The 288,358-nt window shown below is 42.6% G+C and overlaps 10 protein-coding genes and 2 non-coding genes across 13 annotated transcripts; 4 read left to right on the top strand and 8 right to left on the bottom strand.

Moving 5' to 3' along the window:
* Positions 1-13,127: 13,127 nt before the first annotated feature.
* rasd1 (RAS, dexamethasone-induced 1) lies at positions 13,128-14,806 on the bottom strand. Its single transcript, XM_070990568.1, has 2 exons — positions 14,435-14,806; positions 13,128-14,204 (listed from the first exon to the last, which is right to left on the bottom strand). Exons 1-2 carry the CDS (start codon positions 14,703-14,705, stop codon positions 13,675-13,677), a joined length of 801 nt encoding a protein of 266 aa, XP_070846669.1. The 5' UTR covers positions 14,706-14,806; the 3' UTR covers positions 13,128-13,674.
* A 5,533-nt stretch (positions 14,807-20,339) lies between these two features.
* On the bottom strand, positions 20,340-74,694 carry pemt (phosphatidylethanolamine N-methyltransferase). The gene is made up of 7 exons (XM_070990540.1): positions 74,241-74,694; positions 72,551-72,658; positions 50,948-51,063; positions 39,951-40,096; positions 34,970-35,081; positions 24,721-24,795; positions 20,340-21,471 (listed from the first exon to the last, which is right to left on the bottom strand). The coding sequence occupies exons 1-7, from the start codon at positions 74,322-74,324 to the stop codon at positions 21,417-21,419; spliced, it is 696 nt and encodes a 231-aa protein (XP_070846641.1). The 5' UTR covers positions 74,325-74,694; the 3' UTR covers positions 20,340-21,416.
* Positions 74,695-109,907: 35,213 nt separating this feature from the next.
* On the bottom strand, positions 109,908-189,591 carry LOC139350240 (ras-related protein Rab-26). Its single transcript, XM_070991495.1, has 9 exons — positions 189,090-189,591; positions 187,039-187,149; positions 152,865-152,906; positions 152,107-152,173; positions 138,470-138,522; positions 116,942-117,007; positions 115,244-115,300; positions 114,344-114,420; positions 109,908-111,847 (listed from the first exon to the last, which is right to left on the bottom strand). The coding sequence occupies exons 1-9, from the start codon at positions 189,270-189,272 to the stop codon at positions 111,745-111,747; spliced, it is 759 nt and encodes a 252-aa protein (XP_070847596.1). The 5' UTR covers positions 189,273-189,591; the 3' UTR covers positions 109,908-111,744.
* LOC139350239 (uncharacterized) lies at positions 117,244-125,632 on the top strand. The gene is made up of 3 exons (XM_070991494.1): positions 117,244-117,292; positions 122,758-123,815; positions 125,484-125,632. Exons 2-3 carry the CDS (start codon positions 122,795-122,797, stop codon positions 125,540-125,542), a joined length of 1,080 nt encoding a protein of 359 aa, XP_070847595.1. The 5' UTR covers positions 117,244-117,292; positions 122,758-122,794; the 3' UTR covers positions 125,543-125,632.
* A 4,866-nt stretch (positions 189,592-194,457) lies between the features above and the next one.
* lmf1 (lipase maturation factor 1) lies at positions 194,458-214,235 on the bottom strand. The gene is made up of 11 exons (XM_070990664.1): positions 214,025-214,235; positions 213,355-213,664; positions 212,966-212,976; positions 210,800-210,948; positions 203,718-203,783; positions 199,327-199,494; positions 197,529-197,709; positions 196,326-196,479; positions 195,923-196,106; positions 195,304-195,416; positions 194,458-194,957 (listed from the first exon to the last, which is right to left on the bottom strand). The coding sequence occupies exons 1-11, from the start codon at positions 214,233-214,235 to the stop codon at positions 194,771-194,773; spliced, it is 1,734 nt and encodes a 577-aa protein (XP_070846765.1). The 3' UTR covers positions 194,458-194,770.
* A 961-nt stretch (positions 214,236-215,196) lies between these two features.
* On the top strand, positions 215,197-217,657 carry LOC139349558 (transcription factor Sox-8-like). The gene is made up of 3 exons (XM_070990467.1): positions 215,197-215,606; positions 216,504-216,754; positions 216,876-217,657. Exons 1-3 carry the CDS (start codon positions 215,212-215,214, stop codon positions 217,655-217,657), a joined length of 1,428 nt encoding a protein of 475 aa, XP_070846568.1. The 5' UTR covers positions 215,197-215,211.
* A 4,340-nt stretch (positions 217,658-221,997) lies between these two features.
* On the bottom strand, positions 221,998-247,411 carry LOC139349642 (arf-GAP with dual PH domain-containing protein 1). Its single transcript, XM_070990582.1, has 11 exons — positions 247,042-247,411; positions 238,368-238,495; positions 234,643-234,734; positions 231,652-231,734; positions 228,596-228,708; positions 228,338-228,484; positions 226,561-226,644; positions 226,266-226,328; positions 225,744-225,815; positions 225,418-225,646; positions 221,998-223,010 (listed from the first exon to the last, which is right to left on the bottom strand). Exons 1-11 carry the CDS (start codon positions 247,130-247,132, stop codon positions 222,982-222,984), a joined length of 1,131 nt encoding a protein of 376 aa, XP_070846683.1. The 5' UTR covers positions 247,133-247,411; the 3' UTR covers positions 221,998-222,981.
* Positions 223,954-224,026, bottom strand: trnar-ccu (transfer RNA arginine (anticodon CCU)). Its single transcript has one exon. It is a non-coding gene; the product is annotated as a tRNA-Arg (tRNA).
* On the bottom strand, positions 225,120-225,192 carry trnar-ccu (transfer RNA arginine (anticodon CCU)). Its single transcript has one exon. It is a non-coding gene; the product is annotated as a tRNA-Arg (tRNA).
* Positions 247,412-248,267: 856 nt separating the features above from the next.
* Positions 248,268-249,470, top strand: cox19 (cytochrome c oxidase assembly factor COX19). The gene is made up of 3 exons (XM_070990581.1): positions 248,268-248,439; positions 248,832-248,943; positions 249,073-249,470. Exons 1-3 carry the CDS (start codon positions 248,358-248,360, stop codon positions 249,164-249,166), a joined length of 288 nt encoding a protein of 95 aa, XP_070846682.1. The 5' UTR covers positions 248,268-248,357; the 3' UTR covers positions 249,167-249,470.
* Positions 249,471-256,210: 6,740 nt separating this feature from the next.
* LOC139349723 (RNA-binding protein with serine-rich domain 1-B-like) lies at positions 256,211-261,486 on the bottom strand. Of its 2 annotated transcripts, none has more exons than XM_070990692.1 (7): positions 261,422-261,486; positions 259,637-259,783; positions 259,218-259,391; positions 259,010-259,112; positions 258,291-258,444; positions 257,962-258,103; positions 256,211-257,743 (listed from the first exon to the last, which is right to left on the bottom strand). In XM_070990692.1, the coding sequence occupies exons 1-7, from the start codon at positions 261,436-261,438 to the stop codon at positions 257,644-257,646; spliced, it is 837 nt and encodes a 278-aa protein (XP_070846793.1). In that variant the 5' UTR covers positions 261,439-261,486; the 3' UTR covers positions 256,211-257,643. The 2 variants fall into 2 exon arrangements, with proteins under 2 accessions (XP_070846793.1, XP_070846794.1); XM_070990693.1 differs by lacking the exon at positions 261,422-261,486 and adding an exon at positions 260,652-260,691.
* LOC139349721 (solute carrier family 2, facilitated glucose transporter member 11) lies at positions 261,135-264,457 on the top strand. The gene has a single exon (XM_070990691.1). It carries the CDS (start codon positions 261,251-261,253, stop codon positions 262,853-262,855), a length of 1,605 nt encoding a protein of 534 aa, XP_070846792.1. The 5' UTR covers positions 261,135-261,250; the 3' UTR covers positions 262,856-264,457.
* The last annotated feature ends 23,901 nt before the right edge of the window (positions 264,458-288,358 follow it).

Here is a 288,358-nt window from a genome sequence, read left to right as displayed (position 1 = left end):
GTGCCACACACACATACTTGCAAGGTGACACCACTTAAAGAGTTCTGCATTACAAATAATGAAAATTACTTTTCAGGTGTGCAAAAATGATTTTTAATTGCTTTTTTTTCATGAGGTCTGATGTCAAGCTGCTTCTCCTCATCTTGCCTGTGTTGTCCAAGAGGACATGATGCTAGTAGTTAGCATGTGCCAACACACAAAACTCCACATATTTGCAAGACGTTTTGTAATGTTGGGAGCAAAAATAAATGCAATGAACGGTCAGAAATAAGCTGCCATGTTTTTGCAGTCTGAAGGTCAGAATCAAGGACCGATGACCAGCAGGGGTTTAAGTGGGCCACAATGGTCCAGAGGCACCAGTGATTACTTAGGACATGAATATGATTGATTTCATGCATTATAATGAAAGAAAGCTCATTTTTTGTGTGCTGCAGCCTGGTGTTCCTTGCAGCTGATCTTATCCAGACATTCAAATTAGTAATGTCACGCCACGGCACCTATTCTACTAGCAAAGACTAGTTTCGGAACCTAAAACGCTGTTTAACCCAGTTTACACGCCGACAAATAGCCGGCGTTTTCAGAAATCTCCACTTTGGCCGGAGATTTAAAAATGATCGTTTTCCGTGAAAAAACCTCTGTTTGCATGTAAACCAGAGGCCAAACCGCATGAAAACATATGCATGTAAACGGGGTCTGAGAGGTTGAAGGAAGACAAAGGTGTGACAAATGGAGGGAGGAATGAGGAAGAGAAACACAACACCCTGATGAAGCTGTGTAGGTGTCAGCTTGGCCTACAGTAAACTGCTACAGCTGCCCTATAATAACTTTACTTTCCCTGTCGCTGAATGTCTATATTTAACAGATAACAGCCTGTTGATTTGAGTCACATGAGGGGTACACACCACGCAAATACCTTGAACCAAGAATATGTGAATCTATCTGTACAACACCAAAGTCAAAGAGAGCTCTATTAGAAGTATAAATTATGCATTCACAATTTTTACATAAATGTACTGTTATATGTATTGTTATATTATGCTTAATATATCAGGAGTAAAAAAAACAGTATGGTCCACTTCATGACTGCAGAGGAGGCGAATTTTGATATAACTCACTTGTTTAAATTACATCATGTCTTAATTAAGACATGATGTAATTTAAACAAGTGAGTTATGCATTTTTATTATATGCATAACTTTATAAAGTTATAACTTTATAAAGTTACTTTATAAAGTTATAACTTTATAAAGTAACTTTATAAAGTTATGCATAATCATGGCCATGGAAGCAACCAGGCAGCCTCAGCTGCACCCACCCTCCACCTTTTTGCCCATTTTTGGATCAGCCGAGAGTTTGGTGGAGTCAGGCACTGAGAAGACGGCTCTTCAGGAACCTATGGGTGGTGTCATGGAGACTACGTCCATGTGTTATAGTCTGTGAGAAGTACAAAGTGGTCCAATTGAAATACTAGAGTAAAAGTACCTCTAAATCATAACTGAAGTACAATATTTGAGTTAGTTTTCTTGACACCCAGCATGACTTTCAAACTCATAAGGCCGAACATATAATAAAGAGTGAGAAAGTCTGCATAGAGAGGTGGCCAGGGTGGGTCAAACACAGGACTGTGACACAGGAGACCAGGGTTTGATTCTGGTGTGAAATCAAATCATTGTCTTTGATTGTTTAAAGGAAGTAGTTTCTTTAAACATAAAAGCAGAACCGGCTGCTAAACCTAACTAAGTAGTTTTGGTGTCCAAACGTGACCAACGTGTGACTGTGTTGAGTGGACAGTATGCACATTATTAAGATATTGTACCTTTAACAGAGGTGAACTTTTGAACTTCAGTCCCTGCGTCAGTGAAGGCGATGGCTTATTTTCATGGTTAGCAGAATCACGTGCTTTGACACAACTGACGATTGTGAGTCTGAGGCACACACATGGAAAATGAAAGTCACACTAGATGACCTTCAAAACTTGGATACATTTTCTGGAGAAAATGCCTTTTCATTCAAACTGCCTGCAGGCATCATCTGTCAGTCAGTTTGTGAACAAACTCTTTATCTCTGGAATTGGTGGAAATAATGACCTACGTCTGTTCATGGTGGCTGACATCACAAGCGCTAGTGATGCAGGTCTTCTGCTTACTTCGTCTGCTGATATACAAGAAGCACATTGATTCCTTGTACATTGTACAAAATCCACAACAGAAAGGCAACGTGACGGGTGTGAGAGACATACCAGAGGTCAGCAGCAGCGAGGAACGGCACGTGTACTTCACTTCTCTACCTGGAGCAGAAAAAAGCAGTCATTTCTAAACGTCTTCTAAAAAAATCATTTTGCAGTGGGAGCAGCACGACTTAAAATGCTCCAATCCATGACGGCGTAATCATTCTGTTAAACAAGGCCTGCATTTATTTATTATCCAGTCACACGAGCTGTGTTCATTTAATCATTTTCAACATTTTGTGGGAAAAAAAAAAAAGCTTCAATGTCAACCTGAAGATTGACAAAAAGAGGCAGTATTAGCAGAGCTGGGATGAACCGCAGTCGCACGGGGACATTCGGCTCATGCACCACAACAAGCCAATTAAGTCCTTCCAACCTTTGAGTCATCGCCCACCAGCGGTGCATCAAATCCATCAGCAGACGGATCCTCGTGGTCGGTTCACATGGCTGTATGACGCCAGTTATATTGTTTCTGTTTGAGTGATGATGTTTGCCAGTGCATCAGCCTCCACCCCTCTGCGGACACACACACACACACACACACACACACACACACACACACACACACACACACACACACACACACACACACATACATGTTGTGTTTATATCACTTGTGAGGACATTACATAGACTTACATTCATTTCCTGGAGCCTTACCCTAACCCTAACCATAACCACTATTTACCTATTCCTAACCCTATGCCTAACCTAACCTTGCCTAACCCGTAACCCTATCCTCAGTCTGCACCCTAAAATTTAATGATTTACATTAAGGGGACCTGCATTTTGTCCCCATAAGGGAGGTCAGTCCCCACAATGTGACTGTGTAAACAGATTTTTGTCCCCACAACGTGATAGATACCTGGTCACACCTACACACACACACACACACACACACACACACACACACACACACACACACACACACACACACACACACACACTTTTGGGGACATTAACATGGACTTACATTCATTTCCTGGAAACTTACGCTAACCATAACCAGTACTTGCCTATAACCCTAACCTTAACCCAAGTCTTCACCCTAATATTGAATATACATTACAAGGACTTAAATTTTGTCCCCATCAGGAAGATGAATCCCCACAATGTGACTATGTAAATGCAACATGAGTGATACATGTCCACACACACACACACACACACACACACACACACACACACACACACACACACACACACACACACACACACACACATATATATATCTCAGAAGGGCCTTTGATGAAAGCGCCCTGTCATCAGTAATTGCATCTTTACTCCTGTGTCTTGTCTGCTCAGATCTGAAGCCTATGGAGGAGCAGATTATTGTCACAAGCAAGACACACGGTATCCTTAACTCATGCTGAATGCCATTTTGCTTCTCAGCCCGCTCAAATCAGCAAGTGCCATCTATGCATCAGCAGCGGCGAAATGTTAAATTTAGACGACAGACGTTGTCTCAAGCATGGCCTGAGAAAGACAAAATGGCAGTGGTCATCTGTAACACGGACACAGAGGATGGACAGACAGCACGACTGCAGAGGGACCGAAATTAGATTTGTGATGAATTTCCATATGTGTGTTTGGGGGTGTATGTGTGTTTTTGTACCACTGTGTGTCTTCCTGTCTTAAGGTTCGTCTCTGTGTGAGCGAAAGAGACAGAAAACAAAGGAAAAGCAGTATCATTAAGGCTCAGTATGGAGGCGGCCTCTGCTTTTTTTCTCTACATGTGCACATTTTGGGGTGTATGCTGTATATAATTACTTTCCACTAACACTTTCCTGTCTCAGAGATGCGCGTTTTACAGTTTATCTAGTTTGAAATTTCCTGAATCATCTCATTATTAACTTGTTTCAACAGGTTAGCTTAAAAAAAAAAACAAAAAAACCATTATTAAAAAATGCCATATTTATCCTGCTATTTCAAGACGGTTATCCTGAGATAGAAGATACTCCACGTGAACATGAATTGTGCAGTTTATATGGATGAAAATATTAGTGCATGCTTAGTTAATGCACTGATGTTAACCTTTAACCATAGACCATTTCCTGACTTCCTGTGGCTCAGACACATCCTAACCAAGTCAGCTTGATCATGTGCTGCTGTGTACAGAGGAGGATGTGGGTGGCTGCTGCTGGAAGGCGACCAACCAATCAGTCACCAGGTTTGGTACACGCAAATCAACATGCACACACAAACACAGCCAAAACACAGGCTCACGTGCATCAGAGTGTAGGTTAAACCAGGTTAGGATGTAACTGGATATACGCATACATAACATGATTGCATTCAGTTCCTCGGTAAACACATGACACAACAGGGTGGCATTATATCCTGCAGGACACGCTTCCTGTTTGCAATTTAACCAGTGAGTTAATATTAACTCACTGCTTTTGGAAGTGCAAGGTTTAATACAGGTCTGGAGAGCCTCTCTGACATGTTGAGCATCAGGAGTTTGATGCAAAGTCGCAAAACTGCCTGTCAATAAAAAGATGAAGAGCACTGAGAGACCTGGATGTTCAGAATCCCACGCTTATGAGATACTTGTCTGCTGACTATTGCCTTTTAACCATGCTTTTTGTGCAATAATGTTCCATCTAAAACTGGATATTTGCTGTAATTACTTGCCAGGTTTAACTCCTGATCCTGAAAATGAGTTTAAACATTATTTTCAGTATCAACTAATCCACCATTTAGTGTCCCATAAGTGCTCTGCATGATGCCAGAACCAGACAGCAGGCCAGTGGGACAGTGGCAGACCGTCACACCTGAATCAATGCCTCTTCAGAAAGCTTTCATCCAGTCACAGGTTGGGCTCAGTCAGCGCCAGGACCACCAGACATCTGAACCCAAGGTCATCACCCTCCTCAACAACTCATCCTTACCCCTCCCTGATCCTCCAACTGTCCACCGTGCATTGTCGCCAAGGTCCCACCACACACACACACACACACACACACACACACACACACACACACACACACACACACACACACACACACACACACACACACACACAAAGTGGCCATACAACCCCCTACCATTGACTGTGCAATATGGAGTGTGTGATATATGCATATGTAGCATAACACAGTATATTCACTGTAGGATTCTGAACCTGCTTAAAAATGGCAAACCATCACACGCCCATCACACTTTTTAACTGGTCCAGGCTGACACATTAACATTTCTTGTTTTGAATTTGGGTGCTAAGAACTTAAAAATGACTTTCATTGATCAAAATTGTTAAAGCTTAATTTTTTGTTGACTAATCGCTCGACGACAATGATTGCACCTCTAAAATAATTCAAGTGTGATTGAACCTTTTTTCTTTTTGACTCAAACATGCGCTGTAAGTGTAATTGAGTGGTCACTTACCACAGAAACACTTACAGTCCAAGTGTTTTGCTGCCATTGTGTCTGACAGTTTCAACTGCAGCGTGAAAGGCTTTAAGGAGAGAGCATGTATTAGAAACACCTCTCAGTATAATAAAACATGAGTGAACAGCACCAGAAAATGCTGCTGCAACACTGTGCCAGAGAAGAGCAGCGATATTGGATGATTCTACAAAGCCCCCAGGACTGTGATGGGACGCAAACTTTGGTTTCCAGGCATAAACGTCAAATGTGCTGCACACTCATCCACCACATCCTTACTTTTTGCCCTGTTACATAACAAGGACACCGTTTCCTGCACTGGTTCCTCATGTTGGCATAATTTTGTAATATGGACATAATTCCTTGGATCCTGCTTTATGACCATAAAGTTGCATCTGTAGGCTGGGCCTAATAAACTGGCCTCTGAGTGTACGGTACCCTATTATGTCACTATCTAATGGAGGCCTGTCCTATCAGTTTGATCTCAGCGTGTCTGAGTCTGCTGTGCTCTGCTGAAACATAAATACATTACAGATTAAGACTGATGCTGCCAGAGACCGGCCACTCATCATCCTTCTATCGGTAAATCATTTTGTGTAAGACGCAACAGTTTGGTCCAACAACAATCCATCCACTCAGCCCTGCGTTGTATAATAAGTGTCCACAGTCCTCTCAGCCTCTCCTTCCACGGCTACAAATATCCGACGGACAAGATGATTCAGACGCTCATTTCTGACAAAAACGTCCCTGCCGACTCAGCCTGTGGGGCAGTATATATTCATAGCTGTTACATAAGGTGGCTCATAACGCAGAGGGCTCAAAGGTTAGTCAACATTCTCAATTTGTTTTTATTTAATTATGGCTCCGAAACAAATAGACATTGTATGGTTTTCCAGCTGATTAGTCTGTTATGAGAAGATTTAATTTTAGGAGGCTGCCAAAGAACACAAGGGAGCAAAGTTCCCATCTCAGAGGAAAATACTGAATAGTGATATCACTATTGATACAGTGGCAGTCTTTAAGTAATAGGAGTAGTAATTAATAGTAGTTATTGCCCCTGCAAAAGCTCATTATGAAATAAAGCAAACAATGTGATTTTAACTGTTTTTTTGTTTTTTTTGATTGATTTTAATCCAGTGCTGAGAAACATTTACATGGATCTTCAACAGCAGCATTTTTTAAGTGCTTGCTAAAGTTTTTTTAGTTGCACGTGCACCAATGGATAAAAGGAAAGGTTTCAGGCATGATAGACATTAGATTTTGAATAAGATGCCATGCTCCACTGACATTCAACAACTGTTCACAGACTGATTTCCTGCTCACTGTGGCAGGATAGAGACCAGACTCCAATTCTGCATTTATAGTCTTTATGTTAAAGACTGCAGAAACAATGCAATGCAAACAGTCTGAACATACAGCGAAAAGACTGAATCCTCCCACAAAACATTACATTTCCATCCACCTGTGTCGAGCAATTTGTGCAAGTTCAAGTTCTTCAAACTGTTCTGTCAGTTGTGTTTCATTCTCATGCACTTCAACAGAAAAGGAAGTATTTACACCTTTCATATTATGTGGAGTTCGTCAGAGGGCATTCTGGGAAAAGCAGTGGCAAGAATCCCAAAGCTGCTGTTTACAATATTTCTATATTTAACACAGGTCAGAGGACTGTGTGTAATGTGAAAGGTGTGGCTTGTAGTAATGAACCCACAGGGAATTATTATTAAGAGTTATCTCTGTGTCACATGGTGCCACCACTGACCCGCATCTTTAGGAGACTTGCTGCAGGCGGTTGGTCAACTGAGTCCAATGGGAAAAGCGAGCATGAGCACAGATTATGACCAATTCTTTCGTCAAAGTAAATATTGGACCCATTTTTCAAAGGCTACATCCCTTCCAAACATCCGGACACTGAAAGGGCATTTTGGGACAGAAAATTAACCTTGTTAAGACCACTTCATACCATCGATGCAGCTTGTAATGGATAATTTGGTTAAAGAGCATCTTTGATATCACTGACCCTGCAGTTCACAGCTTACAGAGCATTAAGTGTCTTTTGGCTCACTGTTTTGGTTGCTCTGCACGTCACAAAACTTAACTTCAGTTTCACAGCTCTCATCAGCCTTGTTACCAGCTGCAGCAGGCAGCTTTTCAGTGAAAAAGCTCTGATAAGTCAACTATACGTGACCTGTCCAGACCCGAACAGCAGACAGATACAGTTAGCAACTAGCTGCTGAGCATTTAAAACCGGAGGAGGCAGTCCAAACAGGCAAACAAAACCAACAGGGAGCAGAATACAAAGATCCAAAAACAGGCAAGGCTCAGGGAGAGAAAAAAAAAACACTGGGAAAGGAAAACATTGGAAAGGGCACTCGAGACAAAAGATACAACCACAAAGCTGCACAAAGTGCAGGAAAACACAGACTTTAATGCACCAGGGAGGGAAGAGTAACGAGGAACAGGTGAAACAAATCACAGTACACAGGAAGTAAAGCAAAAGAATGTACAGGAAGAGAACTCTTTCAACATAAAACGAGAAATAAAACTAACACCCAAAACCATGACACATATACTCTTTGGTAGCCAGAGTTATTACTTCAGAGGATGCTAATATTGCTCCGTGTCAAAGGCAACAGTACGTTAGCTACATGTTAGTGTTGCTTTTACAGCTTGTTCTGCCACCCTAAATAAACAGTTATTGCAGGTTTGAGTTAATAATTCATTTGAGTAAAGTGAGTGATTTAATGGTAAGATAAAGCTATCACTTTGCAGACATGTCCCATTTCTACATTTGGAAAAAAAAAAAGAAAAAAAAAGAAAAGCTAGTTAGCTTGTCTCTGTGTCATGCGGTGATAACCAGAAGAGAAGAGAAGAGAAGAGAACGACCTGAGGCTTGACGTGGGTGTCCAAGGGGAAGCAGCTGTCAGCGTGATGGACCACACAGAGCAATAACAACTGGTCCTGCAGAATGCTGCTTTAACTAGCATCACTTCAAAAACAGGCTTTATCAAAATATGGAACAAATAATGAAATACCAATGAAAACAGATGCCACCGGCTAGATACAAAATGACTTGTCGACCTGGAACAGGAGGTCCACTGGATTGGATGCTGGAAAGTGAGCACACAGAAAGTAAAGTAATCAGAAAAGAGCTCCTGCGGTGCACAGAGCATGGCAGACTGCTGATAGCGCTCAGATATTACTCTCCACAGAGACACGACATGTCTCTGTGGAGTGGGACAAGTAGGACAAGAGCGTCTCAGCTCTCTGGTTAACTTCCTGATGCTCCCAACTTGTGAGAAGGTTAAGATCGGAGACGATGCATAAGCAGGATGCCATTAGTCACCCATCATTAGTCTCCAGTATAGAAAGTGTCCAGTCTCTCGCCCTGTGTGTCTGTAATGATGTTTGCCAGGCTGATTGTCTTCATTTGAGAAAATGATTGCAATATTTCACAACAGCTTTTTATTGAAGTTAAAAACACAGTGAAAATCCCCTTTCATTTCCTTTTTATCACTTTTTCTTTTGCAAACACAAGGGTGTGTGTGTGTGTGTGTGTGTGTGTGTGTGTGTGTGTGTGTGTGTGTGTGTGTGTGTGTGTGTGTGTGTGTGTGTAAAAGATGCCAGTGTGATCTTGTTTTAAACAGACAGAGCAACGAAAGCAAACACTTCAAGGATGAATCCATGACTGGCTTTTCATTCCCAGGCTTCCTTTCCATCTTTTGAATAACCTCGATACACAATCTCAGTAAAACGCTGCTTGTTGGGCTTTAAAAAAAAAATAAAATAAATAAAAATCTATTCATCTATTTACTTTGTCTGAAATTGCATCTCCAAAAGAAGTGATTCCTTTCCATTTCCTTGTCCTCCACTTTCCAATTCGCTTCTGTCTTTAAGGACCCAAAAAAGCAACACTCCTCTCCTCAGCCCTTATTTCATGTTGTTGTTCATTTTTTTCATCATCCATGAAGTTTGAGTTGCGTAATTGTTTTTGCCAGCAGTCACACTTAAGTATTTTTTGCATGACAGAAATTTGAGCTGGGCTGCACGGTGGCGCAGCAGGTAGTGCGCGTGCCTCACAGCAAGAAGGTTGCCGGTTCGATCCCCGGGTCAGGTGGGGCCTTTCTGTGTAAAGTTTGCATGTTCTTCCCGTGCATGCGTGGGTTCTCTCCGGGTACTCCGGCTTCCTCCCGCAGACCAAAAACATGCTCATTAGGTTAATTGATGACTCGAAATTGTCCGTAGGTGTGAGTGTGAGTGTGAATGTTTGTTTGTCCTTTCATGTGGCCCTGCAATCGGCTGGCGACCGGTTCAGAGTGTACCCCGCCTCTCGCCCATTGTAGCTGGGATCGGCTCCAGCCCCCCGCAACCCCGAAAGGGATAGGCGGTATAGATAATGGATGGATGGATGGAAATTTGAGCTCAAGCATCAGGATCAGAAAGGCTCTCTTCTTTCAAACCCCACACCCCAGATTCTTTCATTTTTAAACCCACGCTGACTCAAGTGACACCACATGAAGCAGTTTATCAGAAATCACTGACCCCCCTCTGAAGCCACAAAAGCTTTTTCAACATATTGCGTATACTCCCCAGCACCTATGAACAGACATGTCAGAGGTGGATTTCCCCTTCACAAAGCAAGTGCAAGATGGTCCCCTTTGTGCATTGCATTGTGGGACAATGCAATGCACACTCAAACATCAAGAACAAATTTTCAAACTATCTTTTCCAGAGGGAGCACACTTCATCTCATATGTGTGATGATTTTGGACACAATCAAATGCACTAGCCCTTTTGACCACTAGGGGCACTAGAGCCCTTTGGTGTAAGCATGGCTGTCTGTTTCATGTAAAAAATACACTTATTAGAAAATCAGCTTCAGTCATTGGACCTGTTGATGTAACATGACAAGCTTTACTCAAACTGCAGAATGTAATTTAAGCAGGTAATTTCTGGTCAAATAGAGGACGTATGGTTAAGTCTGGCTGTCTGGTGATGAAAACAGTCTATGGAAGTAAAACTGTGCTCATGTCACAACATTTTATGGTGGATTTCTGTATAAAATAATGACACTGGAGCAGAGAACTTTACATTTCCCATATTGTATGCATGCAGGTGAGAGTTTATGAGGGCTTCCTTTGTGTGCGCCAGAGATATTTGGATTTAAATATTTTCCGATTAGGAGACATTGTGAGGAAGAGTTCCTGCACTGTTACTCAACCTCTCTTTGTTCCACTGCTGTGCTATTTGGTACACTCTGTGCTTATTTACACTGAGACACTGGCCTTCCTCTGCCCCTCTGACGCTGGTCCAAACGTTGGTGCTTTCGCTGTATGCTGGGTTGACAATGACTGTGCAAATGTCATCATCTCATTAAATATATTTCTATATTGTATTTGAGCATCCAGCTTCAGGCTCAGGGTGCTGCTGTTCCTCCTCAGATCAACAGACATGTTTCAGAATGAGAAAGTCATTGGTTGGCTTTCAGCTAACTAGGACAATGATGCATATTAGTGAACGATATGATGTCTTTTCATTATTAGAAATGCAACAGGGAGTCCAGCACATGGTGTTACTGATTAGGAGGAGGGCAGTGTTACAGTACACTGCTGTGTGTCCCTGACTGCTCACACACTTTCTCTCTCACACACACGCAGGATTAATGCAAGCTGTTATTTCTCTGTCAGTGTAAATGTGTGTTACTCACATTGTGGGGACTCGTCTTTCTTGTGAGGACAAAAAACAAGTCACCATAACGTAAATCATTACATTTTAGGGTGAAGACTTGGGTTAAGGTTAAGGTTTGGCTAAGGCTTAGGGTCAGGCAATGCGTGGTTATGGTTCTGGTTAGGGTGAGTCTCCAGGAAACAAATGGAAGTCTGTGTAATGTCCCTAAACAGAGACAGAGAGAGAGTATAGAGTATTATTGCTGATAGTGAGGAGCCTGCACGTCACAGAGAAAGAGACTGGACGCTGTGTTTCTGGTTGATCTCCGGGGGGGGAAAGGTGGAAGCAGGTGCAAATAACGTAGAATTAAACCAACGGTGAGAACAAACTGTGTGCTTTGTTTGGAGCCACAGGGTGTAATAACTCTCCAGTATACTGTGTGGGTGTTTTTTTTCCTTTTTTTTTTTTCTTCACAGTCTGTCATTAAAATGCATGAGTGGACTACTCAAGGATGATGACAATGATTTTAGTGTTACAGTAAGGCTGTACGATCTGCCTGTCCTCAGTGTTTGTGATGGACTCAGGATTTGGGTAATTATTTTGATTAAAAATGTTCTTTTACATGCATGTGTGCAACAACAGTGAAACAAGGGACGGGTGTCTCATCAACCAAAGCCTTCACTCAGGCACAAAAGAGCAAAAACCTCAAAGCACAGCTTCTCAGACGGAAGGCCATCTTTTGTCGAAGGAGTGCTCCTTGCTCCTCTTCATCATTTGATACATTCAGATTTCACAGAAGCAAACCTTTTCAAACACATCCTGTTTTTAAGAGGAAGTGTTATTAACGTTTGTCTGGCAACTCTTGGTCTGTTTGTCTTTTTCCAAAAGACTGTGATTGATCATTTGGAGTGGAGGAGATACATTATGGGCTGCACGGTGGCGCAGCAGGTAGTGCGCATGCCTCACCGCAAGAAGGTCGCAGGTTCGATTCCCGGGTCGGGCCTTTCTGTGTGAAGTTTGCATGTTCTTCCCGTGCATGCGTGGGTTCTCTCCGGGCACTCCGGCTTCCTCCCACAGACCAAAAACATGCTCATTAGGTTGATTGGTGACTCTAAATTGCCCCTAGGTGTGAATGGTGTGTGTATGTGCCCTGCGATTGGCTGGCGGTCCAGGGTGTACCCCGCCTCTCGCTCATTGACAGCCGAGATAGGCTCCGGCCCCCCCACGACCCCGAAAGGGATAAGCGGCATAGAAAATACATTATTTGTTCACTTTTGGCAAACTTGGGCATCATCCTAGAATTAACAAAACAAACAAACAAACAAACAGTCTTTTCTATTGGATTGGGGGACACAGTGGTGCAGACAGATGATTTTATATACCAATATAATGCTTTTATTTCTGTTTAAACTTAGTTTTCTTTCCTGTTCAAACCATGCTGTGCTACAGTTTCTTTATTTGATTAACATTATTCCTGTTTGGATCCAGGTACCACACAGATCTACACTGAACTAAGGATGTTTGTGAAAGCTTATAAAGCGTCTGTGATCGTGTTCTAAGCAGCAGCATCACTGCATGATTGAGATAAATGCATCAGTTCAACAGCAATGACACATGCCTTTGTATTTTTGGAGAATACTCTAAAATAATGTCTATTATTTGGCCCATTGATGATGGCTCTACAGAAGTGTACAGGCTGCAGTATTTCTGTGTGTGTTCGCTCTGTGGGGCTTTTGGATACAAACAAAGTGGATGTTTGTTGGTTGTGTGTAAAAAGTTCAACAGCAGCCAAAGAACTTGAAATAGAAGAAATGAGAAACAATGCAAAATAAGCTTCTGTTTCAGTTTTTTTAATTACATTTCAAGATTTTGTTTGACTTCTTTGCAAAAATTGACATTGACAATAAATATACATTCACAATTTTAAAAAAAAGTTCAGATTACAACAAAACATTCAAGTTTACTTAGCTATTAGAAAATCTATGATAAGATGTAAACAACATTATTCCCCCAGCATTGCACCTCCTGAGACAAGGGTCTCTTTTCTCTCCCCTCTGACATCTGGAAAAGGCATGACGTCAACAAAATACATTTTACGCATCGATGCGCGAGTCTCACAAGGTATGAAGCCACGTCACACACTGGGGCTCTGATTGACAGGACAAGCTAACATTCTCACATGTCTCGTAGGCAAAGTTTTTTGGTGGTTTTAGCGGACTCGCGAGTCCAGTCAGTGTCCTTAGATATGGCACTTGGCCAAAGCGCGCGGCGGTCCGGGCGTCTCCACACCTCCCGTGTCAGTTTGAGCGCAGCCGGCCGCGTAGGTCGCTTCTCAAGCTGACGCACAAGGCTCCATCTCCTTCCAAAGATTTGTGTTGAGTTTGCGCCTCGCAGTCTGCTTAACTGATCACACATCTTTCTTTGTCTTTGCCCTGGCCGCCTCCTATTGCCTTCTCCTTAATGTACATGAGGTCGCTGTGCACGCTGGGTCTCCGGGCGCACGGGGTGACCACACCATACGCTTCCCCAATGTCCTTCATCTTCTTGTTTTTCAGAGACTTTCTGTGCAGCATGTCGCAGTACTGCACAGAGACTTTCCGGTGAAGGTCGGGGCTCATTTCGTGAGGTAGCTTGGCCAAGGTAAACAGAGTCTGAAACATCTTATCCACGTTCTCGTTGCGCTTGGCGGAGATCTCGAAGTACGCGCACTTCTCGTCTCCGGCCACCAGCTGCTCGATCTCCTCCTGCTGCACCTCCCGGTAAAACTCTCTGTCGCCCTTGTTCCCGCAGATGACCAGAGGGACGTCGATGTTCTCCTTAATCTTGTTTTTCAGGCACGACTTGGTCTCGAATATCTGCCGCTTGAGCCGCTGCACCTCGTGGAAGGAGTCTCGGTTGTCCAGGCTGAAGACGAGGATGAACACGTCTCCTGGGGGGAGAGAGAAGATGCTTTGGTTAACTCGGCGTGCTTAAGATGAAGGCAAAGTGTCAGAGATGCAGCCTGTGTTTTCTAAACCTGTCATGCCCCGGTGCACCCTGCAGCCATGCGCTTAAGGCGCACGGTGACAACATATTTGGAGCATAAAACATCACGTTGCACTGTTTTCTGATTCACTATAACTATTCTTAAGGCAAAAAGACACCTATGTGCATAAGTACCTGTCAGTATGGATAGTCTCCTCATGGCGGGGAATGGGTGGTTCCCTGATGTATCCAGTATGTCAAGCTGGTAAACGTCTCCCTTGATGCTGTACACTTTCCTGTGGAAGTCCTCGATGGTCGGCGTGTACTGCTCGTCAAACCTCCCGTTCAGAAAGCGGGACACGATGGCCGTTTTCCCAACTTTGGTGGATCCCAAAATCACCATCCTGTAGCAGTTCTTTGCTGGGATGTCAAAATCGCTCTCTGAGGGGGACATTTTCTTAATCATGGCTATACCCGGGTCCGTGGACTGTGTGTGCGTAAAAGGCGACTGGGCTGCCTTTGGTCAGTGGAGAGGCTGTGATTCTGCTCTGCTATGCGTTTCTGTCTGAATGTGGGATTGGAGCCGTGTATTTAAGCACACGGCGGACCCCTCCTCCTCTCGACGTCACAGCTCAGTGAGCAGGAACTCTGTGCTCCATTGAGCGCAGGGAGAAGCGGACCAAACTCTCAGTGGTGCGTCAGTCTGTCATTTCAAAGGAAGACGAGAAGGAGCGCTAGGAAACAGTGACATAGAGAAAGTACTACACGGTTTAGCGCGAAGGCGATGGGATTTGGCAACTGGCACTGTGCGTAACAGCAAAATCAAGACTTCCACTGAACAAGTTGATAATTAACATATCTTCCGGTATTTAACCCGGTTTGGCGCACTGTGTTGAAAATGAGGGTGGACATTGGACATTTTCTCAAAATATTAAACCCTTGCAAAATTCTTGCACACCGAGCAAATATGTTACTGGTTACTGATCCTGAATAATCATGTGGACTCTGAACTGTGGTTATTGTTATTTTTTGTTCATAGCACCAGGTTTCAGTTCACTGCAAAAGAAAACAAAATGATAATACTGAATGCATCTTTCTACACAACAGTAGTGGATAAATAACTGCAGCCTAACCTTGAATTGCGAACATGTATTCATTAATGGATGCATTCATATCCTCAGTCGGTGCTGGAGCTGCTTACTCATGCAGAGAGTGGCCTGTGGCGGCTCTCAATACATGCTGCAGTTACTATCGTGACCATAGGGGGGCGCTCAGGGTACAGTTTGAAAAGAAAACAGTTTGACTTAGTGGAGAACTTTGTGTGTGTGTGTGTGTGTGTGTGTGTGTGTGTGTGTGTGTGTGTGTGTGTGTGTGTGTGTGTGTGTGTGTGTGAGCATAGAAGCTGTCTCGATCGATGATTAGTGGACTGCCTTTAAGAGATTTTGATCACAGCTGGCAACTGTGAAAAGACTTGAAACTGTCAATTACCACAGTCATTTATATGCAGTGACCAACAAAAAGTAGAACTGAAAGTAGAATAGCACGAGTACACCTAAATCAGACTCGTTGATTCAAAAATGAATCTTTGCTGTTTTAATGGGGCTCACGGGCAGGTGTGAAGACTCACTCATTAACTCGGTGGCATACAATACAGAAAGTGTGAGATGTCTGATCCAGTTTAGTAAAAGCTGAAATGGAACCTATAATGAGATGGCAGGTTGCTGGTGTCGCCACTGTACTGTCTGCAGTGATGGACAGAGCCTGGCTTGAGCATCCTGATGAGATTTAAATTTGCATTTCCACCTGTTTTTATGCACATTTTAAAACCTGATCAAGTGATTGAAAATGCATTTTTAAGATTGGCTGATGTGGTAAAGTTGGTGAATTGATTAAAAAAAAACACAATAAAGTGCAATATGAGCAGGCTTAGCAAGTAAATCATGATGTACACGAAGCATATGACTTATATGTCGACTGAAAGATGACATAATGGCAGCGGACAAAAACATCAGATTGATGAGGAGTGATGAGGAGACTATCCCTTTCGGGGTTGCGGGGGGCTGGAGCTTATCCCAGCTGTCATTGGGCCAAAGGCGGGGTACACCCTGAGCTGGTCACCAGTCGATTGCAGGGCAACATATATAGACAAACAGCCATTCACAGGACAATTTAGAGTCACCAGTTAACCTAATGAGCATGTTTTTGGTCTGTGGGAGGAAGCCGGAGTGCCCGGAGAGAACCCATGCATGCACAGGAAGAACATGCAAACCACACAGAAAGGCCCTGCCTGACCTGGGGATCAAACTGGCGACCTTCTTGCCTGAGATACATGCGCACTACCTACTGCTCCACCATGCGGCCCATTTGTCCAATATTTCTGCTCAATTTTTAATCGAAACCAGTCAGGTGACATCTGACAGCCATCAGCTGGAAAAGCCGAGCACTGAGTCACCCTGCAACCTGGATGAGGGATGCACACATCCAGTATCAGTACCAACGCTAACCATATTAAGCAGAGGACATTGGTTGTGCCATGGCACTGCCAGAAATTCCAGCCTTTAGTATCCTGGATAATGACTAACTGAGACATGTGAAGAGGGTGTTTCATGTTCTAAAGGCTAAGTGATTTCATAATGTGCAAGTTAGACTTCAAAATAAAGACAAGGAAAAGGCATTCATCTGTCATAGTCAGAGGACAGACACATGGTTCTTATGATCTCTTACAGTATGACCAGAGGACCTTTAACCCCAGTACAAATTTATAATGAGCTCCAAACAACCAAACACTGTACTAAGAGCAGCTATTTGTGAGTCCATCTGTGAGCACACTGATCACTAAACAGACCAAGTTGCAACTAGCTTCCCGCCCATGTAAAGAAAAGTCCCTTGTTAAATGTGCCTGGCCCCTGAGCCTTTAAACTCTGGGATAATCCATGTCTGTGTTGTGTTGGGTTAACCAGCCACAGTGTGTGCGTCACAGAGTCAGTGGACGACTGTTGTTAATTTATATACATATTTTTCTGGAGGCGTCCTGCTCAGATGAAAAACATTTTGCCGGGTGTTGAAGAAAGGAGCCACACTGACCTCCTGTGTCCCATGCCCTGGCCACCTGTGTGAATATGTTGTTCTCATGAGTCATGACCCACTGTCTGTCGAGTATATGAGTGTCTTGGGGCAGTTGCAGAGGAATAATGTGTTCCTGTGTGTGTGGGAATAGGTGCTTTCACCAGTGTGTTACCTAATGTAACCCTCCAATAGAAAGACAGAGAGAAGGCATGCACAGTTCATAAAAAACTTGACATAGCGAAGGTGTTCAGCACAGATCGGAAACAAATAGAGGTAAATAAGAGGCGTCAGTGATGGGGGAGAGAAAAAGAAAATTCACTGATGTTTAGACTGGAAAACTATCCAAACAGTTCCCCTCAGCCACCAGTCAGCTCTCCCTCCTTCGCTCCACCTAGGCAGCATCAGAAAACATATCATAGCAGGGCTGAAAGTGTATTTTCTTTCCCTGTGTGAGCAGCAGTAATGAGGAAGAGGTGTCATGTGAACACACTGGTCATGTTTGTCTGGTAATGACACTGTGAGGAAGGAGCGGTGCACTGTGGTACAGCAGTGCAACAGGAAACGCAGAGGAGAGTGGAAAAACAAACGGTGCCGACCGTGAGCAAATAGGGCCTCTGCCAGGCAGCTCATAAAGGACAGAGTGGGAGATACAGATCAGGCGAGGAGATGCAGTTTGTGAAGTCAGCCCTGAAAACTGGCATGAAATATTGAAAACAAACAAACAAAAAAAATGCCCTACACCTGCTTTTCTTCGACCTCCTACAGACTGGACTTTAATCAGAGAGAGCAAAGATGCTTCAAATCACCTGCAGTCTTTAATCACATGCATTAAAGGTCCACCTCTACGGGGTCATACGTAGACACCTCTGGACACTCCAGGTCACATCTACTTTAATGGAAATACACTGTACTGTGAAGCACTTCAAACCCTCAAATAACTCCTGTATGTCATTCTGCCACGTGTCAGTTAAAAACATCTCAAAGCAAAAGTTTAACATTTTGGAAAGAACCTTGTTCACTCTCTGGCGAAGGGTTAGATGAAAAGATCAATACCACTTTCATAGCTAAGATATGAAGCTGGAGCTTAGCTTAGCTTAGCTTAGTATAAAGACTGGAAAAAGCTGGACTTCCTGGAAGTGACACTACTTGCCTGGCAACTGGTCCCAGCTGAGAAACAGTCGGGCACATAATCCCGTACCTGGTCCCACAGTCCTGGGCCCACACTGATCTTTCCAGTCTTTATGCTAAGCTAAGATAACCAGCTGATGTTAGCAGCTTCATTATGCTGTGTGCAGACATCCAACTCTCTGCTCTAAGGCATATTTCACAAAATATCAAACAGTCAAGTTGGTGCTTGTCTAGCAAATAAGCTACTTTTGGCTTATGTGCTATCAGGAAAGCAAAGAGAAATGATGTCATCATATGTTCATAGTGCTTTTGTGTTTTGTCAGCAATCTAATTGGTCCTCCAGCCTTGTGGAGAGATCAGATTGTGAGGTTACTTGGGGTGTGTCCTGCAAGTTCTTAAGGATATAATTCTAATTAATCAGCGGCCTAACAGAATAATGTTGCCACAGTGCAAATGAGAAAACACATGTTGCTGTCATGCTGGAAAAAAAGGCACTGTTGTGCAAAATCTATTAAAAATACATGACAAACTGCTCAGCTTCAGGGCACCAGTGTGCATATGTGAAACAGGAGGACAGCGTCAAACGTTTCTGCTTTTGGCTGTTTGCTTGCGTAGGTAGCGCTGCAAATACACTTTCTCTGGACTAAACATGCAAATACCCAAATGTTACCACATTTATAATTAGGCCACAAAAGGGAATGAACACGCTGGTTAGAGAGACAAATGTAAGTTGCCCACTGATGAGTGTTTGTTTCCGTCCTATACTGACGCAGCTGATTACCTTCCCAGGTACGCTGCTGAAAACAAAAAGCAACTAAATTATTCAAAGAGGAGAAGCGCAGCCTGATTTCAGCCAACACTTTGTATAATGTGTGATGTCTGAAACGGCTGCTTCTGTATGCTGGAGTTGGTGTTTTGTAAGCCAGTAATTATTCAGAAACAGCATTTTGTTCTTCCTCAGGCAGTTACAAGGACAAATGAAAATAAATGAAATCAGCAACCCTGACAGCACTTGTGTTGGAAAGAATAATGATGATTTTCATGAGACGGCAGAGGAAGAGGACTGAAACCAAGGCACCTGTTCCACGGTGACTTTGACCTACTTCTGAGAAAATTTATTCAAGCATTTCCTGACACAAAATTCAAACAGAAACATTTATTACACAGCAAAAACTCTTGAGAAGAGAGACTTAATACTGGAAGCAGGGAGAAACAGGTCTGGCTCTGTGCAGCACCTCTATGGCTAACTAATGAGCATAATTTACCTTGTTTACTCAGTCCAGTCCAGTGACTGGAATCTCACCGCCACTGTGAGGCAGACAGGAAACAAGCAGAGCTGCTGGACAGAAGTGGCGGACATAAAGAAAGAGTTTCATTACATAACTTGCTGAAAAACTACAAATGGTGGCTTTCTGGCATGGGTAATAAAATCATATTGAGGAGTGCGACCATTAAGTGTACACAGTGTGTCTCTCAGTTTGTGATATGGTAACGCGACGATGTCCAGAACAAGGTGATGACACACAGGTGGCAGAATGAAGAACGAGTCAACTGGCAAACAAGCTTTGAACTGAAAGCTCACCGATAACTTACTCTCCTTACCTGGCACGACATGACGCACGCTGAAATCCTGGATGCGAGGCCAAAATGAATGTTAAGGTAGCAGACCCTCGTACATGTACATATAGTACATGTAGCGGTTATTGCGTATTTAGCAGATTCTTAATTACAAACCAAATGTATCATTTATCACAGTAGCTGCATTAGCACTCCTCCAATCAGGAAGATGAGTAGCACTTTGCTTCCCCCACATCTGCCCACAAGACGTACATATGCAAAAGTGCTGCCTTAAGTGCATCCATTAGCTGTCTTGATTTCTTCAGAAACAAAGAGAGACCAGCGCTCTGAACCCTGAGTCACCCTTTTATTACATAAAAAATATGCCATTAACATAGAGAACATCGCCAGGCAGTGTGTGCTGTTCAGTTTGGAATGGTTTGCATAGATATCGCACAAAGCCATCATGGGCTTATTATTTAAAATGCTCACATTTGTGTATTGCATGACATCCATTGTTATACTATGAATTCCCTCACGCCAGTTGATCCATGATGATGTCACTTTACAGACTAACAATTAAAATCAAATCGAGCACAGTATTTCCATTACATGTAGCCATGTCTGGGTTTTTTATACAAAACTGTAGCATTTGGAATTAATAGAGAAATTAAACATTTGATGTGAAGAATAAAAAAAAAGTGTCTGTAGGTAAAGATGCTGTTTGTGTCGACCTAGTAATGCATCTGGAAGGAGCACAAACAACAAAGGAATAATACTGAATGTTCACTGGGTCGCCAACACGCCCACTGACGTGGCTCAACGGTGCATCAGAATGGAACAAAGCCATTGTTAATGAAATTATGTACAAAGTCCAACTCTCTCTGGGACGTTTGCTCTTTAGAGGACTTGTCTGTATTTGTCTCTACCCAAAAATTCTGTCCAGCGACAGCACCTGACATGCATTTGAAAAGCAGGTGATCAGCTTAGCTTAGCATAAAGCATGGCTCCAAGTATGGAGCTCAAGCCAGGAGGAGGTGACCCTGGCTGAGCATATGCTGCCCAGTAGTTGCCACAGCTTTGTGGTGGCTACATGGCTAAGCTATGCTAAGCTTCACAGACACAAGAGTGGTATTAATCTTCTCATCTAATTCTCAATAAGAATGCAGATAATCATGTTTCTCAGAATATTGATCTATTCCTTGAATTTGGCTTAATTAGCCCAATTAAATATGTCTTCACCATGTGGGCCAAAGTAATATAGCTCCCTGTAGCTTCTTCATTCATACGAAGGGTTTGCAGTGTGACTGTAGCCGTTCAATCCACACTGGAGGTGGATTTATGGTCCAGGCTTCTGGTAAGTCCTCGTGACAGGATGGGAATCCTCAGCCAAACCAGGAGCAGGAGGCGTCTGGGAGGGAGGTGATTATTCACGCTTGCACCGCTGACTTCTCTCCTGATAGATCTGTTCGGTGAATGGTCTGTAAATACAGCAGAACAAACATATAATGGGACAATAAAACAGAGGCTGGAAGGCCGTACCACTCCGTGCCAGGACCACGCGTGCGCTGAACCGTGAGCGAGCTGGAGCGTAGTGTGTTAATGACAGGAAGATGCCTTGTATCCCCGCATGTTCCTCCGCTCTACTGACCCCCACATCAGATATAAGAAATGTACCACAGCTCTGTTCCCTGTGTGTCATTGAGGGAATTGGGAAAATAACAACCCTTAAAGGTGAGAGGGGAGCTTAACCGAGAGCCGGCCAAGGATGGCTGGTACCAAACCTCTGAATCATGACACATTTTAAAGCATGCAGGAGACTGAAGGATGCAGGACAGCCTTTGTTCTGTGTGTGTAGCACTGCAAGTGTGTGCGATGTTCTTAATCTGTGTGATAATGCTTTTCTCTTGTGAAATGTAGGATACTTGCAGCCAAGGCCTTTTTCCGGCACGGGTGAACGAAGCTAAGCAGGGGCCACCAACTACCCAGAGACATCCACATCCAAGAGCAAAGTCAGACACTGATGTTTGCTCGGTCTGTGTCACCGCAGTACAGATATGACTCCCCTGCCTTCTGACATTATCCAGATAAAGTTTCTTTTGCACCATATATCACATCCACATAGTATTAAAGTTAGGCTCAGACTCATAACAAGAGCAAACAGAATTAAATGATTTGACTGCGAATGGATCAGTTCCCACGAGGGCAACTGGTGGGAGTAGGCTGCCTTGTCTGAAAATCAGGGTTGTAACGAGCCACTAAGTCCAAAAAAAGTTAACTTGTGGCTCAGTGACATGTCTACTTGTGGCTATGACCTACATGGCAGCTGTGCAGGGCACAGCAGAACAGCTAGTGGACGAGCTCTCAAACAAAGGAGCATTAAACCACATCAGATGTTTTTCTGGATGAGAAACACTAGAAATATATTGACACACAGGCCAGAGATCTGTAGCAATAGAAGTCAACAAGACTGAGTAGGACCCATCTTTGGTCCTGGGTTGAGCCTTGGTTTAACAAACTTAGAGTACCCATTAGGACCAGTAGTTTGGGGGGGACATAGATGTGCAGAGCTTAACGAGACAATTCTATAGAGGAATTCCACAAGGTAGGTTTTGGGGTCCCCTGCTGTTAGCTGCATGTCAATGCAACAGCTGGTTAGAGCGAATGGATCAGTTCCCACGAGGGCACTGGAGGACATCAACGCACCAAACGGTTTCCTGCCTTAAAGTGTCTGAGGGATGTCATAATAGACGGGCAGGAATTAAAAGCCGGCCTTCACCACAAGCGACTATGAGCTAAAAAAGCTGTGAGGCACTGTTTCCACTCCTGCATCTATACCACCGGTGCCTTTACACATTCAAATCACCGTGTGTGGTTATATCCAAGTGGACCCCTTGCTATCCTGGCAGTTAACTAAATGAGATCATTGAGAATCTATGCCAGAAGCAATGGATAAATATAGCCTATGAATCTTTTCCCAGTCACAGTGTGTGGTAAAACCTGGCACCTGTCTTTCCCTCGGTTCACAGTTTCGGGCTAAATGACACAATTGTGGATCAGCGCTGCCGGAAATTGCTGTAGCGATGCATACACCTGCGCACTCATTCACAGCGGGCGCCTCAATGTGTGACATGTTCTGAAAAGCATACTTTCAACGCAGCTGAGGCCAACCTCTCTTTTCATGGCTCCACATTTCACCTGCGACTGATTGCTGAAAGACTTGGCCAGACAAAGGCTCGTGACTTATATTGCAGCAGAAAGATGAGAAGGGTGAGTTGAATGAAACCTTCAGGCACTCCACGAGGTCAAACAGACAAAGAGGGCTCGGCAGACGTAACTGGCTGATCTCTATTTGAATTCAATGGCACTTTTGCCTCTGACTGTGTGTTGTGGTGTGCATGCACTAAGCTTTATGTATGTGGTTAATGTAGGTCAGTCAATCTGCCATTTTCCATCATTCGTCTTGCTGATACTATCCAGGTGCTATGTCTTACTATGGGGTCCTCAGGACAGCAAGTTGAGACAAAGCATGACGTGTTCAGGTGTGTGGATCTGCGTGCTATTGTTATGCATATTTTATTTACAAGCAGTTATGCTGTAACTTGACTGATGACCCTGTTATGAATCCACTTCCCCACACACGTAATGCAAAGGGCAGCTGCACAGTTAACACATGTACATGCAAACACCTGTAGATGAGAGGGCATCACGCAGGCAGGCGCGCACGCACACACACACGCACACAGTCGCCTTAATGAGCAAGTGCACATGGCAGCTACTTCCATGGTGAGCCCTCATCATTTGTGACTGGCTTATGCAGTCCCAGCATGTTTGTGCATTTCTGTGTGCATGTGGGTGTGTGTATTTCTGCACTGGTGTTTGTGTGGACAGATGTCCAGAAGTAGGTCACTCATAACCGTTTTCTATCTCGTCATTGCGATGGATGCGGAGGAGGAGGACGACGCGAGGGAGATGGCCGACCAGCAGGGCTTTTAAAATGTGGAGAGAGAGGGAGGAAAGGGATGTGTCCGCCTCTTTTAATGCTTCATTTCTGTCCATCTCAGCTCTTTGCACAACTAATGAATGTTGTGCTTGATGAATAGAGATAACATCTGAGAAGAAAACACAAGAGAGGAGGAGGAGAGGTGGGAGTAGGCAGCCTTGTCTGAAAATCAGGGTTGTAACGAGCCACTAAGTCCAAAAAAAGTTAACTTGTGGCTCAGTGACATGTCTACTTGTGGCTATGACCTACATGGCAGCTGTGCAGGGCACAGCAGAACAGCTAGTGGACGAGCTCTCAAACAAAGGAGCATTAAACCACATCAGATGTTTTTCTGGATGAGAAACACTAGAAATATATTGACACACAGGCCAGAGATCTGTAGCAATAGAAGTCAACAAGACTGAGTAGGACCCATCTTTGGTCCTGGGTTGAGCCTTGGTTTAACAAACTTAGAGTACCCATTAGGACCAGTAGTTTGGGGGGGACATAGATGTGCAGAGCTTAACGAGACAATTCTATAGAGGAATTCCACAAGGTAGGTTTTGGGGTCCCCTGCTGTTAGCTGCATGTCAATGCAACAGCTGGTTAGAGACAAATTTGCATTCACACTAAGCATCCAGGACCACGTCTGACTGTGACCTGAATCATCTGTGTCCTCAGGACACAAGTGACGAATCAAATGCATTTTATTTACACATATGAACATATGAGAAAATGAAAGACTTACCCCTCAAACCTTATTGCCACCTTGTAAGCCACGGCTACGATGGCAGTCAGGACCAGACCAGCAGGACTGGCACCACTATGAAGACAGAGCAGACGGATGGGTTAGGTCATATACTGCGTGTGGAGCTCTCAATGAAGCCCTCACTTCAGGCCATCCATCTCAAACATGACAGCAGAACCTGAAAATGACTTTGGATCCATCCCTAGGATGTCAAAATACACAAAAACAATAAATGCAAGTAAAATGTGAATTGGATGTGTCTCCGACAGCCGGACTGAAGCAAATCACAAGCTGTCTGAATGCTAGAGAAGAACAAAGAGGAGTGAAACTGCAACTGCTTGATGGCAGTCAGTGATAAAGAAAGTTGGAGTAAATATAAAACGGTGAAGTGAAAGATATTTTAAGAAAATAGATCACTTGAAAAAGCCCCTTTCAAAAGACCAGATATTTTTTCCTATAATTCCTCCATGTGAGGGGAAAAAGGAAAAAGAAAACACAGCACACTGACCTACATATACCTGATCAGAAAAAAGTAGGCATGTGCCAATGTAGGCACACTTTCATACAGGAGCACACCCACACTCACATGATGGAGTTAATGCAAAGGGCAAAATTGAGTAAAAAAAAAAAAAATGCGAGCGACTAAAAGCCCTCTCATGTGGAGCGGCAGTGTGTCACAAAAACCATCATCTGAAGTCGCAGGCGGCACATGTTCAGAATACACACCGTGTGATCTGGACCGACACTTGTGTAAGCTTAAACATTCCACAGAAATGGTTTAATTTCTTGCCCTACCACCTGCCAAAGCTTCCTGTTGCCAACCCTGTCATTAAGGCAAAAAAAGAAGCATAATCACATCAATCAGCACGGCACACGGCGGGGCCCGCTACAACTGACTTGCTGATGAGGCTTACACAACTGCCCACCCATGACCTACTTAAGCAGGCAGTAATGCAGGCAGCAGGACGCAGAGAGAAAAGTCAAGTTAAACTCAACTTTTTAAAGGCAGAGAAAAACAGATGAAGGCCAAATTACCACGAATGATACTGAACTGAGTTGTTCTAACTCTGAACACTGGAACAGCTGATGTTCAGAGGCAAAGTCGATGCTCTGAGCAATGCCTTGAAAAAAGCTTTCTAGCTCATGAGCAGCGTGGCTCTATGGGCTGCAATGTTGGTCATTAGGTCTGTCACCCATAGACTCTAACTTTGATGATGATAGCCTGCCTGTAAAGCTAAGGTTCACTTACGAGGTTGATAGCTCACTAGACAGTGCTCTTACTGTCTAGTAAATGGGTTTTTGACAAAACACCTGGGACATTCCCATCAGTCTCTGCTTGTTTAGCGCTCGTTAGCCAATGTTAGCATGCTAACCTTAAATTGAGTGAAAGTGGGAGCCATTACAGATGTCATTGTGAGCATGCTGATATTTGATCTCAAATCACAAAGCACTGCACGTGCACAGAGCACGGCAGATTCTTAGGCTATGCATTGCATGTGGATTTATTCATTTATTTTATTGTTTCTCATTTTCCAATTATGTTTCATCTGAGAATTTTCAAGGTGAGAAATAGACTGTGGAGATTGTAAACATCGGTAGTTTTATAAACTGAATGGAAAATGTGCTCAAAGCCTTCCAGAGTTGAGAAACAAGTGTCTTGTTTACTGATGGCAGCTGCTAACATCGCCCGGCCCATCTTTAATCGCAATGATTATTTTACCTCAATTCTCTATCCTCTATCCTTCCTTAGACACAAATGGCACCAGTTGTTTTCCACTCCTGCTTTAATGTACCTTAAAAATAACAGTGGAAAATATTACGCTCACTTGAAGATGTGATATTTATACACAATTCTTATTCAACAGTAGCTTGGAGCTGTAATGTCGTGACTGCTATGGTCATGTGATGCAGAGACGATGATGTTTGAGTACACTTCAGTGTGAACAGTCTGCTGGTAACGTCATACTTGACTGAAGGCTGTAGCGGAGGCTGGCAGGACTGTCATTAGCTTAGCAGGTATTTGGTCATAAAACAAAGTGTTAGGCACACTCAAATCTTGACCTTCTTTAGGGAGTGTTGAGAGATCACCAAAGTTTTTACAAGTCATCCTGTCAGGAGCATGACTGTGTGTATGAGACCAGTCCAGATATCACTGCAGTGATCATATATAGATATATATACACACACTGTACTGTGTTTTTACCTGTCATCTCAACTTAAACCACTGGCTTTATGTTTGGAGTTGGAATGCTGTGCCAATACTTTGCTTTTCTCCCTGAAGAACCATAAACCAGGTCGAGACATGTGAGGTGATGCAAGGTTTAGAACTACCTGCGGTTTACCAAAATGACTTTTTTTCAATTCATTTAACTGCCTCTGACCTTTCTGAAGATCACAGAAGCCACAGAAAATGGGACTGCAGCATGGGCCCACACCGGGAGCTTTCAGTGCACAGATTGAAAATAGGAGGTCAGCGGATGTTGCTGGAATAAAAAAGCACGGCTTTCTTACATGAGCTGAAGAAAGCAAATCCTGACACCACACCTGGCATTTCCTACTTGTTTTTGCGGCCTCTGACATATTTTCAGGGATTTTTTTGCTCGGGCAGTTTTTGCATTTCATCCCATACGACACTTAAACAGAGCATTTGAGCTTCACATCGCAAAACGAGGGCAGGAAGATGGGAGCAACCGTGCTCTCGTGACTTCAGGTTTCTCTGTCAGTTCTGTAACAACTGCAATTACATTCGATTCACGGCTTTCATCAACTCCGCATTTGACGCACAATCCTGCTTCAGTCAGACACAACTATGAGTCAGTACAGCTCGTGTGGTAATCTCTATTTACTCCTGACCTGTATTACAAACTGGTCAGACAATTGGCTTTTTACGCCAAACTGGAAAATCATTAAAGATTAGCAGCGCAGCCCCTAGCTAAACTGGTCTCCTCTGGGTTCAATTTCCTTGACTTTGTCAACTATGGAAAAAACAGTAGAGCATTTTTGACAAAGAATCATGAGACAAATCTTCCACAGTGACCTGATGAGTCACACGATGTGATGATCGAGCTCACAATCAGGTGTCAGTTTGGTGCGAGCTAATGAGCATCGGAATAAATGAATTCTGATATCAGGACAGCGACATTATTTTCCAGTCTGTGCATCAGTCGAGCTCGCACATGTCTGCAAGTCTGCATGCTGTCATCTAAATCTGTATGGAGATCTGCGTCTGTGCACATGAATATGCACCATGACTTTGTTTGTCTCCATATGTGTGACGGGCTGCAGGCGTTCATATGCTGGCACGGCTCAAAATTAAGTATTTGGACACAGATGGGGACAAAAAAAATAAATGAAAAAATGTATTAAAGTGTGTAAACTTTGAAAACAAAAGAGAAAAAAGCACCTTGTACTGGGAACCTGAGGAGTTAGAGAAAAGGCTTTCACACATCCTCATGGAAAATGGCACACGGAATGAACAGGATGTGATGGCAGCGCTGTCAAAAACAGAGCCATGGGAGCCCAGACATTATTATATGGTCTGCAGGAATATGTAGGTCATATGACACGTATGGTCATAAACACACACACACACAGTTGTATTGAACGGAAATAAGATATGATGGGAAAAGATTATACAGAGAATGCAGATCCACAGAGGTGAGGGAAACAGCAGCCCGAAGGAAACCTGCCAAGCAGACATCATGTGCTTTCCGCATTTTTTCTTTTAAGATATTTTTACGGTGGCCTTGAGGGTCGAAACAGAACATTACGCAGAAAGGGTGTGACAACACTCCTTCACTTAAGTCAATTCAGAGTTTATTCAATGGGTGTGTTGAGGTTGGTTGGTGCTAGAAGCGCCAGCAAGAGGGATGCTCTTGTTTGGCTGTCGGGCGTGTGTGTTAGCTTGCCTTGTTACCCAGCTCTGACAAGATGGCCACTCTGATGTCACTTGTTGAAGAGTAGCCACCCTGTCTCCTCAGGCCTTTGGCTGAAGCATGCTTTTGGGGTTCCACGGGACATTTTAATGTCATGATATGTGGAAAACATATTGAGAACTATATCATATGACTGTCTTTTGTTAAAATATTCCTTGTGATTTTTGTGCAAAGGCTGAGAGAAGCTGATGATCTAAACAGGAAATGACATCAAGCCACCTACCACCTGCTAAGCTAATGTTATTAAAATGTGGTGTGGTTTCTGAATGCTGTTCTGTTTTGACCCTCAAGATCAATGTGTACTTTATACTTCTACTCAAGGGAAATGATGCACTTTCGTGTGTGTGTGTGTGTGTGTGTGTGTGTGTGTGTAGCTCAGGGTGCTGTGTTTAAGTAGCAAAAGACAGATTAACATATTCAGTGCTTTTTAATTGGGCATCAATCTCACGTACTGCCAAAAAATAGACTTGAAGAGTAAATAAATGCTTCAGGTTGCGGTTACACCTGTGAGACAAAGCTGAGGTCATCATAAGCTAATGTTGCCATAGAGACGAGGTTATGCTAAGGCTAAAGTAGAAAGCAAAGTATAATTACAAAGCATAGTATAATTGTGGTATTAAAGGCTAATTGTACTTCTGTTGGTGAAAAGAACCGCAAAAGTAGTGGAATCAGTAACATCAGTCCACATAGAGATTAGTTTGATTCGTCACTTTGAGTAAAGGCAGGGGTGTAGTGGTGTGTATACGCAGATATTTGGCATATATCTGCCTTAAAATAACCAGAGATGCATATCAGTGTCTGTTTCACAGGCTGTAGCAAACCCTGTCATCTTTCATGTCCTCTGTGACTGCATACAGGAGACGTTTGTTCACTGACATCCACTCACACAACAACAGTCCCCTCTGTGTTTCCCCACAAGCTTTCTGGAGGGCATGAAAATGAAAATTACAGTGAAAGGACGAGGAGCTAGGGAATCATGTGCATGCACGTCTACAAATATGAAGCAAACACACCAAAACGCATCATTAGACTACATCAAAAACAAAAAAACAAAAACAAAACAAAAAAATGCCCATGACCAGACATCCACCCCAACCTACAGGAAGAGCCATCTCTAGAAGGAGACCTTGAGAGGGATGTGACGTTGATGGATGACCTTTCACCAGTGGCTGTGACACCACGGGGGTTACTAAGCCCACTGTTCACTCAACAGGTGCTCATATTTCCAGATCTCTTAACAAGCAAGCTGGTCTGTCCTCTCTGTTGTGATTGTTTGCCTTGAAAATAAATACAAACATCATGAAGTAAAGGGTGAAGGCCATGGATTGCGAAGCAATGGAAGCCAGAATGAGACACCGCTACACTGCTGGGTAAAAGATCGAAATACTTGGCATTACAAGACTTTCATTACAAAAATAAATAAAAATAATAAGTTAAATCCAGATGGCTGCAAACTCATAGCTGTGACCATCCGCTTACTCACTCCCCAGCCCAATTAGAGGACAATATAAAGATCATGTGTCATGTTTAGCAAGAAGTTTCAACTGCGGCTACACGTTTGCATAATTTACTCAAAGTAGTAATTGGAGTAACCTTTGAACAAACGAGGCCCATGGAGAGCACATCGATTTTTTTCACTGCCGTCTAACATATAGCTCGGAGATGACGGCTGCCTCCAATTTATTACAAAAACACTATAGGTTTAAATATGTGCAAAGAGGGAGAATTCAGGACTCCTACAGCGTGATGCATTCAGCGAGTCTTAATGCTCCATTTGACAAAACAGCACTCGCAAGGGCTGCAATTATCCTACCTGTGACTGAGGATAAATGTAGAGAGGGGACTTTGATTTGATTCCTGGAAAAATGAATAAAAAAAAAGGATAGAAAAACACAATTTCCAATTATGAATGAGTCTACCCAAAGGAAAACCAAAAAAACAACACAAAACAGGAGGAAAAAACAAAGGAAATTATTTCCAAATATTAAATACTGCTCCTCCTAAGGCATCGCCTCGGATGTGTGATTGACAAGTCGTTAATAAGTCAGTCAGGTGGGACAGAACAGCGAAACGCTAGTCTCCATGTCGTGCCAACCAGTCTTATTCTAGGTGAGGAGGAAATTGGTAATTACATGCGACATCGATCAGTTGTCTATTTTTAGCCACATCCCTGAGCCACATAATCATTTTATCTCCCCTTTCTGACTGCACATCTTATTAGTTTTAATAATAATGAATGGTTGTGAGGTACTGTAAAATATTACATTTTAAAGCTTACTGCTTGCACTGGCAGTGGAGGAAAACATGAAAAATTGTTTTGCACCAGGAAAGCATGAAGTTGCTTAAAAACAACCTTTTCAGCGACGTGTCCTCAAACAGGCAGCTTTGATATGGGCCTGTGGCTATTTACTATTGACGCTATCAGATTAGAATGCAGTCTTCAGGGCCATCGGAATAAAAGCCTGGTTCAAGATAACTACATATTATCTGTAGATCATCTGATGATTTACTGTTCAAAACATCTTCAAAGAAGCATGTAATAATAAAGTTTCCAAGAATTTTGGTCAGGGTTAGGGTTACAGACTGACTTGTCCAGTCATTGCATAACTTGGTGGAAAGCAGTTCATGAGGGACTGATGCTGGGGGGTGGGACGGCCCTTTACTCTGGACGTGAAACTGTTGCCAACATCAGCATGGCTGTGAGCTTGGCAGGAGGAGTTTAGTCTTATTGAGTAACGACTAGCAGCACACAGGCGAGCTAAGTTTAATGACAATGGCAAATCCAGATATACACATACAAACACACTGTAGGAAACACTTAGAATAGTTTTGTATTTTTCATTGGTTTTTCAGTTTGACTGGGTTTGCTCATTTCAGTTTAGTTATTGTTTAAAAATGTTCTGTTTTAGTTTATTTGTTATTAGTTCCAGTATTATTTGTTCTCAGTATAGTATCAGGGCTATTTGTCAGGTGCAATTACCTTGGCAGTAACATTTACAACCCTCATTTTCAGTGACGTTACTGTGGGAGCACATCTGATGTGGTATTCCAGCAGCTGGGACCACAACACCATCAGCTGTCGACAACTAGCTTTCAACAACTGGGGATTTTCCTCTCGAAGTGTCCAGAGGGCTTACAGCACATCACCTTAAGGGCCTGAAAGACTCAAGTCTGACAGGCACGGCACTGACACGTGAAGTTCGGTCGGGCTTTGTAGACAGAAAGTCATGTCAAGTGTTACATAATCACATCATCTAACAAAACATACATTTGTGCTTTCGTGTTACAAAACACAAACATCACATTTCTAACATGGGAGCTATGCTGTGATGAAACATAGCCATGAATATATGACTAAACTCTCTCTGCTATCCTCTGGACATATTCACACTACAGAGTCCGCCGAAGGCTCGATGTCAACAGGGCAGAGGAGAGTGGAGAGCGGAGCGAGACAGACTCTCCTGAAGCAGAGAGTGACCTTTTGAGAATCAGAGCGTCATTGTTCAGTCTCGCCCAGAGATACCGCTCCTTCCCACACGCACAACACATGATAATGGTCCCTGATGTAACTTCACCGCACTGTTAATCTGCGGTCATGTTTGGGGCGATAAACAAATCAACTGTGTCATTGTGGAGTGAGCTGGAGGGGGTTTTATCTTTAAGTGTGAAAAGAGCATGCAGGGGGAAAACAGTTTAAATAGCTCATTTATACATTTGCTACACTGCTGCTTGAAGTTAGATCAGTATTACCTGCACAACAATGCTGAAAGTCTTCTTTCATTTTCTGCTTGGGTATGATGTTAAGAGATAGTCGCTGTGCTTGCATATATGCTGGTACACATGTTATTAGATCTTATGGATTGTAAGTTTAAAACTTTGTGTGCTTAAAGCCACTTTTAAGCATATGAAGAAGACTTAAGACCATGTCGACATAGGCTGCTAATGTCCATCAGTTTCTACACAAGATGCATTCAGGAACTGCTTGACAAAGTACAAAGCCCAATACACAATCACCAATATGATGCACAGAGAACGGAAGAAAATTGACCCAGAGTGTAAAAATCTGCTTTGGGTTGTGGTTACACATAAAAAGAGTGAGTGAAGCTTATCTCATGATACAGTCTGTGCAGACATATGTGTCAACTAAAATAGAAGCAAACCTGCAGCTCAGACACCTCCTGTGTGGACGAGCTTAGGCACAGTGGTGCATTGAGCTAAATGCTAAAATCAGCATGCTAACACACAATAACCATGGCAACATGTAGACATTTGGCAGGTACTATGCAAACCACTGCCATCACCTTATTTTAGTGTGTGTGCATGCTAACATCTGCTAATTAGTAACACAAGCTGAGGCTGATGGACAGTTTTCCAGGTATTTGGTCATAAACCAAAGTACTGTTCATGCTCACTGGAACATTACACTCTGTACTAAATCTAATGGAGATGCATTCAATAGTTGTTAAAGTAATTCACCCTAAACTAAGCTGCCAAGAACAATGTGATATGCACTCTACAAAATACATTACAGACAGAAGAAAAAGGAGAGTATTTTAGGATACTGCTCCAGTTTGGTTTACAGTCCTTTTCTGGAGCAATGCTCCATGAAAATGATGATATGTAACCATGAAAAAGAATGGCGTCATCTAGAAATTTTAGGTGCCATCTTATTTATTTAATAGCACGAGTCCAGCATGTGATCATGCATCAGTCTGCTAATGTGTGTCAGCTAATCTGTTGTTCAGGTCACACAGAGGGGCCGGTGAGTGGCCTAATGTGTGGGAGAGACAGTCTAGCACAGTGATGGGCTTGTGGGAGTGGAAACAGTGTGTGTGTGTGTGTGTGTGTGTGTGTGTGTGTGTGTGTGTGTGTGTGTGTGTGGAGAAGTTGATCCTGCTAACGCGTTCTTCCATTCTGGCTGAACAGGGTGCATTTTTGTGTGTCTTTCAGCATGTTTCAGAGGTCCTTCAGGATCACTGAAGTACTCTCAGTCACCATCACAGTTAACCACAAAATGTTATGTTAGAAATTAAAGGCACCCTATGGAATTCTGAACTACTGGCGGCGCTCTAGGACCTGTATAGTTTCTCGTGTTCAACCATGCATAGACATGACATGCACAACATGAGCATGAGTTCAGACAAGTGGAAAGAAAACATCCAAAATTTTTGTTCAGATTTCTGTTCTGGAAATATATGAAAACAGTGAATATCTAATTAGATGATGGGACTTTGCATATTCAAACATGACATTTCAGAAAACTTGTAATTTTAATGCAAGTAATCGACTGCAGATTACTTCATGGTTTTTCATCGGTTGGTTCAAATTTTTACTGTATTTATCGGTAGAGTCTAAAAGAATGTAACACATAGATAGTTTGTGTCAGCTGACTTGTAAAGGGTTAAACCACAGGCCTATTTTTAAAGCTTTACTTTGTGTTACTGACAACAACAGACAGCGAACAAAGGGATGAAGACAGCAGAGCGGGATGAGGCAGAGGCTGCTTCTGTATCTCATTTCAACATAAGAGGGAGGGAGAAAGATAGAGGTAAGACAAAGGTGAGAGAGACAAACAGACAGAGGAGGTGGCAGTGAAATGAGGCAATCGTTGGGTCGATCGCACAAAGCCGGCACTGCAGAAGACACTGAAAATGAAAGTAGATTAAATTCAAAGCAGAGGCAAACTTATTCACAACAAAGGGACTACAGAAGCCGTGAGGTTAGCAATGGAGTCCACGTAACAACTCAGTGTGAGCCAGAATGGGGGCTAAGAGCATTTATTGGCCTCTGGCTAGACAACCCTGGAACGCTTGCCTAGCAACGACGCACGCCAGGCTCTGAGAGACGTGGTCACAGTTGTCATAGAGACGAGGCGCACGTAAAAGTTTTTTACCTCCCCACCTTTTCCAAGAGGGAAATGATTCGCAACAACATTTTCCATTTGCAGGTAGCAGCTTATTATGCATGCCCTCACTTTATTTAGAACTACTTGATGCACATCAGCACTTTGCCATGCTTGGCGGCACGTCATCTTACTTTGACGTTATTTTAGTTACGTGTGAACTCCTCAAATAATGCTTAAACCTGGTGAAGGTAACTTTGTTGCTATGATTTAGTAGAGCCGACCTCAGCTACAGACCTCTGCAGACACATTAAATTCAAATTACATTCTCCTGTTGACTGCAGACACACACACACACACACACACACACACACACACACACACACACACACACACACACACACACACACACACACACACACACACACACACACACACACACACACACACACACACACACACCCACACTTACACGAGTGCCAGTCCGAGGTAGTTGGCAGTGCTGCCCCAGTACATCGGGTTCTCTATGATGTTGAAGGGAAAGACTGTCACCTTCTCATCCATCAGGATGCCAAAGTAATCACCTGGGAAACCAACAGACAGACAGACAGACAGACAGACACACACACACACACACACACACACACACACACACACACACACACACACACACACACACAAACACAGAGCAGGGGGTTAATGCTAAAACAGGTTGTGGTGAGAGAATTATGGCTCCATTTGGTGCAAACACTGCATTTCATAGCAAAATCTGTACATTTTTAAACCCATTTTTCCTGTTCAGTGATGCAGGAGGCTGGAGCCCATCCCAGCATGCAGTCAGCCATTAGCAGCGGGGTGTAATGCTTCCAGGCTCCCGTTCATCAACCAGTTCAGGTGGATGGGGATTCAGTGCCAAATCTGGACTGTTTTACACTGTTGCCATGGTTTCTGTTATGACATCAACCTTGATGTCTTATTTCAAACTCAGATTTCGGTCTGTCTGTCATGGTGCAATCATTTTTCGCGTGTTCCTGACAAACAGCAGGCAGTGAAGTCACACTGATGATGCACTGCCAGGGGACTTGTTAATGCTGCACTGTCTGCCTGGCCCACCGTCACCTGGCTGTTACTGATGTCAACAGTACGACCGCATGGATATGATCTCAAGTGTTTCTCGGAGATCCTCCATCAAATCATGTGGTGCGCTTCTGCAAGCTAGGTTAACTGGCACCCAATCAGAGAGAGAGGAAGACCGATAGCTTAGCTGGCTAACGATAGCTCTTTATCCCACTAGACGTGACTTTTTCTTCATTTTATCGCTGTCAAGCTTCTACACAGTCCGCAGTTCGTCCCACATTATTTAAAAGATGGGGGTCTAGCTAGCATTAGCGTTCTCTTTTCCAATGGTCCAGTTGTGGTGATAGCAAATAACCAGACTCACAGCAATGAGTAGTCCTGTGACTTCAGTAATCTGTCATTTGATGACAGAGTAACGCACAGGGTCAAAGAATAACACAGAGAGAGCATTTATCACACATAGCATGAAGCAACGGCTAACAGCGCCAGCTCCCCAGCCGGTTCACTTACTGTGTGGTTGCTGGAATTAAAGTCATATCACAAATTAATTTTAGTAGCTGCCCGCACAGTTGCACCAATCAAATTACAGCCCCGACACTGTCAGTTGGCAGCAAAAATCCACGCTGAAGCGTCATCACTTGAGAGCAGTAAATTGGATTTAGAGTTATTCGTTTTGGGGAATCTAAAGTTTGACAGCCGTGTTGTCTCAGCAAAAGTTCATTTGAATTTCATTTCAGTTTTTCAGTAGAAGTAATATTGACATGTTTCTTTGGTACTGGGGGAGAATTGGGGGCAGAATTGGGGGGCTACTATAGAGCACCACTCACCTTAACCTGCGCACTTATTCTACCTATTCTTTGCTATGTAATAAGTTCCTTAGGCACTGTGCGCACACAAATGCACGATAACATTCAAATACCTCCTTTATGCCTTCCTCGTCTACCCTCCCACACACAGACACACACAGGCTTCCAGCAGGTAAAAGCGACCTGTTGTATTACACATGTGGTGCTGCTGGCCCTGTTTTCTGTCAAAGAGACGCTGTTAATGCCAAGTTATATAACAGTTTTCATTATGTATGACCATTTAAACACCACAAGTAGGGCAGGGAAAAAAGGAGATTATATAAACAAATATGTTTGATTCTGAATAGAAAATCAGCTGCAAGTGGTCTTCAGAACAATATGCTGACCTCATTTTTGACATCTGAAGTGACGACAGGTAACCCAATCAGCCGAGCATAACATTTTCTGTGTGTTCCATCATCACTGATTCAGTGCGGTTATGGCAATGGGCAACCTGGATTTGCTGAGCAGTAGAGATAGCACTGTGGTAGATTAGAGGTGAGAGAAGTGAGTTTGTAATCAGAGTTTGTCTCCTGGGCCAGCGAGGAAAAACGTTTACACTCTGTGTGTAATGTGATTGCGTTCGGATCTTTGTGTCTGCCCCATGTGCCATGGGTTTGAATCATCAGGTCACAATGACTCAAGGAGCTTAATATAGAGCAAATAAGACACATCAAATCACAACACACACCCACAGGCGATATCCTCTAGTATGTGTGTGTATGTTTGTAGTAGGAGAAACTGGAAAGGACAAATAGTGCAGGTAGATCAGCATGAAGTCCCCACAAATACAGGCACAGAAACACATCCTTGTCCAGTGTAATTTAACATTTGTTAGAAGCAACATAAATAAATAAATGTGTAAAATAATGGTGGGGCAGAAGGAGGGGGACCTGTGGTGGGCCCTTATGCAGCCTAGAGACTGTAAAGAGATGCAAGACAGATCCAAGGGGAAACTGATGGAGATGGAAGCGCGGGAGCAGGGAGAAAGACAGATTACAATGAACCGTGCCATTTCAGCACCATGGACAGCGCCATGGAATTATCATTACACAGAGACCTGCTCATATTTAAGCAGCACAACTGCCGAGAGGCTATTTCATGACCATGATTGGCACATTCAGTGATGTCGGGCGCCCATAAAGCCACACGGTCTACACAATCAAGCCACATTCAAGCCAACAGGTGTGCGAGCAGCGCACGGCCTGCTGTCGCTGCAATAACCAGGAAGACGCAGCAGTCCACAACGCAAGCGGCAACAAACGTTGGAATCTTTGAAAAAGGACAAGGCAAGCATCTGTCATCGCATATGCTCAGAGGTCATGTTCTATGAAATGATGCATGTACAAACACATGCACAGAGAGACTGATGATGTCATATCACCTCTTTATTTGCAATTGATTTCAGCAAGGCTCACTGAAATACAAAAGACAGGCGGTGAGCTTTTAAAACTCCTGGCAGCCAAATGGGCTCAGAGCGGCGGGGGTCCTATTAAGGGGATACGGAGGTGGTGCAGTCAATGACGATACAAACAAGCCAAAGTGCCTGGCTGGTGCTGTTTGCTGCATAAGACGAGAACCTCCTGGCAGCCTTTATCATGGGTCAAAACCAGATAAAGGCTGTCCAATCTGACAAACAAATCTGTCCAGGAGCAGACAAGAATCTAAAGTCCATAAAGACAGGGAAGGTCTCGGAAGACAAGACAAAGATTCATAGACGCCAGCAAACAAAACACAAGAGAAAGGCTGGAGTGCTAGACAGAAGGTACGAAGTCAAACGCAGCGAATGAGGGGAACACACACCCACACTAATAAATACACTGGAGAGGGGAGGATAACAAGAGACGGGTGAAACCAACCAGGGCGCGGCAGATAAACAGGTGGGAAACACACAAAGGCAGGAAGTGAAGCTATCTGCAACGAGAGGAGAGCATGAATGACTGAATGACATGAGTCGGCGGGATGTGACACCGGCATCCTGATACAGTTTATAGAGCTATTTGATGGAGAATGGCAGTGTGTACACTGCAGTCTCAGTTCAGAATACTCTGGGCAGCAACAACAACTCCTCAGCCCCTCTCACAACAGTCGTCAGCACCACTGTCATCTGTTTACTGGCCCCTGTCTGAGTTCACGTGTGCCTGGGAAACTTGTGTGTTGGCAGATATTGGCTGGGCGTGGTCTCTGATGCTTCTCATCACTCACAAAGTCCAAAGTACCCCCCCCCCCCCCCCCACACACACACACGTTCCTGCTAACTGATGTCACCACCTGGAGCTCCTGCTGCCTCTCCTCTGTCATCACAGTTTTGGATTATTGGAGACAGATTGATGGACTGAGGGCATTTTGGTACAATGATGGACAAAGATCATGCACAATTGAGACTCAAACTCCACATCTTGGAGATGACTCACTGAAACGACTGACCTAGAAACTGGAATCCAGAGCTTGCCAAATAGTCATAACAGTGACAGCGAACTCGTGCTCATTTGAATCGATGCCTGGGTGTTTTCAATGGCACGGCAAAGGAAAACAGACATGCTGTCTCAGAGGCAGATGCAAAGACATTTGTGACTGTTTGTGTGCATTGAAATGAGCCTGGCTGTATATACTGGTTCATATCTTTCCTCATGCAAGTACCGTTATATGCCCTTGTTAACATAAAGTGTGTGTGTATGTCTATTTGCCTGTTTGCCTTAAGTCACATGTGAAACCTATTTTGGTGAGCATCTTTTTTTTTTTTTTTTTTTTTTTTACCAATATGTTGAGTTTCAGCTTTTACATACAAATAAACTTGCAACACATACCCAGAAAAATAATAATAATAATGATAATAAGAAAAATAATAATAAAATAGGTAACAAAAAAATAGAAAAGTAAAAAAGAGAATAAACTGGGCAAGATAATGAATGGATAAATTAAAGGTTACAGAGATTAATAAATAAATAAGTAGAATATAGTAAAATATGAATAAGTAAATAATATTTATGAGGGTGTGTAATCCTTGGTGAGCATCTTACTGTACCTGTCAGAATCAGAATCAGCTTTATTGGCCAAGTATGTGTGCACATACAAGGTATTTGACTTTGTTTAAACATTGCACGTAAGGCAATAAACAATGTATACAATAACTAGCTAAATGTAAGCCACCATAGTGAGTGGTAATTAAATAAATATTTGTTTAACAGTACATAGTACACAGTATATAGTATATACTGTAAGTGGTATGAAAAAACATATACAGAGGTATGAGACATCACCTCTTGACAAATGAGGCTGCCCACTTTAAACCAGTGAAAATTAAATTAAATAACCAAAACTGTTCTAACAATGGCCCAAAATACTGGTTTATGTAAGATCCAATCCCTCTTACTAGAAAGCTAATTAAGAAAAAAAGTTTTCAAGGTCTCATTCCAAAAACATTTCACTAATTTAGTATTAGGGGATTTCCAGAAGCAGCAGAGGCCCAGATATACTTCAAGGCCCAAGTATGAGTGAAGCTTCAATGACACTGGAATGTTTGATACCTACCTAGAAAGGTTCCAGTGAATCCCAGAGCCAGGAAGCTACTGACCACCAGCAGAGTGCCCAGCACCATGAGAGCTATGCCTGTGTAGAAGACATCTGTCCTGTCCATCACCTCCCACCTGGCCTGGGCCTTCATTGCAACCGTCATACTGCAGAAAAACAAATTACAACCACCTTTATTTAAGCAGTATTGGTACAAACTGCATAGACCTCAGCGTGCAGAACACCTTTTACTGTGGATTCGAGTTATAGGGAATGAATGAACAGGAAATATAAGAAGACAAAAACAAACAGATTTCCAATTATGGTTGCGTTAACGTACTTTCATCAGAATAACTCAATGCTGATGTTAAGAATCACTGACATAGATCAAAAGGAAAAAGGGTGGATCAGATCAATGAAGCCACCATGCCATTTGTACAACGGGCCATCAGAGTGCAGAGACGCAGCATCTCTCAGTTTCATCGGGAGTGCAATCACCATGGCATCAACTGACGGAGATACCATCATGACATCATTGCATGAAAAAACACGCAGGATGACCAGTGGAGTAATCACTGAAGACTTACTGTCAACAAACCTTAATAAGCATTCCACGCTGATGTTATCTTTAATAGTGCTAGAGAGTGGAATCACATTTTCATTTTGTTCACGAAGGTCACCAAGAGCATTTCGCTCATTTGTTGACTCACTCATTCGGTATGCCTTTGTTTTGTTTAGTACTTTAGAGCCAATGTAGGCTGCATTATGCAGGAAGTAAATGTAAGCGCATCAAACTAACCTTGTAGCTCACAAAAGCCTCAATAATTGCCGACATTATGCTGCTGAAAACCAGCTGTCTCTTCTCTTGCCAACTCTCCCACAGTCCCTCTAATTCATTGATTCTGTGTGTGTGTGTGTGTGTGTGTGTGTGTGTGTTTGTGTGTGTGCGTGTGTGTGTGTGTGTGTGTGTGTAACCATGTATTCCTCACGTTGTGGGGACTGGCCTTCCTTCCAAATGTAAATCGTTAAATTTTAGGGTGAAGACTTGGATTAAGGTTAGGGTTAGGGTTAGCAAGTAATGGTTTTGGTTAGGGCAGTCTCTAGGCAATTATGGAAACTGTGAATGTGTGTGTGTGAGTGTGTGTGTCAAGAGAAAGATACTGGGAGAGTGCTTTTAACTTTCCCCAACATTACAACGGCAGTCTGCCCTGGTGGATGATTTGAGGGCCTTGCCTCAGTAAAAGCATTTTCATTTTGTATCCACTGTGGTAGCCTACGATGTTTGGATGAAGTGTTTCTGAAATGGCGTGCGTCTGCTTTTAAAAGGATTCATTTTGGTTTTAATGCACTACTTGAAATGTGATGGCCAATGGTGCCATGTAGTTTGAATGAAGTAGAAACACTGCAAAAGCTAGTGCTACCCTAACACATGGGAATGAGGGCAAACTGATGATGGCACTCCTAACTGCTATGAACACTGGAAGGTAAGCAATGGCAAAATATGACGAAAATCCATAACACTTTCGTAAAGTTAACGTGACTATGATCAGCTTTTAAAATACCCATAATGCATCATTATAATGCTTCAGCTGCCAAGTCGCTACATTTATACTATATGTTGCAAATTATGAAATACTTTAAAATAGAATCAAAGCTAACAATCATTTTCACGATTGATTATTTTTTATATACATTTATCTACATACATTTGACCTCAATAAGGTCAAATGTATGCTAGAAAAGAGTAAATAATGTGTCCATGAGCCCAAACTGATGTCCTGAAATGCTTGTTTTGTCCAACTTACAGTCCAATACCCAAAAATATTCCATTTAAATTGGTATGAAAACAGAGAAAAGCAGCAAATCCTCACATTTGAGAATCCAAAACCAGAGATTATTATTATTTAACTGTTGATCGACTAAATCGTTCACTAAGGCTTCGCACACAAAACTACAATCCATGAAAATGATGCTGGCCACATCAGAGACAGAGAAATGTGATGAAAGGGAGGGTCTGTTGGCCATTGATGCTTGGACACCAATGTAACAACTGTCATCAAAGTTCCTAGTCTTCTGTTTCACTGGTTGTATTGCACAGAAAGGAAACATGTGAGATAGACTTGCACCTGTTGCAAGATGTGTCCACAATGAGAGCCTGAACTAAGTAAAGGGACGGCTTACGGTTTGTGTTCTCGTGTCAGGTTGGCTTTGATGCACTACCTATATGGTTTACTTCGCTGCACCAGGCAAAAGGCAGGCTTGTCTTTCCACTAAAATAGATTTCAAAAGATTTTACCCAACAGCACTGTGGCTCACAGTGCTTTCGTAACACCACAACCTCCACTGGCGAATCTCCAGCTCTACTCAGACTTCCTCTCTTTTGACCAAATTTGGATTTTCTGGCTATAGTCAATGAAAAGATGGCAGTGAGACGTAATCTCACATCCGGGCTTCTAAATTCCCTCTCAAATGCTTCCTTCCTTCTGATTGGCAAACACTGCACAGTAAATTTTTCATGGAGGTGCACAGCGGATACATATCACAGCTTACAATGCAAAATATTTGTGTTTGACTAAGGAATGAGGACAAATAGAAAACATTCACTGTGCTGAGATAAATTTTAAGCATTCGATGAAGAACCTCAGGCCTAAACAGTTAGGTAATACTAATTACAATATGCAAGAATGCAAGCTCATTCATGTAAAATTCATCTGTTTAATCCCACAGTCCCACAATCGGAAAAGTGCAGCTTCAACACTAATAATACTGGTTATATCCTGTTTGTTAACCCCCTTTGTGTTCGTGACCTGCCGTGCTCACAGCCACTGAATGTCAGTAGGCCACAGAGTTGCAGGAGTTTCCAACACTGCAAATTAGACTGGAACACACGCAGGTCCTCGGGCGGATGTAGTTGTGTGTGCTCGAGTGTTAGCACACCTGTGGGTTGCAGTCTGAATGTCATGTTCCGTACAAACAAGGCTCCCAAATCAAAAGTAGGTTTGGGGTTAATCAGAGAAAACTGGGTTACAGGGTCTGTGCTGTGAGTCTTATGGCATTCTCCCATTGTCAAAAGGAAGCAGAAAGTGCAATGTGATGTGGTGTGTTGCTCTGCCATATCAGACACAAAGGGCGACTGCTGGGCTGTCTGTTAAGGTGCAAGGCATGCCGCTGGGATTTGGATTGGAAAAGAAATGGGAAAGGGGGCCTGGGGAACGGATATGTGGGTCGGGGGTTAGTGGGTATGAGGGACTGACCGCTGGATGTACTGTTACAACTGATGACAAGTCACTGCTGATGTAGCACACTCCTAGCTTCTAGAAATAAGAGAAAACCTTCTTCCAGTCACTATGAAACCATTCATTATGGCCATACCGTTTTATGACATAGTGTAACATATATTTTTGTGTTTTATTTGTGACGGTTCTGTGCATGTTAATACAACAAGGATGATAATATCAGAAAGCAAGGAATTCAAGACCCACTCTTACATCTGCCTTCTTTGTACCTTTCCAAATATGACATGGAAAGTCTGATCAGTGAGAAGAAACAGCAGGATGAAGAGGAGGAGGAAGTGTATGAGGGAATCGGAGACAAGATTCAGCGTGGGAGTGAGAACTTTCACAATGTGTTGCTCTAGAAAAGCAAAAGCACGAGGACAAGGAGCAAATAACCATGCTTCAGCCTTCAACTCCGGACTTGTTTCTACAAGTCAGTTCAGTTCAGTTCAGTTCAATGGTGAAATAATAACAGGGAAAAAATACAGCAAGAGAAGAATTGTGATTTTAGTGTTATGAGTGAATGTCTCGGTCACCCACTGTCCCTCAGGTTGATATCGACTGGAAAGCAAGATATTCCTTCTCTCTGTCTTCTCAGAGTAGTTTTCATTTTGAGAGGCCATTTAGCTCTGTGACATCTGTGATTACATAGTTGAATACATTAAAGTAAATGCTATTGATTCATTGAATGTTTTACATTGTCAGATGGAGAACAGGAATATATCTGTCAACTTTGGGATTTAAAAACATCCTGCCACTCTTACCATTGTTCACACACATTTAGACAAGGGCACACACAGTGGTCCCTAAGATCACCACTCAGCAACAACTTGCTTTAAAATATCAGAGCAACAAGGATTGGGTTAACTACATTAAATGACTACAGTTAGAAGTCAGGATCAGATACCTGGTTGAAAGTGAACTGCTGTGAACATCCCTGTGTTAAATAAATGAAAACACAAAAGGGCATACAAGTTTAAATGTGTATTACTTGATGGATATGTACACATCACTTGCACACTATCCTTCAGCTGAGAGGCTACTGGAAAGAGAGACAATTGGTATGAGTGGGTGATTATGAAAAATGGATGGGATAGAATAAACACAGTCATTGGTGGAGCATGTTTCTGTGCCTCTCGGTCTTTCCCTTCGTGTGATACACTAAAATCTGTATGGTGTGCATAAAGGTATGCCTCCTCCTATTTGGTGAGATACTTGCACAAATGTGTACCTTTCTGGGCAGGTACTCCATCCCCCTCACATTCATCTGTTTTGCTTTGGTTCTTCTTCATGTTTTATTGGCAGGTGCTGTTTGAGTGAATGACTCGTTTTACATAGATGGATGTGGGAGATTTAGAGATTTACAGTCTGTGCACGAAGTGCATCTCTGTCTCAGCCTCACCTGTCAAACAGTGACCACAGATTCTGCTTTGTTTTGGTTGCCATGGTTTTTCGTGTGTCTTCCTTTTTCGATTTCTAATTTGTGGTCATTGAGTCTGCACTAGGATCCGTCTCTGCTTTCTATCTCTGACAGTATAGAGAGATTCTGGCAGTTCATAATTTGTTCGACTCTCATTTTGGAAAGCAGTGTTGTGAGACTGGTCAGAGTGTGTCTAAGAGGTGGCAGTCAGTTTCAACACCAAATGACTTAAGGGGACTCGTTTCTTGGGTTTGGAAGGCGACAGAATGACAGGGGTCTAGGGGACTTGAATTAAGGTGATTAAAAAAGTGCTCTCTTCTGAATGTTAATTATCAGTGGGTGGAATGTAATTCTGGTCTACATGTATTTGTTGGTGTTTCCTGTGTACATGTAAAATGTATCTGCAGATTCTTTAAGTAAAGATTACTGTTGGATGTTTACCCTAATGGGTACAACTAGTCAGTATTAGTTGTATTTTTCTATTATGTCCAGCTGTTGCTGTAGTTCAGTGGGGGACGCCAGAACAAGGTCACACAGCAAGTTGATTTATATACACATTAAATAAAGTTGGACAGCACACCCATTTCCCAAATACACTGATTTAACCATTTTGCCCTGAAACCACAAGGTAGAAAATTTTCCCCACTCTCCTGAATGGGGAAAATGAGCCCTTTCCACCAGATGTCAGGAAAACATCACGGCTGTAATACATTATTGAATAAACTCAACACTGCACCCTGTATCTCCTGGATGCTGCATTTGAGCTTTTCATTTTCTGAAATGCAACAAATGTTGGACCACAAGGGGGTTTTGGTTTTCTTTGTTTCTTCTAATGTTTGGAGTGTTCTTTTGTGTTACATTGATCTGGATTTATGGGATTTATTGCTGTGTCTTTGTACAGATTTTCAAAATGTGCTCTCCAGATGTCACCATTTTGGATGGATATAGCTTGTGGTTGCTTTATGTTGAAGAGTTGATTTTGATGGTGACGGTGTTTCTTCAGGTTTCATGTGGGCATAATTTTGTTTTTTGTTCCCAACTGTACATTTATATTTGTTTAAAATGTCCTTTTCTAATGCATAAGGCTGATGTATTTGGTTAACAATGATTTTCTTTTGCTATTTTCCCCAAGTTTCCAGGAGGTCTTGCATTCTTGATCAAACTAGTTGTAAACATTTTACTTTTAACAGGCTTTTGTTTTTAATAGCTGCCTTATGAAATAGCATTTTGATATGAGTGGTTGTTTACAACATCTCTGGTATAGACATACAGAGTTTGGTCATACTGATCTGTCATTCATCAGATCAGATAAGTTGAAGGCCATGATGAATTTGTGTGGCCCAGTTGTGAGTTGGATTTAATTTATACAGCTTACTGGGTTTTCTTGTATCACTCATTTGACCTTAGAGTTTAAAGAACACATTTATTTGGTTGTGGTCTGAAAGGGGGGATTGGAGTCTGACAGTGAATGCGCTGGTTGTGGATTGGATTGCATAGTCTACCACACTAGAACGTGGAGCTGAGCAGTATGCTAATCTCTCTAAAGAACGCCCTCTGAACCCACAGTATGACTATGTACAGGCCTAAAACCAGACAGAGGTGCATTACTTCCCTGTGACTTTGAAGTATTTCAAAGTCAAGATTGTTCCAGTGGGTGATTGTTAGTGTGGTATGGGAGACTGACCATTCAGAGCTCTCATTAGAAGCATGTTTACCTCTACCTGGAAAATAGGGGATTTCTGAATGTGCGAGTTTCAAAAATGTCTTCTTCAAAATAATGAGACTGTTTGATTTACCTTTAACCAAATGTGTGATTTATGTCTTATGGCAACCATGAATTGGCTTTTCACCGACAAGTGGTGTATTTTAAAAGAAACAATTTTCCAAAGACTCTAACAACTTCCACTGCAGATGAGAAGGAACAGGTATGGCAGGTAAAGAACTGTTTACGGGATGCTGTATTTAATAACTACCCCACACACTACCCCACTGTAGACTAAAAAATGGAAGGGAAAAGATTCCTCCTTAATGTTTGTGAGCCTGTTTGCAAAAATTGACCACATAGCTTTAAGCTTCCTGAGCATGAACACAGAGGGAGTGAAACTTTAACATTTTTACACGTTGAGTAAAGTCCAGTCCTCCCATCTCATTAGGCTTCCTGTGAATAGCAAGAGTATCAATTACACACAAGCATCACTGCATCTGTACTTAACAGAAATAAATACACACCCGAAAACCTCTGCATGTTTGGCCTATACGTCTGTGGTGGAGCTGTGAAAATGAATGGCTGTCAGACAGTGAAATCTTACGCCGGTGAATTAGGAAGTCAATTAGAACAAAAAACAAGCAGCAGAACAATGACGCTGGAAGGTAATTAGTCTGCTGTTCAATTGGTCAATCTGTCTGTTAGTTGGGATTTGAATCTGTGCTGTGTCCAGTAGAGCCAAAATTACAGTTTCCACTGTGACTTCACTGCAGTGCTACTGTGGTCCTGCTCGATGGCAAAGCCAATGGCAGCCAAACTGTCATAGCCTCCTCCCTCAGCAAACACTGTGGCTTTTTCTCAATTGATCAGCAGTACCTATTGCTGTTTTTATCTTTAAGCACACTTGTTGTTTGTAAGAGACTGGGCTTATTTTTGAGTGAATTTACTGGTAAGGTGACATGGATACACACCTGTGCTGCTGTTTGTTTGGCTTTTTGTGAAAGATTGGTATGATGGAAGATGCTTAGAGTACCATGAGTCCCATGTCGTGCTTTTTACCGAGACATGGATTCTCAGACATTGGCTTGTCAGGGTGTTACGATCCTACAGACCTGTCTGTTCCTAGTGTTTTTTCCTTTTGTCTGTCTGTTCTCCCTTTCTGTCTAGCTGGGTGTGTCCCTACACCTGGCCAGCTCTGCCTCCACAGGTGCACACCTGATGTGCATGACACTGATTAAGGCACAGGTTAAAAGAGGAGAGCTCTCTCCTACCTGTTGCTGGATTGTCCTGAATTCATGGTGTGAACATGTCTCCTATGAGTGTGAGTACTGAATTCACCGTCTCCTGTCCTCGTGAGTTTGCTAATGTCTTTCCATGAACTGCGACTCAAGGTGTGTTTATGTGTTTCAGTTGCCTGCCTGCTGCATTACCGTGTGCCTTGCCTCAGACCCGTCTCAACAGAGCTCCCTTAGTTTTTCCCTCCACTCCTTTCGAGTGCGCTTTTGTTTGCCATATTTACTACTGTAATAAATATTTTTCACACGGTCCTGAAGAAAATCTGTAATCCTGATGATGATAAAATGTGTGTTTGGTAATATCCTCATCTGCTCTGTTTATGAGCCTCTTAATGGCAATGACTTGAGGGCTGCAGCACAGGTACAGGACTGTATTCATGATCGATGACAGTGCACCCCAAACGCAGTATATTAAAAATGGTACTGGGAATAATCAGACTTTACTGTTACTGAAATATAAAACATGCATGGACAGTCATAGCTAAACAACTCCTGTTTAATCTGACCATATTGCCCAACTTTGCCAGTCTTTAGTTGCTCCTTTCCCAACTTGTTTGAAACATCAAATTCAGAATAAGCAGATACAAAAATCAATGAAGCTGATGAGGTCAAACATTAAATACATTGTTGTACTATTTTCAATTGATATCAAAAAGGTTCAGCTAATTATCACATTCTTTTCATTTTATTTATGTCTTCCACACCCTGCCAACCTTTTGGAATCAAGGTTGCAGAATGCTGTTGGCTTTTTGGAAACTTGACACAAAAAGCTGTGAAGTGAAGGTTGAGGTTACGTCTGTAGTTTTACTTCATCATCATTACTGCATCATGTCATGTCAACTTGTTGACATTTTCAATGCCTTAGAGGTTTTTCTTTCCAAACAATGAATAACCCATAAAATGAATTTTGAAAGCTATAGACGTCAGCATGTAGAGAATCAAGGGTAATTTTTGTGGAAAATTAGTCATTTTGTGCTGTCAAGACATTATGAATTGCTATCTTTCAAATGATAAACCATGCAGATTTTACTTTATTTCGTGATGACCACTGCAATGTTTTTCCCAGAGGAATGACGGCTGCACTTTGTGTCACATAAAGCAGCAGTAGCCCATTGTGTGATTTTCTAATCAAGTCCCCAATGGGCAGCAGAGGGGACAATGTGACCATCCAGTTACTTTTCTAATCAGTAAGTTAAAAGACATATCCAGACAAGCTGTCATCAACGGTTCATCATTATTACCCAGAATACGTAACAGCACAGTGTCAATCTACCACTGCGTTTAAGTGATTTTCCATCTGCCTGTATGACGCTGCTGTGTCCTTTTGAAAATAATTGTGGTTATTACATGCAATATGTACGTAATGACACAGGCAGCACATGAAAACAGTGTTCTTTCAGGATGCTGTCTTTCTGCTATTAGTCTCCAATCACATCATATGGAATTTAGAAATACTGAATGAATACAGGAATGACTCACTCTGGAAAATGCTGTGCAGAAACACGCAAATGATCTCTACAATTTCAAAAGGCAGCAACAAGAGTCTATTGGTTCGAAATGATCAGTGGCTCATTTTACAAACTTTTACTTTTATTACACCACTGGATGCATTTTCTGAAAGTTCTTCATCACTCTTATAAAGTAACGAAACCACTTGCAGTATGTATACTTATATATGAAGAGACATTTGGCTTATTACTGAGGGAAGCCTGCCGACACAACATGAAGACTGTAGATGTAAATTTACAGTGCTGATATTTGGTGTATAGGCTTTGACCTCATCATTCCAGCTGTTTTCACAGTTGTACCTAATATACCACACTGACTGTGTTTACCAGTACTGTTTTGTTTTTGTTTTTTTTAAATATGATAATGGACACATTTCAGCAGGAACAGATGCATGACAATTATGTTTGTGGTCTACTAATTACAGTGGCAACCAGCTGTGCTCAAACTTGTCGAGATACTGTGAACAGTGCTGATGGAGGTGTTGATGGAGGCAACAGACTGACTCACGAAAGCGGAGGGAAAACTAACTGTCAATCAGCAGTTTGAAACCAGCAGCAGGATGTAAATTGCGTCACCTGCTGAAATGATGGAGCCCACAAGAAGGTACCAGAAGGTCAATGTTCCCGTGTACAGCGCAAAAGTGCGAACTACTACTACTACTACTACTACTAGTACTACTACTACTACTACTACTACTGTACAGATGATTTGGAATGACTTTTATATGACTCCAGGTGAAACAATTGAACATTCTAGCCATTATTCACTTCATTCACATTTTCCGTTCCTCGCACAGCTGAGTAAGTGAATCGTAATATACCACCACTATTTTTAGTCTCTCACATTGCACTATGTGTTGATAAACACAAGTGAAAACTCGCATGACAATTTATCACTTTGAAGCAGCTTGTTCCAAAAGCACTGTTGCCTGGCAACAGACATCACAGACATCCTTTGAGAAAGGAAAAAAAATCTTCTCACACTGGCATACTGTATATGTGTGGTGTTGTCGAGGGTGCTTTGTCACCATTCTGATCCATAGTGGGAGGTGTGGGGGCATGTACATCCACTGTGTGATAGCAAGCGTGGGGCGACACTGGCGCAAACATAACCGTAGGCACAGATTAGGATGGGAGGAAGAAAGAAAAGAGGACACAGAGGTGGAAGAAAGAAGAAGAGGAAGAAGGATAAGAGGAAGGGCAAGAGAAAAAGTTTTGCATGACAGAAACTGAACGGAATGACCAAAGGTTGGTCGAAGTTGCTCGGCTGGAATTTGCATTTAGCATAAATAAGAAAGCAGAAACAGGGTAATTGAGAGAAAAGTCATAAAAACAGGCTCTCATTCTGCATTTTCATTGTGAGCCGGTGGGTTGGAGTGGGCAGAAAATCTGCTGAATTGCTTTCCAGCACCAAACAGATCTTTCAGATCTAATAAAACTAGTTTTCTCACTTCCTGGTCACCACAGAGGACACATTGCTTTGTTCGCAGGGTCCTATGAAATAATTCAAACAACGAAGCGAGACGTACGTTTCAAATGCAGTTTGAACGGTTAAAATGTGGTGGGCCACTGTGGTGTGGGTGATTTCAACATACTGACCCGAGGAAATATACGTTGGACATCTGACCTGGGGACAAAACACTGCTGAGAACTTAAAACCTTTTGAAAGGCCTCCTTAATGTGTCATATGAAGAAGATTTCGGAAGCACAGAACCATGGGAACAACTGGAATCCCTTCTAATTCTCAGTTGGTGTGTACATTGCTGCTGAGCTACAGTTGAGCAGAATAAAGAGAAAAGAAAAGTGCGTGTTCACCTGTGGCTGCGGTACACATTGAGCAGAATGATGGCGAAGCCCAGGCAATAACAGGCCAGGTAGGGGCTACCACAGAGCCTGGAAAGTCTCCTTGTACGATGCTCCCATCTTGCCACCTGACAAATGACAAAGACATAATCCTATCAAGCAGTCATCGAGACGGTTGGAGGTTAGCCTCCTTAATTACCAATAGGAACTGTCCAGAAAACAACCACTGGAGGCACATGGCACAGCATATGTCAGTAAATAGACGGCTTGATACACACTGCTAATTGGCTGTCAACCTACAATGACAAATGGTGGCAAAGTTTGCATGCTGAGTTAGCTACTTCAAAGGTAAACTTATCTATTTTGGCCACTTAAGGGAAGTGCAACAAGCTGTAAACACAGCATGAAAAAATTCAATTCAATTCAATATTCCTTTATTCGTCCCTTGAGGGGAAATTCCAAATTTCACAGCAGCATCAATAAGTGAATAGAGTATTCAAAAAGACAACAAGTGCATGCAATTAACACAGTATATACAAAGGGGTGTAATAGAAAGAGAAAGAGAAACAACATCATCCTAAGAAAATGTACCAAAAATAATGCACAGGTTATTGCCCAGGTGCACAGATTGTCTCACATGTTCAGTTCAGTTATTGCACAGATTGTAATACAAATTATTGTATCCTCTACTTGGAGCAGTTTCTGTTGTAAAGTCTGACGGCTGCAGGAAGGAATGACCTGCGATACCGCTCCTTCACACACTGTGGATGTAGCATGCTATCACTGATGGAGCTCCTCAGTGCAGTGAGTGTGTGTTGGAGGGGGTGGGAGTCATTGTGAGTTTGTCCAGCCTCTTCCTGTCAGCTGCTGTGATGCTGCTCCCCCAGCAGACTACACCATAGAACAAGGCAGAGGCCACAACAGAGTCATAGAAGGTCTTCAGGAGTGCCCCCGCACCCCAAAAGACCTCAGCCTCCTGAGCAGATAGAGTCTGCTCGGTCTTTTTTTTTTTTTTTATAAAGTGCATTATCATCTTATAAAGTCCCTGTGGCAAAGATTTGCTTATTTGAACATCAAGCAGATACTGAGCAGCATTGATGTGTTCAACATTTTCAAGAATTGCTGTTTCATAAGTGTTATCATTGATGATCAAAAGAATCAGTAAAATACTGACAAAGATATAAAATGAGATGCTTCTCACGACGTGAAATATGTTCATGTCTGATCCCACACCAGACAGCTCAGAATCCATTCAGGAGTTCTCAGTTCTAGTGAATGCAAAAACCGACTGGCTGGAGAGGTCATTGAGTGAATGGCTGTCTGAAGGGGCAGGCTGTGCTCAGAAAGCCTGTCTGAAAATAAAAATGCATCATCGGACCTCATCACAAAACAAGCTCAGTGTAAAGATATTTTCAATCATGACCCTTGCTTTATATGAACACAAGGGTCCTGTTGAGAGCATTCGCTGCAAGAGCTTGATTGCAAGGATTTTGAGCTAATGAATGTTTAATGTGAGGATGCTGATAGATCTGGCCTTCTCAAGGCTTGATTTCCCTTATTTGCTTTTCAAATCTGATTTTAAAATGCCACATCAAGTGATTGGATTTGTGTATTTGCACAACGTAATCACTTAAAAGTCATTGAGTGGAATCATGAAATTTGTGCAGAGCTTTTTTGTATTACATTTTTGTTTTGTAGGAGCCTGAAGCAAAGCAGCTGTAATCTGTTTATTTCACAAATAATACTGGAAGTGGGCTGGGTCTGAACCAGAAGCTGTTAGAAATCATCTAGACAGTTTCATTTTTTGTGTAAAATTGTTTTTTTTTTTTTTTTACTGCCATTTATACTCCTGGTACATGTTTAATTGCTCACAATACACACACACACACACACACACACACACACACACACACACACAAATATATATCCAGTTGCATGCACTTTGAGATGGCCCCTATCTTCACCTCTAACGTTAAAAAAAACAGATCTGATACTGGATGTTCAGATAAAAATAACACATGTAGTAAATCCTTCACTGCACAGAAAATATGGTGAGAATTGCTGAAAAATGATGAACCTCACATATTGTTCATACTGCTCGTATGTGTTGACATCTCTGAGACACCTGGTACATTAACAGGCAGCTGTATTCTCCTGCTGGAGCGACTAATTGATGTTTATTTACAGTTTTCAGTGATGCTGCATCGTGCATATTCTGAGGGGACTGACAGCAAAAGAAACTGCACTTCATTTAAAATAGGAACTATTCAACTCAGTTATACAACAGGAAAAGCATTTGACCTGTCTGTCCATACGGTCTGTGGCATTACCGACTCAAAGTGCTGTTGATAGATGGACTGACTGTGGGCTGAGGAAGTGCGTAGACGAGTAAAAAATGCAGAAGAGAAAAAGGACACAAATGTTGCTGTGGCAACACCTTTTCTCTGGCCAGGGGAGGAAATATAGGAAAAAAACACAGAAGGAAAATGAGAGGTGAGAGGAAACAAACTTTATATGGTGAGAAAAGAAACTCAGGGCTTGAGCAACTGTGGAACTACACTGACTCAAAGGGCACTCTCACTTGTTTTTGAGCTCTAAGGGAAAGGCTGAGCATGAACATTCGATTTTCTTTCATCATACACTGACAGCAGGCTGTAGCTGTGATAGAGGGTTAAACCTCATTCTCAATATCTTTATTTTCCCTCTACATGTTCCTAACCTCAATTCTTGCAGTCAATATTGTAACAATAAAGTTGAATCCGATCTAATCTGTTGGTGATTTTTATACTGAATCCAATGTTGCAGTCTATAGAGATAGCAAGTCAACAGTAGTTACAGTTATTTGGTTGGCTAACACTGAATTTACCAGTTTGTTGGTGATTTTTCTCCTGAATCTAATGTTGTAGCCTGGTTTATCGAGACATCAAGCTAAATTAGCAACTATTATTTGGTTGACTAAAACTCATTTTATCGTTCTGTTTGCGCTCTTTATCCTGAATTGAGTCTTGTACTTTATCAAGATATCGAGCTAACATTAGCTACTGTTATTTGGTCAGCTAATGTGACCTTTCCATCGGTATTTTTTAATGCTTGTTCGAGTCTTGTAGTCTGTCAAGATATCAAGCTTAGATTAGCTTGATATCTTGTTATTCATTTGGCTAACCCTGAATTTACCTTTCTGTTGGCGCATTTTGCGCTGAATTGAGTTTTGTAGTCTATCAAGATATCAAGCTAACATTAGCTACTATTTGGTCGACTAACAGTGACTTTACCTTTCAATGGGCATTTTTGTTTTGTGCTGATTCGAGTCTTGTAGTCAGTCAAAATACCAAGCTAACATTAGCTACTGTATTATTTGGTTGGCTAAAAATAAATGTAACTTTCTGTTGCCGCATTTTCCACTGAATTTAATTTTGTAGTATATCAAGCTAAAATAGCTAAGGTTAATTGGTCGACTAACATCAATGTATCTTCACATAAGCACATTCTCTCCTTCAACTAGTCTTTTGCATTCTTCCATGAGCTAGTTAGCAGGCTACACCACATAACAGCATCAGTTTGCTTACAGAAATGTGGTCACGCTGATGTGGAGGTGAAGCTGGTGTGTTGGACAGTTGTGTTGTTGGAAAAAGCTTGGTGGAGTTTTGTTAAGATTAGAATTTCAGCTTCTGTTGCATCTCTAGGAGGTTTAAGGCCATAGTTAGAGGAGTTAGTGTTGCATTAGATGCCTAAAAATTTTGCCTTATAAAATTCTGTTCATTACATATAAATATTAAAGGAAGGCTGTGGAGGGTTAGACAATGTGTGAGGATAAGACAATTTAATCAAATTCAAGATCGATTCTCAAGTTCTTCATAGAATTAGTTACAAAAACTAGGAGAAACAGAAAACAGTATGGCATAAATAATCAGTAATATCTGACCACTTCATACAGGTGGTTATTGACATCAAACTACTACTGAGCTGCTACTGCACAAGATTTTTACAGTGTAGAGGTTTATAATTTCATCTTATTCTGTTTATTTTAGAAACATCTTTATACATTAACATTTAGCCTACTGTAAGTACATAGGTTAGTACTATAATAATAAAATAATTAAGATAACAAAAAAAAAAATCACAAAAAAAAAAGAAAATGTTGGCCTGAGTACGCATCTCCTCCAGACATATTTCCAGGAATATCACATTTTAAAACACAAGACATAGCAGAAAAGTAATACAAGAATACAGTAATATCAAAATGAAGATGAGGAACATTATGTCACCATCCAAGTACCCTCCACAAAACTACTTCTTAGACTCCAACGGAAGATAAAAGTCTAGGAAAGTAAAACAGAGAAAAGGATTAGAAAGAGATTGTGTGCTCACTGCTTACAAAAGGGAGGACATTGTTTGCAATATAAAATGAATTACTGTATGCCAAGGGACAGTGACTGGTGGCAATAACACTTTACTTGGTTACTATTACAATTACAATTAGTCATTTGGCAGATGCTTTTATCCATAATGATCAAACCACCAACCTCCTCCGCCCAGTCCTGATCGGTGTTCGACCGCTCTACCTCCTGAGCTACAGCCACCCTGGCAACACGACTCCAACACGACTCCAAGTTCCATGTGAACAGCATGAAGCAAATCTCAATGAGGGTGACTGGGAAACTTGGGTAGTGACTGCAGCATAACCAGCCAATCAAAACACTATGTGCCAAGTATGCAATGAAAGTGTCATCAAAATCTGAATATGATGCAGTCGCTGCTTGGGTAAGAAGCAGAGGAGATGCATAGAAACACACTAAAGAGATATAGGAACATTGGATTTAGTCTGCGCATGCAGCTGTACCTCATTAAAGAAGGCCATTTTTTAATTAACTTCAAATTTGTGACACTGCACAGGCTGCTGTAAACTGAAAAAAATAAAAAAATAAAAAAAAGCCTTCCTGTTTTCAGGAAAACTCATCTCTTTCTTTCATCTCCTCATCTCCTAAAAGAGGTTTATTTCAAGAAAAAACATGGTTAATTTGAAACCCACAAACACATTGCCCTGTGGAAAACATGTCAAGCACCTTCCACTATCCCAAGCAAAAAGCCATTTAAACCAGTATGCTCTGGTCCAAAGCAGCGATGGATCTGCAGGTTCTTCCACCATCATCCAACATGATTTACAACCCTCCACTGGGTGATGGAGTACACTAAAAATACTCACTACTGGTACTGTTATCAAATCATCTATCAAGCCATGGAAATGACACAAGGCAGGGATCTGAAGAGTACAGAGAGTGGCGCCAGCTTGGCAGAACTAGCAGCTCTCCAAGACAAATTCAATCAAGGCTTAGGTAACAGGCTCCTCCTGCGTCCCCATTAAATCTGAGATGCAGGTGCTTGAATGGGCTGAAACTCAGTACATCAGGAAGAAATCTGAGGGGGAGGGATTTCTTACGTCTGATGATCTTTCATCAGAGACCATCTAAACAGCAAAATTGGTCATATATAGCGAACAACATCCTCCCACTTATCCCGACCTAATGACATACGCCACATGACCAGGAGATGACCTAAAGTATAACTCGTGTAACACTACAGTGTGAAAACATGGCATACCTTAACTTGTAGTATTTTTTTAACCTCTCTAGGGAGAAAGTCTCCAGCTTGGACCGTGATTTTATCAGCAATTGTATCAATGTACAGCTGTGTTTAACCTGCACACAGGCACAAATGCACACACACGCACAGTCAAGTGTATTAATGCGAGGAAGTGTGCTGTCCTGGAGAAACGAGAACAAGAACATAGACAGATCACATGCACACCTGCGACACCCTGATTAAATCCTCCTCAATTCAGAAAATAATGATTGAATATTTAAACATCTGGGGATTTATGGACATTTTGTAAACTACAGTGCAGAAAGTACTGGGAGCACATGCTCTTCAACAAAACTAAATTTAGACTAACAGGGGTCAGAATCTGGGGACAGGAGCAGTGAATTTTTAGCCAGGCTAGCAGTGCAGCTCCAGGGATGGCCATGATATTGGTCAGTCGAATGGTCCACCTCTTGGGTCGAGACTGAAACACAACAAAAATTGGACAGATTGCTGTAAAACTTTTTGAGGACAAAAATGGTCCTGAATGGATAAAACCATACTGACTGTAGTGATCCCCTGAGTTGGTAGTCTTCTAAGTCTTTAGAGTCACCAGCAATTACCACGAGGCTGCCATTTTTATTTATTTCTTTTTACAGACTTCAATGACATTTTGTACCAACGTTATTGATCACACAGGATGCATCCTATAATGACTTTGGTGATCCACTAAATTCTGTAGCACAAATATGAGGTTAACATTTGCGGTTTGAGGGAAACTACGATTCAATGCTACGAAATTTCAAACTCTGCTCTAGATGAAATGACTTGCCAAAACTTTTGTGCAATAGTATGGTTTGGGACAAAATATCTGTAAAACTAATTAACATTCTCATCAGCCTGATGTATTTTTCGTAATGAAACAATGTTAGCATGCTAACACAGTGATGACCATTGTAAACATTATAACTGCTAAATATCAGCATGTTAACATTTTGTGGACATGCTAGCATGCTGACAGCTGCTTGCCAGATAGCTATTAAAATAGGTATGGATGATGTGATATTGGTCCATGAAAAGGTACTCTATCTCTCTAGCTATCTGAACAGTGGTGGTGAATATATTTATTGTGAATATTCATGGTCCTGAGTGAATTAATCCTGAGTTCTGTGACCTCTTGACATTTGTTGTCAAACTGTTGTCCATTTTGCCATCACAAGAAATAAGAATTTTACAATCAAAACAAATCAACTGATGCTTCTCAGAAGATGAACCCTTTCCATTTTGAACACATCATTAGTTTTCCATTCAACTTTGAACAGTAGAGTTCTCATTATCTGTTCATTATCTACAGTCAGATTTCCAAGAAATGTGCTGGTCATGTTTATGATCCTAAAGGTGCACACGTTTGGTCCTTAACCTCAAGACTTTTTATCTATTGCCACTCTCAGGTTCATTTATCAGCCACATTACTGTTAGGAATTTCATTTGCAGAAGAATTTCAGTGTCAGTTGCATCGCTCAGTGCCACATTAACAAGAGCTAACTCTCAGGAGTTCTTCACTGTATGCCTTTATGACCTTTGAATAAACAGATGAAACAATGAAAGTGATGGTTGATTTCATTTTTCTGAAGTGAGAAAGTACAGTAACTATGTCATTTTGCTCTAATCATTCTTTTTTCAATTCCGCCCTTAAGACATCTATTTCATTATTTACTCGTTACTTACAGGCAGGAGGTCAAATCAATTACATCACCCTGATTATATCATCAAGGATGATTCAGTTGAAATGCTTACAGGGCATGAAATCACAAATTAACAGCTGCAGACATCAAGATTAGGGACCTCCTAAGGTTGACTGGTTCCCAGCACTACTAAGCTGAAAATATAGGAACCACAGGAGCTGACTATCTCAAACAGTGGGCCTTTTGTGATGGAGTTATGTAAGTATAATCATTGCCCTTCATGTACAAAAACATTTCAGTCAAGCTGTGATTTAGCTGATCATCGGCCTTCATGAACAGTTTAGGATATATCGACCATTCACCAATCTGTGGCACAGTGGTTGGAAGGACAGGTTTCTGTGGATTTTGTGAAGCATGGAAGCCTTGAACCTGAAAGAATGACTATTCCAAAATATAATATATAAAATATGATTTTCCAGAAATATATGTTCCAGTGAGCATAATGTTATGTGACATTACTGATTAACCAGAACATTTCTGAGGTAGGGTGAAGAGACCACAAGTCAGTTCACATTACTCTGCAAGCTTGACTACAACCAGTGTGTTCTACCTCCAAGCTTAAAGGAATTTATACAAGATGTGGCTTAATATTTCCAACTTAATTTATGGCTTTCCTATTGTATCGTAGTAATGTTAGCTAGGAAGTTGGTGAATGCAAACGATAGTTGTATACAAGTACGACACTATCCTTTTGACAGCAGCATTTGAACTTCCCACCCTGAGCATGACGTCAGAGAATGGCCACCTTGTGATGATCTATAAATTAACAGTTAACAATCAGCTAGGGACATGAGCTTGTTTTTGTGTCCTTTTTTTTTGTTTTTTTTTTGTATTCTTATCATTTAAAGAATATGTTGAACAATGAAGCAATTTCCCCAAACTTCCCAATTTCCCTTTAAGAACCTTTCCTGTGAGAACTGCTGAATCCTCAGGGCTGAATTTGAGGCCAAATTAAATAAAAATCAGAAATAGCTGCCTCCACCTGTGTCCTTCAGCTTGAACTCCCAGAAAACAACAAAGCACTTTTCTAAAATATGAACATGAGCAAAAAACATGTCCAAATACCTTCCAATGCCCACCGATGTGACTCACAAGTACACATGGGTACATCTGAGGTCAGATCACCCAGGCAATCAGAGTAATTGAGTCCAATGAATAAAAGCATAAAAACAAGGAACTGAATCTTTGGTTCTTCACTGAAGTCATGAATATCTATTACCTGAACCAAATACATACAGTATGTAGAACAAAGAAGTGTTTGAAAGACTCAGATCAGCTATTGATTATCTTCAGTATCACAGTCATTTGAGGTCAAATTGCATTACACAAGGTGGAAAACCGAAACACAACAATAAGCCTTGACATACTTCAACAACTTCATACGGCTACCTTTTTAGCAAACAATTTCCCACATGTAACATCCAGCAGCCACGGCAACACGGGAAAGTTCCTTCTCACCAACAGTTAATTCAATATTCACTGGTATTTTATCTCTAGCTTGATCCTCAAACTCATGGTTTTACCTCCAAGTAAAGTGGAAACTAATCTGGATTAATTGTCACCTTTAATGGTGAAAATTTTAAGATGTTTTAAGATGTCTCGGAGAATCTTTAAAACCACCTGCCTGTAGTTTGCTTTCTCTGGCTCAACGAGCTCTTGCTATCATGACCTCTCCTGACCTCCCCCGTCTAACAGGCATCTTCAGCCACATGAGAGTGTGAGCCATAGCAGCTGATGTGAACAGCATGAGCTGATGAGCACTTTCTTCCCATAGATGTAGGTCACTGGGCAGCACAGACCTGATGACTGAGACCAACTCCATATGCAAGGAGAAGATCAGATGACGCTTAATATGCTGTTTGCTCTATCAGCTTCATCGCCACATAGGGGCAGGTTGATAACACATGCAACGGATGCCACCTATTTGTTCAGCTCAGGCTGACCTGTGCTTGTGAGGGCACAGTGAGAGGGGAGATTTAGTTTGTGCAATCACTCATAAAAAGTAGAAAAAAAACAATAATCAGGATCATATGATTGTAGATGCAGCCAAAGAAAAAGTATATATACACAATTGGATCAAGGTATTTTTTAAGACACAAGAGTAAAAGTGTATGGACTCCCTGGACTAAATTGTGCAGATTGCTGTAAAGTGCACCCTGTCCTGTACATCAGGAAGGAAACTTCCTGTGGGAAACTTATTACTGTCTTGGATGTGCAGACTTTCAAATATGATTACAGATGCTCAAATAAAAGGTGTTTGGAGTTATTAGCAGAGAGAAGATAACTGATTGATTTTTCATGGAACTGTTTGAACTGTTTTCAACGTGTCTGTCTTTTATGTGCATTTTGCACCAACTGTCGCACATTCAAGTATTTCAACACAAACATAAAAGATCTACACACCTACACAATAGACAAATAAAATAATGTTTTTTGTTGTTGAATTATTTGTTAATTTCAGCTCGGCCTGCCTTTCATTTTCAATCAATGAAAGTGTCGGTCCTTGTCTGATTATAGACCCTCTTTTCCCTTGTTTTGTCCGGGCAACTAATGGAGACAACAGTTTTTGAAGTTTTTCCAGTATTTAGCAAGAGTGCAGCAGCCGGCAGCCGCAAAATGGGCTGTAATGTGATTTCTCTGGATGTTTGCACACCATCAGTGTTCGCCCACCAACAGTGTTTGTTTTTGCCACCGACATCCTCATATCGTTATAAGTGTCTGACAACATTATGGAAAGGATCTCTAGAGGTACATGTTAAAGAGTAAGACCCACTTTGTTTTAGAAGCAGCTGTTGCATCGCTCTCCACCGGACTCCATTCACAAAAACAGTAACTTTATCATAGAACACACTTCTCAAACTCAATGAAACCTTCTTGGTTCGACTTTCTACAGTTTCCCCCAAAACTTTATGCTTCCATGTGCGCAACACTTGTGCATCAGACCACAAAAATAATCTGACTGAGTGTTGATGGTTGAATTTCATTCTGCCAGACGCTATCATGACAACTTTTTAACTGATGGGCTTCATTACCAAACAAAATCTACAGCATGCATCCAACTCCTTTCATGTGCACGCATGGAAATATGGTCAGAAATATGATTCTCGAGATGACTGTTAATATGTCGAGGTATCCTTGATAGCCATTTACTGTCTGATCGTTTTATTCCTTTTCTATTCAACTATTCTTACACGTGTTTTTTTTTTTCCCCATTGCTGTCTTTCTTCAGTCTCTCTTTTCATTTCTGCTGCTTTTACTACCAAACTGCTTTATTTTTCCTCCTGTATGCTGGAGGTCACGTTGACATCACACTGCACTTTCCCTGCTGCTTGCTTTTTGTATTTTCTGTAGCTTTCATCTTCTCATTCCTCTCCTCTGTAATTTCTGGAGACACTCTTGAAACACCTATCCCTCTCCCTTTGTCTCTCTGCACACTGTATCAAATCCCTCCTCCTGCCCATCTAATACTTATGACTCATGCAGACATTATGCTGCCAAAGGCTGTATCAGCACCCCACAGGCACCAGATAAGACCCCTGCAAGATGGAGCACAACATGGGAGCCTTATATCATTGAGGCTACGTATGCACACTTTTGTGTATGTGTAAGCCGGCATCTAATCAGCCGATTCGTCTCATGCAATTTCATGGGGCGCTGCCTCTGAGTTTAGTTCTGTAATTGCAAACGTTTGGCTATAGTCTCAGCTGTGATATGGGCTTAAGAGCAGAATGATAAAGATCGATCACAGATAAAACACAGGTCTATGATGTGAGGGGGTGCAGTCTATCTCAACCGAGAAGCTCTTGAAGCTCTCTAAAGGACTGGTTCCCAAGCTTTTTGTCTGGTTTACCTCTGCAGCCGTGTCAGATAAGGTCCCCCTTCATCTGCCTGCCATGTTCCAAATCATGTGAACTGATCTGACTGCAACTTAGATTGGCAGAAGCTGAATGTTCCGGCCATTTGTCCAGTACTTTTGAGTTTTTCACCATTAACACAAAACTTTAAAGTGGCTACGTGGCTAGCTGATGAAAAGTTTAGCAGCTAAAGAACCAAGACCACAGAGCATAGTTTGCACAGTCCTCCTGTCATCGGTGCATAGTCAGTTCCCACATTCTGCTATCTACAACCTCATGGACGTGGACATCATGTCCACGTGATTCCAGCTGAGATGTCAGCCGACAGTGGTGAGATAGATCAAGACGGAACAGGCTGACCGCTTTTCTCCCAGTGCTTCAGTGTCATCGTGACCTCTATCTAATGCAGGCCCAAACCTTATCGAATCTGTTATGCAGGAAGCAGACTTGACTTTGAAATAGTTTCAGATATCTTCAGAGGCTGGCACAGTGGTAACCTGTTGCCATCCAGAGAAAGGGGAAAATGAAATCTGACCAAGGCATCATCCTAAACAACAGCGCAAATATAATCAAAGCAAAGATGTTCACGACCCACAGTTTACATCTCCCTCACCACATCTGTCTCCATTACCTGTCCAGTCACTGAGCACAGGGATGCTGCACATTCCAGTTACCTGAGCAATCGATTCACAAGTGTCTGAACGATGAGAGGTGCAAAGGAAATGGATTAAAAAAAAAAAAAATTAAAATATCTGTGGCAGCAACGCTGCCTGAGTGCACTCAGGTTCCTCTCAATTAGAGAGTGAAGACTTCAGGAGAGCGCAGTAAATATGCGAAAGGAAAATGTCTCACGTGTTAAATCCTGTCACTTTTGTATGGCTGCATCATTTTATCTCAAAAATATATTATTAATTCAAAAGGTTGACTGGCTCCCAGCTGAAAACTAGGGTTAGGTCAGTAACCACTGGCATAAATGTGCATTGTGCCAGGGACCCACTCATAAAAACATTGAGCCACAGTTCAAATAATGGTCAAAAACTAAACAGGATACCCTTACAGTCCAGAGGCTGCCAAAAACATATAATGCTACATTTGGAATTATTCATTGAACTTTTAAGGACACGATATAGGCCCACTCTATCTCTGAATGCAGCAAAGGTGTAATTTTCCAAAACACAGAAGACTGCGGCATAAGTTCAGCAAGTGCAAGCTAAGAGGTGCACACAGACAGCTTTATGCAACCGGCTGATAATTCACGGTGATAACAAGTAATCATTGAGATAAACACATCAGCGACTGAAGCAAAATGAAAATGTGCTCCCTGATAAACAAACTGTGAGACTGCCTTGCATAAGAGACTCCGGCGGAGTGAGTAATTACTTTACAGTGAGGTGGGAACTGAAGCTAAAAAAAAGTGAATGAATCTGCCTTCCCATCCAAAAACAACAAAGAGCAGAGGCAATATTACACAACAGAGAGTGATCCAACTAGAAATGATGCCAATTCTAGAAAAGCACAGCAGACACACTTTGTGGTGTCCAAGTTAGCCGAACAAAGTGAGAAGAGGAAAAGGTGCAGAAATCACAAAAGAAGCAAAAAAAAAAAAAAAAAAAACTACTTCAAGCTGCTGCTGGTAACACCTCTGGTGATATGTCAGGTGTGTATCATCAATACCAAAATAACTCCTTCTGCAAAGTCTTCATATGTCTGCAGGTCGAGTTTACTGAGCCAGAAATGGAGTTTTTTTTTTTGAAAACATAAAACATAACTATGTCCATTTATAATATATCTGCATTTCTGTCTGGCTGCTGATTGGCTGACGAAACTTGCTGCTGCTCCAGTTTTGGTTGGTTTGATACCCAGACCCAGTGATAAGCTGTCACTGTTCTTCCTGTGGTTCAGAGGATGAGGAAAGAGGTCCAGCCTGACACGTGCTTAGTCAGTAAACAGAACAGCTGGAACAACAAAACAGTCATTTTTAATATACATACAGACTATGATCATACGCAACGAAGGCAGAGGGATCGGTCAGACTAAGGATGAAAAGAGCTGGGGATCATTGGGAAGAGGTAAGAGGGTAGCTAGAGGCCCGGTGATAGAGGAAAAGGAGAACATTACCGCTGCGTGATGCAGAAACCCTCCCTGTGACGGAAGCATTGTTGGTGAGAGCAGCAGGAGAGGCTGAAAGAAGAAGACAGTGGGGGGGCAAAGAGAGAAAAATGGTGCAGAAGTGAAGTGAGAAAAACAAAGGAAATGAAGGGCTGGAGACGAGGAGGTGCACAGGGAAGATGACTGTGCAGCTGTTACGAACGATATGAAACATTTGTATGAGAGCACATTAACTTTTTTTCAGCCTCTGTGATGTGCTCAGGGTTTAGAAGTGCCCCTCAGCGCTGCATGTGACAGCCTATTCTGTCTCCCCACGTGGCTCTACGGAAGCAGTGATTTTGGCGTGCCCAGTGTGTCATGGCAGAATTACTTCCACAAAGATCAACTTCAGCAGCTTCACTGCTTCTTCAGCCGCCTAATGCCGGAATCAGACGACATGAATCTAGTCTGAGTTTGAGACGATTTTGACACGACTGACCAATTCCCAGCGTCATCGCTGATCATGAACGACAATCGGACGTCTGTACTCGTGTAGTGTGACATGCTAAATGACCTGTTGTTCAGCGTCTGGGAAGCCCCACGACAGGTGCTCTCTCCAGAGCGCAGTCAGGTAACAGTGGCGAGGAGGAGGAGGTTGCTGCAGTGACACGGGACAACGTGTAAATAATGATCAAATGGTCCGAAGTTTACACTCCTCTTGTATTTGCTTTTAATGTTATAGCACATCCACAGCCGTCTTTATTATTATTATTATTATTATCATCATTATTATTATTATTATTATTATTATTATTATTATTATTATTATTATTATTATTATTATTTTAGGACACAGTTTGATTGACACTTTCCTCACCCACCTCCCCAATGACATCTGAACTCGTGTGTGATCGCGGAATGAGACGTGCTGTGATTGGTCCTGCGGCACATGTAACGGCACGGCAAGAGTTTATGGCACTGTGATCATTAGATCTGACGCGGTGACCATCATTAAAGACAAAAAAAGGGTAGTCTGACCCCAGTTAAACTCAGAAGAGTTAGATTTAGCTTTTGGTCAGTCTTCCTTGAGTGTTTGTGAATCTGAAAGTTTGTGTCTTTTGGTCATGAAGAGCCTACAGATAGGGGACAAGTGCATGTTGTTCAATGTGAATCATGTCCCTTTTTTTTTCTGAACACCCTGCAAGAATATCACATCCACTGTGCAAGTAAATGCCAACATTCAAAACATTTGCATTGGAAACTGGGGTTGTCATGGATGAATTTTTCCTGGAGAGTCTCCCTTTTCAAAATCCTGCCAACTTTAACAGCTCTCTAAAGTCTCTGGCCAGTGTTTTCTCACTCTTCAGCTGGCCAGATCCAGACGAGGAGAGAGAAGAGCACACACTGATGTGCTCATCTGCATTCAATGATCGCACTGTGCTCCGAACTATAAGCTTCAGAAGCAGCAGCATGTTGCCTCTCAGGTTGCATGCAGTCCACTTAACATTACTGGTGGAGGTTTTGGCAGCAGTATGCAGCCTGAGAGAAACACTGTGAGTGCTCGTCAGGGCCAAAAAAAAAGCAGTTCCATATCTGCATGTTTTTGAATAAGAAAAAAAATCCTCTATAAAACATAATAGAACATCAATCAAAGATAAGGAAGTCAGGCACAGTGCTTGTATGCAAATACAACATTATGTATCATAAAGCATAGCATGGGAACAAAGCATGGTTTTAAACCACGTTAGTGCACTGACAGTACGACCCTTCTGATGCCTCTCCTAATGCAGTGACTAATCTGATCTGCCTTGTTGAATTTCTATTGGATTCGTACTAATTTCGCTCCCAGAATGTCAGAATCAAAAACAAATGTTGACCCTGACAGTCATCATACCCATCGTCACACAGCGGTCACGACCGGGAAGTATCCTGTGGAGAGTGTTGGCACAGCATTTGGACTGTCAGAGGTACGAATATAAAACTCATCACCGTCACACTTAGTGGGAGGAAATGACATCACCAGCACCTGATGATGACACCCCTGAAGTCAGTGCACAGGTGCAATTATCATCAGCAGGCACAGCACTGTGCAACCTGAATCTGAGCTTAATGACAGCGCTGCACTGTGCCAGCTGACAGATGGACTGTCTGTGTGGCATCTGCACTTTCCAGTGGCTTTCAGAGATTCAACTCCGGTCTGTCAGTGAGTCACTATGCAGGTCACCCACACCAGGCCCGGTTCTATACTGCTCTGATTGAGTGAGCGCGAAGACATGTTGATTGGTCATTGAACGCTGCTGTGTTGCGTGCCCTGGGATGACGTGTTTTACTAGGTCAACCCAGACATTAGCATCGCCGTGGTTCTATTGGCATAAGTCTAATGTGACTCTTCCGTTGGACTGACCCAGAAAACAAACTCACAGGTAATATCTAAGAAGTAATTCTTCATAAATTACAACTTTATGGATGTTATATCTAATTATCTATTATTACATGGTCTGGTATATTAACTAATAAGCCATCTGCCATAATCCAGTATAGTTATCTGGTCTACTGACATATTTTCCATTCAAACGTAAAGCTACAAGGTAATTAGCAGTGTCAATTTTAAATTTTAAATCCACCTCCACCCCCCTCTTAACGAAGCACAACTTCATCAATGCCCAATTATATTTAGTCATCGAATATTAAATGGAATAGAACCCTAACCCTAAATACTGTTATCATTATTGTTTGTATTATTGTCTTCCATACCTTTTACTATTATTATGAGATATTGTAAGTAGGATTTTTTTGTTGTTTTAGAGTTCTGTGACTCAAAACCTTGTCATATATGGTGAACGTCTTTTGCAAAAAGAAATTCAGTCTTTCACAGCATGCACTTCCTGTCAGCTTCAGCAGGGGACTCAACATGGCAACATCCAGAAAAGAGGGACACTGAGGAAGAAGACAGCCCACTGCTTTTGTGAGATCAAGACCCTGGTCTTCATCTTCACAATGGCTGTGGTCTCTTCAGAGACTGGCTAGGACTCATGGAGTCTTGGGCTGGGCCTACGTTGACGGATGATTTCATCTGCACTGTTGCCTGATGGAGAAAGATGTGAATGAATTTGGGTGGTCATAAATTCTGCATCTTACTGACTAAGATCAAGCCGACCAATCAGATGTTCCTTTGGAATACTATTGCAGACTAACAGAATAATAATTGAAAGATTTTCCACACTGCATCTGTCTCTGGTCCCATCACTTTAACGCTGAACCCTGCTTGACTTTTGAGCTCAAGTAAAAAATTAGCCAGTATATCAATTATTTTTGTTTTGTTTGTGTCTGTACGTACATTTTACATTTTGAAGAACACAACTGGTGATTTCATTCAATTTGGGGTCCTTTTCTGGACTGTATTCAACCAGTTTAGGAAGGGACCTGCAGAGCTTTCCAGACTGCCATGAAGTAGAAGCTCATCAACTTCAAGGAACTTTACTACTTTTCCAATGCTTTTAGTGTAGTACCTTATCTATCTGTGGGCCCACGGAGGTTTGCAGTGGTTTCCATAGTTACCTGTGTTTGCTTTACTTGCAACCAGGTTACAGTACTCATCAAAGGGCACTGATGAGATGCATGTTTGCTGAATCCCTTGTCTTTTCCATTGCAGTTTTTCCAAATACTAAAACCTTACTTTCAAAAATACAATTTCTGTCATTATTTGTGCCAAACTTGGGACGGAGAAGCATGCTTTGCAGAGCACTCCAGCCATTGTATCTCCCAATACCAGTTAATCAACCAGGACAAAAAAAATGACTTTATTTGTAAGTTTTGGGATGAAGCAGGGTTGGTTCAGTGGCACAGTCAGGGTATTTGCTGGTGCATCAACTCCAAACAGACCTCCACACACAAAGAGAAACTCATAGCTTACACTGTACAGGTGTTGCTGAGGTCACTTCCTGCAGAGATTCTGACAGTAAAAAGGCTTGACTGTTCCCGGTGCCTGAAAGCAGGATTTCTGTTCCACAGTAAGGTAAATGTGTCACAGCCTCAGCGTGGCACACTGACCTCCTGGCCTCTCTCAGTTCAGAATTTATCTGATGTTACCTGCATTACTAAAGAGCGGGTGAGGAATCCCTTTATCTGCTCACTTAAGGGGTGGGTGGCATGCTGGGTTCATCACCATCGCCGGTGTCAATTTCATCATACCAGCATGCTCTTCTCTGTAGCTGTGGTAACATGCAGGTAGAGAGCTACGCATGTACTCTCAGAACTGGATTTACATCCAGTAATTGCTATTTTCCTCGTTATATCGCCAACTCTTTTAACACAAAAATGTTAAGGTAACAGTGCAAGAAACAAATGCTAATTTCTCTGTTGTTTGCTGCAAGAACCAACAGAAGAGTCTTCATCTACTCCCAGGCCCAGGGGATTAACTATATGGCACCCACAGAAACAACAACTCACAAACTCACAAGACTGTACTGACACAACTTGGCGTTTTGCCCTGACCTCTGAGCTCTCTGTGAATGAGCAGCAGAAAAAAAAAGCAGTTATCTTTCAGAGAGTACAAATACCACCTCAAAACACAACGTGACCTGATAGAGATGCTGCTTCTTAACAGGGCTGCATGTTGTACCACAGCTTAATTACTGGGTCAGACTGCTGGGTCATCTCATACTGCAAAGCATCTCTCATTCAGATTGTTGTGGTCACAATGTCCGCAGCTTCCACGTTCACATCAACCCATCTTTTATCATAAGTATGTGGATACCAGGGCAACGTGTACCTCACACTGCTACCTGCAACTATTAAAGAAATGAAGCTTCCTCTTCACTCGACAGATGATCTGTGAACAGACGGGAGAGGAGGCGGAAAAACGAGACTGAAACGATTAGACAGCACCAGACACGGTCAGTGATGGAGAAATATGTTACACTTCCTCATTTAAAGAGCCATTTAGGCATTTAGGCAAGTTTACCATAGAAACTTAAAAGCACAGCTTGCCACCTTCGAGTGATCAAAAATCAGTCAATGCAAGTTTAAAGCTGCACTGCTTATTAGTCTTACATGAACAATGTGTCAGATGACTAAATGTTGTTTGTTGAGACAAATCCAAAAATTAGCACCAGACTCTGCAGTTGCCCTCAGGCCTACAGAGCGTATTTGCAACTCATTTCAAACTCAGCAGGCAGCTGTTTTTGGTAGACAGCTCTGATAAACAAGACACATTTAGCAGCTAAAGAAGCAAACATGATAATCCGATTCAAGTTAAAACTCAGCATTAATGTGGTAAACCTTCAGCACTATCTGCAGCAAGGCACCAGCACAGCACACGAGAAAAGGCGGCGGTGTGACCTGCAACAAATGATACGAATGAAACACGCTACCTCTGCTTTTCATCAAAACGTCGGCACGTATGAGCACGTTCTTTGGACCAGGCACACAGAGACAAAGATGTCAAGTTGGTGCTCAAATGAGGTGCACATCTTCTCAAAAACCCATCAGCAGCTGTCTGAGTCCAGGTGACAGACATGTGATTAGAAACTGGTAGAAATACAGCACTGTAGCTTAAACAGATGGGATGAAAAGATATTTTACTGCTGCTCTTACTATGCTGTTTGCCTGAATAACCCCCATTACAGCCACTTACAGCTTACCTTCCAAAAGCAACATGCACAAAAACGGCAATTTGAAAGCATGTGCAGGGCCGGGAGCACCTCAACAGCACCGTCTTAAATGTAAATAATTGGCTTCTCTTTTGCGAGGAGGGCTGCTGTGTGATGAAGACGTGTCCTGCTGGGCTGTGCCAGTGTGATCATAGACTGAGTCACTGGTCGAATGAGTAAAGGTGAGTTAAATGGCATTCTGGACATGAAACGTCCACCTTTGAAGCAGGGAAACTAATTTCAAAAGCAGCATTTTTATTCTTTATCTCATTTTGAATTTGAATTTGTAAACTCTCAATCATGAGCGAGTAATCAGTGGGGCCCTCTGATCATGAATGACGGCAAAGCAGTGGATAAAGAGTGTGGGTGAGGTACATAGGTAGAGAGGACTTTTCTTACATGACTACTTCATCTTAATTGCAGTATTATGTAAAGCTCCAAGCATGCACTGAACTATTGAACTTCAGTGCTGGCATGATTCACTCACTAAACCCCATCACGGAGGAAGATGGAACTTGGAATACATGACTGAAGTCTGCACGACACTTGTGCATGTGAAGGATCTCTGAAAAAGTAGAACATTTCTCTAAGTCTCTGTGAAAAGACTGAGTCTTTCACGCTGCATTGCAACCCCCAAAGCACCAACATCACTCTGAAACTGAGATGCAATATTATGTAATGTCTACCAGATATTAGTTCTAATCAGTCTTGATTTTCAAACGATGATCCAAAACAATTGAGATATCTGAGATGAAATCATGAAATCTGTGTCGCCGTCTTGTCTGTGAACTGCCCTTCTGTCTGTTTTATCAGCCTTGATTTGACAAAGACAAATCAACAACCTATCAGTGGACTGATACACAATTCAAGTCTCAGTTGGTTTCTTTAACTACGTTATCCAAGTTATTGTCTGGAGGTTTCACATCTACAGTCTCATGTTTGTTGTTTTCTCATGTTTTCTTTGCTTCTTCCACTGTTTTCTGTAAGACTTCCCCTTCTTTTCTTTTTCATATTCTGCCACATTTCTTTGACTGGCTTGTTTATGATTGGTGTATTCTGACAGTGCACATTGTGGGGTAATTTATACTCTATCCTCATGAGTGCCGTTCTTTGCTAAGTAATCTGCTTCCTCGTTTCCCTCCACCTGTGTTCTGGTACACAAATAAAACCCAGCTCATATCCTGCTTTGTGAATTCTGTTTGATAAATCTCATTCAGCGCATCAGGTCTGGATTTGGATTTGATTTCTGTGACTGTAATTAAAGCTGCTGCTGAATCACTGTCTATGAGAGATGGTTGCTTTATTGCTGTCTCCCCACCACAGTGCTCATAATATTGCCAGCATCTCTGCTGAAATACCCATTTTCAATCTTTAATTCAGTGGTTACTGGCTCTTTCCCCCCCCTCTGGATCCTTTAAAACATCTGTATAAATCTGTTAATATGAACTTCTTTCTTGTTGCAGATGAGACTTAACTTCCTTGACTATATCCTCCTGAGACCCAGCCTAGTGGACCCTTGATTTTGGTCTATATCTTTTGACTCATTTGAGCTACCGTACTAAGTCCTGGTGTGCTCAGTAGAGGACATCCCGCCCTCCAACGATATCTAAAGTGTTTGGGTGGGATGAGGGGAACTTTGTTTTCATGCTGAGACAAAGTGGAGACTGCAGCAAAACACAAATGCCAGGAAAAGAGAAAAGATAAGACAAATATTGTTAAGATATTGTTTTTTTAACTTTGGTAATCATGTATTTTCTTGTTTATGAACATGTCAGGAATCATAAAATTGGAGTCAGTTCAGTTAAACTTTTTGTTGGGAAAAATAATAGTAATGTCATGAGCAGCATTCAGCAGTTCAACAAAAGATACAGGCCAAATGTTCACTTTCATTTAAAAAATGACATTCTTCTTTTCTTCTCAGCCTATTATGATTTTCTTGTGTTACAGTAAAACGGTTCTGTTAGTCCACTACAGTGGACATGCTGTAAAATCTAAAATAAAAATATTTTCATAAATTCTAAATTGTGAGTTGTTTTAGCTCCAAAGAGACAGGAAATCACACAAAAAAACATTAAATTGAAAGATTCTTTGTTTCCTTTGTTCTCGGGAGGATATCTCCCGATTTCTTTCTTTTGTTATTATTGAATATGAACAACCCATTTATTGTGTACTGTCAGGATCAGTAGGTAGGTGTTGTGCAGTTTGGGAGGGATTTTGAAAGAAATGGCTCTCCATACCAATAACAATCAGCGGTGCAGTGAGGTCCCTCACCGGCTTCCCACCAGTGAATCAGCTGTGGGCGCCTGGCCGAGGCCGAAGCCCCGCTGCCAGGATTGCATGTCTTGACTGTGATTCACTGACGAGCTTGTTGTGATTACTGCGGATTACTCACAGCTATGAACAATAGTCAGAATTTTGCTATTGTTTGTGCCAACCAAAAAAAAACAATTGAATTAAAAATATGTACAGTCAGACTGGAACTAGAAAAGGGTGAAGACATACTAAGCTGCCTACACATAAAATTCATTGTATTCAATGAAAATCCAATCAGGTGTAAGGTTTCTGGAAAACTGTAACTGTTTTGGGGGTCCAGACATCAGTGAACCTAACCAGACCAAGTTTTGGATTATGTATACACGAGGCTATTCAAGATGTTTTAGTAGCTACAATAACTCCAGCACGATCAACAGAAGGTCTTACCACATTCCAGAAGAAAGGGTTGAAAATGATGGCGATCACAGCAATACAGAAGTTGGAGTCGTGAAAGTCGATGAGTTTCAGGAGTTCTTCCATTGGACTCAAGTCCATCTGAAAGAATGACACATGAATGGTTATACGTGGCCTTTTACACTGTCTTCAATTACTAGTTCTAAAACATGTTAAATACTGTACGTAGGGAAACATTAGTCAGGTTTCTGTCCAAATTTTGCACACACTCTAAATGAGTTTTCAGAAAACCTGCAAAAGAAAATATGATGAATTATTCATCAATTAGTCATTAAACCATTGCAGAAGAAGAGGACACAATGATATGGTGTAATTAGGAGTCCAACCTCAAACAGTGGACAACCGTTCAGAGGAAATGAAATGATGGAAATAACTTGAAGACCATTACAGTCTCCTCGTCAGCCCACACAGATTTTATATTTTTCAATTTTCCCACCTCAGCGACAAATTTTTTTGGGACATATTGAGATTTTTTCTGGAGTTTTCTGCGTGTTTTTGTCTGTGCATTTTCATTTTGTGCACAAATAGAAAATGTGCATGGAAAAAGTGGATGGAAATGCACCTGCAGATTGAAAACGGGCTGAAAGACATGAGTCTTACTCAGCTGGTCTGGAGATGCCTTTGTATAATCACTATTGTTATTTTTTCCCCATGTCACTTACTGATACATTTTAATTAGATTTAATTTGAAAAGACGTACTACACAGTGGTCTAAAGTCACATTTGCTATGATCTGACCATTTTCTTGACTGAGGGTCTGCGTTGAGCAATGACTGCATGATATAACTGCTCTTGTACTGCTGCATCATCAGCATGGCACATGGCATAAAAAATGTATACTAATGGCTGATATGAGGTGGATCGGCATGGAGTCGTTCCTTCTCTGACACACACTGGGGTGCTCTGTGTGGTTTTCCAGCTCATGCCTGTTGGTGATAAAGAGCAACAAAGCAGGTCTTTTGGGCCAATGCACTCAGTTTGCTTTGAGTCTGTTATGTGTTTTATATCACAGTGTTGGGGCCACAGGGGTTACATCCACACATCCAACATCAAATTCAAAAAAGCTGGGACACAATAAAATAGAATGCAGTCACTGGGAAATGAAGTGTGTGTATCAACATGTAGTGACATCTCTTGCTGCAGGCCAGGAGAGGTGGCTTTCAATGAGCAGTTTTTGTGTTAGTGTCAAAAAACATGACATTATCTGACATATTGCTATATGTATGTGTGTGTGTGTGTGTGTGTGTGTGTGTGTGTGTGTGTGTGTGTGTGTGTGTGTGTGTGTGTTACAAAAACTACGGTATGGTAACTATGGTTTAATCAAAATAAAAGTTGATTTCAAAAAACAAAAAAAGAAACGTTACTTTTGCATCTTGTCTTGTTGAGGTTGGATTGTGTTTGTTTTGGGGTTTTTTTTTTCTTTCTTTCTTTCTTTTTTGTTTTTGTGTGAACGTCTGTGTGCTATGGGTTTGCAGAAAACTATGCTTTTATTCTGAAGAGACGACTGAGCCGGATGTTTTTCGGCTGTCAGCCGCTCAGCTACGAAGAGGATACGTTCAGGCGGTCAAACCGGGACTTTCGCTGCATTATGAGCACTTACTCACTCAATCACGTGAAAGCTGGACATGCAGAACCGCTTCTTATCGAACAGTTTCGGTTTTACCTTCGAATAGTCGACGTTGTTGAGTCCTCCGCAGCAGTCCAGCAGCGCAGAATGCGGATTCCCGGCCGTGTCGCTGTCGCTCATACACGCGGAATGACCGCCGGCAGACCACCAGCACTGACCTGAGTGCGAGATGACGAAATATGCACAATGTTGAGTGCAAAGGTTCTTATTCTTCAGTGATAGAAAGGTGCAGTTGCTGTGGAGAAAAACACATGTCCTAATGAACTATAACCCCTTCCAATGCATTCTGGGAAATGTAGTTCATAATTTCCGTGCGCTGGGCAGAAGCAGTCCATGGGCATCGAACAAACATGCGGTCTCTATTCTTGCCCAGAGAAGAACTGAAATGTTTCATTTTTGGAAATGGTGCCACACACGGAAACCTGTTATATTTTATTTCTTCCTGCGTTATTTCTTCCTGCGTTAGTTTTCTTCTTTGCTGTAAATTGACAGTCTGTTGCTCGGCAGCGACACCTGCTGGCTGGAAATGCTTGTAAGAGTTGGGATTTGTGGAAAAACAAACATGATTAATATACATATTTTCAGTCATTAAATTAATTAACATGATTAGATGCTCAATCTGTGATATAATGTAAAAAAAATTTAATTAAGGGTAACATTAACATGAAAATGGAAATTATAGGACCCTTTAGGCCTGTCTGTAGTTGATTGACAAGTCTTTTAATATACTGATACTCTACATGAAGTGGGAGTTTTATTTATTTTCATCTAAGACCAGCGGAAAACACACACACACACACACACACACACACACACACACACACACACACACACACACACACACACACACACACACACACACACACACACACAGTATTTGTTTGAATTATAGGTCAGCTCATTTAATTAAATACCTGGTTGGTTGATGTGGAAAAACAAGGAATACAATAAAAATCTAAATTATCTTTCTGTTCTTTTTTCTGTCTCATTTCTCTTCTTTCCTCTTTTGACTGTTCTCAATTTTCTGTTCATTTCTCTCCTTTATTTTCATCCCATAAGTGTAACTCACTGTCCTCTTTTCCTCTGTTCTCTTCTCCTTCTGTTTACCTTCCCTCTTCCATCCTATTTCCACTCAACTTGTTCTCCTCCTCTATCTTGATATGTTTATCCTTTCATCTCCCCTCCATCATGCCAGCTATTTTCCTCTCCTTCACTGCTGCAGTCTGTTTTCTCCTCTACTCTTTCCACATGTTGTTTTTCTACTTTCCGCCCATTCTTTTGCTTCCTTTAACTCCTGCCCTGCCCTCCTCCCCATCATCCTTCACCCCCTGCGGTTTGTTTGGAGTCAATCAGTTAAGTAGAAGACACCCCATGTGGAGGGAAAAATGGAGCGAGCACCGAGAGCCTCGCAGCTCCCTGACTGAGTATTCTGTCCGTTCATCATCCTGTAAGGAGTCTGAGCCAAGAACTTTATCACGTCAAATAAAGCAGGCATGACATCCAGCCGGCAGGTGAAGATTATGGCTCTAATTGAGGCTCTCTCCTCCATCTTCCCTTCCTTCAAGCTCCTTCAGCTCAACTCCATCTCCTCCACTTTCTCCTGCTGCTTAAGCAGAGTCACTGTAACATCAGTCATTAAGATTACAGTACATGCTAAGAGCAGACAGGTATTGTGAAAATGTGAAGGAAATAGCAGACTCAGACACAGGAGGTTGGAGACAAAACTGCATTGAGAGTATAAATATAATTTAAATCCTTTTTACCTCACAAGACTACTTGTGATCCATTGTTAAGACAGACACAGTTAGCAACTATACAGGAGTTGGTGGAGACTAAAAACAGAGCTAGAACATTTTCCAGGCAGCAAAAACACACTTCAAAACGAATGAAGCGAGCTGTACCGACAGAACAGCTGTTCATCGGTTCTTGCACATTTAGAGTGCACTTTGTGGTCATTTTATGTTGCATTTTTACATTGTGATTCTGATCTGCTGTTCCAGATCATTTTCTCTCATCCACTGGGTGAATAAAAGAAGGTCAAATATAAAATATCAGTCTGTAATATTAACATTTTGCAATGCTCAATGCTTCAAACATTAACTACCAGCAGTAGGGAAGAATGTATGACGATTTGTTGTGCTAACTCTCTCCAGGAGTTAGATGAGAAAATGAATACTGTTCTCATGTCTGAATGATGGATAAATCATAAAAGCTAGGGCCGACAGTCGGTTTGCCTATCTTAAAAACAACTGTTTGCTGTTTTATTGGAGTGTTTGTATGACTTCTTGGCTGGGAGAAGTGACTCCATGCATTCCCTGCTGCCTGTCTGGCAACTGGTCGATGCAAAGAAATAATTCCTCATCATGTGGTTCTTACACTACAGCATCTGTCAGCATTAAACAAACAAGATGAAATATATTAGTAAGCTTCAAAGGTGCCAGTAGTCAGACTTTGCCTCTTTCCTCCCGCTTCCACTCTTCATGCTGAGCTAAAGTACAGTAAGCAGCTTCATATTTAGCAAACAGACATGAAAGTGGTGTCAATGTTGGAATTCAATGCACGCATTAAATTTGGCACTAATCCTTAGAAGTGAAATTGTCACTAAAAAGGCCAAAGACAGTGCTCCATATAGAAATATGTGCTTTGTGTTCAAACAGTTGAAGAGTCTTTGTGCCTATCAGAATGGTAAATGGAGACAGTATTTTGAGACATACCCTGTTGTTGTTTCCCGTGTTCCAGACAGTAAAAGACTGCAATTTCTCACCTCTGATAACTACAGTATGTTCCTCTGTATTTAATTTGTTTGCAACTACATGGATGTACTCCACTGAAATACCTGTTGGGTGTCAGTAATGTCATCTCTTCCCTCCATCTCTACGTCTCTACTGGACATAATAACGACTGTAATCGATTTAGATGGCATGAATGGAATACACAGGACAAACAGAGGGAGAAAAAAAGAAAGCAGACAGATAAAAGAAGGACCGTTGTAAAGACTGTGACAGTTGACAAAGTAGTGTAAGTAGGTGGATCATGCAGCAGCAGTAGATGTATGCATCACTGTGACTGTGAATGAGCACCTGAATTTTCTGTTCCTACATGAAGAGAATGATTCGCAGAGAAACTTGGTCACCCTGAATTTCACCCTTCATCGCTGTTAACAGTAGGAATGACAGAAAGCCATCAAGCCTGAGCTCTGCTCTCTTTAATGAAGTTCTGTAGCTGTTTTATATGTGCATGAGCAACACCAGCAACAGACTCCCTTCCAGCTGCATAGTTCCAGCTCTGCCGTGAGGGCTCTCCAAGCAGCACTGGGGTGATAGAGATAGCGTGATCGGTCAAGACTGAAGAAATTCTACTTTGGGCGATCAATACAATGTCCATCATTGTTACTGAAAAAGAAAAAGGAGGAGTAGACAACCAGCGGGAAAGGAGGAAGAAGTGCTGATCTCTCACGCACACCCAGGGGTGGGGCTTGCGGACACGCAAGCCAGGCAGTTGCTTGGACCCCCTGGCCTCTAAGGGGGCCCCGGCCACTTATTTACAACAACGATTATTGATAGGATTGGGCTTTCAGCGACCTCTGTTGGTCCCTGGACCTCACTTTGAGAACCACTAATCTATTTTGTCAGTATTCATCTCAAATGTCCCAGAAATTGTGCATTTATGTGCGCAAAAAACAAATTTTTGCAGCGTGCACGGGTGGGGTGGGGGCTCCAGGGATTTCTTGTTTGGAGCCCCAAGAGACCCTAGCAACGCCACTGTTCACACCTTTCAAGAAGTTGCTTTAAGACTGGAAGGCCATCAGCTTGTAGATTAATGATTTCAAATGATTTCATTGAACACACACAAGGGTTATAGTGCTATGAGTCTGTCTGTGGACCCTCACTGAATACAGTCATCGCCCGAGTCCTACTAGCCAATCACAGAGGGCGACTGAAACACGGTCAAGCTGTTGTCTAGGCGCTGTCGAGTGTGAACATCTGTTACTCAATGCGACTTGAGTTCATTTGAGTTTGTAATTCATGGGTTGACTATGAAGTAGGAGAGCTCGCCTGTTTGGTTACACACTGTAGACAAATACATCAGTGGTTCTTCTATTGTACGTCTGACAAAGCAGTAGATTAGAAGATTATACATTTTATCCAGCTGTTCTTTCTGGCTCCAGTGACGAGCAAATACTGCAGTGAGCAGTCAACTCCAGGATTCAGAAATGTCACAGATGCTTCTTACATATTTTCTTCAGTTAAGGTCTGAATAAACTGTTGATCGTTGCAGAATTAATCAAATAAGACAAAACAAAAAGATAAAAAATAAAAGGGCACACATTGTATGTACACATGGTGATCTTACGAGGCCAGCAGGTCCTCATTGGAGAAAAATACAAAAACCCACATAAACACCCAGGCAAAAGGCCACGTGCACACATTAAACACACACAAGTACACATGCACAGGTAAATACTGTCCATAAACACAGCAGCTCTGCAGCATCATTTCCTCCAGCTTCCTCTCCTGTTTACAGACAGACACTCTCAAAGAAGATGAGACCCAGGCACAGACAGAGGGAAAAAACAACTGACGGAAAGCTCTGCGTTTGTTTTCCCACAATCCCTCTGTGCCCAGTGAAAGCATTGAATCATCAGAGACAGACAACAAATACGCATGACGTTATTCAAAAGCACACATGACCTCTGATGAACACACAAGAGAGAAGTGAATGGTAAGCAGCCACAAGGTCATACAGAACGCATGCAGGCACGTTCTCACACACGTTGAGCCCTTCACATTGATATTATGATATCAGTGATGGAGTAAAAGGAGAGTGAACATTAGACTTGTATTCATCAGGTGGCCACAACCAGTAATTCTAATGTTGCTCTGTAACTGGTGGATGTGTTAACAGGCAACTCTTTGCTGACACTTTAGCCATATCAACTTTAAAATGACATCAGTGTCGTGTTTACAGCTTGTTCTGCTTCCAAAAAAAAAAAAAAAAAAAGAATACTGCTTTAAATTCAGGGATAATATCAAAGTCAAATTCAGCCTTATGAAATGCTTGGAGAAAAACACTGCACAGAGCTTATTCATTAGCTTTAGCTTGTGCAACATTTGTGTGCTCCTTATCAAATAATGGATGATTCTTTGAGCCTGTATAAAACACACCGGTCTTGTCGGTTAGACGTGGATGTGACGACACATTTCGAGACGCTCATCATGAATTTTGAGCCACAGCACATCTCAGGGCCACTTGTCAGAGAAAAGTCCTGACCTCTGCTCAGGCTAGGTTTGACGTTTCTTTGAAGGTGGAAGTTACTTCATTGGGTTAAATGTAACAAACATGTAGTGACAGCCATTGCAGTGGCTGCCATCTCCTTCTTCTGTTGAGTTTCATGGTGGTTGGCATCCAAGTGTTGCATTTTCACCATCTGCTGGATTGGAGGAACTTCACAGTGCAAACTATGTGACCCCATTCACAACATTGTCTATTCTATAATCCAGAACCAATTCATCTGCTGCCCGGCACACAAAGGCTTCTTTTGCAATAACTAGAAGATATGCATTTCTGATCTCTGTCATACTTGTGTGCCTGCAGACCAGTTATGTGCAACCTTGCCCAGAAATGCCCAGAGCCACTATAGGACTGGAACAGTTGGACGGTTCGCCCATCCAGCAGTTATTCAACATAAAATGTTTGATGTGATACATATAATGTGCTCCAAATGAAATGAGACATGAGTTTATGTTTAGTTTAGGAGGAGGCCATTCCAAAAAATAAAGTCTCACGACATGACTGAAGCATTCACGGTCACAGGCTCCATCAGGCTCAATGTGCTGTCTTGACCCATTCATTTGTTCAGTGTGTGTGTCTATGTGTTTGTGCTTTAAGCATGTGCAGTGTCTTTGCCTGTACTTTCTGTACGTCTGCTTGTCTTTTGAATTTTGGTTGGTCTGTCAAGCTGTTATTAACAGTTCGTGGAACCAAAGACACCCACAAAGAACAAAGAACAAAGCCACTGTAGTGCCAGCAGCACACAGGGGAATGAGGGTGTTAATGTGCTCCTCCATAAGACATCTTTGACCTGAGCAGAAGGTGAACAAGACTGACTGACTTTTTATTTTTAAACCTGCAGTAATTGATTTCTTGGGGCACTTGAGGGCAGGGGCAGTCAGCTGTGAATACAACACTGATATATCATCACCTTCTAGCTTGAGATGGTGAAATGTCTAGCAAAGTGTTGTTCAATCACACATCCAGCAGGTCGCCTATAGAGCAACATTCATTCATCTGAAGTCATATTTCCAATAGTCATTCTCCTTTTACTTCTGTCTTGGTCTCCACTAAAGGAAATATCTGGCTCTTTAGCTGCGAAATGCTCCACTATGTTCACCAGCTAGATGCTAACTATGCCTTTATATGCGACATGCTACAACTTTTTTAGACCACCTGTGTTAGTTTTCAGTCTAATATGCAAAATTACACTGTAGTTCTCTGCCTCTAGAACAGAAATAACCATAACTACTGTACATATCCACCCTGCACAGAATGCACCTGTGTAGTAAAAGTGAAATCAGTCTTTGCATCAGGAGGAATATTTAGCATCATAAATCTATTTTTCAGCTACCTATCCATCCACCCTTTCCTCTGTTCCCCCAGTTATCTTTCCATTCACCAGCCCGTTCAATCATCCCTCTCCTTCCATCTGCAGCCAGTTGTGAAAACTAATCTGGTCTCTTTTCCCAGTGCCATTATGCTTAGTGAACTGGTCTCTGCTGGGCAGTTCAGCAACAGAGCTCAAGTGAGGAATCCAATAATGCAGCACAGGAAGCAGATAGGCAAAGCAAATTTATCAAAGGAAACAATGGAGATCATCCTCTTGTCTCGGACAGTTCTGCTATTGCTTTCGTCAGCTCAACTGAATTAGCACAGATGATAATGTGTAATCCTAAAACTCATCACTATTTGATACAGTGACTCGTCCACCAATTTATGACAACCGTACATTATCAAATGAATAAGCTCAGTCTCATTTACACCAATTGACTTACACAAAGAACATGTTGATCCCCAAATATGAGTCACTTACAGTAATATACAGCTGCGTAATATTTGCCAACAAGATGTACTGATAGTGTGCGTATTCAGGAGTTTCTTGTAATCCAAGAGGAAGGACGTCATTGGTTAAGCAGATCAAGTTTACGATGTGTAGTAACGGATGTTGTTGTTTTGGGACAGGAGGTGGATGCACGTGCTGCTCAGTCATCCCTCTCCCTGCTGACAATGAAACAACTTCACTCAATGAAAACTTCATTAGATTTAATTTGCTACCTGCTGCTGCAGTGATGCAGTAAAGGCTTAATTTATTTCTTTATTTATTTTGAAGTGTTTAATCAGTTTTAACTCAAACTTCTTCCCATAAGACTGGAGGCAAAGAACAAGTACACAAGGGGAACACAGTGACGGGATGATAAAGGCAACAAAGGAGTTAACTGTGTAAAGAGATTATGAATGGACCATTAAAAAAGACCTTTGATGACATAATTCAAAGGACAGTAATCAAAGCAGACAGCACATTTAATGTGCGCATCAGCCGACGCAGCCACTCTTGTATAAGTGATAATAAACATCCAAACAATTCATGAGAGACTTTCACGGCCCATGTGGGAGAGGCTCTTCTTGGTTTATGGCTAATGTCATCATACACCCAACCAAAGATTTTTGACCTTTCATGTAGACATAAATCATCATGATACTCTGTATATGCATCATAGTATGAAAGGATAAATTATAGTAGATCTCTAATCTAATTATACTAGATTAGAGACTAAAAACAGAGCTAAAAGGAGAATGAATGGCTTCAGTCTTCAGTTTTCAGACAGACAACTCAGAGCGAGTCCTGAAGCTGTTCTGTGCCTGCTGAATGTGGAAAGAGCCGGCTGTTTGCTAAAGTTTGCCGTGTCAGTCAAGGTGATTCTATTCTATGTCAGCGTGGTGTTGAGTCCAGCTATTGCAAGTCTGAAATGATGCTTTTAAGTGCAACTGATTCTAGAGGGGTCATTTGGATCAAGCATACCTCTTTGCCCTTAGACATAGTGGTACCATCTGTGGCGTGATCCATTTAAAGCACACCTTTTCTCGTCATCTGTTCCCCGCTCATTCTGAAAAAAGCCTGGGCTACTTTGTCTCACAATTTCACTTCTTTCCCTTTTTGCTTCCTCCTCCCTCCTGACCTCTTTCCATCTTTCCCTCCATACACTCTGCCCTTTCCTCCACCCTCACTCCCGTCCTCGCAGTGTAAATGAGGCGAGTTGCGATGATGGACCTCCATATGTAAACAAAGAGTGGCCCCGCCGCCGTGGATCGATACAGCTGATGGCTGCCATGTGATTGTAGCGGCAGATGATGGGAAATGACAATGACATTTCCCCTCTGCACATATCCAGTCTCATGTGGGATCATTAACTGTCACATGATGAGAAGAATTGCCTGCGCCAGTGGCAGTCTGATGATGAATTGGCCATTTCCAATGAATTTGACCAAAAAGACGCTGTGGCAGACATTTAGAAGAAAGCATGATTTGGCTATAATTAGGTTTGGAATGCACTTATTATTACTACAGTCCTTGTTAAAAAAGGAGACTAGCTTGAGGAATTCTTGACAGTCCCTTATTAAACATAGTAAAGGTGACACCTTATCACAGTTACAGACCACAGAATGTATTCTCCTATTAGGACTCAACGTGAGAGATGAAAAAGAGACTTTTATTTCCCAGTCTTTTCTTACTTTGTCACCAGGAAACATGCGTCACCCCTCAGTGGGAGACTCTCTCCAGCCCGCCCAGGGAAGGAGATTAACGCGGTTTTCTAATTTAATCATAGTAATTTCACGAGTCTGTCAATGGCACGCCTCAGCAGCACTGAGGCTGGTCACAAAGAGGTCTTTAATTCTGGTGGCCAGTCTGAGAAACAGAATGAGTCACAGCGAGTACAGAGTGGCAGCATTCAATCCGGCTTCGCTGGCAGACTTAGTGCGGTCTCATTCACTCTCTTGCTGCCTGTGTCTTGCTCTGACATGAACACATACCAAAATAAACACACATGAACTTCCCACCTCAACTCTCAGATCACGCCTTTATTTCCCGCGCTCACTCGCCGACTTTAGGCTGCGTCTCTTGCATCCTGCATGCTCTGCGGGTTGATGCTTGAGCATAAAAGCCTCACTCACTCACTGCAGTTGCTCATTTATTGGTTTTCACACTCACTCACTCACTCACTCACTCACTCACTCACTCACTTGTGCACTCACTTGTTGACTTTTTCACTCATTCACTCACTCACTTTCCAATCTCTTCACTCACAGATTGTGTTCAATCACTTGGTGGCCAGTGTATCCAGATGCTGAAGTTTGTACTCACTCACTCAGTGACTTGTGCATTCACTTATTCACTCATTCATGCATTCACTCACTCACTCACTCACAAAAACACTTTTTACCAGCCAGTGACATCTCTCTTCCTCCTGCTAGCTCTCTCTTGTCTTTCTCTAGCACACGTTACAAAATACACAATACAAACACACTCACTGGCTTCCACACACACACACACACACACACACACACACACACACACACACACACACACACACACACACACACACACACACACACACACACACACACACACACACACACACACACACACACACACCTATACTCTTGCCCTGGATCTTTGTAGCCAAGAGACACTGTGAAACTCACACAGAAACAAACACTTTGTCCCAATTATGCAAAGACATTACGCAAACTGTTTAAAATGCAACAACAGTGCTGATCCTCCATGTGAAATTAGTTTAGAAACATCTGACTGCTGAAAGCACAAATTATGTGGTACTTACCTATGTCAGTAGTGTCTTAGTGACAATGCTTGTGTGTGTTGGATTGGAGTGGTAGATGTCCTGAGTGTCTGAGGCGACACATTTCTGCTGGGCAAAGGAGCTGCATGGAGCTGCACAGCGTGGGAATTACTGTCAAGAGCCTCACATACAGAGTGGACCATAAATGTACAGTGTAATCAGACGGGAGCACAAAGAGCAACATACAGTAAGCTACAGTGCATAATTATGATGGAACATCATGTCATGGTGTTTCTGTGTACTTCTTTAAATAAGCCCTTGCATGTATTGGTGCTCATGTGCGTGCACGCAATCTCTCCATCTGTTTGCACTGCATAATTTCAATTATATGCATTCTGAACGTCTGTTGTTGACTGCTAGGGGACAGAAAAATAAACTCTAAATAAACCTTTTACCAGCCGTCACATTTTATTTCAGGCCTGGTCCACCAAACCCTGACAACAATGTGTTTCCTCTTGTCTTGTTGCATAATTTCCCCTTAAACCAACTGATTGCATTGATATTTATGAGACACAAAATATGTAACATTATCCAGTATATCAGACACACTCGCTGGAGTGTGAGGGTGAAATCGGGTGTGGAACATACCGAGCACACTGGAGGACAGTGAAGAGGTGCATCATGCTGCACTTGAACTACTTTTTGTTTTTCTCAGTCAAACTGGGTCAAGATTGGAATCAGTTATGAATAATGTGAATCCTGAGTGGCATCCTCTGTAAAGGAGCAAACTTTTAGAGCTACCGTTAAAGTCCAGAGGTGATTTTATGCTCAAACTTAAATTATAACTGGAGTATCCTTTTAAAGTGGTGCTCATTTAGATTTGGGTTATTTGGCAATACGTATGGTTACCATGGTGACAGCAAGTGCAGTTTAATATTACAGGAACAGAAGAGGAAGTGTTGTATGGGTTCACAGTGAAGTCAAACAGAAGTGCGATCTGATTTCAAGGCTGCACTTAGGAAGTATTTTCCCACACAACAGCACGGCAGCAAGAGAAATTTGTTACCAATTGAATGTTCTCAGTGTGAACTAGCAGCAAAAGCAAATGTTTGGTTTTCATTAGCAGTGACATAATAAAGCTCAAAAACAGCTGCAGGAGAATGAACAATAAACAGCGAGGCTGATGTCAATGAGTAAAAATGATAAACAGTGTTGTTGGATTACATGCAGCATCATTTCCTGTGAAGCCCTCATGCAGAGGTGATGTTGGGGAGCAATTTGTTATGTCAAATTACTCAATAAATGGAATTGTAATCTATTAGTTACTGTGAAAAACTAAAGTACAGTTACTAATCAAAATGGGGAGAATGAGCTGCGCGATATTTGCAGAGTTGTTCTGTGTTGAAGCACATCAGCCACGTCCGTGTCACGTGCTGTCAAGGAACATCCACCACAAGTTCCCAGTTTTACACCGTGGTCGTCTGTGGCCAGACACTCCCTTGTTGCTCTCATGCGCTTCTTGGATTGGCTCCTGTGGAAACTTGTGGGAGCTTTTGTTACAATGTGGATTAAAATTCAGGAGGCTGATTCAGCTTCCCAGCATGAAAACATTCAAAAAGGACAAAGCAAAATCTCATAAGACATGGCAACATGAGCAAGGAGCGATTTACACAAGCTCAATCTTGAATTCTTCTTATATCACACCACTTTTCAGATCCAGAGATAATCTTCAGGATTTATTCAGTGGACGACGTCACGCGCGTCGATGATAATTGAACAGCTGTCATTACAGGAACGCATATGACCAGTTAATTTCATCAGATTTCCACTTCAGCATCTCCCACACAGTGTTCACAGTTTTAAAGAGGTAGTGTCCCAAACTGCAGTTTATCTTTTCAACTGCCTCATGTCGCATCACAAGTTACCTCATCGATCATCTCCACCGTCAGCACTTAAGCTTCAACGTATGTCCTTCTAGTTGTCATTTTCTCCCATTGTTCCTGATTACCTCATAATTACCTGAATGGTGCTCAGACCCACATGGTGACTGAGTCTGAATGGACAAATAGCAATTTTGAGCTGTAGATTAGAAGACAAGAGGAACAAAAATGCTCTTACATAACAGACATGACATTATGTTTTGATTGCTTAAAAGACATCTGAATCACCTGGAGAAGACAAACATTACTGTACAACAGACCTTGAGTACAGACAGGATGCTCTTGCCATGACTGTTTGAGCTGCTGTTGCACAACGCAAAGTGAATCACAGGGCTGATGAGAACGCCCACATCTGCCACATGAATGGTCCATGTGACGCTTAATGGTCGCACTCTTTAATTGCAAAGTTTTGGAAGCACACTCAAGACGGCTCTCAGTGTAGTTACATGCGTAATACATCTACAGTAAGTAATGTAAGATATTCACATTTATATTCTTGTTTTTTACTTGAATATTTATTTTTTTTTGCCATAGTAATATCATCCCAAATTAATCTCAATCACAGTACACTGTGATTGCGTGGTGTTGTAGGATATTAATATAATATAGGATATTATAGGATATTATATTATAGGATATTATATCAACATACCAAATGCTGAGGGCACAAGACTTCCTATTGCTATGAGTCTTGACAGTCTGGTCATTTCCCATCACCACCATCTCTGGAGACCCACCGTTGAAGCAGCTAATGCAGGACTGAGCAGGTGTTAATACCAATGTTAGCGTGCTAAGCTAACTTGCTGGCGAGTGGAATGCTTGACAGGATGCTGAATGTTGTAAAGGGGCAGACGGCTTAAATTGCTAATGCTGCTCTAAATGTCTGATGCTATGTGTTGGAGAAAAGGGAAAGAGTGTCTTGTGTGTTTGTAGGCTGCACAGGCCTGTGATGTGCTGCTTTGGCCTGAGCCACAGAGGTTGAACGTACATCACCTTGGCCTTCAACTGTCAGTCGACTGCTGCCGCGGGAAAAGCCCTCACAGGCTTTAAGGTTAGAGACTGTTTCCAAAAATATGCCCCAAACTGGGTTAAACCAGTTGAAGCGTCATTATCATTTAGAAATGCTTACAAAGTGAAGAGAAGTAAATGTTAGCAAATGACTGATTGAATGTGTTATTATTTCCAATTTAGGTTAAAGATGAGAAAAACAAAAAAGTATGTGTTAATATGTTATTAATGGATTTCCATCTTGTGGTTCATCAAACTGGGGTTTTATGATTCCATCTCATTTAAATTCACACGCTTCGCAAGAAACAGGTCATTTCCTGTCATTGACAAACAACGGAACAAATCATCGCAGAGAAATGAGCTTTTGTGTTTGGATAACTGCTAATCAGATAAAACCTCTCGTATAATATATACAATGGTGCTCAGGCATGCAATATTAGGCATGCTGTGTCAGCTGTTGGATTTATTTAGGATCTTAATTTTCATTATTTTTGTTGCTGAGGCAAACGTTTGCAATAACCAGACCCTGTGAACTCATCTTTCATTTCCTTTGCAACTGTGATCTCATTTTCCTGCGGCGGCCTCGAGGCTCCGAAGTATTCTTACAACTCAAAGACACGGTGTGTGTGGGGTGTGTTTATCATGCATGATGCAGGCATCTGAGTGTTAATGCATGACTGTCTGTCTTGAAATCGTGCTTTGGACCGGAGCCATCAATTTCTTACAATAATCTATGTCCAGAGGCAACAGCTCAGTATCTGTGTTGCTGTGAGGTCTGTGGACAGAGAGAAACAAAAATCAATCAAACAGTTTTCTGTTGGTAGGAGGGAAAAAAAAACAAAAAAAAACTGTATGAAAGCCCCTGATTGGCCAGTTCTGACTCCCACCTCGTCTTACAGCTCCTGGCGTACATTGCTCTCATCTTCATCAGTCAAAACACTGAGCATCATGTTAGCTCTGGGTAAGTGTTTCGATAATAATGGAATAAAGGTATGCCATAATGTTGACACTGTGGACGGTGGTAACACTGCTGCCTCACAGCTAGAAGGCCCTGGGTTTGATTCCTGGTGGTGTGTCCTCCCCCATGTCTTCGATGCCTGCTGCTCGAGGAAAGGGGCCTTTCAGTGTGGAGTTTGCATGTTCTCCCTGTGTCCACCTGGGGTATATTCCATTAAAAAAAGAAGATCACCACCTGACCAATGGTGATGACAAAGAAAACTGGGTCCCCAGGCGCCAGTTGGATGGCAGCCCGCCGCTCCTGGTCTGCCGCAGAGGAAGGACTTCCAAGATGGGTCAAAAGCGGAGGACAAATTTCACCAATGCATGGTGTATAGCAGTGTGCGACGTATAAAAAAAGGGGATTGTCCCTCTGATTTCTTCTTCTTTGTATAATAAAATGATCTAAATACACTATGAACTCTGAAATGCTCATTTATTATACATCTCCAGGATTTAGTACAGTACGCACTGCACTGTCTACACACAGTTTTTGACATGCACGATGCAATGCTCAGCTTTTATTTTGGTTGAGGGATTTATTAAAAGGAGCACAAAAGTCACAAAATGACACTGTTCACTGCTGGAGGAAAAAAGCTTCCAATAATAAAATGTGTTGGTGAAAATGCAAAGAAAAAACAGGGAAATGAAAAGCAGTTTAAGTGTGACCTAGAAAAGTAAAATCAGTTGGCGTTTTAACTACTCAACCGCTGGGAGCTTTGTTATCGTGAAACAATACTCCAAGTGGTTGGTTACATTCCCAGGGTAAAACGGGGAAATGGGGTTACAACTTGTAGAAACATACACAGGCACTGTCTTGGCTCCAGTTATTGCCTGGAGTCAAAGCTTACAAAAGGGAGAAATGAGGTTTTGTTTTGTTTGTTTTTTTTTAAAAAAAAGAAAGAAAATCAGAGCATTGAACAGTATGGCAGAGTTTTTAACTAACAGTTATTTGCACGCAGTAATAATGTGGCAAATGCTGACCTCGGAGGGTATGAAGCATTTCTCAAGTTCTGGAGTTCACTGTCGTCGATTAATGCAGTTTAGCCCATTCAATATTATTTAGTACGTTCATCAACATTTCTATCTGGGTCAAAGCTTTACATTTATTGTGCAAAGTTAAGTGATGCGGTGCCTTCAATTCATGATTTTCAAAACTATGCCAAGGTTGTGCTATTCATCCTGTGTGAATAGGGTGAGGTTGTCCTATTTCCATGGGAATCATTAAGAAGACTGTTGATGGCCTTGACAGGGAAGCGGAGTGATATGTGGCCCAACAGAACAAATCAATTTCAGTTTCCGGCACCTCCGTGAGTGGCAGCTCTTCCAGCAGCTCCATGTGTGGTGTGTGCTATTTTCTATCTATCTATCTATCTATCTATCTATCTATCTATCTATCTATCTATCTATCTATCTATCTATCTATCTATCTATCTATCTATCTATCTATCTATCTATCTATCTATCTATCTATCTATCTATCTATCCTAAATGAAAAGGGCAGGAAAGCCTGTGAGATGCGTAATGTTTGAGTGACAGGAAGGGAATATAGGTTGGCTTCAAACAAATGGAAGAGCAATATTTTGGAGCTTGGGAGTATTTAGCTGAGAAAGTAACAACTGGAAGAGCAAAAAGCAAACATGATGTAGGGAAAGTATGCACTGGGTGCAGATTATACAAAAAGGCTGTCCAGGAAACAGGAAAATAAATAATTACCACATCTATACTAGAATTAGTCTCTATGATTAGGTCCCTTTTTTGCCATTCAACCTTCTGTGCTGCAAAGTAATTGAAGTGTTATGATAGAGCAGAGGGACTTTTGCGAGAGCTATTGCAGCTGCAGAATATGCTCACCTTGAGGTGTAAATGCTCCTACGATACAGGAAACCATAAACCAATGTCAGTGACCTCTAAGATCAATACATACATTTTTTTCATGCTTGTTCTGGGGAGTCTGTAACGAAATATAACTCTTAATCTGACTGTGAACTGAGCTAAGATGAGAAGTGAAGCATGAAAAGGACTCAAAGGACCCCTATCAATGTGATGCCATGACAGTACATGACTGATTCATTTCTAGGTGTTAAATTCTCAATGCAGGGCGCCCACTTCACTGAGGACTGCAGTGTGTTTATCAGTTAACTGAAAATTACTAATATTCTGATACACTGATAAATCATTTCATTTCATGGTTCCAGCTTCACAAATGCAAAGTTTTGCAGATAGATAGATAGATAGATAGATAGATAGATAGATAGATAGATAGATAGATAGATAGATAGATAGATAGATAGATAGATAGATAGATAGATAATCAAACTATGAAGCTGATGTTGCTCTAGTATCGTTTCTCTACACTGACCTTCCTGTTCCTCTGCTGGTGAAGAGGCGTATAACGCAGGGAATTCAGATGCCTTTAATGCTTCCCTGACTGTGCTGCCTGTGGTTGCTATTGCCAAATGGTAGACTGCAACGGCAAGTCATCCTGAACACTAAATGTAGTGGCAAAGACTTGTGTGTTCATGAGATTGGCAGAGAGCCTTTCTCCCTCCTTTACACTGTTTCCTTCATGTTTGCAAAAGGCTCACCTTCTGTTCTCGTCTGTAAAAGGCTCCCTCAAAGAAGAAAGCCTTTTATACCAACTAATCAAGAACTTGCTGTTGTCAGCACCCTGCTGTAAGTGCATCTGACTGAAGGGGGGCAAAATGAAGCTTACATTTTTGATGCTATGTCTTATGTTATGAGAAGGTATACTGTGGGTCAATGACATTTTGAATGCAAATGGGCTGAATTGGAAACGACTAGAGTACAACGTGTGATGCCTGGAAAATATGCATATTTTACACATACAGTGCAGCAGGCATAGAAAGATTGTGTATTCAAAGGCATCAAGGGATAAAATGTAATGAATCAACATCAGTCACAGGTCACAGGATTTGACGATTACTTCTACAGATTACTCCCTTATAGTGTGACTCTGTGGAGGGAGCGGGCAGCGAATTAACTTAAACTGGAGCAATTCTGACTATTTCACTGAGAAATCAGAGCTGACCTCATTCCAGGTAGCCAAAGGTTACCTTCCATTATCTCCATTTCCATTCCTGGATGGCAGTCTTGATATACTTTTCAAATGAATTCATTTACTGCAGGGATGAGCATGAGAGGAAACAAACGGCAAAGACATGTTGGGAATCTAATGATGCCCATTACTGTCTTCATAACCAAGGCCTGGAGTCTCTGTGTCTAACCCTTGTCTGGTTGTGTCTCTCCTTAAGTCAACTTAGTCCATCATTTTCTCCTTGAAGATGACTTTCCTTTAGTCCTTGAAACTTTCCTGACCAGCTACGATCACAGTACAGTTGCATATCGTCTGTTTCTTCTCCTTCTATCTATGGTGCACCTTCTTGGTGTCTTTCACAAACATCCATCCATCCATTTTCTATACCCGACTATCCCTTTCGGGGTTGCGGGGTTCCATCTTTCTCATGCGCTTGCTGTTACCATGACTCTGACCTCACAGCCACAGCAGAAGCAGCAAACATGACAGTATTCCCAGCGCATTGTGCATATTAGGGGTTTTGTCATTGCCTTCCAACCCATGAATGTTCCCGGATGTGTCACCTTCATGGTCAGGCTCTGGTTAATTATGGGCCAGTTCAGGGTTGTTGTCTAGGAAAGCTGTCTGAGGTGGCTGCTAGTCATTTCTTAGCGGTTATCATGACATTCAGGGAGAAGGCACATGAAGTTAAAACCATGTAAAATAACACACACAAAAAAAATTAAAGATGTCAAACTAACTGATTTCAGCGCTGCATTTGGTCACCAGAAGGTCTCTCTCGGATAAAATCTTTCCACCTTTCTGTTAGCTCATGATAGCAGGAACCCTGAGTTTGATTAAAGCCCTCACACAGTCCTGTCTGCTTTGATGTTTGCCTCAACCAACTATATTAAGGAGGAAGGAATGTACTCATTCACTGTGTGGGTGAGTCTTTTGTGTGTGTTTGTGAGTTTGGATATGTATTTTGTGTGTGGGTGGGTGGGATGCCATAATACTGTCTGTAAGGGTCAGTGTGCACGTGTAATTCTAGCGCTTAGCAAAAAGACTATGATAGCTTGGTTTTCAGGGCTCCATCACCCAGTTTGACTTTGAAATTTGAAGATCCAGAATAAATTCAACTCTTTCTACACCACACTTTTCTTTTTGTTGCACAGCTGACTTCATCTCACTGCCTTGGTTGTAGTTAGTCTCATGGGAACTCATATAATCGTGTTAGCCTCTCCATGTATTCATCGGTCTGTCGGATCATTCTTTCACTCAGTTCTTCATTCATTTGCTCATCCTACTAACTCAGAAAGGTGTCAAGGTTGGAACATCAGCTCAGTGTGGACTAGAGCACTGAAATCCTCAGCTAACCAGCTCCAGCTTTTGACCTGTAGCTGTAAAAAACTTTTGTGTAACTTGCATGAATGGCTTTTTGTCACAGAAGGTCTCTCGCAAAACAGTTTAACAGAAGGTAATATTTCATACAGTAGTATTCATAGATTGTCCTCCACCATTGAGAAAAAGGTGGCAAGGTGGGCAGACAGAGGTGTTTTTGTTCCAAAACACATCCCACTAGGGCAAAAATGACCAGTAGCTTACGGTGGCTAATACTTCTGTTATGCTTGGGTAGGATTTGGACTCAATAGCAGACATGCAGACAGGGAGAAGGGTAAAATAGGAACTTAGTAAGTAAGCAATGAGTGGAGACTCCAGGTACACAGGAAACTCACACCTGGGAGGTCCAGAGAACAGAAGGTGAGGCACTAGGTTGTGAACAGTTCATAGATATGCTGGAGTGCACAGAGCTCAGGTGGAGTGAGAACCTACATTGAGGGCACGTGGTGATGGAGGCACAGGTGAAGCATGGTGATGGTGGTTGAGGGCTTGAGGCTTAAGGCAGGTGGAGGCAAGAGGCTGGGTGGCGTGGTGGCAGAGATGCTGGAACTAGAGATCGGTGCTGTTGAAGTCACTGATCAAAAAAAGGAAAAAAAACACAGGAGTTCAGGCACAGCGGATAGATGCAGCGGAAACACTCTGGCTCGAGTCCTCTGCAGTCCACAGTCTTTATGCTGGGCTTGACTGTGATGAGTACCTGCTGTGTTGGAGCCAGCTCTCAGCCACCTGGAGAACCACACCCAGCCTCTGCCAACAAAGGAAGCACAGGAAACAAAGCCCCACACCTCTCCACAGCACACAACCACAGTTTTCCAAACCACCACATCGTCTGTGAAACTGACTTCACCACCACTCTTCACTCCTTACTGAGTCACGAGCATCATAAGAAAATGAAAGCAAGTTCAGTCTGCTGTTATGCTGTAATTACCAGTTGTGGACACAGGGGCCACAGCCGAGTGTTACAAAAGATCCCTTTAAGTCAAGCATTAGTTAAGTTTCGCTACCTACAACTCCTTGGGTAGGGAGAGAGCATGGTCATCGTTACACAAACATGGATGGATAGATAGGCTGTAGATAGAGTACACTACTAACTGCAGTGTGTTTACAGCCACCGTGCAGAAAAAATTAGGTGAGGAACAATCACAATTAAAAATAAGTAAATAAAATGTAAACCGTGCCTCCTAGAGCAAGGTTGCATCCGCTTCTGCATACTTTAAGGAGTTACGTGATGATATGCCACACTACTTGTGCATTTGTTTCAGAGAGAAAATAGTCATTATTCCACGGCATGAGTACATAATACCTGCAGGAAAGTTCAAATCTGTCCATTCTCTGAGCAGTCAAGGTATATAGTTATTCTGCATGGCATTCATTAAGCTTTATCATTATGGACACACAGGGGTAGAGCGTGTGTGTGTGTGAGAGAGAGAGAGAGAGAGAGAGAGAGAGAGAGAGAGAGAGAGAGAGAGAGAGAGAGAGAGAGAGAGAGAGAGAGAGAGAGAGAGAGAGTGAGTTACGTAAATGCTAAAAAGTAGTCACCCGCATATCCTCCCCATCATGTCTGACCATACCTCTCAAAGCTATTAGCGAGTTGCAGTGTGCAATGGAAAGAGTGAGGTAAAAAGAGAAAGAGGTCAGCACAGCCGCGGACATTTAGTCATCACATGAATTGTAAGTAGCTCATGCTCACATTCAGAGTTCATCTTTAATGAGGTCTGACCACGCCGCTTCAGCGAAATATACCACGTTGCCATGGAAGCGGTGGTCATAGCGATGACTGCTGAGGACAAGTGATGTTTGGCTTTAAGGAATAAGTTGTGTCAGTTTGGTCAGACACTGCTTCAGGAGTGAAGCTTCATTTCTGCACAAAGAATTCAGTCTCGCAGCCCTGTGACTGTATGACAGAATGCACAGTATGAAATAAAACACTAACATTTATAAGATTAGTAAAACTTCAAACTCATCACAAGTCAGCAAATTTACATTTGAATTTACTTGACAGCTGTGTGGATACTTTGCTCGCACTGCTGAACACTCTATATTCAATTTGGAGAAGCTCAGATTTTGCAGTGTTCATTGCCAAACATCAACCTGGAGGCACTTTTTCTGCAAATGTGAACACTTGATGTTTTGGAATCCCTGCCTGACTGTGTCTAATCATGATGGCCTCATCCTGACCTCCAAAGTCTGACGAGATATTCCTTGGACAACGACCAAAATGTTAACCAGAAGGTGTTTCTCAGGTAGTCTGCTGTCAAACAAAGGAAGGGCAAAATAATTTGTTGTGCAAGATGCAATGTCCTGTGCAGAAGACTGTTTCCTTTACGAAGGTTTTAGCATTTCAGCTCAGGGTATTGTGATCAGCTGCAACCAAACCGAAAGTATGCGATTCAAAGTTTAAAGACAAGTGTCTCTGTTGTGTCTCTGTTTTGCTGTCCAGCAGCTCCTGAAGGATCCTCCACTGTGTTTACCAGCTAATGACTAACTGTGTTTGGCATTGAACTGGAGGCTTACAAAAGGCTTTTTTTCTGAACAGCTGTTTAATACGGCTATAAACAGCACTGATGACAGATAATGGTGGGAGTGAAGCGAACGTTTCAGGTCATAACACCACAACAATGAACTGAATGGTGCTAAATGAGCTAAGGATAACTGCAAATTTGGCTGTAATACCAAAAAGCAACTCTCACATCGGAAATGTAATTTCATTCATTGTTGATGTAAACAGCATCGATCAGCGCAGACGTCTGGGAACAAGATATTTTATTGTGGGAATAAGATCCTTGTGTGGTGTCAGTATGATCTGTCAACATAATAAATGGATGTTGTTCTACAAGTTAACACCCTGCACTCACAACATACACAAATACCATTTTGTGGTGGTATGATGTGAATGAGATGGTGGCTTCAGATTATAAATCATTGCATTTTTGTATTTAAAGTCGCATAAAGTATGTTTGAAAGCTAAAAATAAAAAAAAGGGGGGGGGGGTATATTATTTCAGCCATTTAGATAACAATATGTTTTAGTCCATGTAAAAAATTATTTAACATTTCATTTTGCCAAAGAAAAGACAAGATATTTATTATTAGTAGGGCTGTCAGTTTAACGCGTTAATTAGATTAATTAATTACGCTGCAAATTAACGCACTATAAAAATTAACGCAATTAATCATGAGTGGCAAGTCAATGCGCAAGCATTTTAAATTTGGCCCTTTGAGTGACCCGTAGGCTGCAGCGGCAGGTCGCATCCTACCTGCGCCACTAGTCAAAAGCAGGGTGACAACAGACATGGATGCGACACCAGAGAGCGAGGCAAGCCTACTTGGACCTTTGAACGGCAAGTTTATTTATAAAAAGAACAAAGACGGGACTATTAACAAGAACGCAGTGATTTGTACCTTGTGTAAAAAAGAATTTTCCTATCACCGTAGCAGCTCCAGCCTGAATTATCATTTAAACGCTAAACATGTCGTTGCTGCTAGTGCCGCTAGTGCTACCGTGAGCTCACTCCGCCAACCCACACTTGCTGAGTTAGGAAAACGAATGAGCAAAGCCACGACAGAAAAACTGCCAAACTCAATCGCAAAGTGGGTTGCTGCTGATTGCAGGCCGATTTAATCGTGGAAGACGAGGGCCTAAAAGAGGCGTTTCAGATAGCGTCATCTGACTCTAATTTCCAGCTACCTTCGAGAACTACAGTGATGAAAAGAATTCACCAGCTGTAATGTGACTGTCAGTGAATTGTAATGTCCTAGAATTCAAATTCTTTATTTGGGGACCTTTAGCAGATATGAGATTAAAATGCGATTAATTAGATTAATTAATTACAAATCCTGTAATTAATTAGATTAATTTTTTTAATCGCCTGACAGCACTAATTATTAGAATGATTATTGTTATTAGTGGATCTATTGTATGCAGTTTGTATGTAGGTCTGTGGTTTAAAAAAGATTAGTTTGTTCCACATTTTAAAAATAGAAACTCCTCTCCTGTCAGGCACAGTGAGCCAGCAGGGTTGATATTCACTACATTCAAAAGTGCAGCAGATGCAGACTGACAAACGGATGGAGGGAAAGGATCAGATCCTCGTTCAAGTGTTCTGTACTCGCTGATCTTTCAAAACGAGACTCTGCCATGATGCAATGGCTGCCCACTGGAAACTCTACAGCAAACATGTGCTTTATATTCAGTGGTGCGGTGGATACATGAATCACTGCAGTGCTGTTTTGCAGGTTAACAGGTTTACTGTGTTCTCACAGGGTAATCCCTCGCTGACTCTGCCTGGGGAACACAGTGACATCCTCACCGTTTGTGAGTGTGAATGTGAGTGTGTGCGCTCTGTACAACTTCATCCAAAGCGTCATGTCAATGTCCTGTCACTTGAGGAGTCAGAAATAAATTTAGTCTTCATGTTCTCATCATACTGAAGTGGATAGTTGGTTTTTTGGGTGGAATCTAACCACAGGGAAACAAACTTGTGGATGTCTTTTGTATGCTTGTGCCATTTAAAGTTACGCTGATAATATTTATCAATGCCTAATTAATTGCCTAAACAAACAACAATTATTAGCGGGATTGTTATGATCCCCATAACTTTTCATGAGTCATCACCAAGTGACCAAAATGTCATTGTGTCCAGTAGTTTGTTTCACGATGAAATACTTGCAAAACGAATGACATTCCCATCATCCTTTGCTATGCTTTGTGTTTACTACCAATAAGCAAATCTTAACATGCTAATATGCTAAACAAAGTAGGCAAACAGCGGAAACATTACACCTGTTTAACATCAGCATGTAAGCACTGTGCTGCAGCATTCAGCTCTGTGGTGTACTGCAGAACATTGTGCAACCAGAGCAAATGACTGTGCAGTCGTGATGATTGAAGACCCCCCCCCCCCCCCCCATACACACACACACACACACACACACACACACACGGTTTATCTAATCTCACATCTCCATGAGTCTGAGCCAGACTGACAGACATGGATGTTGCCAGCCACCTATACAGATGTTGCTATGACAACTGTCTATATTTATACCTGTGGCCAGATCCAGCCAGTAGGTTTTCAGAAGACAGCTAACACTGAATCAGTGCGAGACGTCTGCAGCCATACCGCCTGTCCGAAGTGATTCACAGCATCTGCCAGACCTTCCTCACCTCAGATGATCCCCCCTCATGTTCAGACCTGCATCCCAAGGTGGGACTCTCCCTTTGTCTGCCGTTCATCCCCAAGAGGTTGTTCAGCAGCACCCGGCGTCACGCTCAGGCATGCATTGTATACAGATATTCCCCCATGTGAACAGATGGTATGCTTGAGAGTAAAGATCTGACATGTTTTCACAGATGAATGTGCTGCTCCTTACACTGCAGCATTTCATTGTTTAGCTTTGTTTTTTTATTTGTTTTTTTTTGTATATTTCACTGCCAACAAATCAGAGAGTTGTCAGTAATTGACCGTTTGCTAACCCCACCCTGCTTAGTTATAGATATTGCCATTTAGTAATGGTGTAACTTCACTACTTTTGGTTGTTTTTAGTCTTTTAATGTAGTCTTTTAATGAGACAATTGCTGGAATTTTGAAGAATCTGTCACTCATTACTTTCATCATGACAGCAGAGAAATGCAGTCAGTTACACTGAAATAGGATGTTATTCAACAGAGGAGAGAACAACTCAAAATCACAGCAGTGAAATACAGCTGCTGTCAAGAAATGTAACAGCCATGCCACTAATGGTTAACAACGTGGTACTTCGTTCAACGGTTCAAAGGTATTAGTTAAAGTATTGTGGCAGCGGGGCACAGAACATCACAATGTCTTCTCCTTCCATGGACAACACACTTTTCTGTCAACCAAACCAGCTGCTGTTGCTTATGTTGTTCCAGGACAACTTCCCATACTCTCCTCCGGGAATTCATCCAGAGATTATTACTGAAGGCCCCAGGGGACCTTCAGCAAACAAAGGGACAGATGAGATTCTTGTCTGCATGCAGTACATGTCTGCAAACAACTTATTTGAGTCTGTGACTCATAATGCAACACAGTGCAAAGGCTACATCTCAATCTAAGTTTAGCAGCTCTCTGAGTGACGAATGCTACTAACTTTGCCTGCGCGTGACTATACCTGTAAGACATACCTCCATACTCCCAGGAGTATTTTCTCCTGGTCTAACCTAAGCCGCTGAGTCATAAGACTGACTGATTGTTTTCAACAATGGCTGAGCATTTGGAAAGCAGGTTAAAAAAAAAAAAAAAAAATGCTCTGCAGGTTTGTTTCCTGCTGTTGGGGAACAGTTCAAATCCACCCTCAGACTGTTGATAATTCCTAATTAGGAATTATCAATCTGCGATGTTGAGGTCACTGCAGGAGATGCCAAACAACATGGATATACAAGACAATATCAGACCCAAAGGGATGTCACATGTTTGAAACTGAACACCCAACACACCTTTGGTACTTTCATAAGCACAAATGATGACAAAACATAACAGAAACAAAGATGAATAGATCAACACTGGTCTCGTCACAAAGCAAGAGAAAGCAAGTCTGCAGTACAGCTATCCTGTGTTCTCTTTTTGAGTGATTTTTAGGTACATTAACCCCCCGCAGAAATCCTTCTCCCACCCACTCCCACTCATCAGCCAAGGACAAAGATGCATCATGACTCTACAGTCACCAAGGCACCAAATCAGCCTACAAATGCAAAGGGCAGTGGACACAATCCTTATCAAACACAGAGCTAAAAATACTGTCAATGAAATCATGCCCCATTGTCAGAGAATGCACTTCCCCTCTGACATTACTGCAGGATTAAGGCGCCACAATGGTACAATCAGTCTTTAAAAGCTCACTGTCAATCATTGTTCTGTAAAATAACAGTCAAACGCTGTAGCAGAGACGCCAGCGTTATACTGTAAATCTACAGGACTCTTACCATATGTGACTCTTGTGCAATTCAATACATCAGTACTATTTTTAATGGCAACAGTATTCTTAAACTCTTGTATATAACGTACATACTTTATATAGTGTTTTTATTGTCTTCTGATCTTTCTGCACCTATCTTTATGATTATATGATTGGCTCTCTGTAACAATTTAAGTGTGGGACTGGTAAAGTTTTATATTGTCTTCAATATAAATATTTCAGCTATTCAAATTTCATCCTCACTGACGTAACGTTTTTAAACACTCACTAGATAGACAGCAAGCTTGCTGGGCATCCATTTTCAAATATTATTTTTGGTAATTCTACCTTTACTAATAAGATACTGTTGAAGAACTTATAGTTGATTTTAATTAACGGCTAATTTGTAGATGTAGATGTAGAAAGGCTTCTTGTTGGTGTGTAGCATCTGTCCTCAGAAAGGCATCCTCCTCTGGAAAAACTGCTTTTCAAATGTTCAAAAGTTCCCTCACAAGTTCTTTACCGGCTTTTTTTCCTAATGGACAATGAACTTCATTTAAAACTATTTAAAGCTCCAGTGTTTTCAATGCAACAACCAATGCTAAAAAAATCAGGTAGCGTACCGTAAATTAAAACATTAACATACTGTCAGGGCCTCTGCGCTATTACCTCAAATGGACCAACCCACAATGCATTGCAAACTACGTTACACAATCATATATATACTGTAGAGTACTGTTGAAAACTGGCTGTAAATTAACAGCAGTTGCTTACAGTGCTGCTCCCACAGTGCTGCTGGGTTTTGGAGGAGCAGCAGAGTCCGGACATGGTGTCAACCCAAACAGTCCAAGCATCGGCTGGATGCAGCAGGCCTGCTGAATCCCTCTTTCCATGGCCTGTAGTTACAGCGGAGCGATGAAAGCTAAAGGGAAGCAGCTGATTTGACATGCAGGGCAGCAGCTTTTCTGTGTATGATTGCAGGTGCACCATGCAGAGTAAGGCAGGATTTATTGCTTATTCTCCTGCTCCTAACCTTTTCAAGCTCCCGCATACACACACTACGTCACTGACGATGAGGTAACCTGCCTCCATAAATCCTCCACCATTGTTGTAGATGCAGAAAGCAAATGGGGGACTGATTTTTCTTTCTCTTGTCCGCTGTACATGTGGCTTGGCTGTCCTCTCTCTCTCTCTCTCTCTCTCTCTGCTGGATTCCAACGTCAGAATCCCAGCATTGATCATATGTCTGTACTGCTTATATTCTTATTGTTCTTAATGTAGCACTTGAAGCAATTCAGATATGATCAAGCTTCATGTACTCGTGATCGCTGCGATTGTTGGGCTGTATCCACATTGTTGAATGTACTTAGGATAATGCCAATATGATTATATCCTAAATCTTGAATGTGTCGTGTTTTGCAGCCAGTCCTCACAGTTTTGATCTCACCATTTGCGTAATGCCTTTTTAACCTTCATCTAATTCCTATTACAGCATAATTTTTATCTATTTATTTTCGTCGCTTACTTAAGGTCACGTGTACACAATATAACAATTGCAAGGTGCTTTCTCTTACATTGCTTGTGTGTTTTGCCTTATCATTGAGTCGGTGTCACAAGGATGGAGGCAGAAACTGAGAGGGAGGAAATTTTGTTTGTCATAACATGTTTTTCTCTTGCCTTCAGGCTTACCTCGAACCTTGCTCTCCACACGTGCCTTGCCCCCTACCAGTCCTTTATTAACAAATAACACAATGTACTCATAATTCATACATTTTCAAGATAATAAGAAGACAGCATAAAGTACCTCCTCCGTATCATCTCATTTTGGTTCGTGTGCCATTCTGTGCCTCTTCCTCCTCTTCATTTGTTGTCTCATCTTATCAGGTAGATATCAGAGATGGTGGAATCTGTTGATGAAAACATACAGCTGAGCAGATACACGTGGCCCATCCTGACTCCTCCACAGAAAAGTAAACAAACCAAGCCCAGTCTGTATGTGTTGTGTGTTGTGTGTTGTGTGTTGTGTGTTGTGTGTGTGTGTGTGTGTGTGTGTGTGTGTGTGTGTGTGTGTGTGTGTGTCGCAGCAGGAGGTTTTCCTCTCTGTTTGTTGACGTTCTACGGCTGAGTGGAGGAGAGGCTTATCTTAATGGGACTGCATAACTGGAAGGACTGTCATCTCCATAACACAAACCATACACAATGCACGCATGCACACAAAAACACTAACATGGAAACTGATGTTGCTCCATTCATGTGCAGATGACAATGGCAACGCCCCCTCTGCTGTCAGCCCAGCCACACACCAGTAAAGATTAAGGTAGTGTTTATTTCCCGTATTGATTATCAATCTATTTGCATGCGAGGCCAGTTGGCCATTGCATGTACTGTAACACATGTCCCACATCACCAACATTACAAATAACCGGAGGTCATAATAGAGGCACTGTGAGAGCAGATGGGCCAAAACACTGCTGTGATCCCAGGAGAGTCATAGAGAGAGATGAGAGATGAAGCATTTATTATACTCCATGCATTAAATGTCACAGATCACACTGAAACCAAACTATTGTTATATTGGTACATCTCTGTCTTTTGTCTTTCCTTCCTTTTAGGTGTTCGAGAGCTTGCGAATCAGTCATTTCTATACACAAATCCAGTCCAATCCATTCCAGTCATCCAGTCCAACCTAATCCATAACAAACCATTAAAATCCAATATACTGTAGTCCAGTTCAGTTCAAACTAATTTATTTAAGTCATGCTTAGTCCAGTAAATCCAGTCCAATCCAGCCAAATTTCTCCCATTACAATCTTGTCCAGACCAGTCCATTCCACTCCAATTCAGTCAACTCCAGTTAAAATCCAGTCAAATCCATACCAGTTTAACCCAATCCCATAAAGGCCAATGCATTCCAATCCATCTAATCCAGTCTGGTTGAGTCTTGCCGAATCTAGTCAAACCCAGCACATCCCAATCCAGTATGGTCAAATCTCATGAAAGAGTGATCCATGTAAAATCGACATGTACTAAATCAAAATCAATGCAGTCTTGTCTCATCCAATCTATCCCAATCCAATCCAGTCCAGAAGTCCAGTACATCTAATCCAGTGCTGTGGAGGCGAACCTAGTTCTATCCAGTCCAAACAAATCTGGTTCAGTCCAGTATAAATCAGGTCCGGTTCAGTCTAATCCAATCTAGCAATTGAGTCCATCTAAATGCAATCAAACCAGTCTAATCCAATCCAGCCTAGTCCAAACAACTATAACATGTGACATGACAGAATATGATTACAAAAGTTTTAAAAGCAACATGCAAATAAATAAAGTGTAATATATATACAATACAACTTCAACTCACTATTACATTTGATGGCACGGTGGGACGGTGGTGAAGGTCCCGGGTTCAATTCCCGCCTGGGGCGCTGTGGGTGCCGGGGGTCATGTCCTCCACCGTGCCTTCGGTGCCTGCTGCTTGAGGAAAGGGGCTTTTCAGTGTGGAGTTGGCAGTATTCAACGATGCATGGCATGTTGTGTGGTGATCAATATGGATTTTAATCTTAATATGTAGATTAAAAACAACAATGAGAGGGAGAATGACACTGGATATGAACTGAGCTTTTGTGTTTAATCCTCAAGAGATACAGTGACTTATATTATTGTAACAACAGATGGTAATTATGCCTCTGAATTCACTGAGTATCATTACAATAAGGTCCAGTCACTCAGAAGGAGGCAGACAGCCAGAAATAGACTACAACAACAATAAAACCCAGACAACAAAAAGACCACCCTCCTCCTCCCTTTGCAGTCATTCTCTGATCACTGTCTCAACCTATAAATACCCGTGGGTTTTACTGGCGGTGTTACATGAGGTGTTACTGCTCTAGGCTACTGCACCTAATGTGAAAAGGGCTCATTTGAAATAGCACAGGTGGGCAGCTGTGTGTGCATGCTGAGTGTACACAGTGAGGAGGAAGACTTTAGGATTTTCCAGAATCACAAGTGACCTTCTCCATAAACAAAAGCTGAAGAAACCTACATACATATCACACACACACACACACACACACACACACACACACACACACACACACACACACACACACACACACACACACACACACACACACACACACACACACACACACACACACACACACACACACACACACACACACACACACACACCACATGGCTTTGTTTGGGGTTCCTGGTTACTTGAGCCCGGTAGAGTGGACTGCTTGGCAACTAGTGACGGATGAGCACACACACACACAATCTACAGACACACAATCTGCAGTTACAGAAGAGCCATCGGGGTTATGGTGCCCTCAGGTAGGGCTAATGACACAGAGAGCAACTGGTGTAACAGATGGCCCTCGCTTAAGTCATATGAGGGCCTCCGTTAGCAAGTGGCATGACTATGACCGTCTATTATTTACTTATTCACACCATTGCACACATTTACACATATTCGTGCAGCATGACCACTCCTGGACCCATTCTTTGTCTTGTGCTTGCCTCTCCTTTTCTGTGGATGGAAATAAAAATTGTGGAACAATTTACACGTGTATTGTATGTGAATAAATCACGAGCAAGTGAATTTTCACACAATAAAATGGCAAACCAAGACCATTAGCAGGAAGACTGGTGAGATGAAGCTGGTTTGAGATCTACTGATGTGCTTCATGCATGCTGGGGAGTTACTTGGTTAGGGGATGTCAGGGCTTTGCTTGCCCGTCTATTGATCTCCCTCTTATCTTCCACTCTCTGATCATTGTGGATGCACCCGACCACCTCCAAGTTTCCATTAAGTATAGTGCACACAGCAGACTACATGTTGCAGCATGAATTGCAAGACCAGCCACTATTCCTATGCTGAAACAATGGTAGCTGCCCCCAGGCTCTATGTTTGGTTAGACGGTTTGATTGTAATAATGTGATGAATCACAACATTATTTTGGAAGGCATGAACAAATTACTGTATGTTGTCTTGCTCACCTCAGATTTAATCTTGTGGCCCCAGTGATAGGAACCACTGCTCTACAATACAAGCACACAAGAATAGGTAATGCAGGATCTCTCCAACTTGACACTATGTGATAATGGTGCAATTCTCTGAAGAATCAAGTGACCAAAGCTAAGCCCAAGCCAGAGTGGGTGCAGTAAATTCAGAGCAAACTGATCTACAACCTTTAAAAGATCCAAAGTAGGCACATGATGGAGCAACTGGAAGACACTTAGAAATATGAGTGTCAACAGGAAGAAACCACACATATACTGTGGAGGAGAGTGGGAGTGGACAAATACTGATGAGCAGTAATGTCTTCTTTGCAGCATGGCCCTAACTCTAGCGCTGTAAAAAGGTTGTGTAAAATAAAATTAGACATGTACCACTTTTACCTTGACTTGTCACCTCTGGTAATAAACATGAGAGGATGTTATCAACAATACTTTATAATTTAGCATTTAGCTGCTTTGTTCACTTTAAACACGATGTCCAAGCATGAGGGAAATGCAACCCTGGTCCTTGCAGTCTTATTTGTCTTATTTCAGTCCATGCTGTAGTGAAGGAAAACAGCACTGAGCACTCAGTGCCGCTTGTGGCAAATCTGTGATACATGTGTGACCCCTGTTGAGCAGAAAAGGCACTACAGCTTGTCCCAAGTGTGAAAACTAAATCTGAATTTCTGTTTTACTTTCTGGAAGACATGATATATATTTCTAAAAGAAGAGATGAGCTTGTGATTAAATAACAAATTCATGCCGTTTAATGGAGCAAGTGCTTTCCTGTGTTATGGCTCTGAACAGAAATCAAGGGTATATTTCAAACATCGCACTTTTGCAACTTAATAAGGTAGTACTGCAGCAGAAAATAACAAGTATACACCACTGTTGTGTCCAACTAGAGCTTTGTGGGAGGTTTACAACAGCTTGGGAAAGTGAATGATTGATGGGAGAATGGTACATAATGAGTTCAGGTTAGTGAAAGTTTAGTTGCAGTGCAGCTGCCAATCTAATATGGGCCACTGAATCTACTAAACAAGAGGGAGAGGGGAAATATATATGGGTTTCATTGTCATACTGTTCCAGACAGGGATTTTTTTAAGGAAATTGGAATAACTATTAGTCAGAGTCTGAGTCACAGCCTGTCTGGGCACACGGTGTTGATCACGTATGCATGGAAACACACTTTCCACTTGCAGCAAAGGACACAATAACTGAGAGAGGACACCAGACTGGCTAAAACTAGACAGAACACAATGTACATTCAACATCTCGGCATCGCCACCATCAGCAGGAGCAAGCAAATTGCTCTCAACTGAAAGCCCAAATAAATAAAGATATATTAAAATTACTGTGTTAACAATTTGGAAAAAAGTGAGCTGATGACAGGAGCACTTAAAGCTGGAAGGTGAAGTTTGGTCAAAGTTCCTCGTGGTATCTTAAAGCAGCTTCAAAATGAGTGAAATGAACATATGAAGTTCGACATCCTAATGATGTGATGTTAAGGCATTATTTTCTGCCTGTGGCTTTTACTGCTACAACGTGGATTATATTATTAAGCAGAATTATCTATAATGTATGTCAATGCCTTAAAGATCCCCTCCAAACACATTAGAAGAGCCCACTTTTGATGAATAATTTGTCTCAGATATGGTTTGTCCACTAAAAGTTCAGTTAACTGGTTAAATTATCTCAGTGGTCACATAGTGTGCTCATTGTTAGGTTCATATTTTTGTTTTGGACGCTTTGTGGGTGCCCGACCCCCAGGTTGGGAACCTTCTACGTTGAATATCACATGTAATGTAGATAATCAGAAAATCATGCTCATGTTTACTATTTGTAACTAATTTTGTTCGAGGGCTAGGTTTGGCCCACAGGCCACTATTTGCCGACCTCTGCGCTAAGTTAGCATGCTATGAAGTCCTAACGTTTACCGCCATCTTAGTTTAGCGTGTTGACAAGCTAATACTTGTTACTTGGCACTGACATAAGGTAAAACTGAGACTAATGGGAATGTTTTTACAAGAACTTAGTCATAACCTGTCATAAAAAAAACATACAACAGATAATGGCATTAGATGAAAAGTCAGAGTATCACCAAAGCTGTTACAATCCATCCTGTGGGGAACATGAATGTCTGTATCAAGTTTCTTGACAGTTCATTCAAGAGCTATTGAGACAATTAACTCAGATCCAGACATGCCCACTGTCTGGGTCATCCAAGGGCACAAAGTCAGGGGATCACCAAAGTCAGGATAACCTGTCTTGGTAGCATGGATGTCAGATAATTCCATTACTGGACATTGCTCTTCATAGAGCCATGCTGCTATCTTAGCTAACAACACCACAGTATACTGAGATTTGGGGGTTTCAAACCTGATTTTCATTCTGCAATTCCCAGTTTCTGATTTTTATCTGCTTGGCATGAGGCTTTTTAAAGCAGTTTTATTATTTCAGTACTGAAAAACAGTTTTGTATACTGTATATAAGGATGGATTTCTGTTTTCCCCTTCTGCAGTGGGTCATAATGTTCTCGTTTGCTTGTCTGTATCATGAAATTTGCTCGTCCCGTACTGTGTGAAGTTGATCTGCTCTCTTCCTCTGGTCACTTTGTCCCCTCTCTTCCGCCTCTTCAGTCTTCCATTGCCTTTCACTTTGTTCTACCCAGTTACAGAATGTCATGGCGTCAAACATTTTCAGATCAAAGCTCAGCATTAACTGATAAAGACAGGCACTCAGGTTAAAATGTCCCTGCGCTGTGCTGTTCTTTTGAAAAACAGGGTTTTTCCAGTATTCCACACCCACATGGACACAACATCACACCTCCAGGTTAATCCGGCCTGGTTATCACTCCTCACAGTCTTAGCTGTCCCTCAGACCTCCTTGCAGATTGGGGTTTCTGGTATCATAAATATTTGTGGAGGCAGAAATGATCTTGCATTATACGATGAAGTACAAACCTGTTTCCACACTGTGTAAAATGTAAATAGAAACAGAACCCCATATTTAAGTGGAAATAGCACACAGACAACATTTCAAATGTTGAAACTGAGAAATTTTATTGTTGTTTCTTTGAGAGGAGAGGGACCATCCGGCTTGTTATCAGCACACAGTGTTGCTGGCATCAACATTTGATATGTTGTCTTTGTGCTATTTTCAATTAAATATGGAGCTTTAGTGTTTCACAAATCATCACATTCTATTTATTTATTTATTTATTTATTTATTTATTTATTTATTTATTTATTTATGTATTTATTTATTGGAAACAAGGCTGTAACAGTTTTAAGATTGAACAGTGACCACAGGTCCCGTCAGTTAGAACATTTCATCTGACACACAACACAATATCCAACAATAAAGAGAATGAACATTCTACAGCAAACCAGTAATGCCATTACTTAAATATGCAATGATCTATAAAAAAAAAAAAAAAAAAGCCTTCAATGCACCACAGTGCACACTTTGCACCATTAGCCAAGGGCCACAGTTAAGAACAATATCAAAAGCAGCATGTGAAAACTGATACAAATGCATGTATACAATGAAAGTGCATAGCCAAAATGTCAAATTATGTTCAATCATCTACAGTATAAGATTTGCATGGTCTAGACTTGCGGGGAAAAGTTTGTCATTTTGGCTGAATGGGGCTCTACACAGGCTCTGGCTGCACTGTCCTTTGTGTAGCATTATGCTGCCTTCAGGTGTCCCTGTCTATTAGCCTACTGTGGGAGACAACAATGTGGTGTCACAGTATATTGAGTCTCTTACCTGCTGTCATTCTCCTTCATCTGTTCACATGCTCAGTCAGTACTTCCCCACTCTCAGACCCCGTTCACACTTAGGGAAAGCGCATATGTTTTCATGCGGTTTGGCCTCTCGTTTACACGCAAACGGAGTTTTTTTTTTGTTTGTTTTTTTCACGGAAAACGATCATTTTTTAAAACTCCGGCCAAAGTGGAGATTTCTGAAAATGTCGGCTATTTGTCGGCGTGTAAACTGGGTTAAACAGCGTTTTAGGTTCCGAAACTTCACAGCATGTGACTGAATACTAATCATGTGAGCGACTTACTTGGCATAGTTATGATGCGCTCGACGGCGGATTTATCCGGGTCCATGTAAACGACAACATTTTTGAAAACGATGTTATGTGCACGATGTTTTTTTTTTGTTTTGTTTTGTTTTCGAAAACGGAGGGACCAAAATATCCGTTTTCCAAAATACCCTGCTATGTGTAAACTTAGGCTTCGGCTCACGCTCCTGCCAGCCACGCCCACCTGCCCACTCACCTGATCACACACCTGAGATTCATTCTCAATCAGTGTGACATCAAAACTGCCATTACAGGGAGCTGCTTTCTGTAAACCAAGCAGGCCTCGTTTTAAAGTATTACCTGTGCACATGCATCCAACCTTAATGAACTGCCTATACCGCTGTGTGCATACTTATTTTACTCTAAATTGGTTTGCTTTTAAAACAAGGCAGATACTAGAGTGGCCATTAAACAATAAACTCGAAAGATGTGCATTAGTGATGCTGAGCTGTGCTTTCCCTTATTTGAATGATATCATACGGTAGGAGACAGTTCTTCATCAGCAGATGCTCTATAGCTGTGTCTGAAAACTTCAAGTGCCTTGAACTAAAAGCAGTCCAGTGCACTGGCACTCGTGATGAAATGCTTAACATGCAGCAGGTTCTGGGTGTACTCTGGCATGGAGGAATCAGTTGCTCCTAAGCTACTGATGATTCAGAGGGTTAACAGAAACCTGGACGCATGTAAAAATGAGTTACGTAAAAGGTTGAACTGGTTTGAAACGGTGAATAAACACACGGCCATCAGGCCCACGACACAAAGCACATTGTGTAAAAATATTACATTTTCTGTACATTTTTACTGACTTCTCAGATAGCGCTTTAGAAATGACTGTGTTCGTAATCCTTGGCAGTCTGTACTTCCAAATCCTGTGTGATGAAAAATATGAGTGAGAGACAAAGCTGATATCTGCACTGTGATTTTCTAATGCACAATATGAATTATGGTCTGCACCGCCCCCCATATACCCATACCTGATTCAGGACATGACCTCCATCATCACACCCTTTTATTGGATAAAGAAAGTGCATTCATACCCACTTTTATTCAGTGCTGATGGTGAACCAGCTGAAGCTTCCATTCTCTACTGATCCTGAGTCAGTGCGGTCTATGTCCTGTTAAGCCTAACACAGAGCTTTCCACGAGTTCTGGGGTAAGACCATGAGGGAGTGTGAGAGCTGTGGTGAAAAAAGGTGAAGCCAGTAAAGCAGGTCATTTGTTTCCAGTTGTGTGTGAATGAAAACGCACCAAAAGCCAAGTTTCATTACATTTTACAAACATGCTCAAAAGGTTTTGATGCAAGTTTCCATGTTGCAAGGCACTACAAAGAGATGGCGCTATAGATGATATGAGTGCACAAATGTGATGACAACACTCTGCCAGAGGGTGGTGGTGCAGATCCGTGGATGAGCTGCATCACTGGTCATCCACAGGTAGAACAGGAAGAACAACTGATTCACTGTTTATAGAGTCTTTATTATTGTGAGTACTGGGGATTGATACAATACAAATCATTTCAGCTAAGACACAGATACAGATTACAAGTTAACAATAAATGAATGACTTCGGATTTATTCTGAAAATCTGTGATCTTCTGTACAATCTGTATATCAAGATTCAGTGTAACCATTGAATGTAAGCAACTTAAACATGTACTTCTAGTATTTCATGTTAGAATTTATATATTTTCAGGTGTATGAAACCATATTTGATAAAACATCTCACAAAAAGATAAAAATGCTTGTGACAAGCTCATTTTCAAAAAGCCTCCACTGTGCGTGAATCCTGCATCTTCCCTGCAGACGATTCCTCCTTGAAGCCAACACACAATAGCAGCGTCTCTCCAGCCACTACCAACTCCCAGTTACCCTTCCCCTTTCCCTCCTCTGGGGGTTGAAGCCATCATGCAACATTAGTTCAGCATAGTTCCAAAAACAATGGCGACATCTCTACGGAGCAACAGGAACCAAAAAAAAAAAAAACCTCAGGAGGGAAAACAATCGCTTCAGACAAACCTTTTACGAGATTCACTTTTCTAAATTCTGTGATAGAGAAATCAGATGTTTGGTGCAACAATTTGAACAATTTATACAATATATGCTCTGCAGCTGAAAATTCACTGTGTACGTAGAAAAAGTGGAGAAAACTAACCTCTTTCTCAACAATATTCAACCTGAAAGAAGCAAAAAACTGAATTGAAGTCCACTCACTGGCTTTATCTGGAGCTTTACACCAGATCTCACAGTCTTCATCAGAGGACAGAGTGGATCTACTGAATATCAAATAAATCAATGTGACACTGAAGAAAGTGAGACTCTAGTGAACACTGTAAGTTTCAAGGTCCACAATTAACTTTGACACTCTAACTTTTTAAAATCCAGGTTAAGGCCATGATTTCTCAAGAACCCTGTTGGATTATGTAGTGAAAAGGACATTTTATTCGCCCGTTACTTGTTTTTTTTCCCAAAAAAGGATCAAGTGCTCGCGCCCTCTTCCTGTTACGTGCCATAAAGCAATATAACAGATTTATCCATAAATCTGTAAAACACGGAGTAGAGGTGGAGGGACAACTTCACCTGTTTTGCTGAAGATTTTATGTTTTAGCTTTCATATATCTGTAGTTATGACTAAAGGGCATTAAAACGCTCAAATAGCAGCTTTCAACACAAACTGAACAATGTATATAAAAGGTAAAGAAGTCAAATGAAATTTCACAGACACAACAGTCACAGGTACTAAAAAACGGTTATGATACGATATCCTGTACATAAACAGCACACAGTGCCATTCGACAGCTTACATTAGGTGCAATAGTGTATCTGTACAAATGTGTTCATGAGATCTATTCATTTCTACTATTTCAACAAGGTTGATTTAATACTGAACACACTTGTGTCTACGTTCTTTTGTTTCAACAAGACGCATTTACAAACTACGACGCTGTCAGAGCACAAAATTAAAATGACATTTGAAATATGTACATCACACTTCGGGTCAAATGGACTGAACGGGCTGTGAAGTAAACTTATAGCCGTATGTGTGTGTACATGCATGTGTATGCGCAAGTATGTAGACAGGAGTTATATTACATTCACAGTTGCAGAGGAAAGGTGGGTTGGGAGAGAGAGCATGTTGGCCATATTACCACTGAGACACACTGAGAATCTGATGACAATTTCCACAGATTCAGATTTATTACTACTCTATTAGAATGTACCTGTTCTCTCTCTCTCTCTCTCTCTCTCTCTCTCTCTCTCACACACACACACGCATACACACACATAGGATGTGGTCTACGAGCGGCAGCAGCCAGCAGTCCTCATTTCTTTGTCGACGTACTCCTTCAGCTGAAACTTTGGCTCGTCGGGCTCCTTCATGGTCCTGTGCTTCAGTTCTCTGACAGAGAGACAGACAGCCAGTATAAACATGAGGCTATGCTAACTCTGCCACCAAGAGGTGACAGCAGAGCTGAGCAGCAGTGAAACTGCACTCCTGCTGTCCTTTTTTTTATACAGTATCACACTAACATTTTCACCGAGGTGACAAGGTGTCAGGAGTTGCACCCTTATAGTGAGAGGAATCACCAACAACTGTGTTAACTGGTGCAGTCAACTAATTGCATCAATAACTGTTCATTGCTTCCCTGTTGTTCCTGTCATCTTCATTTTCTGGTTCAGTCCCTGCAGTTAGAACTGTTGGAATCCTGCTCTACCCTCAAAGTGCAGTCATACATAGTCACACCTAGGGTCTGGCTACACCCATTATCATTCTGCTAACGGGAAAAGGTTCGTATTTCTTTACACCAATCACAATCATCCTGGGAGGTGCTACGCCTAGGATCCATCAACCGTGGCCTTGCAAAATAGCTTAGGTGGGGAGCTTTTCTTGGTGGAACACTTGCACGTGGGGAGGCAAGTAATTTGCCATTTTCGTCGCCTAGGTCTGTAGCTCAGAGGTTGTTGTTGTTTCCAATAGCAAGGAGGATTTGGAAAATGTTAACATGGAAATTGTGGAAGGGGAGGAAAATGCTGCCTGTAAGAGGCGGCCAAGGGCAGGCTTATGCCCACACTCTACATCTGGTTTGTCAGACATTAGATATGAAGCGACAACCATGAGATCATTAGTTTAGTCCATGACTGGAAATAAGGGTAACCAGCTAGCTTGGCTCTATCCAAAGGTTATAAAACCCAGACATCAGCTGACAATGAGCAGATTTCCCAAAATGTGACATTATTTCTTGAAAGCGCCTTAAGAAAAAAAAAAGCTAAACTTTATATTAAGGTCTTAATTAGCCCATTAGAGCTGCCAGAATGCTTACTTAATGACCTCTGTGTAGAATATTAATAGAAAAACCCTCTTTCCTCATAAGCTTGAGGACAATTAAAGCACATAACTAGATGCATGATGCCTGAGTTTGTCAGTGGCTCAGTATCAATCATGAATATTTGCTGTTTGTCATTGCATCATTTTTGCCTGTTTTCTGCTACTTTGAGCGCTTGTGTGCTTTGTGCAAATAAAGCACTGCCAAAGTGAAATGAACAAAAACCTGTCGTGGAAGAGTGACCGAAGGAGAAGTGAAGTTTGGAGAGAGCTGACAAAAGAGGAAAAAAGAAAGCAAGAGACGTGAAAAGTGGAAAGGCGCTAACATGAGCTTGAACAAGAGGATAAGAGCTGCTTATGGTCTGTATCTGCTGGGGGTTGTGTGCCAGACTGCCATGCTATTCTTGGCCACATCCCACCATGCCAGCCTGTTACCATAACGAGGCTATAAATATGAAACGACTCCCACACTAACTGTCCGGCTCTACACATTTAAGCGAAGCACACGCTAATAATAGCATCCTCATTATTCAAAAATAGAAGACGAGCACAGTGTTCTTACAAAGATAAACTTTTGCTTTAGACATTGATCTCATATGGGCATCTGAATGTGGAATTTGTGTCTGTGTATTTGGATGCCTAAGTTTGGCATTACTATTATCATAGCATCGGCCATCACTCTCAGCCTGTAAACTTGTTCATTCATGGTAGCTTGGCACGTGTAGTTTACACTCCACTCTAAATTTTAGCCATGGTTTTCTAATAAAGCCTTGGAAATGTTCATTTGTGACTCTCTAAAAGTGTAGCATAAGAGGAGAATTGTCATGGCTCTGATAGTAACACGCTGAATCTGTCTAAAGCTTGCTAACATTGGCTTACATACACACCATTAGCTCCTGGTCATGCTCCATCAAGTAAGACTGCAGCAGCATATTGTCTGCAGCAGTCTGTTGAACTGAACAGGGGTTTGTTTAACGCTTGAAAATGTGTGAGAGGACGATCGTGGAACTGCTTTCCTCACAAGTTACAAGCTCTTGCTTCCAAATTATGCTTTTTACCTAAAAACTCATAAAACTTGTTTCACATTCTCTGTATTTAATTTTCATCCTTATTTTTATTCTTATTTTGTACTGTTATTATCAAGTGGATTTTATTCTCCATCTTGTGTTAATTATGGCATTCTATCCCTGTTTTTGTCTCATTTCTCCTCTAATTATCAAATGGGTTTGACTCTCCAACTATCCCTGTGTCTATGTTTGCGCTGTCTTTTTTATGCGAAGCACTTGGCGCATGCAATTACTTTGTTGTAAAGTACTTCAAACAGCATAACAGTGTGATACAAATGAAGTTTATTCTTATTCTTATTCTCGTTGTTAACGTTCATGCTTCAGCTCACAAGACATCGGAGCCATTGAGCTTCAGGTGACACACCGATTACTTTTGAGTTCCAGTTTGCATCACCTTAAAGCAGAGCACACAAACTCCCAAAAACCTCTGCGTGTTCCTGTTGCATTTCAATCAGAACATTCTTGCTGTGCTCGTCATATGTGGTGTTGGGTCTTTGTGACTCACTTGGCCACTGCAGTGAAGGCCAGCTCCACATTCAGTCCAGTTTTAGCACTTGTCTCCATGAAGGGCACTCCGAACTCCTGCACAGAGAAACATCTGTTACAAAGTGCGTGTGCTTGTTTGTCATGCATGTGTGAACACTGGCCTTTCTTGTATGTCTGATCTTATTAGGACAAACTGTCCTCATGCTGACAGAAAGACGAGGTTTAGAATTCATTTAGCTTTGGGAGTTTAGAGCTCAGGTTTCAAGTACCTGCAGAGGAATGAGAGGGTTAGTGTTCAGTACAATGCTGGCATTCAAAAAATAATTTTCTCCCCTCTTTGTCGTAATTTATAACAAAGAAAAAGATGCCCCAGGTTTAGTCATCTCATTGTGTGTGTGTGTGTGTGTGTGTGTGTGTGTGTGTGTGTGTGTGTGTGTGTGTGTGTGTGTGTGTGTGTGTGCGCGCACGTGCGTGCGTTTTCGCGTCAATATTCCCGCTGTGTCTCCACCTCGACAGCCACGGAGCCTCTGCCACGCTTCTCACTACAACTTGTGTTCGTATTCACTCTAACACGCATCTCCGAGCTTATCTGAGCGAAACAGCCTGGAAAATTAAGTTAGCAAGCTCCCGTCATTTATTCAAAACAATAACAACATTATGTGCCTCCATGAATACTTAATTGCGCACACTAACACACACCCGCTCCATGAGGGGAGGTTTAGGGTCCATGTGGCTGTGTGGGCAGATGAAGTACAGCATGTCTTTTACCCTTGTTACATGTGTCAGACTGCATGTGTGTGTGTGTGTGTGTGTGTGTGTGTGTGTGTGTGTGTGTGTGTGTGTGTGTGTGTGTGTGTGTGTGTGTGTGTGTGTGTGTGTGTGTGTGTGTGTGTGTGTGTGTGTCTTTTATGAAGCTCACCTTTGCCAGTTTCTCCCCCTCCTCTCGCTTCACCACCCTGTCATGAGGGGAGTCGGCCTTGAACACATTAGACAGACAATATGGAGTTAGAAAGTGTGGTTCACACACAGTGTCTGAAGAGTGGTTAATGAGGGAATTCACAGCAGTTCGCTGCCCATGTTTGACTTTCCACGTACTTTGAAATTTTCCTCTCTTTCAGCATAAGTTTTAATACATGCCAATTATATTTCGTCTTTTTACCAGCTGCTTTTTGTTTCTATTGTCCTGACCAACTCTCCTGGAAAAAAAAGGTTAAAACAGAGGGTACTGAAAACACGTCTGCTATTTTATCTCTTTACAAAGCTACTATGGCGAACATGATAGCAAACTGTCACTAATTATACTGATGTGGAACAACATGGGCATTTTGCATTTTTCTGTAGAATGTAAGAGCAATATTCACATTTCTTTTAGCTCTGTTTTGGTGTCCACCAGCTCCTGCTTAGACATTAGATGTTCAAATTCCTTCAACATGTAGTTGCTATCTTTGTCTGCCTGCCATTTGGTGCTGGGCTGGTGGTGTAAGTCCATTAATGGAGATTTTTCCTTGAAAACACTAAAATGAACTAAAATGACTCTGTGCTTAAGCTTTTATAGCCAGCATCCACTGAGCAACACCATTTTTAGCCATTTTTCCAGGCCACCTAATGTAAGAAATTCTCCTTTAGCTCCATTTTGCTGACCCTAGCCCTAACCCTGAAAGAAATATATGGTCCTTAGCTAGCTTTTTAGCTAAACATTCCACTGTTTAGCAGCATTTTGTATTGTACAGGTTCTGCACGCTAAGAGCTCAGGGCTCATTCACTGAAAACAGCTGAGGCTGGTACCGAGGTTGATGAGAGTGGTGAGGAGGAGGAAGGAGTAAGACTCCTGGAACTCTTTAGAAAAGACCAACTTTGGCATGAAAGCTAAGCATTACCGCTAACCGCTAACCTGCTAAGTGCAGGTTCCATCAGAAATAGCTGAGAGCATCATGATGCTAGCCTGTAACTCACGGGCTAGCATCAGCCTTGGCAATGATACATTGCTTGATTGATAGACATACAGAAAAATCAGTGTTGAATTTAGACGTGTGGTGCATTGTTTATGTCTTTCTATCAGGTTAGGTAATAATGAGTGGGACAAAACACGATAAATATCGATGGAAAAACTGTAACACAAGTATATTCATTTCTATTGTGGTGAATACCAGGAATTTTATTTAGGAGTCAGGACACCCTGCTGGTAACTGGTACAATCCTGGGCGAACCAGGACATCTGCTCATGGGAAGTACAAATGAAAGCTGAAAGCTAAAAGATGCTGATTTTCTGTGGATTAGTCCTCATAGGCAACGCTGTTCACATTACAGGATGCCATGCGATACACTGTGAAGATGAAAAGTTAAACACTGATTCGTTAAGTGTCAATAGTTTGGGCTCACTGTCGCTTTTCCAACACGATGGCTTACCTGTTGAAAGGGCTACTAAATCCCTCCAAGACGTTCTGTGAGATTTGCAATGCATATAAACTAAGTAAAGTCTGTTTCCCTGCTTCCAGACACATCATAAATCCCTCCATACGCTCCGGATCCCGCCATACCTCCCTCCATGATCCCTCCTTCCCTCCCTCTATGAGTCCATCTGTCCATCCATCTCCCATTGTTGGCAACAAGGTCTCACCTTGTTGCCCAGCAGCATGACGACCACGTCCTGCTGGGCGTACTCATGGATCTCTGTCAGCCATGCCTGGAGACGGAAAGAAAGCACAGAATGGTGAAGAAATCCAAGACAGGGAAGGAAAGAAGGGCAAAGAGAGAGTAGTGAGGAGATAGGCATGATGGACAGGACGGATTGGAGATAGATAGCAGTGACAGAGGAGATGGATGGATCCACAGAGAGGGAGAGAGGGAGAGAGACAAAAGATTCATTTATTGTCCACTGGCTGCAGTTCATCTTGTCTTCCCCTCCTCCCCCTAGATCCCCTCTTCTCTGCCCCTGCATCTCTATCCATCGCTCTTCTTCCAATTACAGGTCAGTAGTCTCTTGGTGCTCTGTTACCTACCTTGGTTAAAAAGCACTTAATGTCTCTGGGAGTCTTTGATACTCTGATAAACTTTCAACGATACTTGCTTCACAGTTGCATACAATAGGTGCAGCACACAGGGAGACAGAAGCAGCAAAGTGTGTTTTCATCCAACTTTCAGACGACTTTTATGGCAGCTTTTGAAATGCCATCGGCCAGCCACGAAACAGACTTACACAACGTGTTGAATGTAAGAGAAATAGTTGCAGTCCTTTCAGATCTGATTAGTACTGGACATGTCGTTCTTCACTGTCAGCTCATATTTCACGCAAAGCGGTCACTGGTAATGATTTGTTTAGAGCCCGATTGATAGATCAACCAGGCTGACATTATTGGCTGATTGTCACCACAGCACTGGTTGTCCACCAGGGAGCACTGACAGGTTGATTTTTCATCTGTAAAATGTCCTGCTGGCTACATATGTCTTCAAAATACAAAAATCTAATTCACGATGCTTTTAACATGCAAAGCTGTGCAGCTTAAATGGACGGTTAAATAGACTTAGTCAGGAAATATTATCGAAGCTGTCAAATTTACAACTTTACAGACCACATGGAGACTAATTTTAGCCCAGAGTTTAAAAAAAAAACAAAAAAAACCAGCCCTCTCATTCCTTTAAAAGGAGTCAGTCCAGCACGCAGCAGTGGAGTGAACACAGAGTGCTTCAGTGAAATAATGCAGGGTTGGCTGGTAAAAAGCTTTAACATAGCTGCAACCACAGTACAACGCTATCTGGCAAGGCTTTGGGCAGCGTGGGAGAATGTAAAGAGATGTAAAATCAGGTCTGTGAGTACTACAACCTGTCGTGTAGCAGCATCTGATAAGGCTTTAAACTCACTGATCATGGTCCACCTGGACTTTAATCACATACCATTGTGTCAGTGATGCCTCAAACAACATGCCCCACCAATCAGCCTCTGTAAGTGTTTAACTAGGAACCCTAAAACTCTCCACTGTACATCCAGGCTGTTTAAATTCATTAAACTCAGCTGAACACATTTACAGATAAAAGAAAGTGGAAGGTCAAGGTAGATGAGAAAAAAACCCATTCTGGTTTCAACCAGAAAGAGGATTTACTTATTTTTTATTTAGCTCCACAAAACACGTACAGGCATCTTCACAGTGTGCCTTTGTCTTGTGCTGATGACCATGAGTTCATGGTTAAATAGGATTAGAATGCAGGCTACAATTCTTTACATTAAAGCAAAGTAGCTGCCCTGCGCTCATGTTTCTAATTAGCGCAGATGATTATGGAAATAATTTCAGTTATAGTAATTACTGTTAACATTCTCTGAGCAGCTGCAGTATGTGTGTGCCTTTGTGTATGTGATTAAATCTAAATCCAATCTCACCTTCAACCATTATTCAGAAAGAATCCCAAGAGGCTTTTTTTTTTATGGCAGCAAAATGAATAGTATGATTTTTTAGTGAAGATAATAATGAGGCACAGCAGATCACAGGATTTGTCTCGACTTTCCGAACGGCCCAAAGTTTTGTTCACAGGATATCATGAAGGACGGTTAGGTAATCTGAGATTCTGCTATTAAGCCTGGATAAGACTGAGAGGAAGATGGAGAAAGGTGTAATGAAATGGAGAGTTTATGCAACAGTGAAGTCAGCTTTTATGAGCGGTTCAAGGTTGTGTCAAAACACCTACAGGCAGAGAGAGAACAGGAAGGGACATGAAGAGGAGGGGGGACAGTTCATCAGTATGACAATGGCATACAGGAAACTGGAAAGAAATATCGACAAATAATAGTAGACTTTCAGAAAAGAATTACATCTTGCTGTTTTCACTTAACCTTTGAACAGTCTCTTGACATTTAGTTGAGCCGTTTGCGTTTGAGACTCTCAGAGCGAATGTGCAGTGCAGCTTTCCACTATTCAGTTTAAGAATTTATTGCTTTACATGAGGGCTTAAATCAGATTATAAAGAATAGTGAACTCTATTTGGAAGCCTGTTAGATGAACTGGGCGGGTAGAGAGGTTATCACAGATGATTTATCCAGATCAGTGGCCTGCGTTGTTGTCAGGAGAGGTGTAGAAATCTATGGACCCCTGCAAAATGTACAGCAACAGTCAACACTCTCAATAGGATACGGAAGCACTGTGGCAAAAAATGCATGATTTTGCTGAGTACAGTTACCGGCTTGATAACTATGTCTTATTTTTTATATTCAGTGAAGAATTTTTTAACCCTAGATTGGCTCTTGAGAGCATTTTCAAATTAAATTAGCAGCAGATTTCACAAAGTGATGCAGGTAGCAGTGGTGGAATAATGTGAACGCCTTGTGTTTAGGTGTTTCTCTCGCTGTCGCACAGGTTGGATGGCCTCAGGAGAGCTGTGAATCAGCAAAAAGGCGTTGTTTGAGCAAACTGTGTGACTTTATACGCCGAGGAAGCCTCCAAAGCTTAAGTGTGTGACTAGCTATGATACTCGGATCTCTGAATGCTCTCTCGAAAAGAAATTGAAGGGTTTCTTTAATCATTTTGCGAGCAACCCTGAGGGGATCAGGCTTCAAATCTCTCCATCTTTCACGGAGTTGTCTGTGTATCTCTGCTCAGCTGCTTTCTGTGCTTACCTATTGTGAGCAAATCTCTCAACTTCTGGAAGAAAAATCCTCCTCCAGACATTATCCCCACCTGATATCTGAAGTCGCGGAGCTTTTACACCTCAGACTCTTCCCATTATAAACAATGTCTTCTTCCTTCTTTAGACATATAGGTTTTTACTTACGGCCCACATCAAAAACTTCTGAAGATTGTACAAACAAACTAAATCTATTTGAGTTCTAGAGCAATTTTCTAATAGTGCAAAGTGAATTGAAAAGTTCCCAGTATGGGCTTTAACTGCCAAAAGCAATAAAAAAAAAAATACCACAACCCCACATGTAACATAAGCAGAGATGGCCAGCTGGTCAGAGAGCTGCTGTTAACATTTCAAGCGTCAATAAGCACATATTGATCACCTCTGACTGGTGGGGAGCAAATATGTTTCATTGCTATTGAATGAAACAGCAAGAGAAAGGTCAGGTCTCTCTCACACTCACACACACACACTGTTCAGCAAACACACACTTTCTCCTGCCTCCGTCCACCTCTCTCCGCGTGCATCATCAGACGAACCCCACTCAGATCAGCGGTAATCCCTTCCCTCCTCTCCAGGTTTACAGTATTCAGCGCTCCCTCCCCTGAGGTTTACATCACTTCATTACACAGAGATTAATGCACTGAGCCCCCACCTCGCAGCCCCGACTCTCAACAACATGCAAACCTGCCAATTACTTACACAGCCTTGAAAGGTCTCGGCGGCCTGTGGGTGGATTACGAGCAAGCGAGAGAAGGAACGCAGCTTCTGAGCTGAAGGTGATCAAACTTCAAAGGACTCGCTGTCGGTAGAGAGCGTTAGAGATCATACAGTATCTGGGAGCATGGGGGCAGGACACGTGTTCATGTCTACATGTGATCACAGATTTACAGCAGTGGTACAGCTTTCGACTGACACTTTGGCTTTTTGTACAATCACTGCATTTTGCACAAAGGCTGATGAGGAAGAGTGAACGTCCTGGCCGTGGGCTACTGCAGAATCACATGACTTCAGTTTGCTGGGTGCGTATTTTTAGCTGTCAGAGAAGATCCAAATAACTTGAAAATGTGAGTGCAACCAACGGCAAGAAAAACATTCTATCAATCCAAGTACAGGCAGCGTTGGCAGCAGTCATCAGAAGTCATCACGCAAAGTCACGTCCTAATTTGCATAGTTGCTTCAGATTTCTGAATTTTGTGGATTTCTTCAAAATAGATATGTGAAAAGTGCAAATCAGTAGTGGCAGTATATCAAAATGCCCCAGTAATTTTGAGCTATTTCAGTCTGGATCAGTGTGGTGGGCCGGCGACCAACAGACGGTCACTGGAGTCACTAGTGTGGCTCAATATGTTTTTCCCTGCACCTGCAGCTGAGTCTGTAAAGCAAGGAGAAGTCAGCGATGACGTGCTTGTCTGTAATTGGTGTTTATCTGTATAGGGCTCACTTGATTTGAGGCACCATGCAGAACAGGTGGTCAAAATGCAAAGCACCAATACTAAACCCTACCAAGCATCCAAGACCACGAGACGCTGCAAAGACAACAGAAGGGAATGGGATTACACTCAAAGCGCTGAAAGTTACTTTTGAAACACTCAGCAGCAAAGTTTCTTCTCCAATGAGCTGGCTTCACTCACATACTGTTCCTACTGATGACAGAGAATTAAAGAAAGTTCTATTAATTCACAATGAAACAGCTCTGGATTATTACTGAAAACAGTAAAATACTTGTTCACAGTCAGGTCATGCTCAGTCTTAGACTTTTTACATTTATGATCTATTGGATTAAATGTCTTAGAGCTGTGTGAAATGTGTTTGTCGTGATGTACTCTGTATACTTTCTCATAGTGCTCTTACTTCATGCTGTTGTGAAAAAAGCTGTTAATCAACCTTGACTGGTGTGTGTGTGTGTGTGTGTGTGTGTGTGTGTGTGTGTGTGTGTGTGTGTGTGTGTGTGTGTGTGTGTGCGTGCGTGCGTGCGTGTGTGTGTGTGTGAAATATGGGCTGTCGGTTTCTGGGCGTTAGTTTGAGGAAGCTGTGGTTAGATGTGGGGGAATAAATACACACACACACACACACACACACACACACACACACACACACACACACACACACACACACACACACAGATATTAAGAAAGAGACAAGAGAAAGAGATTGGTGCAGATTGGACGGGAGTTGAGGATCGACACGGCTCTGCAGGTAAAACAACAAGTTTTTGGGTCTTATAAATTGAGCATTTCCAGTCCTTAAGTATTAAATTTTGTACTAAACTGCTTTCAGATCAGTTTTTCTGTTTCGAGAGGATCAGTCATTGGCACGTTTATGGATGTGTTCAATACAGATGATGTTTAATCAAACCAAATATTTAATAGAATTAAATCAAAACTGTGCAACTTTATCCTCTTAAGTAACAGAGGTTTTGCTGCTCAGTCAAACTTGATCTGTTATATTTAGCTTATGCTGGCTAATAATGGCTAATGTTAGTAATCCTGGGGCTATTATATGGCTGTATGAAGCACATTACTGAGTCAGTTGACGATGGCTTTATGACTCTTCTTCACTTGTGCTACTATTACAGTAACAGCTAAAGGCAAAACAATAGTCGCATTTATTTACATAACTACCTATAAAGATGTCATAATTGCCTTTTCAAATTAAAACGGGTCAGTTGATCAACAAAAGACGCTGCTTGTGAAATGTGTGAATCTGTATTTGAGAAGTCGCGATGGGCGTTTTCTGTTCCTCTTTTCAAAATTTAAACATCCTGACCCTCCTCACCCTCTCACTTTCTATGTTTTTCTTCACAGTGTTATTTATGCTCACCAGACCTGACAAACACTGAGGTGTCCCCCCTTCAAGGAAGATGAATAAATGCTCCGCTGCTCGCCCAGCCGCTGCCAACAATGCTAAATGCCCTCAGATGAGTAAAACAGTGGCTAATGCTGATCATGTGGGCCTCAGGGCACAGAGCAGAGACTGCAAGAACAGACAGGGAGCAGGAAAAGCCACAGCGCACAGCCAGGAGCCCAGACAGCGCCCTCTCTCCACGGCCTCCACCCCCGCTGTGACCCCATGTTCTCATCAGCGGCGGTGGTCAGCTGATTTTTGCAAGCGTGGAACTTCTCCCGTCATTACTGTGAGGAAGAGCAAGAAGGAACCGCAGCCCCCTCAGCGTCATGCGTCCCTCCTCCAGCCTAACACAGCATCCCATCTTTCAACCAAACGCTACTCCTGCCCCTCCATTGGGGTCTTTCGCTCACGGAGTCACCTGCACTCCTCTTCCTCCTCGTCCTCCACCTCTTCCTGCTCCTCTCCTCCTCCTGTCCCTACGTCCATCATCACCGGCCATGACCCGCTCGGCTGGAAGTTGCAGCCCAAGTCCACCTCCAGCTCGCAGGCTCGCACTAAAAGGCTGTCCCTGCAGATTCCCCTCCCAGTCATTCCTGACCTCAAAACGATTCCTGCACCCAACTCTCAGTCCGAGAACACTCCTAATCCAGACCGCTCTAAACCCAAACCCCCTCTCAGACCCAAACCACCCCGTCGCCACTCAGACTCCTCAGCCTTCCTCAGATCTCTGTCGTCCCCTCAGCCTGCGGTGACGCTCGAGGAGCTCTGCAATGTGCATCTCCGCACAGTCACCGTTTCAGACGACGTCTTCAGCGAGGGGAACGAAGAGGAGGTGAAGGCGATCACTCGGCCCCGCAAAATACCACCACCTGTTCCACCAAAAACTCCCATGGCAAAACAAATAGCACGGCTGATTGCTCATTCACGCCAGCGCTGTGCAACGAATGAAGAAAACATTTACACCAGTGTCATAAGGCCAAAACCTAAACTGACACACACTCAGGACCACAGCAGCCTGCATGAGAGAAGGACTGGTAAGCATGAAAATCTCCCAATACTGACCCGTGAAGAAAGAACAAAGCTGGATTAACACCTATGTGGGTGCTACAAACTTTCACAGCTGGTTGCAGCATATGATTCAGCTACACCTTTTTTTGTGCCTTAAGACAAACACATGCGTAGGTCCCAGACGTATTTTTCTGACAAGTAGGGCAACATAGTGCCGTAAAGAAAGAAATGTTGGGAGATTCTATGTTTGCTTCTGAAATGACTGAAGTGATTTCATATATTCTTACTGATGTACTCAGAGCTGATATAACACTCCTTGTAAGCCATCCTGTCCTTGATGGTGTTGCACTCAAACGACTTGGACCTGCGTTGTCTTAAACTGCAATCTTTCAATACACTATGCCCTCGTAGTGACTACAGCATTACATGTTTTAACAAGAATAAAGAATTAAGAAATTTTAGTAGCATTTAACTGAAATCACAATATTTCCTTAACCGTAAGATAAACATTACACTTCTATTACTAGATTTGTAAAAGAAATATACATGAGTTTTGAATATTCTCCAGTGTGTACTCACATGTTTCGGTGGCACAGTTCTGGGCCAAAATACAACTAATATGCTAAAGGAAATGTGGTATAAAGGCAGAGCTGGACATGCAAACTGTATTTATGTGTGATTGGAAATGTGTACATCCAATGGTGTCCAGCATGCCCATGGAAAAATAGCCATTTTCAAAACTAACATGGAGATTAACTTCCAGTTTCAATGATTCAAGCCTGTTGCTCCATCCAAATGGGAACCCAAAGACCCAAGTGAAATGCTGTCAAGAGCAAACCAACAGGCGGCGATATAAGCTAACCCTCAAGCAATATTTGACAATCACATGTCTGAAAAAAAGCTGTTACCGGTATGCTAGCTGCAACAAAAGGTCCAAACCAGGATGGTGGTGGGGTCTGTGTGGTGGGAGTGTTAGATTATGCAGCACTGAGGTCTGTGGCGCATTCTTGCACCTCTGTTCCTCAGTACAGTGGAAGGGTAACTGTCCATTTGTGTGTAAACATACAAAAAGTTCTGCTAGCAAGGTTAGCAACAGTACTATTTCTCCATCTCCGCCATTGCATGAAATGTTTCCTCATGCACACAAAAGAAATAATGGTGCACACTCTAATGCCGCAAGCCAAACGTTTCTGAAAATCTTCCCAAGAGGCCAAAACACATAGAAAAACCTAGATATCTGGACTTTTAGCTTGGATCAAGCTCGAAAAACACTGCATCCTACACTTCCCATAATACAACAGGATTCCATCTTTTAGTTAAGAGTCTCATCTGACTCCTTCGTTTGTAAGGCAGGGTTTCCTCTAAAATGTCTTTTAGCTCAGGCCAAGATAACCCTTATGACATCATCAGGAGTACTTTCTTTCCAGGAACTGAAACATCCTCATGATGAAGCAAGATGATGTGTAAAACTATTGGTGTTTACACAATCAGTCAATAAATGAGTTTTTTTAAATAAAAGAAATGTGCTTTTTAGGAAAATTATGCAGAACATTGTCTTCAGAGTTTTCTGAAGATGTAATTGTAGATGCCTGAGTGCCTCTCACCCTGATTAGCTTTTGATTGATTTCCTTCACTGAGAGGAGAGGATGGGCTTCTGTCGGTCAATAGTAACAGCATTGTCTGTGTTTGGGCAGGGCTGCGTGTGGATCCCAGCTGCGACAGGGAGAGGTCCACTCCACGCTTCCCTGGCTGAGGAGATACCTGAGACTTCTTCAACATTCAACACCATTAACTACCAGGAACAATCTTTCAGATCACGGACTGTACTGTATGTCCAAGGGAGGGGACAGTTTAAAAGAGACTTTTCTAGCTGCCCTTTGATACAAATGAACTCATTTGCATGATGTTTTTTCTCAGTACTTAGCCTCACTTCTGTATTCTGTGGAAATCTAACAATTCTTTGTGTGAGTTACAAGCATTGTGTCTTTTCATGGCCATGTGGTGTTACTTGTAAAACAAATCCTCCAGTTCCTGCAGGTTGCTAATAGAGATGATAAATCACTCGATTTCCCTTTAAGTTGCTGCTGTATATTTGCCTGTACAGTGTGGAATTCGCTTGATGATACCTGACTTACGAGCTCTCGCAAACAGCAAATAAACAGACGGAAATAATCATGAATCAGCCTTTCCCGTTTTCTTCTTTCCCTTCCTTCCTTCCTGTCAAAATAAAAGCTAAAGCTAGATGAAGCTTTCACGTTGGCATGTCTTTACTGTTTGGATGTATGTTGTGGATAATTTGACCTGTTAATAGATGAACACAACTCTGCAATGAAAAATCCATGCTTCTGTTGTTTTTATCAGCAGTCCCCGTGGTCTGATGTTTCCGACACTGTGCCTCCAGATGAATTGCTGCCGCTATGCTCCAGTTCAGACTTGGCAGGCCATTACAATAAACAATACAATACTTGGGTAAACCTCGGTGTGTTTGCCTGACAGAAGCACAGCCGCACTCACATGGCACAGCAGCAAAATCTAACTTGTGGCTGCAATGTGAGTGGAATAGGACGCAGGCTTCACACAGGTGCAAAGTGCTGAGGACCTCGCTGCTTATCTCGGGTCAGTCAAATAAACAGAAAAATGGGCTCCAGACAGTCAAGAAGCTTCAAGTTTCCAGACCGTCTAATCACAAAGCAACAGCTGCTCACAGAGAAATCATGGGAAATAGCAAAAAAAAAAAAAAGCACAACTATGTTATTACTTTGTATTTACTGGCGGCAACTACAAACAAGAAAAAAGTCGTACTAAAGCCAAGTAATACTCATCAGAGTGCACATGGTGTGCTTTTACAGCAACAACAGAGGGGACAAATTGGCAGTTTGGGGGAGTGAAAGGATCCAAAAGAAAATGTTTAAAAAAAAAAAATAAAAAACTGCCAAAACATCAGTCTGAAGCCAGACTGCTGCTTGCCCAGGTTTGCAGATTTAGCATATTTTCACATTATCTACTGCTGACACACTTGGAAGAACCAGTTGAGACAGTGTTAAAGGAAACTGAACCAATGGGTCTTTACGGGTCCAAAAGCCTCTTTTATTTTCCCAGAGAGGAGCTGAACGGGTAAATGGGAAGCTTCCCATAATTTGGTCCTATAAGGGAAATGGAGACGGCGTACACTTCAGTATGTTTCCAATTAATGGAACTCCAACTTAAAGGGTCTTTTACTCAGTACACATGCAAACATGAAACTGGACTGTGTGTGTGGAAAAAAATGCATTTTCAGCAAAAGAAAACCAACAAAAAACAGATTACTTGGTTTTCAAAGGATTTCTTTCTGTTTTTTCAATCCAATCATCATCGAGGGATTTTTTCATTGCTTATTCATGTCGTTCGGGAGCTGAGGAGACAGAAAAAAAGATAAAAGCCGTTAATGGGTACCTTATGCATCTGTATGAGATGCACCGCTATAGTATATGGCATGAAAGCTAATTCTTGGTTTTGGGATTAGTGAAGAATAATCTCAATTTCAGGTCCACTTAATAACTTTTTCAGACCTTTCAACGGCATCTCAAAGTTTACAATCTCACCCCAACAATACGACCACTTGTGCCACTCACTGATGAAGACACGCAGATAAAACTGAAAGCCCAGTAATGTCAGTAAATGGAGATTTTTTTTCACACATTATATCATCTATTAATCTTTCTTACAAACTCAAATAAAGGAGGTGGGTGTACTGTCTTACTGTGTGTACTCTCTCTAATCATTGTCTCATTTCATTTAATTAGTGCCAAATGACATCATCCTGTCCAGGAAGATTTCTGAGGAAATCGTCAGTATTACTGAGCCTTTAATGTATAGCATTGCTAACAGATGTCTGGCTAGCCATCTTGAAGAGTTGATAACTGGAGTGACTAAAGTCATTATCTGCTTTTGGACCATTATTCATTTATGATTTTTTTTTTTTTTTTTTTACTCATAGATTATCCCAGTCTGATTTAAGATGATTTCCCAACTGTTGATGCAACCTAATTAGACCTTGCCTGCTATCGATGCTAACTGAATAAAAATGTTATCTTTCCAAGTAAAATATATGTCATATTTTAGCAGGATATGGTGCAAGAAACCTGTCCAGATATAAGTGGAAGTTAAAAAAATGCAGACAGGGGAATTTGGATGGAGCCAGCTGTGTGAGTCTGGGTTTGGTCCGCTGAGATGAGCTGCTGGGTGTCGAGCAGAGCAGAGAGAGATGTGCATCGTAGGCTGGAGGCTGTGCTGCAGGCAGGTGAGCAGAGGGACTGCAGATCATCATGCGTACACATAAACACGCACACATGCAGACCCCTACCCATACCCATACACACACACACACACACACACACACACGCACTATGTCTCATCCTGTGCATGCAAATCTGAAGCTGCTGCATCTCAGATTTCCTCATTAATTCACTTTTCACATCTGCTGTAAAGTATAAGTAATGTAGGAAATGTTGCTTGCATGAAGTTGATTTGCTTTCTTTAACATAAATCAAATGAAATGTAAATCTTATTTTGCCAAAATATACAGTATATCTCCAATCGAAAGGTCTGCAACTAGATAAAAACAACAACAATTCAAAACTTTCAATATTCACACAAACACCAAACTTTCAACTGTGTTAGGATCTCTTGGATCCTAATTTTACCCACATCAGTGACTGGGAAATCTTTCTGTCAAGAAAGAAGATGAGACTCATCACGCAATCACTCTGACAGCGCACAGGATGCAATCACACTAATCGTTTGTTGCCTCTGATGCACACCGGGATGGAAAACTTCCAGGGCTCCAGAAATAATTGGTATTTAGACTTCTAACCAGGCTCCAGAAAACCGGCAGCATTGGTTAATGGTTTAAATGCTTTAAACATGCAAAAAAAGGAAAAAACTGACTGATGCTAAAATTTGGTTGTCACTGCAAACTGAACTTTGTTAAACTGTTGCTTAATTTCATCAATTCTATTACTAATTGTAGATCTACTGAGCAACTATACAACAACGACTGCATGAGCAACACACACTGCATCAAGCAGCATTACATCACCTGCTGCCATTAGCACCCGGTGGGTGTGCTACACAGACACAAGTGGTCAGGTCAGCTGGGAGGAGCGAAGCTAAGGGCTGACTGGGACAGAGCTGCTGCTTTTATGATGCAGTGACACGGGTCAAGCCAGGGAAAGTAGGGCAGTGGTGTATGTTGGTGCAGTGACACATCCTGACGTATTAAGAGAACAAGATCCCACATTTCAAGATGGCACTCCATTTATTCTGATGGAAGTTACCCACTGGGTGGATGCACCAAAAAATACTGCTGCATGTTTTTGTATGGCAAAAAGAATTCTGGGCCAGTGTGCGTCACCTAATCCTGCCATCTGGAAGCTTAGGTTTGACATGTGTTTTGCGCCAACAGTGTGTCTCCTGACAAATTTCACACCTCTTTTTGATTTGCTTTTGTACTCTGGATATACTGGATGGGTATCAGCGCCAATACTGACCTCATTAAGTGGATCAGGTATTGGCCAGATGTCTCTGATCGATAGTACATACAGTTTCATTCAGTCAAAATCATTAGACTATAACAAAACCCTTTTATAACCTTGCACAACAACACAAACAGAATATGTTGGCATCAAATTCAGAATAAGCAAATATTTACAAAAATCAATGAAGCTGATGAGCTAAAGCATGAAATATATTGTCTTTGTGCTGTTTTCATATGAGGAAGCGGGGAAGTTAACTGAGCTAAAGAATCAAACACTCCAGAGTTTGAAAAGATGCTCCAAAGACGTTCGCTGGAAATGAGTCTCAGATATAAGTTTTCACTCAAACGGATTAATAAGTGAAACTTGAAGGGTAAAAAGGAACAACAGTCTCAGGAGTCTAAATGAGACGGCTGGATGCACTCCGCCTCTGAGGAAGAGCAAAGAGAGAAAGATGAAAAGGGCGAGAGGAAGAGATCTTTTCATCCTTCAGAGCGAGGAGAGGAGAGGAGGCAGACCAGGCCGACACTCGCTAGCCTGCTGCACTGTGTGTGTGTGCGTGTAGCGTGTGCATTAGTGTGGTTTTATGGAAAAATGGACGTTATTGTGCGGTTGAAAGTTAAGTGGAATGTGTGTGCATGTCTTTGTGAATTTGCGTACACTGTGTGTGTGTGTTATGGGTCCCACGGTGCCACAGCAGCAATGAAGTGCTCCACATACACAACAGTTCTGTGTGCATGCTTTTTGCATTTCTGTATCTGTTTCGCTCCATTTTGGTCACTTCCGTGCATAAATGTCCATGATACAGATGTAGATTGTCTGTTTAACATGCTTTTGTGTGATTTCCCCTCATTGATGCTGTATTATTCCTCAGAGCTTTTTATCCTGGTCAGCTGCTTCATGTTTTGCTGTTTTGTGTGTTTTATTGATATTCTAATGGATAATTTAACATCCGACTGTGGGACAACAGGCACAAATTAGCCTTTTGGCTAACACTGGCACATTTACAGTGATGTGCAATGACTCTGAAAATAAAATAAAATAAAATAAAATAAAATAAAATAAAATAAAAGAATAAAACATCTTTATTTGAACATGGTGCAATCAATGCACACAGAACATTAACCTTATAATACAAGGTTTTAGCAAATTGCTTCCATTGCATCCCTGGGCAGGTACACCGAATGATAAGATGCTGCCAGAATCATACATACCAGTGTTTTTTTATTTGTTTTGTTTTGTTTTTCTACTTCAGGCAGCATTCAAAGTGACTCAGGACTTCTGCTGTAACATACAATACAACATAAAAGCAAACTACATTTAGCTGCATAAAATTATATGGGCTACCTAAACATGACTCCAGAGAGGCTCAAAACATCTTCAGTATGAAACACTCAGACAATAACTACCTAATCACCATGTTCCTCTGCAACAATAGCATCACTTATAATGTGTGTATGAGTAAATAATACTACAGTACTGTGCAAAGCAGGAGTATTAATTGCCCAGTAGCGAGTGTCTATGTGAATGTCACTTTGTGAGTGTGAGCACATGCAGGAGCACTGGTGTGCATGTGTGGGGACTCTTTCCAGGTCCTTCACATACAGCAATGAGCCAACTACAGATGGAGCCATTAAAGTTAGTCAAAACCCCTGAAAGGCTGAAGAACCAATTACAGTAGCATCCAACTCTTTCAAATCCTAATCTCCTGCCCCTTGTCTTTTACATATTCATAGGACACACTTTGGTCTTTCCAAGCTCTGAGTCCTGTCTGGTAAGCTGCAGCCACACGGGATGTTTTTAAGTCAATTGCCAAAGAATGGAAAAGAAATGCCACTGTTAGTATTGGAGAAGAGGGTGAAAAAAACTATCTGTTCCAGAGTGATGCAGCTTTGACCCAAGGGAGAAAACATGACATACAAACAGAGGAAGAAGAAGAGAAAGTGTGAGGGCTGGCGGGGTGTAAAGGGGGAGGAAATCAACAATTATGTGTGAGTAGAAGAGAGAGGCAGAGAGAGAAGGACGAACATGATATGATTCAGCGCAATAAACTGGAGGAGAGTGTTTTTGCCTCCGTAATTTTTTGCTTGGCGAAGGGAAAGACCTCGAGCAGCAAAACATCACCGCTCTCACCCGCCAATCGACGGCGGATTTGGTTGGGTTTGTTTTTGTTCACCCAAAAGCTTTTTGGTGTCCCTGCAGCTCAATTAGGTAAACTGGCACTGAAATTCGTCAACTTTGATGTCGGTTCTACAGAGGCTGTTTGGAAAATCACTGCAAGAGCAGAAATTTTGGCTTTCAGAGGCCAGTTCCACATTTCGGCGTGTTGGTTAGGAAGTCGAATTTACTGTGATCGTGCACTACGTCTGGATCTGCTTTCTATGATTAGAATATTTGTTAAAGGTTTTGGTGGAACATGTTGACGTGTATGTTTCAAGACTTTTTATCCACAGTCCTTGTTCCATGCAAAAAGGAAATGAGTCTACTGTATCTCATAAGGTTTTAGAATCAGGCACTGATGAGATGCAGGCAGCTGAAGTCACTGAGCTTCACAATAGCTGCTCAGAAACCTACGGGTGGCGTCACAGAGACTCTGTCCATGTTTTATACAGTCTATGATATGGACATGTCAGGACTGTCTTAAGCTAGACACAAACAAATCTAATCCATTCATATTGGAAAAACAGCATGTGCTAAATGGAGCCAATTCCCCACTGATCATATTTGCGTGAACTTGCCGTAATTCTGCTCCCTGTTGTCTGCTCTATATATTTCCCCTCCCTAAACGTTTAGCTGGCCACATGCCAGCTGACAGTGAGCGTCCATCAAATTGATTTTTACTTTACTGTTGTTGGAATCTTTACAACAACAAAACCCCCCTGCTGCGAGAAGGCTTTCAGTGATTTAATGACTTTTTTGTGGCCTCTGTGCCCGAGCGTGCTGGTCAATACCAATGAAAATCCGTGTGTGTGTGTGTGCCACTGTGCTTGTCTGTGTTTTGTCATGCGAGTGAGCACAAACGTGCGACTGCCTGGTGTCTTTAGCCGACGTGGTGCATGGTGCCAAAGCAGCAGCTGTAAAGCCCTGATATGAGGTTGTAAAGGATTTAAGGGTTTAAAGGCATCAGGCTCCTGAAACATCATGGCTATATTTACATGCACGCAATCATACATATAGACTGAAGAGAGCCACACGGGGAATGCTGTCGGTATAAGAATCATCATGTCTAACAATCAGTTGCAACTTGTGCTTGTTCACATCTGGATGCACTCGACACACCAGGATACATGTATTCCTGTTGCCTTGATGACACGCTGTCACAATGAGAGATGGTCCAATCAAAAATGATGATGGTGAAATGTGAGTGCTGCATTGATGGTAAAAACTCCAATAAAAAAAAAGAATCCCATGTTCAAATATGAACCTGGTTGGCATGACGACCGTCCTTGACTTGTCCCTGACCAATGAGTGTTTCATTACTTGCATCATAGCAGTAGTGAGAAAGGTTTATGAGTTTTGTATGCGTGTGTATAGTATGTGCGCCTGTGAATACACACTGTACACTGCAGTGCAGCCTTGAAATGTTTGTAGTGTGCAGCTCTATGGATACATCATTTATATATGAAGGTTTGCATTCTTCTTCCTTATGACAACACGACTGTCACATGGAAAGAGACAGAGTCACGTTGAGATCTCCTTCATGTTTGCAGCGGGCTCACTGTCAGCTGCACTGAACATCATGAAGCTTTGGCAGCAATGGATTATTTAACTTATTTTGTCTTTGAAACTTTAATTAATGAGCTATATGAGTGGCAGGCAGACTCACAGCAAATCTACTCATGCATTTTGTCATCAATTTAATCATTTATGAGGATTCAGCTGCCTATTTTAGAAAGTTACTCAGTGTACAATCAGAGAACGATAAGACATTTAAGTAGCTATGATCAATAACTTCATATTAACAATGGCTCATTTGACTATGTGTAGGTGAAAGATGGAAATCACAGCTACTTTGTTGTGTTGGCTGCAGCGGGTCATTTTTTTCAGTGAACACAGTTGAAAAAACCAACCTGCTGATTGACATAGTGGAGCATTTGGCTGCTCAAGAGCCAGACATTTATAGTTGGTGGAGAACAAAACAAAGCTAAATGGAGAGTGAATGTTGGACATTCATCAAGTGGCCTGAAACTCAACTCCAGATGAATGATAATGTGTGAGAAAAGGCTAAAATGTCAGTGTTGTGTTTAAAGCTCATTTCTGCTGCTTAAAAACTCAGTTATTGCTGGTTTGCACTCTCATTTAATTCAGGTTTGTTTAACCCAGAAATTTATGATTTCTGGATTGCACACATGCAGCAGGGCATGAAGAGGGAGACTGCTGGCAAAGGCGAAACATATTCTTCCTGACCAATCTGCTCAAACTTCAAATTTCAACGATATACCCATTGTTATGATCGTGATACTGTAGTTTATTTTTAATGCCAATCAGGGGCATTTTCTCTCCATGTGCACTTAACCTAGCACTGCAGCAGCCTTTATGCTAATCTGACAGCATTCAATTCAAACCTGTGGCATGTTTCAGGAATGTTACTGGGTCAAACTTAATAAAACCTCTGTTGTCATTCTGTAGTAATGACTCAGAGCTTAAGCATACTCATGTTACATTGTAATCACATATAGAACAAGGTGCATGTCAACGATGATTCACATTTATCAGAATAAGTGTAACTCTACTAACTGTATGTTAAGCAAGAAACTGTGGACTGCTGAAACAGACAGGCGGAGACAGCCAGAGATATAGATGAAGGTAAATAGAGGCAGAAAAGAGTGGCAGGGAGAAAGCAGCAGCGACTGTGGCCATGGATACAGATGGTATGGAGAGCGAAAAGAGGAGAGAGAGAGAGAGAGAGAGAGAGAGAGAGAGAGAGAGAGAGAGAGAGAGAGAGAGAGAGAGAGAGAGCAAAAAGAAAAACATGGGAGACAGAATAAAAGTGAGTGAGTGAGTGAGTGAGTGAGTGAGTGAGTGAGTGAGTGAGTGAGTGAGTGAGTGAGTGAGTGAGTGATGGAAAGCACACTGGGCACAGTGTCTCCATATTTTTATCTAAATGTTCTCCAGCCCTCACCCTGAGGCTCTGCTACTAATGGGTTCACACTATGGGAGACATGAGTGCATGCTGACAGTGTGTTGAAGGAGCCTTGAATGCACACACTGTGTATATGAGGAGAACTGTGTGTGCTCCATGCATGTATTCATTTGGATGAAAAGCTCAAATCTGTCCAATATGTAACCACAATATACCCGTGTGTGTGTGTGTGTGTGTGTGTGTGTGTGTGTGTGTGTGTGTGTGTGTGTGTGTGCAGATCTGCCTGCACAATCTGCACTTCAGTTGTTGTAATCAGAATTGATTAACATGAACAAGCCCAAATAACTTGTATGTGTGTGTTTATGTGTGTGTGTGTCGCAGGTTGTAGTGCATCACTGTGCTGAACAGGTGTGCTCTCTCACCCCCCCGAGGAGATTACAGCCCATACTGTATATTCACCACACACACACGAACACACACAGAGGGAGAATGGCCACTAGCCTCCCACTGAGTTTGCATCTGCTCTGGATCATTAGAGCTGTTTTTATGCTAATGCTAACAGTTTTACATCCTCATAAATGGAGAAATATCCACAGTGAATGGAACAGGGCATATGCATTATACATGCAGAGGATACAGTATGATAAATATTACATATGAAAAAAAGGAATCATCAAAGGGACATTGGTGGAGACAGATTTGTGTGACTCTGCATAATTTAGAGGAAAATCATGTCTGAAAATCTGAGCCCAAACTCCAACGTTTTAAACGTGAAGTAATACACAGACAATACAGAGACTGCAGAGAGAGCGCTCCTGCTTCATCCAAAAATCAGCAATCTGCAAATCAGCAAACCATTCAATCAGCTCTGACACCTTCGTACATGAGCTCTACAGGTCGATGCTCCATTTCCGCATCACCTCTCACAGTTCAACCACCAGTTGCAGGTTTAACAAAAGCTTTCTGATTTCAAATCAAGCTACTCTCTTCCTGTTCCTGTGTTCTTTGATTGATCCAAGAATACCTGGCATTGGGACTGGAGATGCTCCTGTGGTTCTCAGGAACAGTAAAATACAATGACCCATGATCTGTTTGTGCCATTTGTGGCTGAGGGACAGAGTATTTCATCTGTTTAAGAGTCATTCCGCGCAGCAAAGCAGCAAGCTGATAACAATGGATAACAAGGTGGGATATATAGTGCATCCAGGCCAAGAACCCACTTTAAACTTTTAAAGAAGAGGCCATAGTAGACTCCAGCTTTGTGTTCCATCCAGTTTAATTCATTCATGTACAGGTAGTAAAAAGAAGCTTAAGCTTCTTAACTTCTATGGTGTAAACACAGCTGAGCAACAGACAGTGATTTCTCAGGCAAAAATCACACGTCTCACCCATTATTTCATTATTCTACTTGTGTATTATTGTGTCAATTAAAGAGGCGCTAGACACATTTTCCATGTCAAAGTCAATTAGCTGGTAGCCTATTACTCATAATTCTTCTGTGGCTCCAGTGGAGCTTTGTCAAGTCATCACGGCTGTGTAACAGAAAGTCTGTGTAACAAATCATCATCATAAACCATAGCATAACTTATATTTCAACATCAGTGGCAATGTAGGCAGCATTTTAACCACTCATCATCCCATTAGTTTCTAAGGCAGGAGGCTAAAAGCCTTAGCTAGGGTCATCCATCGACATTAAGAGATGACGATATGCATATACAGTACAGAGTCTTAAAAACTGAGGTCCAAGGAGTGTATAATTCGCTTGTTTATATTAACAAATGGGGATTAAGCCTTTTTACCCATTAATGGCATTAATAAAATCCTTAAATCTTGTATCTTCATTAATTGCTGAAAGTGAGGTTTTTACACTGCGTGCAGGTTTTAAAATCCATCTAAAGAATCACTTTTGTGTTATATTAAAGAAAAAGGTGGTAAAAACATGTTAGTGAAGCACACTGTTGCACTGGCATGGTGCTTTATCACCATGAACACACACCCTGTAGTTTATTTTGATCGCAACAATCCCACATACACCTTCCTGCTCCTGGAAATACTCACAAATGCACCAAATGTGTATTCATCCACAGCTAAAAATAGTCTGAGTTAAGCTTGCTAAAAAGTACAGTCACATTACACATCCTGTATGACAGACTTATGCCTTCAGGAGGAGCCAACTGGATCGGGCTCAGTGCCACAGACAGGATTATGAAGTTGGAGAGTATTCAGAGACAGACACACATTGTTAGTTTGGGTCTTTTCATGGGATATGTTGTCTTCAACCTTGTCGATCATGACAACTCAGTAGCAGATCAGGTTATTGAAAACTAGTCTGTAGGTAACAAATAACCATTTAAATCTTAATCTCCTCTCTCGCCTATCCTGTATTTTTGGTCCCCATTCGATCCGAAGCTTCACATACCTGATAGAGTGATTTCATGCAAACTTTTAAAAGCATAATGAGGGTAACCAGCTGTTTGGAGAGAAGCCGAGCTGCGTTGGTTTCACTCCAGGGACTGCTCTCCATCCTCTGTTAATGAAGGCATTTGTGCACCTACACACAGGCTTCCCCACGAAGACACACGAACAAACCCACGCACACACACATAGGACTCCAGATGTAAATACATCAGGGCTGCTAGATGGATATGGAGCCATTCCTCTCCATAATGTGTGAGACACACACTAATAGTATTAAATGGCCATATTATATGGCCATATTCTGCTCTTAACTCCGCTCTGTGTTAATCAAAGGAGAGTAATGCACCTAAAAGGGATGAGGGGAATGGCACCAAATGGGACAGGGTAGAAAATCACAGTGGGAGCTGAGTGCAGGGGGAAGACGGGCCGCGACTACAAAGAGATGAGCTCATTTTGAGGAAAAAAGTGCCACCCCATGCTCTACATTTTCTTCACCTCCCTTCATTTGTTGCCACTGTGGTCATCGTCATTTGCTGACCTCATCGCTCATCACCTGATGCCTGGTGAGTATGAGTTAATGGGCACCTCTGGAGTTAACCTTTGGGATTTGTGTCCGAATCTATGGTAAGCATTCATGCAAAAATCCCAATTTTGATATCCAAAGTGTGCTGAACTCTCAACCAGGCAGCACTATTCACATGCTCCTTCATCTAAAAGTTCCTCTACGTAGCGCCAAGAGGCACTGACTTGGTTCCTCCTGAGGGATCGATGGTGATTTCAAGCATCCAAGAATCGTTAGACGCTTCAGCCAGTCAGCCAATTTATTGCAGGTACACAGAGTGAAATTAGGGTGTAATTGAAGAACTCTGGAATCTTGTTAATATGCAAAATAGCCATTCCATGTCATTTTCTGCATCTTATCTCGGGCAGCGTCACGGTGGCAGCAGGCTAAGTGAGGTAGTCCAGATAGTCCCTCTTCCCAGCAATGTCTTCCTCCCTGAGGATCTGAAGGTGTTCCCAAACCAGATGACATATATAATCCCTCCTGTGTGTTCTGGGTATTCCCTGGTGTCTCCGACTGTATCGGCTGGATGTGCTGCGAAACTTCCAAAGGGAGGCACATCCTTATCACATGCCATTTGGTGCTAAGGAGCAATGACTCCTATTCCATCTCCCACTGCACGTCTGAGCTGCTTACGCTGTCTCTGAGGGTAAGACCAGCCACCCTATGGAGGAAACTCATTTTGGCTGTATCTATTATCTTTAAGTCAGTATTCAAATCTCATGACTATAGGAGAGAGTTAGAAGGTAGATTGGTGGGTAAATTGAGAGTTTCGCCTTCGGGCTCAGCTCCCTCTGCACTGTAATGATCCAGTACAGTGCATCACTGTTGACACCACATCAATCTGCCTGTCCACCACCACATGCTCCAATTTATTCTCACTCCTGAACAAAGACAGCAAGACACTTGAACCGCTTCACTTGGGGCAGTAACTCACTCCCAACCCAGAGGTGTGGGAGAAATTCAAATCAAACATTTAACTGCTCATTTTTCCAGACACCATTTTTGTGGGATTGACAAGAGACAAGAACAGAGTTATATCAGGGAAGTGAAGGAAGAGAGAAAAAGCGGCAGACAGACAAGTTCAAGTGCGGTTGTTCTTACCCTGATGTTGTCGAAGGATGCTTTGTTAGTGACGTCATAGAGCAGGAGGAGAGCTGGGGAGAAGAAAACAGACACATTTGAAATTTTCCTGTATTTGACTGGTCACTGGTGACGATTGGTGATGATAGAATGTTCTCAGGGGATGTGCTGGGTTATATGCATACATGCGTTCCCATTTAGTCACTGCAACTGTTCAATAAAGTGGTGGTGCAAATTGTTCTGTCAAAAATTGCTGCAGTGGTTGTGTCAGTGCAGACAGTAACTAAATCCACACTGATAATAACCAGTGTTGGTGCCACACTGCCATGAAACCTCTGGGTGAGAATAATTTTCTTTTTTGCTTCAGAACTACAGAAAAAAACTGTCTGTTAGTACATGAGGGCGTATGATTCTCCTCATAGTTTCATTCCTTATCTTTCAGAGCACCATATGCTTTTCAATGATCTATAATTCTGCCTTTCATCTCTGCCCTTGTTTGGGCAGAGATGAAAGGGCAAATTGTTTTTGAGTTATTCATTATAAATGATTAAGTTGTCTTCTTCACATGGAGAGCTGTTTTTCTTTCCCTCTTAAAATATCAAGGTGGCCTCAACAGTACAGACAGCTGCAACAAAACGAGCAGTAAAGATATTTAACTACAGTTTACTAAGACACTGCATCATTTTATGAGACGTTGGTGGTTATAGATGGGAAATACTGTAGCTTTGGGACTGAGTCATGCCCTCATGTCTCGATGCTCCACAGCACAAGAGCTAGATAAGAGTAAAAGACTCCATGAACTAACTAGAAGAATCCACTCAGTAGAGGGCTGATCTCTGCCTAACATATTGGCTCATAACAGATTGGGGAAGGAATTAATCTTCAGATACTCTGGTTTAAGATGAGACCAAACTTGTCAGTGTTTGAGCCACAACATAGGCCAAACGTGGCCTGCAATACATGAGGTAAGCCTAGCTGACTGTCTGATGTGCAAGATTTCAAACTGAAGCAGCTGTTGGTCACTTAAGTTAAGTGTAGTGAGGAGTCAGCAGTCAATGGAGCTATAAAACATGTCAGACAATAAACTAGGTTTTTCAAAAAATATGAATCACTGCAACCACAAGGTCTTTGAGGAATAAATAAATGTGCAAAAAAGACTGTGGCTATAAGGCCAATGGGTTGAGTGGTAAGTGAGATGAGCTGCAGACAAATACAAACAAAGACACACACAACCAAACGCATGACCCGTCCAGAGTTTAAAAAAAACATGTTATCACCTTCGGAGGATCTGTTATTTGCCCTGATTGTAAGTTAGCAGAAAATCATCAAAATTTGTGAAAAGATTTTAATTAAATTTGCAAAGTTAGACCATGGGTGATTGTCCCACAGTGCACTCCAACAACATTATCAGAGCCACGGTGGACAATTCAAGTTCAAGGATCAAAACTGATGCAGTAGAGCCAGAGATTTTGGTTGTTTAATTCTTTTTCCTCATCAAAATCAGGCGCCTACTTTAGCCACCATTCAACTGCAGCTAATGTAGCCTTGAGCTGCTAACCTCAACCAGAGATGAGGAGCGGGCTACAAAGGTCTGCTGAACTTACTTCATTCTAACTCCAAACTCCAGATGTTTTTTTGTTTTTTTTCCCATTTCCAATTCAGTCTTCAGCCCCAACAGATGATGACTCAAGTGACAGAAGCATGTTTAGCAGAATTCACACAGCTCCCTCTGGGACCACAAACGGTTTTTTCAACGTTTCTCACATGTGCAGTAGTGCTCCCTAAGACCTTAAACAGACTTTGATGTGTGAAATTGGTGGAATTCCACTTTAACCTTGGTTATGGTTACATTTTCTTGACAAGCAATTTCCTGTAGATGTTCCAACAATGACTGCTGTCTGTAAGAAGCAAAGATGAAAGCAAGGTGCTTTATGTTTTCAGAGGGAGGTCACAGCCTGCCAACAGACAACACTGGTCTCTTTTAAACATTTCCATGACCTTTCCCTCAGCTTAGGTAAGTATGGAAAGCTCCAGAACAGCTACTAAATGGAACTTGCAGTGAGATTCTTTTGTCAGCTTTCCAAGGTCAAGGGTGAACTTTCAGTCTTACTTTTTAAGCAAACATGCACAAGAATTCCTTTAAATGCTCTGCAATCGCATGACATCTGGGCAAACTTCAGATGTTGAGGAAGGTTGTGTGTTCTGAAAGTTCCAGAACAACTACAGCATGGAGCTTTAAGATCATTGCAACTTCAGCTCCAGCTGTATTGCCCCTGAGGGGAAATCTGTCACACAACCAGATGGAATATCAACCACACTGAGACTTACTGTAGGCACATGGACTAAGGTGCATAAAATGTGACTAAATGCATAAAATATGAATATATCAAGTGACAACAAAAAAGCTAGAAAATGTTCATCCATTGCCATTTCAATCCAACCGTCAGAGGTTAAGAAAACCTAAGCACCATCAGCCCCCAGTAGTTATATGGGAAAGCAGTCAATGCCAAGGCAGCAGAAGTAGTTTCAGTTGCTTTGATGGAACCAAACCTTAAACATGGAGGTGGCAGATCAGAAGTCTCTCATGTGAATCATTGCTGCAATGCTCATTGGTAAAAGTTTAGGAAGGCACTGACAAACAGCCTGTTCAGTTTCAGATTTTGCATCCTGGTGCAGACTCGAGAATAGCAGATTTGATAAATGTTGTAAGACGCCTGCATCCCGTGATTGTCAATCACTAGATGTGCTGTGACACGAAAACTTTCATGGATAGGGATTTATTTCATCACTTCTTGGCACTGTTTTTGGAGTTTACACAAGAGAAATGCATTGGGAAAAACGCCCCAAATGTCTTCCACTGTTAGCAGAACAAAGCACTGAGGTACTATTTGCCACTTTAGTGTTACTCCCGACTACACGACCACACATGCGACTTCCAATTATCTCCAAATGCACTATGCTGCCATCCAGGATAATATCACCTCAGGTATTTTCTAGCACAAACCAAGGGTGTGTATTATAAAACTCTGTCAGAAAGAAAAAACCATTACACCTACAAGGGTAATTGCAGCTCATTTTCTCAGCTGGATCAACCTTCACTTGGAAGAATTAGCCAAAGCCAATTACCTCCACAGCAACTCTCCACCTGTAGAGCCTGACTGCATGTAATCCCTCCAGCCATCTTCTCCTTACTTACATATCACTCCATCCTCATTCCAACACTTTTTTCTAACCCCTACATATCCCTCAATCCTCAGCTGTGGCTGCATTTACACCAGTCTACTTCGGATTAAGTCCTTCATTTGTTTATTGCAGCCAGACATGTCCGTGAAGGGTGTTTAATTAGCTGTAATCACTATGAGCATGGTTTGGCTCTGTCATACAGAGAAGACACAGAGACGAGGAGGGAGAAGAGGGAGGACTGAAGAAAAAGAGACAGAAGGAGAGAGGTGTGACCTGCCCCATGAGTTAATTTCCTCTCGCATGGCTCCTGTGTTTATCAGCCACCAGAAGACCAGAGTAAACCACAAGGAGTTGCTTTCCTTCACCTCCCCTAATCCAATTATAGCTCGCAAAGAGAGCGAGACAGACGAAGCTAGAGAACTTTCTCACAGCAGTAGAGATGCAGAGTTTTGTTATCACAAGGATTGTGGCTGCAAAGAATACACAGACAGAAATAACAACTTCCAACACAAATTTAGCATTGCACTCGTCTAACATTGTCAGACTCAGGATGGACAGTTAAAAAAATGATTGAAATGGTGCAGGACTAAATATATTGTGCTTTATTCCACACAGTCTTTTACTTGTCAAAACCAGCTGCAATGCAACCATCTGTCAGAGATTCACGTGTAATGCAAATGTAACTGTATTACAATACTGAAATCGAGTACATCGAGAACATTGTATTTTGGTTTAACATTGAACCGGGGTGCTACATGCTCTCATGTTACGCCAAATAACAGAAAGTCTTAAAGCCACTCCTTCATGAAAAAACATAATTGCTATTGAGTTTCACGCATTAGTATTTTATCCTAGCTCCTCTCCATCAGACAGTACTAAGAGCTTCATTTGGCTGCCAAGACATCAGAAGATGAGCTGTCCTTGTTGTCTTATCAATAAGTGTGTGTGAAAGCACCTCTGACATGCAGCTCTTCCAAAAGAGTGAATGCTGCTTCTGACTTTGATGCCAGCAAGTGAAACAAGTACTGTCACAGACTTTCTACTCATAAAATGCCCTGACTTCACTGATAACGAATTTCATTCTAAACTAAATTGAAAAGTTGGCAGCCCTGCATCTCTCTAACTCCATACCTCCTTTCACACAGCAACAGAGGCACAAAGTGCTTTGTTATCACAGGCTATTAAATTATGGTTCCAAAAAATAATCCACAAGACAGGAGCGACAACATTGAAAGATGGTGGAAGCCAAGGTAAAAGGGCAGAGACAGATGAATAAAGGCCCAGTTAATAATGAGGGAAGACGGTCAGGAGATGCAGACAGAGACATGAAGGTGAGTAAGATTAATCATGCAAAGGCTGATAGACATACTGACGATAAGACCCATAACCTCACTAAGAAACTGTGAAACTAGATGAGAAGGCAACTATCCTAATGAGAGAGGCTGACACAGAATATAAAGCTATATATATAGCTTTCTGTAATTATGTTAAACACACACTGGGTTGCACAGGTGATAAAAAAATATAAAGCAAAAATATTAATATATCATAATATTATACAATATTGTGATTCATTTTTGTTTTTAATGAAATCAACTCAGTGTTAAACTGCACCATCTACTGATCAAAAGCAACACTGCAATACACACCAAATATTTCAGGCAGAAGTTATGAAATGGTAACCTGGAGCATAGCCATCTCTGTTACATAGAGCCATCTGGGAAGTCCTCTTTGGAAACTGTTTGAAAAAGGGCGGGAATTTTCCAAAAATGCTCAGCCCCGCCAAACGGCAGCTCAGGTTTCAGATGCTGTTCAGTGATTGGACAGCTACTTAGTTTGAAACATTCTGAATAATGGTTCATCATCATCATCATCACTTTGGTGAACCTCTGACTTTCCCTCTCGCACCAGCAACACATTCACATTTGTGGTTTTTAGTGAAGTGTCTCAACGATCGGATGGACTGCCATGAAACGTGAGCATCCCTCCCTCAGCATGAGGTGTCAGCACATTGGTGACCCCATGACTTTTCATCTAGTGTCATCATCAGTTCAATTAAAATTTAAATTTGTCCAATACTTTAGTTTATGACTAAATAATTGTAAAACTAATTACATCAGCCTCAGCTGTACTTTGTGTTTACTGCTAATTATCGAATGACAGCATGCTACCATGATAAGCTAATGATGCTGAACATGATTATCATTAAAATTGTCTGACATCTAAAAATCAATGTCTCTGTGAGCAATCCATCTCACTGTCCATCTCAACACATTTCATTGCTTAAATTCCTAAATTCCTGTTATTTTTGCACTCAGTGTTTTTCCATCACACAGCACAGCAGGTGCATGAAGCTGTTTACCTGTCGGAGGTGTGCTGTTTGCACGGATGCAGTAAGCTGCTGTCTGCAGTTCTTCATCTCACATCTCAATGCTGCTGTTTCTGCTTATACTCTTCCTCTCTGCAGTATTAGCAGACTTGTTTTTATTGAGAAATATCTGCTAAATATCTGCTATCAAAACTCGGTAAATATATTCCATTTCCTATGAAATCTTAACTACCAAAGTACGGAGAGCTGAAGGCACAGAGATTGTTAAAAATGTCTTTCTCTCTGGTCTCGTGATGCACGCTTGTTGGATGGGGAGAAGTCATCACAGTGTGAGAGTTTACCAATCAGCTGCTCTCTCTAGTCAGGTAAACATGGTGAAGAGGAGGAGGAGGAGGGATGCTGAGGTCGCTGCTGTCAGGAGGGACAACAAAACAAATGCAAAGTTCATTCCCCATATTGTCCTCTCTGTGCCACCCTGGAGCGCATCCACGGCTGTTTCTTCTTTCTTTTCTTATTTTTGGCTACACAAGACTGCCAGGACGCTCAGAAGGTAGAGCGGTCATCCACTAATCAGAAGGGTGGTGGCTCGATCCCTGGCCTCGGCATGTTGAAGTGACACTGGTGTGTGAGTGTGTGTGAATGGATAACACTCGTAATGAGCAGGTGGCTTAGCTGCCGTATGAATGTGTGTGTAAATGGGTGCATGCAGACTTCTGTTGTAAAAGTGCTTTGAGCGGTCATCAGACTAGTTACCATTTACACACAATGCTTCTGTCACCATTTGCTTCAGTTGCTTCACCCACCTCCCCCATGACATCTGAACTGGTACATGATCATGAAATAGGACCTGTCGTGATCCCGGCATTATGGAAACCCAAATCCACACAGCATGGTTTGACTCGGAGTGGCCCAAGATGCCGATGGAAAAGCTCTATAAGAGTATGACATTGCAAAGCACGCGTCAACAGTCTTGTGTAATTACTCTCCCTGCCAGAGGGGGAAGACAAAAGTTAAACACTGCAGGTTTAACAATATGACTTGAGCCACAACTATCTTGACTATCAAAGTTCCTGTAGGGAACTCCGGGCAGGAGGGGTTGGAGTTTGATGGAGATGAAGTGATAAATAAAGAGCACCGCCATCCATCATCTCTCAGATGGTAATCTGCATCAATAATCACCGGCTGACCTTGGCTGTTCTCCTTCCATTGAATATAAGTCATACAAACAAGTGATGCACACATCTAAATGTAAATACGCACTGGCCTGCAATACGCTGTGAGGTTTTTGATGATTACTGACTTTCAGCTTTTTCAAAATAATGATCCTGAAATCATACTATCCATAACACAGCATCAAAGGTGACAGCACAGAGAGAGGGGGCTGAAAAAGGTTTAGCCGGGAATGTAGAGGTCATATGGTATGCTACCACTCAACACTAGGACTGCCCAGCATCTTTCAGGAAGGAGCACTAAAGGCAAAAGAGCACATTTCCCAAATCGCTCAAAAGATCCATATCGAACTATTCCTTGAAGTACACTTATCTAAAACTATTTGTGTACTTTCACATCAGTAAAATATTAAAAACATTACTTGCCACTTGTTGTGGGGTTGCAGAACAGACTTTTACACACTTAGATGCATACTAAAAACACTGCCAGAACAACAGCCACTCGCCTGCTCCATTACTACCTTGAAAATTAAAATCAAACCTATCATTACTCGACATCACACCTGCTAATGCAAAGCCAGTGTGCGCATGTGTGTGTGATAACTGACTGATGAGTTTCACTTTATTCCTTCAGGCAAGTTGCTGCCCCGCGGCACTGATGTTACTGTACGACAGAATGAGAGTGAGCGTCTGAAACTGCTTCCAGCGTCCCTCCTTCCATCACGTTCATTATTCCTGTGACAGTTGTTATTGCTACCTCTTCTCCAAGCTATGCACGGTCCACACTCCATTTTACAGTCTCCATTTTAGAAATGATCAATCACAGCGACAAGTGAATACCAAATTCCCCGGGCGAAGTGACAGCAGAATCCATTAATACATGAAGCCCCTGTTTTCAGATAAGCGTTTAAGAGATCTGAAGAGCTAAACTATGTGAAGTATGACACCTGGATCAATATTTAAAGACGATAAAGTGAGCCAAGATATTATATTGTATAGGCAAAAGTGGATGGAGGGTATAGACAGGTTGATGTTGTACATTTGCATGCATGCACACACGCACATACACGCCCTTCCTCTCTGCTCACTTAACGCAGATTCCCAAGAATGAAGCCTCAGAAATGCCTTTGACTGTGACCTTGCACATCCATTTTAATATGCAGGAAGTAAGGTACTAAACGTGTGTGTGTGTGTGTGTGTGTGTGTGTGTGTGTGTGTGTGTGTGTGTGTGTGTGTGTGTGTGAGAGAGAGCGCAAGTGTAAGACAAAGACACAGAAAAGAGCCTGATGATGAATCGCACAGCTCAAGGCTCCCCATGAAGTACAGCAATACCCTCAACGTTTTGTTTCCAATTGCCGTTTCCCTCTTCTCCATCCATCTCCCTCCTTCTTTTTCTTTTCTCCCCTCCGTCTTTGTCTTTTCTATCATTTCCATCATTTCCCGCACCCCATCGAACTTTCTCACCTTCTACTCTTGATCATCATCCCCGCTGCCGCTGTCCATCCAGCTGTCTATAACGTTTCACCCCCTGACTGAGGCCTGCAGTCGCTCATTAGCGATAAAAAGCAGTGGCCCAAGAAGACGAAATAGAGGGAATAAAAAATGATGCAGGTGGGATGGGATGAGCGGCGACAAAATGAGGTAATGACACTGATTTAATATGCAATAGATGTCGCCTCTGTTGTCATTTGCCACTACTTTTCGCTGTTCCTGGACCCTGTCTGTTACAGCTCATTTCAGGCATGTTGGTGCCATTGTGGCACTGAGAATGAAGAACAGGTCGAACTAAAAGACAAACAAAAAGAATAAATGTTATTTCATTCTGACTTTAAGTGTTTTAGTATTGAAGGTTATAATACATCTTGTAAAACAGAGTGAGCCAGCACCACCTTTTCAGACAGTGAACCTGTGGGCTGCAAACCTGTGGTTTGTGTGTTTTTCTATAATTATTTACATTTTGGCAGATTTACACTATTAAAAGTACGCTGAGTTACTTGTCAGTATTTCCTGTTTGCAAAGTACATCACTGGTTTACTTGGAGCTCCAAGAAGCAACATTTATATATGACATCTGAGCAAGATTTAGGTACGTCAGCATGTGTAATGATGTCCTTGGAAAGCATAAATCATAATGAGTTTAAAAATATGTAAATTCTGTCTGTATGTTCAGCTTTGAGTGTGATTTCTAACCTGACCTGCAGCAATCAAGAGCTGTAGTACCTTAATGTGCTGACTGTGTCGGTGATCGGGCCAAATCGTTTGGCTAATCTACAATACCTAACTGCACCTGTCCCTTCCACCTTCCACAGTGTTTTTTAAAATGCCTTTACTTGCCCTCTAAATCTCCTGCACCGCCCTGGGGATGTGCGCCTCATGGTTTGAACCTCCTCCAATTAATTGAGACACTGGAATATTAAACACAAGTCCTCTTGCCATTTTATGACCTCCTTATTCAATAAATCATCAAAGCATTTTAAAATTAAGCGTGTTTGTCTTAAGAAAGACCACTACCAATAGCACTGACTTGTAGGGTGCTGTTCTTATATAGCACACAACACTCGAGCTTTTACACAATTTGATAAGCTCAGTTTGCTGAGCTGCATGTTCCTCAGGTATTTTCTTAAGTCTAAATGTATATCTGAAAGCTAAATGATAAGATCATTTAACAGCCATTGGGTTAGGACCATTTCACAGAAATATAGAGAAATCCATCTATCAGTTGGTTGGTCGGTTCAACATCCACATTGCACAGGTGATTAATCATGAAGACTTTGGTGATACCCGACTAGCACCATCATGAAGGTGACATTTGTTCTGTCTAATTAGTGATACACAACATACATATTCAGCTTTAATAAATATTTACACCTCTACAGCATCCACAAAAAAAGAAAAAGAAACCTGGAGTATGGTTTCAAAGCTGTAGCCCCGTCCTCACCCCATAGGTAGCAAAGAGAAGGCTATGAAGCCATTATAGAGAAATGAAGCAGCCAAAGTACCTCGTTCTGAAAAATAAAGTCCTAACAACCCTTTTAATCATAGGCCACCATTTGGAGCAGTCATCTGTGATGCAGCCATTAGCCGTGCCATGGAATCTATGAACTCCGTCATTCTGCTTCTTTGTATTCATCAAGCTGGCTGTTTTGCAAGAAGGCAATGGGAAAGGACATTTGAGGAGCTTAATTTCAAATGTCCATCATTTGCAAATGTGACATTTATGTTACAAAGTGACTGATCACGAAGTTAGTGGTACAATAATTTCACAACTACAGTCAGCAACAACGTGCCTGCACACCATTCGTCATAAAGGATGAGTCCACGGGGGAGCTGGGAGAAAAGCACTCACTGTCCTCCATCACCTGAGCACTCATGAAAACCTTGAGGTCCATTCTGTCCTTGTTATGGTGCACTGCCTTCTATTGAGGCACGATGCCACTTCATTACAGGGCGAGCTTCTATTGAAAGCTCTACAATGGCTTCACTCTACCCTCTTATGGATCCTGTCCTCCTTCTATTCAGTCATTGATGTGGGCATCCTGCCTTTTGTCTCCACAGCATTTCCAGCCTTATGGCTTGATTCCACCCGGCATTGCCGTCCAGCTGTAACCTAGATTTGTTCCGTCATCTGCATGGCTCCATACCGCCTGCCTGATTTTATTGATTTGCTCGGATTTAGTTGTTTTGGTCATTCTTCAGTCACATTTGTGTTTCTACCATGGGTAAGTAGGCTTCGTAGTTAAATGGTTTCTTTCTTCTCTATTTCAACTGTTGATATACAATCAAGAGTCTGTACCAGGCATTTTATTTTGAAAATTAACCAGATTCTCTATGCCCTTCCTGTGTCTGGCTTCCTGCCTGGTTCGATCTGCCCTGTGAAGCTTGATGCAGCTTTTGTCACAAATAAACTAAGTGTGGATTGTCCACAGAGCAGAGCAGGGAGCTGCTTCTGTAAAGCACTGCAGTGTTTCTGGTGGGATCAACAGCATTGTCTGGAAAGGTCACGGTCATCTCACATTCTTCAACCGATCTGGCTGTTTTGTTCCTCTGGACTTCTCACTTCCATTCTTAGTCACTCTCCCACTCATGCCTGCATCAGATTTCTACCTCTCTCAATAACCACTTTAGTATTTTATGTCTCTATCCCTCCCTTTCCTGTCTACCACCCTCTTGTCTATTTCATTAAGTTTGCTTTTCTTCTTTCTTAGCACCCTGTGGTTTCGCTCCATGTGGTGGAAATGACAAACTGTCAGGTTCGCTGGGGGACGGAGGGAAAAAAAAAGTCTGTGGCTGGTTTCTGGACCCAGCTGGACCTTCACAGAGCCCTCTATACCAGATGGGCCTGGCAGATTGCACTGGGCTTACTGCAACCACCAGCTCATTTACACTGATTGTCTGGATCTCCTTGCTCTCTCATTAGGAGCTTAATGACAGCCGAGATGGGGGCCAAAGCTGAATAAAACAAACATCAATAGCTGTCTAGAGTTAAAGATTCACTTCCACGTTCTACTCCCTGACAACTACTCAACTGTCATTGGGCAAGGTATTTGCTGTCTTTCAATGCTAAATGCTGTGTGCCAAGGTAGCCAGGGCATGGCAATGTCAGTCAGACTGAAATATCTACAAAGTTATTTCCTAGATTACCATCTAATTTGTTACAGAATGTCCATGGTCTCCAGAGGATGAATCCTACAGACTTTGTTGATACCCTTTACTTTTCATCTAGCATGATCTGCAGGTCACAATTTTCACGCATCCAGTGAAGTCTCAACATCTAAGTGACAGATTGGCAGAAAATTTTCTACAGACACTCATGGTTCCCAGATCCTGATGTCTTTGGTGATCACCTAACATTTCCTCTATCACCTTCACGAGGGTGACATTTATGGTTTAAAGTAAAATTACTCAACATAATTGGAAAGATTGCAGTGAAATTTGCAAAAAATATTCACATTCTCCTCACGGTAACTGTAACAACTTCATAACGGCAATAATTCACCATCATTAGGTCAAATTCTTTGGTTTATGACCTGTGTTATGTTTTAGATGCAAATTAGCAAACATAAGCATGCTAACACACTTATTTAAGATAGTGACCATTATACATGTTAAACATGAGCATGTTAGCACACTAAAGTTAGCATTTAACTCAAAGCACCACTGTGCCGCAGAACCTCACAGAGCTTTAAGGTAAATTTAAGGTAAATTTACAATATGATTATAATCCCGTTCTACTTATAATTGCAGAGGAATGGAAACAATAATACTAGTATGAAAGATAGCCAAAACTACAAGAATAAGAACAAGCTTCAGGATTTTCCCTTGAACATCTTAAATCACAAAAAACTGCTTCAGTAAATACAGAGTGATATTGGGCATACATCAGCCTCCAACAGCCCACAAAGCAGACATTTATTCATAAGAAATGACAATGGATTATGACTCATTTGTCGTACAATCATCTATTTTAGTTTTAGTAGTGACATAAGCGAGTCTGGAGATGTTCCTGTTTCTCTGGCAGACCGTTCACTGGACTGTTTCACCGAGACTTGTGGACACTTTTCAATTTCACACCTTATGTGCTTAAATCTTTTTCTTAACTAATAGCAGATGGCAGTGGAGCTGCTCGGTGGCAGAAAACTTTGGCTATCGTGAGGAGCTTCAAAGAAATAAAAAAAGAAGTAAAAAGCTAAATGTGAGTCTGCATAATTAGTGATTCTGAGACAACACATGTCACATACTGAATATGGATATATGAGTCATGTATGAACAACAGCTACAGACTTTATCTCTACAGTTTTTAAATGCTGAACTTTTTGCATTTCTTTTTCCAAAATGGGTACACCATGCTTTGAAATGTAGATCTGAGGTCGAGGCACTATAATACGTCTTTTTTTTAGACATCGTACTTGCTCACTTCTCCCGGTCGATGCTCAGAAACGATGCAGAGCCTTCAAACCGTCGACCCTTTACATTCCACCGTCTGACTCACTAAAAACTGTCCATTAGTTCAGAGGAATTGACAACTTTCATGACAGCTGCATGCAGGCTGTTTCCTCTCCCCTGGTCCTGCACATCAGCCTGAATGAGCTTTATTTAAAAGTCAGTAACAGACGGACAACTTGAAGGAGCTGGTCTGAGGCTCCCCGGGCGCCTTGTTAAAGATCAGCGAGGGTAAACTGTTGCACTGACAGATCAGAATAATACTGGGCAACTGGCCAGTCACACACTCTCTTTCTCACACACACAAACACACACGCACACCAGAACTTTTACTGTCTCAGACAGAAGGAAAAAGCACACACATGTAGTTACAGATGCGAGAGCACACGTGCAACTCAATACCCACACCCGTTAACACATTTACACAAAAATCTGTGCACATATGCAATTTCACACCACAGGATTCACAACAGTCACCCATTACGATGCTATTTTGCATGCTAACCAACAGATTTGTGTTTGAGATAATGCCTGTACAGCAGTGTGTGTGCGTGTGTGTGTGTCAGTGTGTCCCACAACACCTGCTCATTCAGGCCGGCCCGAGGCACACTGCTATCTGCATTTAGCAGGGTTTTTCGAGGTATAACAGCCACACACACATACACACTCAGGAGTACACACACGGGAATAGCTCCTAGCTGTCCCACCCCCCGCTGTGTGAGAGGCAGGCTCATTTTCCCACCCAGTGGTTAGGCCTCTCGCTTAAGGGAACCTACACATCACAGAGCCACCAGTGAATGCTTTCACACACACAGCAGTCGATCAAATCAGCCACAACTTGAGTGTTTTTTGCTATCCCAACAGGAAAGAGGGCGCAACAGCGAGACTGTCTGTGTCAATCACATATTTGAAGAAGACAAGGGCAATGAAACGTCAGCCAGAGCAGTTCAGCTGCATTAGGAGGTAATAAAAGGGAAAGGGGAACGATGTCAGTCACAATCAAACTGGCTCAGACTAACAAACACAGAGGAATCTTACCATTAGCATCACGGTAGTAAGCATGTGTGACACTCCGGAAACGCTCCTGTCCAGCCGTGTCCCAAATCTGCAAGGGAACAATAACAGGACATCATCATTATCATCACCATCAATTACCATAACACTGAGGATGTCAACTTTTATTTTGACTCGCTAAACGCTGTCAAAAAAGGTAGTAAAGAATCATCGCGGTACCATCTAATGTATGAAGTTTTCCCCGTGCTAAGAGTTTTTTAGTAGTTAAAAGTGCACATCGGCCTGCAAGTCTCATTAAAACTCATTCCTGGGAAATCACCTGAAATATCACGTCCGACAGATAGACCGGTGGATGAACACAGATCCATTAAAGACGAGGGAGATGAAGGGAGAGAGAACGTGAGTGTTGTGTAATTGAGGTGAAAAACTCATTAGACAGTATCTAATGCTGTTTTTGAATGACAAGGGTTCATCTGCATCTGTCTGTCCCTCGCTGATAACTTCCAGGCTTGATAATCTGATGGAAAGTCTGCTATTCCCTTTAGTGTCTTCAGTCAGGCAGAGCAGCAGGCTAATTGACTGATAGAGATTAACTAAGGCCTCATTAAATCATGGTTTGGACTTCTTTGCCCCCCCCCAACAGCAAGGAATGAAGATGTATGGGAGGTATTTATGCCATGGGAAACTGCTATGGTGGTGATTATTAAAAAGAGCCCATGTAACCTAACTCCCCATTTAAGTAGACTAAAAGATTAAAAATAGAGATGCACTATTGTTCTTACCTGCAGTTTCACCTTCACCGCATCAATGCTCATGACTTTATTCTGAAAGACAAAAGACGTCGTATGAAGACAATCGCAAATCTGCAGACACAGAGAGCAAGACAAGAGTAACAGAGCAGTAAAAAACACAAAAGGGATAAAGACACTATATAAAACAGTGCAGAGGCATCAGAACCAGAATACATGATGCTTTCAAGGGCTGCCAAAGGGGAATGCTCTCTTCTAAAAGGACTTATTTTCAAAAGCAAGTCCAGTGATGTATAGCTGTGTTATGGTTGGCTTTTTGTGACCACAGTTGGTGTAATAAGGACTTGTCCTCTGCCGCAAGGCGATCTTCTATCATGTTGTCAGCATGCTGTACTATCCTCTATGCCAATGTACACACACACACACACACACACACACACACACACACACACACACACACACACACACACACACACACACACACACACACACCTTTCATTACAATGAAGACCTTTGTTTCAGGGAGTTGCATCATTTACCAACACCGTGGCTGCCAAGCAGTTTAACATGGGGCTCACACACAATCTTACACACACGCACAATAGCTTTTCGATACCTCTGCGTTATCTTTTCATGCAGGAAATAATTGGTTGCAAAGATCTTTTTTGAAATCAAGGTAATGGTCAGCAGCTGCAGCAACCCCTGCACTGTTTTCAACTATTCTAATAGATGGACAGCAGATCTAACTCTGCCATGTATCATTACAGGGGATGTGATAAAATTGGCAAACAAGACAGAGGAGCAGCCTCGGTCAGCACCCTGTGGGGATATCAGCAATCCTGTCTAATGTGCTTCACAGAGAAATGAGCAAAAATGTGTCAAGGCAGCAGGTTTTCAAGTGCAAAGTTTGTTTTTCTCTGCATTTTAAACATGTTTTGTTCTCCTATTGTGAAATGCCTGAAGTCCAACGCACATTACCGTCCATCAGAGGCTTGCTGGGGTGCTCCTGCTGTGCGTTGATGATGTGGACACTTCATACAGTCCATTCTCTCCATCCTAATGGTTATCAGTATCTGCCTCTTTGGAGGAGAATTTCTGCATGCAAATGCTATGGGACCATCTAATGTTCCCCAGTTGATTAGACACAGAATTTGCTATTCAGTAACATTCTTTGACGTCTCTGTGGGGACGAAAGAGGACGACCTCACACAGCTCTCCTACTGCATAAGCAGAGTCAGCTGCTTTTTGTTACAGTTGGAAAAATCCAACAAAATCAGTTTAGACAGTGACTCACTAAGAGCTTTAAATCACTACTAAATGGGACAATGGCTTCAAGGACTAGTAGAGAGGAAAAATCTGGCACACAGCTTAAATTGACCATTGGCTAAACCCTTCCACAAACAGCGATTGTCCAGTCATAGCATAACAACCAAAACTAGGCACTGCAGACAAGTTGAGCTTTGGATTTCTCCATTCAGTTTGGTGGAGCAGTGATACTTTTTGACCTTTTCTAACTTTGTAAGATAAAAAACACAAGAGTAAAAGTTTGAGGAACGGATTAAACAATGTGTTTGTGTGCTCAGACAGAAGCTGCAAGCAGAGCATACTTATGTTAAGCAGGATTGAAGCCCGGTGTACTGAGTCCCAAAAGATAACTTAAATACTTAAATATAGTGGTTCTCAATACTGATTGCAAAATTGTCCTGGTTTTACACTTTTTTCAGCGTTTTCATAGATATTTATTATGTTCTGTCCCACATTATTGCCAAACCTCATATAAAGTCAGAAACAATGCACCATGCGCCTGAAGTCAACACTGTTTGCATGTCAATCAATCAGTGTGGAGTTGTCAAGGCTGTTACTAGCTTATGAATGTCACAGGCTAAGACGCTTTCAGCTTTCTCTGACAGAACCTGTCAGTATGCTAACAGTTAAGTGTCACACTGAACAGAACCTCTGTCTGTTCTAAAGAGCTCCAGGAGGCTTACTGCTTCCTTTGTAAAGTACCCGGTAATGACTATGCTGCATTCATGGTATCCATGGTGTTGACAGGCACACTCTATAGGTGTGCTCGGAGCTGAAATAATTGTCCCCGTCCTGATGAGGAAGCCTGTGGTGCATGTATAAGTTCACACGTGCACTGGCATGAATGTGCAGCACAATTAAGAGTCCTGGTTTGGAGGTTTGGAAATATGGTCACCCTAACCATGCTCAGCTATACTTTATAACTCCTTATGGTGACTGGTCTGAACTCCGAAGACCAAGAAGCACATCATCACCTAACAAGCTTACATTGGTTTATAAGGTTGCAGGTTATATTTAAAATAAATCCCTGTTTTTGGTTAGTTGGTTTAGCTGTATTCCTGGTGACTACCTCACAAAGCTGGTTGGGAGCATGCCAACAGTGTACAAAGAGGTCATCAAGGCAAAAGACAAGAGCCACAGCTGAGGATATGTATACATCTTGGGGGCTGAAATTATGGTTAAATGATTTTACTTTTACTCTTAGTGTCCTCTTAGTGTCCTGAACCAGAAAGTAGTAGTTACTGTTGTATGTTTGATGAAATTTAAGGGCCAAGACGTGAACAGGAGGTGAAAACTGCTATCAAGTCTTTCTCTTTCAAGGAACTTGGGAAGAAACCAATATAGCAAGAAGAGACAGGAAGAAAATAGCAGGCCTACAGGACAGATCATTTGGGTTTCATATAAACAGGAGAGGCAGCAGACAACAGCTGATAGGCTGCCCGAGTCTCAACAGCAAAGAAATTGAAGTTATGATTGCTTCTCACTCACAGATGAAAAAGTATTTTCCACTGAGGCAGAATCTCCTCACTCTTAAGCGCAACTAACCACAGGTTGGCAGGTCAGACAACAAGAACCTGCCCAATAATGAAAGACATCGGCTGAATATACAGTAAGACAAAACACACACAACACACATAACTACTTTAATTATATTGAATTGAATTTCTGCTGGCAAGTTTGAGGTGTACTGGACTTCGAACCTGAGGAACAAATCACAGGCTGGGAAAACCCTGCAGGCGCCTAGTTCTAAAAGTGTCTCAGTGCAGTCTAACTATGAAAACAAGCTATTCACAAGTGCAAACAAAGCCTAACTTCTATGGTCACTCATGTGGCTTAATGTTGAATCACCTGCACTAAAAGTTCCTTTGGGGTTTCAATCCACTTCACTACTTAGCAGTTAAATTGTAGATCCAAAGGCTACAGTACATTGGTCTGTTTGGAGCCTTGGGCAACTGGCCCATTCTCCAGCAACAAACATTCCCTCATTCTTAATGCATTTCATCCATATTGCATGGGGTACTGGGAGTTATGGTTAGTTTAACTTACAAATGGGAAACATTTAACATCATCTTAGCCTTATTTGCTGCATTTTTACTGCACGACACTCTATGAATGCCTGCAAAGAGTAACTGCTCAAGGACAGGCTCTGGAAAGAAACAATGAGGGTTTGCAGTGTAAAATGCTTTATGCCCAGAGAAGCTTGGGAGAGTTGTGGAACTACCTCATGAGTTTAGCAGCATCTGCCTGGCCCTGTGGATGCAGGTAGAGAGGCAGGTAGACCATCCAACTGTTTCATTCGGCTGCTTTCATTCAGCATGTGACAGCCAAGTTGTTTTTGTGTTTAACTAACCTTAACCATAGTGTTGTCACATCACGGAGCAGATTTACGTGTCAACAGTGATTTGTAATGGTTTTGGAAGGCTCAGAAAAATGATGTCCTGCTGATTGGGGCATCAGCTCAGGAAATGCCTCTGTGTGTTGTTCTAGACAAATAACATATTTTGTCTAGTGCTGTCAATCAATTAAAATATTTAATCGCGATTAATCACAAATTAATCACACATTTTTATCTATTCTAAATGTCCCATCAATTATCATTTTAATACTGGTATCAACATGGAAAAGTGGATAGGCTTGCTTTGTGCAAATGTTTTTTATTGAAAACAGCAATGTGTAGTGTTATATTTCACACTAACATTCTCACTTTGAGCAGTCATTCACATTTGAATGAATCAAATCTCACACAATTTAACACTGTCAATAAACAGATGACAAAAAAATAAATATTTGGTTACAAAAAAGCCCCTTCGACAACCCTTTCTAAGGGATCAAAACAGGGTGATACAAGATAAAGTTACAAAGTGCACATCACTGTAAACTAGGACTCAGGCTATACGTAGTGCAGTTAAACCATGGCTTAAACTTTCCTTTCTTAAGTTTCCTTTGAACGTACAAGCAGTCAGACTATGATGCTCTTCTGTTTATTCACCAGAGGCTTATCAACGCAGCCTCTTATTTCTCTCCAGAAAGAATGAACATTACTTGGCTATGGCTGCAGTAAGCTTGTTTTTAGTTGCGGTATCCATATGGCTCTGTCCAAACTTTGGTCTTGTCAGTCGACCCCATCTTGAAACTAAACTTTCTATTCAGAATCTTGTTCGCATCCATTTTTAGCATTTCGCGCTTGACATCCGCCTACACTTTCACAGCTAGCGAGCAGGCGAGACCAAAACATGCGTGGAGCATGTCTATTGTTTTGTTTCCGGTTTACAGTCGGATCCTGTAGTTTCTGTAACGTTACTGGCAGTGGCCACAGCTTATAAAAAAACTACAAGTTCACTAGGTCACGATAAAAAAAAATTAAAATTGATTTGCGTTAACGCCTTAATAACTCAATATTTTTGACTGCACTAATTTTGTCATTTCATTTGGGGGACTTGCTGGCTTCAACACAAAGTGTCGTCATCGGGCAAGTGCCTGCATTCGCCACACGCTGTGGGTCGATTACTTTTACCTGTGAATGGCATATTTCTACTGCTGAAAGAAAGATAAAATGATTGTGGTTGTGTTGACTTTTGAGAGTTGCAAAATCCTGTGTAATGTTTTGGCATCTGACAAACCTTCAAACTCGTTATCACTGACTAAAACTGCACTGGACCGTGGTCATTTTACATAAAACAACAAGCCCCCACCAGTGTAGCCCCTTGCATCTTTTTTAAACAATGTTTGGTCTGAGTACCCACTTTTTTGTTCAGAGCCAGATGCTTGAATTCCCTTCTAACAACCAAGTACAAGGCCACGACCAGGGGTCAGACCAAACAGCAGGCCTTTAATTTTGTACCCATCACCAGGAGAACCGGGAGGTTAAGTCCACTTAGCCTTGCCGACCTCACACTGCGCCACAAATAGGCCCACACAACACCCTTGTCTGACTGCATCCCAAAGAGGGGAGAATGCAGGGAAGGGAGACCATTACATCCATGTCAGTCCCTGAAAAATAGGACAGGTCGGAGGCCCCCACTTGGTCACAAACAGGAAATACAATCCTGGGCATTTCCAGTGATGACCAATGCCACTCAGCGCTGCTCTGTGTGATTGGGCACTTGTCTGACGACACTTACAAGCCTAACAGCTCATATTCAGATCTACATGGCAATGAAAATAGCAGAAAACAAAAAACTCGACTGAACAGGGAGTAAGTCACAGTCCAAGTTTCCCCAATGTCCGATTTTTGCAGAGACCAAGAAAAAAGATCCACCTGAAGAAATCAAAGAGGTAGAGTGTAGTTCAAAACACCAGAATGGGAATATCTTCTGACAATATTGCAGCTAAGTGGGCTTCCAAGGAAGCAATACTCGAACCAGCCAGCAAGCACAGAGGCACAGTTAACCCCAATGTGAATGAAAACATCTACTATACTATGCCTGACTATTCATTGGGGGAAATTAAGCGGACCTAGGTCAATGTTGTCATTTACAGCGTTTTGTTTTAGTTTCTAAAACTAGAAAAAACATTCATATTTTACAAAAAATCAACAGCAATTAGTTTGGCTCTACAGGTAATGGAAAAACAGGAAGCAGTTGAATGAAAATCTCACAGGGTGGGTTCTAAAGGTGCAGCAATTCCAAATCCATTTGCTGCTGCACTTTGGCTCCGCTACCAATGGGAAGTGTTAGCACTCTATTCAAGCTGTCCAGGCACAGATGTTCCAGGGCTTTCAACCATTAGAAGTAACCAGTAATGGCTGTCGGAGTCACTGGAGGTTTGCTGCAACATGCAGTTTAGTTAATTCTTTCATGCCACTGGAATGACTGTGTTCATGTCTGATGGATTCAGGACTAACAGGGATTGAAGCTGGAGTGTTACAGTGACACACAGTGTTACTAATGTTTTACTTTACACTGGAGCAAAGATGTTAGCAGTGCTGTGTGTAGGCTGGGTGTTTACATAACTGAGTCCACAGCCTCATCCTGCACAATGTTTCAGCTTTGATGTGAAGTCTATCAGCTATCTGTGATGAGCAAATGGAGATATGTGAGGCAGGTTTTCAGAAGAAAACAAAGAACTGCAGAAAATGATGGTTATGTAGTTGTCGGTCGATTACAGCTCTGTTTTAGATCAAGCCTTGTCATATGAATCATGTTTCAAATCCTGTTTATTATACAACCTGTGAATGATGTCGATTTGAATTGACCTTATCAAGAGGACCCCCTCTTATGCAATCTTTCCACAGCTCTGTTATACTTGTGAGTGAATGTTATTGTCATCATTTTTCAACAGCATCACTGATTAAACATTAAGTGCTACACATAATAAGAACGTACAGCTTTATTGGCACTCACACTGAATCTGAATCATATCTTTTGTGCTGTTCAACTGGAAAAATAAACAGAATTGGGATACCTGTTTTTCAACTGTATGACATAACCACATACAAAACAAAGATGGGCTGCACTTAGCGAGAGTCTCAGAGAAGGAAATCAGTCCTGAAGGCCAAACTTTCTAAGAGTAAAAGCGTTATTTTCTCTGTTAACCATTTCAAGAGATGATGTTCTGGCAGAGACAAGCACACATTCTATGGCTGAAAGAGATACATTGATGACAATTAGCTTGATAAAGTTACAATTTTGTCCAAATGCAGAGGACGATGCAAAAGAGAGCTCATGCTATTTCCACAAAAAACAAAGATCCTCACAAGCTTCAAGCCACAGGGAAAAAGCAGCTTTGCAATAATGATAATTGTATGTCATTACAAACAATTTCACAAGTAATTAAATCTTTGATAGCTTTTATGCGCCTCAGATAACGTGCAGATCCATTCATTTCCACATGAGTTCTTTCATTACAAATCATACGTTCAATATTTATTTATTCAAAATTGAGCAGTGAAAATAGTTGAGAAACATACTGTACAGCCATGCTAGTGACATGGCTCCAGGCACGGCAATGCCAAACATTCATGGTCCCCAGAGGACTCCTACTGACAGCACCATCAGGTCAAAACATGGGACGCAGTACTGTTTGACAAGGATAATCTGTATGAATGAATAATGAATGAATAAATAAATGAAAATATATGTGTGGGCTAATGGACTCTCTTGTCCTCTCATTTATGTACCGGTAAGCAGCAGTCTGCAAGGCCACTGTGGTAATGATTTTTCATCAACCTGAGGCTCCACTTCCATCTAAGCTCTCCTCATCTTCTCTCCTCGCCCCACTCTTTCTCTCATTGGCCCCTCCGCCTCTTCACCTACTCTCCTGTTTCTGGCACTCCCTCCATCCCTTCTCTCATTTTAATATCCTTACATTGTGATGAGGTCTTCCACACAGGCTACACAATAAGTGATGGCGGATGAAGGACGTCTGAGAAAGAAGTTCAATACATTCCAGAGGCAAATATTTTAGTTTTCACCACAACATTTATTTAACAGATATACTTACTAGTTTAGTGTTTTACAGTATTTACAATATGATATAATGCATTGATATAGATCGAACTCTCCAACTGTCAACCTAATTGTCCACTTCAACTAGCAGCAGCCTTTAAATTATGCTTTTTAATATACAGTAAGTATATCAACGTTTACATTGATACTTCAAAAGTCCTTGAATTTCTCTATAAATAAATATTCATGACTAAATGTGCAACAGTGAAAGTTAAAATCAGGAAAAAACTCATCTGCTTTATCTGGACTGTGCAGTGCGGTTTGATCAAATTTGACTGACAGCAGACTGGTAACATACAGTAAAATGACCTTGAATCAAATATTGATAACTGTGATTGGTGTACAGATAAAGATGATGTGACCTTTTTCCAACTAAGCCCCTGCTCACTACAAACCAGTTAGAAGCAATAAACCAAAAAAAGGAAAAACATCTCGTCTGTGTTCACAGAGGTCCTCGTAGTGTACACTCCATCATGCAGTGTTTGTTTAAAGAAAATCTCAGCTGTTCGAAATAGTATGCCCATTTCCCTTTGATGCCGCGTCCTAAAAATAAACTGAGTGAGAAGGTTCAATCGGGAGCTGAGGAAATCAATGCTACGAGTTGACACAAGAAAAAAGTCTTAAGTCATATTTTCTAAGGTGTGTGTGTTAGCTGATAAGCATGGCAGCAGTAAAGTGGCAGCTTATGGAATGGGCTTTGACAGTTCTGCCGTGTGCTGTGCAGTGTCCACACCCACACACTGCCGCACACGTGCACACATGTGCACACACACACACGTACATACAAACTGCATTAAGGGAGGCCAACACACATATTAGCTGACAGCGACAGAACAATTATTCAAAGACAAAAAACACGTGACAGTTACAAAGACACGAAGACAACACACACGCAGGCTAAGAATACACCCACAAACACCTACACACAATAGTGAGCTATTGACAAATGACCATTAATATTCAACAGCAGCCTTAAGCATCAGACAGCTCTAAGCTATCTGTCAATCAGCCTGGCAGCCTGGCCAGCCCTACTCTGAGTATACAGGATGAGTAATCAGGACTCACAAGACGTCCTCCAACTGGAAAAAAAGGGCAAAACTTACCTGAAACTCACTGACAGACTGATCCATTATAACATAAACAATATCCTATGGCCTTATTATTCTATCTGTTACATGCTTCAGTGAAGAACAGCAACACGGGCACAGTTTCTGCTACAGTGTAACATGGATTCAACATGAAGACGGTTTGACAGGCTTCCATGTAACCGGCTATGAACACAATGACAGAAAACAAGAAATTTTCCCCGTCGACAGAGCGCCAGCAGTGAGGTTTGAACAATCAGCGACCCACTGAGGCATACCAGGTGATTCATGTCAAACGCTGCACTGATGCTGGGACTCCTTATTATGTTTGTGCATCTTTCCAACAGGTTTGATGTGTCACAACCGAGTGCGCTACAGGGTTCCACCACTGCAAGGAGCAATGGCAGGATAAACATCTTGAGGTTAGGAACTGTTGGGCAGATAACATCTGCACTGGCTTGCAGAAGGAGAGCAGCACACCAACACTTGGAGTCTTGTCATCGCCGTGAGTTTGCCAGGCAACTAGTGGAGACTTCAGAAAGTGACTGTGCCCGGCTAAGAAATAGTCCCGCACATAATCCCCCATTGAAAACCTCAAGATGTATGTCATTTTTAGACTTTGCATGGATTAAACAAACATGTTATATGCTGTTAATTACTGAGCTGTAGAGGTGTTGGTAGGTGGAGATTGTTGCCTTTGGAGAGAGGACGGCTAGCTACTTCCAGTGGTGGCTGGTGAATTTTTGTCTTGGGGGGGCGGCTCCCTGAAAAAGAGTGGGTATATCTCCTCCCTTTGGACTGCTGTCTAATAAAGACGTCCGGCTGGTCCGATCCGAGCTCCTTCACTCTCAGTTTCAAACGGCGCTGTTTTCAGTGACTTCACTGAATTTTCTCTCTCCATTTTCTCTCCGGTTTTCATTACAGGCTTGTGGCTGAACAAACCGCTCGCTCTCTGCTGCCACCCCAAAGCCGGTGGTGTGTAAAGCGATGGCAGGGAGACAGCAGGGCGCAGTCAGGCTGCACCCCGCTGTCTCCTATCTCTTGTATTGAAGAGGAACGAACTGCGCATATCAAAGTTATAACAACAGTCAATGGGGAAAGATGTGTGCGCCCGTGGCCGGATATATGTCAGCTATTAGTAACTGTAGACAACGTAGGACATTTCTAATCTGACTATTTAGTGCAGATTTTACATTTTAGTAACTCACTTCAGACTATATTATTCCATCCATCCATCCATTATCTATACCGCCTATCCCTTTCGGGGTTGTGGGGGGCTGGAGCCTATCCCAGCTACAATGGGCGAGAGGCGGGGTACACCGTGAACCGGTCGCCAGCCAATTGCAGGGCGACTATATTATTCATTTTGCCTTTTTAAAACACAGAATATACATGTAAAAGTCATTTTAAAAAACGTTTTATTAAAGGAAGGGCTGTGTGATTCTACATGACGTGAGACGGGGGGCGGCGCCCTAGCGCCCTCTATCAGCCAGCTGCCCCTGGCTGCTTCTCTCTTTCCAGTATTTATCCCAAGCTAAGCTCACAGTCTGGTAGCTTTAGAGTTACTGTACACACATGATGGTACTCTTAAAGTCATATTCATTTTCTTATTTCACTGTCTGCAACTCAGTGAATGAGAGCATTTCCCAAAACGTCTAACAGTTCTATTAAGTCCTTCATCAGCAGTGCATTGGACGTGTTCATCCACAGCACTGTTGTGCACTAGAAGCAGCTCTCACAGTCCAATACAAAATCAATTTGTGCATCAATTAATCTGCTGATCATTTTCTCCATTCATTGATTGATTGATAAAATATCAAAATGAAACTCAACAATGATTGATGGTTCATTGAAATCTAGTGACACGTATAGACTGGATAAAAACAAGACTTGAAGAACTAAAATCGTCACCACTACAGCTGTAAAGCGTAGGTGAAGCACTCGCCATTACGCAGACAGTGTAGGCAGCTGTACTGATTCAAAGTGAAGAGTACCTGACTGAACAAGGCGGGTGAATACCTGCTGAAAGAGCAGCTGGGGAAGGCAGCCTGTTAACCACTTCATTTGAAACCATAAGGGAGACAAATATGACAAGAAAAGTGGTTGAAAAATGAGGCAGCTAGTCGATCCAGCAACTGGAATGTGTGTTTAGGCCACAGTTTTAGGAAAAAGAACACAGGTTGTTTTACATTATGAGTGAAAATAAGCTGAGACTGTGTTTAAAGCTGTCTGGCCATCTGCCTTTTCATGCTTCTCGCTCCGTCTGATTTTTTAAGCTTTTACTCTAATGAGCAAAGCCAAGATGAGAGGGGCAGCGTGAGAGTTTTGCCTGCTTTAGGGGTTTTAACACAGACCTGCCAAATAGATATTTCGTGTAGAAAACAGCCAGGTGCTTCTCTGGCAAAGCAGCCGATCAGACAAACTTCACAGACATGAACAAAATTTGGCTTTCAGCTGCTGTTCATTTGAACCCTGGCTTCAACCTCACTATCAGGAGGTGAACAGCCAGCTAACTGCCAAAAAGCTTTTACAACAAACACACACATACACACACACGCATACACACACTCACCGCATGCATATCTCAACAACGCTCTGCCTAATAATTACTGACTTAATGAGACTTAATTATTGAAGTTTGCTGGCTCCTCAAGTTTTCAGGAGATGAGGGCTCAGGTAAAGAGACAGTAAGAGAAAACCCTGAGTGGTTCTACGAGAGAGGAATACAGAAACTACTGTAGGCACTCATTTGACAGTGATGGATGTGCTCTATAGAGGTTACTGAAATCAAAAGTTCTGAAATAAAAGAAAGTAATTTCCTCTCACTGGCCATGGGTTCAAATAAAGCACTGTAGCATGAACACCCAGTTTGGCCCCTGTCAGAGACAGCAGTCCTGACAAAGACTGCACAGGACTATTGTTAATGAAGGACCTATTTCACTGACAAGAAAAAAGCCAAATCAATCAAACTGTGCTCTTGCACACAGTGTAATACGTCCTGCTGATTTTGATTGGGAACAATCTGCCATGAAGGTACTTTACTCTCTTAACCGCTTGCTGTCGCACCAAAGTTCAGAAAAAAGTAACATGATCGTACCTTTATGTAGCACCAGGTCTGTTTTACCAAATGGTAAAACTTTCAGACTGGGCTCAGGAGTGATGGTTGCAGCAAAGCGTTCCTGCTTAGCAACTTAAGTCTCAGCAGTCTTTCAGCTGCACGGATGCACTTTTTCTTAGCTGCTTGAAAACAGTGAAACAAAAGCTACAAACTCAACATATTGTCACATACAGTGACAACTCCAGCACACATGAAGAAATATTAGCTTTCATTTGGAGCTGCGTCTAATATTTACTCTTCTTTTATGCTCACTTTCATGTCTCTTTGTTGACTGATGTCGGTGAAGTAACAGACAGTGGGATTATCAGCTTTCAGCTTTTTTTTGCCGAAAACATCTTCCTGCTGCCACAAATGAGGCTGATGAATCAGCGGATGAACCGACTCACTGACGTGCAGACACGTTAGCTGCTCTGGCTAGCTATCAAGCTGCACAAAGTTTACCAAGTTATCTGTGTAGATAAGCAACTGGCAGAAAAAGAAAGTGAGCCCTGTCTCTGAGCACAACCTGATGTTTTTCCTGCATGGCTCTGTGTAACGTTAGACTGGCAATGACCGGCGTCATCTTGCATCGTCTCCTTGACAATGAGGAGATTTACTCCATACGTGTTGAAATCTGGCACCTACTCGTCACCTACAACTCAGTCAGTGCCATTAAAGTGTCAAAGTGTGGTATCATTCACATTCCAAATAATCATTTGATTTCATTTGTTCATATAGAAAATATTGACTTGCGCAGGTTTAATGTAGCCATAATGCATCAAAGAGCAACAAATTGATTAATATAGAATGCTGTAATATAATACCACAGTGAGAAAAGGCTATTTAATGTTGTTTAGAGTTTAAAGGTTTGATGGAAAACAATTGGCAAAAAAGGAAACTTGTGATGCTACTGTTGCCTTGGGACCAAGCCCGGAGTGGCTAATCGGGAGGACCGGGACAATTCCTGGGCCGGTGTGATGTTTGGGCCGCGAGGGCCGGTGTTCACTTTTTTATTTTTTATTTTTATTATGTTTTTTGCCCAGTGTTCAGTCATGGCACTGGCTTGATCATGGATTCTGCTAACTTTTTTTTTTTTTTTTTTTTTCCCAGACGCACCCTGACCGTGCAATCGGTCAGTGGTGTTTGAAAGATGGGAAATAGGAAGAGCAAGGGTGGCGCGGAGAAGGCAAGAATTAAAAAGAGGAAAGCTTTGGAAAGAGACGCAGACAAATGTGCTAAAATTGGAAACTCTTTCACTAAAATGAGCTCGCTTGGAAACAACAAATGAGGACGATGAAACGGGCATGGCAAGATGTTGAACGTTGCCTGCAAACCACTGTTCAAGTTAATTAATTATCATGTCAAAGAACTGTGTAGCATTGTGGCATATAACATAACGTTATTTAAATGATAGTATGATGCCACGCCATATAACTGGGAAACTTTGTCTTGTAGCCCCTGTAGCAAGATCCAGCACCAAGCACCAGCCATGAGCCCACAAGTCCAGAGTGGGCAGGTCGGATAGCTCCTTGAGTGAATATTATTATAATTAATAGAATGAAGAGTATAGTGTAGACCTGCTCTATATGAAAAGTGCCCTGAGATGCGAGATGATTCAGCACTACATGAATGAAACTGACCTGAATTGATCAGAAGGCTTTGTAAAAAGAGGAGATTTGTGCTGAGAATTATGACCATTTTTAAAATGTGATTTAGTGTCAGAAGCAGAGCCAGGAGCCAGTAGTGATGAGGGGATTGCTCCTGTCAGTATGGAAGGAGCAGGTGAGCTGTTTTAACAGAGTGTGTGAACAAGCAAGCATTAGTTCCAATATAACTACTTTCTATGCCCAAACGAACACTTGTTTGAACAGAATATAGATTCAGATATTGTTGAAAAGGATGTGTTGTAAAGAATAATGTTGAGGTTGTGCACTCGTTGATATAAATCTACATTGTGAAGCAAACCTTACTTGCACTGAATTGGAAATATTTTAGAAAAATACACTGAATTACGGGGCTGCACGGTGGCGCAGCAGGTAGTGCGCGTGCCTCACAGCAAGAAGGTTGCCAGTTCGATCCCCGGGTCAGGCGGGGCCTTTCTGTGTGAAGTTTGCATGTTCTTCCCGTGCATGTGTGGGTTCTCTCCAGGTACTCCAGCTTCCTCCCACAGACCAAAAACATGCTCATTAGGTTAACTGATGACTCTAAATTGTCTGTAGGTGTGAGTGTGAGTGTGAATGTTTGTTTGTCCTTACATGTGGCCCTGCAATCGGCTGGCGACTGGCTCAGGGTGCACCCCGCCTCTCGCCCATCGTAGCTGGGATAGGCTCCAGCCCCCCGCAACCCCGAAAGGGATAGGCGGTATAGATAATGGATGGATGGACACTGAATTACAAGGCTTTACATAACAATGTGCTATTGTAGACTTTAAATGTATACATGATTTTAATAATAATAGGTTGTGATCTGAAGTGGGCTGGTCTGAGGCATGAAACTCCAGGGCTGAAAATGAATCCCACTCCGGCCCTGCTTGGGACATATGTTTCAGCTACACGGTCAGTGTACCATGGTTTGCTCTTGTGTGTACTGAACCATGCCTTCTAACCTTGTCTCGCACTCACTCACTCACTCACTCACTCACTCACTCACTCACTCACTCACTCACTCACTCACTCACTCACTCACTCACTCACTCACTCACTCACTCACTCACTCACCTTAAGTGAACTCCTGAAACAGAAGAAGCAGCTTGCCTCATGGCTTTGCAGAGAAAATGGGTTTCTGTTCTTGAGAAACACAGTGTGAGAGCAAATTCAGGCCAAAGATGCAGACGCATGTATATTTGTTTACTGGTTTATCATTAACTGACAGATCATGTATAGCAGTGCAGCGGCTGACAAGGGTTAAAGCAGTTTCTCATTCTGTTGACACCTGCTCTGCTTTACTTTGAACAGAGGTCATGTGTCAGTCAAATAGTTTGGATGGTACTGGGATGTTTTTTTCTCAGACTTCCTAGAGATGAAGTTGTGATCTATAGGTGGCACACTTTTCTTCATTCAGTATGGTGGCCACAGCTCACACCAACTATCCACTTCTTTCTAAAAAGCATGCATCCAATTGAGATTTTTAGCCAGATCTTATATCTTCAGCCTAGCTGTGTCACTATGACGGGGTGGGGACCGAAAATATCTTGCTAAAATGTTGGTGATAGGTTAACTCTTCATCTAGCACCGTCACTAGACCAAACTCTTAATTAATTTGCACAATTTGGGTACGCTAAAATTCCCGCAGAACTAATGTTACAACAGCTTGAGCTGAAATTTGTCTTGTCTGTTTGCATAATATGTTAACCTCACACAAACACTATCCCTGCTAATATTTAGCATGTTACCAGCATCTTGTTGCCATGCTGATGTCAGTTTGTGCAACTAACAACACACCTAACCCAGGTAAATGTGCATTGAGTCATGCTAGACCACAATAAGTGAGGCCAAACTGCCATCACAGGACCTGCTCTGCTCTCCTTGCTCATGTAGCAGTGGTGTGCTACAGAATGGCTCACACACTCTGCATCTGGCAATAAGACCAGCTAATCCTGGATTTGTCACCCTCTATGACTCTATTTCTCCCACTTCTTCTTCTCCTCTTCCTACATGCATTTCTTTCCTGTATGTGTCTTTTTATTTCTTTTCATAAAAGCCCAGCGCCCCCACCTTTCTGGCTCAGCCTCTTTTCTTCCTGCCTCTCCCACCTTCTTAGATTCTTGGTCCCTCATGCTGTGCTCTGGCCTGACCTCTGTGATTTCTGTGCAGCTCCATCTGTCGATCGAGTCTTGAAATCTTTAACCTTGTGTTCCTTTTCGCACGTCATACTCTTGAGACAAGACCCTTCCCTCACTCTTTTCTTTATCCTTCCCTTCTCATATTATAATCCGTGTCTTACGTATCCTAACGCTCACTATATCCCCTCTGTGGGCTGGTACCTAATATGAGATATGTCTCTCGCTCTCAATAGTCTGGCTTAAGGTTTGGAAATCCACGGACCCACGGGGGCTCTCTCTCCTCTCCTCTCTTTCTTTGTCTCACTGTCACAAATCTCAGCAAAGATTTACAATCGGGGGCAGCCAACCACAGTGAGTCTGACTTGTCCACTTTAAAGCTTGGTCTGTCCTGCTTGTCTTCCCTTTCCTTCTCTGGGGAAAGCATTAACATTCCCCTACAGCCTCTGCTTTTACACAGCTTCCCAGTGGACATCACTCACCGCTTCTGTGAAAGAATCTGAACGGGGACTTATATCATGATACCTCCTCCATGCTAATGTTACTAAAGCATAGTGCTTTTTTATGGGCCTCCATTACTACGACTCTGGTAATCACAGAGTAGGTAATCTTTCATGTCTGTGTTCTTGCTAGTCCTTGTGCATGCAGAAGGTGTTCAGCACGTAAGCCCTGGAGTCAAGTTTCATCTATGATTACAGATATATAATCAAAGAAGAAACATGTAATTGTACTTTTTGATTAGCTGCATTATCACACCATTCTTTTTTATTATCCTGTGTGATTTTCCCATAACACAGGAACAGTGCAAAATCTGCAAAAGGCTCACCAGCTAGTTCTAGTTGCTCTGCTCAGCTGCAACTGGAAACAAGGTTGGTGCCAGCATTGAGACTGCAGCAAAACAGTTAAGTTGCGGAGCCGTAAATGAAAACAATGAGCTGAGAGAGGCTGAAGCACTCCACAGAGCTGAGAGGAGCAGCAGAGTTGGGTGATAATTCTTTACTGGCAGGGGTAGGGAACCTCTAAAATATACCATTTGATGTAGACTGCAAAGCAATTCAGAAAGACAAAAAAGCAATTACTTTTCTTCAGCAATAAACAACATAAAATGGCACTAAAACATTCTTCTGAGCGGTCCCTGAACGCACCACAGGTGGAGTGGCTGATATCACGTCAATGCATCATGGCCCCTTAAGTGGATGCGGAGTGTCTGTTCGTAGGGATGAGCACTGATGAAAAAGGCTAAGAGTCAATAAAGCTGCAAACATGCGAAACTACAAGCTACAAGGACACATGTGCTTGGATAAAGTTAACGCTCTTTGGTGGAGTTTGGATGCCCAACAAGCAGATTTCACAAGACCACATTCTGACAGAGACAGTGTTCTGCAGGCAAGTTTTGTGATGAGCTGATAGCAAAGAAGCTGAAACCTCATTCAGAAGGAGAATTTGTGAAGGAGTGCCTTGTTGCTGCTGCAGAGCTGCACGCACCAAAGTAAAATTGTTCCAAAATGTCACTTTGTCTGGAATGATTCACAGAGGTGAAGAGAAACCGATGTGGAAACTTAGCAAGTGTGTGATTTGGCCTCCATGATGGACATTACCAAGAACCTCTCAGAGCTGAACCTCAATCATCAGTCAGCTTCTCACCTCTGTGCTTTCAAATGTGAAAACAAGTGCACCTGGAAAGAGGAAACACTGTATTTTCCTACTCCCCAAGAACAAAAGCTGCTGTGACACCTAAATATTCTGCTGAGTGTGAAGACTCCTTCAGGCATTTTGGTGAGAGGTTTCAGCAAATGAAAAGCAAACAAAAGCAGCAGCATCATCATCATCGTCACTGCCATCTGACATCAGAAGCTTCGCCAAAGAGAAGCAGTTGAAGCCATCAAAGAGGCTAGTGTGATGTATGTGTTCAATAATTCAGTATGCCTGGGGTGCCACCAAGGGGGGGCCAGGGGGGTCAAAGGATGTTGTAAAACCTGAAATGGCCTTTGTTCAGAAAAAAGTTTTGGTCATATTTTTCCATTGTTAAGATAAAAACCATGCATCTTTAATCACAAAGCTGAATGAGGCACTTGTTCAATAGTGTGCCAACAGCATGTGGGCATTTGACAAGACTCAACATAACCGCTTGCTTTAAATGTGCAGCATGTAATGACCCTATAAAGCATTCAATCCTTGGCCAGACATGATAGTATTATCAAAACAATAGGCTGAAAATCCTATTAGGGCATGTCAAATTCTTCCAATAAGTCCTGCTGGGCTTTAAAACTTAAGCCTAAGCCCGAGTGTTATCTCTCTGTATTCGAAGGACACAGCTCTTTCAGCCTACTTATTCGAGGAGCACTGAGTGATATCGCAGCATTTTGTGAAGGCTTTGATATTCTTAAGTAAAGAAAGTTGCGGCTGACAGCTTGATGAATAGTCACCGTATCTCCGCGGTTTGACGGAGAGGAGGGAGGGAGTATTGTAAAGGCTGCTGTTTTCTAGATGCAATCCTGTGTGGGAGGGAAAGTGTGGTCTGATAATCAAAAGTCGGGGAGTAAATTAGTTTCACATCTTGGTGGCTGTTGCCTTACTTCATCCTCTCCGCCTTTATTTTCTTGGAAACTAGAGTTGATTGTTGCGATTACTGAGCAGTGCTGGCATTTGTCATCGCACTTTTGGAGGGGGGAGTACAGAAAGGATGGCAAGAGAAACAGATAGAGCTTAAATGACAGCAAATGTGTGCGTATGTATGGGAGTGGCTATACAGAGAAAATGAGTTGAAGGAGGTGAAGATATGGAAGGACGGTAGATGCAAACGGTGTCTTGGGCATCAGAAAATCTTTATTCTGTTTGTGCAGTCTTGCAGTTCATTGCTGTGTGTGCATACAAAGTGTGTGTGTATGTTAGTGTGTGTGAAAGGCGCTACCCCCACCCTTCAGCTCTGCCGTTCATCCCTCACTCTCAAGGGTCTGCAGTGAGAGGCAGTGTTGCACTGTGATAAAGGAGTAGCATTACCACAGTCAACACATGCATGAAAATGCACACTTTGTGTTACACAACTACTTCTGTTTGCGCATGGTTCCCTAAATGCAGGCAGCATGCTTTTCAGAGTATACAAGGTCCACCTGGAGCTCATCTGAAAGAACATTCAAGTGGTATTTTTAAAAATAGCACCTGAATGTTTCTTGAGAAGCCATCAGGGACTTTGAAGTCTTCATAAAGGAGTTCACCAAGGATCCTCCTGAGGTCCTCTTACAATAGTCTGAACTCAAACAAGCCCTTGGAGCTTCTATTTCACAGAGTCTGTCTTGTCCTTGGTCGCCAATTCAGGATGACATTACTGTCTGTGAATACTGACGTGGTTTCATTCAACTTGTGTTCACAAGGATGTGGTTAGGATGACTGTACAATTCAATGGAAGTTTGCCATTTGTCATCAAAGTAAAACACAAAAAATCACAATAGTGACGAGTACTTTTCTGACATTGGTTATTTCAATACAGCAAATGTAAGCACAATGATTATATGTGATGTCCAGTGTAATGAACTGTTAACTCCTTTAGTGCTTTAGTTTAACTGTGCTCAAAATCATAACTTTTGGCTCCATAATTTTATAAAACTATCTCAAAATATGTTCATATCACCAGAATATAGTATTCCACTGAAAGTCAATAAACTAGAATTCATTATTTTAATGATCAAAATTTCATCATAATGTGACAAATGCCATTCACGGCTTCCCTGAGCCAGAAGGAACATCTTCAGCTTGCTTGCTTTGTTTGAACAACGTTCTCAATCCCAAATAATTTACATTTACCAGCTGCCTAAGAAATACTGAAATTCTAGGTGCAGTTCAACTGCGCAGTTAAGACATTTCTGCTGCACTGCTGTCTAGCAGGCAGAATAAATGCATACAGGTACATTACTTACTGTGATACAGCCTTTGCTATTTAACTACAGTGATACTGGTCTCATGGCGGTCTTGAGACAGTTCACAGCTCATCTTTGCTGTGGCACAGTTCTACTCGCATAATAGCTTTAGAAGTGATTTCCTACATGGGGAACATAAATTAAAAGGTACAGACGGTGTTGCTATAGCCACAGAGCACAGAAACAGCAATGAGGGTTCTGTGTTGTATTAGCCTGGAAATAGCTACAACACAGAGCAAACTATTTTCGGCACTGTGTTGATTGTGCCTGTCAGATCTTTGAGCTCCACTCCTCACTGTTCAGAACAAATACCTTTACATCTTTTTCCTGTGGCCTCGAGTTCCACCCATCCATAGCAGCTGTGAAAGTGGTCTTATTATAACAGGGGAGAGAGGATAATGTTAGAGAATACCAATGTCTCATTATGTTAGAGGAGGAGGAAGCAATAATGTGGAAATGTTTCATTTTCTGGATATCCTGACAACATGGTGTTCTTATCTTTGTAATCCATTTAAATCACTCTTCACACATTCCACAAGACGCCACATTCTGCTTTTATTTTAGAACCATTACCTTGGACGTCATGTCCTGACACCGGGGTCTTACGGGTGATGTAAGTAAAATGGCTTGGTGAGCAACAGTTTAAATGGTATGGCAACTTTCATCAATGCAGAAAAGCCAAACAAGGTGAAAATGAATGGACACATAATCACTGTTTCAATGACAAGAATCCATGAAGCTACAACAAACCATGAGAACATGGAGGCCAGCATGGTGACATTTCGAAGAACAGGAGCTAACGCTGACACAGCAGCAGCTGTGCAGGGAAAGTTCAGTTCTGGTTCATGTTTATAGTCTATCGGTCTGAATGTGTGCTGGATGAATGCAGGCTGTTCATCTTTCTGTGGATGATCCTCCGAGGAATATTATTGTTATCCTACATTTTAGGCACTTACCTAAAGCTCAACCTGGCAGTAAGTGGTGTGTAACCATACTAACTATTCACATCAACGAATGCCTGAATGTCTTAACAATTAGAAACAAATGAGACAAGAATTTCCCTTACATAAAGGAGACTTTATGTTGGCTGACCAAAATGAGACTAAAATGAATACACATTTCCTTCAAAAGATGCTAAATAATTAACACTGCATACATGCTGGAACACGTGCAAGAATTGGCACAGATTACGAACTGAACGCCAATGCTGATTCTTCTGTTTTTGTGTGTGTACACTCTCCAAAGGTGAAGTTAAAATTTAAATCTGTGCCAACTTCAGAACCGCTTTCACACAATGAAACAAAACCCAGCTGCAGTCTTCAGCAGAGCAGCTGTTACAATAACACCAATAAAGATTAAATATGAGGGCGTTTGATCTATGATATGAAAAGGGCAAGAGAGTAAAACAACACACTTCACTTCCTCTCTGAAGTCAAATAAATGTTAATACATACTGATGCTAATTTGTCTACTCTCTTTCTCAGTATACAGTCCTTCATGGTGCTAACTCACCATCCAAGCACACTACATGAGATCTAATTAATCCCTGGATAATCTGAGCAGTGTAAAATCGAGGCATACCAAAAGAAAACACTCACAGCAGGAGTTCACTGACTGGCGAAACTGCATACATACCTGATTTTCTTCATTTTAAAATCTAAAACATCTGCTTCTGTGAGTCTATGAATATGCATGCTTGTCTTGAGCAGATGCTCGCTTTATTTTAACTTGCTGAAAGCACGTTTAGTCTTAGGTAATGGAACCACAAAACCTTAGCTTCTGTAGGTTTAAGAAGATCTAAAGATTCCTCCTTTGAAGAGTTCTCCCAAGATGTATCTGGCTGTTTCTAAAAGCCCCCGCTCTAATAGACCACCAGGCAAATGGCTAAGCACATGAGATGTACTGTGACTCTTGTATTTGTGGATCGTGATGAACTCCTCAAATTAGTCTTCATCGTCATGACCAGTAAGGGTTTTCTCACAGTTTTGAATACATTCAAACTTTGTGTGTCCTGACAAGACCTCCCACCAATTTGTTTGTGGTTGAAATAGCTGAAATAGTAGTTTGTGACACTACTATTTCAGCTGTGTTAACAGAGTGAAGCTACTGAGTCTCACTTTAGGGGTTAGGGTGGGGAGTGGGATGTTCTGCTCTGCCTGATTTGTAAATGTGGCTGATAAAATTGATAAATGAAAAGAAATCTTGCGTGGAGCAGCAGTATGAAAGTGCTGAAAAAGGCTGATCTGACTTGTGCTTCAAACGCAGTACCCTGATTTGCCTTTTAGCAAGCCTTAGGCTTTTTTTGGTTGTGGTTAAAAATGGTCACAAGGGATAATGCTGATATTTATACACTATAAAAGTGATTAGTTCTTTGATTTTGCACACTGACCACTTCCTTAATGAACCTTTCCTGATCCATTCTGAATCTTCTGTGGTGCATACTAGTACATAGACCAGTGGTTCCCTTATCTTTCAGCCCACAGTACCCTGTCACAGGTAATATTTTATCATGGCAGTCCAATCCCCCCCGTGCCCTGCAGACAAGCCGCAGAGTTCTGGATACTGTAAATTTATTAAGGTCTTTGACGATATATAAGACTATGGCAGTAGTTTCTTTCAAACTGGCACTTCAGTAATTTGCATAATTTCCATGCGGTTGCTGCACAGGTCACTCATTTAACACTTGGTGCTGATGCCACTCATAAGCCCCACCTCCACCCGAGCATCCACCTGTAAGCTCTAATTCAAAGTGTCCTTTGGGAACCATGTTTTTAGAGTCACTCTCCTCTATACTGAGCCTTTGGTCAGAGCACAGATGCCTCTTTTCCCATTCTAATATATATCCTGATGTACGTTATGAAATCCTGTTTCTCATTTAAAAGATAACTCAGCTCCTTCCCTATGGAAAAACATGAGGGATTTCTTTGTTTTGATTGGGAGGAAAACGTGATACAAACTGCCGCTCATGTCCCTAAAAGCCTCAGTAACCACTTTCCCAAATATTCTGGGACAGCTTGAAGAAAAAAGTCTGTGAATGTAATGGGACCAACTGAAAGTACTATAGTGTGAATCTGTGCGCTGCTGAGGCGCACAAATTGAGATGAGATCAACCCAGACGGAGAGAACAGAAGTGAATACAGCTTTGTTGAGATTTCTCAAAACAGCGACAAATTACAGACGGAGACAAATTCTTTCCGTCCTCCCCAGTTGAGTTGTTAACAGCCTTTTCCTGTCCATCCATCTTTCACTAATTCACTCACACAAAACTAATTCCTTAAAACAGAAGCGTCATCTGTCATCTTTGAGCAGAGCAAGTGCCAGATAATACTGCACACTCACACTGTTGTCTTTAAACTGGAAAGCAATTCTTTTGATTTATTTTCCGAAGCCAAACGTCTAATTATAAACCTCAACACCGGCAGTGACGACAGCAACCTGAGAGGCAGCAGCAGACTCCTCAGAGTCAGATTTAGATGTATTTCTAAAAATATTTGAACAGGACCGAAGACAGGACAAATATAAATTCACGGGCGCATGAAAGACTGCTCGTTGCCACTCTGGATCCCTGAACTGGCAGAGAAACGGCGGTCAGGGAAAGTGAATGAGCAGCGTGCTCCTCTGCTTCAGCAGCTCAACAGTTGTGGTGAGCCAGAGCTCCTCAGATAAGACTGAGTGTGTGTAATTGAATTGGGCGGCTACCAGATGTGCTTTTTTCTCACAAAAGACACATATGTTTAGTCATTTATGAGGCAAAGAGGTCAATTATAGCGGCCAACACACAAAATGTTTACACCCAACTCTGCAGTTCGACTCAGCTCTGCAGACCTTTTTAGCATCCTTCCACTCAGTGTTTTGCTTTCATGGCTCGCAGCTTTAATGTTATGGTTCAGTCTCCCTGCTCTCATCTGCGCTGATTTCAGCAGCAAACAAAGTGGAGCATTTAGCAGCTACAAGGGCAAATGTTTCCCTCAGGAGATGAAGACCAAGACAGCGGCAAAATAAAGGTGAATGAATTTTTGTTTGCCAGATCAACTTTATTATGTATGTTTACAATGTGTTCTGCTGCCCACAAGTGGCCCCCCCAAAAATCTATTCATGCTACTTTAGGTTTTATTTCGCTTTATGTATTTCCATTATCTTATACAGCAAGCTTGGTGTGGCTTTTTGGAAGGGTTGGAAGAGTTATGTCGGCAAAGCAACATGCATCTTTTCTCTAACAGCTGAAACAGTGAGTGAGAGCTCCTCCACCAACAAGTCTTTAAGTAAGAATGTGACTGAAAAAAAAACATGGTTGTCTCTCCTCATTGTTCATCACCAAGGGTCATGTTGGCTTTACATGCAAATTCTGGTTGTTGAAACCATCATTTTCCAAGAAACAATACTTTGTCTTCAAAGGTAGCTGCGTGGCCCTGTTAACACCAACTATCCCATCACGTGGTGGTCAGGCATTAATTTGCTTCTCATACACAGACATGTGAATTTCCATGTGAAATCCGTTGACGTGCACAGATAAACACTTCACCCCCGACTTGCTCCGGTCGAGCCGTTCTGTGGCCTTCAGCAGAGGACAGTGATTGAACTGGAATGCTTACAATTCAGAGCGCACTGAACTGTGAGAGCGTGACGCAAAGCGGTGCTGAGCCCCGACCTGCCCTGAACGAACACCGGCCAAAAACCCATCTGTAAATTTGTCACCACATGCAGATTTTGGTTATGAAACTAAACCTTCCCCATCTCCAGCTGAGGACCTCAGTCAACCCTGAAGCTCGAGAAAGCCTGAAAGCCATCTGCCAGCCAAACGAGCGAAATCTGGTCGAAGCCGTTTCCACACATTCATTGCTTTGCATTGTTGTCACGGTTACTGGTCCATAACAACAGTCTCCTGGGAACCCGACAGGCACTTGAGTAGTCATGTGACGCAGAGGGAGAAAAAGGTAAAACCAAACAGGCCGATACACCTGCTCTGTGTGGGCACCTTTGTCAAAGTATCTGTCACCAGGTCTTCAGGCCTGCTGGGCCACTTAACGACTAATGAATCTGGGTCATGTTATATAAGAAGAAGAATTCACTAAGCTCAAAAAAAAAGGAGGTAAAGTAAATGTAAATGAAAACCTACAGCAGAGAGGATTAGGGATGAAGGGAGGAGTGGGAATGATCGGTTATGTAAGAGTGGAGCAAATGTGGCTTCGACTTTGTACTGTTCCTGGTGTTGCTGTCCCGTGGCGGCTTATTAGCATGAGTACGTTTCATCATTTTGCTTATTCATGAATACTGAAGTGCATCTGCATATGGCTTATTTTCAGCCGACACCGGGGGAGAAGAGCAGACGATGTGCAGACCAACGGGAAGCTTTTGACAGGGATCATAATGATCCATCCTGTGCTTTTATTTGTTTTGTCTGTTTGGTGTTTTTTTTTTTTTTTAGCTTTTCATCATTTGTGCAAAAAAGCAATAAAGCAAAAAAGCAACTGACAGAAAATGATAATGATGACAGAAAACCTGGAGGACAAGTTTCCAATAACATCCTTAATTGAACCTACAACCAATATCCTGTAAACAGCTTCATGATTTCAAGATAACGTGTCCACCAAGGTCAATGGTAATATGTTCCTGCCTTTTAAAACAGCCCACTGAGTAACACATGAAACCCTCACATTTATGACAGTGACTACATTTGTTAAGGATGACCATTTAATGGTTTTTATATGTTAAATCATTGTTTTCTGTCAATTCCTTTCATTGCAATCCAACAGAGTGGCAATATTAGTGAGAAATACCGAGCACACTACCAAAAAAAAAAAAAAAAAAAATCGCAGTTAGATGCTGTTAGGCTGCAGCATGGGTCAACTGTGGACTTCCACTAATCGCAGGGTTCGGAGTAAGATCCCTGACTGCTCCTGACCTTGAGGAAAACAATGAACCCCAAATTTCTCCCAATGGTCAGGCCAGTCTCATAAAAGTTTTATTTCAATGTAGCTAATTAATCAAATATGTACTTTACACACAAAACTGACAAAGATCCATCAAACAGAGCAGCTGACACAAAGAGCACTGTCTTACCACTACTGTAAGGAAGTACAGTAGAAACTGATATAAATAATGTAGAGTTGGAGACCGTCATCATCATCATCATATGCTGTGCTGTCTGACCCACAGTCACCTCACAACACTGATGACAGATCACACAGACTGACAAAGTCAAGGTTTCCTTATGTTAAGAGCGCTGTGTGAGCGGATGCATTTTAAATCAGGCCATGGGCAGCTGTACACGACGCCACCGATACGCTTACATAAAACATGGATGTACAATGAGGCCCTGGAGATGTCAATGATTCATCTCACATGAACAAATAAACAGCTAAACTATATGGAGCTGCTGACAGAGCGGTATTTCCACTGTGTTCCTATGGCTGTGTGTGTTTGAGCAAGAGTGAATCTGTGCATGTTTGTGTGTGAATGTGTGCCGGTGCGTGCATAATGTAGACTACCTTTCACCCGTTTCATATTGCAGACAGAAAATTGCCTTTGGTGTACCTGTGCATCGTCACTATGACAACCAGCATTGTCCAGTGCGGTCAGCGGTAAATTACAAAGCGGACGGTCAAGCTTAACGAAATTTAGAACAAAATCATTTGAAAGCCGCTGTCTGTACCAGGGGAATTAAAATTCACAGCCACAAAAAAAAAAGGCGCACCAGGATCGATTGACGACGTCTGGGAGCCTGAAGAGTGAACACTGAGGGACTGCAATCATCATCAGTCCTCTGCTGCCTGATTATAGTCTGTCGATCAGGATACCAAGGGCGCCAGTTCAACAGGCACATACACGTGCTGTATGACTGCACGCAGGCCTGCATGAAAGGCATAGAAACAGAAGCACATGCATACAGGTACGGGTAAAGGAGGGAGTTATCCAAAGCTGGCCTCACACCAGAGGGCAACTGGACAGATTGTGAGTCCGATTCGGCCCAACCAATGATCGTGGCTTGTGCCCAATACGAGGCCTGTCTGAATGGCCCAAACGATCCTGCAGCGCAAGGAGTTTACAGACACCTGAGTGTCACCGACTGGATCGCAGCCTCCCTGATTTCAGACTTGTGAAAGGAACAGCGGTGGAATGTAGAGCAGAAACCTGCAATATCCAATAAGAGCGTAGCCGACCGGGAAGCGTCACCAACCGGACGTTCACCTGCAGCTCGCACTGCAGAATGTATGAGCAATGTCAATCTTCCCAGCCATGACTTCATCCACAGCTTTTTCTCTTCTTTTGTTTCACTTCAAAATATAGAAGACACAACGGCAACAAGCTGATGACAACAGTCCGTTTCCTTTTTTCTTCTAAGGTCACGTTTCTGTGTGATCCCATGCGCCTGGAATCGCCACTCATGCCTAGTGTGTGGTCCAGCGTCTTGTCTGGTGTAAGTGTTCTTTCAATTAAAGTATTAAAAATCAGTTAAATCTGTCGTTATGTTTGTGGTCTCCCTCGCTTCTTAACATCAGTTAAGATTTCTAAATCCTCTAGCGTGCATCAAGCGTAAGCAGAGTGCACATACCAAAGATATCACTTAGACAGATCTAATTAACCGATTTAATTACTGGGACCACGGCCAGAACATGTAGCATCTATCTCACACCAGTCGTGCTGCCAGCTCTAAAGAAAACATTTCCCATGAAAACTGTTGCTTCCTACTCTTGTAAATCAGGTGTAAATCTCACAAGCTTGATGCAATATTTAGTCTTACAACCATCACTGAGAAGCTACGGGTGCCAGCAGCCATCAAGGAGTTATGGGGAACAGTTTGGATGATGACAACAAAAGGCAACTGAATTCAGTGCTGCTTGATAAACGACTACAGTTCATTCAGCGTTGTAAACCTAAAATTATTCATGGCCTGTTTCCTGCCGAAATATTTCCAGGAATCAATTTCAGTGAGACAGAAATGGGACACTTTCTGTTCACTTCCAGAGCAGCCTGTCGCAAAGCGCTTTCCCCCTTTGTCTTCACCGAAGACGATAAACATGTTGAATGTGAGTTCTTTATTATCCCGTCACTCCTTCCGCCATCTGCCTTCACCACTGTGAACTCCGCTCACGTCAGCTTTGTTTGCTGTGGAAGAACGGCAGCTTCTCTCAGGTTCATATGCCCAAGCGATAGAGGAGGGCTGTTCTCCAGAATCGAACTCTGTGGCTCACTTCCCTACCACAGGTTTTCTCCGTCTGCAGTTGATGAACCTCCTGCACAACCTGGTGACCAAGCGTGGTTTCGTTCAGTCATACATGATCACTTCCAGGTGCAAAGCAGAGAGTTTTCTCTTCATCTTTAGCAAAGAGGATTTAAAAGGCTAAAAAGGATTTTGCTGTGATCATCCTCTCACTTCTTCCACCACGTTCCGTCGCCAAAAACCTAATGAGCAAACTTCCAGAGCTTTGGAAAGTTGCTCAGGAGGGACAGAGCTCTCTTTCCGATTTGTGCTGTAAAGCATCGTCTTTTTTCCTCCAAATCTGACTTTGTGCAGTCGTGCAAAAAGGGATTCGTGTTACTTTTCTGATGCAAAGTTAAGAGTTTGCTCTTTGAATGTGCTTACATGCTCACTTCCTGGTTGTGATTGGGTTTTTGGAGTACCTGATTATGTTCAGTGCATGTCAACAGCTTCTAGATATACTGCCTGGAGCACTCGGATAGAAACCAGGATTCCTCAGGCTTTTAAAGTTTTCTGAAACCATCTCATAGCAGATGAGATGGTGAGAGATCAAGACACTGCTGCAGGCAGGTGATCAGACACCTGGATACTGTGATAATCGTATATAATGGGCTAAGAATACTTTTCAAGTTTCATGTAAATGCCATATCTTGAATGTAATAGAAAAACAGGATCAGGCTCAAAACCAGGATACTAACGCAGAAATGAATGCACTTTTTGTCTTCAGTGATTTCTACCTACCAATGGCCATTACCACATGTTCTGAGAGCTTGTCCAAACTGCTTCCCTGTTGCAAAGTTTAGAGTTTTCTCCTCATCTTTAATGAGAGAATGTGCACACTCTTCTAAGTGATTCTCCAGCATCCTTCCCTCCACCATCACCACAAACTCTGAAAGCTTTAGCTCCATTTGCTCGGGAGGAGCAGCTTCTTCTTCCGGTTTGCTGCCAAGAAGCAAAACAGCATATTTCTCTCCAAATATAACCTTGTGGCTCACAAAGTATAATGCACAATAGAGGCTGAGTACCTCATCTCAGATTTCTCACAGAACAATTTAGGTGAGTAATTTAGGAGCAGCCATATCTGCAGTTTGATGAGCCTGATGCAAACCCAGAGCTCATATCGCTTTCTTGTTACACAGTTGGTCCATTTTAGTTAGTGGTTAGTGAAGAGGATACATATGTTGGGAGTGCCATCTGCCATCAGTGTGAATTTTGAGAACTAAAGCTCCATTTGCTCTGGAAAACAGCAGCTTCTTCCTGATATTAAGTTGCAATTTTTATGCAATCTATACATGTAGAGTTTGTGTACATCTGAAATCAACATGTTGCACCTTTAACTCTGAAATTGAAATAAAGATGAAGGTAAACAAGACTCAATCCGGCAGACCAAAAAAACTAAATAAAAAGCACATATATGTAAACTGTGTCACATGGTCCTTAGCAGAAGTGAGCGTGGTCAGTATAATGCTCCTGTCATTCTCTGGCAGACTGTTGCTCCTTCCAGGCCACACACAAACACAAACACACACACACACGCGCACACACACACACACACACACACACACACACACACACACACACACACACACACACACACACACACACACACACACACACACACACACACACACACACACACACACACACACACACACACACACACACACACACACAAAACCATCTGTGTCAGTGCGAGCTGTGCCGCCGTTTGTTTAATGATTAACTGGTCTGCTGCTGTGCTTCATCATTTCAAGCTGAGTGAATAGGTGGTGAAAGGGAGAGAAAAAGCCGTACTATGGAAATGAGAGATAGCGCACGCTAAATGTGCACACATATACACAAACACATACACACACACACATCATGGACAGTCAGAAAGACAAGCAGAAATACACCCTGCTATTGTAACAACGTGGGACAAGACAAATCTCATCAGCAGTCCCAATAAACTTCTCCCTGGAACAGGCTGTCTGAGAGCAGTGTTTGAAGCTTGATTCCTGACTCATTTCATCCTGTCAGGACAAATATTAATAAATGGTAAAAAGCAGGATGAAGTTAAGGTTTTGCTTTAACCCACACTCACTGCTGCACTGCCAGGCATTCCTGTCCCAGTGTCTCCTCAGTGCTGCTATTTAAATTAAATCAGGTGCCAGATGAGCACAAAGGCATACGTCTGACCCCGTATTCGCACTGCGAGAAACATCACATCAGGATGTTTCTTGCCTTCAGAGCTGAACAATTGGGTAATTTTCCCGATGTGCGTGATAACAAGCTTGTTTTGCTCCCCTGCTGACATGATTTTATCTCGTCAGAACTGCCTTTCACACTGCCCACAGTCTCAAAGAGGTACATAAAAAACTAAAGACCACGTAACTTCACAACATAAGAGCGAACGGAGCTGTCCGTCCTTCACTTTAACAAAACAAAGGTTACACTTAAAGCAACAAATTCGCCACAAATTGGCTTTTCTTGATGTTGACTTTATCATCTATATCAACATTGAACTCAGATGAAAAGACTTCCATTTCAATCAAGCTCAGAGTTCGATTCAAGATAACCTCTGCTGCAGTCTGTCAGCTGCAAGCTGCAAATCTGCTGCCAAAAATGAAGTACATTTCTTCAAATATCACTGAACAGTGTGATCTAAAAGATTTTCACTGAGCTTTTGGGATATTTGCCCTCCGGTCATATACCCGTGAAACCCAAACCATGCACGTGGCCCCGGTAGATAACTGTCCCCAGTAGTTATTTGTAATGTTTTAGCATACACTGAGCAAACATACAAACAAAAACGAATATTGGCTCTGACCCTGACATTTCTTTCTTGGTGTATTCTGTGGGTCTTCAAGGAATACGAGCGGGGAAAAAAGAACAATGCATCGACGGAACAACGGCGTGGCACCGAGTGTTCTCATTAAAGCTCAGGGAGCACAGACGCCATGGCCTGCACATTCAAGCCTTTTCAAATCAACTCCACAAAACTAATGTAGCCGGGCTTCTCGTGCAATGATGAGAAGTCACACACTGTGACGGTGATTTTTAGTTGAATGCCGCTTGTCAACGTTTCCATCAAACAGTCTCTCTCAAGGTATGTAACGGACCGTGAGACAGACCAAGCGTAGAGGAGCGTAGAGAAGAGGCTCGTGCTATTTAAAAATAGAACCGTATCATGTAACATCCACTACACAAGCCTTCAGCAGAGGAGAACTAGCTCCAGCTCTCTAACACCATTCTCCAAAATTATTATTACAAAACAAAGTGCGTGCTGAAGGGTTAACCATGCAGGTTATTTTCAGGTCTATGATCACATAAGAAAGCTGACGAAGCAGACCGATTTCAAAAGAGTGCAAGAGCACACTTTTTCAGTCTCAACAGCCCAGATATTCAAGCTGCTAATAATAAAACTCTTTAAATAAATCTAGACAACAAAAAACTAACAAAGTAGAGACTGAGACTGAGCAAGCACAGTGAGATTGAATGTATGTGTGTGTGCACGCTCTTGTATGTGTGTGTGTCTATATTTTTGACAATCTACTTGATATTTAGACCTTGAAATTAAGGACAGTATAGATTTCTTTCCAAAAAAGGAAGTTAAAAAGGACTGTTTAAAGATTTTGCTACCTCCTTTGTTGTAAACGGCAGATATAATGTGCATGAGTGAGCTTTAGAGATGCTGCTAGGCCGGCTGTCTTACCTTCGTTACCTATTTTGATCAAGCCAAGCTAGCTTTTTGTGCTAAGCTAACAGCCTCTTGTTCTAGTTTGAGGATTAGCATACAGTCGTGAGAGTGGTATCAATCTTCTCATCCAACTGTCAGCAGGATGGTGAATAACCCAGAAGTGTGATACCCAGAATGTCAACTACCCTTTCTCCAACCTTTACCTATGTGTATCCATAAAGGCTAAGACACTAGTGAACGCATTATATCAAAGAGTTCTCACAGATATGGAAGTACAAATGTGTGTTTGTGAGTGCTGATGTGATCAGTCTGCTAAAGTAAATAATGACTACCTGTACAGAAAAAGACAAAGAAAACGGGTGCTTCCAGTGCATTTTCAACGTGCTCACACTGTCAACCTTTACTCTAACAAAGGCAGAAACAAAGCGTCTACACATTGAGAGGCAAACAAAGCCTTTTGATCCAGATGCTGCAAAAGTTTTTGGATGTGCACGCTCTTTATTCTGTTTGTTTATGGAAGAGATAACGACCAATTGTCCCCGCTGAGGTCTGCACAGACTTTGGTCCATGAATGCAGATGTAAGGCCTTTTTTCTATTTTTACCTCTCTTGCCTGTGGTACTTCCTTTGAAAAGACTGCTCGCTTTTCTTTAGTCCAAAACACAACACGGTCCTGTTATTGCCGCAGGAGAGCGGCTCCCTTGCTTGGTATATCCTGTCGAGTGTACTTTTACCTCTAATGTTAACTGGTATGTTGCCTAAGAGGCTGAATTATTAGACGGCAAATGATATTGCATGTTTTATATGCAGTGTGGTAATGCCGCGGCGCTTCCTATTTGCGCTAGCGGTGTCAACACACATCGTCAGAAATCCTGCTGGGCTGCAACAATGTGTTTTCAGCTCTTGTTCTCCTTCTTGCTATTGGCTTAATGTACTGGAATATAACCTCTTTCTGGTGTTGTTCCACTGTAACTCGCTGTGGATGACAGCATCAGTGAAACAGGGCTGAAAATGCCTCCGAGGGGAAGAGTTTTCCAAACAGCCGTGTCAGATTCCGCAGTTACAGGGGTCTTGCTTAGGGGAGCAATAAGGCAGTAAAAGAGTGAAAGGGTCACTGCTTCTCGTCCACTGCGGTGACACTTAAAGTGTGGCTGTTTTTCACTGCCACTGGAACCCTCATCTCTAATTTCCCCCAGGGCACAATAGGCAGAAAATGGGTTAGCCATTAGCAGTAAAAAAAGGATTAGCCCGTCAATAAATATCCTCACTTTAAATTACCTTTTTAATTTAGTGTAATTCAGTTCAAACGTGCTGTATCCCGTCGGGGTTTAAACACCTTGCTAGTCACCTCGTCTTACAGCCCTGAGACCATGAACGAGAGCTGGCACATCAGCGTTTGGAGCTCAGCTGTTACAGCTGCATGACATTCTTTTACGGAAACGGCTTCCATCTTAGGGTGGCATGGTGGCGCGTGCCTTACAGCAAGAAGGTCGCTGGTTCGATCCCCGGGTTGGGCAGCGCCTTTCTGTGTGAGGTTTGCATGTTCTTCCCGGCACCTGGCTTCCTCCCACAGACCAAAAACATGCTCATTAGGTTGATTGGTGACTCTAAATTGTCCGTAGGTGTGAGTGTGAGCATGAATGGTTGTTTGTCTGTATATGTTGCCCTGCAATTGACTGGCGACTGGTTCAGGGTGTACCCCGCCCTTCGCCCAATGACAGCTGGGATAGGCTACAGCCCCCCCGCAACCCCGAAAGGGGTAATCGGGTATAGAAAATGGATGGATGGATGCTTCCATCTTTTCAGTGTATGAAAGCACCCATCATGCCCAGTCGCCCTCTTGGCCTGAATGCGTCACATTACAGTAAGCGTGGTGCAAAAAACCCAAAAGTATCTCTTTAGCTTCCTTCCAAGGAAAAGGTCAGGCAGGCCATGAAGGCGACATGGCAGGGCTGTAGTAAGAGTAATAAACTGTCATCTGCTCTAACAAAACTGCAAATGTTAGCATGTCTGGCTAACCAGCTTACTACATACAGCAGTAAACTATGAAGGAAAGAGAGCATTTCAATAACTAAATATTGTGGAGTTACAGCTTCCATCAGAAATAAATGGCACATTCACTGTGCAGTGTTTCCCCACTGTGTGGGAGCTGGTACTGAATGCTCTCAGAGTGAAGCTAGAGTTATGCTGCTCCGCGTTACACATAAGCAAACGTTCAGGTGTCATTCTGTCATATCCTTGAGTGTGTGTGTTCTTTTATACTTGTGTTGCCTGGGGTCACAATGCACGTGTCCTCCAGGAAGCAGTGTCACGTTGAGCAAACAACAATGTAAAGAAAAGACAACACTGAACAAATCAGGAAACAGAAATCAATTTCACCCTGATGGCAGAGACAGCAGAAAGCTGGATCAACCAATCAGCTCGCCTGACAAGCAGGTGCATGCTACGTGTTGCTCAGATTTTGGAGATGTGCGTGTCAGCACCTTGTGAATGGTCAGCAAAGGCTGTCCAAGTTTCTGTTTCTTAAGCTGCAACCTAGAGCCATAAAGTTGGCTGGAGCAGCAACGATGAACAACAACACCTTAATTCTGTACTTTGAACACTTTTCCTCTGATTGTGTGTGTGTGTGTGTGTGTGTGTGTGTGTGTGTGTGTGTGTGTGTGTGTGTGTGTGTGTGTGTGTGTGTGTGTGTGTGTGTGCTCACCCTGAAGTCGATGCCCACAGTGGAGATGAAGCTTCCGGCTAGAAAGGCTCCATCTTTGAAGCGAACCAGCAGACAGGTCTTTCCAACACCTGAATCCCCCACCAGCATCACCTGAGACACACACAGAAGGAGCGCAGGCTCGGATGACACAAGTCAAGCCTTGTGTGTGTGTGCAGCTGAAAACTTATCTACAAATACACAAGTTTAAGGCAACACACACACAGACATGCGCACTCCCCAAACTCCCATCTAGAGAGGAAACAGAGCGTTACACTCACTCCAGTGGGAGAGAGCAGATTGTACAGACCAATGGGACAGAGAGAGAGGTGGGACCAGGAGCGTGTTTCTTTCCTTTCTTCCCATCAACACAAAAACTCGGCTCACTTTTGTGCCTTTCGATATGTTTGCGTTGCAGCCATGCACTGTGCTGCACATGTCAATTCTATACTCTGATATGAAAGTTCAGTGTGTCTGTGCCACTGAACCGTTGAGCACAGAGCAGTGATTTTGGCCGGCCTGTCATAGCAACAGTTGTTATTCAGGATGCAAAATTGACACCAGCAGCCAGCCCACATGATGAAAATGCAAACTTACATATGCTCAATGCAGATCATTATTATCATCATCTCCATTTCACTCTTCCTTAATTATATTGTATGTTCAATACAGACAGCAGGGCTGCAATTAAATGATCGTTTTTCAATATCGATGCACCTATTGATTAGTTTGTTTTAAAAGGATTAGCCATTTAGTCTACGAAAGCCCAGGGTGACGTCTTGAAATGCCTTTTTTTGTTGAAACAAAAGCCCAAAGACTAAAGAAAAACATTCAATATTAAATGTTACATAACACACAGCAGAGCACATTTGAAAAGACTGAAACGATTCATCGACCGTCAGTGAGGACTGGATGTGTTTTCCTGTTAACACCTAACATTCCTGCAGAGACATTGTGTGTCTTTTGTAGGTGACAAACAAGCTCAGAGTGACTTTAAAATGGGAGTCATTCGAATTACTTTTACTTCTGATGTTTCTAACATGGAGGTTTGGTAACAGAAAGCGGCTGATGCATTTTGGGGTGTGTAGTAGAAGCCAGATGTTTTGTCATTATGCCTACTGCTAAACAAAAAGCCTCCTCAGCGCTGCTGGTAATTGATCTCATGCATAATAGAAACCCCTCCTCACCATCTCTTTGGTATTATTGCACTGGGCTGGAGCTGTGCTGCACACCACTTAACGCTCCTGCTGCTTCCTAAACTTCAGCATTCGCAGGTAACCGAGTAGTGGATACACCTTAATGTATTTCCTCTGTGTGAGAGGAGTCTGGGGATGAAACATGATGACATTACACAGCTGAGGATACATTTTCCGATAAGGATAAAACTATCTATCATGCATTTTTGGACTGTGCTCTCTGTGGGAAATAACAATGAAATGAACTTTTCCAGCAGCCCTGCTCAGAGAGGTGTGACATCCAGCACATATCCACATATTCTACAGCCACCGGCACCAGACAGGCACAGCTATGGAAGCCCATTTCTGCCAAGATAAGGAAAAAAAAAAAAAAAGATGAATTCACTCACAACTCATATCTAAGCCAAAGTTATGAGATGAATTAGATAATTAAAATGATGAAATAAGTCAAATAAGAGTCAAAACTGTGAAAAATTCAAAATTATAAAACACTAACGCAAAACAGAACAGCTTTATTTTTACAGTCCTTCTACCTTTTTATCTGTGCTATATGTTTTTCTTTTCTTGGCGATGGTGAGTCTCCATACTCACCTTCAAGGAACAAAGAAGAACACCAAACCGAACACACCTTCATTTTATTTTGAACACACAAGTGATGCTGATGATGCTTTCCAGTGCAAATCATTTCGCTTTCTTTGAATTCAGCTCGACACGCAGAACACCAAGACCAATCAGGGACCCCTCAGTTTTAAAGGTGACTTAATGGGCTTCCTCAAACCTCGCACCTGTGGTCACTTCCTAGCTGATTGCTTAACTGAAAACATGTTCACAGAATCTCTCGTTGAACTCTGGGCTCACCTTGAAGGCGATGTCATAAAACTCTCCGCTGTTGCTCAGGGACGGTCTGCTGGGATAAACCAGTCCGGAGGACGGAGCGGCAGCGGCGGCCAGCCCTCTCCCCGTCCTCCCGCCGCCGCTGCTCGGCGACGCCTTGGGGCTCTTGGAGCTCCCTTTGCCTTTCACTGCCTTCTTCCTGGACATGGCTCTGATCACCTGCTCAGCTCCGCGCAATTAAGATTAAAAAGAGGCCGAGGAGGAGAGGGAGAAATAGACGAGCTGGCTTTTTCTTTCAGTCTTCCAACACTTTTCCCTTCCGGAGTTCTGCTCGAGGCGCGTTGAGGCAAAGAAGTTCACCTGTGCGTCAAAATCATGACTGTGCGTAAAGCGTAAAATGGCAACGCTTTGACAGAAAGTGGCTGTAAAGAGAGACAGCTGCTGTCCCGGTGGTGCAGCTGGTTCACTGGATATCTGAGGTCTGCTTCACGATGTAAACAGCTCTCTCTCCTCCCTCGCTCGTATTGTGATGTTGGGTACGCGTGGAGGCATGGTTGTTTCCGTGCGTTTATAAGGAAAATCCACCCTAAAATGGAAACGGTCATTTGCTTTTCCAGTCAGTACCGGCAAGTCTATCACAGCAGGGGGGGAAGAATGATGATGTGACACTAATGTGCCAATCATTAGGAAAAACTGGTTTGGTTTGAGTTTTGGGGGGGTTTTTTTCTTCCAGATTGGACTCAGTGCCCATGGTCACAGCAGCTGACAGTCTCAAAAATATTTTCTAATTAACTGTTCCAGGATCTGTCTTTGATCCCTTCAGTGCAATTTGACACTTGAGTGTTCATCCTAAAGAGGGACTGGGTCCAATCCATACCATTAAAAACTAATCTGTGCAGCGTGGTAGAGATGAAAAGTAAATTGTATTTTAGGGTGTATTTTTCTTTTAAAGGCGCAGCTTTGTGTTGGTGCTGATTCAGACTTTGGATTTGTGTGACAGCTCACACATGGAAGCTTTACGTTTTCCTCCACAGACACTTTCACATTCAAGGCTGCATCACTCAAGTGTCCAATAGGCTCCCCACATTCAGAGCTCTTTCTGGGCACAGAGCTGCAGACGCTCAGCAGGCTGGAGATGTCAAGTTTGGGACTTCAGGCTGCATCTAGTGTCTCAGTGTGTGGCCTGTGCATGCCTCATTTAAAGCTCTTTGGATTCAGAGTTGCTCTAAAAGCAGGAAAGTCTACAATGTGACTACAGGTGATTTGATGGAAGGCCACAGAGTCATGTAATCAATGTAGGTCTATAATAAAGTAAAAGCAAAGTTTGGCAACAGTTGTGTGAGAAGAAATGAGGTGGTAAGTGGAAGTGAAAACCACCAGAATAAAAGCAGAATACACCAATTAATATATCCCCTGAAAGCATCTATAATCAATCTGTTTATATCAACAATGCATCACACGACCACTTGAATATGAAAAGGGTCGCACATAGTGATAAACCCAAAGAAGCTCTAACCCATCTGGTGACCGTTCGATGGTACATTCATCAGGTGTTCAGAAACATGACTCCAAATGAGCATTATCTCTCTGCTGGATGTGAAAACTGTTGCTTACAAGTTCATCACGTCAGTGTAAGAGGGTGAAAGCATGTCAGTGTTTTGTTTAAAGCTTGTTTCATCTGCTTCCAAGTGGCCAAAAATCAGCTCCTGCAGGTTTAAAGAGTCTTTTGATTTAGATCGTAAGTCCTTGTGGAAGGCGTTCATCGCCTTTACATTTTATGTTGAAGAAAATTTTCTCATTCATTTTAGTACAGTCTAATGGAGCCAGCATGCAGCGGCCATTAGGGGAGGCAACTCTACATGAGCTCAGGAGGTTGCAACTGAGTATAAATGCCTCATTCTAGGCATTTGACTCCATGCAGTTTTAAACGAAGCATTCTGGGTTGTCCCACCAGTAGACTGAACGTCATCATCATCATGAATGAAAAAGCTGGTGTCTATTTAAGCTTTTTCATCGCTATTATTTACAGAAATTCCCTAATAGTCAGTCATGTTTGCTTATTTTTCAACATATTTTAGCCACTGAGATTTGAACCCACCTGACTATTACTGACTGTGGAGCCAAAATGTGTGTGTGTGTGTGTGTGTGTGTGTGTAGGAGAACTGTTCGATAGAGCTCCTTAAAGCCATTTTCCTGCGTCCACAGTGACGATACGAACTCAACGAAGCATTTTACGTAACATGAACGAAGGATGGTCTGTGCTGCTCTGGTGATTCACTTCCTGAGACGCTGCTGTCCTCTGTATGCCCTGTTCTGGCCTGTTTGTTCTCAGGAAGATTTTTACTTCAGTTAGAAACTTTCACACCTGAGAGCTGCCCAGTACAACCAGTAGCCAATGGTGTGTCTTGAGGAATGTGATATGATTCACTTCTACTTCTACAGACTCTGCCAGCAGGGCCTCAAACTGACAACTCACACCCCTTTTGGTCAGAGCCCAGTCTTTAAGCATTGCTGCCGCCCCCACTTTAACATTATATCAGAGGACAACAGGGAAATTGCCAAACGGGAGCTGTGGAGCTGAGACAGACGCATGTCCCTGCTGTCTGTTACACAATCTGAGCACACAAAAAAAGGATGGCCGTGTGATCCGGCGGGCAATCTGTAAGTTAACCATCAAAGTCACATAAAACTGCAAGAAAGGCTGCAAAAGGGATTCCGCAGGGAAATTTATTTGCAGTCTGGAGGCGGGGAGCACAACAATCAGGATGCGGATACGTTTGATGAGGAGACTATTAAAAACGGCCATGCTGTGAGAGCGGAGCATCGTCGAAAGCAACGAGCTGCGAACAGGAGGAGCACACACACACTCATCCACCACTGATGGAATGGAGTTTCTACCTGCAGCCACACTGACTGCACGAGCTGCTGAGCTGTTCATTGGCCCTTGGACTTAATTGTCAGTGCCTGTCACTCAAAGCACATATTCACGGCCCCAAAGAGTTTAATATTAAATAAAAAACAAGACATTAAGAAAATCTCATGAGTAAACAGTGTAAATGAACCAATGGATTGTGAAATTATTTTAAAAATCATTCAAGATAGACAGGTGGTAGCACTTTAGCCACTTAGCTCCGGCCTGTCCTTTTATTTATCTTAACAGTGAGGCTGCTCATCGCTTCACACAAACACAAACAAATGACTGGGTCTGTTTTTATTATCAGTAAAGACAGATGGTCCGCTATGTCGACACTCACATTCTGGATTTTAGACCCAACAATAGTGGCACCGCTGAATGTTTTTCCATCTACTGTCTTGCTTGTGGTCTGTGGCACAAGAGGGACTAACCACTCAAATAAGTCATATTTTAGATGCACTGCATGCTCCAAGTAGGTGCCATATGTGTTCTTTGAAAGATATCTTCATCAGATGTGTAGAATCCAAAGCCAAAAACAGGCTCACTTTATCATTCAAAGACACTCAGTTGTTGAGAAATATTTTTTTAGATTATGTTGTAAAAGAGGAATTTTACACACATTTTATTGAAAAGAAAAGAAAAGAAAAGAAAAGAAAAGAAAAGAAAAGAAAAGAAAAGAAAAGAAAAGAAAAGAAAAGAAAAGCTGTTAATAAGAGAGATAAATCGGTATGGCTTGGTTAACTTGACGGGATGAGTCTGACGGTCAACCACAAAGCCCAGACAGCATGTTATCTGGACGACAGCACCATCTAGTGGCCTCTTTGTGTTACTGTCGCTCCCACCAAAAAGCCACAGTCACAAGCTTGTGTTCGGATGCTGTGACATCCAGTGTAATCGCGGAGCTGTTGATGACAATGAGGAGACTTTATTTTCTTCTTATTTCGAAATAAAATTTATTTAATTTCCATTCCATTCCTAATTTGTTCCCTCATCTCCAGCTATTGTTATTTTACAGGTGAAATCCTATAATCTCTTCTTTCTTTCAAATTTTAATGTGCTTCATTGGCATGACATTACAAAATCTCATTTTTAAGCTGAATGTGTTTTTGATAATTGATGTTTGTCGTTGTTGATAATGTTTCATCTAAATTTAATCATTTAGATTAGTGAGTGTAAATTGTGTTGATGAGGAAAAATACCTTTGTGAAGCCATTCAGATAACTATCAAGATATAAACAGCAGTGGACATTTTTAAATTTGATTTTAAGGAATAATTCTCCAAGAAATGAGCCCGTAAAAACTAATTTTTCCAGTTCTTCACCTACCTCCTCTAGTTTTTCCTCTTGTCCATCCTGTCGCTCTCAAGCTGTCCTTCCTGAGCCAGCCCACTCCACTGCTTGAATGAATGAACCCAAGCCCCCCGCTGGTGGCAGCTGTCCCTGACCTGAAGAGGACGAGGAATCTGAGGGTCCTCATTAAGGAGAGACAGGCAGCTGTGGGGGCTGTGAGGTGAACCTCCAGGGAAACACTCTCAGGAAAACAAATTTGTATTTCATTCTTTTCACTTATTTACTTACAGTTTTTGATTGGATCCTCTTTGATTTCAATTGATTTGATGTGATGTCATCTGATCAGATCTGATTTGGACTGTGTACTGACTCTGGTCAGGGTATCTGTCAGAGAGGGGTGATCTGGGGGGGGAAAGCCTGATCCTCCCACATGTTAAGCCCTCACAGTGAAGCCCCTCTCTGGCAGGGGAAGAAAAGGATGTAGGAAGCATGTTAATGAGGTTCATATGTCTGTCTGCGCCCACCTAAGACCAACAGTGGAGTCAACGGTAACAAGCACCACAGTGCAGGATGGACATATGAGGCACTCCTCATCATGGTCGAATCAAGAGTGACTCAACAGTTTCATTCATTTGTTTAGTGTTTGTTTGTTTTTTCCTTCAGTGCTGCCATTGGACGACTCCAGGACCCCAAATGGAAAAGAAGACCGCAGGGGAAGAGAAGAAACAAGATGAGACACAGTCCCAGGAAGCAAACACTAATGAGGAAACAGGTCGACAAAGAGAGAGCACCAAAGAAAACCACCCAAGCAACACACTAAGAGAGACGCGGTTCCACCTGAAGGACCGCTCACCCAAACACAAGAAAATAATCTTTTGTCATGATGATAGCAAAAGGATCAATATCGATGCAGCAGAACCAGAGATATCTTTTTTATTCCACACATGGTGCCTACGCCCCCCACAATGCAACTCAACCGTAGTTGCAGCTGATGCCGTCTTGAGTCACTTTAAGCTTCAACGCTTTGCATCCGGCTATGTTTGAAAACCACAGCGAGTTCCAATTCAGCCGAACCGTTCTAAACGGCAGCTACGCTAATGACATGCTAGGGGACACAGCAACAGTCCAAAGGTGTCGTCATGTCCAAAATAGTCTGTCTGTCAAAAAAGAGACAAAAAGACAAAACCGTAATTAAAACAGTTTTAATAATAAAACTTTAGTCAAGAGTCACATTCAATATTGGGCTTTGACTGAGGTTGTTTTCTGAGATACAAATGGAAGTAATTATTTGTGATACATAGATGCGTCCCTAATTGACACCCTGGCAGGTGTTGCATTGTAAATGTCAGGTGATATGAAGCAGTCCTTCATGAAAAAGCCTGACGGCCTCCTCAGTCTCTGTAGCCTGTGCTCCCCTCCAGCAGCATCACATTGGAACGGCCTTTAAAATGACCCAGAAGTCCTCTGATCTCCCCGCTGTGCTGTCGTCTCAGGCCGTGGCTTTAGCTCCTGTTTGTTGGTATGTGCGGGTGGGGCCAGTTCCTGGACTGGAAGTAGCCCCTGAGTGCTTCCAGGTCCACGGGAGGGAAGTAAGGCCCGATGCGTTTCCTCAGCCACCACTTCCCCTGCGCTGCGCTGGTGCTGCCCGGCTGGCTGAACTTATACCTGAAATGTTCCCCTCGAACCCACCTGAGAAGGACGCAGACACAGAGAAGAGTGTAGTCACATGAAACAATACTTAGATTCAATTAGAGGTACATGTACTGTCCTAACAAGTGCATTGTATTTCAGTTTTTGTCTTTTAGCAACAGAAAGACATCATCTTCTCACTGCTACACCAGAGGGGGCTGTAACACAGAGAATTCATCATAGGAGTAAGTAACTGGAATAAATGACAGCTGTGAACCAAAGGTGGGAAAGATAGGAGTGTATTGGTGAGGTCGATGCCGACATGACAAGTGTTTCATGCTCATCCTGCAGTATCAGCAGGATGCACTGCTCAGATCTTTGCTGTGACTGTGAGCTCTGGGCTTACCTGGGAGTCGCTCTGCCTCTGAAGGGGTTGTGGTCGAGCAGGGAGAGGACCGAGCTGTCGTTGGACAGCAGACGTCCTGCTATGTGGATCACCCACTCGCTCTGCTCGTAGGTCTGTGGGAACACGTGGAGACGGCGTGTTAGAAAGACACAGAAAGTATGAGAAAGAAAAGGAGAGGGTGTGACAGAGACGGAAATGAGGGGAAAATGAAGAGACGGGAGAGACAGAGAGTGAAATGTGAAAAGGTAGTGAGAGTGTCTGAGAGACGGACTGAAGACTAAGTCAAACGGACAAGACAGGAGTGTGTGTGTGGTACATAAAGAGACAGAGACAAGGAGGAAGATAGACAGACTAACAGAAGACACCTAACAGAGAAATGCATGAGCGGATGGAAAAAGATGAACAGGAATCCACAGAGACGGATCCTCTTCCTCTTCATCTTATTGAACGTACATCAGTGCAAGAACTTACTTCCCCCTAGTGGACAGACATAGTAGGTGAAGACTTAATGCTGCAGGAGTTACTGAGGCCCACTACTCATTTTTGGTACACAAGCCCTTAAAATGAAGTCATTTTAGAATCAAAATCAGAATCGTCCTGCTATTGGTCAGTGTCTCACCTGGAAGGCAGCAAACCACATGAGCCAGTCCAGCCGGTAGTGGTACGGTGATATGAGGCACGGCCGTCGGTAAACGTCGCCTGGCTTACACAGGAACTGGTACTCCTCCCAGACTGCCTCAGGGTCCTTGGGGTCCTGGCTTAAAGTGCCCTGAAAAATCACCTCAGTGCGCTCTTTGGTAATGCTGGACAGAGGGGATTGAAAAGCAAGACCAAATGCTTCATAAGGGTGGAAGGGTGCGTGTGATATGGATACAAATGCAAGACTGCTTTCTTTTGCAAATGCTGATGCTTTTGGAATGAACCCTGAACGCATTTAGTGAACGAGTGAGGATGCAGGTGACACCTGTATGTTTTAAGGATGGACAGACAGTCTAACCTCACGACCCCAGGCTGGACCGTACCTGCCAAAGGCCCCGTAAGTGTTGACGATGCGCAGTGGGTCGAAGGAGGTGTTCATCACCTGCTTCGAGCTCAACAGGTTCATCACCACGGGGACACTCAGGCAGCCAATCAGAATGCCCAAAGAAATGTTCACCACCCGACGTATCAGCATACCTGTGTTACATGTACGCACACAGAGAAAGTGTTGCATCAGTCTTCAGTATGGGTTGATTTTTTTGACTGACAGGGATGCTGAACACAGGACGCCATGTTCACATGTTCATGTTTGAGTCCAGAGTTAGCGCTATTAGACTCGTAAGTCTATGTGTGTGTGCGTGTGCGATGACTTTAACACTTCCTCAGTGGAAAAGGTTTGAGCAGTTAGATCATGGGACGGCCGGTATTGACAAATGTTGGCCGCGTCCACCTCAGTTCCTTCCTTCCTGTGTCTGCCTGCTTATCCCACGCATGTTAAAGACATCAAAATAATCCAACTAAACCTGTTCACACTAACACAGACATTCGGGGTCTGTTCAAATGATTAAAACATGCTCACACTCCCAGATACAAGCCTATATTACACTCAACATCCTACAATAAAGCAAAGACTCTAATGGGTCCGATGAGACCAATTAGAGTGGGTCCACGCTTGCTTTTAGCACACTTGAAGCCGTCTGCGTTGTAAAAATGTAAGCGACGTCGCATTAAATTCCTATAAACCATATGTCATACTTTTCCCAGCTACTCAGCTGTCCAAGTGCTAATCCCTTTTCTTCCCATGATTCCCTCTCCAACACGACATGACCCACCACTTACTTAGGCCAGTTGTGCCCACTGCCCGTTACGGTTAGTGATACTAATGTCTTAAACTGCATCCCACACAGTCTGTGGACACACTGTGTGTATTCAAACTTAATTCCAAAATGAGAGGCCAACCATTTTGGGAAAAAAAACTTTAACGTACATATAATATACATTAGTCTGTAATGCCATAGAAAGTGTATATGACCATGACCTATGATGACTCATACGTGTTTCTGATCTTATTGCACTGTTGGGAGTTCTTCTAAATGGCGCTCAAAGTTTCCTCTTAAGACTTATTCACTAAGCTGCTGAGAGACACTTTCAGGAAGGAACTGAGAGAACTTGCACACGCACATTTAGCAGCCAGCTAGCAGCTACTTTTAGCCTTCGGATGTTTTGTGAATGCAGCCCATGAATACCTTTGGTGGGTTTGGGAGCGCGTCGGGCTGCTTCCTCATTCTGTATCTCGAGCACTGCCTTCTTGGCCCCCCTTCGAGGGTGAAACAAGAAGCTTAGCGACGAATCATCAAAGCAGGCCAGACTGGGAACAATGGTCAGCCAGTTAAGGAAACTGAGGTTCCCACTCACTATCAGAACCACCTAAAGCACAAGAGACAAGGCAGAGAGAAAAATTATTAAACAACTGCTGGACTGACGGTGATCTGTCGCATTAGGGAGTCCAGCCAACACGTGGATGGGGAGCACTGACTTATGCTGAGCTTAAAACCGACGTATAGGAACATGAGCTCGGACATCCACATGATTCCCAAATTAAATTTAAGTGTGCGGTGACAGATAATGCAATAAAACACAGATTAATGTAATAAAACATGCCCATAATCTTCTGGAGTGAAAGTGAACTCCTGCCGCACTCACATTACTGTCTGCACTGTGTTTCATTTGTTTGAGAAATATCACGCAGCCATCGAAGAGGACTGAGACAGGAAGCGAGCATATGGCTGAAGGCATTTGTGCTTTGTCTCATGATGCCGTTTAACACTGAATTCCTTGATCACCCAATTCACCTGTTTGCAGATAAGGCAGATCAATTTATTTATTCCCCACAGTTTGACAAAGGAAAAGTTGATCTGTTCCCCGCAACCATACAACACTGGCGTCCGTTTGGCAGATGTGTTGCAATTATAGTCTTCCTTCCCAACAAGGAGGATATTTTCTGTGTCTCTTGGCAACTTCAAATCTGGCAGAAACATTCAGTGCGGGGGTCCCACAAGGCTCAGCTTTAGGGCCCCTTCTCTGCAGTCTATATATGTTGCCACTCCGTTGCATCATACAGGAGCACTGCATATCTTACCATAAGCCAATGATGTGCAACGGTATATTTCACTTTCACATGATGGCCTCAGCCCTATAAATGACCTTTTCAACTGCATCACGGACATTAGACACAGGACGAGCCAAAACTGTCTGCAGTGAATCAGTGACAAGACTTGTGGAAGGTGCTAAAGGTCAGAGACAGGAGATGCACTCGGAAAACCAGTGAGCAGGTTAGAAATCTAGGAGTTATCTTGGATTTGGAACTCGACTTCACGGGCCAGATTTTATCACCAGTTCCAAAGTTAAATCCGTCTTCTCTCAGTGAGACGCCGGAAAAGCCATCTCCTCTAGGCCCGATTACTGTAATTGCCTGTCCTGCAGGACTCCCAGAAAGACGTGGGACGGCTCCAGCTCATTCAACATGCTGCAGCCAGAGTACTCACTGTCTACAAATCACTTGCAAATATCTGACCTGCTCACTGCTTACAAACCCTCCACAACCCTCATCAAACACTGGTCTCCTAACTGTATCACAGATCAGAAGTAAATGTGGTGAAGGTTACTATGGGACATAAGATGTGCCACAACTGTGTCAACCTATCTGTTCTGTCAGGCCTATGGCCATCATTCCTACCAAGCTATTTCAATGGTTTCATAAGACTGACCCATTATAATTTAAATTAAATTTCTGAAACTGGGTACAATCACTCTATGTCATTTTTTGTGTTGATTAGTGGTTTAATGCTATATAATTATATTGTTGTCCCTTTGAGGCTTATTGCAGCCTTGCTATGCTGGTCCAACACATTTTCTGGAAATTTTTTTGGAAATTAATGTCTGGGTCTATAAATACAGGTTTCCCTCACTGGATGCCTCCATTCACAGCAGCGGTGTGTGTGTGTTATCCTCAGGCCCCGTGAGCAGGTGAGCAGCGTCACTTACCTGGAAAAGGATCTGGATCACTCCATTAACCATGCACATCCGCCTGCCCAAGAAGGTGAAGAATGGGAAGATGAGCTCGATGAGGTGGTTGGACAACGTCTCGAAGCGGTGAAACCACCACGGGGAGCGATGCATGTAGTAGGACATGGGGTTAGGAACTGGCTGGGTCTGGGAAGAGATGGAGGGTATCTTTACGTCTTTGATAATGAATGGCAGAGACAGTACTTAGAGGTCCAAAATGAGTAAAAAAAAAAGGGGTTTTCACAATATTTAGAATCTTTTTTGTTTCATGGGTTTATGCATAAAAAGGTTTCACACATTTCTAAACACAGACTTCTTCTTCTTCTGTTTAAGATGCATGTTTTCTCTGCTTTAGCTTGGCACTTGAGCGCGGGATGGAGAGTAATTGGTGCATGCGGTGCCACACCTTGGGGGGAACATTTCCATGTCTAAATAAAGATGGAACTTTATTTAAATGAAGGCAACCCCACCCACACACACACACACACACACACACACACACACACACACACACACACACACACACACACACACACACACACACACACACACACACACAAACACAGAGTTCATACAGAGCTGCGCAGTGTCGGCATACATACGATTAAGTGTGTGCGTGCGAGGTGGTCGCATGCAAACTGTGTAATAGCTGAACATGCAAACAGTGTCAGGTGAGGTGGTGAAAAATAAATAGAACACAGAAATAGTTGGTGGGGAAAGAAAACAAGCTACTGCCACACTATTCTATACTCTTATTATTTTTATGGAATGGAATAAAAAATGGGGTTATTTAACCTCTCGTTTACCAAAACACCCATGGAAATCCAAGGGCAAGGAGCCTGCAACCTCAGACAACCAAACAACCCCAACTGGCCCGCAAACCGGCTGCATTACAGGAAACAAACCGAAGCAAACTAAACAGCAACTATGCCGAAACACACCTACGCTGCCCCCTGAGAGTCAGGACAGGAGGGGATCTGCAGCTCCTCGGCAGGTTTGAAAGAGAGCAGTGTGTCAGAGGGGGTTAATAAGGCTTCACCTGGCGCCGGCGGCTTCCGGTGCTCCGTATGCGTGTGTGCGTATGGAAATCTGCATTACCCCTAAGGCCGCTGACAGTTCAGGTTAAAGCAGGTCAGAGAAACTGACCCGCCATGGAATAAGGTCCATATTGTAACATGAACTGTCAGGTGACAACACCTTTTCCAAATTACTGCATTTAAGTCCATTTTAAACAGCCCAAAATACCTGTCAGCAGGTCACCAGAAGAACCTCCTTTGTGAGCATTTATTTCTCCCAATTCAGAGTTTGCTTTGGGGCTCACTTAAAGCAAGACTATGTAGCTTTTGTTAGCCACTGTGGCCACACACAGAAATTGAAGGATAATGGCTGCTGACATGTCGTGAAACAGTAGCACGAGTCAGTGAGCGAACACGCTAATGTCACTTACATAATATCTATCTAAAGCTCGCTGGTCATACCAGACCACATCAGTCAGCCTGTAGCTGCTTGTGAACGGAACGTCTCAGCTGTAAGCCACAATCCAAGAATGTGCTACCTGCTGAGCACGAGAAGATGAGGAGAAGGCATCCATCATAAGAAGCTGATAAGACGACATATACATGCTATCTGAAGTCCAGGTGTGCTGTGGGACTTTGTGACAACCTTACAGTATTATTGCGACATGCAACTTAAAAACATAAGCCTTGTCTCTGCAGTGTGTGTCAGGAGGAGGGGTAATCCCGTGGATGTGTGTGTTTCCCGGTCAGGGTTTCTCCAGGAGTCGCTGGTCTTGGCGGAGCTTCACGGTGATCCGCGGTGGAGCCCGGAGTGGTCTTTTGAGTTCTCTTTGTTTTTGTAGTGGTGAACTGAAAAGCTTTGGGGTTGTGGGGAAAACAAAATGAAGTTTTTACAAAGTGGACTGAACCCTGAGACTGCGGGACAAGTCTGTCTCTTCTCTTCTCTCTCTCTCTCTCTCTCTCTCTCTCTCTCTCTCTCTCTCTCTCTCTCTCTCTCTCTCTCTCTCTCTCTCTCTCTCTCTCTCTCTCTCTCTCTCTCTCTCTCTCTCTCTCTCTCTCTCTCTCTCTCTCTCTCTCTCTCACACTCTTGTACTTCTATACCTGTGAGGATCCTCACTGAATAATGCATTCCATAGCTCCAAGCCCTAACGTTAATCATCACAACTTGCTGGTGAGCATCGTGGAGCATTTAGTATCTGATGACGCAAATATTTCCCACAGGAGTTCAAGAGCAGCGAAACAGAGCTATAAGGTGAAAATTTGACATTTGCCAGGCGGACAGACGCCAAGTGAACACTGATGTTGCTCTATCTGCCAGCCAAACCCTCTTGATATTTACATATATATAGCTGAATTAAAAATAGAACAGACGTGCACATGGACACAATAAAGAAGCACATATAAAGAGTTGGTTTAAACCGTAAAGGGCACACATACAGGCATAAGCAAGGCCGTCACGAGACACGGATATACATGAAGCTACAGAGCAGTAAATTGGAAGCCACACCATACTGTTTTACATGTAAAAATATCCAGCTGGCATTTTCATATCACAGACGATTCTCCTTGTTAAAGTTCATCGATGCTGCTCCTGCAGAAGGTCATTTTTGCATTTCTGTTGAGCTCCCGTGTGCCATTTAAAACATGAACGGCGGAGACAATGTAATTTAGTCTTTGGAATTTGGAATCAATGCATCAGTGAACTGCGCGACGAGATTTTGCTTTTGTGTAAACTGTCCCTGAAAGGCTCAGCGTGCCCCAGAGTTTTCTTTACCACGGTGTAATTACAGTGGGCCACTCTGCCATAAAGAATTACAGTCACTCAGCCTGCTTTCAGTGATGACTTTTAATGCCCTCTGCTGTTTGAGAAGTTTCCGTCAGAGGAAGGAAATTCTGGAAGGTTTCCATGAACGTGGTTTTATTTTTTCTTGAAATATGTCAACTACTGGATGGATTACGATGCGTGGTTCCCAGAGGATAATCTAAAAAAACCCCTCATGTTTATTCAATAGTTTGTGACCACATACCTGCTACACTAATGACATTTCCATTCACCTCTTTGTGTTTGGTGCCAAGCAGCAAATGTTAGCAGGCCAACACGTTAAAGTAAGAATTAGCTAGATTTAACATTTAGCGCCACTGTGCTTAAGCACAGCCTCACAGAGCCACTAGCATGGCCGTCGACTCTTGCTTTTTGGTGTGAACGCGGCCAAACGCTGCAGAGACCTGGAGAACATCTGCAGAAATGATGTGGAATGTTCCTGTAGAGTTCATGGCCTGAAGCAGAAGTATCTGACGTTGGTCCCTTAAAACAAAGGTGCCATACTCATGACTCACTGTCACAGGCTACGTAAGGTGAATCTGCATGTCCAGAGTGGCTCAACCAGAGAATAATTTCTTACGAATGAATGATTAATTATCAGAGAGGATGGAGACAGTAGAGGATAAAATATCCTATACTGTATTTCATCTTACCGCCTCATGGGCTAACAACCACTGACTTTGTGATTTTCATGGCATTAGCAAAGCTGAAACTGCTCTGACCCTGGGAACTAAATAGATTTAAAGCAGATTTACACTGCACTGAACCAGAAAACCAAATGATTTCCCTTCAAAATAGAACTATTACAGTTCATTATGAGGTATATAATTGCTGATCTGCTTCCTTTGGTCAGCCTTGGGTACAAATGGCCAACTGCAGTGTATCTATCCTCCATTCCCAGAGAATTTCAAACTGCATGAGTATCAATATTGCATCCTTAAAATGTGTGTGTGTCTTCTCCAGACGAGTCCCACAGGAACCAGCGTATTCCTGTATATGTTAACTACAGAGGATGGCGGTCTTCTCTAGCCTCCCTCCCTCCCTCTGCGGGCCACTAACACAGAGCAGAGTGGGTCAGAGCAGCTGAGTGTCCCACAGGGGAAAAACAAGCACGGGGTTTGCACAACCTCCTGGTGTGTGCGAGAGGCTGATTTATTGAACCCCACGACTGCGGCTACAGTAATGTGTTGCCCTGGTGTGGTTAGCCTGACGTGAATTCATGGCCATCATTCAGAAGACAAAACCGAGGCACCATGTTTTTGCATATCTGGATCAGTCTTCGAAGGTCAGCTTGTCGGAGAAAACAGGCCTCTGGGAAATTTAGAAACTAGTGTTTCAGAGAAGGAAATCGATAAAGTAATCCATGAAAATGCTCAGAATGCTTGATAAGTTTCCTTGCTGCATCAGGCTTTCACATGAAATCTGAAGTCTGAATTCATGAGAGCTTTGGAAAGAAGGCAAATATCAAGGAAGATAGAAAGCAAAGCTCAGTGGCTGATGAAAAGCACATTAAATACATCCTGTCCACACACCTCATAGTGGTAGTCCATGCAGGTGAGGTCTCTCCAGCACTTGTCACCTCTGATTTTAATGAGGCCCTGAAAAAGACAGAAAACACACACACATGCTTCACTTCATGACGCTGTCAATCAGGTCAAACAAGAAACCATCAACAGTCAATTAGAAAAATCTGATTACACGCTGCAGACACTCAAATCCCATATTCAGCTGAAGCGGGCCAAAAGAAATAAAACCTGATTAGGACGTATCCTCGGAAAACATGACTGGAACACATTTCGTCAAAAGCACATGGGTATGACTTCTGTGATGTAATGACAAAACGTGAAGGCTTTTCCCTCCACTGCACCTGAAAACTGAGAGAACGTTTGGAAGAGCCTTTTAGAAAAAGCTTTATGCATTGCCAGGAAGTGTACAGCAATGACATGAAGGCCTGATCCCCTTCTCCTAAAAGCCTTTGGAAGCTTTTGGAAATGAACAGCTGCACTTTACTTGAAAAGGCCACATGCACTCCAAGAAATGAATGCGACACCTCTCTGGAGACTATTAAACCTATGTGGACTCCTCATCGATGCCTCTATCAGATTTGATGTAAACACGTTCGCGACCTGCTCCTTTTGAGGATTTCCTCACTAGTTTAAAGTGAAAAGAGACATGACTGCTGTTTAAAGTGAGACAGCGACTCCTGCTAGTAGTCAATAACACAAAGTCACAGCAAAGAAACCTTTCAATGGTACTAGACTAGATTCCTCCAAACCAGAGAAAGCCACAGTGGGGCCTGCGGGCCAGAGTTAGCCTATGCTAACGTTTGATTTGGCCTGATGTTTCCACCAAAACAAACGCAGGTCGACCACTTGACATTCACCGCAGACACCAGCAGCTATAACAGCATCAACCTGTCCTCATAAATAATTCACTTCCCAATTATGCTCGTGCACTGTTAGCCAAGACAGAGAAGACAGAGGAGGTGCGACCATTTGGAGATAAGAATCTGCATTCATACAGATAACCACATCAAACCTGAGGGATTCAATTCATTAACAGGACATGCAATAAGAGGAAAGAAGTGAAGACAGAAGCTACAGTGAGGTGAGACAGTGCTGTTAATTCTCAGTCCAGCAGGACACAATGACAGAAATCATCTGATGTGTCAGATGATGCTGCTGCTCACCACAAATGCTTCAGTGAGTGATTTGGGACGCAGCCTAAAGCCCAAACTAAAAAAGCTCAACCTGAACTGAGCGACCGCTCTGAGGGTGCATCGCGCAGTAAGCGTGTCCCGTGGTACCGTGCGTCTGCAGACAGACCTGCTGGCACAAACAGCGAACGGCAATTTCTTTATTCACTCGACCCAGATCTTAAAAAATGGCAGCCGCAAAACCACGCCGAATTGAACGCTTTCCCTTCAATGTCCTCTATGACAAGAGCAGCACAGCTCCTTTAAGGGATGTGAGGAAGAAGCAGAGAGAAGCACAGTGGTTAACAAACCTCTCTAACCCACAGAGACTCTGGATGGTCAGCCTATTGGTCACTACTTTTTCAAGACAAAAGTAAAATCAGGATTATTGGATGGATTGCCATTCAATTTTGTATAAAAATTCAGTTCCCATGTGACGGATGCTGCTGACTTTAAGAAGAAGAACATCCTTTATTTGTCACAATGCACACAACATGCAGAGTTAGGGGGGAAAACTGCACACGCCACGCATATGTGAAATCCTTTCTCTGCATTAGACCCATCCTTGGTCAGTCCTTCCTCCACGGCAGACCAGGAGCGGTGAGCTGCCATTGACTTTGTCAATCCCCTGACATTTCCTCCATGAGGTTAGAACTGATGGTTTTGAGTGAAGAATCTCAACAATGGATGGATGGAACTAGACATTTTTCTTCCCCACCGGATGACCTTTTGTGAACTTTTCCTCTTGCATCAATTTCCACCAACAGCAGAAGATGTTGTTCCTATAAAAACAGCTCACGGTTAGTTGCAGGAGTAAGATTTTGAAAGATAATTTCATGTAGTGTAGAAGCATATGGTCGACCCTGCACCGCTCCTCTTCAGTTCATATTGCTGCAGCAGCTCTAAACACTCAGATCCACTTCAGTCACCTGTGCATGACGAAGTGGAGAGCCTTCAAGATCAACACAAAAAGAATAAATCAAATGTCAGTCTGAATGCATCATTAGCTTTTGTGACCTTCACCATGTATATCTGCATCCCACTAGCAGAATAAGCAGGAACTGAGCAGCAGACACAAGGCTGTCAGTACTTAGATGATAGTTCTGCACTTTCTTGTCTAACTCAGATGGAAAGCAGTCATCCTCTCCGGGCACCAAAGGCATTTTTGCAAATGAAGAAAACCACTAACTGAGGTAGATGAGACAGCCATAAGAAAGGCACTATTCTAAAAGAAGCTCACAGGTAACTGATATTTAACAAGCGTCTGAGAGGATTTTCCCATACGAAATAGGAAATAAAACACAAAATGCGCCCTCCGCTCAGAGTCTTATTCATCAAATGAACTAAATAAACACCGTGCTATCCAGGACACGAGACTGTCAATATTGACACGTCAGCCTGCCATGTGGTGGGCATGGAATGTGGAATAAATCGGCAGCTAACCTCTCTAACCAGATTTAGAAAAAGCAGGACATTTCATTCTGTTTATGAGCTTGGCCGCCGCACGCAGCTGCTGGCTGTGCGCGCCGGAGCTGATGCGGCCGAAGATGCTGCTAATAATCCAATTCGGTCATGGGATCGTGAAATGTCATCAATTGCAGCGTGATATACAGACCTCTGGAATGAACGGAGCGGCGAGCCTGGAGCGTCTGCAGCGCCGGGGAAAGGATGCTGACACAGATTTAATTCAGAGACTTTAACAAATACTTTTCCACACATTTGTGATAAACTTCACATGCATGGCTTGATAGAAAGATGGAATTTATTGAGGAACAACTGGTGAATCCTCCATCAGGTTCATCACTAAGACAGACAAAAAACAGCAAGTCACAGTGAGGAATGACTTGCAAAACAGGGTTTTGAGGGAAAGACCACAAGTTCTGTCTTCCATGTGCACTGAGACTGACAAATATGTATATGACATGAGGTAAACCGCGGCATTTCAATGTGAGAGACTGGCAGAGCAAAGGTTTACCCTGGATCCCTACAATGAAAACAGGGTTTGAAAAGAAAGCAACAGGAACCGTGGTGGCAGCGCCGCAGCGGGGCCCCGTTTACGCTGCAGCGCTCCTGGATTCGTACCCGTGACGGACACGGTTAGGGCATTTCTCCAGCGTATGATAAATTATAATATCCAGTTTGGATTATCCAGCTCCTCTCACCTTTAAATATATCTGCCAGTAATCATTTGCTTCCTTTCAGAACAGCCTGTCTTGCCTCAACACAGCCGGCAGAAGATGTCCTGCTCCTTGGTTAACAGGAGTCGAAAGATGAGATGGGAGTTATAATATACGTTGGGTGGCACTTAGGTCAACTCCAGAGGTCTTGACCAAAGCAGTGGCTTAGAACTACTGTTGCACAGTGGCTGCTCACTGCTGAGTGTGACTGCAGAGGGTTTTAGCATCCTTCAGCTCACCATTTTGGTTTTATGACCTGCAAACCTCTCATAGGTTAACGATAGGAAAAGAGGTCACAATACATTGTTACAGAGGCTGCTATGCAACGGCAGTAAAGCAAGATCAATGCACCTCATCATCAACTGCACCCATGCACCTCAAAGTCCCTGTCAGCCCAGATATCTGTCACAACAGTCGAGCTGAACCTGCCTGTTCCAGACAGCCAGGTCAACACCAACTCCCTGGACGAGTCAGCGTGCCAGCAACGCCGGATCCCAAAATCCTTAGCAGGCAAACCGAAGTGATCTGCACTGACAGAACACAATCTACAGCAGCTCTCTGATCCCAGCTAACACCCAAACCTCCACACCGGCCTTTCTGTGTGGAGTTTGCATGTTCTCTCCGTGCTCACCTGGGGTATCCTCCATAAAAATACCACTAAAAACATGCAAGAAGATCACCACCTGACCAATGGTAACAAGAAGGAACTGGTCCCCGGGCGCCGCTGTCGGCTGGCAGCCCACCGCTCCTGGTCTGCCACGGAGGAAGGACTTACAAGGATGGGTCAAACGCGGAGAAATAATTTCACAAAAAGCATGGCGAGTGCATGTAGTGTGTGCATGTTTGTGTGTCGTGATAATAAAAGTATGTCTCCTCTCGTCTTCTTTCTGATTTATTTATTTATTTGGGAGACAACAAGATTCAGATAACAGCTGACGCTGAAACTCTGACAGTGGTTAACACTGACGAGACTTTATCATGGGCGACACCCCAGTGGCGAGCTTGCTCACTCACAAAATAAAAGCTGTAAATGAGCACAGCTGTAGTCAGAAGGTGTGGTTTCTCCATTTACAACTAGTGTTGATTAATTAATTTAAGTTAAGATATTACAGGGCTATGACTAATTTCAGGTCCACTCAAACCTCAGCAAGCTGCATATCAATCAGCGTTAACACGTACAGCTTTTTTTTTTTTAACTCTGCTTTAATGTGAACATGGCAAAATATGAGTATTTCCTGTATTTCACTGTTCGTGGGCCAAGTATGTCCTCCACATTTTGCATCTCATCACCTGATTACCTGCACAGGCAACTGATGTAAACAAGCCGTCGCAGCACAAATCAAGAGGCACACCAGCTTCCATGCTAATTTAAACACATCCAGCTACGCTAATGGAGGCAATGCTAATGGTAATTCATCCATTAACCGGCAAATACTTCTATGTCAGCATTCTTGTTTAGCATAACACACGGCCACATGACTTTTATTTTATTTCTGCAGCCATATGTGGGGACTGATTGGATCTGGGCATCCTACTGTGACACTGCTGTGTGTGTGTGTGTGTGTGTGTGTGTGTGTGTGTGTGTGTGTGTGTGTGTGTGTGTGTGTGTGTGTTGGAAGTTTTGTTAGTGCCAGTGAGCCAGTTACTTCCAATGTGAGGTGAAATTATGTCTTCAAAGCTAGAGTTTCTGTACGAATAGCTGGCGAAGGATAATAAGGGGAAAATGCAGCATCAGTCATGGTTGTGTAAGCGCGTCAGGCATCCTGTGTACTAATGTAGCTATGTATCTTAATGCATGGCCCTTAATGTCGAGACAAATCAGAGGTTAAAGTATGCAAACAGTGTGAACAGCGTGGTGACAGTTTGGGACGTTTCTGAGTTGTGCTGCCAAAATACCCTCAAGAAACATGATGGGTGGGCTCATGCACCCCCCCCCCCCCTTCCCCCACTCATTTCCTACGACTTAGGGGTCCTTTGAAGTACGCGTGAAGCCATGCTGTCCTCACAAGCAGAAAGTCTATCGCAGCAGTGAACCGCAGGCTGTCAGACAGATAAATGAGTCACCAGGGTGGATCAAACACTGAGGGACTGCTGCAGAAACAGTCGCCATGACGAGGAGTCGTGCTCCGGTTTCCTCCTATCAAACGATTTGAGCTCTCCCGTCGTAATCTGTCTCTGTGAAGCATGTGCAAATTTCGAGGTTTTTCGCAAAACACCAACACAAACGCATCTGCAACAGTTTGTTTCCCTTGTTTATTGTTTGACGTCTGGATTTGATTTCCTCACAAAACAGCATGTGAATGCTGAGTGCTAGATGTCCGACATTCTTAGCAGCTCTCGAATGCAGCATTGTTCAAAATGACAAGAAAATGAGAATCCTGTGAAATTCCAAAATCTGGATTATCTCCGAAATCTAATCAGGTGATCCAATCGGGCTGAAACTGTTCAACAGGTTTTTGGGGCATTTTATGGTCAAACGTCTTGAAAGACTTCGCACACAGTCCGACAGGGCAACAGCAACGCCTTCAGCTTGTGTGACTGGTGGAGACAAACACGTGCAACCATCCAGGAATACAAATTAAACAAACACAGAGCTCAGAGACATGTTTCATTTTATTTTCTTACTATTATTCTTAGTTATTTCTGTAGTTATGATCCTTTTATATTATCAGTCAGACGTATTCTTCTAATTATGTCGTGGCTCACACCTCAGACAGTCACACCCCCCCATTCCCTGTGGTATTGGTTTCTTCCATAAGTTGCAGGAAGAAATTGGTTCACAACAGCAGGTACACACACACATAGACTACTGTGTCTACATCTACGTCAGTGCTAGCAGTGTGTTGCTGAGGCATTTAGTAGAGCATCGATCCCTTTTTCAAACATGTGAAAATGAAATGCAATTAGTTTGAGATCTGAGAAAAAAAGTGTGTGTTCAAAAATCATTAAATCCATCTTTTTCCTTGTTTCCGTCTTCCCTTCAGAACAATTTAAGGGTAAAACAATAAAACTCTCATCATTTTAGCAACTTTGCATGTTGCTGAATGATGAATGAGGCCTTTACAGTCTCTGCAGTCAAACAGGCTGAGGTGATTCTGCTTGAGTTTCTGCTATCTTCACGGTCCTAATAGGAAAAAGCCCAGTGGAATGGAGCTAACTGCAGTGATTGGCAGATAAAACCGAGCCGGTGGTCGAAAATTCACTGTGGAAACTGTCAAACAACCAGACGTGTTGTTTAGCTGACCATATATTTGGGTTGGATTTCCAAATACTGGCAGGGTTTTATAGCAGAGACACTGCTCCAAAAGCAGCGATGGAGAATCAGGAGGGCAAACTGTGGGATATCCCATAGAAAGATACTGTTGCAAAATGCTTTGACTTCTCCATGCTGGCTTGCTGGATGTATTCAGGTGTGTGTGTGCGTGTGTGTATACAGTACATGCCTTTGTGTTTGAATTTACAATAACTGCTTCCTCCATGACAGGAATATGATTGGTGTCTATGCAGGATGTCCCGACAGGAAGCGTGTTGGTCTCGGTGCTGGTGGCGGTGAATGGATGGACTCAAAGTAAACTCCAATCAATGAGTTTTGATCATGTTTGACAAGTTAAACAGCTTCTACCAAAAGTTACATGCAGAAATCCATCCAAAAATGACCTCATGGCTATTTTTTGGGTGTTTTCTGTTAGTGGCTAGAGAGACGCAGCAAACCTTTGAATATATCTGGAAACATCTTACTCACAGCTCCCAGCATGATGCGAACAATGAGCCATCTGAAGGTCCAGATGCAGATGAGGGACGGGGGGCAGCCGCGGGGGACCTGAGACAGAGTCCACACAGGACACAGGAAAATGGCCAGAAACCCTGTCTCCAACAGCTGACTCTCCCAACCTGGACAAACCATCAGAACATCATCCGTAAAATAGATGACAGCTTTCTCTGGACTCCATCAACATCAGGAGGCAGCTTGTGTTTGGATCAGATTTGACAGCTGAGTTGTTCATAGTTCACACGAGAATATAATGGACTGTAAGGATGGTAAGCAGTGATGGACAGGCCTCTCTGACTCTCACCTCATTTTAACAGAGATGCTGGTTTGGTGCGGCTGAGGCTATTTAATCACATTCTTACAGCTGAATGCTAACGTCAGCATGCTAACATGGTTACAATGACAATGCTCATCACATGCTGCTTTTACCAGATATAAACTTTAACATATTCAACATCTGAATTGTGGGGCAGCACAGTGGAGTAGCAGATAGTGCCCGTGCCTCACAGCAAGAAGGTCGCCGGTTCGATCCCTGGGTTGGGTTGGGCCTTTCTGTGTGCAGTTTGCATGTTCTTCCCGTGCATGCGTGGGTTCTCTCCGGGTACTCCGGCTTCCTCCCACAGACCAAAAACATGTTAATTGGTGACTCTAAATTGTCCTTAGGTGTGAGTGTGAGTGTGAATGGTTGTCTGTCTTTGTATGTTGCCCTGCAATTGAGTAGCGACCGGTTCAGGGTGTACCCCGCCTCCCGACCGTTGACAGCTGGGATAGGCTCCAGCACCCCTGCAACCCCGAAAGGGATAGGCGGTATAGAAAATGGATGGATGGAACATCTGAATTGTGCTGATTAGCCCTAGCTGGCACTAGAAAACAAAGAGAAGGGGGCGCCAAGTCTGTTACAATTCATCCTCCTGAGGGGATGAATGTACGCATCAGACTTCATGCTGATACATACATTTCACTTAAAACCACTAAATGTCAACCTCATTGTGGTGCAAGAAGAGAAGTCAAGAAAGAACAAAAGGCAGTGGGTTTCATCCTCTGGGGATCATTAACGCCTGCTCAATACTTCATGGCAATCATCCAACAGCAGTTGAGACATTTCAGCCTGGACCACAGCGATGGACTGTCCAACCAGCATAAAACCTACACAAATATCACATTAAAGTGATAAGAAGAATGACAGCTGAGTACACTGAATCTGCTGATGAAGACCATGTTACAAGGTCAAGAGCTCTACAGTGAGAGCAAGGACCCTGTGTGGAGATCGTTCATCAAAAGAGAACATGATTTCCATTGTATTGGAGGATTTGGCTTCATCAGTGTAATTTTGCAGTTTTAAAGTTTAAAAAAGGGACTGAACAATGTCTGCCAGGCATGCTATTCCACAGACTAACGCTCCCACCAGCAGCAACCCGGGGCCTCTGGGCTTCAGTCGAGACAATCGGAGGAGCCTAGTCTGCAGACTTAAAGCTGCACTGTCAGCTGAAGGCTGATCGCAGGTCCAAAAGGAAACGCGGAGTGAGGGAGAGACAGCGAGAGTGAGAGAAAAAGAAACTGTTTTTAAAAAAGAGAAACACAAGCCACAAGCCCTAACCACAGACACCGGCCTGGCGTCTCTGACTACAAAGTGTCATTAACCAATCACAGAGCTGCCACTGACCTCGCCACTTATCTGGGCCGGAGCCCTGCATGCAACCTCCTATTTATGCTTCCTTAATTCTTTTCTTTCTGTCGTCCCGCTTCACTACTGACAGTTTACTTGGTTCATCAAGCGAGGAGGCAAAACACCGCTCATCAGTGAACCTCAGCCCTGTCAGTGACTGTGTCTTAACCCAATAACCGCTGTAAACAATCTGCGGAACAATCATGAGAAAGCTGGTAGGCAGTCGATTCACGGGGAGCGACTGTGTTGTATTCTGGTTGGGATTCATGATGTCTGTGGTTTGAGGAACTTTTCCGTGTTAGCTTCACTACAAACAACCTAAAACGCCATCCAAACCTGAGTGTGTCACATGAATGCTTTGCCTCAAATCCACTGCTTCTATTTGATGTGCAGGGACGAAGGGGGCGGGCCTGGGTTTTGCGTTACGGCTGAAAATTGTGAGGAACTCGCCGTGGGCCGTGACATTCACTTACCAAAAGAGTACCTAGAAAGAGAGAGAGAGAGAAAAGAAAAGAAATATGAGACTGAGGGACTAAAAAGAAACAACCAGAATGACCTAAATTTGATGAATCTCAAGATGCTTTTATCTAGAGCTGCAATCATTTCTTGTTTTTGCTGCTTTGGGGCAGCAGAACAAGCTGAAAGTATGACAGTGAGATGTTTTAACTCAATAAAGTTGTTACAATTAACATATTAACTAAATTAGCATTCATTTGGAGCCATGTTTCACGATTGTAAGTCCAATGTTGAATCTCTTTGAGCTCTCTTTTTGGTCTCCACCAGCTCCTGAGAAACATATCTGGCTATTTCACAATCCCAGTTGTATTATTAGTATTTATGTATGTGTGTGTCCCAGACTCACCACAGCTGTCCCACGTTGACCAAGGAGTGGTAAAGCACCCACAGCGTGACCATGATCACCATGTTGGCCATTCCCGTCACCAGGACAAACGCAGACAGCGCCATCCCCGCCAGGGCAATGGCATCCAGGTTGGCATCCATGTCGCTCCAGTCTAACAACCAGAGGATGGAGGGTGTGTACGCGAAGGCGGCCATGCCTATCTTTCCCCCCACATAGCGCTTGACGCTGTTGAGGTAGTTCTTGCAGGGCATCAGGCCGTGCTCGCCAATCAGCTGCTTGTTCTGGCTGTAAGCGACGCTGAAGGCCACAACTGCCACAGAGAGGAGACAAAGGGGACAAAGGTGGACATACAAATGTGATTCAGTGCTCATTTTCTCAATGTAAGTGCCACAAAGGTGCATCTTATATCATTTCCAAGATAGTTTTTACATATTAAATGATGCAGAACTACACCAACTTCTGCATGAACTCACTTGAAAGGTTTTAATGTATTTTGTTGCTTTTTAAGACAAAAAGCAACAAAAACAATCTCACATTCACCCCACTCACAATTAACCACATTTTCAACACCAGAACACTAAAAAGAGAATATGAAACGACTTCGACAGTGTGTTATAAACACAGTAATGACTCCATAGAGCAAACCTGTGCAGCACGTCAACATGCTTACAGTAAATAAAGGCGACGGAGCGCAGCAGCACGATCCGAGTGAGCCAGTAAGTCCCGGTCTGTAAGGACTGGAAGCGTTTCTCTGTCTCTGTGTCTTTTCTGAGGTCTCCTCCATTGTCTTCACTGCTGTCGCCAGACTTTGCCTCAGTCTTAATGCCGTCCACACGTCTTTTCCTCACAGAGCTTCCTGAGCTGTTGCTGGCAGCCGCCATGTTCACGGACTGCACGGTCACGTGACTAAATAGACGCGGAAGTGCGGCGTTATTATTATTACTATTATTATCATTATTACTATTATTATCATCATTACTGTTATTATCGTTGTTTGTTTTGAGCTTAGAATCAGAATAATAACTGAAAGAATCAGAATAAAAAAAATGAATATTTGGTTTGAATAATGAATAAAACATCATAGACATATAGGTCTGTACAACAACAACAACAACAACAACAACAACAACAACAACAGCAACAGCAACAGCAACAATAGTACTACTACTCATAATAATAATAATAATATTAATAATAATATTATTATTAATAATAATAATAATAATAATAATAATAATAATAATAATAATAATAATAATAATAATAATAATAATATCAGAAATAAAAAAATAACATCAAAATAAATCTCATAAATAATTAAATAAACTCAATTCGTACTCACTGGAGAAAGCAGAGTGGCCCCTTTGTCTGTGTAATGCATTGCTGGGTTACTAGCGGCATTGTGATGCACTTCTTACAGGTGGAGTTAAAATACTTATTTTCATGATGGCTAGTTTAGTGTGTAACAATGGAGGCTACACATACAGATACATACATGCATTTCACATACAGTTCTTTCTTCTTCTTTTTTTTGGCCAAATATTTACTATTAGCAGTTATCTGCTTCGCCCTGCCTGTTATGCCAAACTAGGAGGAACTCTGCTTGTACAACTTTGGCAAAAGCCAATAGAACACGAGGGGTGGAGAGATGTCTGTTCTGAAAAATGTTAAAGTGCTAAAAAGTCCCGTCAAACTTTGGTTGGCTGCGGAGGAGGGTACGGAAAGGAATGACAAGTCCAAGACAAGAAATTTGGGATTTTCCTTAATTTCGGGGTGAAAAAGTTTTCCAACAGAGGCGTGCGCATTTACGCACTTGGAGACTTCTCTGGGAGACAAGCGACGTTTTACCCGCAAAGAATGACAGAAGAGACCAAGTCTTTGACAGACCAAGTAGGCAGTCCAGCTGGCAGCGACAGCTCCATGTCCCAGCATGAATCTGATTCAGAGTCCCCGACCTCTCCATTAGGGTCCGACGCGCAGGAGGCAGCGCGCCGGCCCGGGAGCAGCAGTGTGGAGGATGAGCGCTTCCCCGCCTGCATCCGCGACGCAGTGTCGCAAGTGCTGAAAGGTTACGACTGGTCATTGGTACCGATGCCCTCTCAAGGCGACAGAGCGCTGAAGAGCAAACCTCACGTGAAACGGCCAATGAACGCGTTCATGGTTTGGGCGCAGGCGGCGCGGAAGAAGCTGGCTGACCAGTATCCCCATCTGCACAACGCAGAGCTCAGCAAGACGCTGGGCAAACTGTGGCGGTGGGTACCCGAGCTCCACTCGAGTCTCTCCTGTAACTGATGAGTAGTTAGTACTGCATGCAACTAAATCTGAAGACCACCACAAGGCCAAATATGACTACTCCTCAGTGCCTTTCACTCCAATTAGATTTTTACCTTTCTGAAGTTGACAGCTCTTCTGATGAAATGCATTAAAACAGTATAACTGAAGTTATTAAGCATTCAAAGTATGACAATGAATTTTCTCTCTTTGCATAAATTCAAGTGAAAGGTTTGATGGAAAAGTACTTGCGACATGCGCAATGCAAACTCACTTTAATAAAATGCCAAATTGAAGAAATACAGACAGGTGCCAGGGCTTCCAGCAGCTGATGGACGCCCTAAGTTTCTGGTTTGTTCAGAATCAGAGCCGCTTCAGCTGAGGAACTGTTCATCCACACTCAGCTTCTGAGTCTTGTGCGCACTTGCTTGTGTTGCAATGAAGTTGCAATCAAGTGACCTTGATTTGACTTATTTGGGTTTGGTAGGTATCAGTCTAGGAGAAGTTACAGTAGCCTGTGTGTTAGATAGTACAGTATGAACATGAAATATAACAGGCTATGCTTAATATATTTCTAGTCATGATTTTTTGGAAAAGAAGCAAAACAAATCCTGACATATGAATGATTATAAAAAAAATGAGAAAATTTTAATATATGGTTTAATCTGTGTAATATGTAGGAATGTTTGTAAAGATTCCAGCGCATTAAAGTGTTAAATGGGATTATGATGTCAAAGATGTGGCAGCTGCAAATTGTGCAAATGCACAAAATGTCATTCAGTGAGGTAATAAGATTGATTCTGCTAGTTGATACTTAATACTTGCTGCTTTTTGAAAGGACCTTCAGTCATCCAGTAACTCATTCCTCTCCATCTCAGACTTCTCTCTGAGACCGAGAAGCGTCCCTTCATTGAGGAGGCAGAGAGGCTGAGGCTGCAGCACAGAAAAGACTACCCCGACTACAAGTACCAGCCTCGGAGACGCAAGAGCACCAAACCGGGACAGGGGGACTGTAGACCTGGACTGGTCCAGCAGCAGCAGCAGCAGGGCTTGTATAATGCAGAATCAGGGGTGACCAGGCTGGCTGGTGCAGGGGAAGTGCACCATCATTATCATGCAGACAGGACAGGTGAGGTTACTGATACCATCCAAATTTAATACACCTTTTATAAGAGTGTGCATTGCCGTTCACCTCCTTCACCTTTTTTGCCTCAGCACTGAAATATTTCATCTTTATTTTTGGTTTCCAGGTCAGTCTCATGGACCGCCAACACCTCCCACTACCCCTAAAACCGACCTTCACACGGCAAACAAACATGAGGGCTTCCGGCCTCTGGACAGCAGCACCGGCTCGGTTCCTCCCAGCAGCCGTCAGAACATCGACTTCAGTAACGTGGACATCTCAGAGCTCAGCACTGACGTCATCAGCACCATGGATGGGTTCGACGTGCATGAGTTCGACCAGTACCTCCCTCCCAACAGCCACAGCTCCACTGTTCTAACTCCGCCAGATAGCAGCCACGGACATAACAACCCTTCTGGATCCTTCATCCTGCCCAGCATCCACTCTCACTCCCACAGCATTCCCACTTGGACAGCCAAATGTGGGATGTCCACTGGAATGCCGCCATCTTCTTCCAGTCATGACATGCATGGGCTCCAAGAGGACACCAGCCAAAAACCTCAGATTAAAACTGAGCAGATGAGCCCAGGTCACTATAGCAGCTCCTGCACCTCCACTCCTCCTCCGCCGCCACAACCTGAGTACACCTCCCTCAGTTCAGGCATCTGCCCTTCCTCCACTGCCTCCTCATCCTCCACCAACCAGTCTGACTACACCGACCTCCAAAGCCCCAGTTTCTACAGCGCCTTCTCTGGGTACTCTGCTCATCTGTATCAGTACCCGTACTTTCATTCCTCTCGCAGGCCTTATGCCACACCGCTTATCAACAGCCTGGCTTTGGCACCACCTCCCCACAGTCCTCCCTCTGGCTGGGAGCAGCCTATCTACACAACACTCAGCAGGCCTTGAAGAGGAGGAAGCCCCCCAAACTCCTCAGGCTTTGACCGGCATGGATTTGTGAAGGACAGTACTGATATCTGCTGGCTAAAGTTTGAAATGACTCCTGCAGTGCATCAATATACTGTTAAATTTGATCATTTTCATGAAAAAAAGTCTGAAGATTAACAAAGTTTCACTGTTTTGATACTTTTCTAAGTGAAATGACATTTAAACCTACACTGGAGGCTAAAACATTCCATTAAATTTCACACTAATGAAATGTTGGTATGCAAGTAGCACCTATTTAAAACAGGGAGTTTCAGGTTTAATATTAATGTTTTCACTCTCAGTCTGACTGAGTTTCTTTAGCTTCACTGTCACATCGACATGTTGATTAAAACTGAAGGTATTTCATTCTTTTGCTTTTATAAGGCACAGTTATGTGAAGGTTCTGCAAGAGAATTAGCAAGAGCAGCAAATGGTGTCTCAAAATATCTGGTTCTGTAGCTGCTAAATACTCACTAGCGAGTAACTGGCTAACTGTGTCTGTAGACATTTAGTGTGCAGGTAGGTACAGTACAGTGCACAATGAGCTGATACTCAACCCATTTCTTCAGCAGCTGCAGATGGTGAGGGTGATATCTGGTGATAATTCTCTGTACAAAAATCAAACCGCTTTCAGGCTGTTTTCACATTGTCATTTGAAACACTGTTAGTATCAGAATATCAGTTATAGCAGCTTTAAGCACACTAATTAACATGTTCACTGATGTGAACATCTCAGACGTCTTATAACTCTGCTTGCCAGACATAGCAAGCTCCTGGAGTCTGGTCATGACTGTGAAACCACAACTTTAGGTTTTTTTGTGCATATTATAGAAGATATAGTGTGTTTATCAGCTAACTTGAGAGATGCTGCTAGGCGGATTCATTTACCTTTATACCAGAGTTGTTCCCCTCATTTTCCAGTCTTTATACGAGCTTATCCCAGCAGCCTCCTGGCTGTAGCTTCACGTTTAATGCACAGATATTAGAGTGACATCAGTCTTCTCATCTAACTCTGGGCGAGAATGCAAATAAGACATTTCAACATTTCAAAAATGTCAAACTCCAAATTACATATTTACATAAATTCGAGCCAGCTTTGGGGGTAAAATGGAACTCATATATCCCCTTGAGCACTTATCATCTTGCTGTTATTATGTAATTTAGTGTTCAAAATGTATCACTGTGTCACATACTGAGACTTTGTTTGGTTTGACCATTGCAGTCATTTCACAATTTCATTTATCTTTCTCATGCATTTAGCTGACAGCAGGTTCAGGATCCAGCAAGGTGCGGCAGTGATATCTGGTGTCACTGAGACCATTTTTCTCACTTTGCTGTCCTGTTGCTCTCAGCTACTTCATTTCCAGTTTGTTTCCAGTCCAGCAGCTGGTCTTGCTGGGTTTCCTGGGGGAGATTAGCTAATTTCGTGGTCTCAGCTTGGGCTGGAGTGTCAGCTACGGGGTCTGATGGACAGGACAGCTGGATTGGGTTTTCCAGGCATTGTAAATAACTACAAGAAATGCTCCAGTGACTTATGTCACAGAGAAAACCTTTGATTTATTGACAAGTCTAACTTCCATGTGGTTTTTAAATTATCTAAGGGGTTTAAAAGATTTTAAAGAACAAGTCTTGCACACAATGAATGCTCTAAACACACAAGAACATCCAGTCCTATGCTGGTTAGCATATAAAAATAACCCAAAATCAAATTATTCCTATAAAATTAAGGCCAAACTACTATGTACTGACACAGCAGCTTTACCATTAATAAATGTTAGCTACACGTGCCAGCACCTCACTGACCATATTATCCACAGGACAAACACGGTGGCTGCAGAGCCGAGGTCCCACCCGTTTTTTAAACACTTCCTGTGTGGGTACGATCCACCCGCAGCAGCTCAGTGGCTCACTGTCTGAGCCGTTTAACATGACAACCTGGTTGCCAACGACAACAAGACAGCCAGACAGAAGCAACATTGATTTACCCATAATTCCGTTAGGCCCTGGAGCCAGTGTGTGTGTCTGTGTGTGTGTGTGGAAGTTTGCGCAAGAGTGGCGAGATCATCAGGTGACATTCACACCACCAGACCAGTTCGCACTTCGTCCTGCTTCGAGTCGTGAGACTGATGAGAGGAATGAGTGAAGAGTATTAGGCCTCGACAAACAGGAAAATACTGGAGCACGGCCCCTCCTGCAGTGACCTCCGTGCAGATTTGTGACAAATTAAGGGAAAAGCCATCACAAATGTGTTATTGTTCCTTGGCATAAATTCTCCAGGTCTTAGGGTTTCGACTGGATGGACAAACACCATTCATCCAAAACATATTGCCTCTCTCCATGTTGTGATGGAGGTGGAGAGTACTGTCTGACACGGTGTGCCAAAGGTGTTTGGTTTGGATTTTAATCAAGGGACTGTAGGTATATGATTTTGTTTTTCCTTGACAGTGACATATTGGGAAATAGGCCTGTTTGATAGGATCAATCCCACTCCCATCTGTGTTAGGTATGGAGCTAGAAGCTATTACTTTAGCATAGCATAAAAATACACCTACCAACACCTCTGAGGCTCACTAATGAACACACAACTGCTTCTTTAATCTGTGAACAAATACACATGTGAAAGTCACGGGTTGTGGTTGTATGGAGATGCAGACTTTTGTGAATAACCAGGCCGAGCTTTATGCAAAGCTGAGCTAATTGCCACATTACTCAAACACTATTCTTAAAGTGTAATTTTACACCTTAAAGTATATTTACCATATATGGAGTACTGCTGCATATTTTAAAAAAGCTGCATAAGGCATTTTTTTACTCTAGCGGCAGGTGCATGAAAGCTAATAAAGTGCCTCGAGTGATGTCATTGGAGTCAGCATCAGTTGCGACTGAAGATTAAAAACATCAGGGGGCGAGGAGTTAGAAAGAAGTGAGTTTACCTGTAGGCCACTCCTCGTTCCAGTTTGAGGCCAGCAACTCAAGGCAACATTTGCAGCTACTAGCATCACACACTCACATGCCTGAGCGAAATGCTGGTGGTTGAGTTGCATTGTAGTCGAAGAATGTGTGGGATAAAAAAGAGAATGTCTCTGATTCTGCTGCATTGATTTTGACACTGTTTTTATTGTCCATCATGAGTCTGATAGTGTTGTAGGAGTGCAGTTCTAATTCTTTAATGTACAGACACAAGAGTGGGATCACCGTCTCATGGAATCTCATGCAAGAAGGTGTTTCCAAAAATCAAAGCATTCCTGACTATCCCTATAATCCAGTGATTTGATTCTCTTCATTCGAGAGCCCCTAACTCACAGTTCTTATCATTGCAATCATTGTGGGATGACAGCCGATCTCCTTTATAAAGTAACAGAAAAGCTCCATCTGCTGGATGTATGGTGGTAACTACACTTTCATAATAGCACTGTCTGCACTGTGAACCTGCACAAAAAGAAGTTTTCAGGGGCTTTAAAGGACAATTCAATTTTATTTCAAATTTGGTGTTTGATAGTTTACCCAAGAAACTGCTTGGATCTGGTCTGATGAGACAAATAGCACAAGGCTAACCTGGGGTTTTGGGACTATAACTAAAAAATAAATAAAAAAGTAAAGTATTACTACCAATAATTGGTAATATATTGGTATATTGATTAATTGGTGAGTCTAAGATTGCCCTTAGGTGTGAGTGTGAGTGTGAATGGTTGTTTGTCTGTGTATGTTGCCCTGCGATCGACTGGTGACTGGTTCAGGGTGTACCCCGCCTCTCGCCCGTTGACAGCTGGGATAGGCTCCAGACGCCCCGCAACCCCGAAAAGGATAGTGGGGTATAGAAAATGAATGAATGAATTACTACCAAAAAGAATGAGGGCCAAAGGTATGAAAATAAGACCCAAGTTGAAATAAACATCCATCCATCCATTTTATATACCCAACTATCCCTTTTCGGGGTTGCGGGGGGGCTGGAGCCTATCCCAGCTGTCAACGGGCAAGAACAACCATTCACGCTCACACTCACACCGAAGGACAATTTCAGAGTGACCAATTAACCTAATGAGCATGTTTTTGGTCTGTGGGAGGAAGCCGGAGTGCCCGGAGAGAACCCACGCATGCACGGGAAGAACATGCAAACTTCACACAGAAAGGCCCTGCCTGACCCGGGGATCGAACTGGCTGTGAGGCACGGGCATTATCTACCGCACCACTGTGCTGCCCTGAAATAAACATGAATAATCCTTTAATCCTTGAGTTTGAAAAGTGTCATATTTGTTGAAGAAAGAAGACACAGATATACTGAAGTGACTTAAATGCTGAGGACAAATCAAACACGGCCACTTGATTTCAGGTTCATCTGTATTGATGTTAAGATTTTTATAATGAAACAAACTGTCACTGTGATTTAAAGGTCAACACAACCATGTGTCCTTAAAACAAGATGCAAACCGTATGTCAATAAATCAGCTGAAGAAGTGTTATATAAATTACAATCCTGTCACATTACAATCCTTTAAAGCAGCAATAACTGTCTACGATGACTCGGTATGTTCAACAGTACAAATAAAAAAGAGAACAGCTGTCAGATTGAGGTTTTAAAAGAACCCTGTCTGGATGCAGATCAGCCACCTCCAGCTACGTTAACAGCGACGGTGATCACTGAGAGTTTCTGTGTTTTTATGCATATTTGTTGTTAACAGCACTTTGTAGGTTCAGGTTTAACAGGGTGTCAGTGCCGGAGGTCCAACCTCACAGCGTCCTCAACGAAAATGTCACGATTCCACACACACGCACGCACACACACATGGTAAGCCACTGTCATCAAAACTGTACATTCAATAAATTAACAATGCATTGTCTTTGTTAAGCAACCAGTGAAATGACTCTAGATTACATAATTACATTAGATTACAGGTAGAATGAACCATTCACAAGACGAAATCTGGGGTGGGGTGGGGGGGGGTGAGAGGGGTTTGCAGGGAAAGGATCCACATGGCTGAGGAAAGGATGGATGATAATGTATAGCACAAGGTTTGTAGGCGCAATAGTGATGACATCATCTACCCTTTGGCCTCTCGTCAGCGACATCTCAACCCATGACGGGTCTTCGATCCCATTCCAGTTCAAGTTTTCTACACACAGACAGACTCAGAGCCCGTTTGTTTTTCTCCACCATCTTTTCTCACCCTGGCCCATCCCCAGACCCCCTTCCTGTTCCCCAACCCCACCGCACCGCCTCCCGCCACGGTCTGTGGTCACACATTGGGACTGTCTCTGATCTGAATGAGACTGGGCCGGTCCAGCTGAGCTGTGGCTTCCTGCAGTCTTCAAGGCTTGTGTTTAAAATGGGCCTCCACTGCAAAAGACACACAAAAGGTCGAGTTACACAGAACAACAGACAAATGATAGAGCATATTTAATACAAACAGACTCCATTCTGTATGCTTATCAAGGGACAAAATTAAAGATACCCCGTGAAGCCACCTTATATATGCAAACTTGCTGAGCTGTGTGTGAATAATGTCACCAAACAAGGCTGTGTATCTACAGCAGTGCACACAATCGCTCCATTTCGTGCAGAAAAACAGTCCAATGATGCACCAAATGCCTCTTTTTATGGGAACCCGCACAGAGCCTGATGAAGAAAACCTGGCTTCACTAAGAAATTTAATGACCACTGCTGTGACACTCAGTGTCTCTGATTGCTGTTTTTTGAGCCAGCTGAGGCAAATTAAGCCTGAACTGTGTCAGTCAGAAAACAGTGAAAGAGACTGTGAAGCTGCCCGTAAAGACAGTCAGCAGAGATTGACTTCAATCTATCAATTCATCAGTGACATGACCAAATGCATCTGCTGCACAACTCTGCTGTCCATCACCCCAGATAGGACTTAAAGCCACCATCCCTGTGCTTCTGGGTACAGCTCCTGGGAAAGAGGGAAGTGCCCTACACGAGTTCTCAGTATCCTCCAATAAATGTCCCATGCCCAAACAAGAAGGGCACTCATGATGGTCATCACAGGAGTCCATGACACAGGACCACCAAAGTGAAGTCAGGTACCTCATACCTCAGCGTCATGATACAGGGCTCATGATGATGACGAGGATCATGAACTGGTTGACTTTCTCTCTTGGCCCATTCACAGTGACCACATTTACCTTTACCTGTGTAACTGTGTCACCTGGAAAGCTGTGGAAGAGACCAGCTGCCGGTAAAACACAGCTAGCAGAGGATGGTTTCGATCCATCGACCTCTGGGTTATGGGCCCAGCACGCTTCCGCTGCGCCACTCTGCTGTCAGTCACCCCAGATGGGACTCGAACCCACAATCCCTGGCTTAGGAGGCCAGTGCCTTATCCATTAGGCCACTGGGGCTTTATGCAGAACATCAAAGGGAAACAGAAACACAAAGAGGACAGGGGACACGGGGCACACAAGCTTGGCTGTGTGAAGGCTGGGGAGCACATTTTTTTACCTAGGCTGCTGCCTATAATCAGGTCAGGGGTATGCTAATGTCTGTGCTTCTGGGTATGGTTCCTGGGAAAGTGGTCCCTCTCACTTAGATGGATGGTTTGAGACTGCACTGCCCCAGCATGAACACACTGATCCACCCGCCTGGCTCTTTGACTGCACTCTTCCACAAAATATCCTCCAATAAATGTACCATGCCCAAACAAGAGGGGCATTCATGATGGCCATCACAGGGGTCCATGACACCCAGGGAGAAAGGCACACGCTAACAGGCCGTTGAAACCTTTTGTAATATGAAATGTGAACTGAGCTGAACATCTTCTGCAGACAAATAAAGTAACTGCTCAGCACCAGGTGCAACACATTAGGCTACCTGAAATGAAAAGAAGAGATCACACAAGAAGTGTCGCCCTCTCCTATTTAAATGCAAGTGAAACATAGAAAGGGAAAACCCACGTACAATCCTCAGGGACACCGGCACCTGCACCACCATGACTGTAAAAAGCGGAGTCCCAAACGATCTCAACTGCAGGTCTCAGATGAGGTGAGTAAAGCAAAGAGGAGGCGGTGTGTTCACTTGGATGCTTTTATGTTTTAGAACTGTTGATATATGGTCTCAACGACAGGTAGATGATAGCATCATTCAATGTGAAGACCGTGGTGCTATGGTCTGAGTGAGGTCGAAATAGATCCAGCTTTGTGACAGCGTTTATCCAGGACCACCAAAGTGAAGCCAGGTACCTCAAAGAGAGCCAGACTGAGTGTTGTGATACAGGGCTCATGATGATGATGATGATGAGGATCATTAACTATGGTTGGATTTCTCTCTTGGCCCATTCACAGTGACCACAAATGTGGCTTGACCACATTTACCTGTGTAACTGTGTCAGTCAGAAAGCAGCTGCCGGTAAAACACAGCTAGCAGAGGATGGTTTCGATCCATCGACCTCTGGGTTATGGGCCCAGCACGCTTCCGCTGCGCCACTCTGCTGTCAGTCACCCCAGATGGGACTCGAACCCACAATCCCTGGCTTAGGAGGCCAGTGCCTTATCCATTAGGCCACTGGGGCTTCATAGTGTATACATCAGCTCTCTGCAGAACAATGAAGCAACTATGGGGAGCACAATGTGTGGTTCTCAATAACAATGGCCTCTGATGCTACTGTGTCACAGGGTGAAAATAACATAGCCACAGCTTCACAGTGCTACTAGTGGTAAAAACTCCCTTTAAAACTCCCTTTAAACACAGAACCATAAACACACACGCACACAAACAAAAAAAGAATTTTCCACACCTGCATATTCCTGCGGCCTCATTGGCCGATTGATGACCCTCTGGAAGGCAGCTATCCAATCCCGTTGCTCAGCCTCGGTCTCACAGGCAAACAGGAACTTCCTGTCCGGCGTGACGATGGTGATGCCGTGGTTCCAGTGGTAGCCCTGCGTGGACGGGGGCAAACCGGAGAGCACAGTGTAGCTGTGCTCCTTACTGCCGATGAACACCTCACCGCGGGCGTAAGCATCCTGGGAGATGGGAAGAAAGAGAGGAAAGACCTGTGAACAAACAAAGCGATCAGTCAGAACTAAACGACAGGTCACGAGGGAGCGGATCTCTTCGTACCAGAGGGTCTTTGAAGTACATGAGTCTCCTGTCATCCATAGTAAACCACCTCTTCTTGAAGCCCTCTGTGTGCTGTGACAGAGCAACAGAGACAATTACATTTTGAACAGAGAAAACAAAAGGGAGTCGAACAGCATACCTGTCATGAGAGGTCTACAGGGGTCTGCTAGTGTCGACAAACTGAAGCCTTTCCATTTTGTTTGGTTAGGTCAGAATTATATAAAATTATATATAATTATATGAAATAAAAATTATATTTTTCTTATTAAATACCAGATTGTATTTTTCAGGCCTCAATTACTCAAATTAATCTTTCATTTTTTAAGAAATCATTTGTTGAGGGGCTGCAAGTAGACATATCTTCAATTTAAGTGGTCATAAGGCAATAAAAAAGCTGACCTGCAGACACTTTGGTCAGATTTGACCAAATGTAAATGTAAAATGAAGGTGCAATAACACTATTACTCCAGCTTTCACTTTAGAAGGGCTGTAGGATCCGGCAAGAACAACCACAGCACGCACCTTCGGACCCGTTTTCTCCATAAAGCCTTCCTTCATGAAGTTTCGGGTCAGTTTTGGCACCAGCTAGAGAAGAAAAGACAAAATAGAAGCGCATAAAATAAAAGCATGCAATAAAAAAATAATGCTTGTTAAATACTAACAGATTAAGGATGAATGGAGCGGCAAAAAAAGACTCAAAGGTCAACCCCTGAAAGTCATTTATGTTACATTTTTTGGCTTAGGAATGCATCGTTATCACCTTTGACAAAGTTTCTGCATAGTAATAACAAAAAAAGCTCCATAACAGTGTCCTCACCTCCTCATCACTTGCTCCAGGGAAGGCCACCTGTAGGTAGTGGAACCTGGCCGCTCTGATGGCATTGAACCAGTCGACCATCTCCTGCTCAAAACAATAAAACACACACCCTCAGAGCCAACGTGTCCTGCTGGAATTCATACAATCTCTATTCACAGCATGCATTGTGGATTCTGAGTGAATAACGTCTCTTTCTCGGATTCCAGTGAAGGCATCTTTTCTAGGCGCTGAGGTGTAGTCAAAGGTATCTGTGCCGTGTGGATGCTGCAGTGCTGTCGATAACTCCACCACAGAACGAAAGTGACAGTGACACTGAACGAACCCAATGAACTCTTTCTGCTACAGCCGGCAGTTCACTGCTCGGCCAGCAGAGGGAGCGGTGCTGTTGCTGTCTCAGGCTTCACTCACTCCCTGAATGCTTATTAATAACTGTCTCTGTCTTATCTTTGATCTTCTCATTTTGATGAACTCTCTCTCTCCCCCAGACAGACAGACAGACAGACAGACAGACAGACAGACAGACAGACACACACACACACACACACACACACACACACACACACACACACACACACACACACTTGTCTTTTCTACCCATAGCCAGCCTACAAATTCCTCAAAACAAAATAATTTGTAGTTTTTTAGTTTGCTTCAAGGAAAGTAAAATGTAATTTGAAAAGGAAATATGAATTGTAAACAGTCTTTTCATTCAGACGCAGCAGGTCTGTTGGACAGTTGCTGAACATTTCAAATATTTGGAGGAAACATATGGAAGAAACTTATTGTGAATTTCCCTTGGGGATGCATAAAGTATCTATCTATCTACCTACTGTAGTATTATAGCATTTATTAATAATTTCCTCAAGATGCAAGGATGAAACAAAAAAAAAAAGATGCATTCATCTGGCTTCAGTCAGACAACCCATGTGGAATGGATTCAAATGTACAGCGTTGACATTTGGCGTCCATGCCTGTGACCTCACTGCTGCCCTCAAGGAAGCGCCAGGCTCAGCACAGCAGTGACCATAATGACTCCCTCCCATGGGGAGGATGTGCTCAGACCCTGCAGGTAGACGCTGGGGTGGATGTGCGGCTTCTGAAATGCTGTATGAACAGCAACAGCTGCAGCCAGCGACAGAACAGAAGGGCAGGAACTAGCTTATAGGCTACGCGGGGTTCGAGTAGATGGTCATGATGAGTCAGAGTTTCAGCAATATCTTCTCCGTAATGCTACCTGGATTAAATTCAAAGCCATAAAAGAAATAAAGACATAACATAAAATAAAACTGCAGTCTGTCTATAGAGGGACAGTGACGTTAAGCTGTAAGGCTATTTGAGGTTCCTCGCATCCACACTGCAGCAGTCACAGCCTTTCTGTCCCACAGGCCCCCAGTGTTTGACTCTTTTCCCTGAATGTGAGCATAGACACCTCTGATGTTAGGCTAAATGTCAGCACTCCACTCTCAGAGCCAAAACAGCCCAAAATGGGTCATTATCTAAATACTTTGTACGGAGCGACCGAAGCCACTGACACTACAAATGAACAGTTATGGAAAAAAGACGAGAGGAAATAAATTGTTAAGGGACATTTCCAACTCCAAGGGTATTTAACAGAACACAGCATGCATACTATACCACCAACCCTTCATTAGTGCACTAAGACTTGACATGCCGCTGCATTGTAGAAAACACTCCACAAGTTTTTTTTAAAGGGAAAAATGTGCAGTAATACAGTTCACAAGTATGTATCAATGCAAATAAGCCTCTGACTGTGTACCTTAGCATCACTGTGGTAAACAAAGATGTTCCTTGTGCTGTTGTCTTTCAGGTAGGTGATCTGCAGGCCGCAGGGGTTGCCAATCTTGGCCGGCTGGAAGGTGGCATTGAGGGTCTCAATTTTCATCACTGCTTTGGGATCCCGGGCCTTGGTTGAGGAGGACATGAACATCAGACTGGACGCAGTCAAAGCCTCACATTCCTTGCTTTAGCCCCAGTGAAATTTCGCCTTTAAAATCAGCTGCATCATCTCACTTACATCCTGCTTGTTGAAGTATTTCAGCGCCCCCTCCCTCTCCGACAGGATGAACTTTCGGCTGAGAAACTGACCGTTGTCTCTTCCTCGTTTCCATAGAAACCCCTCTCTGTACCCTGGGCAGAGAGAGAGAGAAGAAGAAGAAGAAGTGTGCGGTTGGGAGGCTGGTATCAAAAAACCCATCAGATCAGATGAGAGATTAAACGGAGGGGGCATTTCTACCAGTAATGGCGAGGTGTTGTAGCTGGTTGGTGTAAGATGATCCTCCTGTTGAGCAGAATCAAAGATCGTTTGAAATCGCATTTAGAAGAGGAGCGAGAGAAAGGAGACGAAGAGACGCGAAAACCAGGATGCAAACAGACGAGATGCAGCTGAAACAACACACACAAATTTAACTGTCTCTGTACCAAAGAACATCCTTTTCCATGTTAATGATATGCTGTTCTATTTATAGCCTGTAATTTCGTCTTCTTCAGTCTATTTTGGTAAAAAAAAAAACAACAACACTGTCTCCTTTTCTCTCCTTTTGCTTCTATTTTGATCACGCTGTGAAGTGTTTCCTTTCTAATCTGGACCTATTTTGGGGGCTTGATGGGAGAAGGGTCTCAAAGCACAATCAGGTGGCGCTCCAGAGAAGGCACTCATTTACATTTCAGCCATTTGACTGATGATGTTATCCAGAGCGTTTTATAATGAGTGCCGATTGTAGAATACACTTTCACTGGAAATGACAAGCGGGGGATGAAAGAGGAGTTAATTTGCTCCGCGTGATTACACAGAGACGTACCGAACGAAAGAAATGAAACAGTGGAAGTTTAGAGGAAGGATTTGCAGTGTGTTTGAAAGAGGAGGTGATGGATGAGAGGAGAGATCAATTCAGTGGACACATTTTAAAAGTTTTCATTTCATTTTCTCAGGCAAATGCTCTCACTCACCTTCATTATTAGGAATTATTATTAGCATTATTTCTTTGGTAGAAAGGAGCTCAACTGAAAACTATTCACCATGTGGTCTATATTAATATAATTAATATTCATCGATTAATTAGGAATATTTTTTTAGATTTTGATTTTTTAATGCTGTAAGCACCATAAAGAAACTGTGTTTACCACCGTTGTATTGTTGGAAAGGCAGAAATTTCACAGATATCTCAAAACCCAGACAAAACTACTACATCTGCAAGGCTAATAACCACAAGACTCCAGTCACAAAATAGCTGTAACCACCACACTGACATCTTCTAACCGTAGTTAGCATCAGCAAACAGTTCCAGCAGACATGGAGGACACAGGAACTTATCTGAAGCTGTGTCTCTGGCCACCTGATGAATGTCCGTCCAATACTCAGACTCCTTTTAGCTCTGCTTTGGCCTCGACCAACTCCTGGGGGAAATATCTGGCTTCTTAGCTGCTAAATGTTTCATGATACAGTGTCTGTCTGCTGTCTGGTGCTGGTCAGGCGGTGGACAGCGGATTTATCTAAATTGTGGAGCCTAAAACCAAAAGAAGAGCTAAAAGGAACCGCAAAGTCACTATGAGCGACCTCTGAGATTTCCTATGACCCTCGTAGGTCGCTGAAAGCCAAACTCTCATCTACAGTATGTACAGAATATTCCTTGTGTCATAACGGAGTCCTTCACATGACTGTTCACACACACTTTCTTTACTCTGTTGCTCTTTTTCATTCTCCTGATTCAAATCTCACTGCCATTGACTGCCTGTCCTCTCATCCTCTGCGCTCGCTCCGCTCCATCTTTGTGTGTGTCTGTGTTTGTGCGTCTTTGTGACTGTCTGAGATGAAACGTTCACCTACACTGGCATTACCTCATGGATCGATAGCCCTCCTTGTCCCCACCCTCGCCTCCTTCCCTGACACTCTTTTTCTTCCTCCTATCCTTTGCATATGGATCAATATTACCATTGACCGCTGTGAAGGCCAGGTTACTGCCAGCAGTCAATTTCAGCTGCCCACTCACGCACCCACACACACACACGCTGATGTCGTGCACCTCACAATGAGTGATGAAGAGAGCATAAATGCACAAATAGAGATGACAGAATGACTCATATTATTATACTCTGTCTGCGTGTGTGTGTATGTGTGTGTGTGCACGGATAAACAGATGAGGTCACTGCAAGCCAATCAGAAACAAGATGTGAAATGTATACAAGCAGACACACATGCACCCTTCCTCACACACACATGCACACACACACACACACACACACACACACACACAAGCACACACAGACACACACACACACACCATGCTTCTATTACTGTTGGAGACATTACATACATGAACATGCACGTGCATTTACATATACGTCCCTACAGTGTGACTGTAAACAGGTTTATGTGAGTAACACACACACACACACACACACACACACACACACACACACACACACACACACACACACACACACACACACACACACACACAGGGCTCTATTCTACAGCAGTGACAATTCCAGTGTCACTGCTTGAATATATAATAATATAATAAACTGAAATCGTACGCAGCCACTCGAGAAGAAGGATGAAAATGAATGTTTGAAAGTCGCCGATGGATGTTTGAGGATAATTGAATCCGGGCGTCTGGCATCCACTGGGAAATGTTTGTGCAAGGAGTTTTCAAGGTTCTGCTTATCGGAGGGTAAACAACGCAAGACTGACACAACACAGCAGCCATTTTCGCTTTTCTTTTACTCAAACTCCATTTGAGTGTTGCTTGAATCTGTGCCTGTGTTTGTGTTCTTTCTATACTTATAAGTGGGCCATCGCATCTACTGCGACAAAAAAAAATCGGTGCATGAATTTATTTTATTTTTTTCCAAATGCAGCTGGCACCATTACAGTACACCAGCAATAACAACAATGATAGCAACATCTCCATTTTGTGCTATTTACATTCAGAAAATCACTCTGAATATTAGTTATCACTAATTAAATCATTAAATATTCAAGCTGTGGCCATGTCATTTCATTCAGAGGGGTACTAATGAGCAGAGGGTCTTCACAGGTGGATTAATGCAAACATGTCAGTGTGCGCATACCTGCAGAGTAAGGCTCCTGTTTCTCGATAAATTCAAACTCATTCCTCTCGTACTTGGCTCTGATCCACTGCTCTCTCAGCAGCCTGGAGACAGAGAAAAACACACACAGTTAGCTTTCGCCTCACTTACACACTCACTAAATGCTGTATGTAACACACACACAGTATGATAAATAATAGGCAAGTTTCAAGTCAATGAACATTTCTATTTTGACCTCCAGTTTTGATTGATTGATTTGTTTATTTAAGCGTCCTGCACCATGTGATGCCCAGCCCATATGGGCTTACAAGACACCAGACATTTCCAAACTTTACATGTCCATGACAGAGACGCCTCATTACGATGGATACAGCGTGCTCTGTCTTCATTGTCATGCATTTTCTATAAATCTTGCTCAGACAAAAATCTCCTCATTAAAAAGCCGACTCGACATAGTACCTTCAGGGCAGCGGGACGGAAAATGAAATTCTCTGCCTCCCTTAACTGAGCACATACGGGCTCATCTCTGCCTTCTCTTTAAGCTAAACCTTACATCAGGTTAAGTGATCTACTTTGGTTTGAACATAGCTTCTGAGCTTTGGCTTATTCCAAATCTCCTCTTTCCATTGTTCCTTATGGATCTTTAGTAGTTCTGCGTGACTATACTTATATTACACTGCAGAAATACATCTCAACCAGAGCTAACTGTGTGCTGTGTCCTGATTAAAAGTCTTTTTGGTCAGCCAGCGTGTTCCACGGCCAAACTATTTCACATCTAACAAATGAAACTGAGCCAACGCTTGAATTTGAAGTTTTGAAAATGTTGAAAAAACCAAGGTCAGGATGCACTTTCATTTTATTCATTACAGAGCCTAACGCTCTCACTGCTGACGCTGCCAATACTTTTATTCCCCCTCAAAAACTCATATTTACATTTAAGACAAAACTAAAATATTTCGAAGAAGTGATGTACTTTAAGGGCATTGATCCAAAGTGAAATAGATGGCTGCTCTTCCTGAAGTCTTGTTGTCAGTGATACTCCAGGAAGTTAATGCTCCTAGCCAAGAATCAGTCGGACATATAACCCCCTGTAGAACCACATGTCTGTTTGATGAAACAAACAAGATATAACATGCTAATAACCGGCTGTTGCTGACAAATGGTTTTACCTCCAAACCGGGCCGGGCTAGCTCTTTCCCTCTGTTTCCAGTCTTTAAGCTAAGCTAAGCTAACGGCTGCTGGCTGTAGATTGTGTATTTGACACACACATATGAGAGCGGTAGCGCTCTTGTTAACTTATTGTCAGGAAGAAAGTAAAAAAAAAAAAACAGTATTTCCCAAAAATTTGAATGTTGATTGGCAAAGAATTAACAATTAAGACACGTATCACATTGAAACATAAAATGTGCAGCGTCAAACATCACTACTTTCTACCAAAGCTGCATATAAAGGAAGCAATCTCAATTTTAGACCATCTTCCTCTCCAGTGTGAGGAGAAACAAATGGCAACAGTCACCGCATCACCATGCCAACATATCTCTCTCATCCTGTTTCCTTCTCTACCTCTCTCACCCTTCCAGTCCCTGCTTCCATGCTCCAAAGTGCTTTCATCCTCCACACATTTCTCCCTTTATGCGGCCCTTTTCTTTCACAAGTAGAAATAGAACCGTTCTATGAGCGTCAGGGAGTGAGATGTCTTCCTCTTTGCAGACATTTCTTTGAATGACACCTTCTAGTGAAACAGGAAGCACACTGAACCCTGAGGTTCTCAGGGGAGTCGGAGAACACAAACGGACGCCGTGGCACAGACACTGAGGAAGAAACTTCTCTCTCATCTAGGCTTTCTCTCACTTCACCATTCTTGGTTCGGTTTTTGTCTATTTTAATCAAATTATGTTGAACGGAGGCAGACACAGAGACAGATGGACGGACGAGCCTAAAATGCACAAGAAAATCAGAAGTGCTGCTACCTCGACTTATGAAACCAAAGCGCATGACGTCAGAAAAGGAAGAAAAGAAGGAAACGTTCAAGTATCCATTCAAGTTTGATAAAATACAAATGTATGCCTACAGAACATAATTAATCCACTGTGACTCAAAGGTCTTACCATGAAATAGTCCACAGGGGTGTGTAAATTCTTTTTATAGGCACAAAGGAGGAACAGAAAGTCATATTTAAGTGGTATAGACAGCGCGAGGTGTGAAACAGTGCACTAAATATAAATTGACACTAACAATGTCCCACTGCACAGCATGGTGCATTGAACAGCAAGTAACTACATTCAGCACTTTCTTACCACCTTCAGTAGCAGGCAGTGTAGGCAGAGGCATGTGGAGCTAAAAAAAAGGCCAATATTACACAAGCCAAAACTTTTCTATGAACAATAAATCAAGTGACTGTGTGTTATGCACCACGCATGTAATGCACCAATAGCTAATTAGCATTCTGCTGTTTTATATCATCTTTCTGCTTAGACTTTTGGTTTTAATGCCTGCAACTGCACTGTTTTGGTTTCCAGACACAGCAGGCTGATGTTTTCAGATCAAAACCTCTCAAAAAAAAAAAAAAAAAAAAACATTGTACACAACATTTCCAGCAAGAAATACCAAGAAATAAATACATCTTTTTTATAGTGGAGGTCTATGGGGAAAATCCTTTCCGGGCTGCAGGGGATTTTTCATTTTTCATTGCAAATGACTTGTTCACAGCAGACATTTGAATCGCCCAGCACAGGTGGTACCAGTAACATTCACGATGGCTCTGTTCTCTGCAGCTGTCGTTCATTTTATTTCCACCTGCTTGTTATACTATGAAATATATGTCAAGATGTCCTCCATGAAAAAGGCAGCCATGTCGCCAAAAGCAAGCTAACTACCAAGAAGGCTAAATCAATTAGCACAGATTTTGTCCTATCAGATCGCACTGGTACACTGCTTTTCTAAAAATCTCAATGCAGCCGTGTTGTGTACGATGCGAGGCTGCACCTCCAGCGTCTGAGACGGAGTACTTACTTGCAGTCGGTGTGTGTTGGTCTGTAGTAGAAAGCGGGAACCTTCTGCTCATATTTGGCCTTGGCTGCACTGTTTCCCATCGCAGCCATTAACTGGAAGACAGCAACACACCCTGGTCAATTTCAAAATAATGTCAGATAAAGTAAAAAGAGCACCAACATCTTTGTTCCTTAAGGACATCATAAAACAGAAATTAGCAAAAAAAATGCCTCTAGGAAATGTTTTTTAAAGCAGATTCACATAACAGCTGCTTGGAAATAAGACCTAGAGAAGGGTTACAACAAAACTAGAGTAGGAAAAGAAAATAGCATTAACTTTAACTGTGACAAGCATAGAATACATCAGAAGCATTACAACTTCTTCAGCTGACAATGAGGCCCCAGCATTGCTGTGGGATTAATTGTGGAAATAGCGACGCTGCGCTGGGACGTGTCTGCCTTCTGCCCTCGCTCCCTCCATTGTGTGTGTTCATCCAAGGATAATCCCTGAGTCCAATCCAGCTGGCTGAATCCCTCTACGCGCCTCTCTTATCCTCTGAGGGGCTCTGGAAGGGATGCAGCGCTGTGGCGTTTTATTGTGAAGGTCAGATAGTGGCAGGAAATTCAACCAAAACACAAAGCAGTCGAGAAAGTCACGGAAGTGAACGTTTGACACACCTGCGGCCACAATGTGACACATTAGACACCTCGGACGTGACACAACCTCTGCTCAGGATCCACTTTATAGGTACACCTTGCCTTTATGCAACCTGCTTACTATTCCAGACAGAAACGAGCATCTGCAGAGCATGACATTCACTTACTGCTCAATAAAATAACCAACTCTTCATGATAATATGATTCACATGGCAACACCAAATGAGATGGAGAAGTCTGATTTTTCCTCTCCACCGTGGCATCATATAAAACAAAGAGCTGGGGTCTCATTTATCAAAACCTTCACGCCATACGAATTCTAAATCTCATTTGTTCTCCATCCCTCTGCTCGTCCTCATGCAGGCTCATTTGCATACAAAATGCCAAATATGGTCAACCAAACCCCTTTGACAGTGCAAAGTTGCTTGTTGTGTAGCGACTAAGATAAAGACAAAAAAGGGGTTAAAATACTGCAGCGTCCCTGTGGGAAAGCCTCCCAGCATGCAACAAGGCAATGGATGGACCTCATTTAATAAATCTGACGCTATGTGTGGAAGTGAATGTATGCTTGGTTTAAGGTTTCATTATGTTTAAAGTATGTCGCACCCTTTCCCTCAGCTGTCACATCCCAGAGACCTTCGAGATGAGAGGGATTAAGAAATATCTGCAGGAACTTAGTGACATTATTATAGTAAGTCAACATGAAGCAAGACCCCCGTGGGACATGTGTGCCACCTTGACGCTCATACCAAGTATGAGTGAGGGGCAGCTAATAAAGTGAATCCTACTGTGGTTGTTAGACAAAAGTGTCTCCTCTGGTTGTGGATGATTTATTGGAGTGGGACAGCTCCAGAAATCTCAGCAATAAAGTCTGGCATCTCAGAATCTCATCTCTAAACTCTCCCAAAGCTGTAATTACAGAAAGGGGGAGATTCAACACAAACAACGCCTCGCCTTTTTTTCCCACACTGCAATCACATCCAGTCCGATCATCTAATACTCTTGTACTATTAAAATGTTCCTGCAAGTCAAATCTTCATTACATCCCAATTATTGTCCTCTCACACTCACAAGCACTCGTTTTTCCTCATGACTCATATCAGCATCACCTCCCCCAAAGTCCCTTTTGTCACCCAGCAGTGGTGTTAAGCGCTGACCCATTCAAGGGACGACTTCGCTCATCCGCAGCAGAGCACAAGCACTTCTTTACCATTCTGCACACAACTCGTATTTCTCGCTGACGTACATCTCTGCTCGGGGACATGTTTGCAAATCACATGACAGCTCAGCTTCTTTTTACACTCAGGAGAAAAGTGTGAACTGTCTCGCTAATGGAATGATACTTCATTGATCCCTGTGAGGAAACGCTCTCCCTCCAGATGGGGGGGTGGGGGTCAGATGTCAGGGTCAGCTGAAGATCATGTTCTTGAGCAGATCAGGATTAAACTTCGGTTTAAAAAAAGCATCACTCTCCCTTTTTTTCATGCCATGTTTCCTTATCCTGCTTTGTTTTCTGTGGTATTGTTAAGAAAATGTCCCCTAACTGGGTTGTTGCCATAGCAACAACAACAAAAAAAGAATAATAGTGCAGTTTAACACTCTGCAGTTACCACGGGCTCCATACTTCATATTTTTTGCCTGCATTGTGCGCGCGTTCATACCATTCACATGCTAAATATGCATCATTGTGTTGCTTGTAGTGGGATTTGTACACAATGATGATGCAGACTTCAGAGTTATATTTGGCCTCACGCAAAAGCCACCTGAGCAAACGGACTCGTTCTTAAAGGGAGAATTTGACATTTTGGGAAACATGCTCATTTGCTCTCTTGCTGAGAGTTAAAAAGAAGATTGATACCAGTAACTTCCTGGAGTCTCTACTGGCTGCCTGGCAACTGGTCTCACCCCAGTCTGGCATATAAACACCTTTAACGCCACGATGCTTTTACACTTTTTTGCACATTTTAAACGAACTAGATAGATGTGTTCATTCGTGAGCGTTAGAGGCAGAATTTGTTACCTTTGCACAGAGCTCGGATAGCTCTTATCTTATCTTTATGCTTCCTTTAGGCCGCTGGGTGTAGCGAATCTTTTGCAAAGAAAGCGAGTTGAACATATTTCCCAAAATGTCAAACTGTTCCTTTGAGTGGAACGTACGCCTCACAGTTCTATGCCTCCACCAACCAGTCTGGTGGCAGTATACATCCACCTGAAGCTTAACATCAGCTGAGCCAATGAGCGTGCGGTGGATGGCAATTCTTCACATATGCATGTTTGCAAAGAAGCTACAAACTGTAAAATGTGGATGCTTCACACACATCTTAAACCCAGCAGCACAGAAGATCTAAACACAGCACAGTTAGAAGATCAGTGTCGCCAATTCAGTATTGGACCACACGTGCAGCGTGGTCACAATCTGTCCCTCTGTTCCTCAGTTATGGTGCTGAATATGGACAGAAAAGTGTTTTTGCAGAACATTACGATGTCACGGTGAAGCCGACCTTTGACCTTTCGCAGAGAAAATGTCATCACTTCATAACTGTACTATGAGACATTTGTGTGAAATCTTGTCATAATTAGTGTATGACTTCTTGAGCTTTGGCCAAAAACATGTTTTTTGAGGTCACACTGACCTTTGAGCAGCAAATTCTATTCAGTTCATCTGTGAGTCCGAGTGAACGTTTGAGCCAAATTTGAAGAAATTCTCTGAAGGTGTTCCTGCGAGGTCGCGTTCACGAGAACAGGACATGGAGGTCTATAAAGGTGACACATTTACCAAATATTCTCTCTTTCTGCAGGTCAACGTCCAGTTGAACATCATCTGTTGCACCTATTGCATAATACCCCCAACTCCATCTCTATAACCTGCTTATTTCTCGTATCTAACGTCATGTTCCGACGACACACCATTGGCAGCTGTATCGTCAATATCTTCTAAATGATATGATTTAACTACTGATGCCAGGAGAGGCCCACTGTTTCAAGTTTTGGCATATTTATTCAGAATGTGTGCATGTTTTCCATACATATGTTGACTGTACGTGGAGATTTTGTGATGTGAGTACACTGTATGTTCAATTCCTGCCCTACCTCCACCTCACTGGCATCCCATGTGTCCTGCACAGACTTGACCCGGCTGATGTGGGGGATGCTCCGGTGAAGGAGCGAGCAGGCCTGGCAAACAAACACACCCAAAGTCAGCGACGCCCAGTCCGGCTCTGCAGGACAGAGAGGGAGAGAGGAAGAAAGGGAGGGAGAGGAATGACGCAGGGAGGTGAAAGGAGGGGGAAGTGAGTTTTGGGGGAGAAAGGGAGAAGAGAGAGGAAATGAAATCGGGCGAAGCGGTGCAGGAGGATGATAGAGAGAGCGGTGGTGGACACAGAAGAGAGATAAAGGAGGAGGGGTGAGAAAATCTGGTCGTAAAAAGCGCTGCAACAAAGAGAACACCAGCTCAAGGTTCAGGCTATAAATACTGAAAGTGCTGATGCCGGCGCTGTTAAGAGGTAATAGGAGCAAAGTAAATGAAGCAAATATTACAAGAGACTCTGGATGAGTGTGTCCCCGCTCGTAAAGGAGAGCCGGGCAGCAAGATGTGGTTTTGGGGAAATCCTATTTAGCCTACTGACAGGAAACAGACTGCCTGAGATCTGATGAGAAGTCAGCCAAGGTAGTGATCAGGTTAGTCGCATCACCAGACTCCAAAATACACTTTGACACACTCACATTTACTGTATGAGGCCATGCAAGGTTTTATGTTTTAAAAGGAGACAAGAAAAACAGAAAAAGGCACACTGGCTGCACATGCACGCGCACACGCACCTGCACATCGTCTCTAAGCAGACCATATGCCTGTTCAATGCCAACACGAGCGCGTGACTAAACACACACTTTGTCTCATTAGCAGTCAGACAGAATTTGCAAAAAAAGGAGGGATAAAAAGAGCTTTTTCTGTGCCTGCAATGTGATTCAGCAGCAGCAGCAGCAGCATCCGTGGGTGTTCAGCAAAGGTACATTTGAGTCACTGTATCGCACGTAGACTTTGATTCCATCCATGCAAATCAAGTTGTCAAAGTCAGAGACGCAGTGTGTCAGAGACAGTGACAGAGTGTAGTGAGAACAGAGTGTCAGAAAACGAAGGAGACAGAGGAAGAGAGCGAGGTGAAAATGCAGATGGGAGTTTTGCACTGAAGGCAGAGCTGATCTGATTGGTTTAAATTAAAGATCAGTGGAAAGATGCACACCAGCAGGAGCTAGTTAACTGCTCATGAAAAATGACATCAGTCCTGGTCCAAATAATTTGACTACAGTATGAACAGAATGAGCAGCATTGATGAGCAGAGCAGTTTGCAGCCACAAGTCCAGCACACCAGTTTGTTCTCCGTCCCTCTCACAAACACACACGTTAACACACATCTTTGTTTCCCAGACGCCTGCTGGTTCAACTCCAAGATAGTGAATTATTCAGTTGAATCCGAACAACAAACTAAATGCAAGTAAAGTCCAGTTGTAGATGTCCATCTGTCTCTGTCTCAGCCTGGCAAAGCTGCCAATGACTCAACACAAAAACAGGCCTCTTAGACTGCAGCACCGTGTCATGAAAAGACAGGACACAGATCAAAATCTGAGATAACTGACTCATTCAAATGAAACTAAATGAATTCTAAAATTCACCAAACCAACCAAAACGGCATAATGAGGGTCAGGGTGTGATATTTAGGGGGCCCCTTGGTGAGTGTGGGCCCTGTATCTCAGCATCTCCCAGATGAACTGGCACAAAAACGTGATCAAGACATTCGCTTTGGTGATCGCCGGATCTTTTGTCTTTCACCGTCATCGGGTCAAACTTAATTTCTCCAATAGTTTGGCTTATGGCCAAATGACTCTGATAATTAGCATATGTTAGCATTTAACATGCTAAAATAAGAACATGGTAAACATTGTACCTGCTAAAACTGAGCATGTTAGCATTGTCACTGTGAGCATGTTAGCATTTAGCTCAAAGCACCTCTGTGCCTCCAGCCTCACAGAGCTGCTGCCGTCACTACGGACTCTTTACCTTGAGCCAAATAAATCACAAACCATTTTCTGGTGGTTGACTTATCGATCAAGCGTTTTAGCATAAAAATTCACAGAAATGTCAGTGGCTTCTTTAGTTTTTTGGCTCATAATCATGGCATTCATGAGGGACTCATCAATACTGCATTGAGACCAGGTATCATCATTTGATTGATGATTGATACGCATAGTTGAAAATTCAACTATAAGCAATACCTTGAACTAGCCTTTTAGCTAAAAGCAGCCTTGAACATCAGCCATGCCAATGTGTTCGTCAGGCTCTATTCATGATGCTGGAATATGTGTGTGTGGAGCCTCTTTTACAGTGTATTTGCACATGTTAACACGCATAGTGTATGCATGACCACGAGCAACCGAGAGTACAATGTTCTCAACGGGCAACGCTCAGAAGTCACCACATTCACTCTCCATCTCAGCCTCTCTGCAGCTGCCATTTCTCACACAAGGAGGCCCTCAGCGTGGTGCACCGCAGCCATGTGAGCGCACGCACACACACATGCACGCACGCACAGTGAGAGTTCCCAAGGGAATCACAAGACAGCCAACAGAGGGAGGCAAAAAAATTGTGCATTTGTCCATCTTCTTGAGGCTGGAGAAAGCATAGATGGAGATGCCACAGAGGCTGACGAGGGAGCAGCAGAGGAGAGGAGAGGGTCAGAGCTGGAGGAGGTGATGGAGGAGGAGAGGTAGGAAGGAAAGGGAGGATGCCAGCTCACATTATCCCCTGAGGGTGTTACTGCCATCTACCACAATCTTCTGCTGATTGATCTCTTTTAACCCACGACAAGACGGCGATGTGTGAATAAATGTCAACTCATCTTTTACTCATTCTGGATCGTGATCAAGCACAAGAAATGGATGTGAAGGAATCAAACATCTTCCCTTTTATACCCGTTACATGTGCTTTTGGCCAGCAATATGCACGCGCACACACGCAGACACACACCTCCACACAACCCTGCTGACACAAAAACACACAACCAGCCATTCGGTGGTGAGGTCATCGCTGTCTGAGTCAGGCCTTACAGAGAAGCAGACAGCACTCATGTGGATTACTGTGGCCGCATGACTAACTAGCCACACACACACAAGCATCGACACACACATACGCACGCACAGGGCTTCCTCCTCTACATGTAGGTAGAAGATGTCTCTCAACAGGATTACTGTGAACAACAGATGCACAGTCGCGGCAGACGGGACGCGGGGAGCTCCTGATGTAGCGCGACTCTCTGACATATGCAGTTTGAGGCGTGTTTGTTAAAGAGCTGCTGCACGCTGGCTCCGTCTCCGAGGGATTGTTGAGAGGAAAGTCGAGTTCTGCGGGAGTTAAGGGGCTCGTTTGGTGGGGAGACAGCAGAGCTTTTGACATGGTTGAAGAAAGAAGCGCCTGTGGCGTTACTGCAGGTCAGATGCAGGATAAATGAATGAGGGGGCATTTACACAATGGCAGCCCCTGTGCCTGTCAGCGTTTGCAGGCACTTTGCTGCATCTGCAGCAGCTCATTCATACGTCTGGACATATACGCACATCAGTCTGTCAGAGGCTGCACCGTGGTGGGGGTTAATGACAAGACAGCGGGGCCAGCTGAGGTTGTGACCCTCTCATGTCTCAGCAAAAAGCCCTCAGGCATATGCTCAGTATTTTATTTACAGTGTTAGATTTGGCTTCACTTGTGTTTAGCTATGATTGAATCTGGCTTCGTCAAAAATTCCAGAGGCTTTCATCAGAAAATCCTCAAGGTTTCTTCATTTCTAAAGGCTGACTTTTCAGATGGAATGCATGTGAAACAATGGACATTAAATACACTTTAAGGATTCCACTTGAATGGGTTAAATCGTGTGAGTAACAGAATGGATGGCCTTATGTAAAAAAAAGATAACTGCATTTTGTTAAAACAGGAAAAAAGTTGTAATCAGATTACATTTAGTAACAGCAGGGATTATATAAAATGGAATACAATATGACACATTACAACACTTCAAGCTAATTCATGACAACGGCCTCTAGTGAAAAACCAGTTTGTGTGTGAAGTGTGACAAAGCCATTAATTACCACCATGACCACCATCCACCATCCTGTTCACATGGCTGAAATGTATCTGCGTCGCCTTTTAAATGTCTTGTAATCATTTTATCCTCCACCCTGACACACACTCTTAACAAAACAGTCGAGTGTAAGACGCGATGCATGCAGTATATTTGAATGCTAAGTCTTTTTAGTGTTATCATACAATCTCCAAACACGGAGCACTGCATTAGTTCAGGCAGAGCGCTGAACTCTTGCTTGCATTAGCTGATTGGCATCAGCAGCTTCATTCATGCTTTACACTCCGTGGCTCACTCATCAGCTGCTTGGGTACCATTTCACAGAGGGGTACGGCGCCGTCACTGCAGCCTCCCATCCCTCCGAATGGGGGATGCGTTCGTTTTTGTGTTCTCCACCTTGCCCCTCTGAAACATAGAAAACTCTTCTGGAAAGCAACGAGCCACGGGCTGCCACGCAGGAGCCTGCACCCCCTCCTGTCTCATCAGAGTTCCTGCTGTTCTTGCTGTTCAACAAACACCTTCCTCGCACCTCAGAGGACTGCTGAGGCTTCTCTCTGGAGGGAATAACTCGTTTGTGTGTCCTTAGCGAAGGGCAGGAGCGCAGCGCTGCTGAGCTACAGAGAAACCCTGCCGTATAAGCTCCTTGCTCAGCCTCTCAGCGGCCTCATCTGAGCACGCCAGCAGAGAAAAGCTGGGGGGGGGGGTGGTGGCAAAGGTAAGGAAGGGCAGAGTAAGAATGACGAAGCACAAAAAATGCACAAGCGGTGAGACCAACGTGTGTGTTTTCAGACCAATTAGAGCAGGCTTTCTGTCTGCTAAGTGGATGTTGCATCTGCGATGGGGAGATAAGGTGGGGGCGAGGGAGGACAGCCAGGTCACTGCTGATGATGTGACAGTCTGTCTTTACTCTGTCAGCCTGCACGTTCACACACAATAGTGTATAGTGATGTAATGCAGCGGCCATATTGGAGGAGCATAATTTGTTAACTTCAGTGCAGCTTTTGACTGAGAAGCAAACATCTTACCCCTGATGTTTTGGACTGAATTTGTGCAGAGGGAATGGCACCTTGCAAAGCTTGTCAGCTCGCCATTGCGTCTTTTTGTGAACACATGTGATTGGGGACAGCAACTGAAATGAACTGTCTTCCGCTGCAACTAAGAGCACATTCAAATTAAGCCAGTTAACTTAACAAATGAACATTTTGCTGTCTGTTTCAGCCCTCTGCCCACACTAAAACTGTGTTTTTCTCGCCCAAAAAACTAAGCTTTTTTCAATATGTGTATAAATCTGAAAGCACTGGCTTACTCTTTAAGTGTAAATGAGGAAAACTGAGCTTTTGCTTTGCCACACGGCCTCTGACCCTCAGTGAGGGCAGTCACTTCTTCATTCCTTTTGATTAGATGCAAAAGACCACTGGTTAGCAGTTTGTGTGTACGGGCCATGACTGAATCACTAATTCACACTTGTTCAGTTGTCTAGCAACGGAAAGAGAAAAATGTGTAACTGTGAACAAGTCAGTTGTGAATTGAGCTGTATAAGACCACAGCGAACGTTAAGAAGACAACTGTCTTGTCTCTGACTCATTATTCATGTTAAATGCCTATGGCCGATCACAGCCCTGTTATCATTGACCTGTATTTATGTTGATTTTTCAGAAGTCTGTTCCACTCCTTGCCAGATGTTGGCTGTGATGTGCAGTTTGGTCACTGAAGAAGAAGTGACTGCGGTCAGTGTTCTTTATTAAAACGACCCGCACACACTCACAGGAAAACAGTGTTTTATAGATTAGAGGGCTTAGTGTGGAAGTAGTCATACAGACAAGACTACAGCTGTGGCGCCAAGAACCTTTTGCTTGAAACATCTGGAAACAAAGTCATGTAACAAAGCAGCTGGATCACAAAAGCGGCAAATAAAAGTGTACAGCATTAAACTACACAATATGAAAACAGCAAAGGAAGAGGCATATTTTGCTTTTTCTTGTTTGCAACGCTGTTAATCATCAAGAGACTCATTGATTCAGGCCTGGTATGGAGACTATGGTTAGCCCATCCCAAACACACACACACACACACACACACACACACACACACACACACACACACACACACACACACACACAAAGCAGCTGTGGCAAAATTTTCTGTCATTAACTTCAATTAATGTAATTTGAGGAACTATGCAAACAAACTATAGAAATGCTCAACAAATAAGTGACCTAAGACTGAGAGGACAATGCTCACAACCATCATTTATCAATTATATATCAGTCTGTATCAATGTGGCTTACAGTATCTCTCTGTCCACAGTGTACATCCATAGGGTAACATTAGCTGTTAACTATCCTCCTCAAGTCGTCCTAAGTAAGCTCCCATCTTCTCCAGGGCAACACGTGTGTGTCAGTTTACTTTGCTGTGTTGAGATGATTTGTGGTATTCTGAGCTGTAATGAAACTCTGATGTTTTTCTGAAAAAGCCACTGAGATAAGATCCCGTCCCCATCTGGGAAGGAGCCGCCAAACCGGCATCAATAATGCATATCTTGACCATTATGAGATATGAATTATGAGCCCGCCCTGCAATCGGCTGGCGACCGGTTCAGGGTGTACCCCGCCTCTCGCCCATTGTAGCTGGGATAGGCTCCAGCCCCCCGCAACCCCGAAAGGGATAAGCGGTATAGATAATGGATGGATGGATGGAATTATGAGCCCGAGAATGCCTGATCTGGTAGCAGAGGAGGGGGAGGAAGATAACGGATGGGCTGATGGATGGCCACCCCAACACTTCTCATCTGTGCAGCCTGCTCTCCGGAAATTTCACGGAACGAGCCCAGCGTTCGAATGCAAATACGATTCAGCCAGAGTCACAGGATACTGCTGACCACTCAGCAGCTTCACCAGCCGTGCCTTGCTCAAGGCATTCTTGGCACTTGTTGAGCCATAAGAGAGAATATCGAATGAGCCACCTCACCAGCTGAGGTTTCCTTCACTGTGGTCAATCAGTCACCCTTCTCTGACTATTTGGCAGATCACAGGACATCTGTCCACCTTTGCTGGACCACGGCTACATTTGATTACGTCGTGATTGCAAAGGTGAAAGTATCTGCCGAGCAAAGCTGATGAACAGTCTCAGCAGGGGAACAATCAGAGCCGATGTTTCCTTCAGGCATGGTGGAGCGCTGCAGAACACTTTAGGGATACTATACTAGAAAATGTATCCCAAAGGTGAAGACAGGCGATGTGGGCAGGGGGAATTGTACCAATTTTCCCTGAACAAGACTAATAGCCAGCTCTGTAAGGCTGAAGGCACAGAGGTGGCAAATTAGCATGAAACACGAAGTACAGCTGAAGCTGGTGGGAATGTCGCTGCTTTTGCAGGTATTTAATCATAAACCAAAGTACTGGACAAGTTCAAATTCTGGATTAATGAAGAGGGAGAACTCAAGGATCATGACAGTTGATGCAATCCTTCCTGTGAAATTCCTTGTATGTGCACACACACTTGACCAATAAAGACAATTCTGATAGAACATTTCATAGCAATCTAAGACATTTCACTTATCAGTTATCAGGATTCATCCTCTGCAAACATGAATGTTGAACCGATGTCATGGAAATCCATCCAATACAGTTCCTGAGATATTTCAGCCTGGACCAAAATGGTGGACCAACTGACTGATGTAGCCACCACCAAAAATCAGTTTGTGTAAAAGCTTTTGAGCTGGCCATAGGCTGGACTGCGTTACGTAAGCTGGTGGACTACAGAGCAAAAGGCCACATAAAAATTTCAGATACTTGACATACAGCTCCAACCAAAATGCCAGCCATCTCTCTGCTTATCCCTCAACAAGGTAACAGCCTCTGGCCAAAATGAAATCCCTCTTCAAGTGTCCACCGCTCAGACAAAGCTATCTGAAAGCTGCTCCACTACAGCCAGTCCTCGCAGGAGCCGCAGCCAGGGCCAAGGAACAGGCATCCTGGACGGGCTCGGCTCCAGACACTGGGCGTACAGCCCGTGCTGGAGCCTCTGTGGCCACTCACTGGTTTACTGCCATTTCAGAGAGAAGAAGGGGGGGGGGGATTAAAGGGGGGATGCATGGGGAGAGGATAGAGAGGGAGAGGATGGAGAGATGAGGAAAAGGATGGAGCTGCTTAAAGGAGACTAACATAGGTGAAATGAGTGTCCTGTCAATGTAAAACAAACATGTCAAACAAGAACGCACACACACCAGTAATTAGTGAGCAAGCTGTATGGAGGCTGCTGACACTGGAGAACATGGTGCCACCACAACACCAGCTAACACACACACAGTAATAACAGTGATAGCTGTGGAGGGGACAGTTGACATGCCTTTGTGCAGCCTCACACAGCCTCGAAGGAGTGTTTCATATGTTTATGGCTTCGAGTCCAGAGTCCACGTCTGCTCGGCATGACTACACCTGCAAAAGGTTGTTTTGTTTTTTGTTTTTTTAAATACGTGTCCTGCCAGGCCTTTGTCATCATTTGTGGACCAGATTCAGCCAGACTTGCCGGGCTTTGAGGCGTCAGTCGGCTCGTGTCCCCCACCCCGCGCGCAGCAGCAGCTTCCGTGCTCCACGAGCGCCCGGCGCGGCTGCGCGCGGCGGCTCTGCCGGCTCGCTTACCTGGATTGCCGCAGTCCGCGCACGTTTCGTTGCCCGGTCTCGCAAGCACGTCTTGCAGGAGCCGGTTGTTCCCCTCCGGTTCCAGCGCCATGGGGGAGTTTATCCGTCCAGCCTCACCGCTGTGCGAAGAAGTCTGCCCAAGAACATCCGCTGGAGTTCGACAGACCGACAGACAGACAGACTGCCTGATCACCTGTCACCTCCGATCTGAAGTGGAGAAGAAAGACCGGACGAGACTGACCGATCTCTCTCTCTCTCTCTCTCTCTCTCTCTCTCTCTCTGATCTGATAGCTCTATTACTGAGTCTCACTCACTGCATAATAATCAAGCTCCGCTCTCACCACCACCACCTCCTTCCTCCTCCTCCTCCTCCTCCTCTCTGTCTTCTCGCCCTCCATCCACCCTTATGGAAGTGGGACATCCAGCGGTGGACGACCAGAACACATTTCACAGCCTATTTGAAAAGTCAGACTCAAACAAAATACTTTCATTTAGCATTTCTTGAAAAACTTAGCCACTTTGCTGTGATTGAAAGTGCTTTATGTGACCGGAAGTCGAATAATAAAACAGTGCAAATATAAAGAATGTAACAGCATTCCAAGCATAAGCTGTATGAGAGGTATTAGATTTTATATTAATACAGTTTTAAAGTAGAATATAAATTAAAACCAATACAATTAAACATTAGTGATTGATATTGTTGCATTACTATTATTTTGGTTTTCAACTATACGGTTGTAATTCACGATAAGCATTTTCATAAAATGATATTCCTAGATGTTTAGTATTACAGTGTCATATATTACGCAGGATTTTCCTCAGTCTATATTTGATTTACAGGCTACGTTTCCCGCAGCAAATACATTTATAAAGCTATTAGTTTGTAAGGAGAAAAGCCAGGGAAAGATTATAGTATGATATTCATATTCAATTACTGGGTCATGTTGCGTCACATGGTGCTTTTTTTTTAAGCAGGCTTTTCCCTTTATAAAAGGCTGTGTCTTATCTAGGCTCTCTGCATCTCTCAGCAGATTGTATCCAGGAGATCGTACGTTTAATAGAATAATTAGTCTATAAAAAAACAACATGATAACTGAGTTATTATCGATTATTTTATGGCGATTTGTCGTTTCCTTAAAATGAGTCGGACTTAATCGAAAATTTGATCGATCATCAATGCGTTTTACTCGACTACTAATGTCTGTCGGCTGAGGCGGCCCCGAAATATAACGTCATAAAACGCGACAAGAGGGAGAAGTGACTGCTACTGTTGAGATCGTTTTACCCTGAAGATCAGCTTTTTAAACTAAAAAAAAATGTCAACTGCTATGAACTTCGGGTCGAAGAGTTTTAAACCTCGGCCTCCTGATAAAGGCTCGTTCCCACTGGATCACTTCGGTAAGATACAACACAGGGTGCCGACTTTGGCCCGTGCACTCACGACATATGTCGTGTGTGTTTAGCAAAATAATTAAGTCTTTCTGCACTTTGTAGCATCGGTACATTCGTCATTGTTAGATTTTACTCTTATATCTTGCGTTTGTTAGCAAATGCTTATTTAGCCCTAGTGTGTGTCTCTCATGTATTAGCATGAACGTTCCATTTGAGTCACATTGGTAAGTTAACATCAGTTTCTCGAAACTGGTACAGGCTATGTCCTGGAAAAGCCCAGAAGATTGTTTAATAATAAGAAATAATGTCTGCATAGCTCCATGACAAGCTGTGACATATCTGAGCATACACCTACGTGGCTGGACCTTCATGCTGAAAGCGCCTTGTTGTTATTTCAGGAGAGTGTAAAGCATTCAAGGAGGTGTTTATGAAATGTCTGAGAGACAACAGCTTCGACAACTCCAAGTGCAGACTGCAGTCCAAAGACTACCTGGAATGCCGCATGGACCAGTAAGAAACCTCATTAAAAATACAGCCTACACTTCCCATAATTCTGGTGACTGCAGTCAAACTTTAAAACAAGAACTGTCATTTTATCATCTGAGCTGGTTATACTCCTTGTTGTCTTGTGTTTTCCAGTCAGCTGATGGTCAAGGAGCCTCTGGAGAAACTGGGATTCAGGGACCTGATGGATCCTCCTCCCAGCCAAGCAGGTGGAGACACTAAACCCTGAAAAATGCAAGGCTGGTGTTGCCGTGACCTTAATGAATCAATTTGTTGTTAATAGCTGACAACACAAGTCCTACATCAGCATATAAAAGGTAAAAATGGCTGTCGGTGAGCAGCTGAGCAGAGTGGCTTCAAAGACTTTGAGAATGTGGGTCTGCAAGAGGACATTGTGTTTTGCATTGTGGCCTTACTTTGAGGTTACAGAGTACAAACTAATGTAATCAATCCCTTTTGTACATAAGATAAAATGTATAATATATAGAGGTGCTGTTCTGGCATGTCAATAAATATTTTGTATTTAAACTAAACTGTCTGGAGATCAGCTCTAGATTGATTTATTATTCTCAGCAGCTGCAAGCTCAACAGTTGACACACACTTGTTTTTCTTCTTTTGAAGGTCAAAGAGTGCAGACACAGTAAAGCTGTAGCTTTTGAAAGTTCCAAGACAGTAAAAGGGTAGATCTTCAGTATGTAAGACTTCAAAGTATTATTTCATTTTAGAGAGTCCTGCAAAGACATAGTTAATGTCTTGATATGTACTAAAAATAAAGTAAATAGACAGTTTGATCTGATGGGGATTCACATTTCCCCCATTCATGCATGTATTTGATTTACCGCAAATGTACATCACTGAGGGAACTGTTATCACGTGACTATGGGACTAAAGTAAAATCTAACGTGAATATATAAACAGAAGCAAAAAAAATCATGGACAGGAACAGGAATTGCTTTTTTAAAATAATGACGATTAATTAAATTAATTAAATATCAGCGATGTCATGAAGGTACACCCACACTGGATTTTCCCCACTTATGTCAAATAAGGAATAGGGTGAGATGCATTTGCTCCACAAATTCCCCTGCCTTGTTCTTCATGGAGAGTTCAGTCTGAAATTATGTGGCTCTTTGATGCCCAGGGACTAAAACTGGGAAGACCAAAGTCACAGCTCAAATAACAAAAATACAAAAACACAGGTTGAGGATGTCTAAGACCACGCTACAAGTACGTTATTGTGATATAAACCACAAATGCAGTATATCATTCACCAATGGGACTAAGACAACAATGGTCAAAACTACTTTTATTTAGAAGACAATAAATATTGATACAAAGGCATTATTAGCATATTTAAATTAGTATTGATAATTTCATTTAAATTATTACAAAGAAAAGAAGAAAACAGTGTCAAGGTTATCTTCATTGTGGCTGTTGAAGACCCGTCAGAGCATTTTGCAACATATTCCTCTCTGTAAAACAAGAAGCTCAGTTAAAGTCTGATTTTGATATCAAAACCTGAATTTCCTAAATACCTACTGAGGGAAATCACAGAAATGAAACACAGAAACGAAGGAGAAAAGAATGCTGTGACTTACATCCTCTAACCTCTGGAGTCTGCGTTTGAGCCACCTGGCTCTTGGGTCCACACACCAGCTGTTATTCTCACTGGTAAGGCTGTGGGGTTGGAAAGACAGATGTGATCAAAGAGCCGTAAACAACAAACATGTACAGCAGCACAAGGCTCAGTTTGGGTCCACAAAGTCTCCAAAATGACATCCCAGTGATGTCACAGGTTTGCAGATGATATAGACACTGTTTTGTTAAAAGAATATGTGAGTGTAGGCCGGCATACTTACATGTATGCGTGTATGTTGCAGTGAGGAAACATGTTTTCCTTTTGTTCAAAGCAGGCGTTGACGGGTTCCCTAATGGTGGCGTTTGAGGCTGTCACACAGCAGGTGGGAATGATGTGTTTTGGACTCCTGGGAATTGGGTTGCATAACTGAGGACGCACTACAATGCACGGAACAAGATGGAATAATATTATTAAGGGTACGTCTTTTTAAGAGCAAGATGGAAAAAATAAAGTTTCATTTCTGCACTTGATGTTAAATCCAGATGGAGGGCAGGAAGTGAAAACTGCAATGGATGAGATGGAGGAAAGTTCTTGCTGGGCTAGTTTAGATTACATTGTGAGAGAGAGGTATGAACAGAAAATCAGAACATATGTTGGATGTGAGCCTTATGTTATGAAGAGGAGCGATTTTTCATCTGAACTGAAAGATTTGCTGCTACTGAGGCAGCAACTACCTGGCCCTTCAGACGTTCCGCTCTAGAAACCAAATTAAAGCAAACAAAAGTACAACTTCTGAATTCTACAAAGAACCACAGACAACCCCCCATCAACTCATACTTTCAGATATGCTGAGCCCCCCCCCCCCCCCCCCCCCCCCCTTTATTGACTTGCTATTTATTAAATGTTTCTTTTAACTATGCCTGCAAGGTAGGTAAACTTTTTATGGTGTGTGTGATCTGTATTATACTATCTGCTGCACAACAAATTGCCATAAAGTAAGTATTTACATTATGGTTGTTTGCTAGGTTAACCACTCGCAAAGGTCCAATGAAACATCACTAAAGATGTGGATCATCGCAAAACAAGACGGGGTACATTATTTACGCTCACCTGTCTTATGTGAAACTGTTAATGCCCATTTAACAAGTGTCAGTCATGTTGTTTATACAATTACTTAAAATTTTCACCATTATCTGACTGCAGACACTGAACCAGCTGTTTTTTCCTGGGTTCTTTGGTCAGTTTTTGCATTTTTCACCTTTATGAATGTTTGCTACTTGATAAAAGCTCCTTGTGGTTTCTTGGTTTGAGCAACTGCAAACAAGACAAAACATCAACATTTGTGTGTTATAGTGCTTCCTATGCAGAAAATAACTCCCTAACTCCCATTTGTAGTTTGCACCACAACAAAAGACCGACATGACATCATGCCAACAACCTATTGGAAAGAGCCAGGCTAGCGTTCATCCTGTTGCTAAGCTAACCAGATTGCTAGCTATAACCATATGCAGCTGTATTTCTTGAAAGATTCTCGGTCATCAGTTGTCTCACACACACACTCACCTTGCGCAAGGAGGACAAGCAGCATGGCTGAACACACAAGTGTCTGTCCATAGCGAATGGAGAAAGGCATCATGGGTCTCATTATGACAGTGTGTCGATGTGCAGTAGATGTCTGTTCCAAGTGAAAATAAATAATCGTAAAATAATTAAGAGAGCTACTCTGGAACCTCACTGGTCCGGCGCTCGTCATTGAACAGAGCAGCTCTGACTTGCAGGAAAGGTTCTTGGTATAAATGAGGTCAACATGAGGGGACACACCCCATCTTTGTTCCAGAGAAAGAGGAACATGGCTGTCAGTTTGAGTGGTTACTCAGTTGTTTTGCCAGTGTACTTGCTTGTTGTAGGGATAAAAAGAAAATCTGGAGGCAGACATACGTATTGTCTTCAGTAATGGTGTGATGTCACCGAAAGACAAAATATTTCACAGATTGAAAATAAGAAATAAGTGAGCTAAGAAATGCATAGTAATAGTATAGTAATCTCATAGTAACATGTAACCATCACGGTTTAAATTTAGCCACCTTTAATCACCATGAACAGCTCATGTTGAGGCTGACGTTCACTTTGAGAGCATCTGTGTGAACTTGTGGTTTGAATTCCTGTCTTTCAGGAAATGCTGTGCTATGACAAGAAAACCTCAACTTAAAATAGAAGTTATTGGTCTTGAACAGGTCAAATTCAGACACCAAAGTTCAAACCAGAACGCACTCGTTACGGTCTTGTTTGGTGAAATACATACAACCACTCAAATTTAACATTTCAAAGAAAAATATGGTGGCTTCTTTTTCTGCTTAAACTGCAGCGAGATGAGGTGTCAAACAATGTATTTTCCTTTTCTTTCCATGTATTCATGTTGGATGAACAGATAGATACCATTCTCATGTGTGTGGGACAAATGTGACGCTAAAGCAAGCAGCTGTTTGCTTAGCTTAGCTTAGCTTAGCATAAAGGCTAAGAAACAGAGGAAAACAGCCTACACCTCAATTAATCTCCCGTTATTGAGCTTTGGAGAGAAAGCATTTTCTCATCCAGTCTGTTCACACTGGTGTAGAAAAATGAAGTAAAAACAAGATTCATTTCGGAGTGTAGCATCGAGCGTGACGACATTGTTGTCATGGTGATGTTAACTGCTGCACAGCGTTGTGTGTTGTTGCTGCTGAGTTTACACGTTAATGTTAAACCAGAGAATGTGCTATCAGCTCGTAAATCGCAGACGCAGAGCGCATTTCCTTTTCCTTCTCATTTTGTGATCACGTCGTTCTGGACCATTGACCTTGAATAACTGACGGCACAGAGGCAGCATGTTTCAAAGTATCTCCATTAGATCAGTGCATGGTAAAGATTCCCACAAAGACGTCGCTAATATCTTTTAATGCAAATGAAATGAAACATTTAATCACGTTAGTTGACAGATTCAACGGAAATTGTTGCCAGACTTCTGCTGAGAAGGTCCTGATGTGTCATCTTCAGATTGGTTGTTGAAGGCCTTTCACAGGATTTTGCAAAATATTCCTCTCTGTCGAAAGAGAATCAGTGAATTGAGACAATTTTCATATTACAGAAATTTAAATGTCCTTCATTTAAGCTGCACTGGATTTGTCAAATACTAGAATGAAATCCATAACGGGACACAATGCAGTAGAAGTGGTTGGGTCTGTTGCTATCTTACTATCAGATATGCGAACAAGATTCCCTTCATGCGTTTCTGTCAGCTGTAAATTCCTGTAAGAACAAGTTCTCTAGACTGACCTCCTGTAACTTGCGGAGTCTTTCTGGCAGCCAGCTGGCATTTGGATCCACACACAGTTCTTTACTCGCAGTGACAAAGCTATAGGGTTGAAGAGACAGATAACAGACTGAAAAAAGAAAAATAATATATAACGATGTGCAATGAGCCAGCTTTAAGAGCATTAGGAGACATTTTGGGAAAATCGCTTTGACGCTCAAATTAACACGCTGTCAATCTTTTTTAAACATACTGGGGTTGTTTTCTGGCACAGCGTGAACACAGACAGAAAATGCAGCTTGTGTGTGAACACTTTTCTTACATGTACGCATGTATTTTACAGTTAGGAATTCTGTCTTCCATCTGTTCAAAGCAGGCGTAGACGGTTTCCCTGACGTGGGCCTGTGAGACCTCCATACAGCAGGGGGGAGCCACTGGTGGCACGTTCGGGGGTTTGGGTGTAGCACACTGAAGTTGCCCTACAATGCAAAACACACAGTTATAGAACTGCAGTGAGCAGCTGTTCTGGGTTCAGCCTGTTGGCACAGCATTCATACACTGAACAAAAACATAAACATAACACTTTTGTTTTTGCTCCCATTTTTCTTGAGCTGAACTCAAAGATCTAAAACATTTTCTACATACACAAAAGATCCATTTCTCTCAAATATTGTTCACAAATCTGTCGATGAGCACTTCTCCTTTGCGGAGATAATCCCTCCCACCTCACAGGTGTGGCTTATCAAGATGCTGATTAGACAGCATGATTGTTACACAGGTGTGTCTTAGACTGGCCACAATAAAAGGCCACTCTGAAATGTGCAGTTTTGCTTTACTGGGGGGGTCTGGGGGCTCAAAAAACTAGTCAGTATCTGGTGTGACCACCATTTGCCTCATGCAGTGCAACACATCTTCGCATAGAGCTGATCAGGTTGTTGATTGTGGCCTGTGGAATGTTGGTCCACTCCTCTTCAATGGCTGTGTGGAGTTGCTGGATATGGGCAGGAAGTGGAACACACCGTCGTATACGCTGATCCAGAGCATCCCAAACACGCTCAATGGGTGACTGTGTACAGATCCCTACAACATGGGGCCGTGCATTATCATGCTGCAACATGAGGTGATGGTCGTGGATGAATGACACAACAATGGGCCTCAGGATCTCGTCACGGTATTTCCATGAATTCAAAATGCCATCAATAAAATGTACCTGTGTTTGTTATCCATAACATACGCCTGCCCATACCATAACCCCACCGCCACCATGAGCCTCTTGATCCACATTGTTGACATCAGCAAACCGCTCACCCACACAACGCCAAACGCGCTGTCTGCCATCTGCCCTGAACAGTGAAAACTGGGATTCTTCCGTGAAGAAGAACACCTCTCCAACGTGCCAGACGCCATTGAATGTGAGCACTTGCCCACTCAAGTCGGTTACGACGACGAACTGCAGTCAGGTCAAGACCCTGATGAAGACGACGAGCATGCAGATGAGCTTCCCTGAGATGGTTTCTGACAGTTTGTGCGGAAATTCTTTGGTTATGTAAACAGATTGTTGCAGCAGCTGTCCGCGTGGCTGGTCTCAGGCCATCTTGGAGGTGAACATGCTGGATGTGGAGGTCCTGGACTGGTGTGGTTACACGTGGTCTGCGGTTGTGAGGCCGGTTGGATGTACTGCCAAATTGTCTGAAACGCCTTTGGAGACGGCTTATGGTAGAGAAATGAACATTCAATTCACGGCCAACAGCTCTGGTGGACATTCCTGCAGTCAGCATGCCAATTGCACGCTCCCTCAAAACTGTGATAAAACTGCACATTTCAGTGGCCTTTTATTGCGGCCAGCCTAAAGCACACCTGTGCAACAATCATGCTGTCTAATCAGCATCTTGATCTGCCACACCTGTGAGGTGGGAGGGATTATCTCAGCAAAGAAGAAGTGCTCACTGACGCAGATTTCGACTGGCTTGTGAACAGTATTCGAGAGAAATGGATCTTTTGTTCAGCTCATGAAAAATGGGAGCAAAAACAAAAGTATTCTGTTTTGTTCAGTGTAGAATGAAAAGACTAGTATTAAAAGCCTCACTCACCTTGAGCAGGAAGGAAGAGCAGCATGGTAACACACATGAAAGACAGTCCACAGCTCATGGAGAAATGCATCCTGGGCCGACTGACAGAGTCACAGAGGAGGCTCCGACTTCCCAGAGGACAAATCTCTGGTATAAATGCAGCCAATACGAGGGGCCACACACCCCTCATGGCTCATTCTAGATAAAGAGAAACACCCTATGTGACACCTTGTGACCGGGTTGCTCAACGCTCCTCCCTGAAAGTAAAGTTTAATGTCTTCATTAATATCTAATGTATCTGAATTAACTGACAGACAAAAATGTGCTTTTAACAGTTCAAACCATGAACTTTATTGTCAAGCCGTCACACACACATACACCAAGCATGTTACATCAGTCCACCGCTGATGAGATCAAGTTAACAGGACTGTCACTCCAAGAACTAAAACCACAAATGTCTGATCAGAAGATGTGACTCATAAAACAGCTGGAAAAAGGAACAGACATTCCTGATGCACCAGCACCGCACGCAATAACCCCCTGACCTCTCCCGACAATGTAAAATCACTACGTCATTTTCAGACTTCTATTGAAGCAGACTCATGCTGCTCACGGCTGTTTGACTTATTGTGACTCACTTGTATAGCTGCCTTTGTAACTGTGACGCTGGAGCATCAGTCACCAATGAAGAGCAGTGTTAGAGAAGAGATGGCTTCAAAACACATGGATTCAAACCTAAAATATGACGAGTAGCACCGTTTAAAACCTGTAACTCAGTAATAATGACTGATTGCACTGGACCGTACTGAAACTGACGGACATATTGTACAGTAGGATTATTTTAAGATCGTCTCGCTGCGTCGGTGAGGAGAACACGGACACTAGGGTCAATCATACGATCCCACAGGATGATTTGCTCCATGCTAACATGACGGCAACATCTGGTGGAAGGTGACTAACACATTCAAGTCTTAACCATAAGGAGACTGAAACGCTCATCAAATTCAACTGTGAAACAAACAGAAATGCCATGAATCCATCATGATCTCCTTCATTTGAGCTTATTGGGCCCTTTTCTTCAATAACTGTAATAATGGCTGGATAATTATCACCACAAACCGTTTAACTCCACACCCACGACGAATTGCCTGGCAGTAGTGAGTGGAAATGTGCATCAGCCTGCATTTTCTTTGCTGACCGGACTTTTGTTTCAACTTTTGCACTAAATTTGGACTGAAACTTGGTTCCTGTCTGTCAGCGAGTTTTACTATGTGCTGAGAGTGGACCATTGGCAGTGCCAAAGCCGGCCTAATAAACTTATTGAAGTGGTGGAAGGGATTAATCAAAGACATTTCACTTTAAAAGTGTATTTCCAGCCTCCCACAGTGCATCCTGAGTCACACACAAGTCATACAATTTTCCAAAACTCAACAGTATTTCTAGGATTAAAAAAAAAAAAAGTTTTACTGACCGCGACAAAACTGCCATTGTTACATAATCATTACTTATCATTTAGCTTGAGACCTGCTGTCCAGTCATTTTCCCAGTTTGTGTCTAATCATTTAATATTGTGTTTGCCACTATGTTAGCATAAAACACTGGCTCAAATTCTTCAGTCAGGGATACAGCAAAAGTTATGGTGTCCGTGTTCTCATCACTCAGGTGCTGATGGTTAAACCACAGAAATGTGGATTTCTTTCATGTCCGCTTGGTCACACCGATGATCAAAAGAACACAGCAGAGGGGAGGAGGAGGGGTTTCCTTATCACTAACGGGAGGAGTTGGAACTAGAGCGTGACCGGTGCCGGCGGCGGCCAGGCGATCGAGACCTGCGACGCACTGGAGAGCGTCGCCGCGGAGACCGAGACCTAGGAGGAAGAGAAAGGTGGAGTCAGGAAAAAGGCGGACAAAGAGTGACGGAGAAGTAACAGGAGTAAAAGCTGAATGTCATAGAGACCAAGGGCATGAATACAGACTGTATTACAGTATGGAGTAGCAGCACTTGTGGGATAATCTGCATTATTTGCTTCCCAATAAAGCACTGCTGCACTGTTTCCAGCACCGGTTCTCATCACATCCTGCTCACCTTCTCCTCATTCGAGGTGGAGTGCGTCGCCACATCGGTAGAGGTGGAGGCATCCTGCGGGGAGGGGACAGCCTGCGGGGGGGCAGGCGCACTGTGGGAGTCAGCACAGCTGTGACTGTGATCTCCTGGCCGTCAATCTGACCTGAAAGGGAAAAAACAAAACAGGAAATGAAGAATACTGAAGGCTTGGCATCTCAACATGATTCAAAATGAGACATTAAAAGAAGTGCCACAAAGAAACACGCTCATCACTGAGCAGTCTGTCAGCCTCTGCCTGCACTGCGTCATCCATCCACACAGAGGATGGCTGTTCTGCAGGCTGCTCTCACCTCCGTCCATGTGCTTCAGGGCCTTCTCCGCCTCCTCGGGTGTCTCAAACTCCACGTAAGCATAGCCTTTGGACAGGTGAGGGTGGACGCGGTTCATGGGCATGTCGATCATCTTGATCTTGCCGTAAGTGGAGAAGATCTCCTGGATGTGATCCTACCAATGCACAATGACAACGCTTTGAAATCTGCCCGTACATCTAGACACATGATGCACTGAGAATAATTTTATTACAACCAGATGAAGAATAACATTATTACATCATTCAAGTAACACAGCTGAATTATTAATCAGTGTTTTAAATCACTTGTGTGTATAAGCACTCCTTTCCTTTGCTGTTGAAATGATGCTCCTGTATAAACAAAGTAATGGTGCCTGCAAACGTCAATTAATTCCCTCTGCTTTCCTTCTCTTTTACTGTCTTGCTAATTGCTTCCCATTGGCTCATGCCCATACGCTCAGCTTCTGCACACTTACAGTTAGATTAGAGCCTCCTGCAAGCAGTGAAAGCTTCTTGTTCAAACTACCTTCTCACTTACTTACTTACCTGCTTTTCGGGTGCTGTTTTATTGTGAGTCTTTATTACCCAGGAATAATATGCTGAGCAAGGTTTTGGGAAGAACATTTGAGAGCATGAGAAACAGACAGTTCGTAGCTTACTCTGATGCAGCAACATCTGCACTTCAAACTGAAGAGGTCAATAGTGTGGTCAAACATTCACCTTGATAACGTTTCTGGTCAGCCGGCCCAAGTAGACCTTGGTGGGTTTGGGTGTGGGGCTCCTCCGGCGCCGGTCTCGGTCATCCTTCTTCACTGATTTTGACCTAAAGTCAGATTTGAATCTCAGTTAACATTTTACTCATTAATGACCGCAGTGTGAGCGATTGAGACATTCCTCAGTTATATATAAAAAAAAATAAGACCCATACTTCGAGCGTGAGCGTCGTCTGTTGTTGTGGCGTTGGCGGGTGGGGCTCGGCGAGGAGGATGACGAGGAGGAGGAAGAGGAGCGAGAGCTGGATGAGTGGCTGGAGGCGGAGGAGCTGGAGCCGCTGGAGGAGCCCGAGCTGGAGCCCGAGCTGCTGCTGGAGCTGGAGCTGGACCTGAGTGAGAGCAGATTTGAAGGAGAAATGGCTGATCCGGGTTGTGGCGTGAACTTAAAACTAGTTATCTTCCGCTGCCCAACGGGATTGACAGAACATAAGTCAGAGCCTATCACACAATTCAGAGCACCTTTCCCCTTACATTTCCTTTTCATCCAAAGAAAAATAAATCAATATGAAATACGCAACAGCATGCGAGCAAACTGGAACCTGCACAGTGTTGTTTCATAAGAGTATCCTCTGACCTGCTGCTCCCACTGGAAGCACTGCGCCGTGTGCGGTTCTTCTCTCGGCCCCGGCCTTTATCAGCTCCTTCTTTCGTGGATCCTGACTTCTCCTTGCCTCTCTGTTTACTTTTGTCATCCTCCTTCCTCTTTGTTGGGGAAGGTGCCCTGTAGGGAGGAGAAGAAAGGAAACAAAAGTTAGGATTCAAGGCACTGGACAAAAATAGCTGTATAGGTGATCTACTGCATCGATTGTCTGCAAAGAAATAGCATCAAAGCCTCTGGACAGCTGATTAGTAGGTACATTTCCAGGTTGGTAGCTAAGATTTCAATGCATAAGTATGCTTATGCAAAAATTTCTACACTTCTGAAACACTCAGTAATGAATGTCAGGTGTCTACACCACGGGTTCAACCCACAGTATGGGATTAACTTAAAACAACTATCATGTAATAAGACTGGCATTGAAAGCATTATATGATTTCGATCTCCACTGAAACTGGAAATAACAAATCCAGAACAGTTTTAAAATAATTTTGGCTCTTCGGGTTTACAGCCAAATTGCTTTGGCTACAAAACACATGAACATCTATGTAACTTGCCCTCTAATTTTAACAGTGTAATCATATTAAAATATAAGATTGTATTGCTCAGAATCTCACACGCGCTATGGTCCAAAAAACGTTAATCACGTTAAATCCAAACGGGAAGGATGAAACGAAAATTACATTGACGACACACTAGTGTTACAATTTTGACTATACAGTTGTATTTTTTTTATGCTGAAAACACTGGAATCAATCCAGCTGAATAAGTAAGCGACATTTTAATGGTATCTGACATTCCAAACACTTGCCCATGTTAGCATAAGCTAATGAGCTAATATTTGTTTCCTATGTCGTTGTTTATTCAAATATGGGTAATTGAAACTCAAATATTGTATTTATCACGACTCCGGCGTTACAGTGTCAAAACAGATTATACATAAATATTTATCATACAAGAAATGCTTATTGAAACGGTTGCATTTACTTACATCTTTCTACCTACTCCCGACAGTAATCGTCGCGGAAAGATGATGTAACGTTTTAGCTTGACACAGACCAATCAGAAGACTCAGCGCACATTGAGAAAGGGACTCTGATTTCCCCTTAATCTGGACTGCCAGGGTTCCTTTTCATTTTTGGATACACAGACATTATCTCTGCTCAGAAGTTTAGTACTACTATTTATAATGATGGTCATAGTTGAACACAAAAACACTGCTACGGTGCTACTTTTCGAACCTTTCCATTGGCTTTCCATGTGATGCAGTTTGCTAGGTTGTTGTGGCGGGTACAATGCGCAAAACACTTGTGATTTGCCGGCGGTTTCACCTGAAAGGCTAAACTGAGGAATGCGAACCACGAGTCAACCGGCTTTTACAGTCGAATGTCACTTTCCTTCCAACCGCACGGTAACAACGTTAGCGTGGTTATAGACGACACTTTCCACATTAAACATTGAACGAGAAAGTTATCTATTAAGCTAAAATTTTGAAGTGCTTACACTACTGTTTGTAAGGCATTTCGCGCTGTTGGCCACGGAAGTAAGGGCATACACGTTTGCTTTTCCGGTAGGACGCCCAGAGCTGAGATGAACTCCACAGGCGACACAGAGCCCAATCAAACCAGCAAACCCTCAAGCAGGATCCTCGCTTTGACAGTGTGCTGTGCTGCCATTGGAGGCACCTTCCAGTATGGCTACAACATCTCAATTATCAACGCTCCTACCAGCTACATCCAGGTCTTCATCAATGACACCTACATGGAGCGCTGGGGCATCGGTCTGGAGACCCCTCAGGTGACCCTGGTTTGGACTGTTATCGTGTCCGCCTTCCCTTTGGGTGGTCTGCTTGGAGCGCTGTTAGCAGGGCCCTTGGCAGTCCGCTTTGGGAGGAAGAACTCACTCCTGATGAATAATTCCTTCCTCTTTGTCGGCGCTGTGCTTGTGTTAACCTGCAGGGTGGCCAGATCATTTGAGATGCTTATCTTGGCTCGGGCTCTGGTGGGGGTAAACTCTGGTGTCAGTATGAACGTCCAGCCGATGTACTTTGGGGAAAGCGCACCCAAACACCTCCGGGGTGCTGTGGCCTTCTCCTCTGCTGTTTTCACTGCATTTGGGATCTTCATGGGCCAGGTGGTGGGACTCACTGCCCTGCTGGGCGCAGAGCCTCTTTGGCCCTACTTACTCGCTAGTAATGCTTTGCCAGGGTTGATCCAGCTGATTACCCTACCCTTTTTCCCTGAAAGCCCCAGGTACCTCCTCATTGACCGTGGAGACAGGGACGCATGTATCCGGGCACTTGGGAGGCTTCGTGGTGGGGAGGCTCCTGTCTCGGAGATGGAGGAGATGCTCCAGGAGCAGCAGCAGCAGGAATCCACAGCCTTAAATTCTGGATTGACGGGTTCCGCTGCAACGCTCTGGTCCCTGTTTAAGAATCGTGACCTGCGAGCCCAGCTCAGAACGGTCATGGCTGCCAGTTCTGCAATGATGCTCTGTGGCAACGACTCCATCTATTTCTATGCTTCCTACATCTTTCTGGAAGCAGGGATCTCTCCGGAGAAAGCCCAGTACGTCACCATTGGCACGGGGGCATCTGAGCTAACCGCTTCCATCCTGAGTAATCTGCTGATTGAACGCGTGGGCCGCAGATCCCTTCTTGTAGGAGGGTATAGTCTTATGTCTTGCTGGACTGTAGTCTTCACTATAGCTCTTACCCTCCAGAGCCGTGGAGTGAGTGGGATGGCCTACCTCAGCATGGCATGTGTGTTCGCCTACATCCTTAGCTTTGGCTTGGGACCAGCGGGGGTGACTGGGATCTTACCCGCTGAGATCTTTGACCAGGCAGCTCGGCCGGCGGCGTACATGGTCGCCGGCTCGTGTATGTGGATGAACCTTTTCTTGGTGGGGATGCTGTTCCCCTTCATCGTCAACAGCCTGGGAAACTTCTGCTTCCTGCCATTCTTGGCCGTGTGCTTTGTGTCAGCTTTGTTTTTGGGGCTCACCTTACCAGAGACCAAGGGCAAGACGCTGGCTGAGATTACTGCAGAGTTTGATAAAAAGAATGGGGTGAAGGAGAGGCCGGCCATGCAGCTGGATGGGCCCATCAGTGAGAACTACCAGCTGGGTAAAGCCTGCTCCTTCACGACCCTGACGCAGGATCACGAACCTCACCCTAACCATAAGATTGGGGACTAAAATTCAGCATCCTCCAGTTAAAGTGGCATAAAACAGACAGTGCCTATGTGACCTCCCTATGCACTTTCAATGGTAGATTATATGAAGTCCTAAATGTCGTATTTATGACAGATTATCTCTGTATCGTGGCTGTTTAATTCTGGTTTCATGAGCTAAGTTGTTCCTGGGCTGGAAAGTATTAGAATGTCTTCCTCAAGCAGAACTTAATTTATGACTGAAGCAGGAGAGCTTGTGTTTAAAAGAACACACAATGCTTGTTTATTATCTACGGTAAGGTAACATAGGAAAGGCACCATGGCAGCTAACTGATGTGCTCTGAAGCGAGGACGTGATAATCTTTTCTGTATGAGGCAACTGTCCTGTAGCATAAAAGCATAACTGAAACCTAAATATAAAAACTGCCTTTCCATGACTAACAAATGTCCATTGACTGACTGAATTCACTTTTTATATCTTCACCTCAATCAGCTGGTTTTACTCATCGTTATTCGATTTCTTCTCACAAACACAAATTTATGCCAAAGATTTGATCAACATTTTGAATTACTTTTATTAATCTAAAATAAGACTTTATTGTACTGGTGTGCTTTATTGATCACCTCAGGGAACGATAAACTGTCTGATCGAGTGGTTAACTCACTTAATAAGCTGATAAAGACCCAGAGGTCTTGACTGTGATAGAGGGATTGCAGTGCAGTGGTTAATCATTTGAACTGCATGGATTCAAAGATTTTCCACTCTAATTCAGCATCTCTGCATCGGTTAGGTAACGGTGTTTGTTTATTGTGCAATCTGATGGTATTCTCTGTTTCACTGACATGTCTGTTCAGTCCAGTGATTCATGCTTGTGTATGTTCCTGTTCAGTCATCCATGTGGGAATACTGCCCCTGTAGACTCTGTTTAAGGACTTGACTGTATGTGTTATAGCTGGACTCCCACACAAGATATCATTCCTCATATCCTCCTGGTGCTGCTAACAGCATGATCCCCTCTCAAATGTCTTCTGTGTGTACGCATGATTGTATTCTGTATTTATGGCTGCAGCTCTGCAAACTAGCCAGTAGATGTCACCGTTGTCTTTGGTCTCAGCTTGCTCTCCTCCCTGTGCTCAAACAAATCTGTATAATCTGCAAGGGGCTCACAGCCAGGCGAAGATGCCACTTTTAAAATTCAGCAGCTGTCAGCACACAATCAGCAAGCCTTCTGTTGACCGTCTGTCACATCTGTATGTTCCCTTTGCAGAATGCAGCAGATATCTAGAAGAATTGTTTTAAATTCAGAATCCAGATTGCCCTGTCTTTCCCTGAAACCCCTCTGTCCTTGCTGCCTGACAGGGAAAAGCCCCCTGTTGTAGCAGGTTGAAGATTATTTGCACTCACTGAATGAAATATTGATATTGTGTGACACTGTCCTTTCAAAGCATGTTACAATCTTCAATGACGGTAACGATCCTGTAAATATCACCCTGCATGACGCTCAGGTTTTATTTTGTACCTAATGAATATGTATTTTGCACTTGGCAATTATTTATTCAATGATATTTATTCAAAGAGAAATCCCACTGTATGCTGCAGCAATAAAAAGCAAAAGTGCTGACCTACGCCATCGTCTCCCTCATGACTGAGTTTGTTTCACTGATTCTGCCTGTCGGATCTAAATGCTTTCTTAATTACTTTTAATCACATTACTCCCTTTGCTCCTCAGCATTTTAATCCAGCTGCTCCGACCCACTTCTGTTAAAACTGTTAGCATAATGCTGTTTATTTATGGAAACAAGCGCTGTTTGAGAACATCTCACTTTGAAGTAGAGGCTAAGGTTCAAGCATGCTGTTTCACTGGACTCTATTACATAATTTCAGCATAATGTTCTGGTTTGAACTGTAACTAGAAGGCTAATGATTTTAGGGATTTTAAACCTACGGTTATAATGAAAGCTCTCTGAAGAAAATTTCACAATGACTCGTCGTACTACCTGAGGGCAGAGACAGCATCTTCATTTCTCTGATTGTCAGAAAACTCCAGACCACTTTCATGGTTACCCATTAGACATGAAGCCAGGACACTGTTAGCTTAGCCTAGCACAAAGGCACAAAACAAGCTTCTCTTAAAGGTAAAATCTGCCTTCCAAAGCATTTAAAGTAACGCAGACTTAAAATAAAAGCCTGCAAACTTGACAGTAGTTTGAAAAAGGCACAAAACAAGCCTGACCTCCATCCAACTGCTCATATCTTATTCCTGTTAGCTCCCGCACCAATAATCTGTACCTTTGTGTTCCATTTCTTAGCCTACTACACCATCTGTTCATTTTCTATAATCCTAATTAAGATTACCGGCTCATTTTGATACAGCTAATTAAGTTCCAGCTAATCAATTTATTTGTGGCCATATATGACTAAGCCACAGGCCCACCCTGACTTTTACACAAGTTTCAATGCTCGAATCTACGAGCAGTCCCAGATTTTAACCTTAACTCCTGTTCTTCCAGGTCTTATATAGGACACTGTGGATTAGTGTAAAGACATTGGTCATTTGCTTCAATATTGCTGCACTGGTAGGCCTGAGCCACAACATTTGATCTGTGTCTGTGTTATTTTGCTACATGTCAAAGGCCGAGATCTGAAAGCCGGAGGCAAGGGAGTGCATCGAGGTGGAGACAGTTCAGTCCACCGAGAGACTGACGCAGCTGGAGACTGTCATCGACTGTGATGCCAAACTGCACACTTTCATGGAGAGGAAGCTCCAGGAAATGAAGACTCCGTGAAGAGAAGTACAGTATTCCACTAGGATTTGCACATAATCACTGCACATTAGAGAGTATCATCTTAATCAAAGTTTAAACAGACTGGATCCCCATCTTTACCCAAAGCAGATATAATGTCATGTTTTTTTAAGGCTGACTTGTTAATAAGATGTGAACCTGGGTGAAGAAGCTGGAAATGTAACTAGATTGCTGTTACCTCAAACGTTTTTTATTCACTGAGTGACTAAGTGCATAGGTGTTGCAACTTATCACCTTAAAATAAAAAACACCAGAAGAAAACCTGCATTTTCCCTGACCCTCTTCCTGATTTCACAGGATAAAAACATAAAAGGATGATATAAAACATTCCAGAAAAAATGTCAAGATTGTTACAGCTGACTATATTCATATTAATGTTCCTTCATTAAGAATGACACACTAATGACGGGTGTGGAGGGGGTGTGGTGGGCATGGCATTTCGTTCACCACCATCATCTGATGCCATTTCTGCTCTTTGCAACACTGGAATGCTTCCTCTAAAATACAGTCAGAGTCTTTCAACGACTCCGGGGCTAGTGAATCAGGACATAGGAGAATGTCAAGTGGCACATCAACTAAGCAAGTAGCTAACTGATACAACTATAGAATAGCAAGGTGACCAGTAAAAATACAGCAGACGACTACCCCTGGCTAATTAAAAAAATCATTTGCTTTAAGATGCTTCTTCAGGTTGGAGGTGGCGTCTTTGGATGCTGAAAGGAAGTTGCACTGCAAAGTTATATTTCGTTCTCTCTTCTCTTTCTGTAATGTGAAATGCTGTTTGAATTTGAATTTCCAGCTTCAGCTCTACCTCTAGCTGCTGCTGCTCCTCTTCCAACTCCATTGTGACTCATCACGCAAATAGCTAATTTTCATTCATTTTCATATTGGGGCTTCTGGGAAATGTATTGAGTTCCCTTAATTTATTTAGAGAGTGAATAAACTTGTGAAACAGAGAAGTGTCGTCATGTAATCCATTGATTTCAACATTGATTTCAACAATGTAGCTGTATTCTGAATACCATCTATTTAAATATGGAATACATAATTTGTATTCTGAATACGTAACCCTGGTACATGTATTCCGTTACTCCCCAGCACTGCATAAGATGTATTTTAATGTTACAGCTTGTGGAGGTGGAGCACATTTTAACTACTTTATATCCTGTTGGATAGTTTAATCTACAGCACAGTGTTGTATCTTATAAAGTGAGCATATGTTTGTAAATTCTTGATGTCTAAAGTAACGAGTAACTCCAGCTACACACCACAACTGTGTGTGTGCACAAAGCCAGAAATGTGTGTTAGCATTCTTTTAAAGCATTTCAAAACTGCACCCTCTGGTGGTAAATGCAAGAATCACATATGTTCTTTGCCGGCTCACTCCTGACCTCTGACTTTCTGATGTGTTTCTCCCATAATGACAGACATACCTGCTGCTACTGTTTATGGGTTACTAACCTGACGCACCAGATGGTTTATGACAAAGCACCACGTAAGAAGTCATCTGCCCAAGCAGCTTTCACAAGACCACATTCTGACAGAAACAGTGTCCTGCAGGCAAGTTTTGTGATGAGCGAGCTGAAACCTCATTCAGAAGGAGAATTTGTGAAGGCGTTGAACTGATTGCACCAGACGAAGTTAAACTGTTCCAAAGTGTCAGTTTGTCTGGAATTCAGAGAGGAGAAGAGAAATCTGACGTGGAAACTCAGCGCAAGTGTGTGATTTGGCCTTCATGATGGACATTATCAAGTACTGCACCATGTTGTCTGAGAAACTAAAAGGCAAAGACTTGAAACTTAAATATATGAGGACTGAACTGACTGTTAAATGTGTAGGTGCTGATCCAGTGGAGATCAGCCTCAATGCATTTCAAGTCTTTGACCCTGAAGGGAACACTCTGCACTCCTCACATTTTGTCAATTATGTCTTGTCTTGGTGAAGCTGGAAAGCTCAGACCAGACCAGACTAGAAGTATAGCCTTCTGAAGAGGAGACATGTCGGGAATGTTGGGGGACAAGTGTTTGAATGCATGCCTCTGGTGTGGGGAGACACAGTGCATTACGCAGTGCTGATTGCAGACCTAAAGCAATCAGCACAGCCTGAGATATGTTTAACAACCCCTCCGACTTGAGCAAACACATCTGGAGTGCAATCAAAATATTTTCAACAAAAAAGCTATGATGATGCTCTATAAGCCATTAAAGGAGTTAGTAAGTCTTCACACTAGGCTAAGCTAAGCTAAGCTAAGCTAAGCTAACCAAACCACCTTCTGCCCTCAAGCTCCATACTCCATATATGAGAGGTGTATCCATCCATTGAGGTTCCAGGTCTAATCAGTAAACCCCAATAAGCAGTGTTGTGCCTGAACGTGTTCATTGAACGATAGCTCATGAACTTGTTCATACTTTGGGCGAACGTGAACTGAACGTACTGTATTACTGCCTGATGAACGTTACTGTGAACTCGTTCATTCTGGTGTCTGTGAACGGCACGCTCTGTCAGTTTAACTTCATTCAATAGGGTGCCAGATTTAGAGCCTTCCATGTGAAAACCCGGCTAAAACACACCGTAAACAGGCCTTAATATGTAGCAGAAAAAACACCAAATCTGGCAACACCAGCCACCGGTGTCGCACCTCTGCATGCGTCAGCAAAACAGAAAGCAGCATGTAGGCGACAAAGCAGCAAAGAGGCGTCGTATGATGATTTAAACGAGTTTTATGACAAGGTCGGTGAGGATGGGAAAAATCTTACATTTCTGTGCAAACTTTGCCTTTCAAAAAGAAAATCCGCACTTCAGTCACATGGGGTGAAAGCTGCAGCTGCTACTAGTGTGGACTGAATGGACAGTAACAAAGCGTTAAAGCAGCAATGGGGAAGTGCTGTCCCCTCAATGCTAAGTAAACCCTGTTTGGATAAGGATTCAAAATTGGATATGAAGATGAAATCTGACACAGTTACAGTGTTAAGACATAAAATAATTGCTGTCTGTGGTTCTATATGGGCTGTGGCAATAATTTTGAGAAATAATAGCTCACAGCAACAAATGGAAAAAAAGAACTATGAACTAGTTCATTTTGGAACGGTGAACTTAGTCCAAAATTTTAAATTCTGAACTATGAACTGAACTAGTTCATTTTAAAATTTGTAAACTGAACTTTGAACTAGTTCATGTAGAAAGTGAACTTTTCCAACACTGCCAATAAGAGCCTTGAGGCTACGTTTACACTATGTTTTCATGCGGTTTGGAGTTTTTTCATGGAAAACGATCATTTTCAAAAACTCCGGGCAAAGTGATTTCTGAAAACGCTGGTTATGTGTTGGTGTGTAAACCGGGTTAAATGGCATTTTAGGTTCCGAAACGTCACAACATGCAACTGAAAATACTTAACGTCATGTGAGCGACCTATGTTTAAACTCGCGCCCGTAGGTTTGGCATAGTTATGATGCCATTGACAGCGTTTTTATCCAGGTTCATGTAAATGACAAAATTTTTGAAAACGATGTTGTGTGCACAATGTTATTTTTGAAAACAAAGGGGCCAAAATATCCGTTTTCCAAAATACCCTGCTACGTGTAAACGTAGCCTAAATCAGAGTGTCCTGGCATCAGGTGTGAGAGGAAATGAGAGCAGAACAGCACTTAAACGCCCACGTCCCAGCAAAACCCTCCACCCTGCATCTACAGCGAGATCAGTGAGGCCTGAAACTGGATAATGTGATGTTTTGGATCAACTCTTTGTTAGTATTTTTATGTCTTTATGTCCTTGATCCTGGCAAGACTGACTGCAAAAGTGGGGGAAATTCATCACAAGTGATGTGCTATGATTTCTTTTAAACTGTTACTCTGAGCAGCTCAAGAGCAAAACAAACTCACTACAAATTCTACCGAGGATCAGTCTGAAGACTAGATTACGACATTGTCACTGTTGTTATCATGCTGAGGCACTTGAATTATTATTATGCACTTTTCTTCACATTGCTTTTTTTTTTAATGCTTTCATTGTTCTGTGATGGCTTACGAACTGTATTTGTGGGTCAAAAATGAATAAAATGCATAAACCTTTAATCAATCTTATTTAGATTCTTTGGAGTGTTACCTTTGGGCACATCATGGTGGTCTTCAAGTATAAAGCACAGCATTACTTGGATGTGTCATTCGGCATATAGTAATATATACAGAGTTAGACTTGCAGAAACACATGCATGAATTAAAAGGTTGTTAAAAGGACACAGTTGAAACAAGATTACATTTGTGAAGACCTGCTCCCGCCATGATTCAAACGTGTGCCTCATACGACACGCCCCTTAAATAATAAAAGACTTCCGCGTAAGCTACACCGGTGTATCCTCACTCTGATCTCCTTCAGAAGCCTCCTCTCTCCTCGCTCCTCGTCTCCTTCAGGTGCATTTAAGCAATTGGAAGATCCTTCATCATGGCGGAGGGGAAACGACTTCCGGGTCGACGAAGGAGAGAGGAGACGAGGAGGCACAATTAAATGAAATGAAAAGCACCCTTGGAGTTTTGTCTCCTCTGTCCTCACGTCTCTTCCTTGCATCTCCCTTTCATGTCCTCGTTGGGCGGAGCTAAGACGCGAGGAAAGGAAGCGAGTGGAGGAGACGAGGAGATCAATTTAACGAATGAAAAGCACCCAATGACAAGGAATCATCATCAAGTGAGGCTGTTAACCTGTCTTTGAGTCAGTAAAATAACACTTGTTTTATTTTTGTATTGAAATCCTCATTTGACTGTTGCCTGGATTTCCTGATTTTGAATGACAAACATCTATTTCTAGGGCTGCACGGTGGCGCAGCAGGTAGTGCGTGCGCCTCACAGCAAGAAGGTTGCCGGTTCGATCCCCGGGTCAGGCGGGGCCTTTCTGTGTGAAGTTTGCATGTTCTTCCCGTGCATGCGTGGGTTCTCTCCGGGTACTCCGGCTTCCTGCCGCAGACCAAAAACATGCTCGTTAGGTTAATTGATGACTCTAAATTGTCCGTAGGTGTGAGTGTGAGTGTGAATGTTTGTTTGTCCTTGCATGTGGCCCTGCAATTGGCTGGCGACCGGTTCAGGGTGCACCCCGCCTCTCGCCCATTGTAGCTGGGATAGGCTCCAGCCCCCCTGCAACCCCGAAAGGGATATGCGGTATAGATAATGGATGGATGGATGGACATCCATTTCTATGAATTAAATGTAGCACTCAAACATGCAGTATATAGAGAGAAAAACCTGAGGGCAGATTACTTTTTCTATGCATTTGAACAGAACGTCCATATGAAAACTGCAAAAAATACAATTACATTATAACCAGTGTTTGCAATGAACAAATAGAAGAAAAAAAAAAAAATCTTTTGAAAGCTTTTACAACAAATGAACAAACAATTCAGTCTGATAACATTCTTAAAATTGTGCCATGAAATATATTTTAAAAATGATCCAAGATGTTCAAGAATTAGCCTTTGCAATTAACAATTTGCAGTTAAAGCAGAATTAGCAATCTGAGAATCTGTGACAACATACTTCTGGATGTATTTGTGCCCATTTGTGCAGATCACAGAAAAGATGCTTTTAGGGTGAACACGAACCTGCCAGTCAGAGTCGCTGCTTTCATGTCAATACGAAAACAGGCCAGACTGTTATCAAGGGGAAGAGAGAGAGATGTCTGCAGGTTGGCGGAAGGTTTCTAGGCACTTGAGAAGACGGACTCCTCTGCTAGAAATTTTCCTCTCCGGGGTCTGTGGTGGATGACTCCCTGCACTGACTCACTTCAGCCCTTCAGGAAGAGCTTTTTTTTTTTAAGAACTATTTTAAACCATTTTGAAACAACATTTCCAATTTTCAGAAACAAATGGAGGAAAAATTGCCCTCGGTTACTCCATCCATAAGGACAGAGCATACAGCGTTGGACAGGGGAGCGTCTGATCTGTGGCCTGCATTTCTCTAAGTTCGTGTGCCACATTTTCTCTGCTAAAATGCAGAATTTACAACCCTGTGATGTGGTAATTGCACTGGGTTGTCTGAAACTCTTTTTAAAGCAGCTATTTTAATCAAGCTGAGAAGGTGTCCAGAGATATTGACTGGATCTAGACTGACCAATATTCTTGGTGCAGTGTCAAGATGTCAAACAGAGACCTGGCTTTCGGCCCAGATTAGACAAGTCGAGGTGTTGTGCTGTCGACGACAGCAATAAGAAAAAGACCAAAATGGCATGCAAAACAGAGTCAGTCTGAACCGTTGTCCTGTCAGGCAGGAGGATGATATGTTCGCAGACTAAAGAACAGAGCTGTGTCCATCAGCTGATACAAAGTCAACCTGCCGCTAACAGAGGGCAGGAATAATTCTTGGGCAGGTTTTGCAAGACATTTATCATCATTGACTTTATGAAAGCATTCAGGTATTTGTTTTAGCATCCAATGAATCCAACCCACTCAATGCATTGCACGGATGTGAACGAAACCTTATTAATCTAGTCGATGGAAATAAACAGATCCCACGAGCTTTGAAGCAGTCTAATTATATCCACTACATACCCTGCTAAGCTAAACAAGGAAATTAGCTGAAATCAGGGCTGCATTTCAGGTAAGAGCTAGTTTTAATGGTCTACAGGTTCTGATCATTCAACGATTGTTTTTATCAGTCAATCAATCACCAGATGATCGCATATATATATATGTATGTGTGTGTGTGTGTGTGTGTGTGTGTGTGTGTGTGTGTGTATGTATGTATATATATGTGTGTGTGTATATATATATAAAATACGTGTATATATGTGTATATATATATACATGTGTGCGTGTGTACACACACATATGCAAACACACACACATATGTGTGTGTGTGTATGTATGTATGTATATATAGGTGTGTGTGTGTGTGTGTGTGTGTGTATATAAAATTTGCGTATATATGTGTATATATATGTGTGTGTACGTGTGCACACATATGCAAATACACAAATACACACACACACACACACACACACACACATATATATATGTATGTATCAACTAACACTTGTTATGCTCTCCCCGTGCTCACCTGGGGCATCCTTCATAGGGTGGGATGTGCCCCTGGGTCCCCGGGCACCACCATCGGCTGGCAGCCCACCACTCCCGGCCTGCCACGGAGGAAGGACCGACCAATGATGGGCTAAACCTTAATGTCGCCGTCAACGGCTAGCTAGCATTGATGTCGAGACATCAATGTCAATGTTTGTATTTTGACACTTTTAATACATGAAACCATGATTTCAGAAAATCGCATTTGACAAAGAAGCAGAAATAACACTAATGATCATTATTATTAATAATGATAAAAATGTAGGTGTAGCTCATGTTTTAGTCTAACAGTGGTGGGGTATTGTAATATTACTGTGCCTTTATAAATTTTAAAAGGGAGAAAAAAGATGTCAGTCCATCAACAGCAGATCTGGAACATGTGCATTGTCTAGTACAGTGCAGTACAATAGAGTACAATTTACAGCATAGTGAAGTGCAGTATAATACAGTACAGTTTTGTTTAGTTTCATGAGGTATCATTTAATGTAATAATATTACTAGAGTGTTGACGCTCACATCCCTTTAAAACTTTGGAGGTGTTTGCAAGAAGCATGACAAAGCATCTTCATGAAGAAAAACTCAATGCAGGTTCCCAGAAAGAATGGAAACTGATACATGCAAGTCACAGCACATAATAATAATAATAATAATAATAATAATAATAATAATAATAATAATAATAATAATAATAATGACCTTTATTTATATAGCACTTTTCATAAAAATGTTACCGACTGCTTTATGAAAGGCCAAGGACATGAGCACAGGGAAATAAAGACAATAGAATGAAGTGAATAAGATCAAATAAAAAGAAATAAAAAACAGTATAAATCAGACATATATCAAACATTTCCAAAAGCTTTCACAAAAAGAAGAAGAAGAAGAAGAATAGAAGAAAAGTGTTGTGGATGTTGATAATTGTTGTCTGTATGAGGAAATGTTCCCTACAAAGACCTTGAAATTCCAGACATCCCCTGCTGCTGTTGCTCTGTGGTACGAGCAGAGGCTCATCAGTCATGATCAGTAAATTCTGAGTATTTGGAGGCCACGTGATCATTTTCCATATGGTGTTCTTTTGCACTTTTACATGTTATGCTGCGTGTTTCATATTATTAGAAAAAATGTGTGTGGGGGAAAAATCAGACTCTTACCTGCTCTCTCACTGCGTGGCTGTAAATGCCGACTGCTTGTGTTTGCAGCTGACAGCAGCCTGTGTAAGATCCACACATCGGCGGAGAAGGCTTTGCAGGCTACAGGAAGGAACAACTGCAATGAGTTATTATATGACCTTAAACATGTTGCACAGCTGGACTCTTTATTGATGGGGCTGGTCATGCAGACATCACCCAGCCCTGGAAGGGGGCTCCCCTACTAGAAGAAGAAGAAGAAGAAGAAGAAGAAGAAGAAGAAGAAGAAGAAGAAGAAGAAGAAGAAGAAGAAGAAATGTACTTTTATTGATCACATCACACTACATGCACATGCCATGCTTCTCATGAAATTATTTCTCTGCATTTGACCCATCCTTGGTCTGTCTTTCCTCCGCACCGTATGTCTTGTGTGGTCTATCGTGAGACGTCTTCCAGTGTCCATGTGAAGAGAGTCTGGGAGTGGCGGGAGAGGAAGTTCAAATTCAAAAGAGCTTAACACAACAAACCAATAAGCAGGACCATATGAATCAATTTCAAGAAAAGAAATCCATGCCCCACATGGACAGCCTCAGTTCCCCTTTGGCTGAGGCAGACAGAGCCATGGAGCCTACCCAGCTGCAAAAGCAATAAAAAAGAGACAAGAAAGGTAAAAAATCAAACAAAGAAAAAAAAGAAAAAAGAAAAAACGATGGCAATGACTGTAGAGTGGAGATGTGGAGAGTGACACATAGAGATGAAATGGCAGTCATGCTGCGTGGGCGGAGGAGAAAAGGCCACTGTGGTCCACAACCGAGCCTACTGCGACAAAATGATATCCAAATAAACGACTCGTCGCTAAAGTGTTTGTTAGACATGTGTTAAGTAACACTGGCCAAATTTCTGCGAGTCCTGGTAAAATCTAGTGCCACCAAATGACAATTATATATTTAAAAAATATTGAACCATTTTTAAGCTTGTGTAGTGTAATGTCAGTGACAGATATGTCATTATTTCAAGTTTTCTTGTGTAGTTTCAGGTTAATTTACCTCAAGTAATGCAGATTGGAATGACTGAACTTTAACCTCAGCTAGCTTGGTAGCTTCAAGCTAAGTGAACTTGCCTCTGCAACCGGGGTTTGTCAACCCGCCTAACCTCCACCTCCATCTTTTTGCAATGCCAAGATGGTGATGGCTGCAGCCACTGTCACTGAGTTGCACGGTGGCTCTTCAGACAGAAACCTGTGCGTGACGTCACAGAGACTACGTCCATGTTTTATACAGTCTATGGAGTAAGCTTGACGCTAAATTTAAAAACACCTTTACCCTGTTTGAAATGTAAGAATCTAATTTTGCCCATTATTTTAGCAATTTGAGGACCTGTAGGAAATACATTTTATTTTGGTGCACTTGGAAGTCCTGTTCTCCACTCTGTTTTCATTTTTAACATATCCTCTCTGCACCTCCTTTTTCCTTGTTGTTTCACTTCCTGTCTTCTGTTCAGTGCTTTCAGAATTCAGCAGGATGTTGGCTGTTTGGCACAAATATAGGCTGAGCCCAAATGCAGACAACAGAACTGGTGTAGTTTAATGCAGGTCTTTATGTTAAACTTCCAAACAGAGATAAATAGGATGCAGCTTGTCGGAGTTGGGCAGAGGATGGGGAGAAAGGTGCAACATGCTTGTTTGAGGGTTTGGAATTGTTGGAATTTCTTTTTTTTTTTTACATGGAGTGGGCAAATATTGTGTTCCTATGTTGTAAAAAATATCTGTATACCAGTGGTCAAGTCAGTCAGTATCCAAAGTCTCTCTAAGACTTGACAAAAATTGGAAATGTAGTGTTTAAGATGTAACACAGGAGGTCTAAAATTGCCTTTTAAGTAGGACACAGCGTTGGCTATGGCTCTTCTGTATTATGTTGACAAACAGCTTGATCAGAAGTTCATACATTTTCCATGAAGAGGTACATCACATTCATCTTTTTTAATGTATCCCTGATAGGATGTGCCTCTTCAAAGAGATGCCCCTATTTATTTTTTCTATGCTGTGGACCTTTGGCCATTTCTGGGTCAGCTTGGAGGTGACTGATCAATGGAGGTGACAGTGAGGGAGAGGCCTGCTGCCTTTGTTTGCACCTTCCTCCTCCACTGAAGAGGTTTCCTTTAGCAACCACAAGAGGAGTGCAGAAATACTGAGGGGGTTAAGAGCCTTACTTTCATTGCATTTCCTGTTAGTTTCTATGTAGGTATGAGATGATGTTGCCAAGCAGTTGAGAGAGTATACCATAGGGAAATTGAGCTGTAACAGGATTTCATAGCCTGCCCACTCAAAAACAATATCAGGTACTATTGTCCCTCTGCCTTTTGAGTGCTCATGTATGCCATGTGCAGGAATAGACTCAATATTAAAGGCTGTCTAAGAGGTGCAGTCTCTGTATGCCCCTTCACAACAAAACAGCCTGATGATGCTATTATGAAGCAGACAGCGGGTCAAAGCAGACCCGCCTGAGAGCCTCGCTATCATCACCATTGTCTTTGACGCAGGCTGACCAGTGCCTCTGATATGAGCAGATAGCAGGGAGTCATTATTACTCTTTGTCCTTTTGTCTTGAGGAGGGGGAAGCAGGAGGAGACACGCACCTTGGCCTCATGTTTATTCAGCGCTGTCCACTTCATAAAGATGGATTTGGGAAATTGGTTTGTTTGCTTTTATTTGCTTTCTGTCGGAAGGTGAAAAGAGAAGATCAAAAAAATCGTGTCGGTGCTGCACTAACCAATATTTTTCTAATAAAGCTAGAGCAGTTCAAGTATTTTAGAAGTATTTTTGTTATATTTATTGAAATTCATACCGACAGCAGTGAATAAATGAAATGCTCTAAGAAACAAAAAAGAGAGAAGGGAATCTGTTATCTTTGAAAGAACCGGTCCTCTCATCACTGCTTCTCTACCCAACTCACTGACTCAGCAGCAGCAGCAGCAGTCATGTGTTTTGGTGGAGTGCTTTTGGACGGAAGTGTGAAGGGAGGGGATGGGATTTTTCGGTTATATACTTTGAAAATCTAGTTTACTCTTGCTGGTTTCTCCAATTTTACCGACTCCAGCTTTGACAAGATCAAATATCACATGAGAGGGACGCTTGTAGGAACAAACCCACAGAGAATCATCCCCAGAATCTAAAGTTCCCCTCAGCTCTATGAAGTGTCTTTCAGCTCATAGTTTTGGTTTCACAGCTCACAGTTTAACTGATTCGGTTCAGTCCCGCTGTTTTATTCAACTCTGTTCCCTGCTGCTGAAGCCATTTTTTTTTGTCAGTGAAAAGGACTGAAAATAATAATACTAAAGATGCACAAAAAATTGCTAGGTTTCCACACTTTCTGGATTTTGAGGGGCTGGATGGAAGTGTTTTCTAGGCATATTCCAGGGCAGCAATTGAACATTGATGGGAATGAGCTGCATATATTTGAAAGATACAAATATCAGAAATTGATATGGAATATCTGTTCCTGAATGTGAAACCAAACGTTACATTAGAATTCAATACAACTGCATACATTAGATTAAAAAAGAAAAAAAAAAACTTTTGTAGAGTAATTTTTCATATAAAGTTCCTTCCTTCTCAAAATACGTTATCGAATAGTTTTTAGCTAGATTTATATAGTTTTACTTTAACCGCATAACTTAGAGTTTACAAATAAATTACATTAAATATCTTTAATGAGAGAAATTCAGCTTTAAGTTTAAGTATGTGTCCCTGCTTTGGTGAACAGGACCAATGTGGAATATTTTGTGGAATATTGGCAGAATATGGGAGCAATGGAATGTGTTATTCGTTTCATTCATGTATAATCATCTGAAAATAAGATTTGCGTTTTTGTTTCCTTACAATCAGCTCCACGGAGTCCGCCATATTGTACCACCATGTTTCTGCTGTAGCCCAGAATAATCAAACCAAACACTGACTCTAGATGTTCATCAACAGCTCTCTGTCCTCATGGCTCTGATCAGTGTATCTGACAGCGGTGATGTGAGCAGCCATCAGTCAGGGACTTTAGGAAAAATGTAATCTAACTCAATAAGCCCATTGAATTCTTGATGGCTTTATTGATCTCTGATAAGGACAGATAAAAAGATGAGGAAAAAATTACGGTAACAAGAACATCCATTATCCTAAATGTCACCTGTACATGAGTGCTTTGGATGGCTGTCAGGTAAACAATGCTCACCCACTCTCACAACATGGCGGACACCCAGGGGAGCTCCAGGAGACTTCCAGGGACAAGACTGATGCTGTGCAGCCATGGAGAGGGCTGTTACAGCGGGCACCCCCACTGCAGGTTCCTCTGGATATCACGACAGGATGATGGAGAAAGATTGCCTCTGTCTCCCTCATCAGCCCTCATAAGGAGAGAATGTGTATAGAATGAATGAAAGCCATTTTGACTATAATGAGGCGTCTGGCAGCTTTTGCATAAAGGTGCTGAATGTCTTTTAATCAAACAAGTATTAATCTTATCTTAATATGGAGCATTTGAACTCTTTAAGTTAGTTATTACTTTCATTCATCATTGTCATGATGGCTGGTGGCTTCATTACAGCATCTTGGGCTTGTAATTTGTTACAATTCATAGGCTCTTTCTACCTCAACACCCAGCACCCACACTATCCCGGCATTTTTCAACCTCTAAAACTGAGACTTTTGGAAATCTTGCTGACACTGTTTTAGTTTCAGCCTTGACGAGTGGAACCAGAGACTTTTGTAAGCAATGATGCAGACACCCATGTTTGATGGCTTCCTACTAAGGTAGCATGCACACTTTATTACTTGAGTGATATATAAAAACATCTGGAGTAGCGAACAGTTTCTCTGCTGTGGGACAGCTTACTGGCTTTACATGCAATGGCAGAAACTCACACAACCAAAGGCCAACAGCATGGGGCAACACAATCAGTGTAACATGCACATCATCATCATTACGATATCTCGCTATATAGCATCTATCTTTTGTGAGTAACGTTGAAAAATAGTGTTTCTTCATGGAATGAAGAAACACTATTTACTGTACTTATTTTATAAAGTTAAGAAAGTTTTTCTTAACTTTATGTTAAGTAGGTCATGATAATTGAACAGCCACGATGTTCAGTACGATGTCATGTTTTTAATTAGCTTTTCAGTGGCAGTAAGAGCCAATCCCACCAGAAACTGAAACATTATCATAGAAGACACAGTCATTGTTCATCATCATCATTTCCATAACGGAAATTGATCCATGATGAGGAATAAATTGGATGGTTCGTCATTTATAATTCCACACAGAACCTCAGCAGCACCAAGCACGAGTTTCAAAACCAATGAAGATCTATATACATTTTTCAAGTGGCACTTGGTTTCTGTTTAATGCTGTGTGTTATGTGTTATGGAGAGTGAGACGAAATCGTTTAGTTTTCTAACTGTGCTGGCTCACTGCTCAGCTAATTCTCATAAATATGCAGAGGAGAGTGCTGATGGCTTGTTAAAAGTTACAGTGGCTGACAAACTTTTATTGCTTGTTGTGAAGTGCAGCTGATGTAATAACAAAACACACAAAGCTGTTTTTGACACGTGAACTTTTTGGGTGTGTTTTGGAGTGTTGTGGCCTTTCTGCCTTCTTTTTGTTTCCTGTCTGGCTGTTTGTGATGTGGACGAGGCTTGTATAGCTGTGCATATATAATGGAGACATGGAGCACAAAAGCCTGGATGCTGTTTTTGCCTGCAGAGATACTGTTTATTTTTTATGCATATGACATTTGGATATGACAATGCAAATTCCACTTTTATGTCAAAGTGTCAAATAGCATTTAGCATAAAGATTAGAAACAGGGGAAACAAGGCTAGCTGGCTCTGCTCCAAAGGGAAAAAATCTGATGACAAACTTAACACCTTTAATCTTGTTTGTTTAATCTGTATAAGAGCAAAGTGTAGAAACGATAAATTGCTCTCATCACAAGTTGTTTCTTGGCACTCTTCTGTGTCTCATGTGGACATGCAAGGTACAATCAAAATATACTATACTATACATTTGCTTATGTTAACCACAACATTGCTGATAGTATGCACACCCCCACTCTGCACATGGTAAATGATTAGTGCTGTTAGTCCTGATGTACTTAAAAGCTATATTCCAACTGAAGACATAAAAGTAATATCACACACTGTTTTGTTTTGTTTTCTATCCACCAAGGCTATCTGCAGTTTTCGTATAAATCTGTTGCCCTTGTGTCATCCTCCCTGCCCAGACACTGGCCATCTGGCCCCTCATGCATTAACAGTGACCTCCAGGAGAAACATGCGCTGAGTCATTCTGTGTCCTTTGAATGCATTAATCCTGGTAAGGCATATCACCAGACTTGGGGAGGAGATGGTAAAATGAACAAGGGAAGGCTTGACAGAGCAGGTGAGGATGAGTGGGTGGCAGGGGAGAAGAGTGGGGGGGTGCAGGCAGGGGGTGCAGAAAATAGAGAAAGAATGAGACAGCAGGGGAGGGGGGGCAACACTCCTGGAGTCGTGAGATGACTCACCAGAAAGTCCTTCATTATCCTAAATCTCCACCATCGTCCTTTAGCTGCACTACAAAGGCAGTTAGAAATTTGATAATAATTAGGAAAAAGGGAAATAAAAAAAGAAAAAGCATTGCTGTCAGGTATAGTACAGGACACAGATGCATGAAAGTGATGTTCTTCCCGCTGCAAAGCAAGCACCCACAATAGAGCAGGAGGACAAAGAAAATCCAATTACCATGAGGAAAAGGACTCTAATTCTGACTAACTTCATTACATTTGTAAACAATATTATGAAAGTGTAGCACATCGGGCTGCCAATTAGCTGAATTTTTCAGTTGAGTCAGAGACACTTCTGTCAAGGAATTGACCAATTAGAGCAAATGGTTGTGCGGTTAGATTTGGTAGAAAAAGCTCAGCTCTTTCAGGAAGCTTTCAAAGAATCTGAGCAGCAAAAGGGATTCTGCTGAGAGAGCCAGTCGCCTCTGAAGAAAGGCATACCTCAATGTCAAGTCTCAGCTCAATCAACAATACCAAAAACAGCTCATAAGTGGGAATGTGAGGCACAAATGGAGCTGCGGTATGAATCTATTGGTCAAGCATAGGCTATAATGACCATGTTGTACACCTATATGAATGTGACTGGATGTTATCAGATAGCTGGTAGCTAAACAGCTGTTGAACGAGGCACTGATAGTGAAGTACAGTGTGAATGAAGCATCTGACCCAAAACAGCCAGTCTGTTATCCTTGTCATGACATCCATACTCGATGATCATACTGCGTCTTAAAATTTACATCCGATGGCAACATTTGATGCCGATGCAGCAAGGGTGCTAGAAGTGAGTCCGACATGCAGCAAGGTGGAAAGAAAGGGTGTGTAGCTAAGGTGTAGGGGAACATGCTGTTTATTTAGAGGAGTAGAAATAGAAACACAGTGTGAAGCCTGTCTTGTTGAGCATGACAGCATTGTGACGTGACGAGCCAATAAACAAACACATCTCAAAGGCAGCAAATCGTGTTTTCAACCATGATGTGTTTATTGAGATTCCATCAAAGAAGTTAATATGTTGACAATATATAAACATAAATTATGGGTTCCACCCATTGATTCTGTTATAGCTGATTTTTTTGAAGTTCCTTTGCGATAGAGAGCGAGCAGGCAAAAGAGAAGAGACAGGAGGACGGTTGATGCATTGCTAAATCAATAGCACACTTCGGAGGCTTTTATTGGGAGACTGAGTGAAACACTATATATTTTGAAAGAACAGGTCCTCAGCGTTTCAGGGCAGATATGCTGGCCTTCCACCTGACATACTGAAGAGAACTCTTATTTTATTTATTTATTATTATTTAACTCTTATTTTGTGGTTCAGTCAGTGAGGCTCAAGAAAGCAGCATTTTGTCACAGTCTGCCAGCTCCTTACCTGTTGCAGCTCTTTCCCTCATCTGCACACCTGCTCAGCCAGCACCCTTCACCTCTCAGTCACTCCTACCTGTCCAATCACCAGGGCACACACCTGAGACTAATAACAATCAGTGTAATACTTAAGCTGCTCAATGACACTCGCTATTTGCCAGATTGTTCTTTGCCTACATTCAAGACTCTCCAGCTATTAGTATCGGACTGCTTTCTCGTTATCGACCCTGCCTGGCTCTCCTGCCCACTGCTTTCTGTACCTGACAGCGTCCATTGCCTTACTCCCTGTTGCTGAGTGGGATTGCCAATTGTTTGACGTGCCATGATTATCCCTCTCCGTCATGCTATAGCGAGTGGGCTAGCAAACAGTTGCCTCATCATACGACATCAGCATTCATTTGTACTTGTGTTTCGATCCACCTTCTGTTTTTGTAACACTCTCTCTTAGTTCTGTTTTGGCCTCCACCAACTCCTGATGGGAAAATTTGGCTCGTGAGATGATATAATGCTCCATTATGTTCACATGTTAGTTGCGAACTTTGTCCTTGTGTTGTTTGGTATAATGCACAGTGGGCTTGTAAGCTTTGTTGCAGAAAATAGCTGCCTGCTTCAGCTGAAATCCATGTTGACGAGACCAGTGAGAGTGAACCAAAAAAAAACCAAACAAAATGTTAAAAAGAAAAGTAAAACCAACTCATGCACAAACCAAAACAACCCGAAAGACGCCATAAAGATCCATAGTCTGTTCAGTTTTACTTGTGACAGCCTACAATTATTAGATGATTTAAAAGCTGAACTTCTTGGTACATAAATCGATGTGACCATTGAGCACGATCACCAACAGTCACAGCTTTCAAACACCTGGAATATCTTCTGGGATTAAAAACTGAATGTAGCATCACTCGCCTCTCAACCTAACTGCAGCAACCTGTCAACCTGTCTGCAGCAGAGAGCTGCCCCTGCCCCCTTTCAGGTGTTATTAGTCTCTTTCCATGTTGACTGCTGACTGCAGGGGTTATGTACCTTTCTTCATGAACATACAGAGAGGAGAGGGGAAACAGAGAGAGCTGAAGTTTCCAGTGATGCTGCGGTCACACCCTCACACTGTAAAATCTAACATTTTGTTTCAACTTTAAAATATGAGTGAAAGGGCTGCCTTAAAATTCTAAGTTAAGTAAAAAAATAATTTGTTATCTTGATTAAATATCCCTTGTTGTGTAAAAATCCGCATTAGTTTGGTTGATTTAGGTCTCATAATTGATTTAACTCCTTCCGGTAGTTGTCTGAACTTGTAAATCTATTTCAGCTTAATTAAAATGGTCAGTTGTGTAAACCTTTTGTTTCAGTTAAGTTGACTTGGATTTATTAATTGATTGAACTGCTTAGGGTCATTATTTGATTTGTAAATTTATTTTAGCTTAATTAAAATTGTCAGGACATTTGGGTTAGGGTTAGAGTTAGGGTAAAGTAAAGTGTTAACAAAACAAAATGTTGTAGACGATGGCCTCCCAACATCCATGTGGCCTCCAGGTTACGTCCATAAAGGGGGATGAGAGGGACGGAGCACGTGTTATCAACACACAGCTGCCCATAATGCACTTCAAGTCACAAAAACGTGATGACGCAGGCGTTTTAATCCCAGCACTGTCTCCAAAGTCAGGTTGAGACATTACTAATTCAGTTGGACCTGGATTTTCAATTTAGCATTTATTTTGTAGTTGAGATGTTTTTAATTTGTCCTCCTGACATGGAATAATATGTTCAAATAACAAACAAGCAAAATCACATTTTACAGTGCACATATAATGCAAAGACAAACTTCAAGTCACATTTGATCTAAACACACAGAAAAAAAATTAACTTTTTTGTCCAAAAATGTTCTTATGGTTCACCAAAGAAATGGTCACCGAGCTAATTTCCATCAATTTAAAATGAAAATATTCAAATGAAGTAGTGTGCTCTAATTCATTGGCTTGGATCTCAAGCATCTATGAATCATGAATGAATCTTGTTTCAATGAGCAGGATGTAACACGTACACAGTATATTGTGCTCTGCTAGAATATATAAACTATTTATACAGGGGTGGTGTTAGGGTTTCTATTTGCACAGAACACAGACCATATTTCCCTCAACCTCTTTTGCACAAAGCTAATGTATTAAAATGAATGTTGCTTTTTCACCATATTTCTTTTCTTAAGCTCAAAAACAAATGCACTTTGCTATTATGCACAGTCTCGTGGACAGACAGTGCTTTCATCTGAGCCACGCCGCAAATGACATTTCCAGGAAGTCTTGGAGATGGAATTGACTACAAAGGTTGCTGTTTCATAAATTTTTCAGCAAATGCATTTCTGTTGCTTTTACTTTTTTGTCAACAAAGGACTTTCTTTGTGTCTCCTCTGAAAAGCCTCTCACCATTTATTGCAATCAAAGTCAATCTTTTCCACAAAAACATGAGACAAGCGGCTTGTCAGGGATCAGCAACAGGCTCTGTACCTTTGTATTTCTCTGGACGTCTTTGTTGAGGGGTTAGGGAGAGTGTAAATGCTGTCTGGCAGTTACTTTACTCAGACCTGCTGTTACTACGCCTGCAAAGTGTTTTCGAGTGGGATAGATCAAAACAGACATGACGAGCCAGTGTAATCTGTCAGTGCTCACCTAGCAGTGACTGCAGGCATTTAAGAGGGGGGAGCACATTCCCGTGTAAAGCAGAGTGATGTTCTTTATCGCATCCTATGCACACACGCGCACACACACACGCGCACACACACACACACACACACACACACACACACACACACACACACACACACACACATACACACACACACACACACACACACACACACACACACACACACACACACACACACACACACACAAACACACCACGACGATCTCCAATCCTCTGGCTGATTTCACACTCTGACAATAGATTACACTGAGACGGGCAAGGTGAGCAGACACATGCAGCTATTTCCCTTTCTCGACCCTCGTCCTTACTGTCTCGCTCTTTCTTGCACACCATCGCAATGAATTATTCATGACATCTGAAAATGCGCAGCAAAAATGTAAACGAGAAAAAAACAAAACACGCATCCCATTTGTCCATCAGCGGGTCCCATATATGAGTCATCAGTCACTGCTGATTGCAGGAATGCTCTCCTGTCATGGTCTCTCTCTCTCTCTCTCTGTAACACACACACAGAGCCACACACACACACACACACACACACACACACACACACACACACACACACACACACACGGATCGTGTATTTTTCTCTTGCTTTGTCTCTGTCCATGAGAAATCAATTCCCAAAGCCAGCTCTTGCCACAGACAAAAATGAGGTGAGAAAACAGAAAAGAGTGAGAAGCTGTGGCTGTGATGACCAACAAAAAACACCTGCAACTGTTTATGGATGTGTGTGTGTGTGTGTGTGTGTGTGTGTGTGTGTGTGTGTGTGTGTGTGTGTGTGTGTGTGCACGTGCTCTTGGTTGTCTGTATTGAGCGAATGTCCTCACAGGGACAGAAGAATAAATGTGTGGACATTTTGCAGGCCAGACCTTTTCAAATGGTCTAGTTAAACATCAATGAGGGTACGAGTTAAAGGACACGTCATATCTCTTCTTACTGTCTTAAATCACTGCAGCTCATTGTATTTAGTGTCTTTCAGCTCATTGTTTTGGTTTTCCAGGCGTAGGAAGCAGCCGTTTCCACTGAAGCAGCTCTTTTAAGCCCGCTGTAATAAACCCGCTGCTCCCTGCCAAGCCTGAAATGGCAGACAAAGCAACTAGCTGGCAAACAGTTGAGTATTTAGCTAACAAAGAGCCAGATGTTTCTCTCACAGCTGATAGAGACCAAAACAGAGCTAAAAAAAAAAAAAGAGAGCAAATGTTGCACTTACATTCATCAGGTGGCCAGAGACAAGACACGTTTTCCACACAAATTTGTGTGAATGTCGATGGCTGCCTCGTGCGCTAAGTGAAAGTGGGTCGTGCTACCTATGGATGAAACATGAGGGCAGGTGGAGAGCGAGAGGGAGAGAGACAGAGAGGAAGAGAGATGGTGCTTCAGTCGACAGAGGGGCGGAGATGCAGGAGAGAGGAAAAGCAGCCTGAAGAGTTGCTGCAGGCTGCATATGCATCCATCTTACTGACAAGGAGGTGTGATTAACAAGGCCAGCTGCTTTCTCTTTCCATTCCAGCTGGAAGGATCACTTGGTTGCAGCCACATTGTATTTTCTAATGTCATTCTGAAAATAGAAGAAACCTTGATGTCAAATGCCCCCTGATGTCAAGATTTACACACTGTATGTACGTGTCAGCATCGCTAATGTTCAGTTTTACCAGACTAATAAAAGGGATTGCGCTCCACAATCAGTTGCTCATACAGCTGACTGTCATTCCATTCAGCTGCTGCTGTGTCGCTCTATAACCCGACACACTGATAAACACACTGTGGTCAACAACTTCATCTTGTCCCTCCTACTTATATGTTGATGCTTTTGGTGTTCTTGATATAATGTTCATGTTTGCCTTCGTTACGTGGGTATATTAGTTCCTCCAGCAGAGTCCTCGTTGCTGCTTGAGTCACTGTTTGCAATAACTGGCTAGTTGTTTGATGCAGATGTCTCTGAATGAACACTGACTACCTATCTGTCTATCTAAATTGAATTGCTGGTCACTGGGTAAGTGTCCATTTTGTGCTGTTAGCGCTCTTCCAAGAAAAGATGGCTGGCTGATAAAAAGGACTAAAGCATTTTCCAAGTAAAATTAGACCCTCATTTGCATCTTAGTAGCTAATATACGATGCAGCATCCCGCTCCCAGAGGGGAGCATTATGCACTATGAAAAGTACTGCCATTCAAAGGCTTGCTAGAATTTCAATTAATAGACAGATCTATGACTCAAGTGACTAGAACGGTAAATGGACTGCATTTACATGCTGCTTTTCTCTTTTTGGCCTCTCATTCACACATTCACACACTAATGGCCAGTGCTGTGCATGAATGTTCGTTGAACATGCTCGTGTTTTTGACAAATGGTGGACTGAACGCATCAGTTTGCAACTAATAAACAGTAGTGTCGCTAACCTCCACGAGAGTTGACTGTGAAGACTGTGTTTTACGGCACATTTCATGCAAATTGTGCCCGCCGGGTCTGAAAGTCCAAATGTCAGTCACGTGGCCTCTGATTTTGAAATGACACATCGAGTTGAAGCATCCAATCAGTCTTAAGAATCACTCCAAATCACTTGGAGTGTTCTCATATATATATCTACAGCATATGGGTGCCTGGGGGCAGGGTCACCTCACTCAAACCACTCTCCTTTATCTTGCAAATGTCCTGCACAAAATGATACCTCTTACTCTGAGTTAGCTGAATGAAAAGCGACTGTGAAAAGGACTCAGTGCAAAGTAAGAGACATGAAACAACATTAGGCTTCAATGTTTCAATGCCCTCCTGTGGGTAACCTCCCACACCTCTCTTTACCATTTAGGAAAGCGAACGTGTCTTGCACTGTTTGTGAGAGCTACTTGAGATAACACAAAGACCAGAGGGAGTTCGGTGAGGAAGAGGCAGGCACATGGGAGAGAGGCGGTAGCTGGAGGCCACTTGTCAGGGACAGATTGCAAAATGTTAAACTGAACAGCATTATTGCCGAGTGACTGAAAAAGAGCATGTCAACACCAGTCCTTCAGTAAATACAGGTACAAGGGTCCTTAAAATCAGCACTGAAGAAGAACTGTCTGAATTAAAACACACTGAAACAAGCTTGTATTAAGATACATAAGCAGTGTTGAGCTAACACGAACTGGACCAGTTTGTGAGCTGAATGCAGGACAACAAACTGACGTCCTCTGTCCATCAAAGGCCTGTTAATTAAGACAGTAGCCAAGCTGACCGTGACATTGAGTGATGCAGTAGTAATGGCATTAGAAACTGTAATGTTTTTACTGAATTTTAAATTGTTACCCTAAATGCTACTCATTTATATGTCTTCTTTTCATATTCCCCCGTGATTTATTCTCTGAAATCGTTCTGATCGATTTGAATTTGGCTTATAGTTCTCCTTTTACCAGATTCTGTAGACTTGGGTTGATGACTGGTCACCAAACCTTGTAAACTTTGCATCCTACATCCATCCATCAATGAGACAACCACCATGTTTGTCGAGCAACTTTTCCACCCATTTTGCTCTCACTCTACATATGGAGGCACCATCTGACACATATGCTGGCCAGGCAGAATAGACTGAGAGTGGTAATGACTGTTGATGCTAATTCACACCTTGCTCTCAGCGGCTGTGGGTGGACCGCGAAGAAGCGAAGAGTGATGTGGGACCATGAGAGGAGCCGTTCCCTCTGCTGCATGATGTGATGCAGAGAGAGCGTAGGTGCAAAAAAAAAGAGAAGGGTACTTCATGACAGACAAAGAAGGGAGGAGATTTGGTCTGATCTCATTACACAACTCACATCAAACCTTCCTCCGCACATGTGTACACACAGGAAGGAGCCTCCACAAACTCTGTAGTGTTAATAAGCAAGAGTGGTTTATTTGCTGAAACAGTTTTTCTCTTCCCAGAT

The sequence above is a fragment of the Chaetodon trifascialis genome, chromosome 21, assembly GCF_039877785.1.
Source record: "Chaetodon trifascialis isolate fChaTrf1 chromosome 21, fChaTrf1.hap1, whole genome shotgun sequence".
Taxonomy (NCBI): Eukaryota; Metazoa; Chordata; class Actinopteri; order Chaetodontiformes; family Chaetodontidae; genus Chaetodon; species Chaetodon trifascialis.
The sequence above is the reverse complement of the archived record's forward strand: the minus strand, read 5'-3'. Positions and strand labels throughout refer to the sequence as shown.

Coding starts and splice junctions, on each gene's coding strand:
- LOC139349642 (XM_070990582.1), bottom strand. CDS start 247,132: ATGGCGCTGGAACCGGAGGGGAACAACCGGCTCCTGCAAGACGTGCTT. Junction 228,485..228,595: donor AATACTTCAACAAGCAGGAT/GTAAGTGAGATG, acceptor TCCTCAACCAAG/GCCCGGGATCCCAAAGCAGT. Junction 223,011..225,417: donor GAGGCCGCAGGAATATGCAG/GTGTGGAAAATT, acceptor TGTCTTTTGCAG/TGGAGGCCCATTTTAAACAC.
- rasd1 (XM_070990568.1), bottom strand. CDS start 14,705: ATGATTAAGAAAATGTCCCCCTCAGAGAGCGATTTTGACATCCCAGCA. Junction 14,205..14,434: donor GAGACTATCCATACTGACAG/GTACTTATGCAC, acceptor CTCTCCCCCCAG/GAGACGTGTTCATCCTCGTC.
- LOC139349723 (XM_070990692.1), bottom strand. Junction 259,392..259,636: donor GCTTCCAGTGGGAGCAGCAG/GTCAGAGGATAC, acceptor GCTCTCACTCAG/GTCCAGCTCCAGCTCCAGCA. Junction 257,744..257,961: donor CCACCTCGAATGAGGAGAAG/GTGAGCAGGATG, acceptor TCTTCCTCCTAG/GTCTCGGTCTCCGCGGCGAC.
- lmf1 (XM_070990664.1), bottom strand. CDS start 214,235: ATGGCGGCTGCCAGCAACAGCTCAGGAAGCTCTGTGAGGAAAAGACGT. Junction 199,495..203,717: donor GCATGGACTACCACTATGAG/GTGTGTGGACAG, acceptor ATCTCTTCCCAG/ACCCAGCCAGTTCCTAACCC. Junction 194,958..195,303: donor AGAGGCAGAGCGACTCCCAG/GTAAGCCCAGAG, acceptor CGTCCTTCTCAG/GTGGGTTCGAGGGGAACATT.
- LOC139349558 (XM_070990467.1), top strand. CDS start 215,212: ATGACAGAAGAGACCAAGTCTTTGACAGACCAAGTAGGCAGTCCAGCT. Junction 215,607..216,503: donor ACGCTGGGCAAACTGTGGCG/GTGGGTACCCGA, acceptor TCTCCATCTCAG/ACTTCTCTCTGAGACCGAGA. Junction 216,755..216,875: donor TTATCATGCAGACAGGACAG/GTGAGGTTACTG, acceptor TTTGGTTTCCAG/GTCAGTCTCATGGACCGCCA.
- LOC139350240 (XM_070991495.1), bottom strand. CDS start 189,272: ATGTCCAGGAAGAAGGCAGTGAAAGGCAAAGGGAGCTCCAAGAGCCCC. Junction 187,150..189,089: donor TTTATGACATCGCCTTCAAG/GTGAGCCCAGAG, acceptor TGTGTGTCTCAG/GTGATGCTGGTGGGGGATTC. Junction 152,907..187,038: donor CTGTGGGCATCGACTTCAGG/GTGAGCACACAC, acceptor TTTGTCTTTCAG/AATAAAGTCATGAGCATTGA.
- pemt (XM_070990540.1), bottom strand. CDS start 74,324: ATGAGCGACAGCGACACGGCCGGGAATCCGCATTCTGCGCTGCTGGAC. Junction 35,082..39,950: donor ATTCACTGGAACCTTTCTAG/GTAGGTATCAAA, acceptor TTGGTTTCCCAG/GTGATTACTTTGGCATCCTG. Junction 24,796..34,969: donor TACCTCGGACTGGCACTCGT/GTAAGTGTGGGT, acceptor CTGTCTTCATAG/TGGTGCCAGTCCTGCTGGTC.
- LOC139350239 (XM_070991494.1), top strand. CDS start 122,795: ATGAATAAATGCTCCGCTGCTCGCCCAGCCGCTGCCAACAATGCTAAA. Junction 123,816..125,483: donor CCTGCATGAGAGAAGGACTG/GTAAGCATGAAA, acceptor GTGTTTGGGCAG/GGCTGCGTGTGGATCCCAGC.
- LOC139349721 (XM_070990691.1), top strand. CDS start 261,251: ATGAACTCCACAGGCGACACAGAGCCCAATCAAACCAGCAAACCCTCA.
- cox19 (XM_070990581.1), top strand. CDS start 248,358: ATGTCAACTGCTATGAACTTCGGGTCGAAGAGTTTTAAACCTCGGCCT. Junction 248,440..248,831: donor GTTCCCACTGGATCACTTCG/GTAAGATACAAC, acceptor TTGTTATTTCAG/GAGAGTGTAAAGCATTCAAG. Junction 248,944..249,072: donor CTGGAATGCCGCATGGACCA/GTAAGAAACCTC, acceptor TGTGTTTTCCAG/TCAGCTGATGGTCAAGGAGC.